This window comes from Trematomus bernacchii, unplaced genomic scaffold (assembly GCF_902827165.1).
Source record: "Trematomus bernacchii unplaced genomic scaffold, fTreBer1.1, whole genome shotgun sequence".
Taxonomy (NCBI): Eukaryota; Metazoa; Chordata; class Actinopteri; order Perciformes; family Nototheniidae; genus Trematomus; species Trematomus bernacchii.
Window position 1 is genome coordinate 5,441,658 of NW_022987513.1, and position 230,632 is coordinate 5,672,289.

At 40.7% G+C, this 230,632-nt stretch overlaps 3 protein-coding genes and 3 non-coding genes across 14 annotated transcripts; 5 read left to right on the top strand and 1 right to left on the bottom strand.

The window, feature by feature from the left end:
* Positions 1-8,032: 8,032 nt before the first annotated feature.
* abr (ABR activator of RhoGEF and GTPase) lies at positions 8,033-134,583 on the top strand. Of its 6 annotated transcripts, none has more exons than XM_034152866.1 (23): positions 8,033-9,095; positions 52,583-52,764; positions 61,007-61,105; positions 63,488-63,673; positions 71,262-71,369; positions 73,427-73,487; positions 78,589-78,641; positions 79,265-79,405; positions 80,927-81,048; positions 83,401-83,569; positions 85,733-85,852; positions 86,126-86,201; positions 86,540-86,644; positions 90,058-90,132; positions 95,889-95,986; positions 96,635-96,766; positions 128,132-128,191; positions 128,613-128,722; positions 128,811-128,950; positions 129,761-129,895; positions 130,546-130,651; positions 131,194-131,347; positions 133,109-134,583. In XM_034152866.1, the coding sequence occupies exons 1-23, from the start codon at positions 8,291-8,293 to the stop codon at positions 133,196-133,198; spliced, it is 3,327 nt and encodes a 1,108-aa protein (XP_034008757.1). In that variant the 5' UTR covers positions 8,033-8,290; the 3' UTR covers positions 133,199-134,583. The 6 variants fall into 6 exon arrangements, with proteins under 6 accessions (XP_034008757.1, XP_034008767.1, XP_034008786.1 ...); XM_034152876.1 differs by lacking the exon at positions 8,033-9,095 and adding an exon at positions 29,157-29,408; XM_034152895.1 differs by lacking the exon at positions 8,033-9,095 and adding an exon at positions 37,951-38,008.
* trnav-cac lies at positions 125,160-125,232 on the top strand. Its single transcript has one exon. It is a non-coding gene; the product is annotated as a tRNA-Val (tRNA).
* trnav-aac lies at positions 127,752-127,824 on the top strand. The gene has a single exon. It is a non-coding gene; the product is annotated as a tRNA-Val (tRNA).
* trnav-aac lies at positions 130,934-131,006 on the top strand. The gene has a single exon. It is a non-coding gene; the product is annotated as a tRNA-Val (tRNA).
* A 1,498-nt stretch (positions 134,584-136,081) lies between the features above and the next one.
* timm22 (translocase of inner mitochondrial membrane 22 homolog (yeast)) lies at positions 136,082-140,977 on the bottom strand. Its single transcript, XM_034151978.1, has 4 exons — positions 140,702-140,977; positions 139,557-139,753; positions 137,526-137,598; positions 136,082-137,437 (listed from the first exon to the last, which is right to left on the bottom strand). The coding sequence occupies exons 1-4, from the start codon at positions 140,958-140,960 to the stop codon at positions 137,361-137,363; spliced, it is 606 nt and encodes a 201-aa protein (XP_034007869.1). The 5' UTR covers positions 140,961-140,977; the 3' UTR covers positions 136,082-137,360.
* A 742-nt stretch (positions 140,978-141,719) lies between these two features.
* On the top strand, positions 141,720-228,670 carry specc1 (sperm antigen with calponin homology and coiled-coil domains 1). Of its 4 annotated transcripts, XM_034113323.1 has the most exons (16): positions 141,765-141,795; positions 144,012-144,065; positions 157,702-157,886; positions 158,856-158,988; positions 182,282-183,804; positions 186,140-186,347; positions 186,756-186,829; positions 188,722-188,897; positions 193,068-193,231; positions 194,761-194,861; positions 194,959-195,034; positions 196,285-196,429; positions 200,504-200,606; positions 220,542-220,658; positions 223,272-223,331; positions 226,736-228,670. In XM_034113323.1, exons 3-16 carry the CDS (start codon positions 157,725-157,727, stop codon positions 226,823-226,825), a joined length of 3,132 nt encoding a protein of 1,043 aa, XP_033969214.1. In that variant the 5' UTR covers positions 141,765-141,795; positions 144,012-144,065; positions 157,702-157,724; the 3' UTR covers positions 226,826-228,670. The 4 variants fall into 4 exon arrangements, with proteins under 4 accessions (XP_033969208.1, XP_033969214.1, XP_033969200.1 ...); XM_034113317.1 differs by lacking the exon at positions 144,012-144,065 and having other exon boundaries at positions 141,720-141,795; XM_034113309.1 differs by lacking the exons at positions 141,765-141,795; positions 144,012-144,065 and adding an exon at positions 152,683-152,876.
* The last annotated feature ends 1,962 nt before the right edge of the window (positions 228,671-230,632 follow it).

Here is a 230,632-nt window from a genome sequence, read left to right on the forward strand (position 1 = left end):
ATTTCGTACCTTCATACTACAGCCATTAGAGAATGAGGATACAATTAGCTATACTACAATAAAAGTCAGATACATCATGATATGTACATGATGATACATAATTTGCCTGTCAGTGTTATTTATATATATATCATTGATTATAATTACTGATGCATGATCATTGTTCATTTACCTATTGTGAGCATCACATGGAAATGTACATTTGCAAGACTGTTTCTGCCCCCTCTATTCACATGTAACCTTTCATACGTGATGGTTTCTTCATTCTCAAACTGTTGTGGAGCAGAAGTATACAGTTGCAGGATTAGTCTCAAGTACCTCAAGATTGTCCTTAAGTACAGTGCCTAAGTAAATGAGCTACTGTCTACCACTGTTCATTGTTCATTTACCTATTGTGAGCGTCACATGGAAATGTAAATTTTGCAAGAAGTGGCCATTATTCAGATGGGTGTTTCTGTCTGCCCCTCTATTCTTTCTCCCATTATCCTCCACAATCTGCCTAGAAGTATTTCAACGTTGTAGCTGTTCAAGATGGTCATTTTAAAATGTGTTAAAAATATACTGTTAGTAGTTAAACCAATAATAATGTGCGGCTGCTACTGGCAGTTATAGGCACATTTTTTATTTTTTATTAACGCTGTGTGATTAAAAGAATAAACACAAATAGCAGGATAGGCAATACAAAACTTTATTTCGTACCTTGATATTACAGCCATTGATAACACAGCATTAGACATATTTGGCAAACTCTTTTTTTATTGTATTGCACACTAATTACTATTTTTATCGTTTTGTATTGGCTACATACTGGACATAATAAATAAACCACTTTTTACCGCTACTGCAAAATGCAAAACTTTATAGTGATGAGTTCCTTCAACATGTGAAACTGAACAGGAAAAAGCCGAGCAAAATTTGTGAAATCTGATATTTCATTTAACTCCAGCTCTCAACACAGGTTCGGGAAAGCCCCCTGAGCTTCTCGCTGTAGTATCCATGTTTTCACCCATTTGGTGCGGTTTCTCCTGATTTTTCGCTTCCGCTTCTTAATCTCTGCAGCCGCAAGCAACACTCCAATTGCTGATAACGCCAGTACCGTACGATACATGTTTTCGATCGACGAGAGAGAGTGAAAATGGAACCCAGTCGCTGTGTTTGTTGAGGCTGGTGCCCCACGGGAACGCATACGGCAAAACGCATAGGATTAACGCAATCGCAAAAAAGCTTCCGTCCACACGCAATATACAAGGGATAGTGTCTTTTCACACGAGACAGCTCCGTTTAGCTCCGCTGGAAAAAGCTGCAGTACATATGCCGAGCCTGTACGTGGCGCTGTAACTTCCTCCACAAAAAGCAGCGAAGAAGCATGGTTGTCATGGTTGCGCTTCTGTTTATTCACCGTGGTGGGGGCCGAGGAAACCGGGCAGTTTTTCGCCGGTCAATGTGTGTAAAAGTTTAAATCTTCCGGACAAAATTATAAAAGTGCCGGTCAAAGGTCTTCTTTGTTATTTATTAAGCTTTAAAACAAATGAATAACGACTATATATAATAATAAAATACACGGAGCCTGTCCTCTCTTTTTCCTCTCTTCTGACAGCGTCAGTGTCTGTCTAATGCAGCAGCTGATCCAGTAATGAGTGACCCGGCCGACAGTAAAAAATAAACATATTTATAACTAGTTTAGGTAGTTTGAGAGGTAGGCTAATTAAAATAGCTAAGGGTGATGATCTGACTTGAAGTGTGTGACTCCCGCTGCATCACAGCGGGAGGAGCTGCGTGTCTCCGTCCTGTCAGATTAGACTTCACTCGCGTTTATGTCCATATCGAGATAAAGATAAATAATCTGAATTCAGTGTGCAGTTTACTTTTGCGGGGGTGAGCAGCAGAGGTGGGGGGAGGCAGGGCTATTGCGTCATCATTATCACAAAATGATCGTATAGAGGCGATCACACGGAGCCGTATGACCCCCCCAGAGCGCTCCGTTCCCAGATCTATCCACCTTTGGACCCGTTGTCGTTTGCGGGGTCCGTTTCTATCGTTTCGTTACGGCCTCGTGTGGCAAAAAGGGCTATACGCAAGAGAAATATGCGGATACAACCCGTTTTCGTTCCCGTGGGGCACCAGCCTCAGTCTGTTCTTCTTCTCTTGGTGTATAAAAGGCAGTCTGTCTTCCGGTTGTTGCCTCTTTTGAATGACGAATACACACTACCGCTGCCTGCTGGTAAGGACAGTTATTGCCACTCGTCGACTGAAGTATTTGCGGTGTGTTCGTGGGCGGGCGACGTAGCCGACGCAGCCGACGCAGGCGACGAAGCTGACGTAAAAGTCGGGACACCTTCGGAACGCGTTCTTTGGTCTCAGGTGGGTGTGTAGCGACCTTTACCCTAACCCTGAAAAGTATTATCATCTGAAATTAATCATTATGTTATTAGTATTAAATACATATAAGTATTTTTACAATTTGTATTTAGAAATACTCTGATTATTATTTATTATTGATGCATAAATGTGTTCATCCATTCAATGTGGCATCTGCTATAATGGGGTTAATGTATGATATTACTTAATAATACAATACACTATATAATATATGATATGATAATTACATTTGAATTTGATTCATTTCTTATTTCATAGTTTCTCATTATTATTATTTTTATTTTATCGCTGATCTTATTTTTGATTTTATTCATCTGTGTGAATCTGTGCTGTCCTGTTTTTCACTCTCACCCTGTTGCTGTTTGAACTACTGAATTTCCCCACGGGGATTAATAAAGGTCCATCTTATCTTATCTTATCTTATCTTAATGTATAAGTTGATTTACTTCGATCTACTGTACTGTGTAAAAACACCACAACACTATTACAAAAAATATACTGCATAAAGCAAACTATTGTAAAGGTAAAAGTATGAGCATAAAAAATAAAGAAGTGTAAACATTTACATTATTATGATTATTTAATATATAAAGACCATATATTATTGAATTACAATTAAGATAATAAGATTAGATATACTTTATTTGATCTAAAATATTGATGTTTTTTCGTTATAGCAGCTTGTGAAAACCATAACAAATAAGTGATTAAATGCTACAGTATTCAGCAACACAACTGCAGAGCTGCAATGCAAACAGAGGTCGACAACACCAAGTTGTCTTTGTGTATTTGTGAATGAAGCGCCATCTCATGGTTAAATCCTGTAATTGAACACACCCATTGGAGTCCTATCTGGAGTGCTACATCTGTATAACAAGAATACTCATCTGATGCAATATTCACATTTATTATGTGCACTATTTTTGTTAATTATACAGTTTATATACAGGTAATCGGTTGTTTTGCAGTTTTTTTGTCATGCATTAGTACCTACATGATGAACTATCCATAAACTATTTCACTAAGTCAGGGGACATCAGTTTATCAGTTTGATAGGAAATGGGTCTCTTAAAAAGGTTGGGAACTAATTTGACAGTATTGTAGGACAGCACCTGCAGCCACTAGAGGACGGCACATACTCACTGATAGAACCCTTCCCATCATGCACTCTGCTGCAGCATACTGGATCAGTCAGGTGCAGACTGTCAGAGCTGGATCTTTAGCTTATTAGCACATACTTCCAATACGCTATCCACATTATTAATCTTGACTATATTACTTCTTTGCAGTTAATATAAATTATACATGCACATGCATTGGGATTTTATTAATCTGGATTTAGGCCATTTCTAATGAGCGTCTAGGAACTATTCATTGAATAATAACATATATTTAAGAGCAATCACATGATGTTTGGAGTCCTGGCTTCTAATATGTTATTATTTAAATAAAGTAGATTTAAAATATTGAAAATACTGACCCAAATATATTCAGTACAATACGAAAAAGGTAGCACTGCATGGCTCTGAAGGATCCAGGAAGCCGTGTGCAGACAACAATAGGGAAATAAAGCTTAATGCACTCAAGTGAAATGATATTATAAATGTATTCCTAAAGGTCTTGAATTGCTCTAATAATACCTTTATAATATCATTTCGTCCAACTAAGGAGTGCCTCACACATCAAATAAAACTATACATTAAAACTCAAAAAGGACAAAGTTCAGTACTTTACCAGCAACACTCTTATCGATCATTAAAATACACGGACAAACACAAAACTGTATATGTAAAGAAATATAACACAGTAAAATAAGATAAGATAATATATATATATATACATCACGTTGTATCACGTTAATAACCTTATGTACTTCCATGTTTTACCTAAACATTAATAATAAAACAACGTGATTAAATGTTTTATCATTTGTCATTATTTGTTCAGATATAGTTACATTAATAGATCATTTTTTTTAATTCTAAAGCACCATACAATGCAGAAAAAATATATTTTCATATAATAAATTGACACATTAATGAATCACAAATTGATGACCACTTTAACTTTTTTAGCTATACTTAATACAATACATACTTGGTACAAATACAATTTGAGTATAATACCAGTAACTTCATTATTCATTTTTGAATGACTTTAGAGAAGTGATGTAAAGAATGTAACTCTACTCTTTGTGTTACCATTCCCAGGTCATGTCATTTTTTAGGGTCTGAGCACTGTTTTATTCCGAAAGCCGACTGCAGTAAAACATGTATATTAATAAGACACGTCCATGCATGTCCTGCTATATCATATTGGGTTTGAGTATTTCAGTTTCATGTCTCCAGACTGGTCATAGCCCTTCCCATCTATTCATTACAGTAACCCAACCGGAGCTCTCCGGCCTGCACCGAGTGCTGATCAATGATTCCTCCTGGCTACTGAAAGCTTTCAGGACAATGATCCTTCAGTTCTGGGCACGGATCCAAACAAGCACTTGAAAAATACCAAGCGTCCATCTCTGCCCACTCCATCCTCTATAGTTTTCTGTCCGCCTGGTAACTTTGTCTTCTATTCAATTGCATTACAACTCTGTTTTACTGGAAGTATCACACTTGGCTGCTTACCAAGAACATAGCTGCATTTATGCTGGGATGAAGGTGATTGGGCTTTATGTTTATTCCTTTGTGTAATTATCATTCATGAAAAATCATGTTGTTTGAGAGTATTTCAAGGTAAACTAAAACAAATGCTTCCATTACTAAATTTAAAATGTTTAAATGTAAAGAATCGGTCTGGTGTTGCTATCAATTAAGTGGGTGGTAAAGGTTCATCAAGTGTCACATTCCTATTCAGCTATTTTACAAATGCACGTTAAAAGCACAAACAGGTGCTTGTGGGTTTGTGGTGCCAGAGTGTTTTCTTTCAAAGGAAATACCTGATAAACACGAGCACATTCAGAACTCTTCCTTTAGCTTCCTTTATGTCAAACCATCAGCTGGAGAGAGACTGGTGACAGAGAAGCAGACAGTGCCATCCTTTCAAAATATGTTTTGCAAAATGCAAGTTGGCAATCACTAGCCTAATGTCAGTGCTTTTAAAGGGCCCATGTCATGCTTTTCCGGTTATTACCCGTCCCCTTGTGTGTTATGAAGGTTTTTCTGCATGTAAATGGTCTGCAAAGTCATAAACCCTCAAAGTACACCCTGTAGCGAGTAAAACTCTAACACAGAAAAGACCTGTCTATGCTGCCCCAGAACACCTCGTTGGAGATTTCTCATTTTCCATTGTTTGCTTCCTGGGTTCAGTGACGTGTGAACACCCAAACAACAAATGACCGGATTGGCCCAAATGGACCAATCCGCAGAGCACCTCACACACCAGGATCCCTTGGCTAACTAACAGGGGGTCCCTATTGACTTGCATAGAGCTCCCTGAACGCTGGTAATAGACGAGTTGGGATCGTGGAGAAATGCTCTCCGCAGACCCATTCTCACAGCGTTATAAACCTTTTTCTTACTCAATATCAAGCCACACTTATTGTTTTTACTTCGGCTGTGAGTGTTTGTGTGTGCTCAGGATGAGTTTCGCTTGTTCTCGCTGTATCGCCGACCCGGAAACCTGTCCGCAACTTAAAGTGGACCTATCATGCTATATTTGAAACATATATTGTAGGGCCATACCTATATAAAACATGTCTGTGACGTTTTTTTTTCAAAATACCAAACAGATCATGCATTTTAGCCATGCCTCATTTCGCTCTATTTGCTCTTTTCCAGCCCTGTTTTTGCAAGGGCTGATTCTGCTTTTGTGGCAGACTACAGCGCCACTTACAGGCCTGGCATATGTACTACAGCGTCTCCAGCGCTTTCGAGCTGTCTCTCATTCCCCTGATAGGTGGAGAGTTGCCCATATAGGCGGAGCACCCCTTTTCTGACGTCAGAAAAATTCAAATAATAATCAGTTCCGTTGCAGCCCCGTTTTTAGAGATTTGGGTATGGAGGAAAAGAGAGAGGGTTGTGTTTTCTGACACTTGGTGAGTTCCCTGACACACCGGGGACACATATTCATGTATAAAAGACGTACAAAAGTGCATTTTGCATGATAGGTCCCCTTTAAATGATGACATTAAACAATTTTTTTTTTTTAAAGGGCCGGCCGGCCGGCCGTCAACGACCCTTGACGACCGGCCGTTCTGTGTTTCTCCAGATTCTACAGATGGCCAGTCCGCCCCTGGCTCAGGATGAGTTTTGCTTGTTCTCGCTGTATCGCTGACCCGGAAACCTGTCCGCTCCTCGCAGCAGCTCGCAGCAGCAACGTCCCGACCAACCAGAGCACACTGGGCTCACAGGGAGGGGGGGGGGGGGGCAGGAGCTCCAACAAGCCGTTTAGGACAGAGTGAATACCTGGTGAATACACATACTATACAGAGATGCTGTATGAGAAACCAATGTGATTTTGGAAAATTGCACAATTTAAATCTATTCTAGTAGACCTCAACAATAGAAATATGATCAGTAGAAATGGCCATGACATGGGACCTTTAAGACGATAAAAGTGCACACATGGACCCGTGTAAGCCCAATACAGGAAGCTCCTTTTTATATAAATAAAACACATTTTTAAATTCACAACACACGGTGTGAACATTTAAATTCAAAGTAAAGCATGGTTGTTGCTTGACTGATATTGGAGAGAAGTTAGAGGAATCCCTATCAACCGCTTCCACTTTACAAGTACATGTTGCATTCAAGTGCTGTCGTTATTATTTGCACTAATGCGCATGATAGGGAATTTTCTGTGGTTCTCAAATAGTATAAGATATGTGAACATTTGATTATATGGATTTCATGCAGTATTATGTAATCAGTAGAGTTTAAGATTGTTGAGCTAAATAAATGTTGTTTCTATTCTCACAATAATTTGGTTTTGCATTTTACTTGCTTTTTCTTTTCTTTATTATTATCCCTTACACATCTGACGTACTGGATGTCTAAATGAAAGCAGGTCAAAGCTCTGTAGATAACATTTACATGCTGTGGTGTAAAGTAACTAAGTACATTTACTCAATTACTTTACTGCAGTACACTTTTGAGAGACATTTACTTAACATGTGTATTTCATTTTTGTGTTGCTATCCCACTATTAATCAGAGGTAAATCGTGTACTTTAACTCCACAAAAATGTTTTAAGATCTTTAGTTACTTTGTGGATTTGGATTAATAATTTGAAATATAAACAACACCTAAATAAGACTTTAGTTACACCTGGAGTACATTTCATAATGAGTACTTTTACTTTTGGTAGGCCTACTTCAAGTTTATTTTGATGCAAATTCTTGTTTACTTTTACTTGAGTAACATTTTTGAATGAAATATTTTTATTTGTAACAGAGTATTCCCACACTCTGGTACTTCTACATTTTCTTAAGTACAAGATCTGAGTACTTCTCCAATCTCTGTCTAAATGTTAAGGCCAGAGGAAATAAATGTGTTGTTTTGTTTTTTTGCAACTAAAGCCGAACACACCTAAATCTGGTATGAAGGTGTGCTGCATTGATTTGGTTTGATTGTCGTAAAACTACACAGCACAGAACAACACAGTTGTTCGAGCAGCTCTTGAAGGCAGCACGTCTCAATACAGGAAGTCTCGAAAGTTTTCAGCGCAGTGGCAACTTGTTATGCGTATTTCTCTGTGCACACGCTGCTGTTTGTGTGTGTGGGAGGCTGAGGATGGTCAGAAAACACTCGAGTTAATTGCGACAGACAGTTTTAACTTAGGAAGAGGAAGGAGGGTATTTTTCACAGATACGCCGCTGACTGTCGGAGAAGACAAGGACATTTTGGCTCCGACATTTCTCCCTGACTGTTACTAGACTGTGTTTGGCGTAGAGACCGTTTCTAACATCGACATGTGGGAACAGGAGGAATTCGCAAAACACTGGAGGAATGAATTTCCTGACGGAAAGGTACCAACAATGGACTTGAAGTCTGTAGAGGACATCGAGTCGGAGCTGGAGGCGAGCAAAGCCAACCTGAAGAGGCTGCAGAAGGCTCTGGCGGAGGAGAAATTCAAGGTGATCTACCTGCAGACCACCGTGGCTCGGCAGAAGAGCAACGACCCGGAAAGGTTTGAGGGCAAAGATGAAAACTTTAACGCAGAGAAGCGTTCATTTTCTAAGACGGGGGATATTAGGAAACCGCGGCAGAAGGAGGATGAGGGCGACGGGCAGAGGACCAAGGTGTCCGAGGCTGGGGGCGTGTGGCTCCACGCGGCAGGTAGTACACCGGGTGTCCTGAGCTCCTTCGGGCGGGAACGAGCCAGGTTCAGCGGCAAGACAGGTAAGCCCGTCCCCATCCCTGTCCCGCCACGGAGGTTCGACTTTCAGAGAGGGGACACGGCCCCACCTGTCCTTGCCTTACCGAATGATAACGACGTGGGGAGCGACCGAGAATACGAGGATACGGAGCTGAATGAAAACTTCGTCAGGAATAACTTGTTGGCTCCAAAGATGGGCGGCAGGGACAACCAGAGGACGTCTAATGCCCTGCGGCCTTTCCGCCACAGCAGGGACTTTGACTCCGGAGACGACGGCAGGCTGTCCCCGTCCTTCCCGCAGATTCTCTGCAGACCCTCCCGCGGCTCCGGCTGCAGCACCCCGGACCGGAGGAGTGACGGATACCTGAGCTCCGACCACGAAGACTCCTCTTCTGCAGGTAAGAGTTTTAATGTCAACACTACCACTGCTTTTGTTACCCGATATAAAATATTAATAAATACAAGAAACAATATTACTACCCCCACAATAACCTGGTATAACACAACACAACGGTGCAATCAATGGCCATGGCTTTTCTTAAGTTATGAGACCCTTGGTGATTATCAGGATCAAGTAGAGCAAATACACTCTTAGTGCAACAAGAGACCTGACAGTAAGTAATTCAAGACATCTGGGTTGCAGCAAAGGACAATACATAAGGGGACTAAAACATCTCAACAGATGACAGATGACATTTCATTAACTATGGCATGTTTTAATAGACACAGTGGATTGTCAACAAATGCATGTATTGCATTTGACTTTAATCACCTCAGTGTGCACAGACTGAGCAGCTTGTCAATATTGTAGCGCGGCCTGTTCACTGGCCTGCAATCCACAGGACAATTGATCGGAAAAGTTATGTGATGTCTGTGGCTAGCCAGCTCTTCCATTTGGAGCGGACATCATAAAATCAAGAGACCCTTCCTAAGTTTGGCTCAGGACCAGACCTAAAGTGAATTGCTCTAAGTGGATGACTTTAGAGAGCTCACGCCTCATTTTGCATTTTCAGGTAGAGGCATAACAGGGAACAGTAATCAACCAGTACTGATTAATCAGATATTTCTTGTTTTTGTACTACTCTGCTGCATCACATTTTCTTGAAATCACGTGGATTAGTGGTTTACCTCAGACTAGGCCCAAGGTATTCTGTCTATGCTTTTGCTGCAGTACATAAACAGAGCCTTAAAGAATGTATGTGCTATTGCATTAGTGTTGACATTATGTGTCTTGTGTGTGAAGCAGTCAGCATTAAGTGGTCTATCTAGGAGCCTGAACTGATTTCTCAATTGTAGCTACGGCCCAAAAATGAAGAGGTCTGCTGGTCTTTTAGATTAACCCTGAGGGGAGCTGCAGTGTAGTTTAGAGCTAAAAACTGTTGAGACCTCAGATTATACCTAAACCCCCAGATTAAGGTTATAAAGTGAAATGGAAGCTACTGCAAGATTGTTTTGCTGACATGCTTTGAGTTGCAGAGTGGCTTGAAGGAATAGTTCAACATTTAGGAATGCACTTTTTTGCTTTGTTGCCAAGAGAAGATTGGTTCCACTCTCATGTATGTGTGGTACATATGAAGCTATTTCCATTTGACACTCAGTTTAGCATAGCATAAAGACTGGAATCAGGGGCGTAGGAGCCCAAATGCTTATTTAGATGTTATTTATTGTCTTATTATTATTATTATCATTATTGTTAACACCACACACATTTGTAATTGGCCACTCTCGCACATGTTAACATGGATGTGGTTTATGGTATTTAGGGCACCTGTTGTTCGGGGTTTGTGGATGACAAAGCCTGATATTTTCTGTTGACTGTACGGTCTTAATTTGCTTATTGTTTGTTTATTTTCTTTGTTAAATATCCTAAAACTTTAACTTCAGTACAGAATTGTTTAGAATGTGTCACAGCTTTGAGCCAAGTTTAACCTCTAAGCGTCATCATTTATTGGGAAATTGTCGCTACAGGGGGAAAACAGCTATAGACCTTTCTGATGGTGACAGAATCAGCATACCAGCAACTCTAACAGTCTTACACTCTAGGGACCAGACACATTAGAAAACGATACAAAAGTGTGATGCGTTTATGACATTCCAATGGCGATTACAGAATTGCAGCCCCATTACAAAATGTATTTACTTCCCAGCCCCTGAGAAGATGGTATCAATGAGCAAAACAAATAATATGGAGGCTTATCCAGGATGTAGGATTCACAGAAATACAGTATGGTATGCCATTACATTGTCACTTCCTCCTTAAAGTGTGGCGCAATATTGACAGTGACACAGATTGTCTGCATGCCATGAGTCAAAGGTCAATGACTAACTTGAGCATTGGAATAGATAGAGGAAGACAGACAAAACCTTTTTTTTTGTGACACATCCGTTCCCAAATCTGTTCTTCCCCTTAATATTATGGAAGGCTTAATTATTTTTGTAAGCTCATTTTCATTTTCTGTGGTTCTGTTGATGGCTTCATGGTAACTATAGGGATTTACTGTATTTTAACTGGTCTGGATTATAAGGATTTTGTTAAACGACTGACTTTAGTATTTGAACAAGAATCACAAAATAAAGAAACATTAGCCATAGCAGAAAGAGACCTTCCGGCCCAATCATTCCTTTCTGTTACATGTAGGCACCAGTGAATTAAATGGTGATGCTAAAGGGGAATAACATGTTGAAATAATTGTATTAAGCAAACCAGGAAAATCTTCAACGTCATTTTTGAAGGTTGTCATTTAAAGTCACACCTTTTGTTGATATGTGTTACTTTATTATAATGAGACGTGAATTTGTGGGAAATGGCTCTAAAAGAAAGTCCGTTGACATGACTCACTGTGAGAGCGTCTTCCATCTCAAGAGCTAGTCTTGTTTCTGAAATATTGAATGAACCAAGAAACTGAAAAGAAAACAGCTGCATTGTTTTCTCATTATGACACGCTGTTTGTCTTCCATTTAAGTTATAGGGGGATGCATTTCCCGTAAACCTGTGGCTCAGTAAGGATAAGCAGCACTTACTGTAAGTCCCTTAATCTATTCCATCTTTGTTGTCCGGCAGGAAAATGATGTTGTGATCTGAACTGGGATAATCAGTGGAAAGACTTGATTAAACAATAGAGGGTGTGTCGAGCCATGGGAAATTATTATGTGCCCGCTACTCACACACACACACACACACACACACACACACACACACACACACACACACACACACACACACACACACACACACCCCCACTAGCTCTGGGCACATGCCAGGGGTCTTGCTCATGCCGAGGCCTTTGTGTGTTTGCTGGGAAGAGGTCACCCATCAGGTCATGTGTCTGAAGCCACCTGTCTGGCCTCTCTGCAGGCTGTGATTCACCTCTGATTCACGCCACTGTGTTCTTCTAAACCGGGAGTAATCCTCTGTTATTTTAAGCTTTGTTGAAAATCTCAATGAACAAGTCTGAACAATAAAATAGTTTTCTTTATTGATGTTTGTTATTCATTAGCTTATCTAGTCACAGGCAGAAAACAATTAGTAGTGATAGACAGATACCAGTTTTTAGCTTTCATAACTATTTGAAGCATTCGTATGGAGAAATGTCAATTTTTTTTATTGATTGCAAGCAACATTAAGGTCAAATTAGGGAGTAAGGGTTGGTTATTTTTAGCCCCACAGCAATTTCGATCAGCATAGAAAATAAATTGTTATTTTCAAACGGTAAACACCCTCCTGTGAAGAAGTGTGACTCACTTTTTAATTGGTGATAAAGTTTCATTAAGCTAGTGCGATAGTTTACTTAAAGTTCATGTCAATTCATTAAGAATTGTTTGTTTCTAGACACCGAGACTAGAGCACAGTTTCCAGTTCCTCTTACCTACACCACACTCCGTCAGCTGCTAGCACAGAAAGTAGCCAGGTGTGAAAAATAGTACAACACAGTATTCTTAGATACTGTATGTAAATATTTAGTTCTGGAATGATAGGCTTAACCAACCAAGGCCTGATATTTAATTTAATATGAGCGTTACACACATAGTATTACCGATAAGAGATGTTTTGCGCTGACAAGTATTTTGGTTCTTGACTGTGGAAGTATCATTTTGGAATTAAAGTCTTTGGACTGAAGGCCCTGCTAAAACATACCATTCGGAAACATGTTTGATGTTAACACTGCAGTGAGTAGGTTGTATTTTAGATAATCCTATTAGAGCCAAAGTATATATATTGTTGTTGTTTGCAAGATGACAACACATCTGTGGTTTCCTACCCATTTTGGTCCCAGGAATTAATTCATAAGATCAGAAATGAATGACCTTCCCTACAAATGTGACATGTATCTTCAGTGGAGCTTTTTTGCACCATAGAGCTTCTGTTGAATTGCATCACATGCTGTGTCATTCAGCTAATTCTTTTCATGTCTTTGTGTATTGTATGCATAATAAGGACACTTGTTTTTGATAAGACTGTAGCATGGTTGATTTTGATCACTTGATGTGCTCAGAAAGGAGAACAGCTGAACAAACCTGTTCTTGTCACTCTACTACAGAGGAATTGCTGGATATGACACACATATTTCTTCTTTCTTCCAGTGGTTGGCTCTTTCTCCACTCGGATAAGCAGGGCTTGTCTCGGCCTGTCCTAAATAGCATGTGCAGCAGGGGAACATGTCATTTTGTTTCCATGTTAACACTCTGTAGTGTGAATGCTACCTCAGATTTGGTTTGTTGGCTTTCTTCATAAACCAGTGGATTTCAGTTTACAGGCTTTGAGGCCTCACTCCGTACACACTCCTGGTTTGTATGTGTCATTACTGGACAGTTTGACGGCTCAAGTTACTACAGAGTCTTACTGCAAAGTTAAGGCTTTACACTGGCAGAGAGACCTTTCAGAACGTATAGGCAGGATATCACAACAATCACAGTACGTTTCTCTCAAAACTCTCTGGCTCATCTGAGATATTTCCCAGGCAACACTGCTGTGGAGCTCAGGCATTTGGTCTAAAACAAGCAGAACTACAGTATGTGGCTGAATGTATACAATACTTACTATCAAACTATTAGTTGATGTATTATTGAGCCAATGGATGGAAAATACATTTATACATTTTGATAAAGGATTCATTGTTTTGTCAATTTTCAGCCAAATGCTGAATATTTGCTTGTCCCAGCTGCTGTCATTTGACATTTTTGTATTTTGATGGTACATTTTAATTTGGAGGTCTTTAACTGCTCTTTGAAAATAACAAGCAATCAAATATGTCACCTTGGGTTTCTTTTTCAGGGTGTTTTGACATTTCACAGACTTAATAAATAATCAAGGAAAAATAATCGTAAAATGTGTTGCACCCCTTGTATTGTTTTTCTCTTGCTTCTGTTTTCACTTGGACATTTGTTTTAGCCCACTTTGAAAGCTTGGGTAGTGGGTACTGTGATAATGCATCCAAATAGTCTAGCAGTAATGTGAACAATGGGACACTTTTTTCATCAAATCTAATGTCTCTTCAAAGTGTTGGCAGTCAAATAATCCATGGCTTTTAATCCTTGAAAGTACTATTTATGGCCTGACTTTTCCCTGTGTTGCCTTGGTGATGAATGAGTCGCCATGGTTGTGCAGGCAGGCAGACAGGATGTCTCTGCGATGGAGGAGGAGGTGTGGGTTTTGCAGCATCATCGCTTGTTTTCTAAAATGAATGCAGCACTTATATAGACCCAAGTTCTATATCAGAGGTGTGAAATACAAGTGTAAGAACAATTGTATATAAAGGTCACAATCTGTTTCTAGCATGTTACATATCTATATCCTCTGTTTTCTCACTTCAAAAGTAGAGCAATGTTCTACTTTTGAAGCTTCGACGGAAGCGTCAGCCAATCAAATTGGCGTGTATGCTGGGAGAGCCATACCGCAGGTCATTTCCTCATGTTCCAAAAAATGGAGGACAAAATCATTGTAGCGGTAGGGAATCACCCGGTGCTATATGACCAGTCCCTGTTCACCTACCGGGATACAAACCGGAGGAGCCAGGCATGGAGGGAGGTGGCAGAGACAGTGGGTGAAACTGGTAGGTTTTCGCCTGTTTGGGGAGTTTATATCCAGTGTACTTCGTTTGAATGGACAGCTAGCAGGCATAGACAGTATTTAGCCAGCATGGAATGTTGCATAAAATAGCACCATAGACATTAATGTCATAAATGTTCATCATATAAAGTGTGACATGTAAAACCTTTTATGCAATTTTGATTGGTTGTTGGTCACGTTGGTCGCGTTAACTCCCCAAGCTTCAGACACGCCCACCGCCAAGCTTCAACGCACGCCGCCGTGTGTAGGGGCCGTAACGGCTCGTCCACACAGCGGCGTGCGTTGAAGCTTGCCGGCGGGGGGGGCTGAAACTCGACCAACAACCAATCACATGAATCTCCCGCCCCGAACACACAAGCACGCGGTTTGATTGGCTAGAGCTTGTACTGGCATATGATTCGATTGGCTGACGCTTCCGCCGAAGCTTCAAAAGTTGAACATTGCTCAACTTTTGCAGCGAGCAACGCTTTTGAAGCTACGCTTCGCTCCCACAATGCAGTTCGGCGAAGCGTGACGTCACCCCATTCAAAGTGAATGGGCAGAAGCGTTGAAGCTTCAACGCACGCCGCTGTGTGGACGGGCCATAAGAGAAGTGTTGTTACCTCTAAGGGGCTTTTTTCATTTTAGCAGCATTTGCCTTAGTGCAATCCTAGTTTAAAAGACAGTCAGTCTGGTAACTGTAGCCCCACAAAAAATCCTGTGATGTGACGTCTGCCGAAACTGTGATGAGTGATTAAAGCGGTAAGGTGTTGGACCAGATGCATCATGGGGATTATCATACTAGGATTATTTAGGTTTTACAGACCATAAAGTTGTTAAAGGGGCCCTATTATGCTCATTTTCAGGTTCATGTTTTTATTTTGTTCCTCTACTGTGACCCGTCTCCATGCTTTAATGTTCAAAAATGTCTTTATTTTTCACTTACTACCTGTGCTGCAGCACCTCTTTTTACCCTCTGTCTGAAACCAGAGCCCAGTCTGCTCTGATTGGTTAGCTGACCGGCTCTGGTGTGATTAGTCAATCACATCACTTTTCGGACGTGTAATGAGCTAAAGCTTTGTTGTTTATTGATATCAGACAATGATACTACAGATTATTCAATTATTAATTAAATGTTTCGTTTTGTTATTGCATTCATTTGTATAGTACTGTATCATGTCTGTATCACCTTTTGTTTCATTTGTATTTTCTTTGGTTTTACACGCTCGAAAAAAAAAAATAAACTAAACTAAACTAAACATAGAGAAGTCCCGCCCCTTAGCCTATAAGGTACAATGTGTTGGAGTGCTAGCCTATAGAAAGAAGCACCATAGTGTTGTATGTGCTACAGTGATGTCACTATGTTACGGACTTATACAAAGGAGTCCAGTCAAGACTTTTCAGGCAGGGAACTTTCAGATTTTAGCCTTTGCAGACATTTTACATGCACTCAAAACTTCGAAGCACACTACAGGAAAGGGACAACTCAAAAAAGCATAATAAGGCCCCTTTAACAAACTCCTGCACACTGTCAAACTGGCAACAATACACTTATTGCCAACGTTTTGGTGCAAGACCTTCATCAATCAAAATCTTTAGGATTAAAATGTGGCATTATACTGAGCATTTGGTTTCATTGTTAACTGGCACTCTCACGTTTGTGGTTGTTCCCAGGGTTCCACATTTGTATCACTCACCAGCAAACAAAAGAATGGTTATCTATTGAGTAGGGATGGGTATCGTTAAGGTTTTAACGGTACTACTACTTTTATCGATACCGCTTATCGGTCCGGTCTTTTAACGGTACTCTTATCGGTTCTTTTGGAGAGAAAAATTAGGTAAACTAACTATATGTTGTATGTCAGGGACTACGGATGGAAATTAGCTCAAAGCTAAAATCCGGCATATTTACACTTGAAGCATTATTTGTCTAAAGTGTTCATTAATGTGCATTGTCCCTATTCAAATAAACAATTAAATGAAAATTAACAAATTGTGAACAAAACTAACATTGCTTTTTATTTAAATGAAATACATAATATTTCACATCAACAGAAACAACGTTTTAACAAATCATATTAAATAATGTGATGACAGAACTGTGAACAGAATGGCTGAAACTTTAACAAACTAAATAACTCAGTTCCCTCTAATCATTAACCCATGTTTGAATCATTGAGTTAGCTCCGTGTGTTGCTGCTAGCATACATAATATACCTGACGTGGAAACGTTACTCGTGGATGGGGCTACAGAGCTACTAGAGAGACAGTCGAACCCGGTGCATTCCTCCGTCTGAACGTGGTGCACTTTTGCAAGATGTTTAGACAAATTGCTCGTGTTACCGCCCTGACATGCTAAACTCTTATTGCACTTTAGGCAACGAGCGAGACGGGTAAAGTTTAACCACACCTCGGAGCGCGTTCTCTCCGCCATCACCTCCGTGTGTGTGTGTTGCTGCATGTAGCAGCTGCGTGTGTGTAAACTGCCCCGCCCCCTCACACACAGGCGGGGGAGAGAGATCTCTCGTCTGGATTGGAGAGATCGAAAATACAAAAAATGACGCATTTTGCAGTCTTTTTACGTATTAGAAACAGAGTTGGCGACACTAAAACTGCAATATAATGTTTGTGTAGCAATAATACACATGACATATTTTTTAGATGTCTCCAGTACCGATAAAAAGACCGATAACGTCGGAGCTAACGGTACCACGGTCTTTAATAATTCAGCCCCGGGGCCCGTTTAATACCGGGGCTCGGTACCCATCCCTACTATTGAGTGTCAAATGTTGAACAAGAAGTAGCCATTAGGCCAGTGGACAAATGATTGTTTGCACCCTGGTTCAACCTAATGAGGCAAAACACTAAGCATGTTGAGAAGTTTGTGTTTTTCACAAAGTTAGATTGTACAGCTAGTCTGGTCTTGAGAACAAATGAACCCCATTAAAGTAGAGCTTTGTTAACGGTGCCTGATTTCCCACCAGATTACTGTTGAAGGGACATTGACGCACTGCCCTGTGTGTGTTGGCATCCATTCCTAGGATCAACAAAGGTGTGAACCTCCCATGGTTTGCTATTCAGGAAATTGCTTCGTTGGAAAGATTTTCACAATGTGATGAGCAGGGAAAGGCTACAGGCTGACGACCCTGGCCTCTAGACAAAAAGCTGTACTCTCCATCCACCCTAAAAAGCCTCAGCTACTGCTCCCATCTCCCTTGAAACTGGGCTAAGCTGTAACACCCTGAGTCAACACGTCTTATAAACAAATACTAGACAAACAAACAGGACCTGCTATCTCACTCACTGCGTTTCCTTCAGATGATGGCTTTGTGCTAATATTTTGTACCGAGGGAATACAGAACTACAGGAAACACAGCGTTTTTTTTATGTGAAATTCTTGTAGTTCAAATGAAGTTGTGTTGAGCAGCTGCAAAACACAGTTGTGGTGGAGTGGTGGTTTTCCTGTCAGTTAACTGATTCATACAGCTCTGCTACAGCACCACTAAAGGAACAAACCACCGTGTGTCTCACATGAAAGTGACGTCAATACACTGATCTCACTGAGGTTGATTTGTAAATGAAATGAAATGAAGGAGATGCACAGGTTTTATTTAATTACAGACCACATGTCTTTCAACTGAGAAGAAGAGACTCACTTTACCCTGTTGTCTGTCAAAGGTTCTCAGCCTATTTCAGTGCACAATGTGAAAGTCAGTTTCCATGTGCAGTGTGCAGAAAGCTCAGGTCAAAGCAACTTCACATCTTTTAGGTTTTCGAGCAGTCATTTATTAATTACATAGACTCGGCCTGTATGCAAAACACAAACTCCTTTCTTCATTGTAGCCATTTAGATGTAAACGTTAACTCTGCCTGAAATCAAAGGAAACACCAGGCTACCTCTGATTGGCTAACTGCTTAGGCTGCCATGGAGACCCAGTGTGGCGTGTGTGGTGAGGAGCTGCGATATGTGTGTGTGTGTGTGTGTGTGTTCAGTGCCCACAGTGGGAAGCATTCTTCTCCAACACTGCCAGTGGGTGTGCATGGCCACACACTGTATCAGTTCATTACTCCCAAATGATTTTGGAGCTACTCCCACTTTGACTGAAGGGGGGTCAGCTATTTAATCATGAACTCCCCCAAAAATGTTTGAGGTTGATGGGTTTTTAGATTCCTGCATGTTGTATTAAACAACAACAACGTGTTCAGTATTGAATAAAGACACTCTGATGTAAATAATTCTGATGAACAAATCTCGTGAAATATACAAATAACCAACAATTTGTAAAATTATTGAGGAAATTATCAAAAGTAAACCTTATTTTATTAAATGTATTTCAATTAGTATGGGAACAATTTTGTTTTTCAAAATGTTTCCGAATACCTTCCCCCCTTACCTTTCAGTCAATCACATGTCCTCTGCCTCTCTTAAGCTAGCACACTCAACAGCTTTTTCACAATCTAGCCAACTAGCTACTATAAGCTGAGCAACACAAACGCTATAGTAATTCTGTATAAACCATCTACAGGCTGTTACTGTATATAAACACAGTGGACAGACACAGTAACTAAACGTCCTTTGCCATTACGTCTTAACTTTAGCTTAACATGGCTACCTACCTAGCCTGGTGACTAGCAAGGCTGTTATGAAATCTCAACCTATTGCTCAATGTGAGATTTTATCTCAATGTTTTTATCTGGTTAAATAAAGGTTAAAGAAAAAGAAAAAAAAAAATTATCAAAGTGAGAAAAGCAGTGTTATCTAGCCCCAGAGCGACCACAGAAAAATACTCTGTCTCTTGCTCTCTGCAGAGTTGTGTCTCTCTCTGCGGTACATATTTACAATCAGAACGTTGAAGATGCAACTATAAATTAACCAGCTAACGTTAGAAAGATATCTGTCTTTTCACTTCACTTCCCTCTGTCGAGATTAAATCACATTTGATAGACTCGTCAAAGGTGTGCACCTGATGAAATATTTTACTAATAATAAAGTTATGCCTTGCTTTGCATCACTAATGCAGCAACACACTTCTGTTGGGTTATTTCCTACCTTATACGACATTGAAGTGTTTGTCATGTTTTCCATTAGTAGTAACATTTCAGATGGATGACATTTTTGCAGAAGGAAGTTACCACCGGTCAGCATCTGATGACTCTGACTGATTGGGGAAGGACACATTATCTGAACAGCAATTGGTCCATGTTTAAGGATGTTATAAGATGACTACGTGATATTAGCTCACCACAAGTTCCTTATTTCTACAGCTTAGTATTTGAAAGTCAAAATCTCACGCTGTGTAGGCTGTATATTTCATGTCCTGTGAACTAGTTGTGACTGCAGTCTTTGCTCCTGTTCTGTCCCTGAATGTCGGGCTTTGTGTCTCCCTGCTGGTGTGTGAAGTTTTAACGGTGACAGTGTTACTGTTTCAGAAGGCAGCCTTGGGGAAATGTTTTCTTGGACTGTCGTGGACCATCACCTTTAATAAGTAGACTTGGCTCAGACTTTTGGCTTCCATAGCTCTCACAGTAGGACGTGGCTTTCATTGTTCCCTGAACACTGTGAAGTTATTCTTTCTCAGCACTGCAAGACATGTTGTCACTCATTTTCTTCTGTGTCTTTCAAAATAAATCTATTTGTGTTCTCAGCTTCACACAGGTAAATTGATGAAATATTTGCCTTCACTGAAGTGAGACATTTTACACCTGTAATACAGTAGGTAGTAGTACACAAAAGCATTCTCAAATCTCTCTCCCAGAGTGCACTGGTTAATGTCTTAAGGGACTTCCTTTGCTACGCTCATCACTTTCACTTCCTCCTAGATGCAAGAAGAAACAGATAAACACAACCACTAAACAGATGTTTTATACCAATTGCAAAATAGAAACTAGTTGTTCTTCCAGTTATGATGCCACATAGGGATGCTCCGATCGATCGGCTGATATTCACTCTTAATAGTGTGATCGGTGCTCTCTATAAAGGCAGATCAGGAGTGCTGATCAGATGATGCAAAATACATGACACTTTTCTCTGTGCGCGGCAAAAGAAGCTCGCCAAAATGGCTTCACCAGTCTTGCAGTTTTTTTAAGGTGTCCGAAAAAGACAATAAAATAGCGGTATGCAACGTGTGTGAAGCAGAAATCCTGCAGCTCTGTCTGCTGTGACGGACTGGTGAGCGGAGCAGAACACACACTAAGAGTTAGACCTAACACACTTAGCTAGTTTATCTACCTCTGGAACAAGCTAAACTAGTTATAAATATGTGTATTCTTCACTGTCGGCTCACTCTTTACTGGATTAGCGAGCTGCATGAGATACTGACGGGCTGTCAGGAGAGGGAGGGAGAGAGAGAGTGTTATTATCCAAAGTTAATGTAAACTTGAATAATGTACTTCATTTGAATGTAATAATTATGTTGTTTGTTGTTTGTGGAACAAAAAAATTAATTAATCTGAACTTTTCGATCCGTTACGATTATAAACTGAAGCAATATAAAAATGAGCCCCATTAACTGAGTTTTAAAAATCACTTTAAATGGAAGATCCCCATAGGTGGGTGGGGGGACCCACCCAATGATCGGATCGGCGATCGGTATCGGCCAATTCTGATTCCGGTGATAGGCGATCGGCCACAAAAACCCTGATCGGAGCATCCCTAATGCCACATAATGTTTATTCTGTCAGGGCTAGAAATCTTCCTCACTGGTTATCCGACTAATGTCTGAGTCAGAGAAAGCAAAGAGTTTCGGGTCACACTAGCTCCCGAAGTGGGTATTAAGTGTCATTGTGTGTGTGTGATCCCATGAGGAAACACTAGCTGCACCGAGCCTTCAGGTGTAGTGTTAACGTATACACAATGGCATGATACTTGGAAGAAGATCCCTCCAGTAGAGTGTTAAGGGAACTTCCTGTAGGACCACAACCTGTTTGTCGGGTTGTCGGTTTCTAACATGGCCTTGGCAAATATACTGAGAGCAATGCAACACGTAACTGTTCGCTTTCAGGATTAGATTTCATGCTAAACTAATTCTGCAACTTTCATTTAATTAGATACATTGTATTTGTCTGTGGCTCTTTAACAGCATGTACACACACCAAGACCAAACAGTGATAATCACCTTCAAACAAATGTGTGGTGCATCTACTTAATTTGACTGTTTCACAATAGCTTTGCAAGTGGCTTCCTCATAATAAAAGCTTTTTTGGTTAGATTTTTTTAGGGCTTTTTGCCTTACTTACTGCTGCAGTAAGGCTGCACATGCGACACCTTCTCTGAGGTGAGCTACCAGGGTGCCCACTATAACGGTTTTAAAGCCCCACCCCTGACCTAGCAAGCCGACTGTCATTAATAAAATCTATTTTAGTGAAGCATCAAAGAAAAGTGTTTTTAATTTTTTCCAGCAGGACTGGTAGAGATGTGTGACAAATAGCTGACTTTCACTGTTTGCTTTGTAGTAAGTGTTCCTCTCATGTGTCAGTGAGTGTGTGTATTCCTGATGACACAGATAACCTGATTCAGGAGGTGTGTCAGCTGCCCAACCAATCCCTCTGCAGCTCCGGCATCACATGTACCACATTTTATAATTCTAGAATGAAGCTTTAATGTCTTGAATTTACCACTACCTTTAGAAACTGCAAATTACAAAAAGAGTTGCCTGCTCAGCTCTTCAGATAGCGCTGCTGTTGTTTTCTATCCCTACACAACTTCATTTGTCACAGGCACTGTTGAACAGTTACAACAAAAGTTAAGCATGTGCTTTTTCCTGCAACCTCAAACACTTGAATGACATAATGCTTGTGAGAGCACACCCTAACTGGAGAGAACTTGTGGGATTGTGAGAAGGACACAGCACCCTCATGTGGACATCTTTCGAAAAGGCAATTTGGTTGTGGTGTGTTTTGTTTTCATTCTGTAGTATCAGTGTTTTTTTCAGATGATTAGTGGCAATAATAGTAATAGTGCTCAAATAATTCTGTACAGTGGGGGGAATTCTTTCTGCATGTTAATTATCTTTACTTGTGTGAGTAGTAACACAATGGGTGTCAACAGGTGTAACATGCGCAACTGTAGCTGGTGTGTGTGTCTCATATGGTGCGTTCAGGATCTCTTTTGAGTTAAAGATCCATCACAGTTGGGTTGTAATGAATTCCTTACATTATTGATTAAAATGCAGATAACCTTACTTGATTATATATTTCATGATAAATACTTAGAAAAATAATCCCAACTATTTAGTTAATTTTTTTGTCGATCAACTAATCCATTAGTCCACATGTCGTTGCAGCTCTACTTCAGAGCCCAACACAATCACTGTAGTTACGATACACTTGGAGGGTAAAATGATACATATCAGCCAGGATGCGTTTACTTTACGTAAGTGACGTGAAATTCCTACTTATTTTACCCTGCCATCAGTTTCTTTTCTTCCCTTTTCAAATTCCTTTACATTACCCATACTGAATGTCTTCACTTGAGCCCCTAAACCTGTGTTTCCAGAAACTAAACACTAGAGTGCAGTAGTTCTATATTCAGTCAGCAGTAGTTTAGCTGCATTCCCTGTATCTCCCTAAATAAAGGGGTTATGTGTCTCTAACATACACACACTGTATTAAAAGCTCCCAGCAATTTCAATGTGTACAATTTCAATCTAACAGAGATCTTTGTACGTCATTGACGGATATAGATCTCTATTAGATTGAAACGTTGCACATTTAAAATGGCTTGTTTACATTTAATACAGTATTTTTTTCAACCATATGTAATTGTTTTCTGAATGTATGTTACCTACAACCTGTTTTGCATGTGTTTGTCTCTGTTACCTGATGTTGGCTTTGCTTTTTATATGCCGACACATCAGATCAGAAATAAATGTGTCGATTGGATACGCGCTGCGGCATGGTGCCTTTGTGTTAATATACACACATAAACAAACAAACAAGTGCAGCTGTGCGTTTTCTTGTCTCCTCTAGGTTGGTTTAAAATGCCAGACTAGCTCACTTTGCATGCGAGTGTGTCTGCAAAAATGAAAAATCTAGCTTTTCTGTGCAACAAACCAACGCTAATGATGAGCAAACTGCATAAATAACACATGCGACACATCTTACAGTGTGTGTGCACATTTGAGTGTGTGTGTGGAGGGGCAGCTCTCTTTATCTGGTGTCTGTCCAATCACAGCATGATTCAGATGATTTCCACATTGACCTCAATAGATCAAAGTGAATTCAGCTGGCAAAAGATGAATACTCTCTCCTGCTCTCTCCTTTTCACACACACACACACACACACACACACACACACACACACACACACACACACACACACACACACATACACATACACATACACTATCCTCAATCTCTTTGTACCTTCTTCTTTTTCCTTGACACAAACAGACACATGATTGTATTTAAAGAAGTTCTGTCTTGGCACAAATCAGAGGCTGGTTTAATATAGAAACAGAAAACACCTTTCAGCCCACATTAGAATTCCTATATGAGTTGGCTTAAGACACAATGCACATCCTTTCCTGGGAAAACCAATTTTGATGTGGAAACATTTTAGATCAAAATAGCCTGAAGTCTCGATCTTATCCATTCAATCCACCTGCTTGGCCTTTACTACAAACGCACACGCACACACACATACACATCATAGTGGTTGGCTAGACGGGTTGATTCACCATAATTGGACGATGAAGGAGTTGGGGGGGGAGATTTAGGGCAAATGAGGTGAGCGGGGATCTTGCCTGCCAGAGCACATGCTGTGACACACGCACACGCACACGCGCACGCACACACACACACACACACACACCGGAATAGAGGAAGAAGGAATGGGATGATGACAAAAGTGGAGAACAGACAGAACACTTATTGAGATAAAGAGCTAAACCCATAGGCCCTATAACTCAATTTTACTTTAAGATAAAATAGAAACTAACAGAGAATAACAAACAATGAAAGAAACGCCCCAGATGATTTCAGGCATTAATAAGCAGACGTTCATCACTAGTGCTCTCTGGGCTTTTTAATAATGCATAGTCATCGCTCGTCCCTGCTGCCATCTCCCCCAACCCCCAAATCAAAAAGACGTTGCTTAGAGAACATATAGCCAGAGAATGAAAGTCCTACATCTCCAAGGAATGTGTCCACACTTTGGAGAGTTGCTCACAAAGGGCTGAAAACAAAAAAACGTAATCCATGATAAATTGTACATTAACTTTCGGCCGCATTTTAAGTTGCATAACTCCTGTTCTCATTAGTTTCCTTCTTAAAAGGTCAGAAAATATTGGAAATAGTCAAATATATTTGCATTTCAATGACAACTAAAACGTCATGCTCAATGAGAATCAGGCCCAGAGTATAAAGTACGATTCTGTTAATATATATTGTTTTTAGCCATGCTAATGCTATCTATTGGATTCCATGAATTTCTGTACACACTCCCCAGTATGCATTGTAATATTATCATGGCCCCTCAACTTTTTATCAAGCTCCATCATAGGGTCAAAATTGCAACTTGTACTTACCTTATATTTATATAGTTTAGATATGAGTACCAATACCAAGAAAGGGCCTCTCGTGAACATGTTAGGACGCTGATGTTAGCATTTAATAAAGCTCAATGTGTTAAAAGACACATTGAAATGTATTTTATATATTTTCCCAGTCCTAATCCTGTGTCCCTATTTTTAATTGCATTTATATTACTGAATATTCATTTGTATTTCTAGTGATCGCTTAATTAGATTCTCTTTCTATACCAAGACACATTCTATTTGTCCTAAATTATTTGTATTTCTGTGAATACTGTTTCGCTCCAGTGCTTCATTATGCTTTTTTCTGAAGCCACTCACATGGAAACATTTCCTGTATGTTCAGCCTCACTCTCTCTCACTCTCATGTGCAAACACTAACAAACCAGTAGCAGTAGAAAACATTTGAAGTGTGTGGGCGGGGGAGTTGGTTCAGGAACAGGTTGTAAAAAAAGAAGAAGCTTTTAACATTTCTGGTTTGCTTTGTTGTCCTCTAACAGCGCAGATGATGCAAAGATGAGGCGCAGAGTGGCATCAGACACACACACTGCCACCTCTCTGTGGATGCTGCCCCTTAGAATGGGGTGGTGGCTGGAACATTTGTGCTAACAACAAACCTCCCCCTTTCATGCCTGGGGTTAGGATCGAAATGTAGAGAAGTGTAAAAGGGGTAAGTGTGGGAGGGGTTAGTGGAGTGGGTTGGGGCAGGGGTATCTGGGTAGAACAGAGAGGACTGGGGTGCAGTTTGATTGGCTGGTGGGCTACAACACTGCCTAATTATACACACAAACTCACAATAACAACCAGTTTTGACTTTGTGAAGCCTAAATATGCCTTTGAGCGTCATGCAGTACATTGAGTTACGCACAGTGGGATTACATGCATGATCAAAGGGAGGTATGGATTTTAGGCTTTTGTGTGTGTGTTGTAGTAGTCCTTATTTCTCGTTGCACTGAGAAATGATTGATTGTTTTTTTGGATTCCGGTTTGTGTTTCAGCCCACATTAGTTGCACACACTCACATATGATTGTTTGCAAATGTCCACGTGAGTTGGTTTTAAACACAATGTACCTCCTTTCCTGTGAAAACCAATTTTGATATGGAAATGTTTTAGATTAAAATAGCCTGAAGTCTAGATCTTATCCATTCAATCCGGCTGCTTGGCCTTTTACTACGCAAACACACACACGCACACACACCGACACACACACACTAAAAACACACTGTTGCTCAATGTTGTTGACCTTTAAGGAGAATGAGCCGTTGCTTGTGTTAAGCTTTGTTGTTGCGTTACAAAGACCCAGAGTGCCCCCCCCAACATCTGCAGCTAGATAGATACTTCAACTGCCCTTACCTGAAGCAGCTGTGAAAGCTGTGTGTGTGTCAAAGTGTTCAGAGACAGTTAGTAATGGCTCTTTATACTACAGTATACAAAGTGTGTACGTTTGCAACGCTCCAGGAAGACTAACATGCAGCGTAGTGTGTTTGCATATAGTGCGTGTGTGAGAGAGAGAGCAAGAGAGCATGGCACGTGTGTGTTTTCTTTGTTAGGCTCTGCCCCTTGAATGATGGGGCATTTGGGACAACACAGGTACATGCACACACAGAAGTGTGTGTGTGTGTGTGTGTGTGTGTGTGTGTGTGTGTGTGTGTGTGTGTGTGTGTGTGTGTGTGTGTGTGTGTGTGTGTGTGTGTGTGTGTGTGTGTGTGTGTGTGTGTGTGTGTGTGTGTGTGTGTGTGTGTGTGTGTGTGTGTGTGTGTGTGTGTGTGTGTGTGTGTGTGTGTGTGTGTGTGTGTGTGTGTGTGTGTGTGTGTGTGTGTGTGTGTGTGTGTGTGTGTGTGTGTGTGTGTGTGTGTGTGTGTGTGTGTGGGACAAAGGATGTGTAAGGCTGTACAGTAGATGAATCTATATTTGATGAAGTGCCAGCACTAACCAACCCCCAAGTTATTCTCCGCTTGCTTGGCTTTCCCTTTACATGTACCTGTGTCTGTCTGTGTGTGTGTTACATGTATATATGTTTTTTGGTGTATGCCCGTGCTTTTCCAACCTTGACTTTTGGATACTTTTGTCATGCCAGTGAGATTTTCTTCCCTCATTAGGACACGTTTATATTCATTAATAACCCTAATGATGCAGGCTTACATTAAATGCCTTGACACACATACATGACCTCTGGCTAGACAAATACATGTATGCTATATATGTGTGTTTCCTCCAGCTGGCATATAAGAGCCAGACAAAGAGCAGAGCAGGGCTCGGGGCCCGGTGCTCTGCCTGCTGAGGGTGGACGAGAAGGATGGGTGGGGGGGGTGTCTCCTGTCAGCCTTTGTTTCCTAATTGAAGTTTTTCTGCCTCTCGTCTTTCCTCCCCCATGCTGGTTAGAGGGGGATGAAGGGGGGAGGAGTGAACCTGACAGGGGTTTGAGGGGAGTGTTTCATATCAGGCTTTGTTGCCGCTGGCACGATGCTCGCCTCTAATTTCTCTCCTCTGTAGCACACGAGTTCATAAACACAGAGCGTGGGGCCCGATGAAAATAAAGGGGGCTGTGTGGTGGCGCTGTCAGCGGGACGCAACAGGGGAGCTAATGTCCCCATTAAAACCTGACGGAGAGATCATTTGAAAATCAATAAAGACGTCTATAAAATTCTTAATTGTGTAATGACAAAATGATGATTTGATTATTTTCCTATGATGTAGTGGTATGTCTGTATGTGAATGTGTTCAGGTCATTATAGCAGGCATACACTATCTGTGTGTTTTCTTCCTGTATGTTCCTGCCTGTGTACATGACATAAGCTGCTGCTCATAACCAATTGCCCCTTGCGGGATTAATAAAGTTGTTGATTGATTGATAATGAAAACGTATTTAGAGAAGGAAAACATTGCTCCATTTTTGTCCAGTATTTACCCCATATATTATTTATTTTAGGAGCTTTTATTTCAGTAATGTCTGTCCGATAACCTTTCCACCGTTTTTAAACCCACACACACAACCGCTCATGTTTGTGGGTCTCTTTCATGTGAGTGGGTGTAGAAGAGGGGGGGGCAGAGCAAGTGGCAAGGGGGACAGAAGAAGACAGGTTTATATCAAAACATGACATCTGAACTAGTCCCTTTAACACACAGCCTCTCAGGGAAAAATAATAATAATGATATGGCGTGCGAAAAGATGTCATGATGTTTTACAGATAGCACTAGGATAAAGGGATCTAGAAAATGCTTCTCCTGGTCACTGCTTGTTTTCTTATTTGCATGGTTTTGAGGCCTGTCATTGTTTTTGCCTATTTTATGTCCTTTGTATTTATTGGGTTTACAACATATTTAGTCTTCCATCTTGGTCGGTTTTGAAAAAGACTTGACAACATTTCTTTTAAATCTAAGTGAGACTTGTTTCATAAAGAGAAAGAAGGTGGTGTGTGACAAAGATGGGGAATTTAAGATTTAGAATCAGATTTTTCTTCTGATACTAAGAAGCAAGCAATAAGCTGTTCACCTAAAAGATAAGACAAGACGGTGAATCTTCCTTTGGATTCATTAAATGGCATCCCTTAAAGAGAGAAGACAGTGTTCATTCACATTTTACAGGAGCATCAATGGCAACCAGCCTTCATGCATCTCCTTTGAATTTCTCTACTTGAAGACACACAGAGAGAGAAATGTCAGTAGAGAGAGAGAGAGAGGCTGATGAACCATTCGCGCAGAATCAAGAGAGAGAAAGAGAGAGAGGAGGGGTGGGTGGGATTGAGCGAGCAAGCCAAAGAGAGAGAGGGAGTGCTTCTCTCTTCCCCTAGCAACGGTCCGCGGTGCTCGTCTCCAGCCTGTTGTTTTCTCTCCATCTGTGTCATACACACACACACACTCGTTTTTTGGCTCTCTCGCTCGTCTGTCTGTCGGACCCCGGAGGTGTCTTTCGACATTTTTTCATCCTAAGGTTTCTTTAAGCTTCTTCCTGCGACATGAAGGCTGTTCATCAAGGATAAGGATACAAGAGAAGAGGCAACGCGAAACGCAGCGACAGAAAAAGGACGTAGCAAATAAGAAAGTGACTGAGAAAGGGAGAGAAGAGGAGGATGGAGCCCCTCAGTGCTCGTGGCCTGCCCCGGCTGTCCTGGATCGACACCTTGTACAGCAGTACGTATCATCCATCTATTTACTCCACACTAAATCACTTCCCATTAATCTTTTCCGCTCGCCTTTACCTTTAGCCCTGTAGCACCCCCTCCTTCTCCATCTCACAGGCTGCATGTTTGCCTTACACCCGGAGCAACGAGCACATTACGTTTTCTCAGGAGTCCCTATTAACGTGCATCACTGTGGCTGTCCATAACAACACGGTCACCCCCCCCCCCCAATTCCTTCCTCTGCCTCTGTTCCGCTCATGTCAGCTGTTGTGGGGCTCTTTGCTGGCGACTGGGCATAGAGGCAGGGGAAAGCCTGGAGAAATGTAGTGTGTGAGTCATGCTTCCAACCTGGAAGCAGAACTTTATGTTCCATCCTATCCAGGTCACGAGCTGTCTGATGTTCAATTTCTAATCTGTGCTGTACATCGGTCTTCTTGTTGACACAGTCTGACATGCCGTACTGTAAGCTGGCTCAGTTTGCTGCTGTTTTCAGATCAGGTGTTACGAAACAAGGCTGAGAAAAAAAAAAATCCTGCTGCTTTCCCTCCTAAATCAGCTTGACTTAGATCTGTTTTTTACTGCATACAACAAATGCAATTTATCCTGTAAAAATAATATTTTGAATGAGGATTATTTACATAGACCCAGATTTGGGCAGTGGTTTGTGATGCTTTAATTTAGGGCAGTGTGTGTATACCATTTTGCTGTGTGTGTGTGTGTGTGTGTGTGTGTGTGTGTGTGTGTGTGTGTGTGTGTGTGTGTGTGTGTGTGTGGTGTGTGTGTGTGTGTGTGTGTGTGTGTGTGTGTGTGTGTGTGTGTGTGTGTGTGTGTGTGTGTGTGTGTGTGTGTGTGTGTGTGTGTGTGTGTGTGTGTGTGTGTGTGTGTGTGTGGTGTGTGTGTGTGTGTGTGTGTGTGTGTGTGTGGTGTGTGTGTGTGTGTGTGTGTGTGTGTGTGTGTGTGTGTGTGTGTGTGTGTGTGTGTGTGTGTGTGTGTGTGTGTGTGTGTGTGTGTGTGTGTGTGTGTGTGTGTGTGTGTGTGTGTGTGTGTGTGTGTGTGTGTGTGTGTGTGTGGTTTTGGGCGTGTGTGTGCGGTCGGTTTTGGGCACATGACACAGCCTGTTGGGATTTTTACTCTGCTTTGTTACCATGCCTCAATCTGTACAGAGGGAGTGAATTGGGGAGGAAGAGGGAAAGGGGGTGATGGTGTTTGGGATGTTAGTAATACAGAAACAGAAAGAGCCACCAGTTCAGGCATGTTGTCAGAAGTGCAGCTTATTTTATTGGCAGCAGTTACTGTAGTTCTTCATATAAGCTTAGGAGCGATAATGTCATCAGCTCACTGTACAGTTACTGGCCTGTTCACTATATGCATTACAAAAAAAGAGTGTATATTAATACATTATAATGTGTTTTTATTGATGCATTACACTTATCATTTTGCTAAATGAAGTGTGAAAATTAGGACTTGCAGGATTAACATGTGTGGTTGAGGTGTGAGAATAGAGCTATTTCTATTTAGTATGATGGTAATTGACTGTTATGTTTTAGAATAGAATTGGGAGGGATGAAACTCTCTTTAATGGTCACACATGCAGAGCACACAGTGACATTTGGCCTCTGCTTTTAACCCATCCTAGTACCAGGAGTCTAGTACTAGGAGCAGTGGGCAGCTATTGTACAGCGCCCGGGGAGCATTGGGAGTAAGGGGGGTGTCCGGTGCCTTGCTCAAGGGCACCACGGCAGGGCAGGAGGTGAACTGGGACCTCTCCAAGTAGCAGTCCACACTCCACATTTTAGGTCTGGTCGGGGACTTGAACCGGCGACCCTACAGCTCCCAGTCCAAGCCCCTACTGACTGAGCCACTGCCGGAAGTAAGAGTTTACACAAATAGTTAGAGTCTGTCGGGGAGATATACTTTAGGTGTAAATTATATTAGTGATGGCAATGTTTATAACTTTTCTTTGGGCCAAGGTAAGCAAGCGGGAAAAACATAACTGTGTATACTCAGCTAGCTACTTATCCTGGAAGTGAACCAGGAAGATGGAAACGTATTTTCCACAGGCGATAATTTCACATTGGACTGAATATGCGCCATCTTTAGGTCCTTCCAGTCTAAATGCTAAGCTAAGCTAGGTGGAGAGCTGCATCCGTGATGTGCCTTTGAAGCATCAAGGTTCAATTTCTTGGTCTGACAGTGAAGCAATATTTTATAATATTTGCTTTTTGATTATTCTCTATTCCACTTTTCAAAAATGGATCAGGTCAGTGTCACTGAATGGTAATGAATAACTATCACCAGGGACTGTTTTCTTATTCTGTGTACTATTTTAACAATTGCTATTCTCGTCCTGGCTTGATGTACTTTAACACATTTGAATTCAGTGAGAAGATGTGTACAAAAGGAAATAGGCCATTTACATTACAACAGGCTGAATGCTGGCTTTGTACCAGCTCTTCTGAGGGAAAAGGGCACAATCCTTTTATGCACCTGTCATTTCATCATCCTTTTGCTTTCACACCAACCTTTATCCTTTACCATGTGTGCCTCTGTGTGTTTTGGATAAAAAAAAATTGTACTTCAAGTGCTGCTGAAGACACCCCCTCCTTCCACTCAGGGGAGTAGCAATAAACCACTTCTGTGAACTTTTTGAGGGGCTACTGTAGCAGGAGTAAACCACTGACCCTGAACCGCCCATTCCCCAGTTTAAAGGCTATAACACATCAGCACACAACAGACCCAGTCCCATCCTTCCCATAGTCTAGTAATGTAGTGGATTACCCAACATGTTGTTGGCTGTAATTGCATCCTTTCTCTTGTGTTAATGGCTAAATGTTAAGCGGTGACCACACATCCTCCACTTGCTGAGTAAAGTGGGGAGTGGATGCTCAGAGCCACGGCTGCCTTTTCCCCCAGGAGGCTGAAGTCTTTCTGTTCAGCTCTACTGTTCATCCACAGCTGATCAAGGCAACATTTCCATATAACATTCTAAACACAGATGTGCATTATAACTGCAGAATAAAAAACAAATAAAAACAAATGAGAGTTGCACATACAGTTAAGGTGCAGAGCTGTATGCACTCACATCGGTGTAAGTACACAGATCCCTGGCCCAGACCTCCCATCAGTCATCCTCTGCCCCATTTGTCCAGTCAGCAGCATAAGTGGTAGACTCCCAGGCGGCTATTAGTGTTTCTGCGTTTATGTGTGTGTGTCAGTTAGAAAATACTTCTGCAAAACCCTCTTATTTCCGCTCCATTTTATGCTGTACTACCTGATTCGTTTTCCTCTTGCTGTGATCTAGTTTATCATCACTCATCATGATGTCTTTTAGAAACATTTTGATGGTCTCACTGTCTCCATTTTCAGTCTCTGTAGTTCATCGGTAAGCAATGCATCACATTGGTTTGTGCTGACTGAGAAAAGTCCATTGCATAAGTACAGCTGCTAAAAATATTTGTTTCTTTTATCAAAAAACATGTTAACTAGTCTTGCCTGGTTTGCACCAAATTGTATGGTTATTATGTCTACACATTGGACCAGAATTGGCCGTTTTTTCTGGATGCTTTTGTCAAATTGTACCCTTGATTCACTGACTCTTTGTTACACAACTTGTTCAGAGTGAATGGGCTGTCTGGGTGGCTGAGAACACAAGGGGCAACAGATCAGAGAAAAGAAGGCAGTCATAAATGACAAAGTGGTCAGTGTTGAACATACTCGACTCCCTGTGGGAATACACTCTTTTGGCCTTATTGGCTTCAATACTTGCTATCTTCACATCACTACAGTGCATTTGGATCACTATGGCCAACATAGATGTATAAACAACCTTACTTAATATTCATTGGGTTTCAATGTTTTTATGTAGCTGTAATATAAGTTTACTGTCAGCTTCACTTGAAAACAACAGATTAAATAAACATTTCAGAAACTAACCCTAACCCTAAAATCACATTGATTTTAGCACACGTTTACCCTACTTACCCTAAATGTCCATTATTTCTAACTTCTGACTCTGGCAGTCAATGCTTTTACCTTCAGAGAAATATAAAGAATGTGGCTTGCTTCAGAGCCATGTGATGCTAAAGCAACATTAAAATTAAGCTAGATTATGTCAATATGGGAATTTTGGCATGGCACAGCCGAGGTGGCTTTTCGTTTTGACATACGTGCACACGCAGAGACACGCACATGCACGTATGTCAAAACGATTTTCCCTAATCCGAAAGAGGCAGGCTTGAATGTGTGCCGCTCTGAGAGAGCATTAAAGAAAAAAGTACATCCTCACTTCTGTACATCCTGTCAGTGTGTGGGGGAGAACTGGTGGCCAGCCCAGCAAGCCATGCTAAAATGCCACTGTGTGAGTTGGCCATTTACCAGTTTGTAAAGGCTTAATATGTGCTTTGAAATCCCTACTTTCTTCTGCCAGTTTTGCTGATAGTATTATGGAATAACATGTTTTGGTTGTGAAATAATCTGCTGTCTGTCCTGGTGCCAACGCAGTGGTGCGCTCGAGTGATACAATGTAGGAAAACATACATGTTGTGATGACATAGTTCTCAGGAAATCCATATTTGGGCCTCAGAGGCGATCCTGTTTGGAGTAAATGTAGGAGGAAAGCTGCTATAATAATGACTTAATGCTTTGTGTAACGTACCTGTCAATCAAAACATATGTTCATAAAATGATATTAAAGCAAATCTTTTTAAATGAACATTAACACGCACAAAGGAATTTGATCAGCTATTTATACTGTGAAAGTCATATTGATTGTTTCATTATGAGAGATGCATCATTACTTTATTACTCATCCATGGCTGTTACCGTTGAAATAGAATGTTTTATTTATTTGACAAGCGGAACACTTATATTCAGCGCATACTGGATCAATGAAAAAAACAGATGCTTACAATTCTCATGCTATGCCTCTACATTTTACGCCACACTGGTGGGTTTCCCTGCCTGTCAACTGTTCTGGTCCCCCTCTCCTACTGTGATGGATGGAGCCAACTTCATTGCTGGCTCGCTACTCCTGGGCCTGGCTGACTCCAATCCAGTCCCAGTTCTGTCTTTAAGTGTTTAATGTTAGTTATTTGGCTGTCACATGGCCTGCCTCAGCAAACAGAGGCACAGCAGAGTGATTCTGGATGGCTTCCCAGCAGAGTGTTAGTAGTGGAGGTTAATACAACGAGGGATGTCTCATTTATCACCCTACAAATTATTTTTCGACCAAACCAATCGCCTCTCTCCATCTCCGTCTTCTTCTGTCTTTGCATAGCCAATGGCTGCACCCTTAGTTCCAGCAGAAATGGCTCTTGATCAAGATTTATAATTTGTTGCCTGACCGCAGAGAACACGCCACAATCTAAAAGGTACTCTCAAACAGCTGTTTCAATGTGAAGAGGCCACATATTGTTGTTACCCGGTCACAATGATGCCGTTTTATCTTACCTCAGGGGATTGAGCAATTATTATAAAGTATGTGGTTCAAGACATTTAGTTATTGGATCAATATTGACTATATTGAAACACCTCACACACCCTATGCGACAGCAACACGTATGAGGCTGTTTTTTTCCTAATTTGTGGATTTGTTTCATTTTAGTCCAGAGTGAAGGTTTTGTTTTTTACTGTCACATATGGTGAATAATGTTTTATTGTGGGTGAAGCCCCTTAAACAAAAAGCCAATAAGACCAATACATTGAAATAATTGGCACAAAATATGTAAAGACAAAAATACAAACTCAACGTAATACCTCAACGTAACAAAGACTGGCTGACACTTTTAAAATGACGGATATATTCCCTTGAGACATTGACTAGGATATATTATTGAATAGTAAGGAAGTGGAAATCATTAGCGCAGCAACAAACACGAGAACATTAGCGCTTGATAGATGAAGTGACAAAACGGAACAAACAGTTATCCGGAATCAAACCCTGGAATCCGAAGTTGGAAGATTTTAAATGAGGTATCATACCATTATTTATCAACTATTTCTGTCCGCACTACTGCTGCTACGTTGTGGCAAAGTCACTATAACATAGCCACTAAGTCTTGCAGGAATTAAATTGTGTGTTGTGTTATTTAATCTGTGTGGCATGTCAGGTCTTGAATCATTGTCTTCCCGCTCTAAAAGCTCCTCCATTATGCTGATCAATACATGACGCTGTTCCTTCCCTTCTCTGTGCTGTTGCGATAGAAACAGACAGTGAAATTCGTTCTCACACACACTGAGCGGGAAAAAGACTCTGAGCAGTTTTGTTATGTAATACGGTCATCTCTACTGCCTCTTCAATGCTAGCTTCTTTGTTTTGGTGTCCAAGCCTCTTTTTCCCCATTGGGCTGGGCAAGGGGTTCATGCTTATGTAATGGACTCCACTTCTCCAAAAACAGACAGGAAACAATTGTGTGATGCTGCTGAGGGATAACCACGTGCTTTGAGTTTATCACACGGAGAGAGAAAGACAGAGAGTAAACAATTTAACTGATTTAACCAGCACTAAAATTCCACATTAATCAATAGATGCCACCCCATAAAAGATAGTTTTTACCACTGAACCATAGCTATTATTTAATTAGTCAGGATACACAATAGAGCCCTCTTTATGAAAAAAACCACCTGATACTTAAATAGAAAGAAGCATCTAATTATCATTAGGATGAAACTGTGAAGATGCACATAGTCGTGGGGTGATCGAAATTACACGTTACTATACCTACTATAATTGCAACATATTAAACATTTATACATTAAGACAGCTTTTTAGAGAAACTATTGAGGGTATTCATGATTACATTTCAAACTAGTCAATTGATAGAATGAAAGTTTGTAAAATAACTTGTCACAGCTACATTTGAACAAACCATTTTCTACTCTGCTGTTGGTGCACCTATTTATTACATCAATCTCCCGTCCAACTTTACTACAGATGGGTTCCCAACTGAAATGAAATAATGTAATGTCTTTGATGTACAGGTCTTTATACAGTTACACACAATTACATAATAGTAAAGCGGCATCCCCATTTAAAGCGGATGGTCATTTCTCATAGTTCCAAATGAGTGAGTCCAGGTAAAAGAAGTCTAATAGAGATCTGGCACAAAGTCAGAACATTAACTTAGCTGCTTGCTCACCCACATCCCTGCTCCGGTCATACTTCTCGGTGGCACTCAATGACAACCTTGTGAATAATAGATGAAGCTTTTGGCTCGGCTGAGCATGTTGTTGTGGCTCTTTCACACACCACAGATAATCTACTGCAAAGACCTCATGGATCATTAGGGTGCAACGATTCTTCTGACCAATATTGTAATGGTGACATGTTATGCAACCATTTTCTGGAAAACCAACTTCCTAACTAATCGGCCTAGGTTAGTAATGTCTGACTATATTGCTACTATATTATGTCACTGACACCTTATAAATGATCATGTTGAAAGATACTGTTTATACGACAGATTTTTAGCTGCTTGGGCTAACGTTAGCTTATAACTGTAGCTAAAAAAATCAGAGACCTGTTATGAATCTTGGGTTGTCTTTCCATATTCATTTGATAATTTGTTGATTAATCCGAGTGATTTTATGCTTATAAAAACCTGCTGGCATAAATATAATGTTTCCGATAAATCAATTTAGCTACCTGCTATGCTAGCTAGATGCAACTAGTTTGATAGTTTAATGGGACAAAAACTCAGTCTTTCTTAAATCTCTCAAAGACACTGTTCTCTCTTTTTTTTATATCTCATAGAAAAACCTGAGGAAACCATCTTTTGAAAATACCATACAGACAAATACAGACGGCACAGTCAGGGAAATTGCTAACCATCCATGAGTTGGTTTTTTCTTAAACAGCTGGCTATATTTGTTTACTTGCTTTTTAACATCAAGCCACAGCTCTATAGCTCATTCTGTCACACAGGAATTATGTTCTCAACCCTTTGATGGACACAGTTCTTCATTCTAAAAGGCTGACATTTGGCATGGTATTTTGTGTGTGAATGCATGTTAAATACGTGGTACGTTGTCGTGGTGGCTATTACGTATTTCTTTCAGTTTTTCTCAAAGAAAGAATTATAGAAACTAGAATACCTCATATAACAGCATAAGCAGAATTTTCCTTGAATGCCAAACATCTTGCCATCTTCACGTGGGTGAAGATCTGAAATCCTTTGTTGTGCTTCATGTTAGAGGGTGTGTCGTGTGTCTGAGTGTGTTAGTGTTCTGTGAGTCTATGGGGACCTTTACAATGTCCTGAGGGGCTCGAGCTGTGTGTGTGTGTGTGTGGTGTGTTACCATGGACAGAAGTCATCCTGTAGGGCTATGGTAACCACCAACCCCTTCTTCTTTTGCCACCCATGCCCCCTTCCCCTCAGCCAATCGAAACAGAGTAACACCACCGTGCCCAGCCAATGGTGCGGCTGGCGTGTTTACGTGCTCCCGGAAGGCAGGGGCCACGATTAAGCATTCAGGGTAGTCGAGCGGAAGAGAGGAGAGGAGGGGAAAAACAGGGGAGGAGAGGGGGAGACAGGAAAGGGAGATGAAACCATTATGAGTAGAGAGGGCTGATGGATGTACTCGAGCAACGACGAGTCTACCAGACAGAGTCAGGTGAGCAAACACATATAGGTCACCTTAGGTTTCTTACATCGACTTGCACTCCTAAATCAGGGATATAAATCTCACTCTATAAATGTTTGGTCGCATGTTCACAGCCTGATTTTAGAAGCTGTCAAACCAAGAATCCATTTACCTGGAGGTAGGCATCTCTCTTTCCCAATTGTGTTGTGTAGTGTGTGTGTATATGTTTACATGTGTATCTGTGTGGGTTTCATTTAAGATTAATGGCCTCGGTAAAGGGTGGCCTTCTGGTGTCAGTAGGTCATCTTTCTGCTGGTAAACGGTTGTTTTATGGCAGCCAGGTTGTTTTTTTGGCATTAAAGAGACCCTCAGTGAGAGAGGAGGGGAAACAAATAAGAAAAAGAAAGGGGCATGCAGTTAGAAGGGTTAATACATCTTTAAAGAGTTTCATGGAAAGTGGTATGACCATGGATGTATAGAGAACTGGATACAGCGTTGTATGCGGGCACCCTTTCATTCTTACGATGTGGCACATGAAGCCAAAATGCCCTGACTCTTGAGAACAAAAATACCTGAATCCTCCCTATGGCGATCTTCCGCATCCAATGGGCCCCTAGAGCATTTGCACTCTCTTTTTCCTTAAACCCCGCCTCCAATCCACTCCATAATCTCGGCTCAGTCATATTCATGGAGAGGGAATATAACTCTGGATTCCTTTTAGAGCATTTAACACATTTTAGGACCTAATGATTTAAATATGGGCTATTCAAATGTTTTTACTGGTTAGTTGGTTTACCTAAAAAAAAATGCTGATTTACAGATGTGCCTTTCCAAATGTAAGTGAATTGTAAAGCAATGACATTACTTGACAAAGTTTTATAACCATCGTTTGGCCACTAGGAAAATTAGCTTGAAAGAATGTCCCTCTTCTGGGGGGGCTTGGGTGGGACTTTGCCAGACCAAATAAAAAAGGCATTTGACTCGGGAACCACTATTGGATAGACATAAAACTAGTTAGAGCAAGGAATTTTGAGGTAGTGCTGAGCGATGAAACTATGTTGAACAGACTACAGCGTGAAGAGATTAACTATGATCGTGGGTACTGTAGGTGTAATTTTAAGGGATGCCTGAGTGAGCGTGTAACCTACAGAATAATGGATTGGTATAAAACTCACGGCGTTAATAAGAGCAGAGAGGCCTACATTGGTCCATCTGTTGTAAATGTAAGGAGTACTCAATTAGGTTTATTTATTGATGTGTGCTTATCATCTAACTGTTGTTTTCTCTCTTATACTCACTCGCTCCCTCTCACACTTTAAATAGGATGCTGGCATCATAACGGATTATGATTGCCATGGCAAGGCCACTCTTTCAAATTACTGTCCACTTATTATTCAGCACTTAACTGTGACCTTTTGTCGATGGATTAAACTCCAAATCAATGAAGTGGTATCCACAAGGTCTCTCGCCAGTCTAGTGTGTGTGTGTGTGTATGTGTATATGTGTGCTGACACACTCATGCCAGATGGCTTTGTGTCTCGTTTATCAGGCATCATGCAGCATCCCTTCGTTCAATAACAAATCTCTTAAAATAAACTCTGAACATAAACGTTGCTAAGGCCAGCTGTGTAATGGTTTGCATTCATGGAAAACTGTAACAGCAGGGTCGGTGACACATACAACAACTTGTAGTTTCTACTGTTTGGCGCCGGATATACAGCAGTAACACCGGGCTAATGGGTGCAAACGCTGAGAGAGTCAGAGAAACCTGCAGAGAGGCCTGTTAACAGCAGGTGTTTCTCTTTATACCTGCACTCCTGCCATCAATGCTCGAGGGACAGAGGAGCTGCCACAGCATTGGATTGTTTCCAGCTCTTTTTGCTGAAGCTTTTTCTTTCTCTACTTCTGTCCTAGTCACACAGTTGGCCAATACTGTTCATTATAAGTGTGCAGTTATTTCAATTTTGTATTTAAAGGATTTTATGAGACAACTAATGTGTTCTGTTTAAACTAGGGGTGTAGTAGAGTAGTTACAACGCATGATATTGAACCGCAATGTCCCCTGTTTTGATTCCCACCTTCTCCACATTCTGCCGTCCAAAAACCTGCAAGAATTCCCATAAAGAAAACCTCGGAAAAATATGGCCTGGTATGGTGCAATCATGTGCAATAGCGTTCAGATTGGTGAGTTTGGTATGCGCATGCTGATGTGGTAGACTGTTAGAAGTTTCATTTGAACATTTCCAGGTCATCACAAATACATCATTTAACAGGCACTTGACAGATTGTTCTTTAACAATAGCATATTTTTTTACAAAGGACACCTTACACATTTCTTCCATTTTAGGTTTGAATCAAATCATTCTGAAAACTGCCTTTTTAAAATGCAGCCCTAGTCTGCTCAAGTAGTTAGAAACAGCAGGGAAGTGTTATGTAGTCTCACTTGGAGTGTACACCCACACACTGCCAGTTAGTTTCTATATTCATGTCTCTTTTTGGCCCCAATTAATTTCCAGATGAATTTCTTCTTTGTCACAAAATGTTCCAGCAATATTTGTCCTCACTCCTGTAATGCTGTCTCCTTTTTATATCAAGAGTTGCTCTTTATCTCCTTACATTTCTGATCATTGTAATGTGAAGCATTGATCTAAGTGAGCAGCTTATCTGTAACAGACCTATGCTGCATTTAACTCATGCTTCCAATGTGCATCATACTCCTGTAATTAGGCCGGGGAGTGCAATAAATAGACATTGCTATACCTGCCAGGGTTGCCTCGAGGGCTGTGAAGGCGCTTGCATTTTAATAGCTTTTCTCATTGTAGCTCTTTTGTTTCAATGCACGGTTTGATACACTTTCCATTAGTGCATGCCTACGAACGAATGCAGAGGGTACCGCTGCACGCCGAGGTGTAGATGCCCACACAGTAGTACATCTGCTGTACCGTAATCAAACGTGGGTGTGTGTTCGCAGTGATCTATGTGGAGGATTGACTTCCTAGTACATTACCTGCTTACAAACACATGGATGGAGGCACAAGGTGGGAAGTGGGGTTAGGAAATAAAATGCTGTGGATTATTGGAGGTTGGGTAGATGTTTGTGTGTGCACTTGATTGTGACCTCTTGTGTGTGTGTGTCTGACAGTGGTTGACCTAATCTATGGAGGCAGTGGGTTGCATCCAACCAGACCCAGCCTTGGGGATTAAAGCGAGTTTATTACAATGTATAGTGGCTGGTTGCCATGGTAACGTTGGTTTTGGGGGTAATGGCAATTCATGCACGAGGCTGTGCAGTGGAGGGGGCTCTTATCTCTCGCTGCCTACAGGCATATGGCACGTAAAGATATGCAGCTGTGGTAGATGTGTGTCGTTTGTGGGATAAAGGGACAATCCTGCATTTCACCGGACTCTTCTCTGGCAGGTAAGTGCTCTGGATGTGTGTGCTTGAGGTGTAGAGTGGATAATGGGCGGACATCCTCATTAGCATTATCTCAGTACGAGACTGGAAACCAGTTCCAAATCGTCTGGTCCATCGGAATCGTATGCCTCAGAAGTGATCAATTCCTTTTGTATATTATATCGTGTTTTTCTGAGGGTTGCACATTCCCAAAAACTCAGCCTTCATGATCTGAAACTCTACAAGAAGGAGTCATGGCACAAATGAAGAAACAGTTCCAAAGCGTGACTGTATTTCACAAAGAAATATGACAACAGGGCTACTTGTATTCCCTATTAAAGACAAGTTTAGTAGATTTGTATCTTTGACTAACAACATCTATAAACCATAACTTTAAAATATTCTTTCAGAAAATTGACGGAGGAATCGATAAAGAATTGGACCGATAGACAGAATAGCTATTGGCATGGTACCAACCACATCTAATCAATTCCAATCCCTTATCCTAGCAGAGTGTAACACATTTATAAAATCATCTGTCTGCCTGGGTCAGATGTTTGATGTTATATTGGAAACTCTTCTGTCATCTTCCATCAGCGCTCAAGATTTACGAGCCCCCCCCTTCCTTTTATCTTCTCAGTCTGAGCCTCCTCTCGCCTTTCTTTCTCCCTCCAGTAACTAAAGTGTGAGAGTCCTTTAGCTTATTGACCTTTAAAGTGGGCTCTGCCTATTTCCTGAGCACAGTGGTTAGCTCTATCCGGGGAGCCTACCCATTATCTTCTTGATCAGTCTGAGGGGACCAAGACCACGGTTTAACTGGATGACTCACACACTGTCATACATCTTGACATCGTCGTAGTTAGCATCATTTAGCATTACTGTAACATCAAGCCGGTAGAATCTCCAGGAAGGAAGTCCTATTTGTTGAAACGCAAGGTGCACACAATGAAATACAGCTGTTACTTTGGATCTGAATCACTAGAAAAGGCAGCTCTTTTTCACAGGTAGACACTTGTGGATTATATCTATACAATAGAATGAGATTGAGCTCAATAAAGACTATATATTGAATTATTATAAGTAAATTAGTAAAAGTTAAAAATGTCCTATCTCTTTTGTGAAATTGGATCACAGTTACTCGCAGAAGTAATCTGATTTCTCTCAGCCATCACCCTGTTAGCCATCAGCCTGTGGAAGGAGAGCATTACACATTCACACCACTCTATGATACAGCAAATAGACTTGTATTTTTGCTGTTCCTACTTACCACATCCTGCATTCATGTGAAATTCATGTAGCTGGCAATAGTTATTTTTAGAGCATTAAGCTCAAAAAGCTCTCAACTTTTATCCAGTAATAGCTATTGACTAGATTTAAACTAAGAAGTAGTCTACTTCATTGAAAAATATTCTAGCAACTTCACCTACTTCTCCCACAAATCACTTGTACAGAATACCCCTAAAAGAACATTTTTGTCTTCAATTCAATTTGCTCTAAAATAACATATCAAAGGCAGATAAAGAGCCTTTTGTAAAAGGGTAAAACTTTTCTATTTCATGATAATTTACTTTTCAAGGATCCCACTTAAAGAGTAATCGGATTCAAAAAATATTTGAGACATCAAATTGACTTCAATCTTTAAGCATCCCTTGCATAGCGCTCTGTTGTTATCAACCATCGTGTGACAATCATCTGTTTACACCGCTAATAGCTATCTCCCAGTTTAAGGCTCCAACAACCAACCAGAAACTGTCACTGTGAAGCGGGACTTCTCTGTGAACATCTGCTATCTGTGTGCACATGTGGCTGCATGTTAAATCAAATGTCTCTGGTTGTTTAAGGGTCTGTGTGTGTGTCTATGTGTGTGTCTGAATGTGTGTGTGCATAAGGAGGAAGGTGGGTGTGCCTGCTGCATATTGATTGGTTCCTAAGCTGGATTGATCCTGGTTGCGATGGCTCCTGGGGGGAGCTGTGTGAAGAACACAGTCTGTCGCTCCACATCTGCATCTCTGGTTAACAGCTGTCTGTTTTCATCTGACAGTTTTACCTTTGGTTTGGGGATTTTTCTGGCAAGAGTGACTTCGGAGCCTCTATTTATTCTTGCGTCTGGTTTACAGATTTATTTGATTTAGAGGGGTAATTTCTGTCAAGTACAGTAACTTAAACTGAGGTTGCATGAGCTGGACAGTTCTGAGCAAATCATATAGAACAACCTTATATTCTTCTGTTTTAGAGCTCCAACTCTTATATAAATTGAATCATTGATTAATTGATAAACAAGAAATATAAATGTCAACTTTCCATTAATCGTAAAATACATTTTTATTTAAAAATAGTACAAAATGTGGTTTTCAGCCAGGATTATGTAGATTTCCTAATTTCTCTTTTATATTTAATGTTAAGGTAATATTTGTATGTTTGAGACAAAATACATCTGAACACATCACCTTAGATTTTGAGAAACTGGAAAGGATAATTTTCTAAAATGTTATTTTAGACCTTGCAAATAATTGTTTTACAGGCTAAAAGTTGAAATCAAATCTGTCCATACACTCATCAAAGCTCCATATTTAATTGTACAGTTCTTTCTACGTTCTATCATCTGCGTATGATAGAAATAAATTGGTTTCCAGTGCTGCTGTGTTGCTGCTGGTTCTGTCCTCAGAGTCTCGTGTCATTGCGCCGCTGGTGAAATATTTTATGTTGATGAGGTGAGTAACATAAAAAGATAGACCTTCATAAAGGCTTTTAATTTCCCCAGTGTCGCCTCTGGATTGATGACCGCGGGACAGGGAGGTGTAAAAGCCTACATGTACTCCGTCAACACACACACACACACTCACACACACACACACTCACACACACACTCACACACTCACACACTCACACACTCACACACACACAATGACCACACATCCGTCAAGCCTCTGATGTCCTGTCATCCTGTCATGGCTCCACAGGGCCAGGAGGACCAGTTGCTGAGCAGGAGGCAGCACTCTCGCCTTTTTATTTTCTCTCTCTCTGTCTTTCATCTGGTCTTGGGAGAATTGGATCTGTTATGGTTCAGCTCTCTTGCAGCTTTTGAGAGCGGCACTGAAGACGCAAAGGAATATCTTGTCAACAACCCAGAACACGCATATAAAACCACACATACAGTAAACAATAAAAAAAGCCAATAGAAGACTGTTGAATAATAAAAATGTGCAGACGCATTGAGACTCTCACGAACACTTTTTCTCTTAATGGGCTCCCTAAAGAAATGTGCAGGTGCACAACAACCCTTGTAAACACACATCTCTACTTCAGTGTGTGTATTTGTGTGTGTGCACTCCTTCACTGCAGCTATGTGCTCGACACAGAGGCAGTTTGCAGCGATGCCCACACAGTGTTAGCGGGCTGCAGGGCATGATGTAATCCTTCTTCTGCTGAGGAAAATAATGCTGAGCAAGGCAGCACATTACCCTGATTGAATTCTCACTGCAGCAGGAACCCCATCTTTATTAGTTTGCAATTTTGCAAAAAACTGTCCAAGCTGCTGTAGGTAGAAAATGACGGTATACATCAGATCCTATGGGGGCTGCAAACACAGATTCTATTGGAAGACCACTGGTGAATACAGGGTTAAGAGTGGACAGCTTCACATTAGTTGCTGAGCAAGGGGAAACATTAGATTTCTCCTGACACTTATCATTTTTTATTTGCCAATATAATTTTTGTTACAATGCAGCTAATCACAGATATTTTTGTTTTGGGAATTTTCTCCCTTTGTTCCTGTGCTTGTTAGATACTTTCAACATCAAATGTGTTTTCTTTACGAAGAAAATCATATAACACACTAACAAACTTTGGTTCCTCAGTCATTAATGCACACATTCCCAAATGTAATGTCAGATTAAAGGTTTAATCCATTCATTTATAGGGTTGTAGTTCTCGTAACATAGCCACAACTATTTGTCGTTTTATTGAATAGCTTAAAAAATGATGAATGATACTATTTAGGGGCAGTAAACGTTCCATTCATTTCAATGGAGACGCTCGCAAAACGAGAGAGCGATGCCGCCGTGGTCCGCCGCTGCTCTCAAGTACCTTTTTTTTCAGGGTGCAGCCAGGCACAACCAGGGCGCGCCCCGGGCCACCAGAGTTGACAATAGTTCAACTTTTGGAAAGGAGCAGCGCGCTCCACTTGTCATGTAACGAGGAACAATCAATCGCAGCCGAGAGATATCTTTACTTCCGTAAACAAGTGTGCGAATATTACTGTCACTGCCACTACATAAGGGTTTTAGAGTGGATTCAAAGCTAGGCAGTGAGTTATCTCACCATGCAGGTGCAGTAACTGTGCATTTGCATACATTATCATAGGTGTTTTTGATGTTTACTTGTAGCAGAATGGTTTGTAGCTGAGTCCCTGCTGCTGTTCAGTATGTGTCTCTGTTTGTGTGTGTGATGGATGGCTCTGTCAGCCCCATTGGCCCAGTGGACGTGTTGGCTGTGTGATGTATGATCTCTGCAGTCAGCCGTCACATCACCGCCCATACCACTTACCACACCCTCACACAACCTGCCCTTAAAAACACAGATCAAAAAACACTTTACGGTCTGCTTCTAAAGGTGATGTTATAGAAGCTGCCATTTTTGTTGACTCTGACTTAGCTTTAACTGAAAAAATATTGTAGTTAAACGGCTGGGGGCTGGCCAGAATGCCATAGCAGCTCCGAGCAGGGGTCCCTCCGTGTGATGTCGCCTGGCAGTGGAGCTGTCAATCATCTGCCCAGTGTTGGCGATGCAACACAGCACTTAATCAAAAATGTTTTATACTTGCATGTCTGACCAACAGGAGCGTGATAGGAACTGACTAAATATTATATATTTTAATATTAAGCCGAGTCTCAGCATCCCACCTTCATTCCACACCAGTTTAACCACTTAACGCCTCTACTGTATATTATATTATGGATGTTTTCTTATGATGAACAGGAATAATATGGTCACATGACAGCACCAAAGCTGAAACATGAGCCGTAATGAACATATAGATCTGGTATTTTCACTACGATTGATTTCTTCTGTTGTGTCATATTCAGAGTCGGTGTGTTCTCCCTGCAGAGGTTTGTTGTTCAGTGTGGAGGGGGTGGGTGAATGAGGGAGTTTCAAACAACCAATCAGCTGACCGTATTCTCTCTGTGTGTACCCTCTGCTAGTTTATGACCCGGGCTGTTTCAGTTTTATTAAAGTTTGTCTTGTCTTCTGGTACACATAGGAACACTGGCTCCCTCTCAACCTGTGCAAACAGTTTACTGGCATGCAGGACGTATTTGCATCAATGCGGCCAGTTGTCATGGCAGCCTTTGTCCTTGCCATGGAAACGAGGGCCGGTTATTGAGAGTGACAGGTGGATTTAGAGCCGTCCGTCAGCTGAGGTTATCAGGGAGTGTGATGTGAGCTGACATTGGGCGGAGGTCATGAGTGGCTGAGTGGGTGGTGGTGTAGCAGGGACGGGACTGCAGATTTAACGGAGCGGTTATGCAACTATATTTTGACGTTATGACACAGCAGAGCAGGCATAGGGGAACATATATATATATATATATACACACACACACACACACACACACACACACACACACACACACACACACACACACACACACACACACACACACACACACACACACACACACACACACACACACACACACACACACACACACACACACACACACACACACACACACACACACACACACACACACACACACGGACCATAGCGTTGATTGTTAGAAGAACCTAAGCCCCTTTACACACCCCAGAGCATATCAGTAATTGTATAGGGCAGCATGTTTTGTGAGTGACAAAACGTAGGTCCACAGAGGGAACAACATTGAATACATGAGACAAGATAATGTGTCTGGTATTACATGTAAAATAAGTAGTAAAGAAATGGGAACAAAAACATTTTTGGACCAGTTTTTCTTTTCGTTTATTTCTGTTTTGTTTTTTAATCCTGTGCGTTACTGACTTTAAAAGATTATGTAAAGTCACAAGTTTCATAATGTTATCTTTTCAGTATTTTTGTTTTATAAAAAATCTAACATTTAATACACATCTTTGTGTACAATGATATTTCACACTGAGTTTAGAGAAATACATTGTAGTGGAAATACAAATATTTCCAGGATTGTCTCAATACACCAGAATGTATTGCAGTGGAGTGGCCATAGATTATATGCACTGTTTTTTAAGCTATTTGTGAGACTGTCCGGCCAGTCTCTGCTTCCTATGAAGGTCAACTTTGTTTCCATTTGTCAGATACTGAGCCCTTGTATTATACTTGGTATGACCTTTTTATTTAACATAGAAAACCTTTAAAGGAATATTTTTGCTGAGTTCTGTTGACCTCTGCGGCTCAATGATACAGTCACATTTCTAGAGATGGAATCTTAAAAATAATTTTCTGCTTTTGGATAACAATGCATGTCTTGTTTTTTAATGGACCATTTACAAATGAGTCTGCAATTGTACCATGTACCTGGTTCCCAATTGTATAACAGACTGGACGCAGGTTAAGTACCTGGAAAACAACCCAAACCACGTATCCAAATAGTTCTAAATATAGTTTCCCAAGGCTGAGTTCATCACTCGGTGGATTCACAGACCCTTCCTGTGTTGCATCAACACGATTTGAATAATTTCCAAGTGTGAAAACTCCACTAATCCACAGCCAGCTTCCTTGGCAGCAGCGTGTGGGTTCCAGCATTTAGGTTTGGCTTTCTATTATCGACAATTACTGAATGTATAAACAGAAATCAGTTTTGGTTCTTCCCTCATATGACGGTAAGTAAATGGACTACCTAAAATTCCTGCATGTACTGTAAACACCAACACCCCTAGTTGTACAGTATATTGCTTCCTCTTAGGCTGCAGGTGTTTTTTGAATACAGCATTGTTGCCCTAATTTGAATGGGTGCTATATGACAGTTGTGTAGCCGTAAAAGTATTCAGCAGTGATCAGCTCCACAACAACTTCACTCCAGGGGCGGTACAGAAGAGTGAGCTTCAAACTAGTTTTGTTTTTTGTACTTTAAGTGAAGACCAGTGGGACTTCAGTGTTGACGTAATGTTCGCCCGACTGCCTTGGTGATACTGATGACTGCCAGTGAAGGTCTTTATTTCACACAACACACACCTCAATGGCTTTCTTCTTCGAGGCTGCGTGTGTTATTCGTTCTCTCCTTTCCCCCAACAATCGTAAGTCTGAAGTAAGACATGGTGGTGATGTATATTTGATTAAATGTCTGTGATATTTTTAGCATTGACTATTGGTGCTTTCCTAAAAGAAACAATGAGATTTTTGATAAATGATCATAAGGAGTCACTCCTTATGATTATTTATTAAAAAAAAACACTCAGTGTGGATATAATGACTAATTGGGTAAAAACAACTAAAACTGTCTGGTAAATTAAATTACAACTTTTCTGTAATGCCTCCTTTTGAAACCAGGGAAAGACAACACTTGCAGCATATTACTACATCAAGACAGTATCTTATCTCTTATGACGATATAGATCTAATATTAATCAGAACACCCTTGTATCTGACTACACTTCCCCTGGCCTCTGGACACATGTGAGCATGTGGGTCGATCTTGACAGTCTAATGTAGGTCCACTTCACTGTGGTGTATTTGCCAAACCGTCGCTGTATTGATTTCTCAAAAGGATCTTCCTCCAATCCTTCCTCGGTCAATCCTTTTACTTGACATTATGGTCTCTTTAATCACATGTCATGTTGAGCTTGTCCCTCTTTCATCCCTGTGAAAAGCGTGTTTGGGGACCGCTCTATTGAGCAGTAAAAACATGTTAGGGCCGATTGGATCCTCTGCACAGAAAGATTCCCTCTGCATTGATGATGTGCAGTATTGATTGAACTGTTTGTCACGCACAGATCTGGCAGGGTGCATTAGCTGACGGAGGCAGCACACATTTCCACCTGACAGGAGTGTGTGCAGAAAGACATTTGCATGTGTGGATTAATGCACAATGAGCGTTGTGACCGCTGATGTGTGACGTTATAGTGACATCAGAGCTTCTTGTCTGGGAAAACCTGTCTTATTGAACTAAATACATTTGAAGCAAAGCAAGGAAGAGCAGCTTTGTAGCACACCGACTTTAATGTTATATTTAGAGATGATTGTGTTTAATAAGGATTGTAGAACAACCGTGCTGTGACAGACTTATGTAGATGACAAACGGTGAAGTAGTCTAGAGACTTGAGGGTGCACACATCCCTAAAGAGTCACATCTCAAGGGTCCAAAAACCCCACAAAACAACATTATAGGAACATATTTTGTGCTTATATCTAAACCAGAAATCTCATCACAACTCAACATTAACAACAGGAACAATTTGTGCTTATGATCCTATTGCTAAACATTGAACTTAATACAGTTATTTGTCCTTCACTACTTATATCTGCCATTACAGACTAATGCATGCATTATGATGTGAAGCATAGAGTAGGTTCAGAGAAAGCCTCTGGAAGCAATTTGTATTATTCTTTGTATGAAAAACAAAAAAAGGACTCTTGTGGTCAAGCTGTTCCCTAAAGAGTTTTACTGCTGTTGATGTTCATTCTTCTCTATATACATCTGTTCCTCTTTGTTATCTGATGTGTCATCAGTTATAGTATCTACATCCTGCCCAATACAATCTATAGACGTCTGTTTGACTCCAGAGAATTTCACCTGTAACTCCTTCCTTTTTCAGTCAATGAGTAATAATAGATTAAGTAGTCAAACTGAGATCAGCTGACTTGAGTGTAAATACCTATCTGTGACAAACATCTCGGCTTCAAGACATATTCAAAGTCTGCCTTTTTCTTTTGTCTCTGCTTCTCTCTGTCCTGCGTTAATATAGCTAATAAGACATAATTGGCAGAAGTAATGACCACTCACACACCAAAGTGCATGCAAAGTGATTCATTCAAACACACAATGACCACGATGATTCAGTTTAACCGATAAACACTCAATGCACACCAGGCTGACAGTACTTGCATAAGGCAACTATAAGTAAGATAGAGTGCACCCTGCTCACTGCTGTAACTCTGTTCTCCATGATGGACTCTTCTCAGCACAGCAGCGGCTGTATTTATGAATGATTTCTGCTGCCTATTATTATTTCTGCAAATAAAAAACGACAACAGGGAGCAGACCCTTTTGCATATTTGTAAGGATGCTCTATTATTACAAAATCAGAATAATTTCTAGTTTGGTTAGTATTGAAAGCTCCAAATTGAGATGGCGATTATTACATCTCGACTCAACCGGTATTTTGTACATTTCAAGAGTAAAGTTAAACTTTGACGGTAAAATGAAGAGGCTAGATCGATGAATAACTTTTTGTTGACACCCTGAGGACAGTTAGCGCCGGGAGAGAGGTTCTAAAATGATCCTCCTCCCACATTAAGCAACAGAATCATATTGAATTGAATATGAAATGTGTTTAATCACCCGGCCTTATGTTGTTGCGTGTGTTATTTTCAGTTTTCTCATGCTTACATACACTCGCCCATCTTTAGCAGATTGGGACAAACTCGCCTGTCAAGAGGCCAGAAGGTGTGCAGAACAGTCAGAGAGGGAACAGATGGACAAGAGGCAGACACACACACACACACACACACACACACACACACACACACACACACACCACACACCACACACACACACACACACACACACACACACACACACACACACACACACACACACACACACACACACACACACACACACTTGGATATTGGGAGGGCAGATCTTTTCTATGGCAAGAACCCAGCACAGTTGGACAAATGACCTCACCTCAGTATTTTAACCCCGTCCTCACATCCACGTCTCATGTTCTGCTCATGTCATCTCGCAGCTCTTCAGCACTGTTTTTTTTGCACGCTTCACTAAGTGTGCTAAGACCCAAGTGTACCATTTGCCCAACAGCTACACATAAACCATATGGTAGCTAACAGATGGATGGAATGTTCTGATTGGCAGGTGGGCGGTGCAGTGACTGGGTTACGATGCGTGTCAGAGGGTGACAGACGGCTGCCTGTCGGCCACTTTAGGCAACCATTAGCATTAGCTTGATGATGTGTGTTGTTGTCCCCCCCTTTTGACCCCTGCTTTTATTTTGCAATTAGGTCCTGTTTGTGGCTTATTGAGTTGTCTAGGAATCATTTAGAGCAAATGTCTGTCTGTAAAGTTAGTAGTGGATTCATACACTTTTTACTTTAAAGTAGCAGCCAGTAAGGCTCAGCGATGCACCTCCCACATTATTAGCTTTTCAATCATTGTGTTCTGCTTTTTTTTTTTTTACAACTGTTTAAATTATTTTAATAATGGTTGCACATGCTTTGGTGCATGCACTTCTATTTCAAGCTCATACATAATAATGTGTGCTTTATTGGATAGATTGACAGGATTTCTATCCAATCAGGGAACAAAATGAACATCCTGGACAATATGTGATTGTTTTTCTTGTAGCGGACTCAAAGGGCATATTTCATCGTTGTCTGTGGATAAACATTAGCAATCATTTTTGTTCCTTTCCTGTGATGTTTCGCCTTCACAATAGTCAGTAAAATGTGGACAGTGTCAGTGTGTTACTATGGAAACATAGAGTAACTATTTCCAACAGTTCTTGATGTGTTATTATTAGCGACTAAAACAAAACAAGTTGTTCATCTCCTAAAACCTAAAGACAGAGATATATATATATATATATATAGACAATATTAAACCTAAATATTAAAGTCACATGTAGAGTCCAGCCAGTAGAGTTCAGCCACGCTCGAATGTTTCATTCTCTTGTTTCTGTTGCATGTTATTGGTTCGTTTATGAAATCAAGCTTCAACAGTCCACTTGTATTTTATGTTGTCCCATTTTAATTCTTCTTTTATCCAAGAATCATCACATGCCGTCTGCATTTATAAATTCAATCTTCAGAAATGTCATCTTTTGTATCACCCATTCCTTGTGTTTTTGTGTGCAGCACCAAAATAAGTGGTGGGTAAAGAGAGAATTCAATGCTTGCAAATTGCTCTGAAGAAGTACTAGAGATTGTTATCATCAGTGGTGTCTGTGAGTCACTGGAGCCAGCAGGCCTTGTTTTCTGGTGAAATGCTAATAATGTCTCTGTCTGTCTCTCTGTCCTGCAGACTTTAACTACAACACAGACGGCTACGAGGGAGACGGAGCGGAGGACGGCAAGTCTCAGGACGGCTCGGAGACGCTGCCCTTCATAGATGAGTCTCCCACCATGTCGCCACAGCTGTGCGCACCCCAAGGGCCCGACGGAGAGGCCGTCTCCCCCACTCCACCAGAGAGCCTGCTGGCAGGGGTAAGAGCCCAGACACATGGCATGGACATGCTTATTTAAAGGAAGGAGGGACACATCAGTTGCAGCGCTCTTACTTCCACAAACCATTCACTCCTGCTGAGTTTCTTATGTAAAAATCCTGAAAAGCCTGAAGGTAGTTTATTAATATCCTAATTTATTATACTGAATTCCTACACTACAGAGAAGTGTATAACATATATTCCATTGGTCAGTGTTGTCATGGTGTTCATTCATATAGCTTCTTAACTCTCTTGAGATTGAACCATAGATTTTTACATGCAGTCTAGTCTCAATTTAAAAACAATAACGTAAAGGATTTTATTATCATAGTAGATAAAATGCCATTTACCCAAGCTAAGGATGATTAAACATTATAGCCGTACACCGTTCACCAACCATTTCATTTGTATCTATATGTACCAGCATATTTATGACACTGTAAACCTACTGGTCTTAACGAAAAGATAAAAATAAACCTTTCCTAAAAACTGAAACCAAACTAAAATAGTCAAATCTAAACATAATAATCAAATTGAAAACTGTTATAACTTGGTGTTGATGGAAGTGTAGTACTCCGATATAAAACGTTTTTAATTCAAACTTGCCTTTCATAACCTTCGTATGGAAAACCTTTTAATCATAGTATCTAAACTCAAAGGTTTAAAAATATCTATAAAAAAGTGAGATATTAGTTTGAAAATAAATTATTCTTACAGGCATTGCAATTTCCTTTAAGTCTCTAATTTCTCTCATTGTTCCATGCTGTTAGGAGTATATATAATACAGTCAAAGCTGACGTGTCATCAGGCACATTTTTCTCCTTGTTATTAATAGCGGTGGGTTTCTCCCTCCAGTTAGCCGCCGGATCTAGACCCTGTCTAATTGTTAGCGATTAGCCACAACAGCTAGACTGCCTGCAGCGCACTGCAGGTGGTGCATTGACAGCAGCAGGAAATGACCACTGACCCACATGGGGTCTGACGGCACCAGCACTGATCTGCCAGTCTGTGCATGGAAGCAGAATACGTTCCAGGACCGTGTTTATTCACAAAGGTGTCATTAGTAAATGAGTCAGTGTTAAAAAGACAAGGTCCCTTTTTATATTTTTATATTCAGTTAATAGCTGTCAATTACATTCTGTAGGTGGCACTATTTTCTCTGTTTAATCCGTCACAGGGGCTATCCCTGGGTGTGTGAACAAGAGGAAAAGGCGTGCTCTGTTTATGACAAATAAACCGTTGCTGCAGGAAATATTAAACTTACTGATTTGTGTGGACTTTTCCAGTGAGGTTCCACAGACACCAGACATGAAGCTGACACACAAAAGCTTTCATGAAATTGACTGTGACTTGTGTGTCTGACTGTGAGGGGGGGGGGGCTCAGTGGGAGTCATGTTGACCCTGACCTGAACAGAAACACACACTCACACCCAAACAAAGAAGCTAACAGGCTTTAGATTCACACATCAGAGCAAGCCCGAATGAAAACAGCGATCTTGAGTGGCTGGCTCCGACTTATGTGAAGTGATGTACATATTAACAGCTGGTTTCTTAATTTTGACAGTCAAGAGAAATAAAGAATTGTAATGGAGTTACCGCTGCCACTTTCACACTTTTTGTAGAAATGCCCCACCATCACAATTTTCCAGCTTTAATCTCACAGCCCCCTTTTGCTCTATTTGCTCTTTAATATGCCTGCACCCTCCCATTACCATAGTATTATAAAAACACTCTGGCATTGAACTTATTTATGTGGACTTGGACATAGTTATAAATAAATACATTTAATAAGTGTATTGTTCTGTTGAAATCATTGTGAGTCATTATCCCAGGGTCTCTTGAGTAAATGAAAATGTGTCTCCATCTAGGGGCCAGTTTTGGTAACAACAGACAAGACTGGACAATTTAAATCAAGTCAATCATTTATAACCTACATTAGTAACCACATTGAGAGAAAATTATGTTTTCATTAAATTCAAATCATTATAAAGAAATGTAGTGGAAGTGTTCAATCATGTTCAGATCTAGTGAATCTTTGGAGCCTTAGTTGCTCTTGAGAATGAAATACATTTTTTTATTTTTTTAGGTTTTAAACAAGATATGTAAACATTTTTTAACCTTTCCACCTTTCATTTCATTGCGTGCAAACTGTTGTCAAACTGTCTAACCTAGAATTGCAGTTCTGTGGGTGTATTCTGTATTTATTAACTCTGCCTCCTGACCCTGGCACTTTAGTAGAAAACTGAGTCAGAGCACTTTATAGCAGCGGCTGGTTTGGCACTATGAGAGAGACTGTTATAGGAGCTTTCTGTCCAACGCTGCAGCCTCCAAAGGTCTTTCCTATGAACTCGTCCTCTCTTTCCTCACCGCCTTGTTAAGTCGGCCTTTCTTTCCGCTGAGTTTGCCTTTCATCTGCTGACATGAGAGAGCAAACGCTGACGCCTCTGTGCCAAGATGCATCAATTCAGCATGAGGATCGCATCTGTAGCCCACATAGGAGTTAAAAGAAGTTTGAGATGTTTTATTTTACATATTGGGATGCTTTAAAAACATTTGACCTTATACTAATGATGGATAGCGGATGTAGTTGTGTTGCCAATTGGTTAGTTTGGGCTGTATACATGAATTACTTGGTTAATATTATGCTTTTTCTTTTTATCCTCTTTGCCAGATTTATATATTTTTTCATTCTGGCTTTCTTGAAGTCTCTTTCAAGCTTATTTCTTTGTTTCAAGTTTCTTTCTTTTCCCATATTAATGGTTTGCAATGTTAGTGACCTAGAAATAAAAGCCATAAGCATAATATACTTTTGTTTCCCCACTCTTCCAAGTTTTGTTTTGCAAGATAAAGAGTGAAGACTTATACAGAGAGCCTGAGAAATGGGGGAGGAGAATCTATAGGCAGGCAGACTTCCTGTAAAGTGACATCTACGGGTCAGGAGCAGGGTGAGAGGTCGTGAAGAGTGAACTATAGTCATTCACAAACACACACACACCCATAATTGAATCCACACATCTACATATGGGACGTTTTTTTACTTTCTAGTTTCAAGAAATATTGTTTTTCTTCATTCCTTTCTTCTATATATCCTATTTTAAATCAACCCCATGTTCTTCCCAAGCTACACTGCTGTGAACTCTGACCTGTAATTAGAATCAGCCGCACCAGCAGCACACGAGCCGATCTCTGCTCCACACCCAAGGCTCTCTGCAGATCAATAAAGAGACAATGGGCACAGAGAGAACTCTGCAACACTCTGCGAGAATAAGGGAAGCTGTGTGTTTTGAGGAAGTGGCTTCAGTCTGAAGATACGGAAGAAAGAGAAGAAGAGAATGAAGCGGACTGACTCCCAGAGCAGCGCAGACACAAGCGCTCTATGTAGCCATCCAGGAAGTGGCTGGAGAGCGTTTGTTATTGAGGGGAGGGGCAGACGCAGAGGGAGGGCAGACCTCATCGACCGAGGTGGAACACACACACACTCACACACACCAGGAAGCCCGGCAGAGGAAGGGGGTGGGGTTGCGTAGGCGGGGTCCTCTCCCTTTCTCTCTCTCTCTCGCTTGCGATGTCCAGACGACTTGCTCTGAAGGGAAAACACTGATGTGTCCGGGCAGGCCCTGAAACAGAGGGGATCTCAGGCAGAAAGAGGAGAGGAGGAGGCGAAGGAAAGGAAAGAATAATGGAGGAGGAAGAGGAGGAGGTGCTGTGCTACTTGGACAGGGTGCTGGAGGAGGAGGAGGGGGAGGTGTTTGAATATGGAGATGGGGAACTGGATCACATCACCCCGACACATAGACAGTTCAAGGTGAGACAGCGGCTGGATGCAGGGGGATACACACACACACACACACACACACACACACACACACATAAACACTTTTGCGATTCACACCCTGACCAGGCTAGACAGCTGTGCTATATATAGCTAAGTGGAAAGTGTTGTTGGTGTTTTGGGATGATGTGGCATCACTATGTGCTGCTACGTGAGACATCTGCACTGCACGAGTGTGTGTGACAGCCATTAGTGTGTCAGCCTGAGGAGGCAGCTACTCTGGAGCACATGCCTCCTCACTCTGATGCTCTTTCAACTCGGCCGGTGTTTTTCTGGTTGTAACTTCTAAATGAAGTCTGTGTGTGTGTGTGTGTGTGTGTGTGTGTGTGTGTGTGTGTGTGTGGTGTGTGTGTGTGTGTGTGTGTGTGTGTGTGTGTGTGTGTGTGTGTGTGTGTGTGTGTGTGTGTGTGTGTGTGTGTGTGTGTGTAGTGTGTGTGTGTGTGTGTGTGTGTGTGTGTGTGTGGTGTGTGTGTGTGTGTGTGTGTGTGTGTGTGTGTGTGTGTGTGTGTGTGTGTGTGTGTTGTGTTGTGTGGTGTGTTGTGGTGTGGTGTGTTGTGTGGTGTGTGTTGGGTGTTGTGTGTGTGTGTGTTGTGTGTGTGTGTGTGTGTGTTGTGTGTGTGTGTGTGTGTGTGTGTGTGTGTGTACTCGCTACAGTTAAATGGAATGAAAGGTTGTGGTTCCCAGTAACTCTTCAGCTTTCTTTATCAGACAGAATAAGAGCAGAGGGCACCATAAAAGAGACCACAGCTTTCTCTCTATATCAAAAGTAAGAAGAAGTGCACGCACAGGAGCAGGTTGCCATGGAAAAGTCCTTTCACTGCTCATGTATTTCTCATCTTGCCCTCTCGCCACACAGTAGCTCTTTGTACAGCACAGGGAAAATATTCCCACTGTTGGAAAAAACAGTTTTTTCCCTTCCTTCCTTTTTCCATCTTGTGGTGATATGTTTGTCGCAGAAGTAAAGAGTAAACTTTACACGCCACCAACGTGTCCTTCTTTACTTTTGCATCAAATTGTATTTGTTTAGTATTGTCAGGGCAGCTACACACATCTGGCATCATATTCCAGACCTTAAACAAGCGATGAAATCATGTTAGAAGTGGCTCTGTTATTGCAATAAAAAAAAACAATGACATAATGAAAAAACATTTGCCTGGAGATGTGAACCCACATATGGTTTATGGTGCTTAAAAGAAATGGTGAGCTGCAGCAGGACTTACATATCAAAGGACCATCTTAGAGTCTCAAGAGGAAATATGACTCATTTCTAGTGCTGCTTATAGTTTGAGTTCAAGTCAGAGAGAACATTTTCTTTCACTTTGTTTCAAGTAGTAACAACGTTGTAACAGACTCAGAAGCTTTCTCTATAAACAGATATGTGCAGGCAAGCTTTGCAAGCAACAGGACAAGGTTTCAGTATCTTGAGTGTTCTGGTTTCTGTTTGTAAGCCTGTCAAAAGAAATCATTTTGTTGGACGATAATTGTCCAAAGAAAAAATGTATTATTGGGATTTAAAGACTGTATTAAGCCACTGATATAATGATAATATAACATCACAATACACCCTTTTAGTCTTTAAGAACATTCACACAAATCGGAATTTGAATGTGATTCTTTTCTTATTTATTTTTAACCAAAATCATAAATGAATTGGACTTTCAGGATCTTTTAACAAAAAATGTGCAATGTCTGTCTGCAGCGTATGTAAACAAACCAGCATATAGTCACAGTGAAGGGCCCAAGAAGAAGAGGCCATGTCTATATCAGAGCGGGCGCTGTACAATAGCTGCCCACTGCTCCTACTACTAGGATGGGTAAAAAGTAGAGGACACATTTCACTGTGTGCTGCGTGCTCTGCATGTGTGACCATTAAAGAGAGGTTCATCCCTCCAATTCAAACATCAAACATATATTGTATGAGAAGTAAACAATGTATTTATTGTGACAGACCTAATAGTCAGCTTAAAGTCAGTAGGCAGGATGTATTGACCAATCAAGTGTTGCCAACCAATTGGCCGAAATGCAATTTAGGAACCCATTGGCTATTTTTGTATGATGATATTGCTTTTTATCAGCCTATCATTTTATCTGCATTGAAACTTTCATAATTTAGAAAGTTTGTAATTGGATTGTAAACAATGACCCGTGCACTGAGGGGGATTCCTAATTGGCTACATAATAACCCCCACAAAATATTGGCCGTTGCCCACTAGAGGCTAAATTGCCACCAGGTAATTCTGAGATTGAATTTGCTCAAACTCTGCTCTAGAAGGTTCCATTGGAAACCTTTGTTAGCTTACTGATGCTATAATGGGATCACACCCTGATGGATTGAGAGTGGAACAGCTGATTGACATCCTTCACTGGACACTTTGACCCGTGCAATTAAAAGTGACTTGATCTACACAAATCACTCCTGGTTCTTCTTGTAATTCTCTTTAGATTGCCACAGGGAGATAAAGCACCAACACTGTCACTGTACAGATGCACATGTAACATTTAAGAGTAACATCTTTTACAAGATTTAACTGCTACTACATATCAAATATTTCTAATTTATTTCCAAAAGTATATTCTAAATGTGGTGTTCTTTGCAGGTAAATATCCTCAGGGAATACATTCTGCCATGTCTCTGCTAAACCAATTCTTAATGATCCTGTAATTTAAAAAATCTAAAGTTTACAATGTTCAGTACTGTTCCTGGTACACAGTATAGCTCGAGTGTTGGTCATGATAGGATTAAAACAATTGGGTCATGGCTCCTTCTTGTCTTATCAGGCAGGTGTGGTGATATCATATCACTGTGAGGATCTGGTTGTGTTAAATATTAACTTTCCTTTCTGCTCTTATGGCTGTTCTTTGGCCTCCCTTAAGTACACACTGAGACTTCTTCAACGTCACTCTGTCTGCAATTCTCCACTTTATTGCTGTGTGCGTCTGCTCAGCAGGGGGTAAAGAGGGAATGACACCCTGCACAGGTGAACAGCTGTTCATTTACTGTTAAGCAATATGCAGTTGTACTATAGAGGAATATTTAAATTAGGATTTCCAGTGTAGATTTCACACATTGGAATTGTTTTGGTCAACACCATATGCCATATACATATAGTGCCTTACATTATTTTAACACCAATGTGGGTTTTTCCATTATAGTGCAGTGTAACTCATCCTGCAGGTGTTAACATATTATTGTAATGAGTATATGCATGAAAAGCAATAATTATTAACTTCACACCCTTGTATAGTGTGTAATTTATTTAAAGCCGCCAAGGATATTTTGTTTTTCAGTATCATTTGTTTATCTGCAGCATTATGGAAAATGACTGGCCCTATTTTCATCAAACTTGGTAGAAGGGTGTATTAAGGGCCAAGGAAGAACCCATTACATGTTGAAGTGAATCAGTGGGTGAATACAAACAATATTATTCAACTTCCAACACAAAATATAAGCTTAAAGCAACATAATACACATTCTGTTATATTAAAAACATACACTAGTTGACATGCCTCCGTCTCTAAATAAGTAACATAATTAGTCTACCATAGGTGGTCCACCAATACTGTCTACAACCTGTCAGCAATTATTATTACTTGTATTATTACTATTATTCTAAATCAGATGTACAGGCATCCAAACTAACACGAATATCAAACATAAACATCCCTCATGTCGTCCAATTATTTGGTCCCTATGCATTTGAAGTTCCCTTTAATCCGGTATATATTTGGCTTTTTTAAAGAAATGTAATCATTTTTACCCTTTTCTACTTTTTATAAACATGTGAGGTTTATGGTCTAGCTAAACAGTAGTTACACCAAAAAAGGTTAGTCTGATTGGATTGTGATAAAATGCCCCAAGGTTTGAATTGAATGTCTGTCTGACTTGTCTCACTCCATGCAGAATTTTTTTCTGCCCATTCCTGGGATAACAAACACATCAACAGTAAGGATGCCAAACATTTCACCTCAGATTAACTGTTTTATCACACCTCTTCCTCTATTGAGAAGTCTTTCCCAAACTACTGTTTTCCTCCGTAGAGGGATAACAGTGTGAGTGTGTTGTTTTCTCTAGCTCCTTAATGTTGCCCAAACATGATTAGGGAGGTAACTTCCCTGATATTAAAGTAAAAAAAAACACTGCCTGGAAGCACTAGTAGACTTTCCCGCAGAGGAAGCAGTCATTTACATGTTTTTATACTAGCTAAATTCCCAAACAACGGCTATGCACTTCTGATGAGTGTGTTTAAATCTCCTGTTTACCTGATGTGGTCACTGCAGGAAATGAGCCTGAGTCATCATGGCACTGTGATGTGGTTAGAAATTATTCCTGGATTTGAGTTTTTTTATCAGTGTGAAATGTGAAACTTCTTGTGTTGTATGATATTACAATTATGTGTATTTTATCATGCAGGGAGACGTAGAGAAAGGACTGGAGATGAAGAAACTGGTGCTGTCTGGTTTCCTGGCCAGCGAGGAGATCTACATAAACCAGCTGGAGGCCCTGCTACTGGTGAGACACACACACCACACAACACACACACTTCAAAAACATTACTTGGAGAGAAAATAGTTTCAGTTTCATTTAGGTGCATGCATGTTGCAGTGCTGCTGCTTCTGTGTGAACTGCAACCACACTATTAGTGGTTAATGGTCAGAATGAAGGCAGGACCTCAGTCACTCAGTTTCCTGGAAGAAGCGCTGAACATGCTTCCCCAAAGCTAGGCTACTATGTCATATCCTGTCATCTCTGCTGCTCAGACACAGTCAGTTAGACATCAAACTCATTTTTTTTCATATCTGTTGTAGTACAAAACCTCCACCGCTACACCCACACACAAAAAGCTTTATTAAGCAGTCAATTATATATACAGAATATCTTTCAGTAATACTGGCAGAAATCTGGTCCAACTCTCAGTTCCTACTCGTTCAACTCAGTGACGACACGATAAAGTTTTTGTTCCTTTTCTCCTCCAGTTATTCAGTCATTTAGAAAAAGTCTTAAGCACACATATGTATTAGATTTGATGCACTTTTTTAAATTTTATATATATTATATTTTTAAGTCATGCTCTATTTATCACTTCTCTATCATAATAGAGTGGTGCAGGGATGACGGCAAACAAACTTAGCGGGAGTGTTTACGTGTTCGGCGTAATGACGTACAACGTCCTCGACAACTTCTGTAGTCCTATTCAGCCACTTGTTAACAACCATCGTTTTTCAGACACGTAAACTCTTAAAAAATCACCACTAGGGTCACTGCTAATGTCGTAGAACAAAACGTGATCTGTCTCTTAAATTTGTGTCAACCACAGACCTTATTTCGAGCTATTTTCCAAACTCTGGAGAAATCCCATTGTCTCTGAGACGAGGGAACCGGTAGTGGTAAAATGCTAACTCACTTCCGGGTTTTAGGACTTGTCACTGCACCACTCTAGAGAGTCATAAAGATTTTTCAAGTGACTTGTGAGGATAATCATGTGTATCCCAATAATTCAAATTGACCATGTGTATTTATTGCAATCCGCAGTAATATCCCAACTATCCCACACCTACTCACAAGCGGGAAAGTGTTGGATTGTGTTTTGTAACCCTCTTCATTAACTCTCAATTGATGGTGGTGAATATGACGGACTGAAAACTTATGTCAATATCTGAAAGCTAACGTTAAATACTTCTTGGTTCTTTTGTTATAACGGCAAACTACAGACTGCTGTAAACACCAGAGGAACACTAGTCCATTGCATTTAGCTTTTACATTTTGACACAAACTTAAACAAACCACCTCACCTCAGTCACAAGAGACTTATTGAATTATTCTTAACAGCCAAATATCCCAAATGAAAGGAGCAATAGATGTAACAATGTGATTAGACTGTAGACTGAACTCCAGAGCATATAATTTCATTCTGGGAATAATGCTCTTAAGATGAGATATAATAACTTAATTCATGAAAGTGTATCACTAGAAAGATCCTCTTCTTTCATTTCCTTTTGAAGTCTACTAGGTCATCAGCATTTATCATGTAAAACTTGTCTGGCAGACAATTGATCAGACGACACTGATATTGATAAGGGCTTCAAGCTTTAATTACATTTTTAATATCACTTTGTTAAAGTGTTCCTGCTTTTATTTACAATAACAATGATACCACACATAAAATGTTCTGTGCTAAGCTGAGAATATTTAATTTAATATACTTCCAAGCATGGCCTTGGACAGCACACGTTTACAGTACTTACTAACACAAGTAGTTATTAATAGTAACTACTTAGATATTGACTTCACATAAATGTATCCATCACAGTTAATCAATAATCACATGATGTAACATCAATTCCCTCCATGTAACATTAATGTAACATGGAGGGAATTTATGTTTCAATGACGTGAAAGTGTTTTTCTATTCACTGTAATTGAGAGCACCCCCCGCCATATCCACTCCACACGTCTATGAATAAATGAGTTGCCGTACAATCTGATTTCTCAGAAACTGCTCTGACGTTTAGAGTCTCCCAATGGCAGAGCAGAGAGGCTAAGATGACGTGCTTATCACTGGGGGACACATAGCATCTGGTCAGAAAGTTCCCTTTCAGGCGCTGGCCCAATTAGGCCACCAACCGGCCAATTAACTGCCCCAAAATGTACTCGCTATCAAAGCATGTTCCTAAATTAGACACCACTTCAACCCATTTCACCGGAGTTTGAGTGTGATATGCTTATCAATTTGAACATGACACAGACATAGGAAAACACTTGAAACGAACTAAAAACAAACATCAAGTGGGTTTGGTTCTGGTGTGATGCTTGTCAGTTCTCCCTATATTTACTGTAGATAATCTCTTTTGTGAAAGATACTAACGGTTCTGTTCACTTCTGTCTGTGATCCAGCCCATGCGACCTCTGAAAGCAACAGCCACAAGCTCGCAGCCTGTCCTCACCATCCAGCAGGTAGAAACCATCTTCTACAAAATCCAGGACATCTTTGAGATCCACAAGGAGTTCTACGATGCCCTCCTACCCAACATCCAGCAGTGGGACGAGAAGGTCACCGTGGGGCATTTGTTCCAGAAGCTGGTGAGTTATGGGGACTGAAACTACAGTGTGGGTCTCTTCCCCCCTCTCTCCATCATTTGCAGGGTACATAAATGACCGTTGGAATTGTCCAACTCACATTTGTACTCACTCGTTTAAATTACACTGTGAGAGTGTGTGTGCCCTCCCACGTGTCTGAAATGTTGCAGCCTCCGATCTGTAGAGCCTTGTCATAATTGCGCTGGATTATGTTGCTTGCTCTCAGTACATAATGTAACTACATCATCGTTATGGGTGTGCATGTGTCTGTGTATACAATTAGCAAGGCTCCAGGCCTCAGCTTGTCTCAAAGTCAGCAAGCCCTCCCTCTGTGTTGCATCATTGCATTGGCAGATTTGCAGTGGATAATGCAATTTGAACAGGGCTTCTCGGCACATAACGTACTGTAAAAGCGCCCTCGCATGCGTGCGTGTCTCTTTTAGATACTCATTAAATGTTATTGGCATAGAAAGGCTGATGCAACATGCTGTAATGGAGACTTTCAGCTGATGGATGAAACTGAACAAAATATATGAAATGAATAACAATTTATGACTTCAGTGGCCATTTTCAACAATTTGAATGTCTGAATGCTTTGAAGAAATGAAACGCTGGCACACTGTGACCTGTTTACCCGGCCACGTCTCACTGTGTGTGGGCGCTAACAGGATATTGTGCTTTATAATTTTCCTGGACTGGAAACCAGACGGACAAACTGTCCATTTAGGAAAGTGTCAGTGACTTGCTATAAACCTCTTCTACCTGACAGTAACAAGGTTAAGCTCTTAAGTCAAATTTCCAAAGAAGCAGTAATACAAAACAACATTTTTATTTTTTATCGAGTTATGGTTATAAACAACATAATAGTTAATAACAAGGTAGGGCTGGTCTAGGAACGAAATCCCTAGTTTACTAAATCATAATATTTTGTCGACTAATCCATTACATGATTTAAACAACAGATCTGTAAAACTAAGTTTCTCCACAAAAAGAAATGCAAAAGTACCACTTTGAAGCTTGTGGTTACCAGAGACAGGATCAACAGTTTCTTAAAATATAAAATCAAAGACCAAAACAACCAGTTAGTCGACAAACAAGAGGGTACATCACAATAACAACATTCATTCCAATTAGTTTTCTCTCTTGTTGCCATCCTGCTCTTCAAAGATTTAGTGCCTTGTCAAGAATTAGACAATTTAGTTTGAATGTGTTCCTAGCATCATTCCACAGTAATACCGATTGAGTGTCATAGTTCATTTGATGTTAAATTAGTAACAGCTTACTGAAAAACTCATTGCCTTAGAGTCCACTGAGAACTGTGTATGCAGTTTTAGAAATATATCTTTAAATGGTATAACAATAACCAGATAAAGATGTTAAACTGATGTTGGATCAGTGATTAAATGAGCCTATTATTCAGCAGCACAATGTTTTTGGATCTTTGAAGATGTCATTAATTCTTGTTAATGAGCTGTGATTTAATCAGATGCCCATTATGTGAGATCATGTGTGACATTTTGCCAAGTCATGATCACACTGTTGTTTTGACTAGAGCACAGCAAGAGGTATCATGCCAGCTCAGACAAAGGAAAAATATAGTACCATGACTAAACAATCTAAATTTAAGCCCTGAGGACATAAATAAACAAGACTATACAGCCTGGCTAGTTAGCTAACATTAGCATGCCAAAATGCTTACAATGACAATGATGTTAGCATTTGTTGACCAACTTTGCTATCCATCGAGCCATGCCACTAGCAGGTTATAAAATAAAAAAGCAAGTGTCTACTGTACTTACATCAATACATAAATGAAAGTTATAGTTTTTTATTTTACTATTAAAGTGATAAAAAAGTCAACCTTTCCCACTTACTCTCTCCAAGGAATTAGATACTTTAGTTGGTCAAATGCAATGCTGGCAGGCAGAGGCTGCAGCTGAGCCCTATCAATGTCTAGAAGAAGGTGAGAGAAGTTGGAACTGTGGCTGGCTTTTATCCTGTTCTCTGTAACTGCCTCTATGTTCCTTCAGTGGCCTCCATGTGGCGGACAAGAATCATTAGGGAGTGAAGCAGCTAATTACACCGCCATCTGCACCCTCACACTACAGCTCTGACTAAATGTTTAGCTGCCACATGACACGCTCACGTACGCACATATATGCAGCACAGATGGGATCTGATGATTACACTAATAAGTGACACTTGGCGGTGCGACTCCTGGGGTCCACAGGGAGGAGGGGGGGATGAGAGAAAGCCCTTAAACTGCAAAAAAGAATGACATGAGAGCTCTGTTCCTTTTCCATGCTATTAAATACAAGCCAATGTACCATTGCCAGACAGTTTTCCAGGGTTGCTAACACATTTAAAAGCTGTACAAAACCAAATACCTTGATGTATATAGAAAACAGTCTAAGATTCATAAAAGTACAATTTAAAAAAAGAGGAAATATTCCCACAAAGACAAACTAGATTCAATTGTATTAAGACACTTTTTGTATGTGACTGTTTTCAACTCTTGTGTTGTGCATACATTTCAGTAGGTAACAAAGTTTGATATTATTTTTGCATTTACAGTTTTGTGATGAAATGTTACCTGGCTAGCTTGCTAACCATAGTCTCTTTGGTAACCTTGCTGTCTCGTTGTAAACACATACAGTATGAGTTAAGTACTGTACACTCTGCAGTAGCAAGTAGTTACAGATTCAATTGTTTTTCAGTTAGCCGCTCCACCAGCAGCTAGCTAGCTAGCTTAGCACTTTCTCAAACCAGATGCTAGTTTCTCGAGCACTAATTCCTCATAATGATGGCATGCCATTTATATAGTTATGCAAGACGAGTCGTGATATTTATCCGTCAAACCAAAATGCTGGTTACAGTCTGACAAACCTTTTTTACATTTGATGTTGAAAAAACAGAAACGTTTATGGTATGAGAAGAGTGCTTGTATCAGAAGTCCTTAGCCTTGGCATTAGCCTTAACGTTGACTTACATTTTAAATCCCAACATCCCAAAGCAGCTTTCTTTCATTTAAGAAATATTAAAAAGGTACAGCCATTCCTATCCCAACATTGCAGTTTTGGAGAGGATGGCAGAAAGTGGCATGATATTTACTAGCACTCATGATGAGTCGATGTTTTTTCACTTTGAGATTTTGATTTATTTATGGATAAAGTGTGGCCACACAGAGGTGCTAGTCGTTGCACCATTTGAGAATTAGTATTGTAGTGAAATCTCCCAGGTTTGATTTGAATCATCAGTTGTTGGTCACATGACGTTAGTTTTAACTTGAAAGGGGAACAACATATTTCAGCCACGGAAGTAACTATGGCTCATTGCAGACAGCACAGTACTGTACAGCAGGGCTATTCCATTAGTTTGGAATGGGGGCCGGTTGATGAAAATGATCCAAAGCAAGGGGCCGGGAAAAAGATGGCTTGAAATATGAGCAATCATATTTAAGAGCTTCAGATACAGTAAATACTACAACAGCATAGTGGAGTGCATATATTGTGTTTAATTCAATCAAACAACATAGCCCCAAGGCCTTTATAGATCTAAATGGCAAGTTCAGAACTCAGTAGGCCTACATGTTTCATTTGATTTCATTTAGGTGAAATTATCTAATCATTCACGCAGAGATGCAATCAATGACAGGAGTTGTCACTACAGTATAGTAGGTGGGTTCGAAACCCGAGCCCGTCGAAGTTTTCAGGCATTGTCTACCCCTCTATCTCTCAATGTAACACCCTCTCTGGAATAAAGGCACTATGGCACAAAAAAAAAAAAAAAAAAAATCTTAAAAAAAAAAAAATTGATTACTTTTTAACATTATACTCAAAGGGCCAGTAAATATCACCCCGGGGCCGGATTTTGAATAGCCCTGGCGTAGATCAATGCATTCATAGGAACAGATGACTAATAGCCAACAGTGATTTTGTGATATAATCATCATAGCATAGCGCTGAAAGATGTACACACACAAGAACTCAGCCAAACAAGTGTCAGTGTATATCTGTCATGATAATTGGAGACTTCTTCTTGTCAAAACCAAAACCTTGGATGGAAGGGAAAAATCCGCCTGTCTGATCACATTTCCGAAGATAGAGGTTTTTGACTCGGCAGCTCGGCTGGGAAGTACAAACCGAGCATAATTATGTCATTAGGGCTGCACGATATTGGCGAGTTTCATTTTTTATTTTGCAATATATATGAAAAAATAATCATTGTATGATTAAAGAGGTGTGCATCTGCATAGAAAATAAGGTAACACTTTATATTAAGGTACACCTCTCTTTAGTGGTTCATTAATAAAACAGATGTTTCAACGTGTGCCTACTTTGTTCATGTACTGTTGAGGTTCATTTCAGTAGTTGTGTGCTATAATGTATTTACAAAGTGTGATGAGGAGGCAACTTTAGAATAGGGAACCTGACTTTAAAATAGGGAACATGTTCTTAGATATAAATACCTAATTAGAGTCAAACTACTAGCTTATTGGTTATGAACAAGACTTCACTTTAAAATAGGGAACATGTTCTTAGATATAAATACCTAATTTTGAGTTATTTAGACACAATTAACACTTATAGTTTCATGTCTTGTTACATAAGAATAGATCATATTTGTTAAGTGTTATTATGGGAGAATAACTATTCTTGTGGTACTGCTGCCTTATTAGGCCCTTATTGAGCAGAGCATATTCATAATAATAATAATAATAGCTTGCATTTATATAGTGCCTTTCAAGGGACCCAAGGTCGCTGTACAGTAATAGGGCAAAAACAAACATAACAAAACAAAAGTCAGATAGACAAAACAACAGATCGATTAGGGGGCGAAAGCCTTGGCAAACAGATGGGACTTGAGGGCCCTTTTGAAGGCGTCGAGTGTGGGGATGTTGCGAATCTCCGCAGGGAGAGCGTTCCAGAGGGTGGGGGCTGCCACACTGAAGGCTCTGTCCCCGAAGATTCGCAGTTTGGTGCGGGGGGTGGTGAGCAGGCCAGAGTCTGAGGACCGCAGGTTCCGGGGTGGGGCATGTGGGTGAAGGATGTCCGATAGGTACTGGGGGGCAAGGGCATGGAGGGACTTGTAGGTGAGGAGGAGTACTTTGTAAGATATACGGGACTTGACCGGCAACCAGTGTAGGTGGATGAGGGTGGGAGTGATGTGCTGCCACGGCTTTGTGTGTGTGAGTATATTAAGACCAAAACTCATGTACAACAACTTCCTTACTTGCAATAAATAAGCACTAATTAGAGGGTTATTGAGGAAAAACTCTCAACTAATGGCTTATTACTTGTAGAATATGGTCATGTAGAATAAGGCATTAATACGTGTTTTATAATGACTAATAAAGAGCCAATATACTGCTAATATGCATGTTAATTAACAACTAGTTCATGGTTCATTTGTGTACCTTAATATAAAGTGTTACTGAAAATAATAAATAAGAAAGCTGTTTCTGGTCAACAACATCACAACAAAACTTTTCCTGTAGATTAGTAATGGAAATGTAGAAATGTGCAAGTTTTCCTTTTGCATTATGCACAAAAGAAAGTTGAAGTACGGGGTATTTTAAGTTGATTGGCCTTACTTGACATCTCCCTCTGCAATGTGACTATTTTACATGCAGACATTACAATATTGATGTTAAAAATCGATATATGGTGCAGCTTTAGAGGCCTTTGTGGTGTTTCAACAGATCATCATGTTGCTTACAGCCATATAGAAACATCTTCATCCGTCACTGTGACGCAGGACTATGAGCAACGCCCCTCCAAGCATAACGTCTGTACTTCAAACGCCAATAATCACAGGTCAAAGTCACAGATAGGAAAACAACTCGTGTTTGAGTGAGTAGGTGTGAGGAAGACGATGAAAAGTAGGGACAGAAAAAAGGAGGGTCTGAAACAGAAAGAGAGATGGGGGGGACAGACAGTACTAGAGCCTTGAATAGAACATCCTCACTGACATGCTGGACAGCAAAACGCTGCAGGCCAAACTATGTTCCTAACAACATCTTCTGAATAATTCTACAGCTGTGAATACAACAAATAGTTATTATAATTTAAGAGGAGGCCTCTTTCTGTTAAAGCAAAAACCATATGATTATGAGGAGAAAAGAAGACAAACACAGCAATTTTTTGTAATTATATATTAAATGAATGAATTCAGCCAACTAATCAACACATGCATTGAACTGTTCAGCTGACATCAGCATGAAGAGTATTTAGTAATTAGCAGTATCTGTATTCTGCACATGCTTGACTACAGCTAACTGACCTGCAGCAGATGCTGTACAGCAGGGCTATTCAATTGGCGGCCCGCGGGCCAAATCCGGCCCCGGGGTGATATTTACTGGCCCTTTGAGTATAATGTTAAAAAGTAATCCATTTTTTTTTTTTTAAGATTTTTTTTTTTTTTTTTTTTTGTGCCATAGTGCCTTTATTCCAGAGAGGGTGTTCTATTGAGAGATAGAGGGGTAGACAATGCCTGAAAACTTCGACGGGCTCGGGTTTCGAACCCACCTACTATACTGTAGTGACAACTCCTGTCATTGATTGCATCTCTGCGTGAATGATTAGATCATTTCACCTAAATGAAATCAAATGAAACATGTAGGCCTACTGAGTTCTGAACTTGCCATTTAGATCTATAAAGGCCTTGGGGCTATGTTGTTTGATTGAATTAAACACAATATATGCACTCCACTATGCTGTTGTAGTATTTACTGTATCTGAAGCTCTTAAATATGATTGCTCATATTTCAAGCCATCTTTTTCCCGGCCCCTTGCTTTGGATCATTTTCATCAACCGGCCCCCATTCCAAACTAATTGAATAGCCCTGATCTACGCAGTCATCTTGTAAGTGTCATATCAGGCCGATGGTTGCCTCATGTCTCCTCTCTTGTGCCCAGTTAACCCTCCACTTCACACTCTGAGAGGAAGTGGAAAGAGAGGACAAAAGTAACAAGTCAAACTCATTCACTATATTCAGCTGAATCCAATCTCACTCTTAGGGTGCAGTCAGCTCTTCAGCCCAGCCATTCAAGTATGGCTGTAGCAGGATGCATATTCATGCACTGCTGCTCTGCAGCTTGTGTTGCAATGCACATACAGTGCAGCAGAGAGGGCTGGTAATGAAAGGGAAAGTGAATCTGCTCAGAGCCAGTGGTGGGGTGGCACTACTATGGGAATGTGATTAGCCTGTGTGCATCAACTGTACAGTATGTGTAACTGTGTGAGTGATTATTGTACGTACGCTGATGGAGCAAGATGAACTGCAGCACTCTTTCCAACCCTTATCTCCAAGCAAAATTCTGATGGGACTAGAAATTAATTAATGTGCCATATGAATTTGAATGTAATGGTTTGACGATATGAATGCAAGTGATACTGAAGGGGAAAGCAAGTTGTTCTCACTCTACTGTATTTTGGTTTACAGCAGACTTGTGTTGTGATAGAAGATTAGTTAACTTGGGAAGTTAGACAGTTAACTAGTTACTTGTTAAGTCTGAATCCTTTTAAACAATTCACATCAAATAGAAAAAAAGGCACTTATTTATGCCACTATCTTTTTCTTTTTCTACAGGCCAGCCAGCTGGGAGTGTACAAGGCCTTTGTGGACAACTACAAGGTGGCACTAGAGACGGCAGAGAAATGCAGCCAGGCCAACCTCCAGTTCCATCAGATCTCGGAGGTAAGTTTATCCTCCAAAGATGATCAGAGAATCAAGGAACAGTTGGAAGGAGTCTTATTTTAGTATTCAGAAGTCTCTGAATAACAAATATGCAGCATTTTTTTTATTCTACGCTTCTTTTTGCATTATGAGGATTTGGCATCATTTTTGTCACATGATGAATGTTTCTGTGCGATGGATTTGAACATAAAAGCATATTTTTAGACAGTATAATTAACATAAACTCAAAAAAGATCAAATCCTTGCTCCCCTTACAATACGTCACTTATTTTTAGGATTCATGCAGTATTGAAAGTGATGGGGTAAGACATCTCTTACTGTGTTAAGGTTTACTTCCTATGAAAGACATAACAGTAAGTCAATGAAACAAGAAACCAATCTGTTATTAAAGGGTTGTGAACCATTATGTTATTCTTCTTCAGTAACATGAATCAGAAAACTAATTCACATGGAGTGACGGTAGAGGGGAAGCTAGGCGAGTCGAAACATCCTCTTTTATACAGGAAGCAGCAGGGTTTACGAGACATGTGGTCAGTAAACTGATTTATGTTAACATATGCTACACCTACATAGGACAATTAAGGATGAATTAGCCTTGCATTTGACAACAGAATACTTTTACTGCTCATTATATGATCACATATATCAAGCACAATGGTATATTTAGTATTGAGAGCTGAAATGGTGGAGGGTGGTGATCTCAGGTACTGAAGTCAGTATGGTTGCTTTGAAGGTGTTTTACATGTAGTTGTCAAATAACATCTGTGACAGAAGTGATAACAGTGAAAATGTTAAACCTGCTCTTTTCCCTTGTATCCATGCCACATTTATTAATACTGTGCACCTAAATAAAATTGCAAATTAACTGAACCTTAAACAAAAACACAGAGGCAAAATATGTATTATAGTCATAGATATAACAATGGGATATCATAAAACGTGACAAAAAGCTCAATTTTAAATGCAGTTACATTTATTTTCTAATTGCATAACCCTGTTATGTTTTCAAGCCTTTTTTTCACAGCTTTCTTTTTCATTTTTGAAACAAACGGAACATTTCAAATATTGTCAACTCTCTTATGCTGATGTCATCCCCTTCATCCACACACAAAAAAAGAGAAACAAAAAACTAAGACAAAACACAAGGGGGGAAATCCGCAATATAAGATAATGCAGAGTCAACTAATTCTATAAGCAATTTACTCCAATGCATGATATTACTGGCCTTTTGCAACCATAATATGTAATGAAGAGGCTGCGACCACTTATTTACAACTCATCAAAGGTTCCTCATTGGTGGGGAAGAATTGATATCTGTTTATCCTACCACTTTGAGGCAAATCTACATTAGGAGTTGAAAGGCCTACGCCATACAACATGATACTGCCTTTTGACAAAACAAGGCGCTTTCACAAAGAATATCGTTTTGTATCCATTACTGCTCAAGCCGATGGAAGTTCTCAATTTATATTGAATCAAACACCACAACATTTGGATCAATGGACATAACCACACAAGTGCAAAGCTGTTTTCTGCACTTCTGACATGAAGAACATGAATCATCCCATTTTGACCTTTACCACCCACTGATGGGAACCTAACATTGCAGAACTTCCACAGACTGCATGAAAAGCTACGTACTGTAAACATATATGTGTATGATTAGCTTACACTCTCTTCCTTTCTGTAATTTTGGTAATCCTCCCGAACAACGCCCTGTTTTAACACTAATCCGATGACAATGCACTGCAGAGTACTTACTGAAACTTGATTTAGTCTCAAGTTTTAGTCTTAGTTTTTTTAATTAAATCCTTAATAGATATTTCGGGGATTTGCGCTATGGTGGATATTTGATGCTTTTAACTATAATTGACTGTGATGTAAACTTGTGAAGGGTGCATAGACCAGTCTCCTTCAGTCTGCTGCAGTGACCCCATACTTCTGCATTAGTTCTATCTGCCTCAATGTGTGTGTGTGTGGGAGTGGGAGTGAGAGTGTGGATGTGTGTGTGTATAATTAATTAAATTGATTATTCCACTCCTCTCTCTTTCTTTCAGAACCTCAAAGTAAAAGGTCCTAAAGACTCCAAAGATTGTACCACACACGTCTCAATGGAGGGTAAGTGTTATGTGGGTGTGTGTGTGTGTGTGTGCGTGCACATTCTATTTGTGAGTGTGTGTGTGTTCATCTGTGTAGACTAGCTTGCTGCTTTAAGACTCCAGTCCTGCCCCTTCTACTTGTGTATGCAGTAGCAGGCTTTGCGAGGCAAACCGACACACACACACACACACACACACACACACACACACACACACACACACACACACACACACACACACACACACACACACACACACACACACACACACACCCCCTTTCTCTCTCTGCCGCTCTGCCTGAGAAAGGAGGCAGGAGAACAGAGAGAGGGGATGAGGGACATGGAGGTGCTTCTGGTCCTCAGGCTGTGTTGTAACTGCACATACGGTAACGACTGCTTGATATGATGTGCCGCCGTTCGATGTATAGGCGACTTGGAGTGTCGTCTTTCCCTTTTTTCTGTCGTTTTTCAACGAACCGGGATGTCATCGTCTTTCATTGTAAGGTGGATTGATCGTCTTTAGTGTTTGCCGTGAAGTTGGGACACTTATAGCTAAGCTGTCGGATTGATTTTGGATGTTTGGAGCATGAAGTAACGCTCATGGTGCACATATATTATCTCTCTGCTGTATAAATGTGTTTCTTTTGGATCTTTTGTGTTCTTGCTGAGTGATGATCCTCTGGAGCTCACTCATACTGGCAAACTGCAATTATTCATGTCTTTTTATCATACAAAATGTTTAGAAGGACAGCAGCTTTTTTCCGTTTATCTGTGTTCAGAAGCCGGGCACGTTTAGTCTATATTAGGACTGCTGGCCCCAGACTGCTCCTGGTGGAGAATACTTATCGCCGGAAACAAGTCTGATGTGTGTGTGAGGGAATGAGTGTGTGTGATAGGGAGTTGGTAGATCCTTACATGCTTGGTGTATGCTCTGCTAATGTCATGCAAACTTGTGCAGCTTTGGGTTTATGGCACAACTTAACCAGGGAGAAGACTTCTCTCTGCAGGGAAATAATTAAATGTTGTAATTGTATAATGTGGCTTAGTCAGTCTGAGAGAGGGTGGGTGTTCATTTGTTTGTATTGTCAGCATCATGTACCTGTGAACCTGTCCGTTAATTTATGCAGCGCAAATGAGGAATAACGCAAACATGCTGGTGGTTTTAATCATATCATTTTCTCGTCTTTACTGCTTCGGCTAAATGATCATACACTGTAATATTGGATTGCTGTACTACCACCTGCTATGGTGGTTAAATAGCATGACGCTTGTGTAATATTCCCTCAACAATCAGTGTTTGTCAGCACCCAGGGGCAGCTGCTCTGATTAGAGTTTGAATTACATTTCCTTAATTACCTGGCGAGGTAGTCCAGGGATTTCTCTACCTCAGTGACTTCCTTTTCTGTTCCCTCCATATTTCTGTTATCGTGTTTTCTTCCCAACTCCTTTCTTCTAGGGGTGTGCATCTTTTGGCATGTTATGATACAATGAGTTAAAACCATTTCTGATCAAAATCAATACTTGATCCAGTACATACGGGGGTTACGTTTATCTATTCTATTCTGCAGTAGTTAATTATGGCATATGAGCCGAGTAGCATGTGAATAATGTTATGGAGTTTTATATTTATATATAAGCTGTATCAACTGATTGCAATAATGTTAACACATAAAGGCAAAATTAAGACAAAATGTGAATTAATTCATCCTAAAGTTGCATAAATAAACACTTTTCTATAAAAATCTATCAATTCTTACTTTAGAGAAAGTAATGTAAGTATTTCTCCATTTTCAGTGACTTGTATAATAACAAGTCATACAAAAACATGAACATGCTTCCTTTTCCATCATTACAATTGGTAGTCTTACTGTAGGCTAGCTGCGTTTTTAATTTCTCAAAAACATTTCAAAAATGAATTTCACACAAATTGATGCTGTAAAAGTTTTCAATAAATCACTCCATGATGCTCGACACAACTTTGACTTGGTAGAAGAAAACGATAACAATTTTATAAATGTTTCCCTCAACCCTACTTTCATCCCTGTACCCATCCTTCCTCCTTCCATGTGATTCAATTGGACCCCAGCCAAATTAACTGACGTTCAGTTTTGTGTGTTCTCTTTATTGAAAAATGTGTCAGGCCTGTTAACATATAGTACAGCTCACCGTTATCTGGCTGCAACCTCTGTGAAACAATGCTAATTGGAAGTACTACATTAGATAGCATCTGACATCCTGTTTTACATGTAAATGGGGACTTACCCCCCCACTATCTACTTTCTTAATCCGTATCTGCCCTCTACCTATCTGTCATTCTGCCTTCTTCATTTCCCTCTCCTATCGTTCCGTTGTGTCCTTGTCTTCCTCCGTCACGGCTCTTGCTAACATTGCATACTGAGTTTCTTGCCAAATGAAAGCTGGCAGACCCTGCGTCCTCACTGTAGACCCCTGCAGTGTGGTGCTGTTCAAAGACTTTGCCCACGTGTCTATCCCCTCCTTATCAAAGATGATCTATCTGTCCGTCGGCCAAGTCGTCAGGACGACCTTGAGAGAGGGACCAATCAGAGTCACCTCGCTGTGACGGGTCATCGACTTCCAATAATCCTCCTCTCTCCGTCTTCTCATCCTCTCACGTCCTGACTCCTGACCGGACTTTGAACCTCTCTGTTATTGAGCTCCCTCGTCCAGACTGTCTCAGCAACTATTTGATGGATTGCTGAGAGATTTTTCTACTGACTAATGTGCTTCAAAGGAAGAATCATACAAACTTTTGGTGATCCCTTAACTTTCTATCTAGTGCAGACATCTCAAATATCACATGTTATCACATTAAATGTATGCACAATGTCCACAAATGTTCTTCCTAGTTCTCTGAGGAACATTTGAATGCACCATTGACATTCTTTAAAGTTAACAACAGCATGTTAGCATTGTCACTGTGACCATGTTAGCATGCTGATATTAGCATTAGGCTAAAAAAGTATCTTTTGTTTCTGAGCTGCTAACACGACTGCTTAGTCTAGTTTTCAAGAAGAACCAAGGTGCAGTACAATTTTAAACATGCAGCATGTTAAACATTAATAATCATTTGTGTTCTTACCTACATATACAACCAGCCAACATAGCAACTAATGAGTACTTAAATGTACTCAACTCACACCTGTAATTAGCCAAGGCAACCTAAAGTCACCTACAGTTTCCCAAAGTATCTGTATTTGAGTTGAATACAAAGCAGTATGCACATAATTGTGTTTGCAGGCTCTTGTAGTCCGCGCAGGTCGAGCTGTAAATCCTCTGGGAGTTTGGGGCATTGGTTCATCGAACCAGGACCAGCTAAGAGGGCCGCATTATTAATGACCAGAGGCTGGAGGAACTTCAAAGAGCATCAGCAAGGCCCTCTAGAAGATTTATACAGTTCATCAGTGTATCCTTGTGTGTGTGTATTTGAACATATAGGAGTGTGTAGAGTTTAATATGACAAGCCCGATCTGTGGATCTGAACATGTTCCCTGTAGGTTTGTGCTCTGGCCCTTTCATATCTTTTAAGGAGGCGAGAAGAAGAAAGGAGGATGAAGAGTACAGAGAGGGATGGAGAGAGATGACATGTCTGCTGTACAGCTGATGGGAGTGATGTGAAATGGTTTAAACAGAAAAGTGTAGCACCGAGTCTCCCTCTCTGTGGGAGCAGGCTGTCTGGGACGACCTGCTCTGCATACAGAAGGCACATCACGTCCCTCTGTTTCACTTGGATAGCTTTCCTTTCCTTTCCATTTAAAAATCAGTTGTTTTAAGTCCGCTCTATAATACATTTAGATTAACTTGATCACTGAGTGGAACAGTGTCAGCTGGTTTCCTATATTCTTATGCCCTTGTGGATATGCTTTCTGAGTGCATAGCAGCATTATTATATATTTTATGCTTGGTGACGCCAGTTGCTTTATTATTTTGAGACCTTGAGACATTTTTGGCATTTCATTACTGTTGTAATCCAGGGCTGACAGACGAAAGAATAAAAGCCCTCTCCTTTAACACCACACCCCCTCTTTATTCATATCTATATGCGTTTCTTCCCATTCCTCTCTCCCTAGGGGTCCTCTCATCTGCCACCTTGCCTGCCGCCCATCTCCTTGGTGTCATTTGATTTCCCATCTTTCCCTCTGTCTTATCCGTGGGAGTTTCTCACCTAGAGCTGTCATTTATGTCAGATCTGTTCTCACCATCTCAGGAGCAAAGCCGTCCCTAGAGGAACCAGCAGAGTGCGGTGGTGGAGGCTCAAACTCTGATTCTATATATAGCACACATGCTTTATGTGTGTGGTTTATGTTTGCATCCAAGACTCTGTTGAAGTACAGTGCCAAGGCAGGATGTAAATAACCTAGCAGGATCATACATATTTAGCGGAAGCAAACTGTATCAGAACCAATAGTCTGCAGCGTGAACCCCGAAGATAGACTGCCTATGATTCTTTTTAAGTTTGATGTGATCCCAGCCACCTTAGTCAGCATTGCATCATTTAAATACTGCTGTGTGTGTTCTATTGGACATTGTTTTGAAGGTTAAATCTATGTGCTTTAAGTAGGCAGATTTTAAATGTTGACATGTATAGACAGCGACAGTTTCTTATCTTGTCTCTTGCGCTTCATTTCTTGGAGTGGGTATAAAGGAGGGCGTGGTGGGGGGACAGCTTAAATTAGAAATGATCAAATCAAAGCAAGACATTTGACTTGTAAGCACAGTAATGATGTTAACAAATACATTAGACAATGTTCAGAAAGTGATTGCCTACAGTTAAGGTCTTGAAATATCCTCCTGAATCTTTCTGGTCAGAGACAGACCACTGAGTGAAAGTTCTGTCAATTCGAAGTCGAGACCATGACCGATCTTTCATATTGCAACACTTTTGTAGCAAATCATCAATCATATCGTATCATCAGTGGAACCATAGGTGCAGTGTGTGTGTGTCTGTGTCTGTGTCTGCGTCTGCGTCTGCGTCTGCGTCTGCGTCTGCGTCTGCGACTGCGACTGCGACTGCGACTGCGACTGCGTCTGCGCGTGACTGCCTGTTTGGACTTGTGTGTGACTCAGACACTGACTCAGATCCCTCCTCTTCTCTCCCCACAGCTCTCCTCTACAAGCCGATCGACCGTGTCACCAGAAGCACCCTGGTCCTTCATGTGAGTACAGTCAGTGCACTTCTGCATTAAAGGATCATTCTCAAAGTCAAACAAAAACCAAAGGGAAAATGAACCAGTAGCAAAACATTTCTATAGGATGTTACTAGTTCAACAAAAGCGTGATTTCCTCTTTTAACTTCCAGCATTATGTTGTATAAATACATTGTTTGGACATTAAGGGTAATGCGATTCAAGTAATTACAAAATAAGTAAAGTGATAAAATATGTTTTCTTGTGTTGCTTGTTTTTTGGGGGGAATTGACCCTCAAGCTGTCTGACTCATAAACACACACAGGATTCCAATATTGAAAAATCAAAGCCTTCTTGTTGTTGTTTATCACAGTATCCTCTCAGCGTTTATACTCTGCGCAGTGCAATTACGTTTTTTTAATAAGAAGATCAAATTCAATCAGAACTTCTGCTCATGCTTGGATGGGTTTTTGTTAGGAAGTGAAAATTGATTTTTAAAGAGTTTTAGAATAAGACTTTTGGACATTATTAGGCAAAGCACGTTTATTTTTAAAGCAGAAATTCAAAGTGCTTACACAAACAATTATACCTAAAGTAACGTTTTTTGTATTATATCACCAAATCTGACCTGTGTGTGTGTGTGTATGTTTTAGGACCTGCTGAAACACACTCCTAAGGACCACCCGGACTTCCCGCTGCTGCAGGACGCTCTGAGGATATCTCAGAACTTCCTCTCCTCCATCAACGAGGAGATCGACCCCCGCAGGACCGCCGTCACCACGCCCAAAGGAGAGGTGTGTGTGATGACTTGTTAATGAATACACTTTTCATCTGGGAGTACTACCTGGAACTGTCCTTTTAACACTAGAACCACCAGAGGTTTTTGTATACCTAAAACCGCCACCTGGGTCAAATTGACCCGCTATTAGAATGCATTGATTTTCAAGGTAAAATGTTCTTTTATTGAACAGTGAGTTTTGATCGCACAGGGATGAAACGTATACCAATAGAATCTGTGGACTCTCAGCTTTTCATATGACAGGGCTGAACATTATAAATGGCCCGCTGGCCCAGAAGCATTATTTAGACACCCCGGCCAGCATAACGTACTTTCAACTCGCCCCACAGCTGTTTGCTGCGGAGCGCAGCGCGAGCAGTCTCCCGTGGGTGGGAGCGCACTCCTTCACTACAGACTGTCTCTATCTCTCTCTATCTCTATCTATAACTATCTATCAATATATCTATCCATCTATCTCTCTCTCTCTCAATCTATCTCTCAATCTATAAGGAACCGCAGTAGACAAAAGGCGTTGCTATAGCAACACGTCATGTTTACTGTATATGAAAAGGGGTGGGGTCAATATGGCCCGCTGGGCAGAAATAGGTATAAATGGCAATTTTTTGGGCGATTTCTTCAATCTGACTTCATATTGACCATTTTTAACAACATAGGGTGCTACATAACACACTTTCAGGAAAAGTCACGGACTGGGAGACTTTCATATTTTATTGAAAAAAAGTTAAATACAATAAAAAACAGCTCTGGGTCAAATTGACCCGATTGGCGGTTCTAGTGTTAATGATCTATAAATAAATTGGGAAAGCCCACACACTGTGCTTGGTTACTATAATACATGTATCAGGAATGTTCCCCACTACTCCCTGTTTTTCCTGTTTAATGGGTTTGACTTGAAGTTATGTGTTGTGTCATTTGGTGCATGGTAAGTGTGACCCTTGATAGAGGAACACAATCAGCATGAAGGAAAGGCAGCTAGTGATAATACACTATAATATAGACTTTACATGCCTCATTTGACAGAGGTGTATATAAATCAGCAATTTTGCCTATTGATTTTCCTTTCTAACATATATAGCTTTCTCTTGTGCCAAAAAGGCTTTGTTTAACATTTTAGAATATGCAGTAACACTCACCAAGACTTTTAATGTGTACAATTGATGGACCTTCCCTTTGATATCTAACAAACATTTAATAAGAAAAGACTAACGTGCGATTGTCCGCCCTTTAGGAAACACTTAACTATTATATTTGTTTGCAAAGGGAATGTCGAGCTGATTGGGAGTCAGTGTTTGTTCTGAACATTTCTCTATCACCTTGAAGAAACCCATGTACCATCATTTGAAATTAGCAGGTTCAATCCAACTGGATACAAATGCCTTGATCTCCTTAAAAACAACACAATATTTATTTTTTCTATAAACCGATGCTGCCAAAAGTTAACACTGTTGTGTCTTGCTTATCATTACTGTGTTTGCGTTGTTGGGACAACAGAAAGTGACATGAGGTGTGTTCGTAGGCTCGTCAGCTGGTGAAGGATGGCTTCCTGGTGGAAGTATCAGAAAGCTCCAGGAAGCTTCGGCACGTCTTCCTCTTCACCGATCTGCTGCTCTGTGCCAAGATGAAGAAGACGTCTGTGGGGTGAGTCCACTTTACCTCTTTTTTCTAAGTATCATAACAATGTGTTTTTCAGGAGAGGCATTTGGAGGGGGCCTTCTGAAAAGGGCTCCTTGGCAATGTGACGACAATCGTCATCATGGTTATTTTGCTCAATATTAAGACCATGATTATTTAACGTGATAACTTATTGGCTTTGCAAACTTAATGCATATACTGCACTTAAAAAAAAAAAAATCGGTTTTTGCATTGAATTTTGACCTAGACTTTAAATTAATTACTCTATTTTTTAAATTAATTTAAAGTAGATAATATGAAATACTATATTCACATTTAAATAAATCATATTAAAAAAACAAAACAAGATCACCTGAGCTGTAGTGCACTTCCCCACGCTACTGATATTCTCTTAACATATTCTCAACATTTTGAGAAAGTATATTCTTCCAGTCTCAATAATACTTTATTTCTAATGTCCTGTTGTCATGACAACCAAAGAAAACAAAATTGTGAATGAAAATGTCATTTTGGTTAATCACCCGACTCTGACTTAAATATCCCCTTTTTAGGATCACCTTCTCAGTGTTTATTTCTGTACTTCATTCATTCTGCCCTCTACATCAGCATGTCAACCCCTAACAGTGAATCAGAAAGGATGAGTTTTACAGAGTATCCTGGCTCCTCAAAGCAGAGAACGGGGCATTTTGCCTCTGGTATTTTTGACAGCGTAGGAGAATAAAGAACCAGAATAAAGGTATTATTCAAGAAAACATGTGCGCACAGGCAGAAGGTTGTTGAGCTGAAGTTAAGAGAGGACACAAACAGAGGGATTGTGTGTGTTATGTGGCTTGACACATGTTCATAGATTAAGCGTCACTTTAACCAGATTGCCTGTCGCTCGCCTCGTCAGCACGGCGGCAGCTGTTAGTCTGATTGGATCTTACTTCGGTTGACATTCACCGTTTGTCTGTGTCATTCTCAGCCATCCCCTCGCTCAGAGGAGCACATAGCGTTGCCATCGCTACCAGACCTGTAAATCAAATCATTATGGTCTGGAGTGCTATCTCAGCGTGCCCCCTACAGGCCACACACACACAGTTAGAGCAGCACAGCCATGCAGGGAGTCGGTCACCTTGGGTTCGGTCACTGAGTATCCTGAATCCCATTTTATCATTATCTCCATTCTATCATTGTGGAATATTATATTGAAACCGCCGCCACATGTTCCACTTCCAGAGTACTATATATCATAATATATATCATCCTTATTTATGTTCCATCCTTGCTATTGTTACTGAAAGGATATGATGAAATATTCCTTATTCAGATATGGATTTACTTGAGCTCCTACAAGAGAAAATATGAATAACATATCAAAATCAATCATCTGAGTGTGAGTAAAACATTTCACAAAAGAGGAGAGCATTGAGACACAAAGGGGTTGATGATGGAGGGGGTGAAAGATGAGAGGATCAGGATGGGCTTTGAGGGATGTCAAATAAATGTACTTCAATAATAAATAAAGTAACAACCCATTTTTCCAGTTCTGCGACAGTAAGAGGGAAACGAAGACCACTTTTTTTGCAATCAAGACATTAACTGTAACATAAGAAAATGTTGTTTTCCAGTGTGGATTGTCAAACTGCTTGAAATAGCTTCTGATGAAGGTGTCATGCCGGTAATGAGTTGAATGCGCAGGAATGCAAATCAAAGTCTCATTAGTGACGACTCAAATCAATCTTCTCAGTTCTGTAATCTCTGCTGAGCGTGCATCATTTTTCATTAAATTGCATTATAGCTGCATGAACAGGCTGAACAGTATATCCTCTTTTGATGCATTCAGATACAATTAGTCCTGAGGTAAAATTAGCATACTTTTGAAAAGAAAGTGACCTTAGAATGTGGTTTTTCCAATTGGCTAAATACTGTAATTTGAAAGTCTGGCAGGATATTTCATGTTTTCTTTTCTTCTTTTTTATATATAACTGTGAATATTGTAATGTTTCTATTGTAATGATGTAATACAGTATGTCTTAACACCATGGTGAACGGACAAATAGGAATTCTTTATAAAAATTAGACCAGAGATATATTGATTGTGCCATTTCAAAGGTTATCATAGCAACTATACAAGTGAATATTTAAAAAAGAAAATTCATTTCTGGCCAAACCTAATTGGATTGAGAATTTTCTATTAAGTCCCGGATGTTAAAAAAATAAAAACAATTCTCTGCTACCTTCGGTATGCATATTTTAACAGCTTTTCCTGTCCTCAACAGTTTTGTCGATTCTTAAAAAGGAGTTTTTAATTTTTTCAGATTGTGTTTCATACCCTCCTTCTCAAACCTTATATCCCCTTCCTTCCCCTCTGTGCAGTCGCCATCAGCAGTATGAGTGTAAGTGGTACATCCCTCTGGCGGACCTGACCTTCCAGACCCTGGACGACTCTGACTCTTCGCCCAGCATCCAGGTCCTGCCCGAGCACGAGATCGAGGAGATGAAGATCAAGATCTCAGTCCTAAAGAGTGAGATACAGAAAGAGAAGGTAATCCTCTTAGTTTTCACTGGCATTTGAGACCTTTTTGTTTTTAAATGGGACCTTCCAGCAAATCAGTAGCCGATGTTCTATTATGAGAAACACCAACACTAGTGACTCAGGAGTGACTAATATGTTCCTGATTCTTATCATGGAATACACCAACTTTATTTCAAGACTTCCCCATATCAGTGATTCCTTACTGGAATACACTGCTGTTGTTTGTCTTGGACAGGTCAGGTATCAAGTATCATGTTGGGAAACCCTTGCGAGTGCTTCAAATCTCAGATATCATAAATATATTTTATTACAATAAGCAGTATAATAGTCCAGTCTTCAGTAATGAATTTAACATTCTATTCATCTTATTCTGTTTTACATGTTTTATGTACATTTTATTTGCACCATTGTGTCTCAATTCTTTATTTAGAAGATAGTTAAGAACATTTAACCAGTCACAATGAAACAGACTTGCAGTTACAGGGAATACTAAAGATCTGCAATCAGGAAGCTGTATGAATTGGAACCCTCCCCAGTATTGTACGTCTTTGTATCTCTAAGTATGTTGTATGTTGCACTGCTAGAGAAGCCTGGGGCTTTAGATTTCTATTGCCTTTGCTGTAGCTCTTATGCAAGGGCAATACAACCCTATAAATAATCTAGAAATGTATCTTCAAACTGGACAAAACTGATTTGCACCCGAGATCGAAAGTGCTGCATCACACTTGCTGGCAAATGTTGTGTTATATTTCTATTCTAATCCGTGCTGAAACACTGGTTCAGCGCCTGAGGTTAAAAAAAGAAAAGATGCAAGGTCCGCCAACAGTTACCCGTCTGTACAGTAATACACCGGGCCGATACCCTGAAGGCTCCAGGAGCAGAGAGTTCCTGTTATTCCCGTCTCACAGCGATAAAGTGGCCCACCCGGGGCTCAGAGAGGGGCCGCGGCTGGTGTTCAGAGTCAGAGGAGGCCGGAGCAGAGAGATTGAGATGATTGTTTCCAGGCTCTGACTCACGGCTTCCTGCTGAGGGCTGGGAGGATGTGTGTGTGTGTTTTTGTTTTCCTTTAATACTGACAAGAAGCCTGAATTATATACAAAGACTATCCCAGCATGGCGCTCAATTTCAGGTGTTTATCCACAGTGGTTTGTGGAAAATAGGAAATATGTCATTAATCTGATGCCATGCTGATAAGAAAAATGACATGTAAGTCATAAATCGTTATGTTCTAATGTTTCAAGGTCATACAGTGGTGTGTAAACTAGACACAATGCAATACCATGACATATACTTTCAGTGTATATTAAGTGTACTACCCTTTAAGTTGTTCCTATTTCATTACAACGTATTATATGATTTTATTTTAATTCGTTTTTTGTTATTCAGCACCAAGGTTTTGAATGCACAAATATTGGATTCATGTCACAATCATATATAAGTCTCCTCATATGATTTAAGATCATACAGTGTAGAACAAATAACAGATATTTAAAGTGACAACATTTCAAGATGAGTTTAAGAATTTGATTTCAGATATATAAAAACTAGAATACTCTCTAACATTAAAATGTAACCAAAAATGTGCTCTTCAACAAATTATATATATTTTTTTGACCAACAGTCATTCGGGGACGTAAACAGGAAGTATAATGCTGCCATCAGTTAGTAAGCTGTGGGCTACTACCTGACCCCTTTTGAAGCCTTTATTTGTCAATATGTTTGGCACATTTTCAGAAAGAAATAAAGAAATAATTGAGTTGTTCCCGTTTGCAGTTTACCCATGAATATACAATGGGCAATGACAGGATCACTTTGATAAAGACTTGAAAATGTGATAAATCTCATGCCAGAATTGGAATTGATTTCAGTGTCTTTTTTTCTGTGAGCGGCTTTGTGGATGTTTATTTGCGATAGACATTGTTAGATAGTGTAAGACATGCTGAATGTAAAAATAGGGTCTCATATCTGAGTATCAAGATTTGAATTCTGACTTATGGAGTCGAAAGTACCTCATGCAGTATCTCACGTATTCCCCTTCGACCTCCCCTTCAACTCTTAATCTATTTTAGAGGCTGTACAGCAATGTTTCCTATTTGATCTTGATAAACACTTCTCTATTAATCTCAGGTTCAGGACTAAATGAGATATTTCCTGTCTTTTTGTGTGTTTTAGAAAGCACCAAAGGGGCAGAGTCGCGTGGACCGTCTGAGGAAGAAGATGAATGAGCAGGAGTCCTGGCTGCTCCTGCACTCTCCCACCATCCCTTTCCGCGTCCACAACAAACATGGAAAGGTAAAGTGTTCATCCCATTCTGTCACACTCTGCATCCATGAAGCTGCAACACTTGAGTCTCACCACTAGAGAGAGACATGACTCTTTCATTAAAGCGCTTGGAGATGGATGTGATTTAGCTTTCCAAATGAAAATCTTGTCACTGTGTGAGATCATTTCACATCAAAGCTTTTCTACTGGATACTGCTTCTACTCTCTTTATCATTTCTATCATGCTATTAATGCAGATAGTCGTTGATGTGTGTTTGACCGTTCTTTTTTCTGTCTATGTAGAGCTATCAGTTCCTCCTCTCCTCCGATTACGAGAGGTCAGAGTGGAGGGAAAGCATCCAGAAACTCCAGAAGAAAGGTAACAGCTGCCTATTGGCCTTTTCTCACCTTAGACATATTCACATCTTAAACTGCACTGTAACTTTTAACTTTTATCCATGTATTTTTTCTTTTAATGTTTATTTTATTATCTTTCCTTTTTAATGACTGATTTTAAATGCCATTTTTAAAATGTCTTCCATTTTTGTAAAGCACTTTGAATTACCTTGTGTTGAAAGGTGCTATATAAATAAACTTGCCTTGCCTTGCCTTGCCTTAGACAACTATGCATCCTCCATCTGAAAATGGTTTCAAAGCACTTTTTACAGACTGTACTGCATAAAAGTAGAAGTTTGAACTCAGCTGTGTGTTTCTCAGATCTCCAGACGTGTTTGTTGAGCCCTGTGGAGCTCCAGGTCCTGACCAGCTCCTGTTTCAAACTCCGAACTGTGCACAACATTCCTGTCACGAGTAACAAAGACGGTGAGAAACACTTCTGCTTTCTCCTTTTTTTTTTTTACACAATCACACACACTCTCCTTCCTCTCCTCTTTGATTTGAGTTTAAATCCACACAAAAGCCCTTATTATACTCTAAAAGCCACATAATGAGAGCGGGGGGCCTGCAGGAGAGAATGTAGGTTACAATATGTTTCTCATCTAGCTCGTAGCAGTCAATGCCTCGCAGTGTGCCGCCGGTGGCCTGCGCTCAGCTCTTAGGCTCCATAATGTTTGTTTTTGCTCCAGATCCCCACGTTGCACCACTTTCAGAGGCTGGGGGTGACATTAAAGCCATCTGGCCGACCTGCTCTGATCCCCCCCCCCCCCCCCCCCCCCCCCCCCCCCAATGGCACAAGGGTCTCTGCTTTCACGTGCACACACAACACACATGAGACAGACAGAGGACTCTGAAAGACACACTGTCTTAATCTTTCTTGCATTGCACAGAAAAAAAAGAAGTTTGCTTCTTTTACAATCATGTCTGTGTGCAAGTGAGTCGTTATTTTGACATCCAATATCTCTAAAGTGCTGATCCTAGCCATTCTTGATTTGTTATTTCTTATTCTGGTTAACCTCAATGGAACTGGAACTTTTTTCAGCCAGCGAACAGTGGCGTATAGTGGATCAAATAGATTTCCTTTAGGGACATGTGTTCCCCTCAAACACATCCCGTCACCATCTCACATCAATTTAGGATTTATTTACCTGTATGTATTTCAGATTATACATTTAAACCCTGCACACTCTGTGCTGTTTGAATTTTGGAGAAGAATCCAAATTGTTGGGCAACACTCATTATTTCTCAACAGCCTTGGTGAAGGTCTGCTTTTTCTGAGTGCCCTTCTAATTTAAGTGCCAATTCAACCATTCATTCGTTATGCTGAAATTCATGAATACATTTTACACGCTCCGCAATCTAAGGTCAAATAGAAAGAAAATAATACTAGAAGGGCACTCAGAGCAGAGACTCTACCAGAAAATAATGCATGTATCTACAAAAGGATTTTAGTCCTATTGGGTACATATTTTAAGAAGTAGTTTGGTTAAAAATGTCCACTGCTTTGCGGCCTCCAGGAGGTTTTTACTTGCACACTAACTCGCTCTGCCAACTTGATTAAACCCTCACCTTTCTGCTATGTAAGAGGTCCATCATTTGGCTTCAGGTCGTTCATGTTTTTCTTTTATTCCCCAGGGAGGCGATATATAAATCAGAGCTCAGGCATCACGTCTTCTCTCAGACATTTAAAGCACTCCTCATTGTAAGGCGAACATAAACACACACAGTAGGGCTTTAAATGCAGACCAGCTGTTTCAGGAATGTTTATCATAACTAACAGGATGGATGATATTGAAAACCCCTAAATAATCACTTCCATTTGACTCCATTGTGAGGATTATCAATTATCGCATATTAGATCATGGATTTCCACAGTTTATTGTTCAAGTTGGATGATAATTGAAAGAAACAGATCCCAATTTCGCTCTCGAAGCCGTAACTCGAACTTGAACCTTTGAACCTTCCCCCTGTGAAGCTCCCCTGTCGCTCATTCATAAAGCACACGCACTCTCACACACACACTCACATTAACCTGCTGGGTTGGTTGCTCTCCTCTCAGCTGCCCACAGTGGAGTCCTGCAGCCCTCCATGTTAGTTTATTTACCAGGAAACAGCTAGGCTTCAGAGGCCTTTATCAAAGCAAGAGTGTTCTTCATGTGTCTGTCGGCGGGGAGTTGGGGGTATCTCAGGCTACTAAACCAAAAACGTCCACCCACGAGCCTGCAGTGGGCGGCAAGCTCAGTTGTCATCACAGAAGACAGTTTGTTGATGTGAAGTCTCATACCGCTCAGATGAAAGGTTGTCATAACAATTCATTTTCACTTAGGTCTTCAAATTCATTTCCTCAGCCATTCTCCGGTGCATTTGTTTTCATGTTTTAGCTAGATCCATCTGATGTTTAATATATCTCCCCAGGAAGATCTATTGGCAACTGGGTGTTGAAAGGGGTGAAAACAGTGATTTGATGTTATGAAGATAGGTGTATCCACAGTTTGGACCTGGAATAAATGAAAAACACATACTGTATAGATGCTCTGATGAGTCGAGAAATTGATACAAATAATAGCAAATATTTATATATAATTGATTAGTAGTTCAAGTAATTTCTGTCACAAACTTCAGAAAATTATCTTTTCAGCCTCAAATATGGAAGTAAAGATAATAAATAAATATAAAGATAATCTCTTTGCAATTTTGACTGACAAAACTGAGATTGAAGAGAAACTGAAATAGATATTTGTTACTTGTTTTTTTACATGTTGTATACCAAACGATAAATTGACTCAGCTAAACATGTATTTTATTTAAAAAGAATAGAATGGTTGATTAATCAATAGAAGTACTGTACAGAACATTTTATTTGAGTGAATATGAGATGCCAAAATATTCCCTTAAAGTTCATAAAATTAAAAAGAAACAGAGGTGTAATTATTGCCTTTTTCTTTCGGTTTTATGTATCCATACGCTCATTCGGAATGACCTTTATGTACAGCCCAGGGTTTCCGTTAGTTAATTACCGTTTGTTAGCTGGTAAAATGTATAAAAAAACGGTAAATTCAAAAAGTTCCGGTAATAATTAGGGATGCTCCGATCGATCGGCCGCCGATATTCACTCTTAATAGTGTGATCGGTGCTCTCTATAAAGGCTGATCAGGAGATCCGATCAGATGACGCAAATACATGACACTTTCCTCTGCGCGGCAAAAGAAGCTCGCCATCATGGCTTCACCAGTCTGGCAGTTTTTTAAGGTGTCCTATTATCTTATTATGTCATATTATTATCTACCTCTGGAACAAGCTAAACTAGTTATAAATATGTGTATTCTTCACTGTCGGGTCACTCATTACTGGATCAGTGAGTTGCATGAGTCTGATACTGACGGGCTGTCAGGAGAGGGGGAAGGGTTCCGTTTATTATTCCCGTGTTATTATCCAAAGTTAATGTAAACTTTTGAATAATATACTTCATCTATTATAAGTAGTTTGTTTGAATGTAATAATTATGTTTTTTTTGTTTGTGGAAGCGCATCATTTATTGAAAAATGAATCTGAACTTTTCGATCTGTTACGATTTATAAACTGAAGCAATATAAAAATGAGCCCCATCAACTGAGTTTTAAACATCAGCATTATATTACCGGTCATAGTCCTGTAATTACCTGCTAATGGAAACTCTGCTACACAATTGTTATTATTATTATTATTGAAACATGACCGGTAAGTTTCGAATTTGTCCGGTAAAATAAATTATTACCGGACACTTGACCGGCAAGAAATAATCGTGGTGGAAACCCTGGTACAGCCGTGTTGACTGAAGGAACTGTGTGCTTGTGTTGCAGATGAGGAGACTCCTGGTCTGTACGGCTTCCTGCACGTGATCGTCCACTCCGCCAAAGGATTCAAGGACTCAGCCAGTAAGTTGTCCAGAAACGGCATATTCAGTATTTCACCACACTTGTGCACACACTCCTGGCTCAGCATCCCCTCGCACATAGCTGCTGTGCAGATTCATGTCTGCCAGCAGAACACATGATCCAGTCAATCACTGCAGTCTGTACATGGATGCAGTCTCCATCATGCCCTAACCCAACACAGAGACGGCCACATGGACATCTATAAGGGTTTAGATGATAGAAGAGAGAAAAAGAAAGTGGAAGCCACAGAGGAATTCCTGTGGTTGTTTTCATTTATCATCACAAAAACACTGCAGGCACATAAGAATGTAACGGAAACAACGACATGTTTAAAACTGCTGGCAGACATAATGCCAGTTGTCTCTGATCATTCCTACCTTGCACAAAGGCTCCTTTGTATGCGTGCAGATACAGCTGTGCATGTGTGTTTATTATCAGCCGAGTGTTATGTTGGCAGCACCGTGCAGACGTGTCAGTAGCGGACAGCTGCTGAGGTACACTTTGTGTCCTTTTGCACCAGTTCACATATCAAATATCTGGAGAAAAAGAGATGAAGAAATGTGATTTCCTCTGTTACCGTGAAAGCTGGCCCGCTAGAATTTCCCGGGTAATGGGTTGGAAAGCTCTCTCCTCTGAAAGCCTGTTTGATCCTCTATGGAGTGTGGAGAGCTGATGGGGTTTAAATATGAAAGAGTGTGTGTGTGTGTGTGTGTGTGTGTGTGTGTGTGTGTGTGTGTGTGTGTGTGTGTGTGTGTGTGTGTGTGTGTGTGTGTGTGTGTGTGTGTGTGTGTGTGTGTGTGTGTGTGTGTGTGTGTGTGTGTGTGTGTGTGTGTGTGTGTGTGTGTGTGTGTGTGTGTGTGTGTGTGTGTGTGTGTGTGTGTGTGTGTGGTGTGTGTGTGTGTGTGTGTGTGTGTGTGGTGTGTGTGTGTGTGTGTGTGTGTGTGTGTGTGTGTGTGTGTGTGTGTGTGTGTGTGTGTGTGTGTGTGTGTGTGTGTGTGTGTGTGTGTGTGTGTGTGTGTGTGTGTGTGTGTGTGTGTGTGTGTGTGTGTGTGTGTGTGTGTGTGTGTGTGTGGTAGTTTCACTGATACAGTTGGATGGCAGTGTGTCCAGTGAAGCATACAGAGGCAGGGTGGGGCATGCAAGCCATGAAGGTTACTACTTACTTTGGTGATGATGATTACAGCAGAAGCATTTATCCTTCAAATAAATAAGACTTAGCAGGTGTTATTTGTCAAACAAAAAATCAAATGAAATGTGATGATCAGGGTTGTTGGAATTAATGCACATGTTGTAAATGCTGTTTAACGTATAGTAAAAACCTGAAACAGCATCCATGCACACTTCCCCTGGGAAGTCCTCAGATGACTTACACCAGACCCTTGTGCCAGGTGAAGAAAATAAACAAACCTTCTCTTGCACTGTATTGAGCAAAAAAAATGACCGAATAGCATGGACACTCGACAAGAATTAAAGAGTGCTGAATGTAATTATAAACTGATATATAAAAAACCATAAGTGTCATAATCAGCCCATATGTGCAGCTAATGCTTTTGAATGACCTCCATTCATCATCTCCATTATAATTATAACAGATGCTTCTGTTCACTTAATACTAGGATGATCACACTCCATTTTTTTGTTCAGCCGTGTTCAAAACGTCAATACCCACAATGCACCTGTGTTTTTAGGTGAGGAATTTGCTGTGTGGGTGACTGTTTTTGTGTATATGTGTGTGTGTTTGCATGTGTGGGTAGTTAAGTGTGTATAGGATGCTGAAATGAGCAAGTTTACCCAAACGTTTTATTTACTACAGCTGTCTATCATCAGTTAATCATGCTACTGTATATAAAGTGTTTATTGACGCTATTATGATGCAATTAATATATTTAATTAATACAAACGTTTTAGTTTTTCCCACTTACTTTATATCAATACATGTAACATTAATATTTTTTTGTTGTATTTATTAAATGCAACTTCAAGCCATGTTCTGGTTTAGAGTAGTAATGAATCCTTTTGTAGTTGATTGACCTGCAGCCTCAATATTTTGACCAATATCTCTTTACTGTTAAACAATGCCTGTTTTCTAATTGCATACAGTTGTTTTGACCCCTTTCAGCGATAGATGTATGTTTGCAGTATTTTTTTATATCCCTGTAGAGTCCTGATTATGAAACCAGTCCAGCTCTGGCAGAATCTAACATTCTTCTCATTCATGGGTGTTTTGAAAAACAGCCCTTGAAACATAGACTTGATGGGGGACATTGTCTCTAAATGCTCAAGTACCACAAATTACTGAAATTACATCCAAATGTTCCTTTTTATGTAGATGTTGTGTGGCATGTTGTGTAAATCAGCCTGTGTGTTGATTTGTTTTTTGTCCCATTATTGTAATCTCCCTGTGAGTTCTGCACGAGAATTATGAAAACATGTTCTGCTCTTTTCCATGACAGTGTGGGAACAGTATGTGATATTCGTCCATGAATAGGGTCATTATCCTCAGATATTTAATATATATCATATAGATAGCTTTACAGTCTTTATTCAATCGTTCAGATTCATCAGCTATTGTTCCTTTCTATGATTACTTTTTTTATTAGAAGATCACACAAGCATGCACCAGAATATTTTATTGAAGCTGAGTTATTTATGTCACAACGACCCCTCCCCTCCCCAGTGGGAAAGGGCTTTAAATCCAGCCCAGGGGTAAAGTAGTCAAACTGGGTCACAGAGGAAGGAGCTGGGAGTCTAGCGTCTCCTAAAAACTCTGAGAATAAAGTAAAATCTGTGGAAAACATGACCGAGTTAGAGAGATGAAACATTTTTTTCACTTTGTTCTTGGTTTATTTTTGAGTATGTGTGAGAGTCAACAAGTGACACAGTGCATTGTTCCCACTATATGTGTTTGACAGCTACTGCAACCTGATGCTGTGACACTGCAGTTGCCCATGTTCACATCCAGATTGACAACAGTTGTTAAAAGTAAATTATTTCCATTTTTCCAACTACACCTAGAGGTTTAAAGCTTAGCTAGATATAACTAATAATGTAGTAATAGCGCAGTTGCTACCAGATAAAATAAGGTCTCACTAGTATGCTTGAATCAAAACCAACATTTTTGTCACTCGCCACTGTTCCCATAAAAGTAAATGGCCAAAACACTGCTCCAAGGTTTCAAATGTTCTCTTGTGATTTCGGAGTGTAATCAAATCCAGCCATGGCTGCATGCATTCCCATTCATTGTCCACCATGCTTTTATTAGTTTTCTCCTGCTGGATGCTATGAAAACAATTTGATTAGGCCTCTTCCCTCCTTTTGTTATTCTCTTAAAGAAACAAACATTCTCCTGAAGCATTAAAGTGAGACATACAGAGAGGCTCTGGTGGCTGTGACTCGTAGCTGCAGAGACTCTGATTAGTTTAACTGATTATCACTTATCCTTATTCTGTGAACCCGCCTTTTGACCGAGCGTTCGACACAGCCTCGGGCAAAGATTAGCCTCCTGTATGAAAACACACTCGAGGGCAGGAGTTCTCAGTTTAATTGAGATGGAAGAGGATGGTATTCATTAACCCCTGCATTTAGGGTCAGAAACCCCATGCTGCCCCCTCGTACTGGGAGCCTGACGCTGACCTGCCAGGAAAATAAAAACGTCCAGGCCTCGTTTAGTCTGTCCTACTTCTCAAAGCTCTCCTGGATCCGCTGTGAGGACACACAAAGACCTCTCTAAATATGCTCTCCCCGGCCTTGTTTGAATTCCAGGTCCTGGGCACATAAACCCGTTTCAGATGGAGAGGAAACCAATTTCCAGAGAAAAGTGGGAGCTGCTCAGCACTATGAATGCACTCTTCTCTGCAGGCTAGAGGAAAAAGACCAGTTTGAATCACAGGGGTGTCTCAAAGAAATGCCCTCACTACTTTTTCCTCTGAACAGCTGTTTTTCTAGTCATACAAAAGTGCCAAACTGAATTGCATCTGTGGGCTTCAGTATAGATCCGTTTTAAACCAAACTCTGAAAGTTAGTATTTTTGCGATGTCAAATATCAGAATCCACAGCCTTTGAGTTGTTATGCTTCCGTACGAGCGGAAGTGTACGATAACAGCTTCATTTTTTATAAATATCCCCCAGGTGGCCACTCTGCCGAACCTCCTTCCTACCAGCGACGCTAATCTCTTCCTCACTGGTAGTAATTATGCCAGAGCCGTCAGGATGCTGAGAAAACAAACAAAGTTGGAATGAAACCAGATGGAAAGAGGTTCCATTGTACTGTATAGTTTTAGTTATATGAGCACATGTGTGAATGTTTGCTCACCAAGGTGGTATGCTTGGTATCTCCCTATAACGTTAACCACTCAGGCCCAGCTGTTTGTTTTCCATCCTCCATTGTAAACTGCAGAAGGGTTTTATATTCATATGAGATTCACCTTCACCTCTGTCTCTGGCTCCCAATCGGGGAGACTCTCCCTGTGAAAGGTCAAGCAGTACATCCATCCATCATGCTGCCAGATGGAGGCTGACCCGAGGGACCGGGGTCCGGGCTGTGGGACGGACTATTGACACTTTACAGACAGCCGGCAGCCATGTCTGCAGGAACTGCTATAACAGCATTTAGAGAAACACATTAACAGACTTAATTGCTCCGTGTTAGAATTGAGTTTGAGCCGATCCCGGGGGAGGGCGTGTTCTAGTATGAGGATGTAAAGAGAAGAAGAGGGCCTGAGTGATGTGTACACAGGGTGGAGATTGATGTCCTTTAGCTGACAAATAACATATCGACATTTTAAAGGGCTACTTCTTCTTCGCTGCAGCGCAATCTCAAGTGCACATTCCATACAAAGAGGATACCAGAATTAAAATCGTACTCACTGTCACTGTGAAAGCTTTTGTACAAATTCTACTTTGAAACAGTTGTGCTTGAAAATGGGTTCCGGAACTTCCGGATGCAAAAGGCCCTTTCTGTTTCTGTTTATTTTACTTATTTGATTTTGACTGCTCCCTATATTTTTACACTGCAAATATTGGTCCTGATATGGAAAAGCAGACCAGAAGTACTTTCATTCATTTGGATGTATAGTGAATTTGTAGTTGATAAGATACACCAGTATAGATCTGGAGCAAGTAGTAGATAAATTGATCAGTTGATTTGTTTGAAAGGTAATCAGCAACTATTTTTGATAATATATTATTGGTCTAGGTTACTTTTTGGGAGGGCTGTGCTGAAGAGTTCAGAGTTTCGAAGCTTCATGGATTATCTTGACGTTTGAGTTTTAAATAAACATTGTTTTTAAACCCGTTATTTCTGCACAGTTGCAGATAAAGATTAGGCTATAGTACTGTTATTTTCCAACTATCATTAAATAATGAACATAATTATTCACAGCCCTGTGTGAGTCTCACAATATTAAAACATGACATATGTGTTCAAAAACAAATACTGTTGGCTGTAATTACTATACATTATCTCCCCACAATGACATCATTGTCTGCTAAAGGTCTGTTTAAATGGCTGTAATAACTATTTAATGGCTGTACTTTTACTACAGGATGATTAAAACATAATGAATAGACTTCTGTCATTTGACCTACCATTGTTAGACAGTATATGTTTCCAAGACACATTTACTGTAATATCTCATAAAGTTACACACGCGTCTTGTCACAATGACAAAGCACTCAAGAGACCCGAGTGCTTATTCAGGAGTTTTCAGTGCTCAGTGTTCCTGATGGATCTGTCTATCTCCTGTGTTTCCTCCTAGATCTATACTGCACCCTTGAAGTGGACTCGTATGGATACTTCGTCAGCAAGGCCAAGACCCGCGTCTTCAGAGACACCATGGAGCCACATTGGAACGAAGTCAGTCACAAAGACGCCTACTGTACCATTGTTTCACTAACAGATTCATTTAATATAAGATCATATTTAGTCAGAGCTTGAACTGAGTAAATCCAGATTTTAAATTTAGCAGAGCTTTGTTATAAAATAAAACAATCTCTGTTTATTAAAAGGTTTATATATAATCCAAAATAAATCGTTTTTACTTGCTGTCAAGACCTAGTTAGTAGGATGTAAAAGAGGGGTTGCATTGTTTGCTAGCTGCTAGTTAAAAAGTTATTTAGTTTAACTTGACTCATGATGACTAAGCAAAGAAACTGACAGTTTGTCTTAGTTTGAGAAAGATTGTGCAACACATAAAACTAAATATGTCATAAACGTGTTATTAGGGAAACTTGATTTATTTAGCTGACAAAATAGCTAATTCTGGATCACATTTTCAATTGAAGTTTAATGTTTAAATGTATTTTCATTTATTTCAATTAGTTTATTTTTTTAAAGAGAGGTTAAATCGAACCTTTCTTAATATCGAGCTAAGTTTAAAGTTATGTGTGACATGATTTAAATATCAGGTTTGAAATGTATCCTTGTTTGTGTATCTTAGCCTTACTGTATAAACAATGAAAGCAGATGTTTTACTCTCCTGTCTGTATGTGTGTCGTTGACTAGGAGTTTGAGATTGAGTTGGAGGGCTCCCAGTTCCTGCGGATCCTGTGCTACGAGAACTGTTACGACAAAAGCCTGCTCAACAAGGACGACAACGAGATTGTGGACAAGATCATGGGAAAGGGGCAAGTCCAGGTAAGAGACAGCTGCTGAAAACATGCCACCTACAAAGAGAGACGTCCGTGTCCTCTCGGGGACATTTCCCAACACATGACTCACTTTAACTAGCTGTCTAGCCCCGATGCACAATACAGTGGTTTTGTCGCGGTGGCCTCTAATGACGCTGGTTGGATTAATAGCTTATTTAAGGGGGGTCCCCCTGTCTTCTTGTGAGAAATGTTCCTATAAAAACCCCTTTCAGTCTTGTTAACTTGATCCTGCCTACACACTGGGATCTGTGGTTCTGGGTAGTTTTGCTGCTCTCCTTCTTGTTGTTTGGACGTTGCATAAGCAGAGAGTCATATTTCCATTTTTCCAGAACTTCTGTGGAAAATCTGTTTGGTCAAGTGAAGCTTGACTCCTGTCATTTTCCCCGCAATTGAGTCAAATTGCAGCCTTTTCCGTTTCCTCCTCTGCACTCGAGTTCAATTAATTTGGGTCATCTCTGAGCAGCTGAATGAACTCATGTTCCTCTCAAGTGATGCATGTGTCAGTGCCAGAGGAGAACTTATAGCAGGTTATTTCTGAACCTGCTTCTGATACTTTCCAAACTTTAACAGAAGATATCAAACTTTTCTAGATGTGTTTGTTGCTGAACATTCGCAGGTAAAAGAAGTATAAGTGCACAGGGAATACAAATCTCCTGTCTGACATGGAGAGGAAGTGGGGCAAATATGAGTCACTAAAGTTGCTTTGCATTTAAAAGGAAAGGATGCATCTCTAAAAGTATCTTATACATCTTTTGATCTGTGTTGTTTCGCTTTAGACCAAAGTTCCTTTTGTATATCCTTCAAACACTCTTTGAATGGGAAAAAAAACCCTGCAACATATTTGTTGTAGCATTTCCTGTTTGGCACCAGCCGCTTCCATGCTTCTGTCATTCAGTTTGATGATTTGTGTCCTTCAGTGTCGCCTTTGATTTCCTATGAAGAGCATATGGGAATGAGAGTGAGTTTGCGCCACACACGTCTCTCCTTCAACTATACTTCAACAAGGCATTGCCATTTGTTCTTCTTATTGCCTTGTATGTTTCTAAAATGATTAATAGAGGCACGTTGTCTATTGAAATCTATGGATAGTTACCTGTCAATCATTCTGGGTGTTACCTGGTGGAAAATGTGTAAACCTCGCCCTCCTGTGTGATGGGTTAATGGGGTCAGGAGAGGATTAAAAAGATAATTCTGCATGTACGTATGCACATTTAATACTATATCTGTGTTTGTGATTTAATTCTTAACGCAAGAAAAGCACTTATTCACAGACAATAGATTTTAGAATCACATTTTTCCATCCTAACCATACAGATGATTAATATAGTATTTAAATAGCTTTCCTCAGTTGAAGCGACCATCCCAACCTTCCACGTAAGTTATTGTGGTTCATCACTGGTGCGGCAGTGTATCTTGTATAACAGTAAGACCCCCCCCTCTTTGGTATAGTTGCCAGTCAGAGAGACAAACGCTGCTGCCGCTGCTGGGAACATCCACTTTGAGCCAACAACAGCCAAAAAAACAAATAAACACACCACATGTTCTCTGGCTCGCTGTGAGAGGGGGAAGATGGAGAAGAGCAACAGAAATAGAGAGTGTGGAATGGCATGTTCCATCCCAGACTCCGAGAGGGTGGGATGATAGCTAAAGACAAGACTTGTTTATAAAGACACTGTATCCATGACACTGAAGTTTGCAGTGCAGCAATATTTAGTCAAGCATTAATAAGTCGATCAACAGAAAAGAAAGTAACGATTTTGGTCAATTTTCTTTTTAAATATGACGATTGAATGCTTTTCTTTGACATCTATGATATTAAATGACAAGGATAAATCCTCTCCTTACTTTACGATCTTGAAGCTCTGAATGCAAGGATATATAGTCCATACACTTTTACAATTGAGCTTTTAAAGTTTTCTTCAGTGCCAAGTAATACAATAATAGTTATTTGTACATTCGTGGGTAAACTGCAAACACTATTTGCTAATTCAGTATATGTTTAAGATGACAATTTTATAGAATTAGGCTCCAAGTCCAGAGCAACAGAACACTTCCTATTTACAATCCCCAAATCTCCCAATGTTTTGGGAACTACAGTTACAATTTTCTAATCCATGAACCATAACATTTTAAGTTATTTCAAGATAAACTTAGCCTCCAAGGGGAACTCTCACTTCCGTCTGTTTTGCTTTTGGTACATTGTCACAGAAACATGAAATCCTTGGTATTTCGTCTGACAGCACCGTGTTTTTGCAGGCAACAAACTTAAGTATTGTACATGTTTGCAACATGTTAGTGTAAAGGACACCAGTGTGCCCCAAAGTCCAGAGTTAGTACCTAGAGGGACTTTCACTTGGACCCGAGCTGTTTGCTTTCCTGAAGCTGAGTTTAGAAGGAGCCTCCAATGTTTTGCTTTCCTCTCTGGAGACCCCTCTGATTTATTTAACAAGCTCTCTGAATACTGACAGACCGTAAATGGGCAAACTGGGTTGGAAGTTTTCTTTTTTTACCCAACTGCTGTTACTTCACTTTGTTGCTCTGTCATTAGAAGATGTTATGATTCGGGCCAGAGGTTTTATTTTGAAGCTGTAGGACTATTCTACCTCAATGTCCCAGAGGTTTTGTTGTCCATCATTGTGCACGTACACACACACAGTGAATGAAACGTGTAGGAGAATGCCGACAGTAGCACACTCATGTTAGCTTGATTGAGTTGCTTGTCCACAGGGCAAGATGGAACCATTTATTTCCAGCCCTTCAGCCAACAGACGTCCACTGAGCAGATAACCTCTGATCTCTAAGGTCACGTTGCAAATCCTCCAATAAATGGCAACAACATCAGGGTTTTCTCCCCCTGTCTCTCAAACTGGCAACACAAATTAATTCTTAAATGTCTCTGAGGAAGCCATTTGGAACAATGATCAGTATCAGGACCCAAAGTTGTTGCCTCCAGCTTGTTATCCCTTTTGCAGGTTGTTAGTGATATTTTAGTTGTGTAACCATTGATTGTCCTCTATCTAAAGACGTTTAGTTAAAATCCGAGACTCTCATTTCTTTTTTGCTCTCAGAATTCCCTCCTAGTTTAAAAAAATATTGGAAATACCAATTACAAATGCTTCAGGATCAGAATTTTCTGAAAGTATCTTGATTACTACAGTAGTATGATTCTTCATACATCTCCAGTTGCTGGGATTTTGTTCTATCTTGCTCTAAAGGGACACCAAAATGAACTTACTTGAACTCATGAAAGTGAAAACCATCTCCTCTCCTGCCCTATGTTTTGTGCCATTCTCCTAATGACCCTTATTATGTGTGGGCTGTGGCTGTCGGTGCTTTTCTTCAGAGGAGCAGTTTATGTAACTGTTTAGGTTTACAGCCCCAGAGCTTTGTGTAGCGGGGACACATCGTATCACCCAGCCACAGCAATGCTTTCATCCAGTAATCTGTGTGCCACATCCCAGCCTCCCGTGGGCTCACCTCTAAGGCTTTTATTTCTTCTCTTATCAGGGGAAGAGTGTGCTGTCTTTCATACACCCACCAGCAGCCGTTTAGTCTGTCGCACTGTTTAGGAACATGGTAAAGGAAAGTGTTTCTCAAGGCTTTGGATTTACCTCAAAGTCGTTTTCTTCTGAGGTTATCAAAGTACGAGGTGAAAGGGACAGGTGCCATTGTTCTTATAACATCTAGAAGTTTGTTATTGTAATGTAAACCGCATATTAACATGATTAGGTGCAGTTACTGTATGCTGCTTTAAGATCATCAAAATGCGTACTCTTTATTTAAGTCAGGGTTCAGCTATATGCGAACAAATAGGCACGGTGCAGATATTTTTGGCTACATTGTACACATCTTCAGGATAATTATCTTGGACGTCCATTGCAGATAAGCGCTCAGAAATAATAGATTAAAAGAGGCTGAACTTGCCTGAGCATCTTCATTTTTTTAGATTTTCTTAAGTGTCAACTGAATCCAGTAATAGTTGTCTGTATATCCATAAGCACACTGCTAACGGGTAATTGCTAATAGCTAATTGTTCGAATCTAACATAGGCAAATTAAAGGGGGGCTCAATTTGATGCACGTAGAATTCACGACCAACGCCACATGATGCTGTTATTAATAATATGATTCAATTCCATTTCGATTTACTGCATGTCCTTCTCACATTGTTCCAGTTTTTCATACTGTGAATCTATAAAAGGAACTAGATGTTCTCTAAGGAATAATAAGCTCATTGGATGAGCTTATTATTCCTTACGAGTCATCATCTTCAGCAATGTCCCCAGCAAAGGGAAACCAACTCAACCTCTTGAACTTTTCCTCCCATCATCCCTCACGTGCGTGCCCCCCCCCTTCACTGCTGGAGGTTGTTTTCATTGTTTTTTGTTCTGGGGAGAGCTCATGTCGACCCCCCTTCATCCAAGCAGTTTTGCTGGGCGCCGATAAGCAGTAACCTGATCGTTTTTTAACGAAAGATAATGGAAGCCAGAGAAATTGGGCATCAGTAGTAAAAAGACAACGGGGGTGATCGAGCTGTTTGTTCCTGGCAGCTCTTAGCCTGCTGGACAGGGGGTGCACGCATTAGCCCGGAGTAACTGTTAAAAAATACGGGTGCAGTGGGGTTGTAAAGTTTGAGGGCGAGCATCTAAATGCACTCTCATTCTCACTTAGGAGACGAAGCGCTTTCCTTCTACATGAAGCACTAGATGCAAAGTTTGACATTTACATGCCATGTGAAGGCTTTATCGGTGAAAGTGCAGTTGTTTGGGCTAATTGCGAGCCATCTTGAGAATTAGCGGTGAAACATGTGGACCAGCGGCACTCAGCCATAGCAGAAAGTGCAAGCCTCAAACTCTGATCTCACTTCTCCGCACTCGATCAAAACTTCATGCCAACATGGGGCTGTCACAACATTGAAATATAGCCTGGTGAGTGCATTTCGTATCATTTACGGTATGTATAAACAGTGAAGAGAGAGCCATTAGAAATGTATTTGTAAGCAGATGCGGGAAGTGGCTAAGTTAATATAATTTGGATTCTTTTTGGTATATAGTCTGAATAAAACCAAAGCCGTGCAGCACAGAATCAACACAAATGGGAACATAATTAGTTTATACTTCTTTTTGCTTTTTATGTCTCCAGACTCCAAAGCTGACACATTTCTTCTATGTATGAAAACATCTCGCCCCCGGGGCATGCAGGGCTGTGGTGTTTCCTGTAGTATGTGTTTTGAACATGGAGCTCCGAGGTTTTAATGAGGCTTTGTGTGTGTGTGTGAATGTGTGTGTGTATGCTTCAGTGTGTAGGTATTCATATAAATGAGTGTCTAATACATGGTGTCATCTATTCTGTTTCAGCCCCCCCCTGTCATTTAGGGCTGTGATCTGTCATGTTTCCACGCTACACACCCCCTGTGGCCACACACACACACACACACACACACACACACACACACACACACACACACACACACACACACACACACACACACACACACACACACACACACACACACACACACACACACACACACACACACACACACACATAGCTGTCAACAACATTAACAGATGGGACTCTGCTGTGTGTGTTCAGACCCCCTGGGGATAAACCAGACTCTCATACACACACACATTTGGGTGATGGGCTAATACATTTTAAATGATATCAATAACTTCAGTCTTATGCATTACCTGGTGTTTATTAGCCTTTGTTTCCTTTGTCTGGCTTGGTGTGAGTGTGTGTGTGTGTGTGTTGGGGTAGGGGTTGTGGATGGATGGAGTGTGTACAACCATCCAGTAACAAAGAGCATCCAAGATCTTATTGCTTTTTCCTCATAAACCCGCTTATTTTATTCTTTATGTTTTTTAATGATGTTCATCCCTCATATTCTCTCTGTTTTAGCATATGGTGCTTTTTTCTTATTGATGAGTCCCAATGAATCCGACTTCCTCATCAGACGATCCTTGATCATTGGAGCTGATAGCCGTGTTTTGATGGATTTTCAGTCTTTCCCTGTCTTCTTCCCACAAAGAAGCTCCTCCATCACAACCTTCACTTAGACAGCCTTTGTTCCCACTTAAAACATCCACGGCCTGTCAACCACTTGGGATATGCATGCCCTAAATAACTACACACACTCCTTTAAGCTTTCTTAGATCATGCAAATGTGCAGATACCCACTGCTTTTTCTCTTTGTGAGTGGAGTAGGAAAAGCCCCTGATCTGCCAAATCTAGTTTATGTGTCAGCGTGCAGACAACACAGGCGCATTTGATTTATATGTGTCATCCAGCTTGATGCTTTTGTTCTTTTTTTTACTCAGATGTTTTTGCCTAGGAGGAAAAGACATGAGGAAGTCGAATGTACTAAAATCATGCAATCTTATGGAATAAAAAGCAGTAAAGTCGGTAAGCTTTGTCCACTCGGAACCACAATATCTTATGACAGTCTGGACCAACAATTTTGGACCGAACCACATTGCAATCCAAAAAGCCAGACTGCTAGTGTTGCCATAAAATATGTTGGATTCCAGCTTTGACAACTAAACTTAGATTCTGAATGTAACCATGTTATGAGTAAGAGGATGCCAGAACGAGTTTAAATCTCAGCTGCTGGACTCGGTACAAATCGGAGGCGTTGGACAGACTTTTGATTCAGCGTAAAAAGTGAACTGTGAACCGTGTAGGAAGAGCAAAGCAAAAAAAGCTCTGCAGTAGCATTTGGATGACTAAGGACCCAGTCAAAAAAAAAAGTTCAAAGGCCAATGCATCTCTTTCTTTTTTTTGGTGCAATTTTTTACATTTTAAAATACACAGCTCAGAGATGTCGGGTGCAAGCGGGCTTTGTAATTGGTCCTCATTATACCATTACATAATGTTTATGGGAAGTGTAAGGGATTGATAACAGATGTATGATTTCCTACCATGAACATGCATATGCAGCACACGTGGAGAGCGTGGAGAGCGAGACCCAGAAGAGACAGAGATGGAGGAGGAGAATGGGAACGAGAGCCCCAGATGGTGGCCAATTATGCGATGCTGAGAGTTAAAGTGGGAACAAAGGATCTCATCACAGCCTGAAAAATTAAAAGGCTCTCCAGAGAGACATCGTGAATATTACCACCGCCCTTTGTCTCGTGGAAGAGTCAGGGTTCGGAAATAATTGGAAACAGTCTAAAGGAGAAGGGGGTCAACTGATACAAAGAGTGACATATTTGAACACGGAGGCTGTCAATGTCTACAGATAAAAGCGTGAGAGGTGATGAGAGCCTTTCAGTCCAGCCATAAGAGCTTCAGTTTTTTTACCAAACAGGATCAGATACTAAAGTTTCCCAGTGCCTCTTTTATTGTTTAAGCTGCGCGGTAGCTTTGGAGCCTGAGACTTGGAGATAATAATAATGTGGAGGTTGGAGAACACAGAGAAGCTAGAAGGGGTGATTAATAATGACGAGTAGACTCTGCGTTAACACCCCAACCTTTCGCTTTCTTTGTCACCCTTCTGTGTGTAAGCTAACGTCCACTCTCACTCAAGGGCTACTGCTAGCTGACCAACACATTCCAAATTCCATTCAGGTTTCTTTCCCCAGGGCAGTAATCCTTTCTTCTAATTCACATATAAACTGCATTCACACATTCCCTGGCTGTTCTCACTCAGTGGATTTATAGACAACCGATGACATTGGGAAAGAGATTCACCTCCTCCCTCTCATCATGGTCCCAGTCCCTGTCCGGCAGTGGCTCAGTCAGTAGCGGCTTGGACTGGGAGCTGTAGGGTCGCCGGTTCAAGTCCCCGACCAGACCTAAATATGGAGTGTGGACTGCTACTTGGCGATGTCCCAGTTCACCTCCTGCCCTGCCGTGGTGCCCTTGAGCAAGGCACCGAACACCCCCCTTCCCCCCTCACTCCCATTGCTCCCTGGGTGCTGTGCAATAGCTGCTCCTAGTACTAGGATGGGTTAAATGCAGAGGCCACATTTCACTGTGTGTGCTGTGTGCTCTGCATGTGTGACCATTAAAAGAGGGTTTCATCCCTCCAATTCTAAAGTCTAACTCTCTGTGGGGCAAAGCTCATTTCATGCCTGTCTCTGCCTGCCAGCGCAGAGAGGCTCATCTCCAGGATTGTCTGGGGTCTGTCAATTCCTGTGTGGTCAGTGGCTGATAGTCCTGTGGATGTCAAATGCCTGGAGATGTTACGGCTCTGTTCTCTTTGATCTACAACCAGGGTTTACCTATTGTTTTACGCTGGTATTTCATTCATAGAATATGCCTTGTATATTGCATTGACAACCTGGGTTTATGTGGGTATAAAGCCCAAGATAATACATTCCTAAGTCTGATTTATACAAGCCATCTAGCCACTGTAGACTTTGTCAGGAGTGAAGGAAGAAATGGAGTGATATTCTCATGGATCTACAAAGTCTGCTGATTGGAAGTGTTCCTGGTAGATAGTTTTTTAATGGTTGTTCTCTAACTATAACAATGGGGTTATTATTACAACAATTATGGTCCAAAAACCTTAAAACATTTGAACCAAACCCTAACATCCCCTATCTATCACTAACCCCATCGTTTTTTGCCTAAACATAACTAAGCCTTAACCAAAATAGAGTCAAATCCTTTCCTTTGCTGTAGCCAACAGGCAGTTAGCTTAGCTTATCATACATACTGCACACAGGGGAAACAGCTAGCTCAGTTCTGTCCAAAGGTAACAAAATACCACTACCTCCAAAACGTCCTCACACAATTTGTATCTTGTTTGTGTATTTGCACAAGAAAGTGGTTTCATGTTGGGTGTCAGGCTATTTCTTGGCCCGGCATACTGACTTCCTGTAGTCTTTTTCCTAAGCTAAGCTAACCAGCGGCAAATTGCATTCTTTTATTTGAGAAAATTCTATTAAAGTGGATTTGATTTTGACATCTATATCTCAATCGCAAGAAATCCAGTAAGGCTGTCCTATAAATGTCAAACTACTCCTCTTATTCCCCCTCCTCTCTTCCACGCTGTCCTCCTTTGTGCTTAGCTGACTGGTTGGCTGCTCTACAGAGACACCCCTCAGTGTCTGAGCCTTCTTTTTTTAATCAGATTTCACATCCCTGCCAAATCCAATTCTCTGACCGCCACATGAAACTGTCTTTTTTTTATCCCCAAAAACCCAAGTGAGACCACAATATTTCTCCCCTCTCTCCATCCCTCTTCCTCCTGTTGTTGTTGGCGGCCTTCTGGCCCATATTAAAGTAAATGGGCCTCAGCAACACACTGTGTCCCAGCATGGAGAGCCCGTTCTGGCTTTCAAGTGGCCAGTCAGGGGACCAGAGCTGTTCCTACTGCATTAAGATGGGATGGATTTCCATCTGAAGCTGACGTTTGCTCCGGGATTCTTCAGTTTTGAACACAGGGGAATCTGGTTTGACAGTTATGCAGCTGTAGCGTTTACTAAAAGGCCCTTTGTTTGGCTGATTGTTTAGACGTTAGAGATGATTGTGATGGAACTTCAATGCTTTCCACATGGCCATCCCTGGGGTCTGAGATTGAGTAAGTATTTGCCCACTGTGGTTCTGCACCTCATTATGCAAGAGGGTTGTTCTGCAGTGGGGCCTGTTTGAGGTTTTGTGTTTTTTCCTTGTTTTATGCTGAAGTGTGGCTGGTTGGTCAGATGTCCGCTATGGAGCAGTGTCAGTAAAGTTTGTAGGAATAGTAGAATACATTTTGGACAAACAATTGAGCAGGACGGATGGTTGCTTGTGTTGTTGAGTTCACCACACTTCCCTACTACATCCTGTCTACTGTTTAAAGTTTCACTCTAAATGTTTTCCCCAGAAGCATCCGTATGAATCCAGCAGCATAGTGTGTCGGAGGGATTACTGACATCCTGGGTTTCCGTTCTATAACCTCAGGAGAAGCTTTGCAAAACATCCACAATCCAATGGATGTATCAGCAGAAGTAGTTAAGATCTAATGATGTTTAGACAAGGGAAGGTTCCCTTTCCTGACAAGATGGGAGAAAGGGCAGAAAACTGAACAAATGGTTTGACTATCATGTTCATGAAAGGTTTCAATATTGTCCGTCTTATTTTCCATTCACGCTTCCATGTTATTGTTCATTCCTCTTAAAATTCCAATATTTTGAAAGACGAGCCTCAGCCCTGCTCTCTGCCAGGTGTGTATGTGTGTGTGTGTACTCATTCTTAGGCTCCTTCTTGTCCTTGAGCCCTACAGTCTTTGTTGAACTACCTTTTATATCAGTGTGTGTATGCCTCAGTCAGTCCTAAGACGCTCTGCATGGCCCCACTAACTCTCACACTCATGAAATAATACGATTATATTATATACCAATTCCAAAAACCTTTGGCTAGTGTTTAGCTTGTGTTTCCTCCCCACCATATGCAGAAGAAACAGTGGCTGACTCTTAATCAGTAGCTGGAGGTGCTGCAGCTGTTATTTTTGGGGTTCTGCATGCAGTTTTTGCACGTTGGAGTGTTGCAGAGGCATCTGCTCGACTCCTGTGGTGATCTAACCGTGTTCACGGGTGATTCAAGAAAGAAAGCCCCCAGACACACAGACTGAATTTTCCTGGTAGTCACAGAAAAAAGGAGAAGACATGAAAACCGCTGGCAAGGGGATATTAACATATTGAAAGTGTGGCGTAGGCTTGTAGGAAGATTTCAAGTGAATGCTAGGTGCTCTCGTGTTAGTTTTCCATCACTTCACATCTCAGCAAGTCCCAATGACCTTTCCATACATGTATTTCTTCCACTCCACTTCAGAGTGGTACAAGGCCTCTCCATGTTTAATGTAAAGGTAGTCAGGTAGTGTAATACTGTGGTGACTCCTGACCGATCGGTAATGATTTTTAGCTTCATGTACAGAATCTACGCCCAGCACCCCTCTCCCCCCAAGTGAATTCATTGTATTTTATAACTTAGGTTATTGCGAATGTTGTTATTGAGTCTATGACTTCCCATGACATACTCTCTTCATATGGCAGGATTGTGTGCAGTGCCAGGCGTTTGATCCTGCTTTATGACTTCCTGTCCCAGGGCAAGGGAGACAGGATGCCCATTTCCTGTTCGGACTGCGATCTGGGCTGCACAGCCCCTTATCTAATTTGTTTTTATTTGTATCAGTAAATATCAGCAACCCCTCCTACTCTTGAAAGTCAAAAACTGAGGCTTAATAAAATGATGTTTTGCTGTTGTAATGCTTTTACAGTCTGCAACACCTTATAATGCTTTTTTCTTTTTTTTCTAGTTCTGCTTTAAATGCTAGAGCTGGCCACCCTGACAGGTGTTCGTCTTCACTAATGAAACCAAACATTCCTTCACTTGGCAGACAAACTACATACTGTAGACTGTAATGAATTAAACGATGTAAACATACAGATATTGGTTCTAAGGGGAATTCTACACAGTTTAACCCTTTCAAAGACGCAATAACAAAGCTCTTCATGAACTCTGATCTGCGACCTCACCCCTTGTGCCACCACACACGAGGCTAGTAATTACGTAATTGTTCTCAAGTCCCTTCAGGCTCCATGCGAGGATGTTTTGAACTTGTCAGCTGTGTTAAAGATGAGGTCATTGCCAGTGCGGTTAGTTAGTGTTTATGGCCTCATGCCATATCCAGCTCTGGTGTTAGAGCAGACTGATGGCACATGTGATGTGTCGGGGATCAAAGCATTGCAGCTTGAACTTTTGCCTTTTTTCACACATTAAGGAATGTTGAACCTTTGTGGAGAAGACAAGTTTTTGTGTACTTTTTTTAACAAAAACAAAGCATTAAGTCTGACATTAGGATTCAAATGTTTGTGTTAACGTCAATGTATGCACCCAAAAGTTGGCTTTTAGTAAAGCACAATTAGCTTTCACATACTAAATGTACAGCTGAAATGCACCAGTTTAAGTAACTTTGCAGATAAACACTGTTCTCTCCAGATCTGAGTGTTTCTCAGATGACTGTGCTTGAACCAGCCTGTTGCATAACCAGCGTGTCATGCTGAATTCATCTCAGCAATGTTTTTGTTTTTTTAAACGTCCCCGGCAGAATGATACAATGTGTTGATCCGGCGGGGGTGCCAACTTGACTGTGGTACCTGTTCCCTCTGCTGGGGCTGCTTTCAAAGAGCTGAGTGGGTGTTTGTGAGGGAGGGCGCCTCAGAAGTCTGTTTCACAGAGTCACAAATTGTATGAATTATGTAATGTTTGTGCGTTGTATAATAGCCGCGAGAGGGATGTGTGCTGTAGGTGTGTGTTCCAGGAGCTGCAGAGGAGTTGTTTGGGTTGATAGCATCTCTCATATATTTTCCTTTCCCTCCAGTATAACCTAAAAGCAGGTCAGCTCTGGTTAGATAGAAGCCACTGAGATCCAGCCTCAGTAATCCTGCCTCTGGCTACTTGGTAACGATCATTAGTTGAAAAAAACACTCTTTGTTTCGCCTCTAAGCAGTCGTCTTTGTCTCTGAATTGGAAGAAAAAAGATGGAGGATTAAAGTAGGATAAATAAAAGACGAGACTTAGAGAGAGGTTGGATACATCCGAGAAAAAATGTTTAACTACTGCTGCTCTTAACAAGCCTGAGGTGTGCTAACACTGTTTCACAGAGAGTAGTCATCATAACAACACAATCCTCAGGGTACTGGGTACAGCTTCAGCAGGTAGACTCTCCATTGATTACATGTTTTATTTCCACTTTCAAGTTGATGGCTTCGTCACCTGCTAATGAGGTTTTGAACCTAAACTGATTTTCTTAGTGGGGCTGGGATTGTGTGGATGATACCCTAATTAGTTAACAGAATAGCTGACAGCATTTTGAGGGAAAGGAAAACCCTTTAAAGATGAAAGCCCAGAAAAAACAAATGTTTCATCTCTCTCATTCAGGCGTGTTCTTGGCTTTTTGCCTGTAATTTAGCAGTACATTGTTAGTACCACTTTCATGTCTGAACACTGAATTCATTTCATTTCAAACCTTTATTTAACCAGATTGTCCCTTGAGATCATAGATCTCTTTTTCAAGGGAGACCTGCAATATATGAATATGCAGTACAGCTACAGCCAGTTAGCTTAGCTTAGCATAAGAAGAAGTTAACTAGCCAGGCTCTGTCCAAAATCTACCAGCCGACTCCTAAAGGTTTTTTTCTGAATGGTTATTTGCTTGACTATTTGACGACGATACTCCAGTTAACGCTTGGTGTGTGTGGAGAAAGCAGAGCTAATTGTCTGCTGTCAGCTTAGCTTCAAAACCTTGGCTCTACATCAAGTTTTCTAGAAGAAAATCATGAATGAATTCTGAACACACCTTCATGTTCAACTGTCAAAGCATTGAGTTGGTTTTAACTCAGGGAAGGTGGCAATCAGACAGTGTTTCTGTTTGCTTTTTCCTTTAACCACTGAGGGAAAACAATTTACAACCAGTTGCGTAACCCTTTCCCATCTCACCTCATGTGATTCCAGATCATATTATCATCTCCTCCTCGCTCCTCGTTCTCCCGGCTCATGTAATCCTAGGTGACTGTGTCCAGCCAGCTGTGGGTTTACACTTTAGAGTAAATTATTCATGCAGGTCAGCGGCGTCCTGTGAGCTTTCACTCTCTTCATCTCTGGAACTGGGTCACACAGATGTAACACAGGCTTATACCAGTCAAACAGAGAGAAATGCGGCATCCATCCCTCAGACTTAACTCTTTACCTCTAACACTAACACTAATCTCCCTTACCTACTTACTCAAAATATTCATTATTTATATGAAGGAATGTGTTGTTTGCGCCCCCCGAAAAATATTATTCAGATAAAGACTTGTGTCAACAAGAACGACAACAATCCTTATCCACAAGTTCAAATTCACAGTTAACAAACCAGGCTTTATTGCCTTTATATAATTGAACACTCTCTAAAACATAACAAATACTCTGAAACAATAAGAGCTTGTATTGTGTCAAATACTTTTTTTACGCAACCTAGAATTAAACTTGAGAATTTGTTCTTCTTTTTATTTATTTGTATTTACAATTATGTGTTGTGTTCTTGTAAGATGACTTCAGAGAGATAAATCGAGGACCCATCTCACAAATAACCTTTGACTATTTACACAGACTGAACTGATGCAAGGTTTAATTGCGACTGAAAACATTGTCTGTGCAGATGAATTAAAAAACATACAGCAAACAGTGAGGGCTCTATTAAGAAAAACATGAATGCTGCACTGATGGCTTCCCCTGCTGTGGAAAGACTTCCTCTCACAATCTGCTCCATGTATCTAAGGACAACTGAGACCTAGACACTCTAGATTTTTAGAGGGTATAGTGCTTTATCAATAATTAAATCCAAACTAACTTTATTTGAGTCATCGTTGTTAAAGCCGAATGTAATTGTATTGTATATAATGTTTGCCAGGGATGGCTGGATCAGTTGTAAGTGAGAATCCACTCTGAGCCAGCTAACTACACATTTTAATTGTGACTCTTTATGTGGAAGTGACTGAAATTAAAATCAAATCGAATCAGAAATGAATAATTTTTACGAAAGAAAGTAGAATTAGTTAAAGATCCTATGTCATGGCCATTTCTACTGATCATAATTTCATTGTTGAGGTATACTAAAATAGATTTATATTGTGCAATTTTCCAAACTCACATTGGTTTCTCATACAGCATCTCTGTAAAGTATGTGTATTCACCAGGTATTCACTCTCTGTCCTAAACGGCTTGTTGGAGCTCCTGCCCCCCCCCCCTCCTTGTGAGCCCAGTGTGCTCTGATTGGTCGCGACCAGGTCGCGACGTTGAGGCTCGTTGCTGCTCGCAGCTGCTGCTCGCTGCTGCAAGGAGCAGACAGGCTTCCGTGTCGGCGATACAGCGAGAACAAGCGGAACTCATCCTGAGCACACACAAACACTCACAGCCGAAGTAAAAACAATAAGTGTGGCTTGATATTGAGTAAAAAAAAGGTTTATAACGCTGTGAGAATGGGTCTGCAGAGAGCATTTCTCCACGATCCCAACTTAGCAGCCCGAAAAACGTTTACCCATTTAAACAGTCGTGGTAGATACCTTGTTTGTTTTAAACATCATAAATACACAAACAACAATGAATACTTACAGGTTGTGTACCAGAATCTCCCGCTGGTCCAAACAAAGTAGGAACAGCATCGTTCTTCAGTGCCCTACGCTGTACATATCCGGCATGGATCGCTGAAAGGTTTGGGAAGCTTTGTTTCGTGAAAGGCTGGCAGAGGGTGTGGCCTCTGGGTATCCACACGTCACAGTACCCAGGAAGTAAACAATGGAAAATGAGAAATCTCCAACGAGGCGTTTTGGGGAGGTCTTTTCTGTGTTAGAGTTTTACTCCCTACAGGGTGTACTTTGAGGGTTTGTGACTCTGCAGACCGTTAACATGCATACAAACCTTCATAACACACAAGGGGACGGGTAATAACCGGAAAAGCATGACATGGGACCTTTAAAAGGGGAGTGATTCACATAACAATTAGCCATTACAAGTAATTAGGTGTAAGACCATGAATCACAATAAGGAGAAAATGACCTCATTGTTTTTTGTTTGAGGAAGGAGCTCGGTTACTGCTCCACTGTTTGCTCTTGCATCACTTTGCTCCTCCACCTCTTTTCCTGCTTTGTTTCCTCTTGCTCAGTTTTTCTTTCCGGTTCTCAGTCCTCACCTGCATCCAAATGCACGGAACACACTCACACATATTCTTAAGTGAAAGGAACAAAATACCACATTCTACCACAAAGTGAATTTAAAGGCTTTCAATCTCCTTTTTATATCCTTTGTTTTTCCACCCACTTTCTGTCTGAGAGCACGCACACACACACACACACACACACACACACACACACACACACACACACACACACACACACACACACACACACACACACACACACACTCTACTCCTTTCTCCCCCCTAGCTCTCCATCACCACTTTTGTTCCAAAGTGCTTAATAAGTGATTAAGCGGTTAATCTGAGGAAGATGCCCCCCCTCCCCCTGATGGATCAGATGAAAGAGAAGCAGGAATAATCTGCACAGCACCCTAAGGCTGCTATTTCCCACCCTGCCAAAACCCCTCCCGCCTCTGCATTCTCATTTTAGCACTCCCACTGTACCCTCAAGGACCATCCTTCGAAAACACCCTTCACACACACCCACACCCCCCCCACCCCCCCACACACACACCTCCTATTTCACCCTCTTTTCCCTTACCCTCGACTGAGATCAAAGAGGTGGAGCGTTTCACCCAGTTAACATACTTATGGAGACTGTTTGAATCAAATCAGATTGAATTATCCGCTCACAACGCAGCTTGCAGCTATCAGTCTCCCCCCCCCCCCCCATCATGTCAGCCACATGACGCACATAATGAAAATACAGCACTCTGTCATTTTTTGATGAGTAAGTCAAATAAGCCTTGAGCTGCGTTCCCTTTCTTTTTGATTTCATCATTTATTTGATATCCAAGTCCCAAATGACCACCTTTGTTCCTCCGTTAGCTGCTTCACAGGGAGATACAGTAATATTGTTGTAATATGAATGAACACACACACTTTCAGAGTTAGGGCCGCAGTTTAAAACCGACATGAACAGAAAGTTACTGTTAATCATGTTCGTGCATGTACAGTAGGTTGTAAAATCAACAACAAACCTCTACGTAATCACCATTATAAAAAATCCAGAGTTACCATTAGGGTCAGAGGCAACTATACTAGCTTTGATTAAAAAGTTCCTAAAGATTGACTATATTTGAGAGCATAAAATAAATTATTGCTACCGCTCTAATGTCCTTGCATCAACCACAGAGTTGGAGCCATGTGGATGAGAGCTTTTAAATGTACCTTAGATAAACATTTGAGCTTTTCTTTTTTCAAGAAGTTACATTCTAAAACTCTTTCTCCCCGTGTCCTCTGGGTATCCATTTCAATATTATTGTAGACATTTTCCACAATGTCAAAATCTTCCTATAACAATCTAATATTCCAGCAATACTGTATATATATACATTTTATTCAGGTCTGAGCCCAGACCCTGCTCGCTGTGAGGAGAGCCCCTGCACAGCTTCCTATTGGAAAATCTGTAGTCGTAGTTCTTAACTCAGAATGGAATTACTGGCTAAATTGCTTTTGAAGTAAAAAAACACTGTGCACTGCTTAACCTCACACACAACAGTGAAGGTCAACTTAAGAACATCTACAGGCAGATGTTTCCCAGGATGTCCACAGTGAAGATTGTTACATGACGAATGCTCTTAAACACCAGACAGGCTGCAGAGTCAGGACCTTCCCGTGTATATCAGCCAGGCATGGACTCAGAGCTGCTCCATATTCATGTCCGGCTCTTCAAGGTTCTCTGTGATTGGCAGAGTAGCGTTCAAGCATGCAGGAGGAGGCCAGAGAATCGCAGAATCATCAGAATCACGCTGCCTGTCAGGGCCGCAGTCCCAGGTGGAGTTTGGAGTAGAAATCAGGACCTAGTTTTCCCCTCCCCCTCCTCCCCTCCTCTCTGGTCATATGGCGCGGCTGCAGGAGGGGCCGCGCCGCCCAGCACATCTATAATTAAGAGTGAGGATGATGTCTTGATATCGAGGCATAGGCACTCATAGTAACCATCGGCATCCTCACCTTTTTAATGTCGGTTTTATCTCAACCTACACAACCAACACAATAGGAATTTAACAAATTGCCCTTCTTTTTTACACCTGGTGCGGTTGTCCTCGGATCGCATTTCAACTATGTTTGTTTTAATAGAAGATTCATAAAATAAGAATTGGGGAGTTGGTGTGACCCACGGATTCAAAAAACATTTAAACGCACTAAGCTAATTTAACATAATCACCAGTAAAAGACCAAACAAGCTAACCGCCACACTCTCAGCCGATCACTGAAGTGTGAGTGTTCTATCTGCACCAAACCCGGCACCACAAAACATCTCCAGGGTTACCAGTTTTTACTAATTACTCTTTTCATTTTCTTTCATGTAGTCCGACTCCCACAAGAACCTTTAATCTTATCTCCCTAATGGACTCCCTACTTCTCTCCTACTCGCATCTTTCCTACTTTATTTGATCATTCCCATGTCTCCCAAGGCCCCACACAGTTCATCCTTTCATATACAGAACATCTGTATCTATGCAGGGGCCTTTAAGGGAAACAAGGGCCCCTTACTCTGCTCTTCTTACGCACAGTAAAACCCTGCAGAGCTGAAATGGTTTGCCTCCAACAAGTTTATGAAAAATATTATCCTTGCACATCGCTATCCTGTTATTATTTTTGCATTTAAGTCACGTATGGAGTAGATTTGGGTTTTGGCATACTGTGTGCTGCCTGTGCAGAACGCTGGGACAGCTTTATTGCATGTGGAGTCAGTGTGAGCTCACAGTTCTCTTGGTTAACATGTCTGCATGTACAGTTGGCATGTTCTAAATGCCATGAATAATGCATGAGCTTACACTAGACAGTGTGTAGCAGGGGATGTATGAATGTACAGAGCGTGTTTGTGTTCTTCCGGCTGGAATAGTGCACACGTGCATGTGTGTTCACTCTATGGTTTTTCTGATGTGATGTGATGTGAAGTGATGGACTCCGGTTGACCCGTTACTATAGACGCCCGAACGCTGCTTCTACTCTGAAGACGAACTGTGCCCTGTGCGTGACGGTGTGTGTATAGACAAGCTTCTTACCTGGTCAACCAAAACCATCAATTAGCCCTGTCGCATGACCTATTTTGTTTCCGGGTAATTGTCCCAGAAATACTTGCAATACAATTATATTTTTGTAATTTTAAAACCATTTTATGCCACTGATATAATACAATCGACCCTATTCAATTAGCAATTAACTAATAATTGTGACTATTTAAACATCTGAATTTGAGTGTGAAATTATATACAAAGAAAAATATTAAAATATTCTAAAATTAAAACAAATTAAACAAAAAACCCAACCAAAATAATAATTAAAATGTGGCACAGGGGAGAGCTGCTTTCATATCTTATAATGGTCGGGGAAGCTCTGCTGTTTATTTGGACATATTGTTAGCTAAAATGTTGGTGATATTCTTTTGTAAATATACACTTATGTGAACAGAATGCGCAATATCAATTTCAGAAAAAATGATCCAAGTCATGTCCATATATTGCACAATTAATCAACAACGTGAAAACAATGATGTTAATATATCTTACATATAATAATGTGAGTTTTAGGATCCTGTGTTTTTGGAACTTTCTCCTAAATTGAGATATATTGGCCACTGCTGCTTATTTTGTGTCGCTCTGAAGAAGTTCAATAGTACATTTTTCCATCTTCCCTTTAAGGGAAATGTAGCTTTCACATGTCTCCGCACTGGAAAGCTTACATTATTGCACAGTTCTGCTTACAGTATATTTGCTCTTTGATGCATGTGTTCACCGCATAGAACAAAATGTATATAACTGCTAACATATACGCACTTTAAATACACCCATCCATTACTGTGTTCCCTTTCTCTGTCATCTTACCCAAAATATCTCCTGTCTCCCCTTGTTTTTTTTTCCCCTTCCCATTTCCAAAACATGGTTTTCCCAGACATTCTTCTAAAGTTGTGACGCATGGACAGTGTACGTCTCATAGTTACGAACCCTTTGAGTTAAAAATACTCTGTGGCAAGGGTTGGCTGAGGTCTCTTCCCCCCCCCCCCCCCCCCCTCCCCCTCCTGCGTTGTCGGTCACAAAGTCAGACATACAGGCTGTCCTTCACCACAGATCACACACTGTTCTTACAGCGTGGCATCACACTGTCTCCTGCCATCTGACGCGCCTTGTGAAGACACAATGAAAGGGCTAAAACGTATCTATTCATTTTTTTATTGTTTTACCAATTTATTCTTTGGAAGGTATTTAAAAAAAGTCAATGTTTAAGTCTTTACATTTCTTGTTTTTAGTCCAGAACTCAAAGATATTAATGTCATATTATATAAAACTGAGAAAAACAGGAAACCTCCCGCCGTTTTTACATGATTATCCAAAACGTTAGCTATCATTTTCCTGTTGATAGACTAATCTTTGCAGCTTTTCAAATTACTTTGAGACGTGTTCAGAGCTCAACACAGCCATACAATTAACCACTGTCACACTTTTTTCTGCTAGTATCTGCTGTTTTAGAGGGAATATAGAACAGAGTAATCATTAAATGCTCATCTACAGTACCAATAATCAATATCATTTGTCGTGTAAGTATCGAATAACGGTTTTCTCTGGAACTTCGTTTGATTAAATCAATAGCTGAAGTTGACACAGTTAGCAGATTTTTTTCGGTGCACATAGTTACGCATCTCACTTGCTGCCCTAGTAAACGCAGCTGTGTCCCACCATATCAGTACATCGAGGAAATAGTGCTTCTTTCTTCTTATCTGATTCCCTTTCTGAATCAGTGTTCAATCAGCAGACATCAACCTGAAACAGACTGAATCACAGCTAGCATTCAGGAGTCTGTCTTACTCGTCTGGAGGTTTTTTAAATGCCTCCACATGTCTGTGACCTTTCCCCAGCAGAATATTTCTCCCCTTTAATTCAAAAAAAGATGGGACATGGCGTATGGAGATGGAATTTGACAGGCGTACACAGACTCCCCTGCCCCATATCGATCCATTATACAGAGGAACACGCCTTTTAAGAGCTGCAGGCTCCGGGGTGCCCTGTTGAATAAAGATGGTGACTCTCAGGATGTTAAAGGGATTGTGCAGGCAGAAATCAGAACTGTAGGAGCGTGGTGCACAGAATGGGTGGAAAGAGGAGGAAGAAAATGGAGCTCTGACATCTGACAATGGAAAAGCTTTTAAAGCCTCAAAGTTTTCCAGTTTTTTTTAGACGTTTTATCCACAAATATTTCACTTAAAAGTTTCTCGTCTTTTTTCTCATCATTACATTCCTCTGTTTACTCACTTCCTGAGCACACTGACCAGCTCTGGGAAAGGCTGTCAAGAGGTGAGAGCACTGAACAAAACACAGTGCAGCATTTAGCAGCTCCCTACCTCCCTTCTTCATTCCCCCTTTCACTCTCTCCTCTACTTCCCTCTGTTCTTATTGAAGGTTTATTGCTCCCTCCTCCCCTCTTTGGAGGTGTGTCCTTCAACATCTGGAGGAGCAGGGCTGCTCAGTGACAACAGGAGCTCATTCACTCCCCCGATCTCCCTCCCTCCCTCTCTCCTCCCCCCCTCTCTCTCTCTCTCTCTCTCTCTCTCTCTCTCTCTCTCTCTCTCTCTCTCTCTCTCTCTCTCTCTCTGCCTGGCCCCGGCGCTCTGTTTCTGTGTTTGCCGTTGTGGAAGTCAGATTGCACAGTGCGGAGATGCTGGCAGCTGACTGTGGAACAAGCTCACAGAGGAATTATTATCAGGCTAGTCAAGAGGACCATGGCAGCATCTTCTCCTCACTTTCATCACTCTTTCCTTTTTTGAACTGAATATCTGATCAGCTGTTTGGAGACATTTCATTGTTTTTGCCAAAGTGAAAGGCTGCTTTTGGATCCATCTCCTTGTTGCAAGCGTTCTCCCTCCACCTGCGTTTTGGTGGAAGAGGAATTTGAAGGCTTTGGGATGACGGAGATGTTGGTGTCGGATGTAAACTTGAACTCGGTGTGTGAGCGTCTGGAGAAGCACTGCTGTGTGGACCAGAACCAGCACAACCTGTCCAGCCAGCCACAGACCCCGGTGCTGAAGAGGCACAGCAACACCGGGGCCAAGCTGTGGGGCCGCGTCCGCAGCAAGCTGCTCAGACAAAAGGTCTCTGGCTGACATATGCACACACACACACACACACACACACACACACGCACACGCACACGCACACGCACACGCACACACACACACACACACAGTCACACACACAGGCTTGGCCTCTCCTTTATGCTCAGTGTTTCTCTCTCCATGTGCGTCTTCTTTTCAGAGCAGAGTTGACTATTGTTCTTATCTGATGCCTCTATTGACCACATGAGAGGCAGTGATGTAGTGCCAAGTAGAAAAGGTGTCTTAACTGACCTGCTTGTGACACCAGCCTGAGTAAACACATTTTTTAGAGTACATAATACATATGATACAAATCATTTCTGCTTGTTTTCTCTCCTTTGAATGATTGTGTTCTCAAAATGCTCCAATCCATTTGATGCCACATACGGTGAAGAAGTGCTGCAGCAATTTAGTATCGGAGAGAAAAATAATCACCAACTACTTTGATAACCAATTAAGTCATTTTCCATGCAAAAAGTAATCATCAAATGTAAGGATGTCATGCCTTTCTCTGTCTTTCATTCATTAAACTGGGGTTTGAACTGACAACAAATATATATTTGAAGAAATCACATTATACCATTATTCCGTAAATAAAATAACAGGCAGATTCATTGACTATAAAAATAATTGTTAGTTCCACCCCCTTTTGTTGCTAAACCTTCGGCTTTGAAAAGTGGCACCACAAGAAAGTGTTTCCGGATATTAACTTGTTGATTCATTTTGTATCAACTTATACAACATAGCAAATAAACTAGGAAGCCTTATTATATTACATAACTGGATACTATGCTGTTCAATTACCAAAAGGTGAGATTCACCATCAAAAGTAAATACTGCTGTGATGGATAAGACGGTCTGTTTCTCACCAATGTCACCTCTTCTCCATTCATTAATTTAAATGAGAAATAAAAGATTGTCACAGATAGACTGTGACAATCTTTTATTTCTCATTTCAATTAATGAATCATGTATATATGGTATCTCCATCTCAACTAAGATGCTTTTGAGATTTCAGTATCAGTTTAGCTCCCCCTGCTGGTCATGTTTAGCATTGTCCTCTGGCTGAGATGATGTGATGGGCCGGCCCTTTGGCATTTCAGCACAGATTCCACTCATTAACTGTCACATTAGTCAAATCATCTCTGAAACATGCATCTATCATATGTATGTGTGAGTACAATTAGCATTGCAAGGGTGACATTTGAAAGTATGTAGCTTATTATGGACATGTCTGCATTATTGTAAGTCCCACAAACTATTGTCATTTTATTGTGTTTTGACATTTTAAGCATAGTTCCTATTTTTGATCTTTTGTTATTCAAAGGTGGTCGGTTAAGATAATGTAAGCAAGTAAGAGAGACATGTTTGTGTTCCCTAATTGCCTTGAAATGTAGATCATAATAAGATGGAAAATGTGTCCTATTATAGGATTGTGGTTCATTCAGGGAGGGCAATTGTTGACAATTTAGCTCAAGCATTCAGGTTGGAATGAAAGACCCTTGAATTGAGGGAATCTGCGGGAACACACAACGCGGGTACACACACACACACACACACACACACACACACACACACACACACACACACACACACACACACACACAGAGGCCTGGTATGGCATAGTTTAAATGCAGGTTGTGGATTGTGACTCATGTGTTGCTGCAGGGAAAGGGCTTCTTTCTTTTCCTTTTTTTCGTCCTCCAGAAGCTTTTTGAATCCGTATGATAGAGGAGAAGCATGTGAGCCAGTTCTTGTTCTATGCATAGCTCTGCACACACTGCTAAATCTGAGTCATTTTTGTATCACTGTGTTTGCACATGTTTATTCAGCAGTCTTCCTCTTCGTCATGAACGCACTGCCAGCATTTTAAGATGTAATGTGTGTGCATAATAAACCGGTGCAGGACAAAGAATGCAAGTTGAGATTTGGCTTGACCTTTGCATGGTTTACATTATTCAACAGATGCCTGAAGAAGGCTGACCACTGTTTATAGTGAGCGGGATGAAACAGGGATTACAGACTAAGCCCAGACTTTACTGCATCGACCCAAAAGGTCCTGTATTGATTGATTCTCCTTCTCGCTGTGAAAGCCTCTCCATGTCTTAATGCCAAATAACGAGCTTTTCAATGGTGTCTAGATTTTGCAACTTTGCCTTTAGTTGAATCAAAACTTGCCCTCCAGCTATTAACCTGCTCTCCCCAAACTGCTATACAAGGTCCCATTCATCCTTTCATTCACTTTCAATGAGGCTTTGACTGGCAGCCCTTATGAGTGACTCATGTTGTCGTTTTTCTGGATCCTATCAGCCGTTCTACAATTCTCCCCTTTTCCCCTCCCTCCTCTACTTGGTAGTAAACTCTATTTGATGGAGGCTGAGAGGTCATAATGTTGAATGATCCATCACCATCATGTGGTAACATGACAGGCTGCCTGTGGGTCCTTGAAGCAATATATCAATACAGGACAGGGTTAATGCAGTGCTTTTCATTTATTTGAATCCAAACAGTTGGACATCTGAATTTCCCCAAGGAGATTGTGGATTGGTTTTGTTGGTTGGTTTCTTTGTCTGCCAGCACCCTGGATCACAGAGAAATAACTGGCAAAACGTGGTGCAGTGGTTTAGATTTGGCCAACCAAGAAACATGTACATGTTAAAGCCAATCCAAATGCTTCACTCTCAAACATGAGTTTGTTTTAATTTTCTCGTTTAGATTCCAAAATGTGTCTTTCCATTGTCCCTAAAATCTATATAGTTTTAATTTACAACAAAATGCTCATACTCATTATGAATATAAAGTGACTTCCTTTCCTTTGATGTTATCATTGAAGGGGGTGGGGAAAGCAGACTCTTTTTTGTTGCGTCGTGTTATTCACAGGGTGTTGGGAGAATGCATTAGTGTACGGTTGACACTGGGGACACGTCCTCGCTCCTTTATCCTGAAGCGCCACCTAATTAAGATGCGGTGGGACGAGGCGGGAGGCTGGCTGGGAACATTAATTAGACTAGAACCAGACACATCATAAGTGTCTCAGCAAAAGAACAAATGGTGATTAAGCCGCTACTCACCTGTAGTCTGGGTTTTTCCCGCTGTGCATTAAACACTGTGTTCTTTTGGCTGATGACCTGTTTGCAGGCAGGTTTGCTTTTATTTTCTTTGAGTAACAGCCTGCTTAGTGTGGAGAACAAAGGATCTGTAAACTGTCTTAGCCATGGAGGAGAATCCGATCCATTATCACACGCCGTCATTCCACCTTCAACTGCATTCAAGCCCTGATCAAAAATGATGCTCTTCCGTTTTAGTATGTTGATTAGTGCAGAATAAATTAAAGTATCATCCCTCCTGCATGCCTGAAATGCCAGCCAGTCCCCTAATGGCCTTTTTTATAGGCCACATAAATCTCTGTCTGTCCCCACCTGAGGGCATAGCCTTCTAGTGGCCCCAATCCATCCCTGTGTGCGGGCTCTGGGATTGGTTAATGAGCTCTAGGAGAGGAGCGCCAGGTCAGTGCAGCGCTCTGAGGTTGGACCCACAGTGACCTCCTCCTCGTGGAGTCCAGCTTCTTCGCTCCTGGCCGAATGGAGGGTGGCTTTATACTTGACAGCAAGGCATTCATCTTCTAATAATTAGGCGGTGCGAGTGAGGAGGTGTGGGATTCTGGTATCCTATCACACGCTGGTCTGGGTAAAGACAGAAAGGTTTTTAGGGCTAACTGTTCTGCATGAAGATGAGGATCCAGGCTTAAGACGTAAATGTAAGCAATTTGTAACATTTATCTCAATGTTATCTACTAGACAATCAACATGGAAATAATAACTAACTATTTTGTAAATCCATAATTTGTGTAGGAGTCGTTTTTTCCGGTAAAGATTGTAGAAAATGCTGTTTTCAGTTTCTGAAAAAAACAAGATGTCCTGTTTTCTCTATTGATTATCATATTAAAGGAAATATCTTTACGTTTTAGACTGACATTTTATAAACTAAGCCATCAATGGACTAATCATGAAATATTTGGCAGATTAATCGATTGAGAAAAGAATCGTTTGTTTGAACCCTTTTCTGGTATTGAAAGACAACCTGTTTGAGGCTCGTTTTGCTGGTTTTATTCTTAGATGTTGGTTTTTAGCAGTTTTACAAAAAGTTTTGTTATTTGCTAAAAATGACCAACCGTGGAAGAAGTCGCATTGCTCATGAGAGCCTTCAAACTTCGTAACCCAAACTCTCTCCTCTCCTGCTGAAAAAAGCTGGTTGATGTTACATGAGCGCTGAAGTGAGGCCCCTCTGATTATTTTACTGGCATGCTTCAAGACACATTTCACTTCCTTGTTACTTTCTCCACTCATAATGTAAATCTGATCCTATGGCATACAAATGGTGCATTCTGTTAGCGGTGAAGGTCACACATAACTTATATGAGTCGGCAAGGACTATTCAATGTCCCAGAAGGCAGAGGAGTGACAAGAATGTGACTTAGATCTGGTTCTCTTGATAGCATATATGTCTTTTTTGTGCTGTTGCTCCAGTTTAAATCAGAAATGTGGTGGTTTGTCTGTATGATAGCAATGAAGCAGTGTTTGCATCTGTGACTTCACCATGTAGGTTTTATGGTAAAAATGAAGGGAAGCAGCAGGAAGAGTGTTCCTGAATCTTGTTTTATGTATTTTTTTATTTGCATAAAACATAACTATCCATATTTAGGCTGATATCCCTCTTTTCTTAGTAAATTCAAACTGAACATCCAACAAAAAAGCAACGACTATGGAATTAAACTCATTCATCTAATGAAACCTTATTGAAGTGTTTAATTCACAATCAGAGCATTAAAGGGGTATTTCACCCTTCTTTTGTGTTCTAAGTGTAGGATAACTCGTGAGTGTGTGTGTGTGCAGGCTGCAGGCAGGGTGGTGTTACATAAGTGTAGTATGCATCTGTGTATTGCTATTTAGAAGCCCTATAAGAGAATCACGTACTGCCTGCAGAGAAGCAAGACTAATCTGCAAATCACAACCCTCTGCTGGCTGAAAACCCCGCCGATTGGCTCAAACAAGGAAGAGAGGGACAAAGGCAACATGGCAACCGACCCATCAAGGCCGTAGTGACACCAGCTGCTGCTGGGTAAAGAGGCTAACACTGATGCACATATAAACATTATGCCTATGTGGCTCATTTGTCTAAAAATAGTCATGCAGCTTGTACTCTGAAGCAAGAAATACTGCAGCGTGATGTGTAACTGGGGGGGAAAGAGCTCAATCAGTGCACAAACACTTCTGTAAGCCTGCTGCAAAACCACGGAGCCGTGCAGTGTGAGATATGTTCTAATTAAAGGAGTAATAAAGAGCTTTCTGCAGCTGAATTAATATTTAATCAGCCAGAGAGCGGCAATGGAAAACTGCGATGAAACACAAAGGACAAATTAAACAGAAATTCTTCAATTTAGCATATCAAAAGATCAAGTTGTGTTTGATTATTGTTGCCAGCGTGCACTAGCTCTCGAGCACAGCGAGAATGGGCTGATTAGGTGTGCTGGGATTTTCTCATTAAAGGCTTTAAACACCACTTCAGTAACTGACTGTTTGGCACCATTGCCTTTATAGCTTCAGAACACACCAACTTATATTTGTGTTTTGTGTTAGATCTGCATAACTAGCAGAAGTTTGTAAAGAAATTCATATTAATACGTGTGAAGGACAAACAAGAATGCAAACCAGGCACTAAAGACAACCTGATTTAAATCTGAGTAACATACAATAACAAAGGCGGGGGTAGCTCAGTCTGTAGGGACTTGGCTTGGGAACCTTGGGAGAATAGCCGGTTCAAGTCCCGATCGGCCCAAAAGTAGGGAGTGAGTACTTGGAGAGGTCCCAGTTCACATCCCTGAGCACTGCCGTGGTGCCCTTAAGCAAGGCACCCGACCCCCCCCACTGTTCCCCGGGCAGGTGTACAATAGCTGCCCACTGCTCCTAGTACTAGGATGGGTTAAATGCAGAGGTCAAATGTGTGTGTACATGTACGTGTGTGTACAAATAAAGAGAGTATCATTAGTATCCTCCGTTTCCGTAAAAAAAACGAACTCGCAAAAGATCACATCGAAATTAAGACATTTACATGCATGATTTATAGTAGGAAGTTTACTGTATAGTCCGACAAATCATCCCCAGTTGTAACAAGCAGAATTCCCAAGGTTAATGAAAACATTTTTTGTGAATATGTTTTAGGTGTGCGTTTCCTGTCAGTAGAGAATGTATTCTGATAACAATCGGAGTGCCCCAGGTTCGGACATGTTAATGTCAGACCTTATGCATGCATGGTGTTCAGATTCAGATGGCCACTTGGACATATTGTACGTAGACTTCTTTGACACATGAGGCTCTGAATATGTATGTTATTTTGTTGCTGTAAAGCTGCATGTGCTGAACATACGTCTCCAAAGCCTCCTGTGTGTTTGTTGAAATGTAAACAGCTCCAGAGGGGGTTAGGGTTAGGTCCCTCTGCGTCAGTCTGTTGCTGCTGTCAGTCTCAGGCAGGCTGCAGGACTATGGCTCACATGTCACGTGTCACATGCCGCTGAAAGGGCAGGATTATTTGTCCGGAGAGGGGGGGAAGGGTCTGCCAGCCAGTTCTCGTAGTGTAGTGGTTATCACGTTCGCCTCACACGCGAAAGGTCCCCGGTTCGAGACCGGGCGGGAACATCATTTTTGTATCTATATAACCATGTGTTAAGTTTCTCATACATTTCCAATCAAATGTTGTCATTGACAGTGAGTAAACAATGTTATTCTTTTTGTATGCAATGATTCAATGGTTAATAAAAGAGCCAAACTGATCACTAGTTACCATATCTGTGACAAGCATATTACCTTTATCAGAATAAGCAAGGCATTAACCCTTCCAAAGATATTCTTTAACGCATCTCTTTTCATGGCATATTCAGGGTGACCAAAGTCAAGCCTTCGATTTCTTTAGTTATCCAATTTTTCCAACGCTTTCAAACAATAGACGCTCTATAGATCATTATGAAGAGAGCTGAACTGACTTCCTGTTCTCCTGCTCGTCTTTCAGAAAGACAGAGCATGTGGAAGCTGAGCGCCATAACTTATCTGCTTTGTTCTGCCCTCTAGATCAGTCAGGGGGCATGCTGATGTACTTCCTGGCTCTCTGTGCTGCTTCAATTGATGTTCAAACTCTGCTTGTGATATATTCTGTCCTGCTTGACTGATGGAAATGACAACCAGACACAGAAAAAGATAATAATATGAATTCTCTCCGGGGTGTAAAGGAGGTCCATATCAGCCGACAGCCACAGGCCTGCTGATGCTTTCGGAGTGAGCTGCTTAGAGTGCCCATATAACAGAGTGACAGAGTGAATTGCTCTGTCTTTCAAACACATTTTTTTTTTTGCACCACTTCACTCATTTAGTCCAACGTATACTGAATTACTTGGATTTTGCATCTTCATCAGTCAAAGGAAACACATTTATTTCATTTTATGTGAGGAAAAAGCTTTTAAGTTTGCACACTAACTGAAATGCGTACAAATCCGTGTGTACAACGGTTTGTTAAACTTGAAGTATTTCTGTGATTTGCTCCGGGCTGCAGTATGTTCTAGACTCACAGTCATATATCTCTGATAGTTTCACAGCACTACAAAGAGGGCTTTGAGATAGTCTAGCTATAGGACTTCTCCAAAAAAAAAATCACAAGACATGTTTTGACCTTTATCGAAGTTGCTCATATGTTCAAAATCCCCTTCAAGCTTTTTGGAGTGAGATGAAAGGGACCTAAAGCTATACTAGGTTGCTTTTTGCGGGTTCTTGAAAGTTTGAACCCTTTCTAGCGTGCATTACCTTTACTGCTTTACATGCTCTGATACCTGCTGTTCTTTTCCTGCCAGTTCTCTGGCTCAGCTGTCACTCAGGATAAAACCTTAAAACCTCCTGCCACTTTGATTAAACCAGCCAACTGGACACAATCCCGATAAGTCCCAATTCATTACCGAAAAAGCAGTCTCTTGTCATGCAATATTTTGTTCCTTATTCTGACTGTAATATTTAGTATAAACTAATTCAGTTTGAGTTTTGTAGAGGACTCTTCAGCCAAACTGTCATTCTGTTAAACCAGCTAATTTACTAGGAAAGCAAAAGGGGGGAAACAAATTCCTCTCCAAGTATTTTTTAATAAAAAAAGGTCCAGTTGAGGATAGAGTTTCGAGAGGGGTCAATGAGTGTAACCATTGCCTGTAAAGGGCCTTCTTTGTTTTTACAACCCCAATGCAGTGCATTCATTTTTAATCAGGGTTTTTTATTTCAAAAATTAGTAGAGGGTAATAGGAGGAAATAGGTGGGAGGAAATTTTTTTTGTTTGGAGGGGTGAGCAGTGAGTCCTGGCTCTTTGCCCGCCTCTCTTCTTGGCAGTGGCTGTGTAAAGACAGAAGTGATTACCTGTCCCTCGTCTCAAACCCAAACCCTGCTGGGAAAACAGGCTTTAACAATAATAGGAATGCGTGAAACCGATGCCAAATGGCCTTTTTACGAGGTCATGAAATACTCTCACTAAGAACTTGTAATGGTTGCAGCCTAATGCTAACAATAAGAGAAGTGTGCTGCCCTCGTGCTCACCCAGGAATCTTTAGTTCCTCTGAGTTGAGCACATTATGATGCATGGTTTGTAATGACATAACTGTGTAGAGCAAACAGCCTATAAAAAAGGCATTAGCTGCTGTGGCCTCCCGCAGCGAGCACACACTCCAGGAGACTTAAATCAACAACAAGCCGCCGTCTATCATGTCTCAGAAGGCATTATGGGACGTGAGATCCAGACTTTGGAATGTGCGGGTGAAGTGGGCCAATGTAGAGTCCTTGTTGGACCCCTGAGGGACTGCAGAGGGTATATGTGGGGAACTTAAGTGGCGTGGTTCTTTCCCAAAGCAGACTGAGTGACTGCTGTTGTCACCGGCCACACCGACAGCTTCACTTTGATCAGGTTTCAAACATGGAGCAGCGTAAAGGTGAACTCTGTACTCAGTGCGTTTTAATAACAGTTTCAAATATCTCCTGCTCACCTTTAGACTTTGTGCCTTTCTTGTTCCAATATTTAAACGGTCACTTTTCCTTTAGCAAGAGTTGCTCAATACATGCTTTATATATTTGTCAGTGGGGCGGGCCATGTCACGTCTGGGCTGCGCGTCTCAGCGGGGGGTAGCTGTCAGCCAGTTCCCGTAGTGTAGTGGTTATCACGTTCGCCTAACACGTGAAAGGTCCCCGGTTCGAGACCGGGCGGAAACAGTTTTTGTTTTGTGTTCACCAGAAACAGGTTGATATTGTCCCTTTTTAAAAATGCTCAAATTACAAGTATTGGAACAATTATTCACCAAAATGAATGAAGGAAAAAGTTTGCTTTGTGGTGAATGTACATGTACTATATTGCTGCTCTCTTAATTCTATCATGTAGAAATGTGACTTTTCCAATCGTGACAATTATTATATGATGATTTTGTTTCTCCTCTATGGGGATAATATTTCTGTATGTATGAAACCTTATTTATTCACATACTATTCCCTAATGTCTTCCTGACTCTGTTGTGTCTTTCAGCTGGATCCTCAGACAGTGCAGTCCAAGAACTGGCACATGGACGTCATAGAGATGAACGGGGTGAGACACAACACTATCTTACATTATGAAATACTTGTAAATATTGTATTGAGATATGTTGTGTTTGGCAAATGCAATGTGAGTTTTTCTGACTGCACAGTGTTTTCCAATGGTCTGTTTTCAACACTGCTTAAGCACCTGCAGGAAGAGAACGTGGGATTTAGAAATATTTGTTGGTGTCCTCAAAAGTACAGATTTTAGGAAAGAAAAATTGAGTTGGTTATATAAACAAAACTCCAGGGAGAAATGATGTTTGGCTGTAATGTTTACAATAAGATCAAGTTGTTTAGCTGGAAGATGTTGGATATTCAATTTCAATATCATAACCTCTCTGATTCAATGCATACAAAGAAGAAAAAGTTCATTTTTGGCTTCATAGAGAAATGCGCTTTACTTCAGCTGTGTTGTTGTTCATCTTCAGATCAAAGTGGAGTTCTCCATGAAGTTTACAAGTCGGGACCTCAGCTTAAAGAGAACGCCGTCCAAAAAACAGAGCGGGGTGTTTGGAGTCAAAATCAACGTGGTGACAAAGTAAGTATGATTTTGTTAATTTGACCCAAATAGGCTGTTACTGTAGATAACAAAATATAACTTTGTTGTCTGCTCTTCACGTGGACAGGCGCGAGCGCTCCAAGGTGCCTTACATCGTCCGGCAGTGCATTGAAGAGGTGGAAAAGAGGGGGATTGACGAAGTGGGAATCTACAGGATCTCAGGGGTGGCCACTGACATCCAGGCCCTCAAATTAGTGTTTGACACCAGTAAGACTCCTCTCCCTGTCTCTCTGTTGAACACTCTTATCCTGAGCCATATTACAATGATTCACTGATGAGATTTTGGAGCAAATTAAGTGGTCCATATTGGTGTTAAACACAAGGAAAAGCTATTTGTTCTCCAGTCAAGATGATGTCTAAGCTGACAGCTTGTTAACCTGCATTTATTTATTTATCCTGTCATATTCTAACATAACATTCAATAGCGACAACTAATATTGTCCATCATTTTCTCCATTAACTGAGTATTGGTATGGTCTATAAAATTACAGAAAAGTGTTAAAAAATGTCAATCAGTGTTTCCCCAAGTTAAATAGGTCCTGTTTAGTCCACAACTCAAAGAGATTGAGTTGCTGAGAATTGAGAAACAAGAAAATATTCATATTTAAAAAGCTGGATATGAATTTCGGCCACTTTTCCGTAAAACAAAATGGCTCCAACCCTTTGATAGATTGTTTAAATAGTAGTGATTTATTATGAAGTTGCCAAATGATCGATTGATAAATTATAGAGCTTTATTGACTTGTCTGTTGAAATGTTGTGTATGAAAATTGTGGTTGTACATAAAACTGTTTTAGATGCAGCCCACAGTTGTTTCATTGCAATTGGGAATTGTGGGAACTGACTCTCAGTGATGGTCACACGGCTGCAGTAACATCTTTCATTTTTGTGTGTTATACGTCTCTGTCTGCATCTTGGATAATTGACAGATCTTGCTAAAGGAGCAGCTGTGTTATTGTCCGGCTGTCATACCGTAGTCCTCTTTCTAATGGCTCCTGGTTTGTTTCCGCCCTGCAGATACCAAAGATATCCTGGTGATGCTGAGCGACATGGACATCAACGCCATCGCAGGAACACTGAAGCTGTACTTCAGGGAGCTGCCGGAGCCTCTGCTCACCGACCGCCTCTACCCCGCCTTCATGGAGGGCATCTGTGAGACCTTTAACCCTGAATCACTATCAGGTTTTATTAGGTGTATAATGGTGCAAACATAAACACAGTTAGAGGAATAACGTTTTAATTTAAGAGAGGTATTATTGAGATAAGATTAAATAAGATATACATTATTGATACCAAATTGCGAAAAAAATTGTCACAGCAGCATGGTAAAATCGCACCTAATTTGCTAAATAAAAAGATTAGAAAATAAACAAACAAACATCTGAAATTGAAGATAAAACCGAACTAAAATGTCAAAGTAGGATATTAATAACATTAAGTGTGCAAGGAATGGCAAAATAAATTAAATATAAATGAAAAATGTGCATTGTGAAGAAAAGTTCAGTTATAAGTTATAAGTCCAGCTAGCAGAAGAGAAACTTTTGTGTGAAAATATCCAATAAAATGTGCAAGAAGCTGACAAGACGAAATGTTTTATGAGACGAGAGGTTTTGGACCTGATGGACCTCAGCCTCCTGTTAGAGGGGAGCGTCTTAAAAAGTTTGTGTCCAGGGTGGGAGGGGTGGAGTGTGTGTTTGTGTCTTCAGTGGGGAGTTACATTTGCCCAGCTACAATAGATAAGAGCTGAATTTAAAGAGCCGTCTTGCTGTAACTGGATGTGACATCTTTCTCCCCCCCCGCAGCGCTCTCTGACCCGGCAGCCAAGGAGAACTGCATGATGCACCTGCTGCGCTCCCTGCCGGACCCCAACCTCATGACCTTCCTCCCCCTGCTGGACCACCTCAAACGGTACACACACACACACACACACAGAAAATCTCTCAGTCAGAGTGGAACTAACTGCTTTGGTCCGAGTTACATATTCCTTTAAGTCCTACAGAGCATATTCAAATATTCAAATCATTTTCCTATGCTTTAACATATATACATTTCTTGTCAAAACATCCCCTGAATGAGGTTATACACATTCCTTTAGCGAGGGTTGCTCAATACATGCTTTCAATATTTGTCAGTGGGGGTGCTGAGTCACGTCTGGGCCGCGCGTCTCTGCGCGGGGGTAGCTGTCAGCCAGTTCCCGTAGTGTAGTGGGTATCACGTTCGCCTAACACGCGAAAGGTCCCCGGTTTGAGACCGGGCGGGAACAGTTTTTGTTTTGTATTCACCTCAAACAGGTGGTGTGTTTCTCTCAAAAAGCACTGAAAAATCTGAAACGTTAACTAAATGTATTATATCAATTAATTTCACGTACATTTTGTTCAGTGGAACCCTTTGGCTATGTTCCCTCTGTTTGTCCTCCCTGACTGACGGGCCTGCTGCTGTTTGTTCTGCAGCGTGGCGGAGAAGGAGCCCGTCAACAAGATGTCCCTCCACAACCTGGCCACGGTGTTTGGCCCCACTCTGCTCAGGCCCTCAGAGTCCGAGATCGCAAAGGCTCAGCACATCACCTCTGCCTCTGACATCTGGTCACATGACGTGATGGCGCAGGTAACTACACAACGGCACCTGAAAATGTTTATCTTTGCCAAAACTTTAGCAATGTTTTCCATATCATTATAGAAGTGTAACCGTGCAGAGTAGATGAGAGATGTGAGAGCGTGGTGTGTACATGCAGATTCCCTCGTTTCCTGCACATGTTTTTCCGTGGATTCCCTCCCACGTCTCTCATTGACCCCTGTCACTACGGTGCTCCCTCCCAGCTGTATTTAGGCTGCTGGCCATGTATTCATGTCTACTGAGAGATGAGTTTCCTGTGCACAAATGTATTTTCTTGGCAGAATAAACAACTTCCAGAGTAAATCATCATAAATGGGGCAGCATGCGCATGCAGGAGGCCCCGCCCATCCATTACTGTGACGTTCAGTGTTAGTACGGGGGTCTTCTTTAGAATTCTGACTGTTTATCACATAAGTAAACAAAATGTCAAACACCAAGGAAAGATGCTTCCAAAATACAATCTAAAATGGGGACATGATGAATTTGCCGTAGAGTTAATAAAATCTAATCTATGTGTTAAAATGCTAGTAAAAAAAGTATGTTTATTCTCAACATTTCGACTCAACATTATAATAATAATGATTATTTGTTCCACTCATACCAGGCACTTACTATTGAGTAGATGAGCCTCAGTGAAGGGGGGAATATTAAGGGACATTGCAAGGGGGAACATTGGACTGAAAATGTGAGTTAAACATTAACAGCAGACGGGTAGCAACTTCCGAAGGTAAATTAGAGTTTTCAGAGGGAAACACTTTTCACAAAAGCGCTGAATTAGACAGAAGTCCAACATCAAAGCAGACAAACAAACTTAAATATGAACCAAACGGTATATGGTCCTTACCAGTCTAACACAAAATCCATAATAAACTTCACCAAAAGAGGGAAAAGCCTTTTAAATCATTATGTATTGCGTTCTATATTACGATTCTAAAAAGCCTGGAAATATATGCATGTGTGCTTCAGTTCATGTGGTTCATTGTTTTAGGAGAAAAGTAATAAGGAATCGGATCAAAGTGACCTTAGAGATAAAACTATGCTTCAATGATTAGGGTTCTCTTCCATAAACCGTAAATTGAAGGAATGTAATAAATTACAGTTAGATTGATATCTTGAGGACTTTAATAGCCCTGCACTATGCTGCGTTCCAGACCATTTTGAACTTCAAAATGTCCAAACTCAGTGTTCAAAGTACAATGTCAACCAAAGTCGTAGTAAACTAAGGAGAGATCCATCGAGCACGACTTCATGGAGAAGCAGTTGTCTGACCTCACAAAGCAACAAAGTGCACATTGTAAATGGTAAACCTTTGACTAAAAAGTTGTCTATATTTTATTAAAATATTAAATACTATCATATAATAAAACCTCTTCTGCATGTAAATTCAAGTCAAAATGTGTCACTAATGTTATAAGGTAGCTGGTTATAGTTAACAATCTCTGAAAGTGATCTTCTCTTCACAAAGGTTATTTGGGAAAACTTAAAAAAATGGCAACAAAAGAAATGTGGTGGCTGTACCGCTTCTGTGCCAAATAAACTGTATTCGTCTGTCACAATAAGCAATGATTTCTGTTTATGATTTTGCGTCGAGCACCTGGAACTCTTGGAAGTAGTAAGTTGGTTATTTCAACTGGGAAAATCCCAATTCCGAGTTGTCTTGAACGCAGCATAGGATGAAGTAGAAGACCGACGAGTAGGATAATATGGACTGTTTATGAATGAATAAAAATAAGTGGTTTTCTGTTTCCTCAGGTCCAGGTGCTGCTCTACTACCTGCAGCATCCGCCCATCTCCTTCGCGGAACTGAAGCGCAACACGCTCTACTATTCCACTGACGTTTAAACCACCCCCCACCATCACCATCACCACCACCACCTCCCTCAGGGCGCCATACGGAGAGGAGAGAGAGAGAGACTCCATACAAACCCTGGTCCTCGCCGACCGGTGGTCCTGCCTCAGCTCTCCTCCCAGCAGGCTGCTCATCTTGACTGTACAGCCCCCCCCCTTCCCCTCACACACACACATCCCTCCCTGAACCCACCACCTTCTCCCCCAGTCCTGAAAAGAGATGAAGCCTGTCAATATGGAGGCGGTGACGGAGACTTCCCGGTCATCTATTCGTCACGTTTGTAAACTAAGGAGAGTAAAGCCCCCAGCGCCTCCCGCCCCCAGGACCGCAAGGCATTCTGGAAGCTCATCAGGATCACGTGGTGTCATCTAGTGAGCACTTTCCAGACGACTCCAGCTTCTTATTCCTTGATCAGAGGCATGCCAGAAAAAATGGCATTTTCATGTGTGATAATTATGTTTTCTTTCCTTTTTTCTGTCTTTCTGGCCTAATGCATGTGGTGGAGGAGACCGGGGGTGTGAGTGACGACGTGGATGCACTTGAGTGAGTGAGTGTGTGTTTAAAGGGACTATGAGAACTTGTGAGGTTTAGAAGTGGCTGGGAAGCCGTCCTAATACATGGCTGGTGACGCGTCTCTCCGTTCTGACAGGACGAGAGAGAGCTGCCCTCCCCGGTGAGTCTCGGCCAAATTATCCCTATTTATTTTAAATATATATAATATGTGTGCCTGTACAGTTCTGTGCAACTAGAGAAATGCTCAAAGGAGTCTGTTTTTTGAAGTTTATTCAGGTAGTGATGTTATTTTTAGCTTCTCATTCACCATGTCCATGGTTGGTAAGCTGTACTGAAAAGATGGACATAAAGTCTGCCAGTTAATTTCAGATCACTTTGTAGAGGAAGGGCACTCTGGGACATGAGGGTTGTTGGGGGGGAAAACACAACAAATGGAACATTCTTTTTATTTCTCTCGTTGTTTCATTGCAAGCCTGTTCCAAGTGTCTTACTGCACCGGTATAATCTATAGAGTTGATTTGTGTAGTTGCCCTCATTGCATGTTCAGCTTGTCAATCAAACCAGGCGGGGTAACAGAAAGGTAGGTTGTCTCTGCGCGGCCCGCTGAGACTGGCTGATCCCATCTCTGCTCTGTACAAAGCCCACCTTTCTGCTATCAAGCCTGCGACATATCTTAAAATACTGTAAGCACTGCTAGATGAGTACTATTTGATATTTTTAATATAAGATTAAAATTAAAATAAAAAATGTTGTATTTTACTTCCTTTGAGAAGAATTTCAATATACTGTAATGTTGAGGATTAAATGTCAATGTGAACTTTTCCCCCCATTTTTTTTTAGTAAAATAAAAGTTACCAAAACACTCTCTTTGTGTCCGTCTGTGTCAATACTGTCTGTGGAAACAATGGAATAATGTCATCATCACACTGTTTGATATTGCTTATTCAATTGAGTAAAAATAATAAAACATCGCAAATACACTATCACCTAAATTATAATCTATAGAATGTTGAGCCTTTTGAAGCACCTTTTACACGATATGTTACTATTTATTTTCCCATATTAACTATTATTAATCATTCATCATCACATTCTGCCAAACGTCAGCAGTTGGAGTTCTTCCCCTATTGAAATATTAATCCACGTTTGGAAATGTAAAGTGATTGCACCACCTGGTGGTCAATTTACAAACTGTTTAAAGTAACCCCCAGTGGAAGTGAGGCTTTACATCTGTGCAGTTAACCCTCTGATTTGTTAAAAATATTAAGGGCAAACCTGCTGACCTGCAAATCGGTGGTGGTATATTTCCCACAAAATCTGCTTGTTTTCCTTGCAGCATGTTAGATTAGGTTGTTAAAGAGAGCATTTACCAACCAATCTTCTTCATTTCTTGTCTGACTTAAAGGGTATAGAGACCCAACAGTCCTTCAGCTTCTTTCATTGGTTATAGAGGGATGAGGATACGTTTTTGGGTTTAGGGTTGAATTGGTATTTTATGCAAGTGTTTCCGGCCCCTGTGAGCTCCCATGAGGAGCAGTGCAGAGCTCTGAAGCCCAGTCAATCTCAGACCAAGGTTGCTGACCTAAACCTGCCATGGGGGGGAATCCTCTGAGTCCATCGATGGATCCAAGCTCGCGGTGAACCCTGTGGTTCCTTCCCTGTTCCTTACTACCAGCATTTTTAAAAGATATGTTAATACATTTTTATGACATACCATGGAATATTTGTTTCATAACTTGAAAAATGAATAAGAATAAAAACCAGGATATTGATCATTTATAAATGTGATTTATAAATCAATTTAACATCATTTTTTGTCGTTTCCGGGCCTCTGTCAGTTCCACGCCCCCCCGAGGAGCAGTGGAGAGTTCTGAAGCAGTCAATCACAGGTTGTGGATCTTCCTCTGCCTCAGGGGGAATCTTCAGAGTCCACTGCCTGGATCGAAGCTCGCGGCGAGACTCATGGATGCCATTCCTGAATTTCAGAACTCTCTGCAGGTTCCTCTGGGATCTGGATCTCTCTTAGAGCTCTCTGAGAAAAATCACAGAGCTCTATATCTGACTTATTCTGAGAGTACTAATTGAACTGTTGAAACAACATCAAACATTCATCTGCTACTCAGTATGTATCTAATACCTAATATATATATATCATTCCAATAACTTGTATATAGACTCGTACTGCACTATTCCACATCATAACTTTATTTCATTTTTATAACTATTATTTTTGTATTGCTCATGCTCTTATTGTTATTGTTATTATGTTATTATGTTGCATTGTTGGAGAAGCCTGTGACATAAGATTTTCAACTGCATAATTACTCTGTAGCTATGTCAGATTGACAATAAAGAACCTTGAACCTTGTAAAAAAAATATTTTAATCACAGACCATTTTATACTACCACCATTATACATTGTATACATACCATACAATATTTGTTTTATGACTGTCCTCTGGGATCTCTCTTCCAGTGCCCTGTGATTTTTTTCAGAGAGCACTAGCACTGACTATACAGATAAAGTGTGATTGATTTGATTGAATGAAGCACACATTTATTATACAGCAACCCAAATACATTTTGTACTGGACAATTACAATTGTTTAGTTTTTTTTTTAAATGTAATTGATAAAGCTGTTGTACTTTGCTCTTAATGCTGCCTCAGCTGTAAATGCATTGTGTAGTCTGTCTGCTAACATGATGCATTCTGTGTGACCTGCTGGTAATTATCCTGCTGACATCAGTGTATTTGAATTTTCCAGAGAACAAGCGTATGATTTGCTTCTATAGTCTTTAGATGTTTGAATAAACCGGCTGTATTCATTTTGAATGTGTATAATTTAGAGGGCCAGGATGCGGAGCTTCAAACCCTGAAGCCTTTTAAATATGTAACCTGTTTATAGCTGCACTCAGCTGTTACACAATAGTCTGCACTATTACATGAAATTAAAGTATTCTCAAAAAGCAAAACGTTACACTGTGACCAGCCTGACATTTTCACAAGACATCCCATTATCCAACAAACTAAAGATGTGATTTTCTCTGTGTTGTACTGATAACTTATGAAAACATCTGCACCAGATTCATAAGAAGCTCAGGCTCTATTGGGTCTGAGTGGGAAAACCAAAACTATTTCCTTCATCAACTCCTGTACACCACAGAATTATTATAAATATATAAACATATATTACATAAATTCAAACTTGAATCGAGACTATAATTAAAAGCCAATTTAAGACGTCTTTAGTCGTGGACACTTTTAAACTTCAAGAAAAAAGGTCTAATCAAATTAACAAAAAAACATGTTTAATATAAATTATCTGGATCTGGGTTAGTTACACAGTAAACACTGAATCAAGGTGGTCCTGAATCAGAGTGAAGAGGAATTATGTTCAACATTTTCATTATACCGTCCCCAGAGAAGCAGATCCCCTCTGCTCTCTGTCCATGAGGTGAAACTGAAGCTTCTCTGGAAACAAAGAGGTGTTTCAGCACACTGTGCACAGGAACAGGAACCCTCACTTCCCCAAATATATCACTTCTGCTTTCTCAGCAGTCCTCCATGTGAGGGTAAATATTCACCAGTTGGATTTCTTTCAGGGCACTTGCATCATTTAAGTCCATACACTCTTGAGTGGTTCATCGTAAATAATATTCAATGGCAGCAGAGAATGCAGCGAAGCCTCCGCAGCCCAGCACCCCTGCCTTCAGACCAGCTAAAAACAGGAACATATACGTGTGAGGAACAAATAAATATACTGCCTTTAATTAAAAATATCAATGTAAATGTAGCAGGTCACATACCACGGAACCCAATGGCTCCTCCAGTTACACAGCCGCTGTACACTGCGTTCTTCCAGTCAGAAACTCCTCTGTGCTGCGGATGAAAAGAAGAGAGGAGGAACCGGTAAGCATGGTGCTATATCTGAACTGTCATGAATGGATCAGGGCTGTTTTTTTGCAACCTTTAAATTGGGTAATCAAAAAAACAAAACAGTTTTGCACTAGAGGGCGCTGTCAGACCATTTTAAGGGAGGTTAAAAAGGGAAAAACACAACCATGAACACACCAAAACATCTTAAACATTTCACATTATTACAATGCAAATTTGGCAAAAGCATTTTTTTTTTTTTTTTTACAGTCAATGCTTTTATATTTGCTTTTAGTGCCATCAGAGAAGCCAAAGATTACATGAAACCATCTCACGTAATCCCTATGCATTTTATAACAGAAAAACAATACATTATTACTCTTAAGTTAAAGGTCCCATGTCATGCTTTTCCGGTTATAACCCGTCCCCTTGTGTGTTATGAAGGTTTGTATGCATGTAACCGGTCTGCAGAGTCACTAACCCTCAAAGTACACCCTGTAGCGAGTAAAACTCTAACACAGAAAAGACCTGTCTATGCTGCCCCTGAACACCTCGTTGGAGATTTTTCTTTTTAAATCTTTTTCTTCCTGGGTATGGTAACGTGACCATACCCAAATGGACCAATCCGTGGAGCTCCTCACACACACACACACTCTCTCAGCGGCAAAACTGTGACACGCTGGGGGGGGGGTGCTAGTGGAGCCTCGCAGTGGCGAAACTGTGGCGCGCTTACGCAGCGTCCACACGGCAGTGTGCGTTGAAGCTTGCCGGCGGGCGTGTCTGAAACTCGACCAACAACCAATCACATGAATCTCCCACCCCGGACACACAAGCACGCGGTTGGATTGGCTAGAGCTTGTACTGGCGGCATATGATTTGATTGGCTGACGCTTCCGTCGAAGCTTCAAAAGTTGAACTTTTCTCAACTTTTGAAGCGAGCAACGCGAGTAAAGTGAAGCGACGGAACCACAATGCAGTTCGGCCGTGTGGACGGGCCGTAACACTGTAGGTGCGCCACGTTTGGGGGTGCGGGGCCCCCTCAGCACGTTTAGGACAGAGAGTGAATACACATACTATACAGAGATGCTGTATGAGAAACCAATGTGAGTTTGGAAAATTGCACAATATAAATCTATTCTAGTAGACCTCAACAATGGAATTATGATCAGTAGAAATGGCCATGGGACCTTTAAAATTGAAACACAAAATAGTGCCTTATTCAACCTCTTTATAACATAAAAATCACAGTGTCTCTCTGTTTTTGCCATTTGTCGTCATTAATATGATGTTGGCATATTGCACAATTCTTTACTTTGTTTTACTGATTCACATTATGACCACAGTTAATGCATTTTGTCCTTTGGGTGCTACAATGTTAAAACCATATTTTAAAACTCCCATTCCATTTTATATGACCCAGCTTTGTAGTAATCTCAATTAAGATACTTGAGCAATTAGGAAAGAGTTAACATTCATGTATACCACAGACTACATTAGTTTGTTTATTCCCTGTTTTATTAGAGCAGGAGGGACAATCTGAAATCATTATTTATAACTTGTTTTGAGCTCCGGTAAGACATACTGCTCAATACATTTTTTTAGAGAGCATCTTAAAAACTAGGTTGTCTAATTTGATTTGATTCTCTAAATCTTATCACGCAGTCAACTGGTGAGTAGTATGATGTTGTTTTGTTGCCTAGATTGTATTAAACGTCCTGTTTTAAGCGGTGTTGTGAAGCTGTGTGGTTATACCCAACATCAATATGTCATCCCACATAATGCTAACTGCACTGCATTTATGTAGCACTTTTCTAATCTTTGCAACTTTTCAAAGTATTTTAACATCCCATGCCAGCATTCACCTATATTCACACACATTCATAAAGAGGCAGAGGATGATAAACACAGAGAACCCCCCCCCCCACCACAGGTGGATGATCCACCCAACCTCCTGTGTGACTTACTGATTCTATGACGCACTCTGTGCAGGAGAACATGGCGCCAATAACGGCAAAGTTCTTTGCGTACGACATCCCTCTCTGTCCCATGTCTTTGAGGACTTCTCGTGCTGATGGAGTTTTCAGAGGGTCTTTGGGGTCAAAGCCAACATTGGTATCGATGCCCGCAGTAAAAACACCAAAAGCTCCTCCGAGGACAAAACCTGTGGGAAGGTAAAAAAACGAAATGAGAGTCCGCTCGCAACAACATTTACAGGGATAAAAGATGCATACTGCTGTGCTATACTGATCCGAGAAATATTTTACGGATCATGGATGTGTAATGTATATATAATAGGCCTTAAATTGACAATTATTTTCTATTATGTATTCATCTTTCATCTGTAAAATACTAAAACTATCACAATTTCCAAAGGCCATGGCATTAGCTCTAAACTGCTTCTTTTTTCTTTACTAGACTTACACTACAAAACGTTAAAATGTCTTCATGTTTGAAGCCTACATATCAACTGTGTTATTCTGAGGTTGATTATTTCACTACTGTTTATGCTTTCAAGCGTGTTTTATGTATATAGATACATTTTGTGGGATGCGTTTGTTGCTTGTTTTGATCTTTGATGAGTCGTAATGGATGTTTTTAGGCTCCCTTCTTCTCCTGCACTGTAGCTTCATTGCATGCATTAAGTATTGTCATTTTTATGCAAATAAACGTTCAAAAATAAATGAGAAGCTGGCACAGAACAACATAGTTTTGTATCTGTAACACAAACCAACTAATAAATAATGATATATTTGATTATAGGTTAAGCCCAGTAGTATGTTAAGTAATTAAAACTCCCTCTTCAACAGCTACAACATTGAAACGATACATATGCATCAATAATTATAAAACAATAATTGAATATACATGACTCTGAAATGGGAGACACAGACACTACATAATAAGCAAGGTATATTTTGATGCAAATGCTTTTGTAGTTTTACATAAGTACAATTTTGAATGCAGGACTTGTAACTCAGTATTTTAAACTGTAGTTTTGATACTTTTACATGTAGTAACATGTCTGAGTACATGTTTCACCGGTTGCCACTCTGGAAGTCACACACATACTGACCAGTTATCCTAATGTTAACGTGGTGTCTTTGCTTACCTCCAACACAGGCCAGGACAGCCTTGAAGGCGCAGCTCTCCATTCCCCTCTCGATCATCTTCTGCTCGTCGCTTTTCATAGGCATCGGCAGCCCCCCCATGATGCCGGGGCTCAGCTCCTTCACGGCCCTCTTGTCCCCGATGAGGTGCTCCAGGATCAGGCTGTACTGGATCGGCGGGCTCTCCATGCCCGGAGCAGCCGAAGCTGGACTTTGTAAGTCAGAGGCAGCGGCTCCTGCTTCACCCATGGAGGCAGCCATGTTTTCAATGACAGTGCCGCTGTAAGTAAATGTAGTCAAGGGTGAGCGGGGGCAGATTCGTTACATATGTAATGCGTGACGTCTGAAAACAGAAAGAGTTAGAATACATTTTAAGCATATAGTTTTCACTTAATGACCAAAAATTATACATTTAATTTGTAACGTTCTAGCTGTTTTTCTCATGACAAACGGCTAGCACATTCGACACAAAGTCAACATGCCCATGTAACATCAATACTTATCATACATTCTGTTGTTCATGAAACCTTAAGGTGATTTTGGAGGCTGTAGCTGTTTTGTTTTTTTGAATTATATTGCGTTACATGTGTTTAAGACATTGGTCCATAGCCTACGGTTTTATGAGTCTGTAAATATTATAATATAAATGTATATTGTCCCTAAAGTAATTTATATTGTGTCAGAGAGGTGTTGTACTCATGAAATATTCATTAGTATGTACATATTATAATATACATCATTGTTGATGACATGACTGGCTTTAGCCGAAGATACTGGACTCTCTCAATAGGACACTTTTTATTGGAGTTTTCATGAACAATCCCAAGGATTACTTTTTGCTTTGTAATATTCTTAATATAAAGAAATTATTTTAAAGAAAGAAAGAAAATGTGATTTAAACCGAATGACTTAATCAAGGGCAAGACTACACTTCCCAGAAATCTCCGCGAGCACTGCGCCAAACTCGCTTCACGCGCTCCACCTACCGGCTCCTCGAGCGCTGGCGACACTCTATAATGACTCCCGTGCGCGAGGCGGCGGCGGCAGCAGCATCCTGATCAAACAACAGCAGCAGCTCCGCCGCAACACAGCCCAGGTGAGAGCTAGTTGCTAACGCTCTTTCATTTATGATAGTCTACTGCATTTATTCCTGTTTTTACCATTTTGCTGAGTGAACATGTGTAAACTTTACCGTTAACGCTTCTGACGTGCGACAGTACAGAAGCTGTCACAGAGTCGCTCGGTGTCTTTGGTCAGTTGAGAGAAAAAACAAAATGACTTTGATGACAGCTTGACTGTTAGCAGCACTTACTGTCACAGTACGGCTATGTTCCTTTAATTTAATGACTCAGTCTTTTTGAAGCGGACGTGTCTATCTATGACAACGTCTGCCATAAAATTAGCCAAAGGACAGGTTGTTTGCATGCTAATTAAACGTCTCACTGTTTGACATGTTAGGCAAATATTTAGAATTACGCGGGCGCCTACAAGACGTCGTTTTACCTCGTCCTGAATTGTTCAGTTTGCTCGTTAACGTTGCAGCATACCAAGTTGTGAGTTCAACAGGATTCTTGCTCGATCAATACACTCCATCTGCCTAAATCAAAAATATCCCTTTTCATATGCTCAATTCTGTTTATACCTTTGTTATAACATTCAACAGTTTTCATATTTTCGTTGCTAAGGGATGTCTGGTAGTGTAATGTTGTGAACCTGTCAGTCACCAGAACATCCAGAAACTTAACCTAATACGATAGTTGGACTTTTGTATGTGGCTATGTTATCTTCTAATCTTAATTCCCATCATTAAAGTATACATGCTGCGTCAAAGCCTTGTCCACACAGCCAGGATTAGTGTTATTTAAAGGGTCGTCTTTTATTTATTTATTATTTTGTAAGCCAAAAAACAATTAATTGTACATATCAGGTCCAACAATATATGAACAAAATTATGGCATATCCACCATGTGTGAGTTTTTAATAGTAAAAATTACCCTCAGATTTGACTGCCTAAGATGTGGACCTGAACTAAAAAAAATGGTATGTGGTAGCTATACACTGTGCTTCACCAGCTTCTTATAGAGGTTATTTAGTATACTTAAATTCCCCAAATAAACACGCAAATTCTGTTTCCCAATTTAGCTGTACTGCTAAGGTTTTCCTGTCATTTTATGTACAGTTCACATTTGCTGCCAATGGAAAGTTGCATTTGGAAGCACTTCAGTGCGCTGCAAGCTGTTTTTCTTCACATGATCAGCCATTTGTTCCTCATTACACAGGACCATGTGAAGGAGTCAAACAAGGCCTTCTTGTCTTTAATGTAGTTATTTTTGAAAGGTGGTTGTTTTGTGTTTAATAGGTCCTTAAATGCTTAATTAAAGCAAACTTTCCTGACTAAGCTCCTGTGTTAAATTCTCACCTAACACTTATTGTTGAAACCCACATTACTAAGGTGTTTCAGACACATCTGAATACTTTCTAAAATTGTAAAGCCTAACAAATTAACATATAATGACGTATTTAGGCCATGAACTTTTATTTATTGTGTGCAGCTTAATAGGACATTTCTATAATGACCCAAGGGAAAGTAAAACGTCCTAATTGCAGGGCTTACGTTTTAGTCTTGTGTTTATAGAAGAGAGCAGCCTTGCAGTGGAATTGGCATGTGTCCCTAGGGACAAACCAAATGGGCAACAAATGACAGATTTCACTTTCTTCTGTTCCCTTTGATTACGCCATTCGAATGGAGAGTTAAAAATGAGCAGTGCACCAGTCATTTATGGGGCAGTGAATGTGAATGTTGTTTGTAGAAAATTATACTCTTTGTTTTTCTCACGGTTAACCATCCAAGAAAGGGAAAGGTTTGAAATCTGCCAGATCCAAAACAGACCAGGGATGACTGGTCTTGTAATTAGGCCAGACACTGAGGAAAGTGAATAAAAGCTTCACATTTGCTATCCGTCAGTTTGAATTTGTTGATTTCATGACTTGATGTTTGTCATCGGCAGAACCCTCTCTTTTGTAATCATACTTGCTATGTCCTTGTAGAGCTGAAGCAGTGGATCTCCTTGTTATTTATCTATAGCTGTTCTCATTCCCAGTTCAAGCTTCTGTCATTGGCTTGCTATTTATAGCCAGGGTTATGTGGGGAGCATCCATGTCCAGTTGTACAGCGGTGGTATTGCTTGTTTTGTTTGGGGGGAAAACAACCTGGTGATCTCCTTGATAACTCTGCTCAATGGGAAGAATGACATATAGAAATGTGTGACAGGAAATGCAAGATCACTTCTCATTGCTCTCCCACACACTCAGGATTATCTTCTACCCGTGCTGCTGTCCTGGATTCACTTTTGATGCCTTGAGACTGTGAGTAGAACATTTGCAGCAGTACTGGAGTCTTTCATCCTTGCTGTAACTGTAATATGAAATGTGTCAGGGTGGGGGTGGGGTAACAACGTTTAGAGTGACCTTGTCCAGCTGTGGTAAGATGTGTGAAAGGCAGATTGCAGGGATGGAGTCCTCTACACTGTAATTCAGATGCTCAAATGCTTAAGTCACTGCACAATTACTCTGTACTGAAAGATACACCATAATGATGACATCAAGTATGATCGTAAATACCCTTTTAATACAAGACATTTGAACTTGACACAGTTGGAAAATCACAGGCAGAAATAATGAAATAAATGATAGCTGAATGCCATCCTTAATTTCAGGTTCCTAGTATTGTGCATGCTTGCTCACTGTAACCTTCAATGAATCCATGAATGGAATAGAGCCATGGTAAGTGTTAATCGTAGAAAACACCTGTTCTTTCCCTGCTATGACAATCTAAATGTATGAAAAGCCTGCTGGGTGTAAACTCAATGATCTGGTTCTCACGCCCACAGGATGGAGTGCACACATTGTTAAAAATCCCCAACAATAACAGTGCTTACGACTTGTGAGTTTATGTGGACAAACTACCCTTGAATTGATTTAATCCAAAAAGTACTGATCAGGCACCAAAATGACATCAAGACATTTATATAAGTCCTTACTTTTAAAGAGTATAACCCCCTTGATTTCTGCTCAGCAATACCAGATTATTACTAGATGCATCGTGGGGTTGAACAAATATAAAGTATGTGTCCAGTTGTTGTTTTTTTAAATGTTGTGAGTGAGAAGGTCATATACACGTCCAAAATATTCTGCAAATAGCATCATTTGTACTTACTGTGATATCTCTTCTTTAGTATTGACTAGCGGCAGCTTTCTTTTTGCACAAATGTGGTTTGAGTTAGAGATATCTTTATCTCTAAACAAGCTCATGACTAGATAGTGAACTGTTATGCTGCTGCTGTCAGAGCAGAGCAGTTTGTGGAGCCTGTGCAGGTCATCGAGTGCAGTGTCCTGGTTCATAAAGGGATCCACTATGTGACCATCTTGCAAGTTGTCTTCTCGAAAATGAACTTTTTATTTTTTTAAACGAGTGGGAATAACGGAGTGACATCGCAACAGCTAAGGCAATGGATGCATACACAGTAGCTTAAATGTTAGTTGTGTGCTCTGAGGTTAGCACTCTCTTTCTGTCTCCATGTTACCCTTTAATTGATATGTTATATCTCCCAATGTTGACCCTCTTGTTTGTAACAGAATTAGCTCTCATTCTCTTCATTATGAGGATCTTAGGAAAATACTAATATAGTCAAAAACACATTTCTCTTTTACACTCTTAATCATTCAGGGACATGTAGTGAATAAAGTACAGTGTATGATCCTAGAAGAGAGTTGTTATCTGTCCTCGAGAGGCGAGGTGTAGTCCGCAGCTGGAGTGGCACATCCTTTACTGCAGTGAAGGAGGCTTTCATTGAGAAGATAAGAGGAGATGGACTGATGGGAGCAGGGATGAACACTGCATTCAGTCAGTTGAATAAATAAAAGCAGCCCTATGTGACAGAAAGTTAGGCTGCTCAGTAGGGCTGTGCAATTAATCGTATTTTAATCGCAATTACGATTTTGGCCTGCCACAATTACGAAAACAACATAATCGAAAAAAACGATTATTTTGCTTTGCTAGGTTGTGACAGTGCACTGCAAAATATTTGATCAAATTTATTTGTATTTATCATATTTATATATGTTTAGTAGCTTGTTGAAGTGCGCTCCAAAATATTTGTTGATCTTGTTTATTGGTATTTATTATTTTGATATTATTTATTTAAATGTTGATATAAATGTATCATTTATTTTATTTATTTTTGTATTGGTTTTTCAGTTGAATTATACGTTCAGGGAAATCAACAGTTAAAAAGATACTGTTCAAATTATTATTTGTATTTAAAAGTTCAATAAATGGATTTTTTCAAAGTCAATGAATAATCGTATTTAATAATCGTGATATCAATTATTGACCAAAATAATCGTGATTATGATTTTTGCCATAATCGCACAGCCCTACTGCTCAGTATTCTGTCCGCATGTTCATGCAGCGATTGTGCATATTATTTAAACTCACTACTTTTGCATCGCAAAGGCACAGATGGCTCCCAGCCTCTGCAGCTTTGCCAGGATTCCTCCCCTCAGCTTTCTTCTAAATGCCATCTACCAAAAGGCCAGTGGAGAAAGAAAACTGTATATGGTGAAGTAAGGTAACGGCCAATCATCTTTTTCCTCTGGCTACATTTGTTTAGTTCAATAACGACCAGGAAACAGGCTGCATACTTGACAAGCATCACAGTCTAACTCACTGGCTCCAAGGAATGCCTTTTGTAAATGGGTCATCTGGAGCACGTTTGAGGTAAAGCAGAGAATAGATATGGCCTTTTGATGTGGATGCTTCCCCTCTGTTCAAAGAGCAAGACAGTGAGAGATAGATCATTTGTAAATATACCATTCAGCTAAACAAGAAGAGCAAGTTTACAGTTGTGATGTTTACACATGCGTGGGGAGTGTCTAAAATGTTGGCCTGAAAGAGGTCTGACTTATTGTTATCTCTTTGTTGTCGCATCCTACAGTACAGGTTACATTGAACACACCCACCGTTCACATCAAATAGCTCTCATGCCACAAGTCTATTGTTGCTAAACTCAAAGCAGACAGCAGGGAATGCTCCTTTTAGGTTGGACAGCAAAACTATTCATTTGCACCACTACTATGATGTTCCATTGTGGAAAATCACTGAGCTCTCTCTGACAAGGTAGTTTTCTTTTTATTGCCCGTCAGTTCTCATGGACGCTATGCTAATGTTTCTATGGAAATACGCCCACTTGCTGTATATGTAGCCAGCAAGGCAGACAGGAAAGCAGATGAAGTTTCTGCAATGTGGCTTTGACTGTTTATCAGACAAGAACTGTGACACTACCAGAGCAGGAAGTGTGGCCCTCGAGGGAGCCAGGCTCTGAGAAAGATGAAGCAGATGAAATATTCAAGAAGAATATCTATAATCAGCTCCCATTACTGTATGCCTGGTGAACACAGGATAGAAGGTTTTTTGGGACAAAAAGAAATGGCTTAATTCATGATTTCAGAACATAATCAAAAAGTGAAATAATATATCAGAAGTCCAACTTCCAACCCTTTCTCTTGGATGACAACTGTCAAAAAGATTGAGCCAGCATCTCCCAATTATTCCTGTTTTTTGAAAGTTTGAGAACCCCTGTAGCCTAAACATTCAGGCCCAACAACCTATGTATCTATGTCGAGATCAAAGGAAATCCTGTGTCAGCACTTTCCTCACTTGCTCTGCTTCCTTCTCATCTCTTTCTGAACTTAACGATGCTGATTCAAGCAGCAGATTTCCTCTTCAGGCTATTTCATATTCAAATGCTGAGAAGTGGTTTTTCTGTGTTTTGGTTATGTATCTTACTAAGGGCTTAAGGGGCTTTCATCTGTCTAGCAATAGGGCTAATCAAAGTCTCCAGACAAAGGCAGCTTGTACAATAACCATTAGCCTTAAGCTCCTTAAGCATACATACCACTTGTGAACTATTGCTTCCTTGCTTTATGTTCTCTATTCCCAGGAGTGCCATTTATCCCGTTTAACATTTTATAATATTTATACAGCTGTAGGCATTTAAGCTTTGCTCTTGCACAAATAGCTACTGACAGCAGAAGAAGTCACACATTTGCTGCATTGCTATGGTGTAAAACTAAACTGTAACTTCCCCAATATTGCTTTTGGGAATGAGGTTTTTCTCCTGTTGCCTACTAGTTTCAGATCCCTGCAGACTAAAGGGGAAACCCAGAGGGAGAGCAGAGACCGGCGCACAGCATGGCACACAGACTAATCCCACAATCTTCCTGTTTCACTTTGGCTCAGATAATGACTTTACACACACGTCTCGTCTGGACCCAGGTGCTTTACAGATGCCTCAAAGTTGCTTACGTGGTCAGGCACAGTTAACACATTAATTGCAACAGTAATCTGTTCTTGCTAGATCTAATGCAGATGTTGGTCAGATGTGCAACTGCTGTGTCATATCAATAGCAGCAGTAGCAACATATCTACATCACACCAACAGAAGCAACAGAAAGATAATAGCTGTCCTGCTCCTAGTTGTTGATAGGCAATATTTTCAGACATTATGGTTGGTATCCAGTTGGGTTATAGTTCATCCCAGAATATTACTGAAGGCACAAATAACAACAGGTTGAACTTTCCCCCTCAGATACAGTAATACCATGACAAATACAATCAAATAGTTTGGTTTGTCTCATAGCCAGTTAATCTACTGTTTAATCTTGTATATTTTAAAATGGGAAATAACAGGCTACGTTACCATGTATAGTTCAAAAGTTAATCCTCTTAGTGATCCTTTTCAGATGAAATGAAAGCACTGACAGTGAGAACTTTATTTGATGCGGTTGAGTGGAGTTTTACAATATAAAAAGTGACCACTGTAAAAGGAAAAACCACTCTATTGAATCTTTCCAATTTTTTGAAGCATGGTTTTAACATCTTCAAAATGGGAAACCATTCACAGCCAAAATACTTGAGTTCACTGAATATGTAATCCACAAAGTAGGGATGTCCCGATCACCTTTTTTTGCTCCCGATCCGATTCCGATCATTTGATTTTGACAATCTGCCGATACCGATTTTTCCCGATCCGATCTTTATGCAATGCATTAAGAGGAAAAAAAAGGTAACAGATAACGGCTGGTCATCCAACGCGATGAATTCAGCTATCTTGGCTGTTCTGGGGTAGTTTCTCTTTCCTTTTAAAAGTCTCTGAAAGTGTCGGTTGTTTCAGTGCCGTTACCTGAGTGGCCGCTGTGTACTCGTCGTGTTGTTGTTGGTGGTGTTTGTATTAGATTGGTCATGTTGAACGTAGCTCTGTTCTTTCCACCACGCGGAACCTCCGCCTTGCAAACATTGCATCTGGCTGTTACACTGCCTTCGCTTTCAATTTTATAATACTTCCAAACTCCTGACATTTTCTCTGTCCCGACTCCCGAGTCACCAGCTGAACGTAGCCTCTTGTTAGCTTACTGCTACTATTATGGCGCGTTTCCACTACAGCCCGCAGCCCGGTTTAAGAGGGCTGTGACGTCAGCGGCCCGTCTTTGGTTGCGTTTCCACTTGGCCTAGTACCGGCCGGCGGGTCCTAATTCACAGTTTTTCTGGCCTCATAAAATCGTGGGTCCAGGGCCAGAGACAACGAGGCTGAGTCGGGCTGAGTATGCTAAACTAGAGAGAGCGTCGCTGGCAAGGGGGCAACAACTACAACAAGATGGACATATTTGACCGTGATTTAATTGTAATACACGTTTCAAAATGATGCCGAAGTAACAACATACTGATACCGGTTAGTAAAAACCATGAATTAATGCTTTGTCAAGTCTGCAGACAGACGGCAGGGGAAAAACCTTTTAAAATGCTTGTTTTCTAAATGGAGATTGGCTAAGCTAACGCAGTATATGCCCCGACCGTCCACACTCACAACAACGGCCTATACAGACATAAATAAAGCAGCGACTGTATTCGCCATGACACAGGCAGTCTGTGGTGTGTACTTGTTTAACTTTTGTCTAGTTTCTGAACATATATGAGGAGCTGTGAGCTCTGAGTGCTAACAGCTAACGGCTGTGTTGTTTTTCTGGGGTCCTCTGAAGATCACGTCACGGCTCCGCCTACACTGCGTTACTATAGATACTGCCCCAGTTCCTAAACTGTAATGGAAATGCGCCATAAAGTGAGCCAGTCCTAACGAGGCCCAGCCATACCGAGCGGGGCCGAGCGAGGCCGTGTAGTGGAAATGCGGCATAAGACACTGCGCCCACTCTGTTGCCAGATTTGAGAGAAATAAGCAACCAGGTCTATGAAAACAAGCCCAAAAGAAGCAACACATACATGATGTTGTGTAATTTTAACCCAAAACTAAGGCCTCAGGATGACTTTAAGACGTGAACATGGTCATTTTTGTTTTGTAACATTAAATAAAATGTATAAAAATATTTTATAAAAAAAAAAAAAAAAAATCCGATCCCCGATTTTTTTCTCCCGATCCCCGATCACGTGAAAATCACGTGATCGGCTCCGATCCCCGATCACGTGAAAATCACGTGATCGGCTCCGATCCCCGATCACGTGATCGGATCGGGACATCCCTACCACAAAGCTATACATAACAGGAAGAGTTGTTTGCCACATACTTCATCAAGAGCAAATAGTATAGACTGGATCCAAAACATTAGTGTCCAAACGCTGATGAATCCTGAAAGAAATAGTTTGAATTTAAGTGTGTGTGTGTGTGTGTGTGTGTGTGTGTGTGTGTGTGTGTGTGTGTGTGTGTGTGTGTGTGTGTGTGTGTGTGTGTGTGTGTGTGTGTGTGTGTGTGTGTGTGTGTGTGTGTGTGTATGTGTGTGATCATGGCAAAAGGTGCTACTGGAGACGCAAGCAGGAAGTACACAAAATCTATTTTGAGAAATTTGCCAGGACTTAGTCACAGCGATTGTAACTACTGTATTTATTATACAGACATGAAACTCTACAGGTGTGTAGTTGATATCATATCAATTGTCTCTAGTTAAAATGAATGCGAATTCTGTGGCGTTTTGGCCGCTGCAATGAGAGTAGTCTGTACTTTCAATGATCATGGAAAAAGTAATATTTCAAGCAACACACTCAACATCATTGCACATTTAACATTTATATTTACATCCTTTGCGACAGTGTTGTGTCTGCGCGGAGAGTCTGACTCAGTGCTTTTCCTGTGTACGGAGGGAGGACAAAAGAAGCAAATGAGAAGCAAGCAGTGCGTAGCAGTGTGTCTGCTGCCACCTCATCTAGTGAGCATCCAGCCACATTGATCATCCATCATTATTTATGAATGTTTGGCCTGCCACCTACTCCAGGGGCAGCTGTATCCTGTTTCCCTATTCACACTGTGTGTAAGTGTTCAGTTATTATATATGCAAAGGGTCTTGGCAGTATTGAAGCTTATTCCAGTTGTAAATTCCTAGAAATGTCCTCAAACGTACGTTGATTTAATGGCTGAGATGATAAATAGTGGAGATGAGTGTACTGTACATTTCTGGTCTCTAGTGGCTTTTCCTCCTCGTTTATGTTCTATATTAGGAAACTTGGACTGTATTCTCATACCGAGAACACCCATTTCAAAGTCACATACTTTTTGCTGCACTGGTGACGCCGTGACGGATAAAAGTTGTTTGGGTCACCCTATTCTTTGACTTTTCCTCTAGCATCAAAGACAGGGTGGGGAAAAAAGTAATCTTGTATGCTTCCTATTGAAATGTCTCGACAGCTATAACATGGCCTGCTGGCATTTGGGCATTTTTACCAAAAATATGTTGTTCAGCACTGCATCCATCCATACAGGGTAGACTAGAATAGTTAACAAAATCATGTTTCACTCCTATACCTGTACAGATGGCTTTCATTTCCCATATTAGAAAAAACCCCCGAATCAAAACAGTAGTTGAAAGGTTTAATAGAACTATGTTTGAAGTTGAATTGAACGTTATTTCAATAGAGCAACACGTATGTTTCTGTCTTCATCAAGTATGTTTCTGTCTCAGAGTGCCACACAGGAAAATGTAGCCACATTGAACAATGACAGGAACAGAACAATGTTTTGGCAGCATTCAAGTAGTGGTAACATTACAGAATCGGCATAGTTAAAAGCATATATATTATATCACAATCCAAATCTGTATCAGCAACAGGATGTGATTCTGAACTGTTTCTCAACCCTTTTGCAGCGTCCTTTTTTGAAAGAGCTGTTTTTGCGGTGGTGTAGGGGTGTGGGTAGGGGTGTGGTCAGTCCAAGTTCCTCAGTTTACCACTTGCCACAATCTGAAGCCTGTTTCATCGCGTACCAGAGAGCAGCTTTCTAACCCACATGCTCTGCAGCCTTGGCATGCCGTACGTTGTGTGGGATCCAAATTAGACCAGTATGGTAGAGCAAGAAATGCCGACCCCTCCACAAATGATCCACCCTCAGATTTAGAAGTGTTTTCCAGACAAAGAGTGTCTTTGTCAGAGTTGATAGCTGGTGTTTATGCCCAGCCTACAGACCACTTTGGAATTGAAGAGCTCATAACAATGTGATAAATCAATCTTTATTTTTCAAACTCTAGAAAGTCAGACATGTTTTTTTACTGAAGCAGCACATGTACTTGCTTTACACGGCTGTATTCTTACAATTGAACACAGTTCCATCCCACCCGCAAACCGCAAACACACATGGTCCCAGGTTAAATCACATTTCAATCCACTGTTTGGAGAACAAAGTGCAGACACCTGCATTTCGAACAAAAACGGTTCAGGGTTTACCCTTATTCAAGGCTCAGTGTTCTCAAAGCCATATGTTGGATAACTCTTCCTCCTCCTCCTCCTCCTCATGGTCCATTCTCCCTTTCGTACTGTGTGTTCTTCAGGAGTAAGAAAAGAGTCTGGAAAAAGTGTGAGAGGAGAATAACATGCCATGGCTGAGACTCTGTCCCTCTCTTCCTCTTTGCATGAGAAAGAGTGAAAGAGTTGACGGCGCATACAGCACAGCGGTTGGCAGCCTGCAGTACTTCCTCATCCTGAGTCGTTGCTTCTGAACCTTAGTTTTCTCCTTCAGAATCTCTGCATAGAGCTCAGCAGAGGACGAATATTGTGGTGTGTTGTTGTGCTTCGGGGCATGCATGCAGAGGGCCGGCTCTAGGACAGCGTCTAGTACAGAACACGTGAGTGAACTGCACCACTATTACAATAGCCTTTTCTCTGACACCAATCTGTCATCACACTCCTTCTCAATGCTACACTAGGAGCTTAACTAAGCTCTTTGAAAATATTGATGTTTGTTTATCTTCAGACATTGTTTTACTGCGTTGAAGAGAGAAGGGAGTTTGTTTTGGATAGAAAATGAATTTAATGAATAGAAAAGTTTGAAATAGGTAAAGCTGAAGTAATTTGTTATGACTAAGTATGAAGTACGTGACTCAGAACATCTACTGGTGCTGTATTTTTGCCAGGTTTCTCACATTTCTGTCAACCACTGACAATAAAAAGAATAGGAAATGTGGCTAGGGCTAAACCTTGCACCTGTGAAGTATTTTAGGCAGGAGAACTATTCCTCCAAGGTTTTACAACCATGGCTAACCAGAGGTAGCTGTTTTTAGCTTTATGTTATATTACTGTACATTATAACAAGGCTAAGGTTGACCTCTTTAAAGCTGCCCAATGAGCCATGCAGGGAAGAACACATGAGAGGATGTGATGACGACGCACAGTGACATTCAACCCTCTTATATCCTTGTTTCGTTATTATTATTTTAAAGTACAGTCAGATGTAGATGCTTAATAGTTGAATCACTCACAGTGTTGCTTATGGTGGTCAGGAATTTGGAATATCATTTTTCACACATTTTACCGCCCATGGTATAAAGAAATAGCTTCAAACTTTGTTTTGTTGTGCTTTATTGTGTGTTGCATTGCTTGCATCTTTCTAATGTTATTCTTGGTGGACATACTACAGTTTATTGATTGTAGTTAAGCGTTCACAGTCACACCTGAATTCACTTGGGCCTTATTAAATACCACCACAGACACTTCTTTGCATGTCTGCAGTTTCCCCTCTGATCATTGATTCTATTTTAAAGATATCTCGCTAAACGGCACTGAGAGGATGTTCCTTTTCATACACACTATCGAGTGATGGGAGGTAGCTTTCCCCCCCGAATCCACACTGCATGAATTATTGAAGAGTAGTTTGCATGGCCTGTCCTGCACTGTACCAGGCATACCAGTAATGTCAGAGAACGCTCAGGACCGGACAGCTTAGATTTCCCTGAGTTTTCTAAAGCCAATTGTGGTTGTGGCGACTGTGAAGAAGCTAAGTCATGTATACCTACAAGAGGGTATTTCCTCTGTTACTGTAACACAGTGACAGAGTCAGTACTTTGGATTTTTTTCTTGTGTTAAATACTAGTAATATTAGTGAAATACTAATACCACAGCGTAGGAAGTAACATGATTATTGATCTTCTTTGTGTGATAAAAGCATACATGTATTTACTTAATCAGGTTTGTATTTGATCACAAGAGAGAGAGATTGTTTCACCCAGGGCCAAAATGATCTTGACCTCAGTGTTCTCTCCTTATCGCCTTTCAGCAGTCCAGTCAAACATCAACTGTCAGAAATAAGTGGAGAAAGTCCTCCACCACTCTGTTCCTTGTTCAGCCTTTACATTCATCTTCCTGGTTTTGGAAGCAATATAATTAGGGCACATGACAACCCATTACTTATGACTGTGGTGACCACAAGTTATATTTGGTTTTCTAATTTAAAGCAAAATCCACATTTATCTTCTTGCCAGCCTTGTTCAAAACCACAATATCATCAACATCCATGTTTGTTTTGTCAGACCATGCAAGCTGTAGGCTAGTCCTATTCGTTAGCCGGCCCCCTTTCCTACTCTGGGCCCAGTGTTCAGTTGCTATGTGTTGCTATGTGTTGTTATTAGTTGCTATGTGTCGCTATTTTGTTTGTATCTATGTGTAGATATGTTTTTCACTTTATGGGATCTGCCAAGCTCTGTCAATAGTTTCTCAGTGCTACTGAGCTATTCAAACACATTTCAATTAAGTTATATGTATGGCTGCGTGGCATGAGAAAATAAATATAAATTCTATATTATAAACAACATGTATTCAGTTCTTCTTCGACTTTCATGATACTGCTTAAATACAACAAAAGGCTTGCTGAATTAAAACATTGAATTGAACATAAAAGGTATCATTACAAAATAATTACATTTGTAAAGGGCAGTTGACTACTGATACTGTGTTTCAACTAACTCATGAAATCTGAGTGCTATGTCGCAGTTAACATTGTGCTGACAATTTAAAACAATGATGTAGTGTGCAGCCCTTTTCCATGCAAATTAGAATCAATGCAAACATAGTCAGGAAGCTGGTGGTAACTGAAGCGTATTTATATCGGGTGAATGCTCACACTCTTTATTTTAGGATGCAATAAATGTTATGTTATGGAAAATAAATAAATGAAGTTCCTCTATACGTGGTCTAGGAAAATAAATGAGAACATTAGGTTACATCCAAGTGGCATACACTTCCCTTTCCTGTCTTAGTTGCCTCATCGGAGGCGGAGGTGCACTCCTGACAACACTTCTGACTCAGGCTGCCTCTTAACCCTCTGATCTATGAATCACCCTCAATAAGTACATGTTTCACAATGCGAAAATATGAAACTCATACATGCATTTTTGCATTATCTTTTGTGCATCAGACCTTGAGACATATATCTGTTACAAGAGATTAATAATTGATGTTGCTATGTGCGGCTGCAATTCATTCTTTGTAAATGTTCCCTAATTTTAGAATAAAACCCCCTGTCTGTCTCTCAAAGACATTTTGGTTTCTAACTAGGACATTGCAAAGTAAGTGGGACACAGTTCTGGCTCCTGAGGATCATGTCTCTGTAGAGGAATATATAGAGGTCATATTTGCAGAATTGAGTCTCGCAGTGGTCCACAGAACGGAAAAGCAAAGTAGATCAGACTAAACATATAAAGACTTTTACTTTATAGAAGGTTTGCATTTTTAAGGTCTGGGTTTACGTTTAATGTTTGTTTGTTACTCAGTTCCCTTTCATTTCAAAAATGAAATCAATATAACATCCACTGAGACATCCTCAATTTGGCCTCACTTCCTCATTTGGCCTTTCCCGAGATTAGAGCAGGCTGAGAGCATAGCAGTAAGTGGTGCTGCAGCTTTGTAAACTGATCTAGAGATGTAGGACATCCCATGAGGTGCTAGCCCAGCAGGCAGGCAGGAGATAGTCACAGGATCTCGCCTGCAGAGGTCTTAGTGTCATATGATGTTACAACATGTTCTCATGTGGGCAACAAACAAACTGTGTTCTCTATCAGATACGTCTCTAAGCAACCACAAACATTCTTTGATCAAATATATACGTAAAATGTACAAAATTAGAAGTTCTCTGTTTGGAACAACATGATCTGCACCAAATGAGGAGTTTCTATTATGTCTGTTGAATACTGTTTGGAGCACCATCAATACTTCATTTAGATATTTTACTTTGCTTACTGTGATTTGGATTTTCGACTAGCCCATATTGCCATTTTGATACCATTTTGATTAATTATAACATTATTTGTAGCACCGCCAACAATTGGTGTACACAGGTTTGTATTGTAGCATCAAATGACCTGCTCTCTGTTGTTCCGCTACACATTCAACATTTCAGTCACTGCAGCAAATACAAAAAGAATACAGTTTGGAGCACATGGGGAAACTGTCTTCCCTTACAGCCATGCACAGGGTTCACTCAATGTGGTGCTTGCAGAGACGAGAGGCTATCCCCATTAGCAGCCCTGTGCCGGGAGACTGACGATCAGGTTACCCCCTCCCTGATCAATGACTCAGCAAGTCATCTGGGATTCACAGAGCTCTTTACCAGTACTCACTCTCCTTGGTTAAGTGCCCTTCTACCTCCTTCCATTTCCTACAGTTTCTCTTTGCCCATTTCCTTTCTGCACATCTAATGCACACCTTCTAACAGCCTTTGTGACCACATCCTGCTGAAGCTGGACAAATTAAGCCATTACTGTTCTGCTTTTTAACCATATTCCTTACAGAAGAATGACTGTGGTTATGGTTGTAGTCACGTACTACTTGATCTGTGGAGATAGTGTTGGACTGTGCTGCTGAACAAATCGGGAGATAAGAGATGTTGTTCTCTCTCCTCCCTCCAGCAGGAAGTGGTTTAATGCCGTTGCTACTGGAATGACCTTAGCTTCCCTCAGAGGCAACGCTTGGCTGGTTTATTTTGGAACAGCCACAGCATACCACTAGGCAGTGCTAACATGGCTTCCTATTCACATAAAGCACTGCCTGTTATTCTGGGCTCCATCTTACATATTATGTTTTAGAGCTTCAGGAAGCAAGTTTTGATTCTGATCTATAGCCAGTGTATTATTCAAATCATGTTTTGCTCAAAAATATATTACATGATATCTGTAGTTTATATATTCTTCTGCAGCTGTGGTATTGCTCTTAAGCTCTATTCAACATGTATATTTTACACTCTTTGTGTTAATGTTTGGAACTAGCTTTCCTATCTTAGTCTGCCACACCATTGTAAAAGAGATCATTTCATTAAACACTTTCTTTAATTTATTTATGATATTATTGGCGCCTACTTAAAGATTTTTATATGTTCACTGACTTTCTTTATAACACTGCTTCTTATTTTTTTACAATGGATGTGTAGATACTTGTTGATTTACTTGTATTAACGTGTGCTTGCCTCTTTATTTATTATCTTAGTCTACTAGCAGTGTGCCTGCACATTTCCCTGCTGAGGGGACTAATAAAATGCTTCTGTGGCATAAACAGGGTTGGATAATGTGGTGCTTAAAGAAAGCAACCTTCAATGAGACAATACCAAGCATCAACTATACGTAAATACTTGAGGATGAAATGTAAAAGTTTGTTTGTCAACATTTTCCTCTGTTCTCTGGACAGGTGTGGTTAGCTGAAACGCAGCCATGATTAAATCGGGCGCCACCAAGGTGGGGCTGCCCAAGTCTGGACTCCAGGAGCGGACCAAGCAGAACTCCTTTGCTTCATCCTCCTCCACCACCACCTCCACAGCCATGAAGACCTCCAGATCGTCCAACACACTGGTCTCAGACCAGCGCCTCAGTAGGGTGAGTCACAAACACAACACAATCCTACACATAATATGTTGCATTGTTGGAGGAGCTCGGGACCTAAGATTTTCATTGCCATAACTACACTGTAGCTACTGTGCACATGATAATACAACCTTTGAATCTTGAATCCAGAGTTCACCTCCTGTTCTAAAGCATAGGTGCAGCCAGAGGTGGAGGAAGTACTCTGATCTTTTACTGAAGAAAAAGTGTTCCAAGTCAGAGTTATCATATGTTCCAAGTCAAAGTTCTGTATTTAGTACAAATGTATCTGCATCTAAATATACCATACAGTAACAACCAAAAGAAAAACTAGTGATAAATGAATGTGTCTGTGACAGGTAGTGAAGATGGAATTACTTTATATACTGCTGCTGGATGTGTTACCAAAAAACAATGGGTCAATGTTTATTAATTAGTTTAGTATATGTTGTATAAGCTAATAATCTGAAGCTATATACATATAGTAATTAAAGCTGTCAAATAAATGTGGTAGAGTAAAAGGTACAGTCTCGGTTTCCAAATGTAGTGGAATAGTAGTATAAAAAGCACACGTTGAAAATACTCAGGTAAATTCAAGTAACTTTAAAATTGTACTTAAGTACAGTACTTGAGTATGTATTTTATTGTAATCCGCCAAGATGCAGCACAAAGCCGTTTTGGATAACACCTCAGCAGTATGAATGCAAATGAAATGTAGGGAACATAACTTATTGAACTTACTATCTGCCCCACCATTTTGTATGATAATAATAATGGTCCAAAATGATGTCGTAATGCACTTTTTCAATTGAAAAATGAAAATGATACAAACTTGTTCTAAAAAAAACCTGTAATCTACCATAAAGGCACATGCTCATATCTTCACATAATGAATGAAGCAAATTGAATAGCTATTAAACATAATGTTAACATTAGTAGAGCTATATGGTTGATACTTAGAGGCTGTGCTGTTTGTGTCTCCAGATGAAAAGAGCCAGCAGTGACGATGCCTTGACGAAGCCGGCACTGGGAGCGGCCTCTGGCTCCAGGATGAAAAAGACTGTAACCACTGGAGCCATCTCAGATCTGCTGGAGGTCCGCCCTCGCAGCCTGTCAGGTAGGGGACTTCCTGTCTTATCAGATATCTTTAATGACCTCATTTTAGAGACTTGGTTTGATGTAAAAATGCCAAAAATCGGGAAGAGTGCTGCAATGCTCACACATTATGGATGTGACTCGTATCTGTGTCAGAGTTAGGAGATTATTATGGTTAACACTGCAGTATGAAAGTAATGCAACTGGCCACTAGAGGGCCACAGTTCACCATTAGACAGGTGGTAAATTTAGAGATTTTCCTCTTTCCCCTTTTTTTCCTTTTCTCTTGATTTGGTTGGCATTGATGAGATGCAGGTGGCTGAAGAGGACTAAGGTTCTCTGGGTTTTGGTCCAAAACTAAGAGACTGGAGGCATTCATGGTCTACTCCTCTCAAAACAACAGCTCAGCCACCCGATTAACACGCTATGTTTTTTATTACAAATGAGGAAAATGTACTTCTTTCTCTCCAAAAAGAGAAAAATTATGTTTTTTTTTTGGCTGGCCTTTTGGTGTTATTTTGCTTTATTCGGTGCTAGCCTTAAGCATTATGTAACATTTTCAAATGAGACGAGATTAGTGAGAATTCAATTTTTGTAATACTGTAGAGATGTAATTATGGGCAGTATTTCACAAGCCTATTTCTCAAGTAATGGCCGTATATATCCACATTTGAAAAGCAGCATTAAAATACAGTTACCATCTAAAGACGTGACGTCCACAATATCTTACCCATCACCCTCCAGCCCCCTTCCTGCTTAACACACGTGTATAAATGAACATTTATGGTATATTTTGAGATAATTTTCTTCAAAATATGGATGAAATATATCACATCCAGTGGTGAAATTATTTTCCAATTATTGCAATATTAGTCTCTATTAGTCAATATTAGGCTAACTGCGAAGTTGTAACAAGAATAACTTCAGCAACATCTCAAACAACATTAAACAGGCATACAGATATTTTATGGCTCTCGTGTTGCATGAGAAGACCAGAAGAAGGGTGTAAATAACTGACAGACTTGATGACTACGGCTTCTGCGTTGAACACATTGCTGTTGTTGTTTGGTCCATGCCATCCATGTACCGGTACATCTTTTATGAGTGAATCACACATTATCTTATTAACTCGCCACGTCACTGTACATTATTAATAGGATGCTTTATAAGCCTAAACACTTTTAAGTTGTTTTATTATCTGTTGAATGATGTTGGTATTGTACTTTGTATTAGCTAGGTGTGCCACTGGATAAACAGAGCAACTACAAATAGAGCTGATGGAAAAACATGTATTACATATAAGACTAATGTGGCTGTAGGTAATGACAGGGATTTGTTTGCAGTAATTAATGTTGTTCCCAACATGAGGGAGGTGGCTGTGTTTGCTTTTGGTGTCCAAACCACAGTTTGATGTGCACTAGTGAGAATTCTCCTTCAAAGGCTTGTGCTGTTGTGCTAAAGCAAAGATAATTGAATTCTACTTAACAAAGCCTCCAGTGGAGCTGAGAAACCGAGGCCAAGTGAGGCTCTGGGTCTTTCAAACACAATTAGGCTGTGGGTCCGTCCAGCTTTCAGTGAATTGGACTCTAATTACCCAAAGTTTGTCTTGTCCTCCTTAGCTGTTTTCACACCCAAGGACAAAACCAGATTCCCACTTGGTCTTCCCATATTACTCTTTGCTAGCCCCTTCATGGTCGTCAACCAAAGTTGAGGATAGGAATATTGTTAAATAATCTAATAATAATTAATAATTTAATTTGTATTAAAGTTGCAATTAACAACTTTCCAACTGTTGGTGTTTGATATTCATATGAACAAGCAGGACAATCTACATGTTCATATCGTATGCAAAATGTCTACCGCACAAACTGGCTATTGTAAGTAAGAAACAATCATAAAGATCACAATTTGAAGTAGAAACCCTGATCTCAGTGCTATGATAAAGGCAGACTGAAAGAAACACCTGGTAGTTTTAATACACAGGCAGGTTTGGTAAATGATGTAATGTTTTTTTAATATCTTTACCTCTTTGCCTCCTTTGTCAACAGGTCCTTTGCAAGGTAGTTTTTACAGTTAATTTCCCTTCTAGGGCGCTTGTGTCTCAGGCTTCTTTTAGAGCAGAAGGGACTAGCAGTAAAAGGCCATCCATGACTATGTGGGAGGAAATAAAATGTCTCCTGACTTTGTTCAGACTATAGAGTCTCTCTATGCTATTATTTTGTTACCTTCATAAGTATAGGCATACAGTAACTCAAGCTTTATCTGCTTCCTTTGTGTGCTCTAAGTGTAACCTTCATTTTCCTGGGAGACCATACCCTATCATAGATCAAATTGCATAGTGAAAGCGGAGCCTACAAACGTCAGTGGTGTCATTATTCTACATTTTACAATCAACATTTACTTTATAATGATCAGTTAAAGCAAAAGACATAGTCTATTGCCACTGTAAAGAAACTCATCTCTAAAGTAGAACAGAGTTGCTGTTATCATATTGATGATTTAAAATCCTCAAGCATGTAGAACTTCAAATAATTTTCCCGTAGGGGAAGCTGTTTTGTTCTGCACCTGCCACCTGTGCTGCGCTCTACATCAGTGCACGTCAAGAAGTATAACGACAGACAATGAATGGATACGTCTAACAGGTCTCAAAAATCTAAATAATCAGCAAGTGGAAAATCCTATCTGACACCTGAAAGAGCAGCAATGGTTAATCATGCATGCCGGCGGTGACAATCATCATTTAGCCTCCTATCATTTCTAAGCCACTGAGCATGAGAGTTCTGCTGAAATGTCCACAGAGAGGAAATGCCATGATTTGAATATAGATTGGGGTGATGATCTGTGGTATTTTAAACTCATTGAAGTTTTTATCTGAAAGTGTTTATATTTATTGATGTAGAAGGGAAAGTGTCTGAAGTAAAATCTGTTTTGGGTAAAGAGAAAATTCCCCGAAATCTGATTTGCATCATGGCATTTGGGCAAAATGCATATTCTCAAATACTGAGATTTCTTGTGTGATTGTCGAACCTCAGATTGAGGAGGAACAATGCGGATTCCGTCCTGGTCGTGGAACGACGGATCAGCTTTTTACTCTCGCAAGGATCCTGGAGGGGGCCTGGGAGTACGCTTATCCGGTCTACATGTGTTTTGTAGATTTGGAGAAGGCGTATGACCGGGTTCCCAGGGAGTTACTCTGGGAGGTGCTGCAGGAGTATGGGGTGGGGGGCCTCTACTCAGGGCCATCCAATCTCTGTACTCCCAAAGCGAGAGCTGTGTCCGGGTCCTCGGCAGTAAGTCGGACCCATTTCCGGTGAGGGTTGGCCTCCGCCAGGGCTGCGCTTTGTCACCAATCCTGTTTGTAATATACATGGATAGGATTTCAAGGCGTAGTCGGGGGGGAGGGGGTCTGCAGTTTGGTGGACTAAGGATTGCACCACTGCTTTTTGCAGATGATGTGGTTCTAATGGCTTCATCGGTCTGCGACCTTCAGCACTCACTGGATCGGTTCGCAACCGAGTGTGAAGCGGCAGGGATGAGGATCAGCACCTCCAAATCTGAGGCCATGGTTCTCAGCAGGAAACCGATGGACTGTCCACTCCAAGTAGGGAATGAGTCCTTACCCCAAGTGAAGGAGTTCAAGTATCTCGGGGTCTTGTTCTCGAGTGAGGGAACAATGGAGCGTGAGATGGGCCGGAGAATCGGAGCAGCGGGAGCGGTACTGCAGTCGCTTTACCGCACCGTTGTGACGAAAAGAGAGCTGAGCCAGAAGGCAAAGCTCTCTGTCTACCGGGCCATTTTCGTTCCTACCCTCACCTATGGTCATGAAGGATGGGTCATGACCGAAAGAACGAGATCGCGGATACAAGCGGCCGAGATGGGTTTTCTCCGCAGGGTGGCGGGCGTCTCCCTTAGGGATAAGGTGAGAAGTTCAGTCATCCGGGAGGGACTCGGAGTTGAACCACTCCTCCTTCGTGTCGAAAGGAGCCAGTTGAGGTGGTTCGGGCACCTAGTAAGGATGCCACCTGGGCGCCTCCCTAGAGAGGTGTTCCAGGCACGTCCAGCTGGGAGGAGACCGAGGGGTAGACCTAGGACCAGGTGGAGGGATTATATATCTTCGCTGGCCTGGGAGCGCCTTGGGATCCCCCAGTCAGAGCTGGTTGATGTGGCCAGGGAAAGGAAAGTTTGGGGCTCTCTGCTGGAACTGCTACCTCCGCGACCCGACCACGGATCAGCGGGAGAAGATGGATGGATGGATGTTGTCGTTATCATCAGTGTGGTCAGGTTTGTCTTAAACAAATGGGTTTCCCCCCCTTGTTGATATGTGACATTACTCTCATTTAAAAAGCAGTTGGGGCTTATTGGTCTCTCTAGCTACCTTTACATGATCGGGGAAAACGACTCTGTGCCATTCATTTCATTTCATTTCAAACCTTTATTTAACCAGATGGTCCCATTGAGATCATAGATCTCTTTTTCAAGGGAGACCTGCTTTCCTAAAAAGAGAGCCGTGCCCTTGGTGTGGCATATTACTCCAAATTGCCACTGAATGCTGTCCTTTGACCCTGGTTACCACTGTCCTTTCAGAGATAACAGTTGGATTTGACATAGCTATTTTTTCATGATATAAACCTGTGCAGCACTATTCATCTCATTGGCCGTATTCACTATGCTCTGCGCCCTGCCTGGTGGTGAGCTCAGAGAAAATCACGTGATGGCAGATTAAGGCCCACTGCAGCAGAACTCTCATATCCCTCAAGAAGTAATTGAGTTTTTCTCAGAGACCATTCCAGTTCATTTTGTGACTAGGCTGTGGACAGATGACAAGACCCTCCCTGAGTGGTAAAAACCTATTTTAACTTAAGGTAAATGTAAAGAGTATTAAGCGTTGTACTTTCATTTGCTGCTCGCAAATGATGCGTCTCTATTTGGTAACAGTTCGTCATCTTGTGTCAAAGTGTTATTGTACCCTCATCCCTACTGAAAATTATGCAAATCAATTGTAGGAATGAGGTCGGCAGTAGATGCATCATTTATTTTCTCAAGTTTGATTCAAACTGGGTCACACATGCCTAAGAATCTGTGATCTTATAAGATATATCAATTCTCGCGAGAATATGACGCCGCGGACGTTAACAACAACGCGACGTCGGAGCTCCGTAAAAACAGTGCAGCGCCCCTGTTACCCGGTTTAGACAAAACCCTGCTGACTAATACCACATTTTGTCAAATTTCTAATTGGGCAACAGTGCATTTTCCGGTCATAAAATGTATCTGTAATTTACATTTTGACTATGATATGATATAATATTTCGACAATACCTTCTTATCTCTAGTTCCAACCAAACATGAGCTATGCAGTAACAGGCTTTGTATAACAAATCGCAGATCTTACTGTAGATACTATTCTCACATAGTAAAATGCTTGTGTCTTTCTAGAAGAATTTAAAAGAACGCTGGAGCACAAACTAAAAAAGATTCAAGCAAAGTAGTTTAAGGCTTTTAAAAATGTAGCATTGTGGCACACATCTTCATGGGATACACACACACACACACACACACACACACACACACACACACACACACACACACACACACACACACACACACACACACACACACACACACACACACACACACACACACACACACACACACACACACACACACACACACACACACACACACAGTACTGACTCAGAAGGTCAGCCGACTGCCAGTCTGACCCCTCACAGCATGCCGTGCTAATGAGTCAAAACTGTTATTTTTGCTAATGGAGTCTTTCCCCCTTTCCCCCCTTGGCACTTAACTAACTCTGTCAGACAACGGGTTAAAACCCAGCCTCGTCCTGATGACTTATTTAAAACATTTCATCAATAATTCAGTAAAGCTTTCACTTGGAGAGTCCCTGTGGAGCGTGCGAGGAGAATAGACAGAAGGAGATAAGACTGTCCTGCTCTATAAATAAAACGCCCGAAGGGGACGACTGCAGGCCATAACTTTACAAATGGACATGTCATTGACAGGCGCTCACCTTCACCTGTCTCAAATCATTGACCCAACAAAGTTTGGGCGACTAAAGTTGGACATCAGTGTCTTTTAGTGAGTCTTTTTGACGTTTGATTCACTAATAAACACTTGACTCAACGGACATCACTTAAGGAAATGTAGCCGACTTTGCGCAGCACTTTTAGAAGCCACATATATGCAGTTCTACTTCCTAGGACCTTTTAAACAGACTTTGTGTGTAAAATGGACAGAGTTCCCTTTAAGACCCACATTTGTGTGACGTTTTCTGCTAATGTTGTTTGTGGCCTTAGATGATCTCAACCAAAAACAATGACTATCTTGGGAGATAGAAAAGAATGATATGATTTTTGTAAATATGTTTGTTCTAGAAATAAATAGACTTGAATTATACTGTAGAAGTATACTCATTGTGTTACATTTGAAGAATAGAAAATAGAATAAAAAAGTGCAATAATCATACTGAATTGTACTTGGACCTAAATGGGACCCATTCATTGGTTTGTATCTCTGCTGGACATCTACTCATATTTTCTTTTGCTCTATTTCTTGATTTATTATTTTCTCCCCTTGTGTTTGTTTGGAAAAATGTAAGATCCATTTTTGCCTTGAGGTAAAAATTGAGATGTTGAGTCTTTAACACAAGATTGAAGATTTGAAAAGCTGCCAGTGTCCGTGTTTCTGCCGCATACCGTCTTTCACCTGAGTGAAATGTCTCGGCACAATGTTGTCACATCATAAATCTCTCAGTGAGAAGACCAGAGTTAATGATCGGCATCAGCTTACAGTAGCTTTACAGCCTTCATTTTTCTGCCCTCCTACCCGTGAGGTACATTTGACTTGAGTATAAAAATAGAATAGTATCGTGTTATGTAAAACTGAGATCCAACTGCATCTCGTGTGCTTTTCCTGCTCTGAGGATTTACAAGACCAAATGTATTTTTGCTGTGTCATTCCCCCAATGGCCATCAGTCAGAAACAGGCGATTTCTTTCCGTTAGCCTCCAGCCTCTGCTGTATGAAAGGCCTGCTGTCAGTGAGTGATGGAGATAAAGTTTCTCCCTCATTGTTTGACATATGTGATGTCTGCCAGCCCCCCCAGATGGACGATGCCTTTCTATTCCCTATTAATTAGCTAACAGCTTGTCGTATTTCCCCATAGCAATAATGCAGAGTGAGGACTGATTATTACATTTCATTTAGGTGACGCTTTAATCCAAAGCAACTTACAAAAAGGGCATTCAACCATGAAGAAACACATTTATAAAGCAGGATTCCTGCAGGTGCAGTACATTAGCTTTTAATAGGCCAAACCATTGTGTGCGACTGCATTGGCTTTCAAATAAGCCACACCATTTCTGTGCTTCCTATAGAAGTGAATTTATTTTTATTTTATTGGTCAAGGTGTCAGAAAAGTCTGCAACGGGAGATGTGTAGACTTTCTGCTGTCTTGATATCAATGAGGGGCTTGTTGCAGTATTTTGTAGCCAGAATAGTTAGCAGGCGTGTTTTTGTTGAGGGTCCCACTTCCAGCCAGGGAGTAGCAAGAATGTACGATGCAAGTCTCAGTCCACCTTAGGTCGTGATATATCAAGCAAACATGTGCACTAGAACTACACAACTGCACAACTCAGACACCAGACTCAACATTTGGTCCCAGCGGGTGTCTGTCTGTCTGCCTGTCTGTGTCTGTCTGTCTGTCTGTCTGTCTGTCTGTCTGTCTGTCTGTCTGTCTGTCTGTGTCTGTCTGTCTGTCTGTCTGTCTGTCTGTCTGCCTGTCTGTCTGTGTCTGTCTGTCTGTCTGTCTGTCTGTCTGTCTGTCTGTCTGTCTGTCTGTCTGTCTGTCTGCCTGTCTGTGTCTGTCTGTCTGTCTGTCTGTCTGTCTGTCTGTCTGTCTGTCTGTCTGTCTGTGTCTGTCTGTCTGTCTGTCTGTCTGTCTGTCTGTCTGTCTGTCTGTCTGTCTGTCTGTCTGTCTGTCTGTCTGTCTGTCTGTCTGTCTGTCTGTCTGTCTGTCTGTCTGTCTGTCTGTCTGTCTGTCTGTCTGTCTGTCTGTCTGTCTGTCTGTCTGTCTGTCTGTCTGTCTGTCTGTCTGTCTGTCTGTCTGTCTGTCTGTCTGTCTGTCTGTCTGTCTGTCTGTCTGTCTGTCTGTCTGTCTGTCTGTCTGTCTGTTCTGTCTGTCTGTCTGTCTGTCTGTCTGTCTGTCTGTCTGTCTGTCTGTCTGCCTGTCTGTCTGTCTCTGTCTGTCTGTCTGTCTGTCTGTCTGTCTGTCTGTCTGTCTGTCTGTCTGTCTGTGTATGTCTGTCTGTTTCAGTGTTTAGGAGGCAGATGTATGGTTCTGCAGCTCCTCATATCTGTCAGATGAATTAATCAAACACGCCCCAATCCACAGGGAGGCCTCAGCCTGCATAAGCACTCAGCCATGACAGACATACACTGACACGAGCAGTACAAAACACACATGCATGTACACACAGAGGGACACACTCTCAGATATGCATGCAAAGTTACCCACACCTTTACCTTTTCTGACTAATACTGTCCTGTTCAAATAGGAATATTCAGAATAGTCAGTATATTCTGTACAGTATGATTATACTCTAGGCCGGGACTTCTTACTAAATTCAGAATAATATTTTCACATATTTAGCTTTGAACCAAATATTGCCCTTTGGATTCGATATTGAACTAGTCCATATTGCCCTTTGGATTCGATATTGAACTAGTCCATATTGCGTTTAGATAAAATTACTATTAATTGTGCAGCCATTTAATCACAAGTCTGTTTATTATGCATGAAGTGTAAAAATATAGTGGCAAGCGGTATTTGCTTTACTCCTACCCACTAGTGGCTCTCAAGGCTTTGATCACAGCCCGATTTTCACACTGCATCTACGCATTTGGCATCAACTCAGACATAAACACACCTCTGTTGACCAGAGTCTTGGCATCCAGTTTAAAATTCCTCTCTTGTAGAAGTGTATGACCCCAGCGAGTCCCCTAAAGACGCAGGACAGAGAGAAATGGTCTTGCCAGATCCTGAAAGAGGCCCACAGAGATGGACGCCCTGCGGTGAGGAGAACATTCTTAGCAGGATTAGAGGCATGTTTGTTTACCGACGTGGATGTGCTGCTCCGAGATGAGGAGAGGCGAGAATATTAAGGGAGCAAGAGGAAAATGTAGCAACAGTTAATGCAACATTCATAAGATATAAAAAGGCTTGGAGCCGGGTACAGTATTTCATCAAAGGGTTGAATATTCAACCTGACGTGGGCAGCATCATGCAGCAACCAAGACCTTTCTAACAGCTAGTGGAGCATTTTTTTTAAAATGCTATTCTGGTTTGAACTGCAGTGTTTCTTGAAATACATATTGAGCAAAAATGCAATGACCACTTTAAATGTCGACTGCTTTATGATTCTGCCTTTTGAATTTGATTTCCGTGGTGTTTTTCAACTGTGAACACGAAGGCAGCTCTGAGCTTATGCAACAGAGATGCCTACTCTCTAAAAATATCAGAGCTTATCTGTGTCAAGCATGGATTTCAACAATTGATGATGCAGTTGAGATGAATTTTGATTTGTGATAAATAGAACTTGGGTTATGCCCTTGACTGACACAGTGTTATGTTTGGACCATCACAAGATAATGTGTCATAGAGAAGTCTCATTGCGTCAATGTAAACTGGGGTCAGAAAAACTACTCAGTATGTTGTGAAAAAATTACAAAAATGTTTGTCTGCTAAAGATGCTGCTCTTTTGAACAGATTGTGCAGTTTGAATCCCTGATGTTTCATGTAACTGGGTAAAACTGACATATAAGAAGGGTTCATAATGGTTTCCTTTTTTTTTAATTCACAAAATCACAACGTTAAAGATTAGGGACGGAAAAAAGGGAGCAGTACAACAGAAAATGACAGGTCACTTTTCCTTCCAACTTAGTTCCTCCTTGTAGCTTCATAAATATTTAACACATACTTACATTGTGAATGAGAAAGGGCAAACAAACAAAACTAGCTCCACCAACTACACCCACAATCTCAGTCACATACACACTCCTGCTATTGTGCCATGCTGGGCGCGCTGTAGGGAAGGTGCTGCGAGCCTGGGGCGGCATCTTGTCCCTCACGCTATCATCACCATTTAGTGAGATTTTTTTTGCAAGACATTGCAGCTGTGACTTTGTGAGCGGGGACGGTGTGGAGGAGACTTTGTGTGAATCCCAGGCTCCAAGTTCCCTTAGCAAGACAAGAGATGCAATGTCACCCGTCTGCCAAAAAAACAAACTAGTGCCCTTCCTTTCTTCCTGCTCCTCTTTCCTTCCTTCTTTACTCCACCCTTTTTTCTTTCTCTCTTTCACACTCACTTGTCCTTTCTGTGCCAATGAGAGGGACGGTTCATCTCACCATTGTTCAACTGGTATTGGTGAGAGTAAAGTGGCTGGCAGCAGTGGGAGGAAGAGGAGGTGTGTGTGTGTGTGTGTGTATGCTGTGGAAGCCACTCCCCCATCTGAGCTGATTCTAGTCATCACAGCAATAATGAAGTGCACACGACGCTGCCAGCACGCCCGCCTGCCAGTGTGACATACTGTCACCGTTGTGGAGGACACGCACACTCGCACACATTCACACACACTCGCTGACGGGACGTGCAGCCTGCCTCCTCACACATGCACACACTCACTCACTCAGTCCTGGGAGAGGAGTGGAGCAAAGAAAAGAAGACGGAGTAGGAGGGAAGAATAGGAAGAATTGTATGGCTTCTTCTCCATTTCACTGACCAGCGCTGGTTGTTGGTGCTGAACCGAGACACCGACACCCAAACACACACACACACACCTCTCCCCTGCAGCCACGGATTCTTGGATTAGTCCGCCCCGGTGTGGAGAGTGGGAGTCGCGGAGCAGACCAACATGGGGAACCAGGCGGGGAGACTGGAGGAGGCAGAGTCAGGTCTGCTTCTGTTGTTTTTGGCGGTTTGCCTCAGCATCACTTATCCCTCAATGTCTGTGTCTGTTTCTGTCGATGTCAAACGCAAAGACAGACATTTGTTAAATACAAGAGATAATCTTTTGTCATGTCAAGTCTCAGTACATCTCTGACATGACAGGTCCTGACAAATGAATCCTGACTAATGAGCACTGATATTTTGCCCTGGAGTTATAGACGCCGTTTAAACGTGCTAGAAGTTAGTTGATCTCCTCTGTTCTCGTGCCATTATTTGTGTGAGCGTGTCCACAAATCGCGTGTGTGTGTCAATCACGGATCTTGTGTTTCTGCATTCAATCGGTACACGTCTGTATTGTACTGCACTGTATGCGTGTCACTGTCTGCACCTGTGTGTGCTGATATGCGGCGGGGGAAAAGTGCTGAGTGAGATTCGCATGACAGTAAGCATGAGAGAACCTGCCAAAAGAGAGATGTTATCATCAGTCTTACGCTCACATCCCCACACTGCCCCGAGCTCACTGCGCCCCACTAAGATTTCCATTTCAAAGTCCCTCTGAACTGCACTCAGCAGCAACTTCAGCTCTTCCTCGACTGTAACCCCACAGAATTTCCTTAACAAAATTAGCATTTGCATCTTAATGAATGTGTACAACTTGAGCCCTTATTTCATGCATACACATATAAATATATATATATAATCCCACACACAGCTTCATCATATTGTTACCCTGTTATATGATTCTATTTTTTTGTTTTCATCCAAACCAAAATAGACCAGAGCTAGGTGGCTTGCTAGGGCAACAGGCACGGACACACACTCTCTCACACACCCCAAATGCACAAACAATGTGGTATGTTGTCAGTAGGCTGCATCACTTCATAGCAGTAGCTTGTGTTGCTTAAAGATAGAGCACCGTGGGCTCAGATTGGAAGGGAACTGTAACAAGCTGATGCATGTTTGAAAAGATTAGCTTCTCCCCGCACACATACAGCTGACATTGCAAAGTTTAGAACATCATACACAAAACAAAAGATTGTCGAGTGTCGAGTCAATAAGAAGGAACAAAGGAAGCTTTATTACTTTCTTTAATCCCAATTTTTTCTTTTTTCTGGCAGAGTTGGACTTCTTGCTCGTTGATGAATATGACTCTTGGTACAACATAATGATGATATTGCTACACATAGGTGGTAGGTGGGGTTGAAAATGAAATGACCCAGAGTAAAATGTTTGCTCAGCCATGTGAACGCATATGCCATCACAGCCACATAATCAATCATGTTCTCCAGGCTATGAGAAATATTTAAACTCTGCTGGGTCCATGATCCTCAGTCCAACTTCCACATCATTGAATAAGCAGTCAGCAATATTCTGAATTGATTCCCCGCTATTCATGTGAACTAGCACTCTCCTTTTTCTCAAATGAGCCTCTATGGTAAATGGGAATCGATCATCAAATGGCGTGATTTTTCATTATGCCTGCTCAGGACATTAGGCTATAGATCCAAGAACAATAAGCCCTTTAATGTATTATCCACAGTACTACTATAGTAATAAGAAGCAGGGGATCATTATCTGATTTTTTCTAATGAACAGCAACCGTTATTTATTCAACTGTTAACATGATATACCCTTCTACACAAGATGCAATGGCCAGCTGTGGTTTGTCAGAATTCGGGTTTGGAAAGCATACCCTTTCTAGAACTGGAAATTGGGAAATAAATGTGGGAACCTGTTCAGATTTGATTGATGCAGTTATCTGTGAAGGGGCCTAAGGACTAAGCTGTCTGCAGCAGTGATAAGGGAGTCGTTATCAGAACCAAATTACACTGAAGGCTACCACATCAAGCCTTCCACTCTGCTTTCTTGCTCACCAGTAGAGCAGCCAAGACCTGAGCATGCGGTCAGCACTGTTGTCAGTTGTTGATGAATGGTCTCTAATACATCGTCCAATAACAGTAGGTCTATTTTCAGGGCTACAACTCAAATTCAGTCGTACCCAAATGGGCGCAGGATTAAAGGAAAGTTAAGAAATGTTTGTGCAGTGAGGTTGAAATAGATTGTTTGGACTTTCTCATGGTCTTTATTTGGAAATGTCAAACACTAGCTGTAATGTTTGAAGATGCTGCCTAAACTTGAAATAGTAGTGTTCGGGGAATGCTATCAATATAGCAGTTAGTGTGTTGTCATTGGAATAAGATTGTTGATTCTGTCCACACTGCAGAACAGCAATATTAAGTTATTATTTTTGTGGTTACAGAAGCTCAGGTCAGACATCCAATTTGACATTTCTCACATTCCATTACCATAAATACAGAATCAAATGTTGATTTAAAGCAGTGTTTCTCTCCTTCTCTAGGAAGGTGTTATGTCTGAAATAGATATGTCTAATAATTGACTTCGCCTGGGTACTTCTATTTTAGAATACGATTTGTGTTGAATATATATTAGTGTAGGTGTGTACAGACTGTACTTGATTGACATATACCTGACATTCCTGTTAGCTTTGAGGCACCCGTTAGTGCAGTACAACAAATGCTTTTGTCAAGCTAATTTGTGCTTGGAGATGGTGACCTCACATAATTACAACCATAGCTCCACCCAACATCAACAAGAGCAGACGTATCATTTACCTTAAATAAGTAAGCGTCTTTTAAAAGGGATTTTATTCATATTTGCTTGCTAGTCCAGATAGAAGCCACTTCAGTGGCCACCTGCCATCTCTCTTGGGCCTCGTCTCAGACAAATGGCAACATCTTATTTAGCCTTTCTTAGAACATACATTTCAGAATGGATTATTGTTATTATTTTAACAGATAAACCATTGCATTGAAGTTTTTACACTGTAGCTAAATTCTTATCTATCTAAGCCCTGATTTATTGTGCCTGGTGGGTACCGCAGACTTCAACACCACAAAGAGCAACAAGACGAATGTGGAAATAAGTAGATGTTTGTGCTATCTCAACACCATATCTGAGCATATTGACATAGAGCAGGGTTTGGACACAAGGAAGCAAGTTTGTCCAACTTGAGATAGCTGGGAGACTGTGAGGAAGTCACATCAGTCATACTTTCCCTGGCAACGAGCAGTTGGTACAGTAAATACACCGGCCATTCCACAGGGCTTTGTGTTTGAAGAGGAAGGCGTGTGCTGTTTAAATGTCCTGTTTGTGTAACTAGAGACTAAAGCCTGGACATCAAAGTTATATGGTATATGTTAAAGCCTTCAGGCCTGAGTTCATGAAAATCACCACTTAAGTCTTAATGGTTGAGCAACTAACAATCTGTGGATAAAAGTGACATCCTAAAAACACTTGAAATGGACATGTAAGCCACTTAGCCTGGGATTGTGTGACTAATACAAAACAACATGATATGGTTTGTGCATCTGTCAGCAGCTGTTTGTGGTTCGTCCTCCTTCTGGGCACAATAATCCTGTCCTTTCTGTCCATTCTGCTGTCTGCTTCCCAGCACTCTTTGTGTCTTGAACACCAGGCCAAAAAATCTAATCCCTCTAACTCTCAGAGAGTGGAGTGGGGAATACGACATGTGCTCTAATAGGTTTCTTTATCCTTTCGATTTCAGAAAGTGTGTAATATGATGAATTCTTTGGTTTTCTTCAAGTTCAGAACCATCTCAAAGTCAACGTTCAGGAATATTTACTTTGAAAGCAATGCATGAATTGACTTTGCTTTGTCAGGCATTTAGCTTGTCATTATGTTTTAAGATGTATTTAATGAAAGGGAATCATCGTGCACTATTTTCTTATCCAAAGAATAGGTTTTTTAATTCTTTTTTTCGGTCTATCCTGGAAGGTAGATGATATCCTAATAGGTTATGTAACGTTTATTACAAAGGTATATGGCTAGTATGAAAGTCATCAGAGGATTAAAACTAAGTTTAGCAATACTCATGACAACCTGTTACCCATCACACAGGCTGATCCTAAACCTGCAATCATGTAAAATGGCATATTATTATTCCTTCAGTTAGTCCTGAGTTAAACTGTTTTCCCTTTGGAGCAAAAGTGACATTTTCAGGTGGCCAGCTCATGGTGTATTGGATATCTCTGTAGGGTATTGGCTCCGTAGGAAGTGTAAAGCAGAGTGGATCAACATAAGGATGCTGTGTTAAAAGTCTTAGCATGCAGCCCAGTTAAAATGATTCAATCACAATGATTAAAGGATCCAAAGAGCGCAGGCCAAGTGGCCCTCTGTGGCTTGCCAGCTCTAATGCTGCACTTTCACTCTGTGCTGCAGAGGAGGCACAGCGCTGTTCATTTCTCAAGCAGAAAAAGCATCTCAGCTTAAATACAGTGGAGTCTTTTTTGAAAGGCAGGGTTGATGGTTTGCCTGGTCAGTTGTAGGATTGATTAACATGCCGCCTGCTGACATGAGAGTCTGGATGTGTATGCAGGGTAATTCTGCACTAGGGTTGCACGACTTGTCAATTCAAACTAATTCCGAGATTGCGAGATGATACACGATATTAGAGATTTGAATTTTGCAATCACCTTGTCATTATCATTGAAACATATATTTAAATGATCATGGTGTGATAAAAAACAAGAAAGAAATGTCTTACCAAAGTCAAGTCTGTAGAATAGGATTACCTCCACAATACTTGAATGTGTTTTTTAACACAAACATTTGCCTTTAACAAAAATGGTTGTCCTGTCAATATAGAATATTGCACTAGTCCATATCTGGATATCGATTTGATTGCTGAACACAAGCCAGTCAACATTAATAAGAGCTAGTAAATGCTTAACCATTTCTTCAGTCTTCTTCCTTCTCACAGCATCCTTCTTCCTTTCAGACCAACCAGAATCAAAACATATACTTCTATTAGCTCAATTAAATTCATCTAATAATTATTATTAAGTAATCCCTCGAGAAGAAATATCAACTCAGCTACTAAGCACATTTCTCTGCTTGACAAGAGACAAGCAACCAGTTTAGACCTTCATTTAGTTATTGGTTAATCAAATGTATAGTTGTGAAAGTCAGAACATGACGTTTAACCAAATGATTGTTTTCTTTTTGTATCCATTGATTCTGTGAAGAACTACTCAGAAGTGCAAATAGCCATTCATATCCTCTGTGCAGTCAGTTTCTAAACTAAGTCTCTAAGACAGGTGTTAGGAGGGTGTCCGCCTTCATTGAGTCTCTGCAGTTTATCTGGTTAACACAGCCATTGTGCAAGCAAACACTCTTATTCTTACATGAAATTAAATGAGATTACCCTGTTTGGCATTCTTATAATGAGCTTCTGTAGTTTTGTATTCACAAAACAGGTTTTTTTCAAACATGTCTCCCTTGTTTCGAGGATGTGTAGTACTACCTTATAACAATTGTGGTTTTCAGTAGCGCATTGTTGCTGTGGTGCAGCTCACCACCCAGGCTAATCTCTGCTCAGTCATGGAGCCTCACTCCTGCCTATCTTCCCCTCCCGTAAGAGGAAAGGAATGCCTGTGAGCCCCAGCGTCTGACTGATGGGCGCCTGTTGACCTATTTAGCGCCCTGACTGTCGGACAACAGGAAGGCACACTGCGTATTCTCTCTCTCCTCTCCACTTCCACCTGAGTGAAAAACTGCAAAGCACACTTCCTGGAACATGGAAGGAAGGACAGAGGAGCGTCAGCGAGAGATTCCCATCCTAATCTTTGTTTGTGTGGATGACGTTGCCAGTGCGTCATTTCAGGTGCCAACTCTCTGACACTTGACCACCTGCACCCATCATTCATCATGTCTCCTCACCCATGACCCCTCCTGTTCTGCAAATTGAAGTCTCTGTGCACTTTGCTCAAAATGCACTCTGTCACCTCTCGGCAGGCAGACTGTAGTTAGCCGGCTGCTGCTGGACAGGGTCCAGACACACGGCTCCTGCTGTGATTTGAAAGCTTATCTTCATTAGACAGAAAGAAGCCAGCACAGTGCAGTACTGTGATCAGGGAGCTGACTTCCTGTGGAATAACTGAATGCCTTTGGATTACTGGAAGTCAGTCCCTGAAATTCATTCAGATAATTAGTTAATGTAAACTGCACAATCAAGTAACTGTATATGCTAATGTGAGACATATGTTTATCAAAGCCTGTTTTCATAGCTACTGAAATTAAAGAGGCCATATTGTGCTTTGGGGCTTTTTTCCTTTTCTGTAGTGTGTTGTTTGGGGTGTTTTGCATGTTAATGGTCGGAAAAGGATGAAATCCCAAATTTCCCTACAGAGGGAGTTTCTCTTCCACACTCCTTTGTGTATTTCCATAGCAAAGTGACATCATTATATAACACTCGCACTTCTATTGGCTAGCACTGCAACACATTGTTTGTGATAGGCTAAATGTTGTGAAATCTCTAAGTGGTTGAGCAATCACAACAGAGCCGGTCAGCCAGTGGCGAGCCGTCAGGGCCCTCTAGGCCCTCTGTGAGGGCCTAAGATATTCCAAAAAATAATATTTAAAAACATTAAAAAAAAAAATATTTTTTTAAAATATATATTTTTTTAATATTATTTTTGTTATATTTTTCATTAGTTTTACCGAAAAAAAACTTGATTTAATAAAATAACATTTCCAAAGAAATAAATCCTTCGAATCTGCCTGTTCAGTCTCTGTTTGAATGTCAGTTACTATAGCGGGCCTCTCTGCGATTCACAGAGGGCCCGCTATAGTAACTGAACGAGAGAGTAATGTCAAATGACAGTACAATTGACCAATCATATCTTCCCTCTAAATGGGTGGGTTTTATTATCGCGGACTTTATGACGAGTTCCGCCCGCTGTGAAACTTTTCTTGTTTCCATAGCAACAACAACTTCCTGTCAACAGCGTGAACTCGCCTTCAAAATAAAAGCATGCCAAATTACACTTAAGACATACAACTGCAATGAAAGTAACAAACACAATGCAATATCATTTTCAATGTCAAAGAACACAAATTGGGTTCACAGGTGTTGTTTTGTGTGGTAGAGGGTCGCTGTCATTGATGCGTTTTGCACCCTGGGCCGTTGTTTTGATATTCCGCTGAAGTATACGCTGTGACGTAATAACGTCTTTTTTTCGAAGGAAGGGGTGGGGGTCAGAGGGCCTAGGTATAAAGCTCACGGCTCGCCACTGCGGTCAGCTAACCAATCAGAGCAGACTGGGCTGTGGTTTCAGACAGAGGGTGGAAAGAGGTACAGGCAGTACAAGAAAAATAAAGATCTTTTTGAACATTAAAGCATGTAAACATCACAGTAGAGAAACAAAACACAAATATGAACCTGAAAATGAGCATAATATTCACTGTCATGAGGAAATCCTATTCTGGATTAATCCACAAAGTCTTTTATTATTCCCTAGTTCAGTATTTTAGAAGAAGTATAAAACAGTTCCTGTGAGATTGAATATACACATCTGTGACTCTGTTATTGAGAATGACTTTTCTTCTCTTTCTCCACAACTGGTGTATGCCCTTTGCGATCAATAAGAGCTAGACTCTGCAGGCTGCATAAGGATGTATTATATGCTATAGAGGGTGAGAGCTTCTTAGTGAGCCAGTTAATGGCCCATTCCACTCTTTCTCTCAGATTTAGTGTTTCTTAGAGGTAGCTATAACTGGTACTAGACCTGAGCCGGCCTACATGAAAGACATCACTAAATTAAGCTAACTCTTAACAACCTTGGTAAGAGATATTTTAGTTTTGAGAAAGAAAGATTTGCACACCTGCAGTAGAAATAATTTCCATACCATATAGAAATGTATCATTGTGCTCTCTTGGACACAAAAACCAGTTCACTTCACTAAACATGTATTCAATACTAACTAGCTTTACAAGAAAATCCCACACCCACTTCATTGTTTTGAGTAGTCCGACTTCTGTGTTGCAGTGTGCAAACTTTGTGAGGGGGTGGTAATTTTAGCTATTAAGAAAGAGGGTGTCAGTGTGATTCTAAAGTACATGTTTGAAACTCAAGGCGTCGATTTAGTGCTGAATAAATTGTGTATCACATTACTTTACTTGACACTTAAGTTGTAGCTAAAGAAGAATAAAAAAAACTTGAACAAAATTGAAATGTGTCGGGTCAGGATGCAAAATATATATGTTTGTAATAACTGTCCTACACAACCATTGATTGATATATAGAGGTCTGTGAAACAGGTTGTTGTGTCTTAGCTGTGTGGTAGCCTACTACTTCATAAAATGTTATCAGAATGCAATATTTGTCTATTTCATATAAATGACACGTGTATTCGGGTACAGAATAACATTACAGTTGTGAAAGCTGAATGGTGGGGGTAGGGGTGCATACCGGTTCCTGGTATTACCGAGATACCGGTTACTGTCGGCTACGGTATACCGTACCGAAATCAGATCCGGTTTTCTATACTTTTTTTTAAAATAAAGTTAGGCGTAATATCCTTAAACTCGCACCCAAACCGCCAGCCAATCAGATCGTGCGTCTTGCAACGGCTTCGGTGATTGGCTTGATTGGCAAGCAACGCCCTTCACCTTCCTCCCGAACGTCTGAGAATTTCGGTTAGCTTTCGTTTTTTAGCTCGATGTCTGCACGAAAATCTAAAGTGTGGCTGCATATGACTGCCAGTCTGAATGGTGGGGTCTGTAACCACTGCAAGAAGTTTATTTCTGGGACACATCCAACTTCTCAAAACATGTGCTACTGTCACATAACATCGGAGTACAGGAATGTACAGTCTTCAAGCCTGTGTTGTCAAACGTGTTTTTCATTGTTTGTTCAGTACTAAAAGGTCGAAGTCCCACAATTAATTTTAATATTCATTTGACATGTTAACTATATCATAAAGCGCTTCATGGGAGTAATTGCGGGATGATAAAATGTTTCCCTTATGCAACATGAAAGTATCACGATATGTATCGGTATCGTTCAGTGGTATCGGTTATCGGTATCGTAAAAAAGTCAACGATATGCATCCCTAGGTGGGGGTGTACAGAAAGGGGAAACATTTTACTCAGGCACAGTCAAATCATTTGTACCTTATATGAAGACGCCCTTAGTGAAATTAAGTCTGACACACCTGCTATAAAGGCATTGCAACAGGTCCAACTGGTCCCAGAGACATGATGGCTTTGTTTTCACAGTAACAGGTTTTCTTGATGAGTTTCTTTGTGATTTTGTCTTTGGCTTGGTTGTACATGGAAGACATTTTTGTTATCCATCAGTCACATACCTCAATGCTCCTTTTCTGTTTCTTTCGATCAAGGAAAACCTTAGGCAGACAATTTAATTTACAGAAGTGCACGTACCCACACTCTATCCTGGGAGACGTTCTAACAGGTGGCCACTAAGCAGCTCCTGAAGAGCAATTAGAGGTGAATTGCCTTTTTCAAGGACATCTCAACTGAAGGGAAACGCTGGTCTCAGTCGCTCTTTCTAGACTCTTTTGCAGCATCATCACCCTTTTTTTCTAGATTGGTCAAAATGTTTGACAAATACATTAAAGAGACTGTTTCTGGTGTTTTGTTTTTAGTACTCCTACTGTATGTGATCCACAAATTAGCAACTGTAGGTGTCGGTGGTCTATTTGATGTCTCTCTACCCCTCTTAGTGTTAGTTTAAGCATTATCTAATCTCAACCCTCTGGTTCCTGGCAGAGCCATGCTGCTCGCTGGCTCTGGGTCTGGCCAAGTGGGTACTTGATGATGTGAAAATAGAAATAATAAAGACTTTGCAGCCGCTGTGTTGGTCTTGGAAACTGGTTTTGAATAAACGGGGTTGTATTTGTATCTGTTAGAGACACACTGATACACTGTCAGTGGTGGCAAAGTTATGAGCTTGATAAAACAATATTATTTTTGGTCCAAAATGTCTGTCCAACTGTGGAATTTATGTTTTTATAATCTTCCTTTTGGGGAATTAAGGTTCAAGATATAACGGCCGCTGTTTTCCGGTGGCTGTTACTTCCTCTTTAGGATCATGCTGTCTGTGCTCACTCCTGGCATCTCGACTGGTGTCATGTCTGTGTGCACGTGAAGCAGCTGTGGTGATGTCATGGGCGATCTGAAGACGAGTGAGTTCATGTGCTCCATCTGGGTTTTATTCACCCAAGAGGAAACAGAATATGAAAGGTTGCCCCACTCCTGGCATCACTCATCCTCACGGGAACAGACTGATCTTAATTACTTTGGACTCTTCTTTATCTCTTTTTCACATGGACTGATTGTCCGTCTTCATCGTCACCAATGACAATAATACAAGTGGCCATGAAATAAGCATGAGCTAAAATGTGTGCCATATATTTTGGCCCCCTCTGGGTGATACCTCCTGTAGTGCATAGTAAAGAATAATGTATAACACACAGTGCTGATTATGTCTTCCATGTGGCACAATATTTGGAGTGCATGCTGTCCCCATTCTGTCAGTCATGGCATCATCCTCTGTGAAGTGAACAGTTAAGTGACTGAAGCTTATTTAGCTCTAACTTTAGCTCTGTCCAGGAGCCACTGGATCGAATTGATTGGGGTGAAAAGCTGCATTTTTTTAATGTGAATCTAGATGGCTGCATCCTTTAAAAAAACAAAACAGGCTTGAGGTTTTTTTTACAGCAGTAGTTCTAACCAAGAGTGTCATTCTTTAGATTTGTATGAGCCACTGGTTTTCTTAAAAAATCAAAACCTCATTTGTTTTCTCAACAATTTAAGGTTATCATTCCACAGTCCACCTCACTTTCAACCACAGCTGCACACTCTGGAAATGTAAAAGGGCTTTGTACCCCAGAAATGGTGCCAGTTGGCATCTCCTGCCACTTTTGCTAGTTTATTCAATAAGGGGATAGTGTTTGCAAAGTGCCTATCAATGGCAGAGTACTTAAAGAACCCACAGGGGTATAAGGATTTCCATTCCAAACTAGGCCATTTGTTTGTGGATTTTGTGTGTGTGTGTGTGTGTGTGTGTGTTGTAAATGCGTGATGTGCTGTCTATCTCAGCACACAGGCTGTCTGTATAGTCTCTGCTGTGTAGGTTTGATGATGATGTACGCATGTGAGAGACACAGGGCTGTCTTTGTCTGTGCACTGCTTAAGCTGCTTTGTGCCTGAGTGCTCCACGTGCACAGGGACCTTTGTCATCCTTTGGAACAAGCAACCCCCTTGTGTCTGCATCGCTGTTTGCTGATCATCGGAAAATACACAATAAAACGGTTTCAGGCGGCACCCTGCTCACGCCGGGCATCTGTAAATACTCTTCATATTTGAGAGAGGTCTGGAAAAGGCTCGGGCCATGGACCCACGTCGACGCCTTTTCAAAATGCCAGAGCTAAGCTCTGCTGCAGCGATGAATGACCCCTCGACACACAGACAGTGCCAGGCAGATGCTCTGTTGTCCAAACAGAGAACAATATGTGAATAGGGTACAGTGACCAGCAACATTAAACTGCTGAATAATACAAGTGTCTGAATGTGACACAATGTGTCCATTCAATTAGTCTCATTACATGCTGTTAACAAATCCACTGTCACAGCATGTTTGTACGCTGACTCTATTAACCTTCCCATTTCAGTGTCAAGCGTGCTCTGGTTATTCTACTGAGAAGTTTTATCTTCCAAACATTTCCTGTTAACTGTCCCACTTACAAAACGTTTGCATTCTTAATGGGTGTTTATGTTAAATGTATTAATGTCAATGCTTTTTCCCTCAAAAGTGTGTGTCTGATGTGATAATTCACATTGTTTTGTGACACAATAAACACTTTTTAACTTTTTTTACCATATTCTTTTATGCTTGTATTCTTATTGGAAAATGTTTATTTTGGCAATATTTCCTTTTTAAATTAACCTTGTATTACTAATGTAGTTGATTTGTTTTCACTTTTTTTATAGTTTAGTGGGGAAGTTAGTTGTTATTACTAACTTCTTTCACTTTTAAAGATATATCTTTATAGTTTAATAGTTTGAATTTTGATGAAGCCTTTATGACTAAACGGAAATGGGGAAATCATTTATAACCTTTTTGTAGCGCGTTTCATACTTATTATGCATTATACAATGATTATAAGTTACTACTTTAAGTGCTAATTTGGTGTTCTAGGGAGAAATCAAATCAGGTATCTTCACCTTATAAGTAATTATAAAACGTCTTATGTGTTATGATTATAAATGTTGTCCTAATCACTATACTTATACAGTGCTATAAGCAGATTATAAGGTTTATACCTAAGTGTATAATGCATTATAGACATGGGGCTCATAGGAAGTGTCCCCCCTTTAAACTTTACATTAACAGTTTTGATCAAGTGGTTCTGTAACTGCTTTGTGAATGGTTGACAGTAAATGTGGATTCACGTTGGTCCTGAACACTGTTTCAATATGTACTTTTGTTGTGTTGTGTTGCAGGTGCACAAGCAGCCAAGAAGTCTGGTATCCCAGCTCCTAGAGAGATCCCTTCTTCCATAACAAGAGACCGCATCTCTCTGAGGGACCAGCTCAGGAGCAATACCACTAAAAAGATGGTTTCCAGTGCCAGCACTTCCAGCCTCTCCACTCTGGCAAAGCCCACACGTAGTTCAACCACAAAGTCCCGTGGAGATGCCGAGAGCCAGGAAAGGGGCCTACTGGAGACCCAGGTGAAAGAGCTGCTGGCTGAGGCCAAGGCCAAAGAGTTAGAGATCAGCAATCTCAGGATAGAGTTGCATCGCTACAAAAGTAAAGCCTCCAGCGCTCCCTCTTCACCATCAACCAATTGTGTCTCGTGGGATGAGCCTGATGCAAATGTAGAGCAGGGACAGATGTCAGAGGCCATCGTGCTGGTTGGGGAGCTGAGGGAGAAGAACGGGAAGTTTCAGAGAGAGCTGGCAGCGCTTAGGGAGGAGAACCAGACACTGAAAGAGAAGCTGCTTTTCTTGGAGGCCTCTCCTCTCTCTAGTACAAACACAAGCTCCCTGTCCAAGCCTCTGGTGAATGGCCTCCCCTCAGATTCCTTAAATCCACAACAGGACACTCGCTCTTCTCCTGCCAGCCCTCTGAAATCCTCCGTCTCCTCCGGTTCTGACATCACCAAGGACTCACCATCACCCGACTCCTCAGAGTTTGAGAAGATCCCATCACAGTCAGAGTCAGAGAGTAGCGGAGTCAGCGGAGGGCAGGATGTGCAGAAGTTGACAGAACAGATCCACAAGATGGAGGAGAGCCACCACAGCACAGCGGAGGAGCTGCAGGCCACTCTGCAGGAGCTGGCCGACCAGCAGCAAGTGGTGCAGGAGCTGACGGCTGAGAACGAGCGCCTGGCCGAGGAGAAGCGCCTCCTGCAGACCTCCCTCCAACAGCAGAGGGAGCGCGTGGAGGTGCTGGTCCAGAAGAACGAGGCGCTCGCTGGCCGCCTCCAGGAGCAGGTCGAAGCCCAGGCCCAGAGGGAGGAGGAGCTGGGCAGCCAGGGGCCCCGGCTGGCCGAGCTGGAGCAGAGGTACAGTGAGCTGGTGGAGAGCTCGAGCTTTGAACGAGAGAAGCTGGTGGACATCCAGCAGCAGCTTACAGGCAGCCTGCGGGCTCTGGAGGAGGAGCACCAGGAGGCCCAGGGCCAGGTACGCCTCGTCAGAGAGGAGATGGACAAGCTGCAGGCCCAGCTGGACAGAGAGCGGGAGGCTGGAGCTCAGGCAGCACTGGCTGCAGAGGAGCAGCGGGCCACAGCAGACTGTCTCAGACTGGAGAACAGTAGGCTGAAAGCACAGGTGGACATTGAAAGGCAGAAGGTGGGTGAGCTGAAGGCCCTGCAGAGTGCCGGTGACAGCAGTGAGGTGCAGAACTTGCTGAAAACAGCCCACGCCGAGAGAGACAGGCTGGAGGTGGAGCTGACGGAGCTGAGGCAGGAGCTGCTAGAAGCCCAAGCTGACACTGAGCATGTGCGAGCCACAATGTGCAAGGTAGGAGGGGTACAAGCTTATTTTAATATTACTTATTTATAGTATAAGATTACTGTACCTTTGTTGTATATTTACATGTTTCCCCACTCAGAATTAGATTTGTATTAAAATGCCATTGTTTTCGTGGCATTGCAAAATCTGAAAATAATTGGTAACATCTGTTAGAAAAAGAAAAACATGAAATGCCTGTTGCAATAGCATCGAGCAGATCTGTAGATTGAACAAATTCCAATAAAATGTGGCTTTCATTTAGCTCCAAGTGGCATTCAAAAGTCTTAAATTGAATTTGCCTTAACTTTCAAGAACAGAGCCTTAGTTTAAGGGATTGGTAATAAGTGAATGTGTTTGTATGTGCGTGTTTGAGCTGAGGAGAATCATAAAACACACTTCATGCAAGTGAGAGAGAAAATATAAATAAATACACCCACTCCACTGTTCCAACATTTTGGTCAAAATGATGCCTTAATTCACTGAACTCGATGTAAAGATGTGCCGGAGACACATGTCCCTGACACATGGAGCGGCTGGGGATCTCCAAAAGACGATCAAAGATCTTCCTGGGATTATTGAAAAGCATTTTTTCTTTATATGCCCATCCTTAATAAGTATTTATCTCCCAACATGACATTTTTTTTATTTGAATACGATATTTGGAGACAAATGTTGTGAGCAAAGATTCCGATCAGTCTATTTAAAACTTGACATCTCTTCATTTGTTGGAGAATGTCACTGCCCAGTACAAACTATCTACACTTGGCTGCTTCTATTGTTGTGTGTGTATACACCGTGACTTTAATTATATGTGACTCACTGTTGAAACGTTTTGTTATGTCAGTTAGAGCTCTTTGTCTTGAGTTTGACTACATTGTCAGGAGTTCCCTAAAGAACAATCTCTTCATCCACATTTACTTTATAATTCAAAAGAAGCAGAGAGAGAGGTTCACTTGTTTAGAAACAGAATATGATTTTGTTCATATTTTTTACTTAAAATACAATCCATTTCAGGAATAGATTTAAAAGAGACCAACATGTTGTATCATTAGTTGGGTAATGGCAAATAATTTAATTTTTTTTTACTTAAACCAGGCGACTATAACATATGTAATCATTCTTGGCTCTGTCACCACCTATTGAAAGTGAACTTGACCACACTTCTTTTCCAAAAGGGTTCAAACCTGACCATTGAACTGGCTTTACAGCTGTTATTGGGGCCTTTTCTTCACCACATTAACTCATGTCCCCTCAAATAGTTTTCGTATGATTCTCTGTCATCACTTTGGTTTTCCCCTCAAACACCACCAACACCACAAAGGCTGACGCTGTGTGGGTTTGAGGTCATGTTCGTGGTTGTTGACTCCAAATTGAGGCGTGTCCTTGTCATTTGAGTGATGTCGTCATTGTTGGATTGTGATCGTGGTGCCAGTAAGGTGGTCCACTAGTATGTGACCCTGTGAGTCACGCTCCTGTTCTCGGCCATATGGGTGTGAGGATGAGGCCATTCCATAACTTCACATCCTAATCCATCAGAACCACATGGTGTCCTTCAGAACTACATTACTTCTTTTTAGTATACCCTGCTCACAGAGATCTGCTCTACAGTGTCATTTCTCAGAATGACAGCAATCCACATGGTACCCTGACTTCAGCTTCAGTGTAATTGGAAGTTAATGCAATAAACATGTTGAGGCAGTCACATCCAATAAAGACAGCACAGTAAAGTTTTAGTTCAATGAGTCACAGTCCCCACTCATGTCAGTATTTACTCTGTGGCCAAATAGTCATTGTCAGAAAAGGTTAAGCTAGCACAGTGCTTAACTTTGTGGAGTGTGTAGGAGAGAAACTCCCCCTGGTGTGAACTTTGGGATTTTAGCCTTGGCAGACCATTACAAAAAAAACCTATATAACAAGGGAATACCCCAAAAAGCATGTAAGGACCTCTTTAAGTAAGCTGTGGAAGCTAGGGGGAAAACAATCTATTGCTTGACCACCAAGAGTTTTCTGTGTATTATGTGTAGCAGTAACATAATAATGATGCAATGCAATAATACCATAACATGTTTCAAGCCTTAAATCATCTCCCCCAAAGAAATGATAGGACAGATTCTATATATCTCATCTTTTAAATCCTTCAAGAACAACTGGAACACTTCCCCACATGATTTCTGGAAGATATCATAAATTATTTCCCCTTACTGAGCCTTTAGTGCTGTTGAGTGCTTTGATGTAATTAGTGCAGTGACAGCCAGCAATTACTCTCACATGAAACACTGCCACTTTGTTTTAACTATATCTGTACTAACTCATAATAATCTCACAAATGCACACACACACACAGGTGGAGGCCAAATGCCAGCAGGTTCAGGAGCAGGCCGAGAGGAGGGAGCAGGATCTGGGCAGCCGGGTGACTTCCCTGGAGGAGGTTGGGGTCCACGCTGAGAACCAGGTGAAGGAGCTGAAGGAGACCATCTTTGAGCTGGAGGACCAGGTGGAGCAGCAGAGGGCCGTCAACTGCCACACCAAGCAAGCCGTCCTGGACATGGAGAGTATGTTACTCTCACTGGATGTTTTTTGTTCCATTTTGTCTGTCCTCTTTTGTACAAAGGGAATTCATAAAATATTAGAAATATTTCTAAAACGACCATAAAGTTAAATCAATAACTTCATGAAGGTAGGATATATTAGAATCAAAATACTTGTATTTATCCTGGGGGAAATCGATTTTTGTGACAGTTTTGGCATTTTAGAATAGAATAGAATAAAATAAAATGTAAATAAAATAATGTTTTTAAAGGAATACCATTTTTTTTACATACACATCAGAAGTTAAAGTAAGAATATGCAATACAATTATATCAATATATTTATATAAAAATAAGGGATTCAGTTAAATGGCTGATGCAAATATACGTAAGACATGTGGTTCTCAAAAAAACGTGTATCTATCATTGCAGATCTTGTCAAAAAGATGGAGGAGCAGAAAGTAGAAGCAGACCGCCATATGAAAGTCTTGAGTAGACAGATGAAGGTAAGAAAGCTTTATTATGTAGCTCCTTTCATAACATCTGTGGTGACATGATTTGTTTTTGAACATCTGAAATCAATGAGTGTTGCAGACTTAAAGTGGACCTATCATGCTATATTTGAATAATATAGTGTAGGACCATACCTATATAAGGCATATTTATACTTTTTTTTTTTCAAAATACCAAACAGATCATGCATTTTAGCCATGCCTCATTTTGCTCAATTTGACATTTTTTAGCTCTGTTTTTGCAAGGGCTGATTCTTTGAGAACAGCACCATCTACAGGCCTGGCATATGTACTACAGCGTCTCCAGCGCTTTCGAACGGCAATGGCCGTGGCTGTCTCCTCCTGATTGGTGGAGTTGGCCCAATAGCCGTAGCTCCACTGTCCTGACGGCAGGACAGTGTTCAAATCTGGATCAGTTTTTATCAGATCCGTTGCAGCCCCTTTTTTAGAGATTTGGGTATGGAGGAAAATAGAGAGGGTTGTGTTTTCTGACACTTGGTGAGTTCCCTGGAACACCGGGGACACATATTCATGTATAAAAGACGTACAAAAGTGCATTTTGCATGATAGGTCCCCTTTAAGTCACATGATAGGTGTTAACAAAACAAAGATGTTTCAAATAGAATATAGAAGAAAGTTCCAAAAGTTAAAACAAGGAATGTCCTAACACAGTTTTGACTTCGGAAATCAGATTTATCTTTGACAGACTTCTCTAACACAATCTACCCTTCTGTCTTCTTCTCTCTCTGAACCTTCAACCATGTCATACAAGTATAAATACTCAAGAAATAAAATGCTCTACTTCGGCCAGGTTGTCTGAGCTTAGAGATATCTATACCATGACACAGAAGCAGTGCATTTACAGTTACCATGTTGTAGTGAAGTTCTGAGTGATTGGAACCGAAGATATAAACATACCGACACCAGAGATTAGTTTCAGTGATGCATTGAAAGTTGGTCTGGAAGTGTTGATGCCTCTCTGGGTGGATTATCACTTTAAGGCCTAGTGCCAGGATTTTGCTGTGTTTTTGCCAAATGTATGACCTTGGAGTCATCTATCCGAGTATGATTCCAGTAGCATCCAGGTGGGCTGTTCAGACAGGCAGCTATCTATTTTCTTTGGTATTGATCCATTAACAACATTTCTGCTTTTTTTTGTTTTGATGAATTATGCATTTTGGAATGCACCAGATACCACTTTCCTTTTTCCATTTTGTACAGTCCTTTCAGTTATCTTTAAAACTGCCTCTACCGTCCTGCCTAAATGTTAAGTAATGGGCACCCAAGATTCAGTAGATGCTGAAAAAAAAGATATATATTTGATTTGAAATGGATCTTTAGAGACCTTTCCCAAAAACAAAACGACATGGTACTGATCTCTGCTTTTACAACATTGATTGTAGGCCTACAAATTGTTTTTCTCTTCAGTGCCAAGGTCTCTCTTCTGTCTTTTTGCAGTTGTTATTATTATGAAGCAAACAGCCGCTGTTTTCCCCTCTCCCTTTGGATTGCTTTTCTGATTTGTTTTGTGTCTGTAGGAGATTTAAAAACATATTAAGCCATAGGAACTAGGAAAGAAAAAATCAGATTTTTGGGTTTTGGGTTATTTTTTACTTCAACATATCTATGTTCCAAAGACTGTGAAAGTGCTAACTTTGATTGACACAGTCATTTTCCATGATAGTCATATCGTTTTTGAAGCCTTTATAAATGCCAGTTTTTTTTTTGTAAGTACATGATAAAGTAAATAGTTTTATCCGTTAGATTAAATGAACCTAAATTGAACTAAATCCCAAGTCCACAAACACTTCCTGTGTTTGTATGAAATGTCCTGAATGTTTCTATACTTGCCTGTGCTGTATAAATCCATATGTTTGTGTGTTTAGGATGAAAAAGAAGAATGGCGTCGGTTCCAGGCGGACCTCCAGATAGCCGTGGTGGTGGCCAACGACATCAAGGTGGAGGCTCAGCAGGAGCTGCGTGCTCTCCGGAGACAGCTGCAGGAGGAGCAGGATCGCAGCGCCAAGCTCTCCACAGACCTGGAGGCCCTGCAGGGTGTCAGGTACCAGCTCCATCATAATGCATTTTTTTCAGTTCCTGCCCCTCCACCGTCCCCTAAACCCCTCTGGGATCCCCTTGTTTAGCATCGGGCTGCAGCTCCTTTCTCTCTCAACACAACGTGGGTATGAGATACCTGCCAGAGTTTTGCCAAATCCCCATCCACTGTTTAGAAATATATCAAAATGTCATTCTCATTCATCTCTTGCTTTAAGTTTCAGTTGGTTACATTATTTAAAAAACTCTTGTCATGTATGTTGTCAATAGTGCATGAGACAGATAACATGTGAAAAATGATAATGTTCCTCTGCTTCCCCCCAGTGCTCCTAAGGGCAATTGCAAGATTTCATTGCGGTGTCAACACCTGCTTGTACATTTTTATTAAACTGTCAAACCCGGCAACGTTGATCAAATATGATACAGTAATCTGTAACTGTATTGTGTATCCCTTGCCTTAAATGTTTAGCTGTGAAATGAATACGTTTTGACCCAGCCAACATGCTGGTTACAGAAAAACGCAGTTACAGAATCCTTATTCATATTTGATCAGTACCTAGGTTGACAGTTTACCAGAGTTCACAAGCAGTGATTTACACTGTGTTTGAAGCTCCTCGGTTTTGATTGGCTGTTTCTCTTCGGTGCAGGAGAATCTTCCAAATGCTATTTAGAGCGCTGGTGGGAGGCAGAGGAACATGAGTTTTTTTCACATATTATCTGTTTCATGCACTACTGTCAGCATACATTGACAGTTAATATGAAGAAACATATTTTCAATAGAGTTACCAACTGTAGCTTCACGCAAGTCGAGATGAAATCCTTGGAGTATTAGAGTTGAGATTCCTGGGATTTGGCAGACTCTGGTGGTAAATTAGCAGTCTCTTGCAGTATTTCCCTCTGTGTATTCTCCTCCTTTAAGCTGCTGCCCTCTCTGTCTCCCTCTTCCACACTGAGCATTGCCCTATAGTATTCTCTCAATTCACACTCCACACCAAACATCAGTGTATTCATTGGATAAAACTATTATTATATGAGAAGGCAAACAGTGACAAAAGCTGATATACAAAGCAACACAAAACAGAGGCCAGTGTAACTGTCAATATGTCACGCCGATGTATCAAGCTATTTAAGATTGTATGTAGTGGTATTGAACTGTGGCCATGCAGTGATGTGACATACTTTTAAAGAGTATTGTGTGTTGGTATTCTGTATATATAAGTGTTTTTGAGCGTGCTAATGCCATGGTGTTTTTGACAGTTTTGTCCCTTTTCATTATCATGCCAGGTCAAGTACTTCCTGTAGCAAAGTCCACTTAGATTTGCTACTGTAAAGGGTTTTCCGTGTGACCAGTATAGTCCTTAATGCAAACCAATGATCTCTAAATACTTTTTCAGTTGCACTATAGCAAAAATCTCGTGATAGGAGCTTTAAGGCGTACTAAATAGTTGTATTTGGTTTAAAGTCAAATGCATGTGGTCCATGGGAATTTACTACACTACATTACTGGTTTTAGACCAAGGTTAAATCAGCACACTTTCCCCCGAGATTAGCTGTTGCGCTGCGTCCGCTCCCCACCTCCAGCAGCTCCCTGTGATGACCCTGTCAAAGATGTCCCTCTGACAAGCCTCCCTGTGTAACGTCCAGGTGAGTCCCCTGTCCTGCCAGCCCTCTGTCAGCCAGCCTGCTCTCCCTCCCTGTGTGCTACTGCTGCTGCTGCTCACTGACTTCCTGTCTGTGTTTGGCTTCGTGTTGCTGCTTCAGTCTGACTCTGTGTGTCCCTCTGTTTGCTGGCTGATTCAGGACTATCTTACCTTCTTTTGGTTTGCTCTGCCTGGTTCTACTGTTTAAAAAGATGTATCTGGTGCCATCTGCTGTTACTCGAATGAATAACCCTTCTACTTTTTTGGTGAATAGCAGGATGGTCTGCACGGCATGACTGGATAAAACTCATGCTCTGCATCACGATACATTTGCATAATATCTTCATCACTGGGTGATTCTTAAGTAACACTAGACATTATGAGTGACCTTATTAATCCAATGAGGTTTGCATGGAACAGTTTTAAAAATCGAGAAGTGACCAGAAGAGCTTTTTATAAGAAAAATGTTAAGAAGACATGTAAGATCTCATGTTTTGCTGCACATGCACATGTTTAATATTATCTTCATACACTATATCATCTTCCCTCTTCTTTTCTTTTCAGATTAGGCGCTGGAGCCACTTTTGATACCAAGACGGCAGTGGAAGGTCACTAGAGAAGTGCCCGCCACCACGTGAAGACAGTGTTAATGTTGCACTTATTACCTTTCTGTGTCATTTCAAATGTATTGTGTAAATGCAGTACCCAAACAGTCTCCTGACACAGGGTCTGGCTTCCATTTATCTACATGTCTTTTGGAACCTTTTAAATAATAATTATGTACTTTTCTTTCTGAATGTATTCTTTGTTCGTCAATTTATTGACCTGTGTTAAAGAAATGCCATATGTTCGAAAGACTCTCCTCTCATACTGTGTGAAGCTGATTTGTGCCTTGAGATTGTAAACAAGAGGGTAATAAATTAGGAAAAAGACTCGATAAATAATAAGTGAGCTGACAGTCGGACTTGTTCTATCAGAAAGTACATATTTTAAGGCAATAGCAATACAGCGAAATTGAGTCTGGTTGATATTGTTTAGATTTAGAAAAACGAGGTGGCATGTTATTGTGCTGGTCCTCACATTTGCTTTTCTTACTTTTTTTTGTATCAGTCAAATTGTTTTCAATTTGACTTCTGTCTGTTTACTGAAAAACATTTATGATCTGTTGAAAAAAAGATCTCAGTTTGGTCCTGTAATGAAACAGAATGCAATGTCATATAAAACCATTAGATGGCACCATTGAACACACAATAACTGTACATAGGTGACATCAATGTTGACTTATTGGTATCATCTGCTCTGTTACTCTTTGTATGTGTATTTCTGATTATTACTATGCTCCTTAGTCCTTCTAAGTAGAGTATTAATTATTTCTGCCAGATAAAATAACCAGGATGAGTTTGATATCAACCACTGCCAACATTAGATTTTAGGACTGCCACAAACACAAACAGCTGTACCTCAGTCACTTGTTTACTCTACTCAGACATACCAAAAGGTTGGTGTTCCTTTTCAACACAAAGACTAAGAAAACTGTGTATAGGCTCCTAAAAGGATTAAGTTTCCCTTTCAGCACCACTGTCAGATGATGAGTTGATCTCATTTTCTAGCATTTGACTTTTAGCAACATTAAGTGACTTAAACTTGTTGATCAATCTTGAATCCCTGTGTTAAAGCCATCTAGAGATTTTTCAACATCCTTATTAATGTATCATATCAGAATTGTTATGATTTCGCTCACTTTGAGTCACTTATCACACAGTGGATTTATTTCATATTTGAGCCAAAACCTTACACCATATTCTGTGTTGCTGTAGTATAATTGCATGCTGCAGGATCTCAGGTTAAAAAGTCTGGTTTCTCTCAGATATATTCAATTTGTGCATTTTTATTAAAAGCCATATTGCTCTACCAGATGATAAGGTACTGGTGCTGAAAATGTCAACTTTTAAATTTGCTCAAAAATACCATCTAGAGAAATTATATGTTAACTGTGTAGTAGGTAATTCTCTGTGTGTAGTAAAGCCATGTTATGAACAATACAGTGAATGTGCTGTTAATTTATTCTTTACAAAACAACTTAAACAATTATTATGTCTGTGAAAGAACACATGTGATGTTTTACTGTTGTTCATTAGGCAAATGAATAAATGAAATGACACCAGTTCCAACTGTGGTTGTGTATCTCTTTCAGTCTTTGGAGGTAAGTTTAATGCAATGTTGAAATTCCTCACTTGTCCTTCATCACTGATAAAGACAAATCCTTCTCTCTGTAGCCTGGAGTCCAATGTTCACCAGGGCGATGGGTACGAGGTGTCCCAATGATTACACTGCTCAAAATGTGTGTTTTAAATTGAAATCTGTAGCTCCTTATCAACGGTCGACAGTCACTATGATCACATCATCCTGCCAATACCCTGAGCAAACGTTTAGGAACATTCCCTTTATCTTATAAGCATGTAAAGGGTTGTTTTCTTCCCCAGGTGTGTGTATGGTATATTTGTCTACACTGCAACCCTGTTCACTGTGTCTGTTAGGTCCCAAGGTGACGAGGTGAGGCTGTCCGACTCTGATATCCAGCGGCAGTGGTGCGGCATCTCAGTGATCCCGACCACACCCAGCGACGCCAGTGGGGAGGCCGACTCAGACCCCGGAGCGACTGTCCAATCTCTCATTAAGTCCTTTGATACTGTTGGACAGAGTGAGCAGCGAGCACCCCCAACACACACACACACACAGACACACACAAATGGAATCCCAACACAGCAGTGTAACTCTAGAGGAGCACAGCTGGTCAGATCTCCACTGTGGACTCATGTTATTTTTCTGCAGCAAAGTCATGTAGTTGTGAAAGACAGTGGGGGCTGACCTCTATAAACAAAAAGGGAACATTATAGGTATCATAATGGTAGATTTTATTGCAGATGTTTTTTGCATTAGGCTGTATGGCTGTATGTCATCTTAAATGGTATTAAAAGTTGATAAATCAATTTAGCGAAAATTAAGGCTATTAAAAAGTATTAAACGGCATTTTCCAAGGTATTACATTTTGTAGCTTGTTTTCAATAAGTATATAAATTGTCCAAAAAGGTTGTATTCTAAAGTTTGCCTGAATGTAATCATTGCGTAATGCGTAGGTGTGTAGTGTGATTCTGTGTAGTTTATTTATGGCATCCCGTTGGATTTGACGTCATCTGAACAGGACATCACACGCTCACTGCTTGATAGCGCGCGAAGGTCCGTTTACGCCGGTTGTTAAACAACATCGTTATGGGGAAATGCAAGTTTGCGTCCAAATGGTTGGAAGATAAGGAGGAAGGACAATCAATACTGTATATAGTAAATGTGAGGTAAAGTGTGTCGCCAATGTAACCGGTTAGAACACGAAGTAGCGATGAGGTCTTAAAATGTATGGAAAGGGTCTTAAAAAAAGGTCTTAAAAGGTATTACATTTGACTTCAGGATTCCTGCATATACCCTGGTCATAGATGTAAGGCTGGGTACTTAATCTAAAAGTACCGTATGTGCCTTGTAAAAATACCACTGTTAAAATGTTACTCAAATAGAAATATATACAGCTTCCTCTGGTATCATGACAGTCTCTCCTCTACCACCTTATCCTTTAATTGTAAGTAATTACCATACTGTAAAAATACTAAGACTTCAAGTTAACTGCCGAATATTTAAATTATTGACCTTATTGATTGTTTTGTTTTCACAAATACTGGGAATGTTGAAAAATAAATGTACAATTACCTAGAGCCCAAAGTTTGCTGACAACAAAAAGCCCAACCTTTAACATTACAAGTTATACTATGACATTTTTAAAAGGAAATTCACAATATTTTCGAATTTATGAAGCTGGAACCATGAGATGTTTTTACACCAACAAATTACTGACCAGCAAAAAAAGTTGCTAATAGCTGAAACAAATCAAATTTACTAATTGAATGACTGTCTTGTACTTTTAAGCTGACAATATACGTATTAATTGACTCATTTGTTTTCAATCTTTTTATTTACCCTTTGAATATTTTGAAACAAATGCAATAAGAAGTTCAATATTTCCCTTTGCCATGTGGTTGAGTAGAAATGCAAAAAATGTCAAAGAAATCATTACAAATATATACTGAAGTAAAGTTCAGCATTTGATTAAAGTTCAGTTACATTCCACTATGGCACATTTCAGTTTTTTTTGTATACAATCCTTAATTTGTATGTGCTCTTCAGATGGGCCCAGCCTCACAGTTCAGATGCACTCCAGCCCCAGAAGCCTGCTGAGTGGGATCCCTGTACGCTCTGCACCTGCTGCTGCCGTCTTCCCTATCCAGGTACACACAACATACTTTCCTTAAAATGTAAAATAAATGAAATACTTATTCTCTGTTTCAGACTGATGAGATATTTCTTCTGTTTCTGTTTATTTAGAGACAGACGTACATAAAGCCGCTATCCAAGACATTGGAAAAGAGAATCAACCATAGAGAATTCTCTCTTCATCATGGTATGTACTGTACCACAGAGATGGTTTTAGCTGGAAGTCATGGTGTTTCATTTATATGTGTATGATACATACCTCATTTAGCAGTCTACTCACTAGCTGCCTTAGAGTCAATGGACAGCCAGCAGGAGTACTGCTGAGTTTAGGAATGAGCAAGGCTAAAATGTCTACACAGAGTTAAATAATAAGAGGAGAAAAGATGAACAGTAATTTGACTGCTGTTGTTCTTGTCTGTCGTTTCATGATTGTATTCTCAGAAAGAAAACACTGTAAATAAAAGAAATCCCAAAGGCTACTTTATTAAAACGATGATGTAAACTTGAAAATGATTCAGAAGGAGGAGATTCTGAAAATGAAATCTCAAATGCAAATTAGATTTTCAAATGGTTAAAAAAAATTCTAACAGTTACTTTGGTGATATCAATATAATCTAATGTTCTAATTTCATTTACCAAGTCTTTAAAAATGAAATATCAATCAGCTACCCAATAACATTTACACACTTACACATGTAAAATTATTATGCTTTTTGGGAATTTCATTTTTTAGTTACCATTACCATTTTAATAAAGTCCCCTATATCAAATGTCTGCATCACCAATCGACTGGTGTTCCAGCTCCTTTCTTAATAAGGTGACTGTAACTTGAGCACCAAAGCACTGAATATAAATGATTTTGAATGGACTGCCAAGTGCTTCCGTTAGAAAAACATGTCCGGGCAGATGTTGGTGCCTGTAATTACAGAGGTGGCATCTTGTTTGCGCTTGTGGCATTGATAAGAGGGGCTGGTGCTGACAGCCTTTTTTTTTTTTTAAATACACCTCAAATTGTGCTTAGGTCTAAATATTTTCACCAGACATTATGATCGGAGTGACTTGAATTTGTCAGAACAAAATCTTTTGGTCAAACCATGGTAAATACTGGCTAACAGAAACACTGGTACTGCCATATTTAGGTGAAAAGGTTGCATCACTGATTCCATCTGCCTTTTCTGAAGCTAAAATAACTTTTCAAGCATATCTTTGTGTGGAAGGGCTTGTTCAGGTATGACAGAGGCCCTTGGGCAGAGCATTTTTGGATATTTTGTGGACTAGCCTAACAAAGAAAGTGACCCCAGCAGGACACCTGGACTACAGAGTCATACTATTGTTAAATCAGCCCTAAAGTTACCACTGATGAATTTGCTTTCCATGTTATATATATTATGATCCCTCCTCTTCAAGTTTTCTCCCCTGCATCCTTCACTCCCCCAGATAAGTTGTCGGGCTGCGGGGAGGACCTGAAACCTAACAGCCTGATGAGGAAGAGCCCTTCTCTGGAGTCTGTGATCAAAACTTCTGCCTCCTTCAGCAGCCGCACAGCCTCCTTCAGCTACAACCGAGGAAACAGCAAGCTGAGGTGTGCTAAATGGTGTTTATGGGATTTACTTTAGGGCATTTTGCTTGTTTAGCTACGCGGTTTCATTCGAAGTGGGGAAACAACCTCCCTCACTTTGGAAATGAACACAATATAATGACTTCTCCACATGATTGTAGAAATTCACAGGAGTTCCAAACTGAAATGTGTGAAGTTAATTCTTAATTTGTGCGGTCTTTAACACAGATCACTGACAAACCAAACAAGTGCAACAAAACAGGCAGTGCAACAATGACTCACTGTACATAAACACAGTTTCAGTTCTTCCTTTTTCTTTAAACAAGTTCCCCTCTGACATCTTTGACAACAGGTTATAGTGTTAATACACATTTGACTCAGCAGCCTTGTTTCCCTTTAAGGTAACCACATATTCTACTGCAATTGCATTTTAAAGTTTAACTGAGATACTTTGCAGTTGTCCAACTTGTATTGCCAAGGTGTTGACACAGAGTTTTTACACATAGTAAATGAAGTGTCCACTTATCAGAAAGGAATGGGAGACAGATGTTAAACAAACATGCTTTCATCTTCTGACCTTTCTGGCAAACAGGCTTTTGTCATTTTACTGTAAAACAATCCCTTAAGTGAGCACTCAGAAACCAATAGCAGCACTCCATTACCAGACCCATGGTACCACTGCAACAAATTGCATTAGAGGGAGATGACGCAGTGTTTACATTTACATGTAGTCACAGAGACTCAGTAAAGTTGATTTAAGCAATCAAATACATGGTCATCACTCTGGACAACACCCTCAGCTTCAACCTACTAATGACATCAAACACTGTACTGACAGATATCAGGAATCTGGAACCTGTTTGTCCAGCCTCTCCTCTTCTCCCTCTGCTACCATCATATTAATGAGCTGTCTCCTCCTCACCCATCTGTATTTACATTGTTATTGTCCTTGGCAGAATACGTTTTTCGGATCCTTTAATTAATAAAAATTAATAAAACCACACCGTTAAGTGATATTTATATATTAAATAATATATATATATTTTAAGTAAGGTCAGCCTTTGAAAATGTTACTTTAGTAAAATGATGTAGTGACTCTTATTGCTATATTAAATTCTTAGATTATTATTAGGCTTTTATTTTTTAGTTTTAGTTGGATGAGGTTAACTAATCTGCAGATCATTTTATGCTTTATTGTATTAGGTTTGTAAACGTTTCTGAAATAGAATCCGTCCATCCATCCATCCATCCGTTCATCCACCCGTTCATCCATCCGTTCATCCACTGATTCATCCATCCATCCATCCATCCATCCATCCATCCATCCATCCATCCGTCCATCCATCCATCCATCCATCCATCCGTCCATCCATCCGTCCATCCATCCATCCATCCATCCATCCATCCATCCATCCATCCGTCCATCCATCCGTCCATCCATCCGTTCATCCACTCGTTCATCCATCCGTTCATCCATCCGTTCATCCACCCGTTCATCCATCCGTTCATCCATCCATCCATCCGTCCATCCATCCGTTCATCCATCCGTTCATCCACTCGTTCATCCATCCATCCATCCATCCGTTCATCCATCCATCCATCCGTTCATCCATCCATCCATCCACCCACCCTCTCACATATTGACATATTATGTGTTTCTGTAATGCAGATCATGGGGCAGGCCTTTTTAACAACATCAACAGCACATCTGTACATTACAGTGTTTGGTATGATTTCAGGGTTATGATATAGCTGCTCCATCTCTGCTCTCCCCCCCCCCGCCCCTGCAGTATTTGTTTGGACAGGGTCTTGCTGCCTCTGGCCTTGCACTGCGCTGAACAGAGGACTAATGAATTTGACAGCAGAGCTGTCGTGACGTGTGAAATGTTTACCGTGCTCAGAGCAACGACCGTGCCTCGTGTCGTGCACTCAGCACAAACCCCAGGGAGCAGATCCTCTGTAAAAAAATAACTGCAGATAAACATTTCACAGATTCGTTGTACCTCTCTTAATTGTGTCTTATAACAGTGCAATCAATATACTGTAAATAAATATATGAGCATGGAAACATGGAGTTCAAAATGAAAAATAAGAAAGTGAGGAATTAATGCCAAAAAAGAAAAGCCTGTGCTAATGCTTGACATCCCTCACTTAAAGCCAAAGTGTACACTGAGCGGTATGTTGTTGGCTTCCCTCCACAGTAATCTTGAGCCAGCTCTGGGCTAACACAAATACACTGAATTGTAATGTTAATACAAGATCAAATAGTTCACTTTGCTGATGGTTTTCATAGAGGGAGCATTTACAGATTACATGTAAAGTGAATAAGAACAAAGAATGGTATGAATGGATAACTTTCATTCTTTAATACAAGTACATATTTTCATTTTTCTCCATCATGGAAAATTGGTTTGTTCCACACTGGAAAATGAGCATCACATCAAGGACCAGCCATATGACATTTTTGCAATGATTTTATTTCATCAAAAAATAAAATATATTTGGTTATATTGTTGTATGTTCTATAAAGCCTCCTCACAAACCATTAGGTCCACATGAGCCTTAAAACAACAACACAATGTTTGCTTGGCTCGCAATCAGTTGAGCAAAAATAATACATTCTGATTATTTACATACATACAGCTACTGTAACTCAAACAAACTATTTTACAGAAAATATTCCCATATTGCTACAAGTTGTGAGATGTTAGCCTTACATAATGGTTGTGTGGTACTTTTAATAAAAATAGGAAAACATGCTTGATCATGTTTACATTTCTCAAACATCTCTGCCTTCTGGCATTCAATCTGCCTCACATAAAACAAACACACACAGTCTTTGCACTCAAGCAAAACCCACATGCTGCTTAACTCATAGTTCTACATATGGGCTTCAATGTTGACATGCTATTTATTCACATAGATTGGCCTACTTCCATCCACCAGGCACCTGACATACAGTATGTTCATAAGTTCATCTTATGAGCCATCTTTCAGCCATCAATTATTGGCTGAAAGTCCTGAACTGTAGCCATTTTCAGAATGGAGGCAAGATGTTTGTCTGAGAGGTTGGATCTGTGTGCGGACATTTTTAATTTTCATTACAGAGAACATATGCTCACATGAGTGAGTGCTCTGGCCCGTCGTTAAGCTACAACCGGCCAAGTAAAGTATAGTGACACAAAAACTGGTATTCTGGCCGTTTAAATTTGTCGCATTTTAAGTGTTTTATCTTCATCCCACTTTCTTCTTTATCACACTAGAAAATCCTGCTTTTACGTAAGGTATTTAATGATTTAACATATATTAGTATAACAGTCACATGGGAAATATTTCTGCATTCAGTAGTTTAACTTTAAATACTTTAATGACATAACTGATTGTATTTCATACCTTTACATTAGTAACATTTTCAAACAAGTATTTTACTTTTTACTTAAAGGATAAGAAAACTTCTTCTACAACTACAGTGTAAGGTTGTTTTGAGCTGTTTTCCCTTTTGTGTGTAAAGAGTACTCCTTTTTAACTTTGCTTATCTAAAAGATTATATTTATAAAAATAACAAAGAGTACATTATGCATGTGGAACGTTCCCATTGGTCCCTGAGCGCCAATATAAAATATTCTTGGAACGAAACATTTTTTTTAACATCAGAGCCACTTTGCATCTTGATTGTGGGGAAGCCATCAGATACACATTCTGGTGATGCATTTTCTAAAGCTGATTAATTGTTTTCTCTATGTTTTCTGACTCTGATACAAGTGAAAAAATGTTTAGCCAGGAATAAACAAATCGCCAGAATATTATTTTTTTTCCTTGCCACTTAATGCGTCCATAATGTCACACATGGTCAAATTGATTCCTACATTTGGCTGGAAACATGTTAGTTAATTGAACACATTCTTATGAAAAGAGTAACTACCTACAGTTGTTGTATAATCACAGTGTTTATTAAGCTAACCTCAAGTCTATATGCATAAATCTGTGTAAAGATGGGAAGATAATAACAGTTTTATGGGGTAGCCAAACTATACACTTATCTTTCTCCGAATGACATACTGTAACCCCCCCTTCTCTCTCACGTTTCCCTCGTGACAGTGTGGAAAGAAAGGACCCCTTGGCTGCACTGGCGCGGGAGTATGGAGGATCTAAGAGAAACGCACTACTGAAGTGGTGCCAGAAGAAAACAGAAGGCTATCCGGTAGGGATCACAGGCCAGAGCCCTCCTTCAAATACAAGTCGGGCTCTTTTTACTTTCACACCCTGCTGTCCTTTGCATCTTCATTTCAGTCTCACACTTCTCAGGTTTTTATCTAAAAGTAAGAGGACAGCTCGCATCTCTCTCCCATTTATATTGCAGTATTGGGTTGCCCTCAGGTAGCTTTTTCAGCCATCATTGAGGAGTTAGAGTGGCATATTACAGTGTTAGCAGACACATCATTCACCCAGCTGTCATCTCACTGCGGATCTAAAGCCACTGTGGCACAGAGGTAATGGAAACAGTGATGCAAGGCACACAGTGTTACAGACACACTGGATTTATACATGCGTGTTTTTATATAGCCCTTTGTGTTTTTATGCATGTCCACTTGTTTATGCATTGTTATTGTGTTGTGTCCCCATCTGTGTTCCCTGTGTCCATGGAGCCAAGTGCAGACAATCACCTGGTTTAGCTGCTCCCCTAATACCCAGTTTAAGGAGCCCATTAAGCCCAGTGGGATTACAGATTTGTAATCATCGTGTTTAGGTGCCAGCAGCATGCCAGAGAGCTAATGCTAAACTCTAAACACAAGACTGGTCCCAACCTGAAAACTCTAGATCAGGAAGAAAAGAAGGCGTTTGAGCCCACTCAGCTTTCTGATGGGAGATTAATTAAATGACTCTGCTCTGGGGTCAGCTTCAGTATGAAAAGGCACGGGTGATGAATACTTCTAAAAATAGATGCAGCTTTACTGGTGATAAACGGTAAAAAAAATGGTATTAGTCAGCAGATCAATAGCTCCTGTTGCTCGAGCACGATGCAGCTCAGTGAACTTTGAGTCACCCTCCATTCATCTGAGGTTATTGGCTGTTTTTGATGGTCACACAGCTAGGGCTGCACGATTTGGGGAAATAATCTAATTGCGATTTTTCTGACAGATATTGCGATTGCGATATTTGTTTTTAAGCGACCCAACGGAACTTTATTGTAAAATGCGGCCATATCTCCGGCTAGGAAGGTCGTATCAACGTGCTCCCGTCTCTAGCACCCCCGCAGCCCGAGCTACGAGTGAAAGAACTAAACTTACATGAAACTTCCGTTGGGTTGCTTTAAAGTCAAGCTTCAGTTTAAGATTCACCCTGTAATAGATGAAAACATGTGATGGAGCATTACTAACCTGACTCAGATGGTTTGTTTCACCAAACCATCTAGCAAAGCTCCATTGGAAGCCATTTGGAAAAGTATTTCAAAAATACTTGGCAGGTGATTGGATCAATCTGTCTATCACCTTCTATCATGGGCCACTTCTGATTGGTTAACAATGGCTGGTACATGTGGAGCACAACACTTCTGATTGGTGTGGATGACTGACACACAATAATGATTTTTTTTAAATAAAAAATTAAATAAAATAAAAAGATCGCAGGCTTTGCGATTTGATAATCGCATGATTTAAAATCGCGATTTCGATTTAAAATCGATTAATCGTTCAGCCCTACACACAGCGTGTGTTGGTAAAAACACGGCAGATCCTCTGTGATGGAAATATCAGAGCAGATGAGATAAAACTGCTGCTGACGGACAGAGTGTCAGATGAGCTGCCTGATAAGATGCTGGAGCTGTTTACAGCCTGACATGAATCACGCCGTTCAGATTCACACCCCTTTGTTTGACATGGATCTTTGGGAAGCAGGAGCTTAGCAACGCTGGCTTGTGATGGAAGGTCACTGGTTCAGTACACAAGTTGAGTGCTAAAGCAAAAGTAGTTTAGAGGAATATTAAAAGTAAATGTTACGCGAGAGTTTGAATATTTTGATATCAATCAAAGGCTTTATTGTCATATGCAGAGTAGCTACAGTGTATATATGGCAATGAAATCATCTCAAACTCCCCCAACAATTAAATATAATATATATTAGACATAAAACAATAACATCAAATAAAAGAGTATGTTTGCGAGACCAATCTGCAAGTAATGCAGATGAAGTAAACTACAAACCTGTCGGCAAAAAAGAAAAACAATAAGCTAAATGTTGCAGAGAATGTTGTAAGTGACCAAGTAGATGCAGGAGTCTATATACATATGTATACGGAATAAGATAGACAAGAACAGAATGTAAAATTAAATATTGTACAGTAAAATAAAATACTGTTTATTGTAGTTATAAACAAATTGTAAGATGCAAACAGATGAATGCTTTAGGTTATGAAGGCACTTAACAGAGCTATAAAACTGTAGTAAATATAGTTTTGCAGATGGCCCCCCTTTACTGTACATAAATTCACCAAGACATGTCTTCCTTCTTAATCCACTGACAGTTTTTTCTTCAAGAATTCAAGGTCATACTTGGTAAAAAATTGATCATTATGTGGGTGAAGTATTCCTTTAAGAACTTCTATTCAAAGTGCTACAGAGGACGCCATTAAATGAATAAAGAAAAAGTTTCTAACAAGAAATGTAATCAGTCATCATTGGTAAACGCTCTAACATCAAGTGAAGTCATTATCCCTGTGACATAAATGTAGTGGAGTAGAGTTGAAGTAGTACAGTACTAATGACTGAGCTTAGTTACTTTCCAGACCCTGCCTACATGTAAATGTTCTGTTTTTGCAAATCTCATTTCAGCACAGGACAATTGGGTACAGCGACATGAAACCCTTAGTGGAGCCTCATTCCCATTTAAGTATGGAACCTATGATCCCCTCTCACAAAGGGTTTAGCAACACAGTGTGATTATTTGCAAGAATCAGGAATGCAGTATGAAGATTTGACTGCTAGGAGAGTTTCTGTCGGTGGAATAAACACTCCCCGCCCAGAGTAGCTGGTTGAGCTGTGATACTTCGTGTTTGTGCATTTTCATTTATTTATCCAGCCTGTAATTTGATCTATATACAGACTATTAGGTAGTAGTGAACCTTTTGAACGTCTATTTTTAGAACAAGTGTGACTTCCACTTTATTGTGTTGCATAAGAAAAATGGATAATTTGCATATATGTATATATCAATGTCTGTGCCAAAAACAAACGGTATACATTTATTACAATCAACGTTGGGAGGGTTACTCTTAAAATGTGATCCTTTAATTTAATCAGTAACCTAATCTAAGCATCACAATATAAATGTAATGTAACCTGATTGCTTTCCGTTACTTTTGGATTACCTTAATATCAATGCAAATAAATACTAAAAGTGTATTTATAGATCAAGAGAACAAAGAAAAATATATTAGGTTTAGAAAATGTGTTCTCGGCTCTGTTTCTTTTCGATCAGAAAATTCTCCATTTGTGTTTAAAACATACAGTAGATGGTGAAATGTACCCACTAAAGTCTTTCTTTTGTTACATTGTAATCCCAAAATGTAGGGAAATGTAACAGTAATCTGATTACGTGTTTGTTTTATATAACTGTAAGGGAATACAGTTACTTTTTTTTGTATCTTGATTACATAAACCCTGTTACTTGTTATCTGTTACGGTACGTCCACACGGCAGCGTTGCGTGCTTCAACGGAGACGCTTCCCATTCACTTTGAATGGGGTGACGTCACGCTTTGCCGAACTGCATTGTGGTTCCGTCGCGTCGCTTTGCCTCCGTTGCTCACTTCGAAAGTTGAGAAAACTTCAACTTTTCAAGCGTCAACGGAAGCGCCAGCCAATCAAATCATATGCCAGTACAAGCTCTAGCCAATCAAACCGTGTGCTTGTGTGTCCGGGGCAGGAGATTAATGTGATTGGTTGTTGGTCGCACGCCAGGTTAGGTTAAGTCTCCGCGGACGTAACGTAACGGCTCCACGGATTGGTCCATTTGGGTATGGGCACGTCACTGTACCCAGGAAGAAAAAGAGAAATCTCCAACGAGGCGTTCTGGGGCAGCATAGACAGGTATTTTCTGTGTTAGAGTTGTACTCGCTACAGGGTGTACTTTGAGGGTTTGTGACTTTGCAGACCGTTTACATGCATAAAAACCTTCATAACACACAAGGGGACGGGTTATAACCGGAAAAGCATGACATGGTACCTATAAATCAGACTTTAGTTACACCTGGAGTAAATTCACAAGCTACCCTGCAGTATACTACTTTTACTTAAGTACTTGATCTGAGTACTTCTCCCACCTTACACGTAATTGGGGCAACAGAACTCTGAGTTAAGGAAGTTGAAAACGGTGCATTTCTCCGTATGAATATGATGCCTTTTGGCCAGCTGATGGACAGATTGCTCGTGTTTCCGCGAAAATACTTATGGCAAACGAGGCAAAGTCCCTCCCTTTCCTCCATGGGTCCTTATTTCGGAAAAATTATGTATTGAAGTCAATGGCGAGAGAAAACTTATCTTTCGATCCCGTTTGAATTGTGCCACGAATTACACATATAATGTTTGTCAATTTAAAAGATAATTTTGCAAGTTTAAAAAAAAATGCCGTAAAACTGTGAAGTAAGACTTTTTTTGTGTGAAACCGCTCAATGAATTACATCTCTGTTCTCGCACAACAACACACGTCACCAAGATGGCCGTCACTACTGTCTTGCCAAAAAAGGGATTGACTTCCCTCACTATCACCACAATGAAACACGTCCAGAAGAATGTCATGCAAAGCTACCTGCCTGCCTTCCTCCCTTCGATTCTCCCTGAACTGCCTGATCTTTTTAATGTTCAATGTTAACCATTTGTGCAGATAGCATGAAGTAGAAAAGATCGCAGATGCTAATGTACTGTTAGCGTTAGCATTTCTCCCCCGGGGGAATCCGGGCTTAAACGGTGTATTATAGAATGATCACACCGGTGTGACAGTACTCTTCAAAGGGTTCACGAAATATGACTACTACTCTTACTGTTTAACATTTTGGGTTACTTAATGTTACTTCATGTTAAGGCTAATACAAATAACAAGGCTAAGGCTGTAATGCTAACTAACGTGCTTGCTACTAGCTAGGTAGCTAACTTGATCCAGCCACTCCTGGTCCTTTCATCAGCGAGCAAGACCCATTGCTGGTATGATTACAACCCTTTATATATACAGTCTATGATTACAACCTGGTACTAAGCACACAGGCATCTTGTTAAAGTTATCTTATCTTAGCTATCTCTTATATTTAGTGGAGGAAAACAATTATGACATCAGTTATGACATCACTTACGCAACTCTGGAATTTGTAGTCTTTCTAGTTGCGTATTTTTCATAGTCTTATATTTCAACAGTTTTACGACAAACTGTGACTTTTTTGACATGGAAATTATATTTTAAGATTGACAAACATCATATGTGTAATTCATGGCACAATTCAAACGGGATCGAAAGATACGTTTTCTCTCGCCATTGACTTCAATACATAATTTTTCCGAAATAAGGTCCCATGAGGTCCACCGGAAAGGGAGGGACTTCGCCACTCTATTGACCACATCGAGCTCTGTGGATTAGATTGTCACTTTTGAAGAAATTTGAACGCTATGTTCTCCACCAGCGGATCTGTGGCCGTTTCTCAATGTCGAGTAAACCTGCTGCAGAGCCACTATTTCAAGTTTACTACGTCATCGAGTGGCGCCGAAGGACTGTTTAAATGCATATTAAATTAAATTCGGCGCCACTTGATGACGTAGTATACTTGAAATAGTGACTCTGCAGCAGGTATACTCGACATTGAGAAATGGGGTGTTTCTCAATCTCGAGTACGCTTGCTTGGTAGCACATGTCTTCCGAGCATCTTGCTTCAGAAGCGAGGCAAGAATACTTCCTGGCATTCGGAAAACGAAGAGTGGAACAGGCGAGCAAGTGTGCAGGTGTGCGTCATATGAGAGGCCCCATCTTACATTTTCCGCCACAGATTTGGGGAAATTGGTCCGTGTGCAAAGCATTGTGGGGATTTTAAGACCGCGGAGTCTACTCATGTGCAGCCTCGAAATTTCTCCAAACGAAGTACGCCGGGCTCGGTAGAATTCCAAGTATGCTGGACATTGGAACAGTACTTCGGCGGCACTCGATGACGTAGTATGCTTGTAATAGTGGCTCTGGAGCAGCTTTACTCGCGATTGAGAAACACCCAAGGCCACGGCCTCTGTGTGCACGGTGCTGCAGCGAGTCTGTGAGCGAGATGCCCCGCCCCCCACACAGACGAGAGAGTGAGAGAGAGAGAAAGAGAGATCTCCTCACCGAACACGTTAGATGTCAAGGGAGATATATGCCTCATCATACTTTGTTGATTTTGGCATTATAGCTGAATACTTGTGAATACTTTTAACTGCCGGTTGTGTTAAAAATGTATCAATTTGATTGATTTCACGAGCAACAAACAACGTTTGTTTACAACTTCTTCCCAAGCTTCACGCGCCCCCCCTGCAATAGCGCGTGCCCCCCCCCCTGGGACTCCCAGCAGCTTCTACTGAAGCCTTCCGAGCTCTATTGAGCCTTCTATTCCCATAGCACTCAGTAGTAATGATTTTATGTGCTTTTTTAACGATAAAATTGTTACTCTTAGCAACAAAATTAATGACCTCTTGCCTTTGACCAGAATAGTGTTATCAACAGCTCCCGGAAACGTAAGTTCTAATATTACACTAGATAGTAAATTAGAATGCTTTTCAGCCATAAATCTTGAACAATTGAATTCAATGATTCTTTCTTCTAAACCATCAACGTGTATCTTAGACCCGATTCCAACTAAGCTGTTAAAGGAAGTTTTTCCATTAATTAGCACTTCTTTGTTAAATATTATGAATATGTCTTTATTATCAGGCTATGTTCCACAATCTTTCAAAGTAGCAGTGATAAAACCTCTTCTTAAAAAGCACAACCTCGATCCAGAGGTTTTAGCCAACTATAAACCTATTTCTAATCTTCCGTTCCTATCAAAAATTCTTGAGAAAGCAGTCGCAAAACAGTTGTGTGATTACTTAAAAAACAATGATTTATTTGAAGATTTTCAGTCTGGCTTTAGAACACATCATAGCACAGAGACAGCTCTGGTTAAAGTCACAAATGACCTTCTAATAGCCTCAGACAAAGGACTTGTCTCTATTCTTGTCTTGCTCGATCTCAGTGCTGCATTTGATACTATCAACCATGATATCCTATTGAAAAGACTAGAGCACTTAATTGGCATAAAGGGAACTGAATTAGGCTGGTTTAGGTCCTATCTATCTGAACGCTCTCAGTTTGTATGTGTCAACGATGAATCTTCCATGCAAACCAAAGTTAGCCATGGAGTGCCACAGGGCTCAGTGCTTGGACCTATTTTGTTCACATTACATATGCTTCAGTTAGGCAATATTATAAGGAATCATTCTGTACATTTTCATTGTTATGCGGATGATACTCAACTATATTTATCAATCAAGCCTGATGAAATTAATCATCTAAATAAAATTCAAGACTGCCTTAAGGACTTAAAAACGTGGATGACTTTAAACTTTTTGATTTTTAAAGTTATTGTACTCGGCCCAAAGAATCTACGAAACAAATTATCTAAAGATATACTAACTATGGATGGCATTAATTTGGCCTCCAGTGAGACTGTAAGGAATCTTGGTGTTATATTTGATCAGGATTTATCCTTTAACGCCCACATAAAATCAATTTCAAGGACCGCCTACTTCCATCTACGTAACATTGCAAAAATCAGGCATATCTTGCCTCAAAACGATGCAGAGAAACTAGTCCATGCATTTGTTACTTCAAGGCTGGATTATTGTAACTCTTTATTATCAGGGTGTACCAAGAAGTCAGTTAAGTCGCTTCAGCTGATTCAAAATGCTGCAGCACGTGTACTAACCAGCGTTAGGAAAAGGGACCACATTACTCCTGTTCTGGCTGCCTTACACTGGCTCCCTATAGAACACAGGATAGAATTTAAAATTCTTCTTCTCGTCTACAAAGCCCTTAATGGGCAGGCGCCATCTTACCTTAAAGAACTCATTATAGCGTACTGTCCTACCCTAGTAGGACAGTAGGGTTGTATTGCAGTAGGCATTGCGTTCCAAGAATGCAGGGTTGTTGGTTGTTCCTAGAGTTTAAAGTACAATGGGAGCCAGAGCCTTTTCTTATCAAGCTCCACATTTGTGGAATCAGCTTCCAGTTTGTGTTCGGGCGGCAGACACCCTATCCGTTTTTAAGAGTGTGCTTAAGACCTTCCTTTTTGATAAAGCTTATAGTTAGGGCTGATTAGATTCAGCCCCTAGTTTTGCTACTATAGGCTTAGTTTGTCGGGGGACACTTTACTTCTTCCTTCTCTCTGTCTGTACCTGTGTACTCTCATGTTCCGAATAACCCAGCTTCCCCAAATTTCTTTTTGGTGTCTATCTACGCTGGGATCCTGAGTCGTGGCTGATCCTGTTGCTGTGGTCCTTAGTCCTGGATCGCGAGCATAGGCGGAGTTTGACATTTGCGCTTGGGGGGGCAAACCTTTTTTACTGACGTCAGTACACAGTCCCAACTATTGCGTGGGGTGCTACGGATACAGTAGCAATAAAGCCAGCGCTCACCGCACCGAGTATGACTTTTTCATGCCCGCCGTACACACACACTCATATAAGGGGCGGTCTCTCCCCCCAACAACAGTGCATTACATAACTGTAAAACTTATCATAACTGTGCACATCTTATACTTATTTGATAACTACTATATCCCTTGGTTACTTGAACACGCTACAATATTATTAACCAGTGTCCTACCTTATTAAAATATTGATATACGAAATATTTGTATTGGAACAGTTTTCGACGTAGTAATGCTGTAACATATTTCAGCCACTAGGGGGGGCAATGCCCCCTGACCCCCTGCAAAATCCGCCTATGATCACTAGCCCTGGATCTTGAGTTGTGGCTGTGCCTGTTGCTGTGGTCCTGGATCATAAGTCCTGGATGGATATCCTCGTGGATTCATCTTCTTATTATAGACACACGCATTTCCAAACATTTGGACTACCTATGTTGTAAATGTATTATCTTTTCAATTTACACACGGCATCTATTGCACGTCTGTCCGTCCTGGGAGAGGGATCCCTCCTCTGTTGCTCTCCCTAAGGTTTCTCCCATTTTTCCCCTTTAAACTGTGGGGTTTTTCCTTTTTTGGAAGTTTTTCCTTGTACGATGTGAGGGTCTAAGGACAGAGGGTGTCGTATTGTCATACTGATATTCTGTACAAACTGTGAAGTCCACTGAGACAAATGTAACATTTGTGATATTGGGCTATATAAATAAACATTGATTGATTGATTGATTGAAATCGCCAGAACGCCGACACCTCCTCATCACTCCACCGCTCCCATGTTTTTTTTTGTGTTGCCATAAGTTAGTCTCTCTCCGTTGGTGCGCTGGGCTAATGCTAATGCTAATAATGCTAATGCCAGCAAACACAATAGCGGCTTCACAAAACTTTTCAGAGTTTTACGGGGCGTGGTTTGCAATTCGCCCAGCCAATCAGAAATTGGAACTTTTTTCTCCCCAGGAAAGTACGTGCTCTCTAGCAGGGACTGAAAAGGGGGGGAAAGTTCTCATGAACTAAGTTCTCTTTTTGGTGTGAACGCAAAATCCCAGGAACTATCGGAACTAAAAGGGAAAAGTACGGGGAAAAGTACTCCGGTGTGAAAGCGCCTATGTCTCTCACTTCTGTAGGTGCTGGGGTTTTTGTAAATAGCACTGGTTGAATGGCCCCATCTCTGACAATCCACCCCTTGCAAATAGGACTCCATAACAAGGGTTTGGGTTCGGGCTGTGACACCATATCGCTGTCTGAAACATTGCTCTTTGTACATGTTGTTGAAATGCATATCACATACAACTACTGGTTAGTGTTCAATAGCACCCTAGACAATTCAGTAATGGTATATTTTTTAGGGATTTCTGATAAATGAGAGAAAAGTGATGGAGTCCTATGTTCCTATCACCAAAAAGTACAATTTCCGTCTAAACTAAAGCTAAGTTTACAGGACTATAATTCAGTATTCTTTTAGGTAAATAATTGTCTGACTATTTGGTGATGTAGGACAGCCATCTGGTTCATACCTCAGCTAATCTGAAGAGGAAAAGAGTGATTATTCTCAAGTTATGGGCTTTTTTGTCACCTTTCCCATATTCGGCCTGGTCTAATTTGGCTCTTTTTCAGGGATTGGGGTAGTTCTAAAGAACAACCAAAAAAACATTTTTCCCCCCAAAATAAAATTTGACAACAATCGATTTCATTAATGGGAGACCCTAAAGATAAGAAAAATCATTGTTGTGTTTTGTTCTACCTCGGGTAGGGGTATCTCAACATCTGAGGGCCCTTCCTGCTAGACTATAAAGAGTTCGGCGGGACTAAGTACTGGGAACTAAGTACGGCAAAGTGGTGTGAAAGCGGTTATAGATAGACCAAAAGGTCCTGCTACTTAGATTCCAAAATATTTCCCAAATATTTTGTAGATTTGGTGTATAACTTTCCCACAGAGATATATGAGAGCAGCTGTTTTTTACCTCTTGGGAATTTAGCTTTTCTGGTGAATTCCACTACAATCCGCAGGGATTTCTGTTGTCTAGGATGCGTGGATATGTACTGTATGTTTGTGTATGTGACTTATAGTGTTTGTGCATGATTTACAGTCAATGGAGCGGAGTAGAATACTGCTCGTTATACAGTCTCACGTATAATCTTACTGATCATTCACACAGTTTGCAGCTCCAGGAAATGAACTGAAATGCAACCACATCCAGACAGCCTGCTTTGTCTTCCTTTGTCTCTGCCATGCTCGTGCTCTGTTCTGATAAAGGTTAGTGAGGTGTAGCTTTATCGATAAATCCACATACATTTTGCAGCCCTTTCTTCTCTACTGTGAAATAAGGTCAACGAGGTAATAACTCAACACTAATTGGCTCTTTAGTTCATTTGTCATATATGCTGGGAATCTTCTAGCTACATAATTAATGTTCACTATTGAAGAGACAGTTTTCCCCGTCGCTGTTCACTTTCAAAACAAGCTCTTATATCATCTGCCAGCCAGAGCCTGCGGTCTGCGAGACAAAGCCCATGGGAGGGTCAGCCCTGTGCCACTTGTTATTACAGTCCTATTGTTGGCGGACATTCCGGTCAAACAGCAGCCTAATTAAAGTGAAACAGAGAGCGGGAGCTATTGTAAGCGTGCCGGGGGGTTGTTTGATGTTTACGTGCAAATAGCTGCCGAGGGCATGGTTAAGCTGTGTGATTATAGCTGTACACAAAGCCTGATGTCACTCTAGGCACGTTTACTGTGATCAATATGGGGATAATGGCTGGTAATAATCACAGTGTGAAGATTCACTTCACACACATCACAGTGTAGGTTGTGAAGGAGTCATGTAAGATGTACAAAAGAGGTTCAATATTGAGGAAATACCAAACATATCCGAACATTAACAATAACATTGAGTAAACAGTAAAATGTATTATTATGCACAAAGTTAGAGGGTTATTCAAAATAATTGTTATTATAATATAGTATATTTGAAATATCCCAAATCAGATCCTGAATTGGATTAAGAAATCAGCGGTGATAAAACGCCCTAAAGAGCAGTAACCTGGCCTACGTGCTTTAAAATTTAAATCATGCATATTGAGAAGCAAGCGTATGTGTGTGAATGTGTTGTTGTGAGCATAGTGTGCATATATATCATACAGCTCTGACAGATAATGGTTAGACACAAAGATGGAAAACTTAAAAACACCAAATATAAGGATGTTATTGCTGTCACTATGGAGATGAGCCACTTGAATCCATGAGGGAACATGTGGGGTGACCGTGTGTTTGAAGGGGTGTGTTCATCCACAAGCTGCCTCCAGGTCCTTAGAGTAGTCGAACATATGACCTGTGTTAAACTCTCAGCGGAGGAGATGTGAGCCCAGACAGGCTCCGACACCTCAAATGTCAGATTCCGGGAAGCACAGATCGATCAGTGAGGACCTTAAGCTTGCTCCGATTGACTCGGCCCTGGGAGAGAACGGCCTCTCACAGGAAATAAAAATTCACAAGGGATGCTGAGCACGTCAGAGCTGGAGTGGACACAGGCTTGAAACACAACACCGCTTTTATACGACTGTTTTCAAAGCAGCTGTGAGATACGACTCAAACAAGCATGGTCCTGCACCGCCTGAAATCGGATGTTTTGTGACTTCTATGTGTGTGTTACATGTTCCTGCTCTTTATTTAAATGGACAGTGTGGTTTGTTTGCAGCCAGATAACATGGGAATGTGATCCCATAGCAAGTTGAGCCAATTTTCGTAACTTTCAATAGCAAAATCTCATATTTTTGCATCAAAACTTGACACCTTAGTCAAATTGCAACACATTTGTCGTCTCGTATTTAAAAGCAGAATATCTACAGGGCCATGTTCAATAGACTTTCTAGAAAGTCTGGTCTGTTGGAAATACACTAGTCTCAGACTGTATATCTATCAGGCTCTTTGATGTCTACATTTAGGACACTTTTTAAACTTTTCCCCCCCCCTCAATTAACCATAAAAGCCATACAAAAATAAATATGTTGTTTGTTCAAGATGGAAACAATGAGCAAAGTCTCTAAACATTAGGCTCAGCTGGACCATCCGGCCGCGTCTGGGAAACTCACACACACACACACACACACACACACACACACACACACACACACACACACACACACACACACACACACACACACACACACACACACACAAGCACAAAGACATTGAAGGAACAGGAATGGACCCCCAGACGAGGGTGGAATTGAGGTCAGACTTTGAGGAGGGGAAGAGGGTCCGAGTTCAAGAGTAACTATTACTTCAAGTTCTAATTATGTAGGATTAAAGAGCTTCGAGTGAGATCATCAGTGTAAAATACAATTACAACTGAACACAGTAAAGGGGTCACTGCAGTTTGGACATGTTTACTTTTCTTTGTTACAGATCAAAAAGAAAATATGCAGACATAGGTAAAAACAGGTAGACGCACATATTAAAGGACCAAGGTAATCTCATTGTGATGGGCTATAAAGACACACAAAAACACAAGATAAGAAAATGGGAGTTTAATTTAGAAATTAGGGTCAAAGCTTAGCTCAAATGTTACCCATACATAATTTTGAGTGTGCTGTATTGTTTTTTGTTCATCAAAACATCAACAGCTAAACAATAGCTTGGCCCAGTTTGAGAAGGAAAAAAACGTATTTGAGGCTCTCATACCTACGTGCAAAAAAGGCAGACTTCTGGTAAATGGATGTATCTGATTTAAATACTTTGAATCACAAGATTGATACCTATTACAGAAAAATGTCCAGGATGTGGCTTTTTAAAAGGTCAAGAGACAGGGAGACAACTTTTGAAAAAACAATATGGGGATCAAAGATACAAAGGCGTAATAGGAAAGACACATTGAGAGTGGAGAATAAATCAGTACGGCTAGTGCTTGGATCTGGTCTGTTTTAAATGTAAAGATAATTATATTTGGTTAAGAGTGGTATTATTTTTGCAAAAGCTGTGAAGTGAGCTCATGGAGAATTTAGACGAATAACACATTGCCATTGTTCGGTTTTTTTTCTTGGATTTTTCCTTTTGTATGTAGCAACAATATCGTTGTAGTATAATGTATTTAGTGAATTTGCATTATGCACAACCGCTCCTTTCTTGTTCCTGTCCTTTTCCTATCATGAGAAAGTCTATTAAACTGTACAGAGACAGGCTGGGTCTAGGTGGAGCCCTCATCAGCTGCACCATCTCTGTGACCTTCACTGTTGCCCTGTCTTTATCTCCGTACCCCCCCCTGCTTGGGCTTTCATCCTGTCATTGCTCATGACTGTGATTCATTGCATGGTACATTAGGGCGTTCCCCTCTCTGTCTCTCCCTCTTCACCTCCATTACAAACTTTCTCATTTCATTTTTGTTGTTTTCTCCTCCTCTGTCCTTGTTTCCTCTTCTATTTTTGTTTCACATTTGTTTCCCGGTCGTTTGTCTTCTTGTTGCCCTATTCATTCAGTGCAGGTGAGGTGGAGAGATTCTGTGAAATATACTGAGATTAGCTCATTACTCTCTCAGGCTCCATGTCTCCTGCTTTCACCCTTTGGACGGATGACTTTTGAACACACTGTGTGTGCGTGTGTGTGCATGTGTGTGTGTCACAGTCATCCTCCATCCTTCCGTGCCAACTCGACCGCTACATGGTGCTTTTGTGTTTTTACATTCTTTAACTGTGAGTAAGAGCTACATTTTGCTGCAATGGCACTTTTACATCTGGGTGGCTAGTGTCATCATAGCATGGAACAGATGGGCTTAACTCCATGTTACGGGATGTGACACCAGTCCGGTTGCATTCACATGTGGCAGCAGAGAGAGCACACACTGCTGCACACACAGTGTTAAAGTGCTGTCGGCGGGGTGTTTAGTGCCTGGCTCCTGTCCAGCTGGTCTGTGAATTCCATCTCTAAACGTTTTACAGGCAGAGAGGATATGCTGTTCTGCCTCTGCAGCCTATGTTACACACAAGTCTATTAGCATTCATTAATACGTTAACCAACAGTAAAAAGAAATACAATTTTGATGACCAATTAAATATTTGAGTCATTTTCTCAAAGAGAAATTACGAAAATGTGCTGTGTTCAGCATCTACACTCTTTTTACACTCGTTTTACACATTATTTGTATTATTATGAGTATGTTGGTCCTCCAAAACTTGTTTTTTGAAGACATTTTCATGACTGGATAGTAAGAAATAAATCATCAGTTGCAGCCCTAGTCACGTGCTGTTCTGATTTGTAAGCACGCTAAAATGTGCTTTTTAGCGACCAACTGTAGGTACATCTTATCTACTGTATGAGTAAAGCTATTGTGGAGCTATCAGATTTTGTTGCTAAAATAACTAAATAAAAGGTAGATCTGCCAGATCTTGAGTCTCTTTTTAAACACCATAAGAATATTTGCAGAGCTGATGAGCCGTTTCCAGTCTTCAGAACAACAGTTGTAGGCGACAGTTCCGTTTGTATTTTATTTAGATGAAGCTTTCCAGCCTCATTTCCACTTAATTGAACTACTGATACTATCATTGATCTTATCTATGTCCCACTTTGAGGCAGAGCAAAGCTCATAAACATAGATGCATTTGACATTATCTCTTCCCCCCCCCCTCTGTACAAGCCCCTGCTTCTCTCTCTCTTTCTGTGAGCCCTAAAAAGCCACGGCTCGGCCTTTTGTGCCGAGCGAGACGCTTCCTGTCGCTTGATGCTGTGTTTGCTTTTCTGAGCCGGCTCCCAGAGAGCTGTTGTTGTCCGCTGCTGTTTTAGCATTCATGCCTCTCCCTCTCTTTCTAACCCTGACCAAATCCCAACCGCCCCCCCCCCCCCCCCCCCCCCCCTCCCCCACCCAACCCCTTCTCTCTCCAAATCACACCCTGAACTACAACATACCTGCGTGGATTAGGACATCTGTTCTCCTCAGATCACCCATGAACGCTGCACTCTGCAATCCCTCCTATCACCTTATTAGTCATTGTGTATCTTTTGGCGCATTTCCACCATGGCGCGGAGCGCGGTTTAAGCGTGCCGTGTCGTGCCGTGCCCGGTTTTGGTTGCGCTTCCACTAGGCCTAGTTACGGCCCGCCCCGGCCCGGGGCCACTTTTTCACCTCTTTTCTGGCCCGACAAAATTGTGGTTCTATCGGGGCCAACAAACAAGGCTGAGTCGGGCTGAGTATGCTAAACTAGAGAGAGGATCGCTGGCAAGGGGGCTACAACTACAACAAGATGGACATATTTGACCGTGATTTAATTGTAATACACGTTTCAAAATGATGCCGAAGTAACAACATACTGATACCGGTTAGTAAAAACCATGAATTAATGCTTTGTCAAGTTTGCAGACAGACGGCAGGCGAAAAACCTTTTAAAATGCGTGTTTTCTAGATGGAGATTGGCTAAGCTAACGCAGTATATGCTCCGACCGTCCACACTCACAACAACGGCCTATACAGACATAAATAAAGCAGCGACTGTATTCACCATGACACAGGCAGTCTGTGGTTTGTACTTGTTTAACTTTTGTCGAGTTTCTGAACATATATAAGGAGCTGTGAGCTCTGAGTGCTAACAGCTAACGGCTGTGTTGTTTTTCTGGGGTTCTCATTGAAGATGACGTCACGGCTCCGCCTACACTGCGTTACTATAGTAACTACCCCAGTTCCTAAACTGTAATGGAAGCGCAGCATGAAGTGAGCCGGCCCTGTTAAGGCCCAACGCGGCCAAGCAGTACCGAGCGTGGCCGAGGCCGACCGTGTGGTGGAAATGCGCCATTTGTCTCAGAGTACCTGGAGTCTCCCCGGCTCCACGGGAACGCATACGGCAAAACGCATCGGAGTAACGCAAACGTAACCGCAAAAAACCTTCCGCCCACACGCAATATACACCGGATTGTGTCAAGCTCCACGAGACGGCTCCGTTCCAACCGCTGGAAAAGCTGCAGTACATATGCCGAACCTGTACGTGGCGCTGTAACTTCCTCCACAAAAGCAGCAACTTCCTCCACAAAAGCAGCGAAGAAGAATGGTTGTCATGGCTGCACTTCTGTTTATTCTCCTTGGTGGGGGCCGACGGAACCGGCCAGAGTTTTTCGCCGGTCAACGTGTGTTAAAGTTTAAATCTTCCGGACAAAATTATAAAAGTGCCGGTCAAAGGTCTTCATTGTTATTTATTGAGCTTTAAAACAAATGAATAACGACGATATAATGATATATAATCATCAAATACACGGAGCCTGTCTCTTTTTCCTCTCTTCTGACAGCGTCAGTGTCTGTCTCATGCAGCAGCTGATCCTGTAATGAGTGACCCGACAGTAAAAATAAACATATTTATAACTAGTTTAGGTAGTTTGAGAGGTAATTAAAATAGCTAAGGGTGATGATCTGACTTGAAGTGTGTGTTTTGCTCCCGCTGCATCACAGCGGGAGGAGCTGCGTGTCTCCGTCCTGTCAGATTAGACTTCACTCGCGTTTATGTCCATATCGAGATAAAGATAAATAATCTGAATTCAGTGTACAGTGTACTTTTGCGGGGGTGAGCAGCAGAGGCGGGGAGAGGCGGGGCTATTGCGTCGTCATTATCAGAAACGGATGACCGTATAGGCGACCACACGGCCCCGTTGGACCCCCCAGAGCGCTCCGTTCCCAGATCTATCCACCTTTGGACCCGTTGTCGTTTGCAGGGTCTGTTTCTACGTTTCCATTACGGCGTCGTCTAGCTTAAAGGGCTATACGCATGAGAAATATGCGGATTCAACCTGTTTTCGTTCCCGTGGAGCCTCAGGCCTAGGCTCGGCTCCATCATTAACCCCCTATCCCTCCCTCTGTGTGTGTGTGTGTGTGTGTGTGTGTGTGTGTGTGTGTGTGTGTGTGTGTGTGTGTGTGTGTGTGTGTGTGTGTGTGTGTGTGTGTGTGTGTGTGTGTGTGTGTGTGTGTGTGTGTGTGTGTGTGTGTGTGTGTGTGTGTGTGTGTGTGTGTGTGTGTGTGTGTGTGTGTGTGTGTGTGTGTGTGTGTGTGTGTGTGTGTGTGTGTGTGTGCAAATACATCACACACACATTACTGATAGAGAGGAGTGGGGAGTTATGAGAGGAATGTGGACTGACAGGACTACACAGGTCGGCCCCACAGAGCCAATAGACAGGAGGTGTCTGATGGAGACGAGACTGGCTCCCAGCCTCTGTTGGGCCAAAACACTAGATGGCCAAAATCTGCTCTGCTTAATAGAAATCACTCTTGGGAGAATATATCATTATAGGAGGTTATTTTTAAATTAGTTTCTTCTGGGGATTGTTTCCCTCAGGATGATCATAAGTTAATGAGTGTGTGATACTTGACTATTAGAGGACAAATAATGGTGAACCTGAACAAAGCCTGAGCCCAGGACTCCATCCTGTTTGGCTTCATTCAGATGAAGCAGCTGCTCTCTCAGATCCCATTGTGACCACACACACTCTGTGGCTTTCCCTAATGACTGAAGTTGGGGAACAATAATTGGCTGATCTCTCCAAACTTATTTAGTAGTTTAACATATCATTGTTTTGCTGTAAGGGATATTAAAACTCTATCCATTTCAGATGTACAGTGGGGAGATGTTTCACAGCAACATTAATGAATATTTAATGATTAAATCAATTAAAACTTTAGATTTATAAACATTAAAAAGACTAAGACTGTACAGCTCTGTTAACACCTGTGGCTAAACTAAAATGACACATTTTTTGCATTTTTGTTCCCATGTTCACCATTTAATTAAGCCTATAAGCATGCTAACATGTACTAATTATTACAAAATTAAGTTGGGAGTATGGCTGACTCCTGTATGTCTGTAACCTTTGCTGTACAAAAGTTTATGTGTGCATTATTACTTAGATTTGAATATTTCAAAAGCTACTAGGGTTCATCCTGTGACAACCATACATGTCTGACATCCACACAGCTATATATAAGTTAAGGATTACATGGAGCTTTAGGCACATTTAGAAACTAATGACTAAAGCGATTGTCAGTTTATAGCAGCATGAGTAAGAACTCCACAACAACAAACCACTTTTTGGTGTTGAGGTGAGATTTGCATCGCCTTGAAACTAGAGATAGTGTTAAACTGAAATAACGATGAGTGAAGGCAATCGGTAATGACAATCTGTCAACAGGTCATAGGAGCTCAGGGGGATATTCATTACTGCAGCCTCTTAGATCTGTGATTTTTAATTTGTGTCCTCAGGAGCCAGAGCTCTGCTGTTTCTCTGTCCTATCACCAAGTTAATTACATTCCCCATGGCGTCACCTGTATGACTCAGTCACTGGTTGGATTAGCTCGGGTCCACAGGGCCAGCACTGAAGAGCACTGTAGAGCAACAGCAAACACCTCATGGCTGCATGTCCTTAGCATCTTACATACAGACTTTCTTTATCCTAAACAATTAAGACAATGTGTCTATTCTCCTCTTGAAAAGTATGCTTCAAAGGGAAAAGTTGAACTGTTCTATGTTTTTCTCGAATGGACTCCTAGTTTACTTCTGTAACAAAGTGGAATCACTATGTCAGAGCAGACTGGGCTGTGGTTTCAGACAGAGGGTGAAAAGAGATGCTGCAACACAGGCAGTAGGAGAAAAATAAAGAGCTTTTTGAACATTAAAGCATGGAGACATGTCACAGTAGAGACACAAGATACTAATATGAACCTGAAATGAGCATAATATGTCCTCTTTAAGTGGCATAATGGCATATCTAGAGGAATGGTTATGTTGATTTTTCAGTTTGTCTGCCCTTTTGGTGCAGGCAAACCATCTCACCAACTTTTGAATGGATCACAATGACATGTTCTACTTAAATTCCTGATCACCAGAGGATACACTCTATGGATTGTAGTGGTCCCTTGAAGCTGCCAGTATGTGTCTAATGATTTAGATGTACTTTTTGTAAGAACTAAATGATTTAGTATGTAGAAAATAATCAAATGTATCCGAAATACACAGGAAATACCTTATCTATCTTATCTGGCCTGCAATGCCAAACAATGGCCCAGAGGAAGTCTTTCCTCCATATGTTCTACTTTTATCAGACCCTGAATACTCTGTGTAGTGTGAGGTGTCAATGCACACAAAATCACAACAGACCGTAAGTGCTGCTATACACGTTTTTCAACCAGAGAAGAGATCTGAGAGAGCATCGGAGGCTTAAATGGGTTGTAAGGAGAAGATTATTTACTTACTTCCCCCGAAGGAAACACGACCAAGGTTTAATGGACTGAACAGAATATTATAGCATTCGATTCTAATTTCCATGTTTTCTCTTGTTGTTCTATGACTTAATGGCTTTTTCATGGCCTGTTCATGTTGTAAAGAGGCTACTTGCTCACATTATGGGCACTTTAAGCTCATTATGTATGATATTGATTTGTGACTTCTATGTTTTTTCCTCTGCTGTTTGCTTCCTCTTCTGTTCTCACTCTACAGAATATTGATGTTACCAACTTCAGCAGTAGTTGGAGTGACGGCTTGGCTTTCTGCGCCCTCTTACACACATATCTGCCTGCCCACATCCCGTACCAGGACCTCATCAGTCAAGATAAGGTAGACAAATATAGAAAGATCGCACACACCCTCAAGTAATATCCTCACACTTACAGTTTGACAGGTGGTTCAGTGCATAGATGGGTTACAGAATTGGGCCTACCTGGAACTGTCCCAGGGGCCAAAAGTGTCAGGAACCCCCCTGGGCTCCACCTATAAAATATCTCTGAAAGAGTCATGAATATACTCAAAATGACATCAAACAAACATAAAAGAGAGACAGATAAGCTGCAAAGAGACCAAAACAACAACAAATAGAAACAACATTGCTGCAAAGAGACTGAAAACGACTACAAAGAATTACAAAACAAATACAGAAAGTGATCAGAAATACACTAAAACAATTACTGTACAATGTGACAGAAAACCACTGCAAAAAATCACAAAGCAACACAAAATGAGAGCTAAACAACTAAATAATATGTGTTTTGCATCCGTGTAGGAGAGTCTGTGGGGCCTTCTGAATGCCCAGGGACCCATTATCTCCATTGGAAACTTTCCACCCTCACGCCTCACGCCTCACGCCTCACGCCTCACGCCTAACGCCTCACCAGCAGTTATACAATTCAAAAAGCGCACAATAAAACTGATTGGAAATAGATGTATTTATAGAATACATGTAAAACACTTCTCATGCACCGAGGCTCTCTCCTCAATGTAGTCTTTCCATACATCTCCTACTCTAAATGCAGACTCACTTGTAAACTATGGTGGTGAGCCGCCATACTCATACATCTACATGCTAGCTATCCCGTTCATATCAGTTTGCAACAGAACAGTGAAGTCACTCACATGTATTGTACAGAGCATAGTGTAAATGTCACAGAGCCCCAAAAAGGTTACCACAACAATGACTGGATGCTTAGCTGACAAAATGATTTCCTGTGTAGGAGGTTGAATTGTTAAAGATGAATCCCGAGAAAGCATTGTTTAGTACGGTAGACTCTTCACAGTGTCTTTGAGGAACTCTACCTTCAAGGAAGTAAAGTTGAGTACAGCAAACAAGTTGCAGACTCAGTGTCATGGTGTCCTCTCCCCAACTTGCAGACGTGTGTCTCCAGAAAATACCACACATAAAGCCACAGCAAGTTGTTGTGGAAAACGTGTAAACTGTGAAAACGGTCTGAAAATGCACGTTTACCAAGAGACAAATAAAATCTCTGTAATGCATGGAAGCCATTTTCCACCATTAAACTGTGCTAAATTGACTTCCTTTATGAGGCTGTAGACTATAGGTCTGCCATAATACCCACACAGCATTAAGAGCAGCCTGAAGATTAATTATGGATGTTGGTGATCCTGAGGATGGCAGGCAGGAGACACGCTATAGCTGGGTGCTGACAGCTCTGTCATGTGGACATGCAGGTGGTTTGGAACTGTACAAACAATATGGCTCCTCTCGCCGCGGCTCTTTCAGCTTGCTATGATATTAAAACAATAGACACACACCTCTGACACATCCTACGTGACAAATGAGTCATGTAGGCATGTGCATCGTTTTGTTGGGGTGAGTGTGTGACATTGTGCTGATGATAGAGACTTCTTTCTGAATAATTCAATAGAAGCATGTTGGCTGTAATAACTCGTGCTGAGTGACTTTTCCTGAGGCCCAAACACTGTAACCTTTTCCCAGAATAATATGTCCTTCGGATGATTCCATTACTTCCATCCTTTACTTTTATAAAGGTGTTAGAAAACAATTTTATAGTCAAACTAATATTTTAGGTGAAAGATAGGTCATATCAATATCAATTCATCATCAGAGTTGTGATGTCTAGTTTCTTTTGAAGAGAATAGTTGGGAATTTTGTATATGGGGTTAGATGAGGTACTAATCCATAATGTATTATGTACAGTATATGTAATTGTTGTTGACTGTCTCAGAAGGAAAACTTTTAGCAACCGAGAAAAATCAATATGAATGTTATTGTACGCTATGTTTAGAATACTTTCCCCACTTTAACTTGCTGTGAGACAGCCTTTCGACTACTGAACTGACGCCATCATTGCATCTATGCTTTCCTTAAAGCTCCTAGACTCGTTTGAGTTCTGCAAAGTAAAACTATTGTTTTTGTCAAAGGAGTCTTGTGGCTTTTAAGAGAAGGAGAGAGAGAAAGCGAGCATTATATGGGTTTTTGTGCATGTAAATGGTCTGCAAAGGCTAAAATCCCAAAGGGAGTTTCTCTCCCACACTGCTGAATTTTGAACATTAAAGCATGTCACAGTAGAGGCAAAAAATACAAATATAACATCAAACTGAGAATTATATGTCCTCTCTTCAAAAACACAACTTAAAGAAGGACTGAAAGAGCATTTATATCAACAGTGCTCCAGTAGGAGGACAGTTTGAATGTTAGGTTTTGATTTCTCGCTTTTTTTTCTGTGTGTGGCTTTAGTCCACAGTTTCAAAATGAGGTATATGGCTGAATATAAAGGAAGGCAGTTCATGGGGATGTTAATTAGGCTCAAAGTATATATATGTCTCTTGAGTGTTGGTAAGGGTAATACATTTATTTCAGGGCTAATTGTTGCTTCTTGCAGCCCCATGTGTGTTGTTGCAGGATGATGGGGCGCAGTGAGTCTCACAGAGTCTAAATGGTTTGTTTTTCTTCAGGTTCGAAATCTGACCTTGGCTTTCCAGGCCGCAGAGAGCATCGGGATCAAACCCTCTCTGGTGAGTTTTGCTGCCACAGACCTCACATACACACTCGGATATCAAACAGAGGCCCTTTGATTAGACAAATTGGAAGCAGAACTCTTTAATTTGTCAAACTTGTGGGATGCTTCAGAACTGAGATACCCAACAAACATCATTCCTCCTGACTGTCTGGAGCCTTGCTGTGTCCTATCCGTTACCCAGAGAGATCTCAAAGACCGTGTCCTGGAAATCTGATAAATAAAAAACAAACCTGAAACGTAATTCAGATACAGTTTGACTTTGATAAGCTAAGATGTGAAAACATCAGCGGCTTCGTCACAACTGGCTGAGTAACGACCAGCTGCTCCACGTGAAAAAATATTTAGATTTGGTGAGCACACAAACCGTCCATGTTTTCTCATGCCGTAAACAACGTGACTTAAATATATTTATTTCAAGTGAAGCAGTGCAATGTGCTTACGGCAGCAAATGTGAAGGTGAATTTGTATCTCTTTTAGGAGTGTTAACATGTTTGGCAAATAGGTTCGTTCTTTCTAAAGTTTAGAATACAAATACATACATACATACACTCTTATATCTTATATTTAGCTAAGCACAATGACTGAAAGCAGGGGTAACGCTTAGCTTAGCATAAGGACTGAAAGCAGGGGTAACAGTTAGCTTATGTTAGCATAAGGACTGAAAGCAGGTTTAACATTTAGCTTAGTTTACCATAAGGACTGAGCAGGGCTAACATTTAGCTTAGCTTAGCACAAAGACTGAAAGCAGGGGAGAAATTAGCTTGGCATAAGGACAGAAAACAGGGTTAAAAAATACCTTCAAAGCTCACAAACGTACTATTTGTGTCTCGTGTTTAATCCATACTGCTAATGTCAGCATGCTAACATGTAGATGTTTATCTGAATTCATCTTAGTTTAGTTTGTCTGTCACAAACTAGGTTAATCTTTGGCGTTAAGCTGGTAACATGAGCAAAAAACATCAGAACTGTCATCACATTTGACCAATGTATTTTGGTTAAATCCTGATTGGTGCTGAGCGTAACTAAGCCCCGCCCACAGCAAACCATTAAGAAAAGCAGACACATATAGAGAGGCGAAGTTCCTCCCCTTCTGGGGACTTGCATGGGACCTTATTTCAGAAAAAGTATGTATTGAAGTCAATGGGGAGAGAAAGATTATCTCTCGATCCCGTTTGAATTGTGCCACGAATTACACATATGATGTTTGTCAATTTAAAAGATAATTTCCATGTCAAAAAAGTCACAGTTTGTCGTAAAACTGTTGAAATATAAGACTATGAAAAATACGCAACTAGAAAGACTACAAATCCCAGAATCCCAGTCCCGCATGCTGGCTCTTACGGAACCGACTAACTCCCCTTTTGTGTATGTACAGCTCTCAACATGTCCAGACTTGGAGTGATTTTCACCTCGTTTCATACTTTTCGCCTCATTCTGAAAGAAAGAAGTGAAATGTGCCAACGTGACGGCCGTCTTGGTGTGTGGTGCGAGACGGGAGATGTAGTTCATTGAGCGGTTTCACACAAACAAATGTGTTACTTCACAGTTTTACGACACATTTTTATTTTTTTGACTTTCAAAATTATCTTTTAAATTGACAAACATCATATGTGTAATTCGTGGCTCAATTCAAACGGAATCGAAAGATAATCTTTCTCTCGCCATTGACTTCAATACATACTTTTTCCGAAATAAGGTCCCATGGAGGTCCCCCGGAAAGGGAGGGACTTCGCCTCTCTATTCAAATGTATTTTAAATAACCAAAACTGTTCAAAAATGGTAGAGATCCTATTGCTCATTCTGGGAAATTTTAAAAGAAATGTTCAGGTAAATCCAGTGATAATTTAACTCGCTGCATTTTGGCTGTGAATTATGAAAAGAATGACGACCTTGACTTGTTGTTTGAATAAACATTCCTTTCACAAGAGCTGTTGTTTTTATACATTCATGATTTTATTTTTGTAATCTCATTTAAACACACCTATCAGTGGCAGCAGGAATGTGAGCAGTGAACAGTTTAGTGCTGACGAGGGACAGTGAAATCCTCCTGCACACAGCTTCCTGTGCAAACAGAGGAACAATCTGCTGTGAGCTGCAGGGAGAATGTGTTTTTACCCCTCAGACATACTTTTATTGGTGTTAACATATGGACCTTTGAGTCATTTTTAACTATGTTAGAAGTGTTTGCAGAGTATCCGAGTTCTGATAGGGTTAAACTAATGTGACCTCTCCCTCCCTGTTCTACATAATGTGCAACTCTCTCTGCACTCCTTATGAAAGCTTCATGTTTTGAGGAACATGATAAAAAAAACTACATGAATATTTGTTGGATATTTATCCTTAATGAAAGTCTAACCACATTAACTGCTCAGAGATGAATTACAAAATCCATAAACCAGTCCAACAGTTCATTTTGCCAGCTGGACGTCAGCGAGGAAGTGAATTAGACTTAAATGTTTTTTCGCTGAGCACAAAGGTCATATATTTTATTAATCTTCGATTGCGTGCTTGTGGTTAGAAGATTTGAGAGGGGAAACTTATTCCCATGCCAGTGACTTCCGGCTTTTCAACTTCTTATTCCTCTGTTGCATAAACATTAGCGTCAGACACAGCCCAGAGAGGAGCTGATGCTCCCCCCGATGGGAGGTTGAGACATCGTGGAAATGACTGTGCTGGAGCTTCTGCATTAATCTGAGCCAAGGAAAGCTGCAGTGACGCCGGCTCCATACGGAGTCATGTGAGGGCTGCTCTGTCTGACTCATCCCTGTCGGACACCATTAGGCTCTGAGTGGACTTATGCAGCTTCACACAGATCCTCAGTGTTATATAGAGAGGAGCCTAAGAATACTGTAGATACTGCAGCATCAGGTCTAAAACCACCAGACTCAGGGACAGTTTCATTCCACAGGCCACAAGACTGTTAAACACCTGAACTAAGAACATCCATAACATTCACCTGTTTGTAACTTACAAATGATGTATCACTTGTATATAGACTCTTATGGCACTTCTTCTATTCTATTCTATTTTATTGTATTCACTTGCACTATTTAATCTGTTTCATTGTGTTGCAATGTTGGAGGAGCCTGTGACCTAAGATTTTCATCGACATAACTACACTGTAGCTTTGTACGAATGACAATAAAAGCCTTGAACCTTGAACTTGAACATTGAACCTTCTCTGCAGCTTAAACACATTTTCTTGAAGGTTTAAAATATTATCAAGACAGGAAGAAGGGGGATAATATTTACAGAAAAAAGACTGAATTTTCGACAGGAAAGTAGTTCATTTCTGAGCAAACAATCGTGAGTATTTTAATTGTTGTTGTAAACCACCATGAAAATATCCGACCCCTGTAAACTCTTTATGTTCTTTCCTCCCTCTGTGTGCTCCACCAGGACATGGAGGAGCTGGTGAGGACGGACAGGCCGGACTGGCAGAGCGTCATGCAGTACGTCTCTCAGATCTACAAGTACTTTGAGACCTGACTGGGGGGGGGCAGGAGCTGGAGACCAATGGACCGGAGGCACCGCAGCACGTTTCTGTCACCGTCTGTCAGCACGACATCACCTGAACCCCCCTCCTGACCCCCCCCCCTGCTCACTGTCTGACACTAGAGACACGACTGAAGTCATTTCAGATGCTGATATCTCACATCTTAACGGGACGTTACAGTGAGCGCTAAGGCCGTCATTTACAAAGACTGCAGTCAGGAAACACATTACCTTGTTCATCATTTCACCCCAAAAATAAATAATACATGTTGTTCTTTTTACCTTTAGTGCTGTTTCTCAACCTAGATAGTTTTGGTGGGGATTGGAGAGTGTTGGAGATATCGGCCATACAGAGGTCTGCACTCTCATATATATTGGAACCAAATGGCACTCATCTTGTGGTGCTTAAAGTGCCAAAATGAATACATTTCACAGCAATTTATTTTTCCTGAAACCATGACCCGGTCAAGATAATAAACAGATTTTGTTGTTGGCGGTTTTATGTAGGAAATACTTTCTTCTACAGGATTACCGCTTAAAAAGAAGCATGAAACTACCCATAGCCTGAAGGCTTACGAATGGCTTCTGCCTCAACTGAGCAGCAACTTAAGCTAGCTTAGTGATGCTAGGTGAGCTAGCTTGTGCGAAAGAAACTAAAATAGTTCCTAAATACAACTGTTAAAACATTCTCTGTGGATTAGCTTGAGTGATAGGGTCATGATTTCTGCAAGAACGCATTGCTGTTGAGTTTTTCAAATGTTTGGTTCAATCACACTGGAGAGAAGGCAGGCTTCTCTATGGGTAATGATGCAACACTCGGCAACTCATAGCAAAACAATCTGACTGATAAATAACACCACAGGTAAAAGGAAAAATCTGTATTTGTGATTTTTTGGTGGACTTTCCCTTTAAAGTGTTAATTGAGCATCTGATTCACAGATTAAAAGCAGAATATGCTGTTGAATAGAAGCTGATGATAGCACTACTGAAGGAATATTAAGAACTTCTTTTTTTAAATCGTTCTATTTCTACTTTGAAATAATTGACAAGAAAACAAACTTTTTCACAAAACAATTTCTTTCCATTTTTGTGAATCAAATGCTCTGATATGGTCAAAACGTGCCAAAAACTGTATTCTGCCAGAGTGTCTATGCATGGGGAAACCTCATCTCTCCTTCACTGAACAACATCAGCAACAAGGGGAAAAGTGTGAAGACAAACTTTGGGTAAATGTTTTTCCGTTGTTTTAACGAATCGATCAGTTCTCATACTGAGTGCTTACTGTAGAGCTGGAGTTACTTAGCAGAGCAGAGAGTATCAAACTGACAGCTGAATCTTTTATATCCCCCACTTTTAAGTGTGTGCTTCCTTAAGAACACAAATCAGACGAACCATTGCTGCTGTAAGCGAAACAACACTAATAATGATTTAACACTCCGAGAGTTACTGAATAGTTTTGTAGGAATATATTTTATGGAATCAGATCTCTATGTTTGCATTGTCTGAAGGACTGGCTGAATCAAACTGTGTTCCTCCTCCATCAGGACTCTATGGTACTGCTGCTGCTTGGCAAAAGATACATATTTGGCATGCCATGTTAAATAATAAAGAGAGGATTACTTTTATATGTAAGAGTTGAGAAACAACACTTTCTGTGTTATGGTTTACATTTGCAGATGCCCTTATGGTTTGAAAAATGGCAAAAAGTGTTATTTATTTATTTACAAGACTTGAGAAGTGGGACTGTGGACAGAAGTCAGGGTCCAGTTTTCTATTTAAGGATGTCACATTTGGAAGTGTGTTGGATGGATATGCTCAATAAAGGATTGTCAAGTTTTATATTTCATTATTCACATTTGTATTATTATGTCAAGGTAAACAGATTTTCCAGAGAAATTATTCTAAAATATTGAGAGATGCTGTTTTCTGAAGAGTAACTTCTTGCTGTGATGGTTTAAATCCTTCACTTAATGCAGGAGAAAAACATATATATATGTGTGTATATATAACATATGTGCAGGACTTGATATATCACCAGTTAAACAATACCGACCTTACGACAAAGGTATTCAAACGTTCCCCTCGCTCTGTGCAGCGTTACCTCTCATCTGACTTCCCCACAACTTAAACACTGTAAATCACATCGACATTAACCACCAGTGGTGGAAAGTATCTAAGTATATTTACTCAAGTATTGTACGTAACCTTTTTTTGACATATTTGTACTTTATTTGATTATTTCCAATATGTGCTACTTTATACTTCTTCTCCACTATAATTCAGAGGCCAATATTGTACTTTTACTGCACTTCAATTGTAACACTCATCATAACTTTGTACACAAAAAACACCTAAGATATGGTATCATTTAGTGTACTACTAATCTACACAGGATAATAAACATTATACATTATCTGAAAAGTACTTTTACTTTTGATACTTGAAGTATATTTAGCTGATAATACTTACGTACTGTATATTATAAAAGATCATTGTGCAGAATGAGTATTTTACCTGATTGTAGGCCTACTTTAAGTATATTTTGATGCTTATACTTTTGTAATTTTACCTAAGTAACATTTAGAAATCAGGACTTTTAATGGAGTACTTTAAGACCATAGTATTTGTACTTTTACTTAAGTATAGTATATGAGTACTTCTTCCAACACTGTTAACAATAGGGATGCTCTGATCGCCAATTTTGGGGCCGATCGCCGGAATCAGTATCGGCCGATACCGATCGCCGATCCGATCGAGTGGGCGGGGCCTATTGGGATCTTCCATTTAAAGTGATGTTTAAAACTCAGTTAATGGGGCTCATTCACTGGCGCTTCCACAAACAACAACCAACATAATTATTACATTCAAATGAAGTACATTATTCAAGTTTACATTAACTTTGGATAATAACACGAGCGGAAGCGCTCTCTTTTCCTCTCTCCCCCTCTCTCTCTCTCCTGACAGCCTGTCAGTATCGTCTTCGTCTCATGCAGCTCACTGATCCAGTAATGAGTGACCCGACAGTGAAGAATAAACATATTTATAACTAGTTTAGCTTGTTCGAGGTAGATAAAATAGCTAAGTGTGTTAGGTCTAACTCTTAATGTGTGTTCTGCTCCGCTCACCGGTCCGTCACAGCGGGTGGAGCTGCAGGATTTCTGCGTCACCCACGTTGCATACCGCTATTTTATTGTCATGTTCAGACACTTAAAATACTGCCAAACTGGTGAAGCCATTTTGGCGAGCTTGTTTTGCCGCGCACAGAGAAAAGTGTCATGTATTTTACGTCGTTATCTTACGTTATGCGATCGGCTCTCGCGATCGGCATTTTTAGAGAGCTCCAATCGATCGGCAGCGAGTGAGTATCGGCCGATATCGATTGGCGGCCGATCGATCGGAGCATCCCTAGTTAACAACATTATTTAGTGGGAATGCTGATACAGCATTCCAACTATATGTTATGCTACGGACAAAAATTGTATTATTCCGCCGACTTATTTTGGCCCTCTTCTCCTCCCACATTCAACATCGCAGAAACTCCGTTCAAACATCAAAACGTTCAGCTCGGTCGGGAATCGCAGGCTATTACTTTTATCATTCATAACTTTCATAATTCCAGAGATACATCCCATAATTCATCACATTTGTAACCATTGAAGTCAATGGAGAAAATCTTCAGACTTGAACAATCTTCATGCGACTTCAACTGCTAACTGTTCATTCATACTTTCACTCAGAAACCTCATTCCAACTTTAAAATGTTACACATCTTTCTGACATTATTCGTGTAACACAACTTTT

What these genes read in the sequence shown, in the direction of transcription:
- abr (XM_034152866.1), top strand. Translation starts at nt 8,291, where the DNA reads ATGTGGGAACAGGAGGAATTCGCAAAACACTGGAGGAATGAATTTCCT. An exon ending in AGCTGGAGGCCCTGCTACTG is followed by an intron (nt 61,106 to 63,487) that starts GTGAGACACACA and finishes TCTGTGATCCAG; the next exon opens with CCCATGCGACCTCTGAAAGC. An exon ending in ATGAAGAAGACGTCTGTGGG is followed by an intron (nt 81,049 to 83,400) that starts GTGAGTCCACTT and finishes CCCTCTGTGCAG; the next exon opens with TCGCCATCAGCAGTATGAGT.
- timm22 (XM_034151978.1), bottom strand. Translation starts at nt 140,960, where the DNA reads ATGGCTGCCTCCATGGGTGAAGCAGGAGCCGCTGCCTCTGACTTACAA. An exon ending in TGTCCTGGCCTGTGTTGGAG is followed by an intron (nt 139,754 to 140,701) that starts GTAAGCAAAGAC and finishes ACCTTCCCACAG; the next exon opens with GTTTTGTCCTCGGAGGAGCT. An exon ending in AGGAGCCATTGGGTTCCGTG is followed by an intron (nt 137,438 to 137,525) that starts GTATGTGACCTG and finishes TCCTGTTTTTAG; the next exon opens with CTGGTCTGAAGGCAGGGGTG.
- specc1 (XM_034113317.1), top strand. Translation starts at nt 157,725, where the DNA reads ATGATTAAATCGGGCGCCACCAAGGTGGGGCTGCCCAAGTCTGGACTC. An exon ending in CCGCCCTCGCAGCCTGTCAG is followed by an intron (nt 158,989 to 182,281) that starts GTAGGGGACTTC and finishes GTTGTGTTGCAG; the next exon opens with GTGCACAAGCAGCCAAGAAG. An exon ending in AGCCGTCCTGGACATGGAGA is followed by an intron (nt 186,348 to 186,755) that starts GTATGTTACTCT and finishes CTATCATTGCAG; the next exon opens with ATCTTGTCAAAAAGATGGAG.